Below are 288,358 nucleotides of genomic sequence, written 5' to 3' on the forward strand. Positions count from 1 at the left end.
AAGTTGCTAACGGCTAAGCTAAAGTACTGTAGCGTCAGCTACCAAAACTTTTGAACAACTATGAGATTTGTCACTAAATTTGTCACTAATGAGCAGTCACTAAAAGATGGAAAGAACAGTGAGTGCTTAGGCAAAATTACTGTAAGAATAAGTATTTAGCAGACAGTTGGCTGCTGTAATCTAACAAATGTAACTGGTATTTAGCGAGAGCAGCACAACACGGTACCAACACACAAGCACCGGAAACGGAAATGAGTCGACACTATGAGGGTTAACGTTAGGCGTGGTCAGGAGTGATGAATTTGCTCAGGAAAATTCACCATAACTTTACTTTAAAGTTTCGAACACAGCCTCAGTTAGCTAGTGACTATAGAGATGATCACAAGCATGCTAATAAATTCGCTGGTATTAGCTAGCTTTTTAGTTAGCTAAAGTTAAAGGTTACTACATGGTACTGTTAACAAAGTTTTTCACCTCTCTCCCAGCCATGGACGTGGTTCTTGCAGCTCTAGACGGGACCGCCAAACCGCCTTGTGGCCCAGAGAGCTGTGCATTCTGTTTGCGTATCTTGTGCTCTTTCGTCATTGGCGGAGCAGTCTGTCAATCCCAGCTTTCCAGAAAATACGACTTGTGATTGGACTGTACTTCAGCAGACAGCAAAGCCTTGGCCATGAGCAGAATACCCTGCCTCCAGGCTTTTTGTCTCCTTTTTTTTCAGACCCTCACTTGGGAGGTTGCGAAGCTTCCTTTTTGCTCAGTCTGAGTTTCAGAACAGAGCTGCGTGACAACGCTGCCACCAAAGTGGCTGTTGAAACTCAGCTCTGAAAAAATTGTCTGCAATAGGAGTGCTAATGTAATGTAATAAAGTTTCGCCATTTCGAACCTCAGTTTTCAGAGTTTCAGAACTTTTTTTCACCTGTTGGCACACCAGTTTTCAGATCACCATACAAGGTTCCAAACCTGGAAAACAAACTACACACTGGGAGTTCAGTGACAAATTTGAAACTCTGAAAAAACGATTGCACAACATCCTAAAAAAGAATGTTGCATTTCTGAACGACGTAATGTTTGCAGAGATTTTATATTTTTTAACACTTTGCAAGCTTGTAAATTTTAGTTTTCAATCTTTTCAAACTAGTTTCAACCTTTCAGAACTTTATTTTCAGTTTTGAATCATGGCGGGATATTAATCCCATACATCAGCTCTGTGAAGTCACCTTGTTGTTGCTGTAAAGTGTGACGTTCAGGCAGGTCTGTTGTTTCTCTAAATCTCCTGCTGAAGTCTCAGGGTGGACAGTCTGTCCCAGCAGACAGCAGCACCGCCTGCTGGACAACAGCTCCACTTACAGTCTGCTGTACGCATGAATGTGTACATTTCACCTGAAGGAATACTTCAACATTTCTGGAAATACTTTCTGTCTTCAAGAGAGAAGGAGATTTCCCTCTCTTCCGCAACGAAGGATGAGTTTTCCCTCCTCTCTGTCATTCTAAGTTCTATACTGTCTGATAACCTTTTTATTTGTTTTGATATTTCATCATTATGTAAACATTCAGACACTCTCCTCCCTGCTTCACCAGGCATTTTACAAAGGATTTATTCAGTATGAGGTAGTGACGTCCACTTTTTATTGATCTATTCGTTGTTGTTTTGTTGTTTTAAGGGTCGCGCTGTCTCATTCTGCCCTGTACAGGTATGCAGGGCTGGAACATCATTAGAAAGCTAATCCTGAATATCAAAAGACAAAACATCCAACAATTTATTAAAAATGCATGTTTATTTATATGAAATCAATATAATCAAACAAACAGAATAACAAGATGTAAAGTTCAACTGCTTCATAATAAATGTATTGATCCGGTTGCCTGAGCACCAACCCAATGGTTAAATATTTAAACACATGAAGCACAAAAATCATCCATCTGAACTCTGCCTGCTGTGAGCTGCAGGAACACTTTCTAACCCTGAACATCAGCCAGCACATTTCCTCTAAAGCGTATTTGGTTACAAGTCGTCTATGAATGCCCTTTTCAGGACAGCTGCTGAACCGCGCTCAGCTGCACTTCACTGTAGCTGGCTGGTTCAATCGACCCCTCGGATCTGTGTTGTGTGTTTCTCTCAATGCAGCCGTTTATTATCTGGACAGCAACAGAACCTGTTCTGGTCTGTCATCCAGTCGGCTCGCCTTAGGCAGTTCACACACAGCGAACAGAACAGCGAGTTCTTTTAGCACCGATGACAGCTAGTTTAGAAGATGCATTTTGTCCTTACTTAAACACTACAGCCCACTCACAACTGGTCGTATCAGCCTCTCCATACGTTCCAGTGCACGTGTTCATGTAGTTCATATATACAGGCGTAACACGATATTTGTACACAGCGCTGTGTTTAGCAACTCATGCATGTCTCATGAGCTAACAACGTTTCAGGCGCGTTAGCATTTACCTGCTATGTCTGAGAGAGGGCACTCTCAAGCCAATAAATCCCCACAGATACATGGATAATAAATAAATAATACATTTACCACATAAACTGTGTTACACTGGCGGTGGGACCTCTTCATACAACACCTGTTCATCCCCTCCAGCCTAGGGCTGTGCGATATGACGATAGGATCTATTGTTTATTTGGCTCCGTCGCAAACACACACCTTCCTGTCATATTCTGAAGTTTACTATGAACTGGGTAATACTGAACAGGAGGACTCAGGCCACGCAAGCAAAAACGAGGAGTTCACATCAGAGACAGAAGTCTGTTCTCTGGACGAGGAACACAGCTCTATTCCAGTCATGATGTGTGTCAGTAGTTTGTTGTGATGTTCTCTGCTGCTGCTCTGATGTGTAGCAACAAGTAGCGTCAGCTTCTAAACTACATTACTTTCTGTGTTGTTTTTCACTCTACATCGTGGTCATGGTATTGGATTTCTCCAGAATAGCTACCCCACCTTAATGACAGTATCTTAACTCATGATATTTCATTGCATTTACAGAAAATGTTCTATATCAAGATACTGCGTGTATAGTTATGGGGACATGAGATTTGAACAGCCCTAATCCAACCTCTTATACCCACAGTGAAGACAATCTAATTCACTGATCAGATGTATGAAATCTTCACGAATTTCAGCCCATATTATGGATATGTTCACCATGCCTGTCTGAGCCTTCCTGAACTTCTCTGAGGTGTAGTGCACGCCACCATTAGCTGTGACCATCTCATCTATTTTCTCCAGAAGCTCATTGACCTGCATCCTGTTTCCTGTGTTTGTGTTATCAAGCACACAGATTCTACCGCCACACTTTTCCACCAGATTTTTTACATATCTGTTTTCATTGCACAAATCACCAATTGATTGGCCTTTTAGTTTATCTCCATGAGTGAAAAGGACCATCACATACTTATCAACATCCCTGCCGAAGAGTTTTGGCAGAATCCCAAACAGTTTGACTTTGGCTTCAGAGATCCTGTCTATCTTCACCACGATGACGAAGGCATGTGGTCCTGGACTGGCCTCTTTTATCAACTTCATGATCTCCAGGTACAGCTTTTTGGGTCTCAGGACTTTTCCAGTGAATCCTGGAGTGTCCACCACTGTGACCTGACGACCCCCCACTGTGGCTGACCCAGCGATGGTCTCTGTACTGACTGCATTAAAGCCACAGCCTGATCTGAACCTGAGATCCCAGGATGGTGTTTCCTGATGCACTTCTTCCATCTCCAGGTAGACCGAGCAGCACGATCCTCCTGTCCGTCCTGGGATGTTCAGCTGAAGGACAGAAAGCACAGAGGGATTAGAAACCCCCTCTGGACCACTCAGGCTGCAGATTCATTAAGTCAATCCTCGGTGATATAAAGAGGTGGACATGAAAATCCAGGTAGGAACTGAAAAGGTTGTTGCAAGTCTGGTTCTTTGGCAGTCTACACAGAGATCTGTAAAATGTCAATCAACGGTAATTTTAAACATTTGGATGAAACATTTTACTGACATTTATAAATGCAGCTTTTCTTTACAGAATGTCGTGTGAACCACCTTATATATGTTGTAGCAGTGTTTGTTCACAGCTGAACGCCACGGCTCGACAGGACCCAGCAAGCCGGAGCCGTCATTTCACCGTCACCATCGCGTAAGCAAAGTCAACAGTGATTACAAAGTGTTTGCTTTCACTTCTTTCACATGTTCTAAGAGCAGCCAAGATAGAGCTCCCAGACAGACCGGCTGTGTGTGGCTCACTTTTAGTCAAAATGATCAAAAGTGATTAGTTGTAGTTTTTGCCCAGGGTTAGGGTTAGAGATAGCTGATATCCTGTTATTCTATGTCAATAATATCTACAAGATATTAGGTGTCATTTTATTGTCATGGTCTATCTGTAGCCACGATTTAGGTCTTCTTTGGACAGGCTACATGTAGTCTGCTTTAAGCCCACCCAGTGAAATCGAGGCAGTCAGTGGAATGCAGATGTAGTGTAAAAGCGCTTTGAGTGGTTGAAAAGACTAGAAAGGCGTAAGTACGGAGCATTTACATTTACAAAATAGTGTTAAAAAATTGGTTACATGTAGATTTCACCAACGCAGCTCATGAGGTGCGCGACATCATATCATCGAATGCAAGTAAACATTTAAATGATCTTTATTTCTCTGTGACGTTCACTATATTAACTTTGAATTCAAAAACAAAATGCAATTGTGATTCTCTACCACTAGATGGCAACTGTACTGAGACCGAGTGAGACACGACTCCTGGCAACCTTATAACCGTTAAAGAAGACAAACGAAATAACGAAAACTAGATGTGAAGAAACTTTCATAGGACCTAATAAGCCTGCATTTCTAGTGGATATGAAGCCGGGGGAACTTGCGGGGCAGTTGGTGTGGCCGGACCTGTGAGCTCCCCCTGCGCTGGGTTAACTGTCTCCTGTCATTATATTTACTGCATGTCAGCTAGTGTGTGTTTTATGGGCTCACTGACTTTGTTTTAATATCTAGTTTTTGATTAATAAAGATTTATTTTTAATAGAACTGCTTTCCAGTCAGACTTTCCTTCAGGGTGCTAGGGACCTGTTGTTTGTGGCTCCAAGGGGGCCCTCCACTATCTTCCATTTTCTTAGCTGTCACCTCCATTTATTGTTTTTCACCTGTTTAACCAGAGGAGATGAATTTCTTGGGCCCACTGGGTAGCAGGATTAGGGCAGTTTGCTCTAAGGGTTTTCTGTATGTAGGTTAGAAATGAAACTGTAGATGTAGCACGTGCTTCCTTTATTTGTACTATTTATTTAGACAATGAGTCAGTACTTTAAATATATATATATTTGCTTAGTGTTTGGGCCCCACGTACAAACTTTACATAGCTTAAAAAGGGTGTCCCTTTTCCCAAATATTTCTGATTGTACTTTATTTTAATGTTTTGTGAAAAAACTAAGCTGGACTGGGCTTGGCATCGTGCAGCGACAAAGACTAAAACTAAACTGAAACTAATATAAACTACACTAAAATGAAACATTTTACAAAAATAAAAACTAAACTAGCAAACCCACGTTAAAATCTAATTAAAACTAAACTGAAAACAAAAAGCCAAACCAAAATAAAAACTAATGAACCTTGCTGCTCGAGACCTGAGAGTTAGTAGACATCAGAGTCGCCAGATCTTGCGATAAACATTTCCTATATTTATTTTTTTTGAACATTATATTTATTGAATTTTAACAAAACAAGCAAGTGATACATTTGACAAGCATACAATTTGATAAGCTTAATATTTCACAACTTAATCCCCAAAGTAAAAAGTAAAAACATCACATAACAGAGTAACAAAGACAATGATAAAAAAAAACAAAAAAACAAACAAACAAAAAACAACAACTCGGCAGTCAGCTTTACTTTCTTAATTTCCTTCATAATGTCTTAGAAACTCAGTTAATGGTGACCATATTTCTTCAAAATTTCTTCCCTTTCCTCTAACAATATAAGTGAGTCGTTCCAATATAATACATGATGCCATCTCCTTCACCCACATATGATTTGAGGGTACATCCATTTTCTTCCAGTACAGACATATTAACCGCCTGGCTTGCAGGAGTCCAAAGTCAATCAGTTTTATTTGTCTGGAGCTAAAAACACAGTTCTCTGGGTATATACCCAACACACATATTCTTGCCTCAGCAGGTATATTTACTCCAACAATCCTTGACCAAGTCTGCATGACTGACTTCCAATATTGATGTAATTTTGGACAGTCCCATGCACAGTGAAAAAGAGTACCCTTTCCATCAAAACATTTACTACAGCTATCTGGGATATTAGGTGACCAACGGTTCAACTTGACCGGAGTTATGTAGGTTCTCATCAACCATTTATATTGGAGGAGTTTCATCCTGGTACTAATTGACTGTTTTTGGGCTTTTAAACATGCAGCTTCCCAGTCTGCCACATTTATCTCCTCTTGGATGTCAGCTCTCCATGCATCTAGCCTATCAGCGGCGGATTCCTCATCATGTGTTAGTAAAGCTGCATAAAATAAAGAAATATGACCTCTCCTTTCAAGATTTTGCAATATAATATTCTCTAATTTTGACAGTGTTGGTTCAGATTCAATCTGTTTATATTTTGACATAATGAAATGTTTAATTTGTAAATGTTTATAAAAATGTTTCTTTGGAATGTTATATTTTTGGCATAACTGCTCAAATGTAAGAAAGTTGCCATCCTTATAGAGGTCTGCCAGCTTCTGTACACCTTTATCCGCCCAGATTTTGAAACCTCCATCAGCTCTTCCTGCCTTAAAATCTGTGTTGCCCCAAATAGGCGAAAAAGGAGAGATGGGAGGAATACTTCCCATATACTGATGGGCCCTATACCAAATATCAATTGTGTTTTTTAAAAAGGGTTTTTTTGTAATTTTCCCCAATTTTTTGGGGCATGCTGAATATAAATACAAATTCAATTTAAGTTTTGTTTCTAATTGTTCAATTTTTATCCATGCTGGGGGTGTCTCAGTTGCAAAGTAGAATATGGCTGAGCGCGGCTGTGCAGACCAGTAATATAATTTAAAATTAGGGAGTTGTAACCCCCCTCTCTCATATGGCATGTACAGCAGTTGAAGCCTTAGTCTAGGTTTTTTATTATTCCAAATGAATCTATTAAAGACAGTGTTTAATTCATCAAAAAATTGTTTTGAGAGAGGCAAAGGGAGTGCCTAAAACAGATATAAAAATTTTGGTAATATGCTCATTTTGATCATGTTTATTCTGCCAATCATTGACACAGGCATTACTGTCCATTTATTTAAAGACTCCTTTACTTCACTAACCAAAGGATCATAATTCATTGGTACAATGGTTTTAATGTCTGGAGTAATTTTAACACCAAGATACACAAATCCCTCTTTTGCATTGATAAACGGGGTCTGTATGACTGGGTTTAGCCTCTCGTCCCTGTTCAAAAATAGAATAGAAGATTTTGAATCATTTATTTCATAACCAGAAAATCGACCAAATAGCTCCATTTGTTGCATTAAATTTGGGACACTGATGGACAGCCTTGTCAAAAAGACTATCAGATCATCAGCATATAAGGACAATATATGCTCCTGATCTCCTAACTGGATGCCAAATATATCAGTTTGCATTCTTATCGTCATTGCCAAGGGCTCCATAGCCAAAATAAATAACATTGGAGATAACAGGCATCCCTGGCGAGTGGAACGTTCCAATGTGAAAGGTTTAGAGACTATGTTGTTTGTCAAGACACTGGCTTTAGGATTTGTATACAAAAGTTTAACCCATTTGAGAAAGTTGAAGCCAAATCCATACCTCGGAAGAACGTTAAACAAGTATGACCACTCTATTCTGTCAAAGGCCTGACGGGCATCAAGTGATAATAAAGCCGTATCTTTAGCATCAAATTTCTCATGAATTATATTCAAAACTCTTCTTATATTATGAAACCCTTGACGTTTTGGTACAAAGCCATTTTGATCGTTATGAACTAGATGTGAGATAAAGGGGTCTAATCTCTTTGCTAAAACTTTACAAAGTATTTTAGTATCAACCCCCATCAAACTTATTGGTCTGAATGATGAGCATTCTGCAGGAGGTTTACCTTGTTTTAATATCAAAGTGATCATAGCCTGTCTTAGAGTGGGTGGGAGAACCTCATTTTTAAATGCTTCTTCATACATGTTAAAAAGTGGAACTATTAGTTTTTCTTTGAAAGCTTTGTAGAATTCAATCGTAAATCCGTCTAGCCCAGGAGCTTTACCACTGTTAATACATTGTATGGCCTGTGATATCTCTTCAATACTTAAATTCCTTTCCAACTCTTGTTGTGTGTCTTCTGTGAGTGTCTGGAACTGAAGTTGGTCCAAAAATAGGTCTTGTTCTTCCGAGGTACGACAACAATCAGATCTATACAAATTTTCATAAAATTGTCTAAAACTATCGTTAATTTCAGATGGGTCTACTGTTACCTCACCCGAGGCGGTCTTTATACTATTAATCGCTCTTTCGCTCTGTGTTTTCTTTATTCTCCATGCCAAGAGCTTCCCCGCTTTCTCACCTTGGTCATAATAAGATTGCTTTAACCACATTAAATTTTTTGCTGCTGCATCAGAAGACAATCTATTATATTCAGTTCTCAAACGTAATAATTCACTTTGTTTTATTGGGTCATCACTAGCATTTAAGTCTAATTCCAAAAATTTAATTTGCCTATCCAAGATTTCCATTTGCTTTTGTTGTTGTTTATTCTTCGTACTCGTATAGCTAAGGATTTCACCTCGGATATATGCTTTAAATCCTTCCCATCTCATTGCGGCACAAGTTTGATCTGTATTTAACTCAAAGTAATTATCTATTTTCTCCCCTATAAATTTAACAAAGTTTGAGTTCTGTAGCCATCTTGCTTGAAACCGCCAACGGAACTGTTTGTGGGTAAAGTTGTCCATGTAAACATTCAGTGAGATAGCTGCATGATCACTGATCACTATGCTATCATACTGACATTGTTTGATCCTTGATAAAAGTTCCCTTGAGATAAGAAAATAATCTATACGCGATCGGGATTTATGTATACCTGAGTGACAGGAAAATTCAATTTTATCAGGGTTTTGTTCCCTCCACACTTCCACCAAGTTCAAATCCAATATATTGATTTATTAAATGTCTAGTTTGAGCTTTATAGATATCTGAGCCTGTTGAACGATCTATACTTGGATTCAAGATACAATTAAAGTCTCCTCCAATTATATAGAGTCCTTGCAGAGTGGATACGGTAAGAAATAGATCTTCAAAAACTTTGGTTTATTTTCATTTGGGCCATACAAACTCACTAAATTCAAAGTAATTGAGAGGATGTTACCCTGGACAATTACGTATCTACCAGCCGGGTCTTTTTTTATTTGTAGCACTTGGAATGGTATACTCCTATGGATCAAAATAATTACGCCTCTTGCATAATTATTGTATGATGAGAGTATCACCTGGCCAGGCCATCTGGTTTTTACAAATTTTAATTCACAATCTGTAAGATGTGTTTCTTGAAGAAAAATTATTTTCGACTTGAGTTGCTTAATCCTGTTGATAACCTGTTTTAGTTTAATTCTTTTCCTGAGTCCTCTGACATTCCAACTTGTGATTTTTATATCAGACATTATGAGTATTCACTTGTTCCATACTTTGTTAGTTTTTTCAGGAGTATTAATATAGCAATACATTGTGCTGAGTTAGTATGAAATACAGATAACTTTTGAATAAAAAAAAACAAATAACTAAATAAAAAAGAAAATCCTGAAAATGACACATAACACTTAAATCCCCCCCCCCCCCCCCCCCTTACTCAGATTAGTAAATGGGGGTTTGTGCTAATCCACTAATAAGGGGAGTAGCTAAGATATAAAACCCAACTTCAAAAAGCAGCAGTGGTGTCCGTAAACCATGCATACACCAAATTAAGAGATAAACACATAAAACCCATATGAACATGTTAACATAGTCCCTCCATGAAATTATTCAACAGCAATGTCTATGAAGATTCTCAGTCATCCAGGTCATAATTATCCAACGAAGGTTAAAATGAAGGGCAACTGGACTTGGTTGAAGCTACTGGAAGACGTTTCGTCCCTCATCCAAAGGACTTCTTCAGTTCTGACTGACTGGCAGGGAAACTCAGCTATTTAACCTCAGTGGGGTCGTTATCTCGGGTCATCGATACCGCTGGTTCGTTAGTGTTCCTGGTTGCTGTGACGACAGTCGTTACAGTCGTTGGGACTACCTGTGGCCAAGACTGAACGACCATCGTTGGTATCTTCACCTGAGGCCAATAGGTTACGTTTGTTGAGTTTCCTGGGAAGTGATGAAAGGACAGCATTGTAAGTGGGGGATAAGTGGTGGCGTAGACCCCCTCCCCTGTTCAATGACGGCTTCTCAACCCTGGTGTAGATGGCTTCCTTGACACCTCTTTCAAACCATCCATCTTCTCTGTCTAAAATGTGCACCTGGTGGTCCTCAAACGAGTGTCCTCTGTCCTTCAGATGTAAGTAGACTGCAGAGTCTTGACCTGAGGAGTTGGCCCTTCTGTGTTGAGCCATGCGTTTGTGTAGTGGTTGTTTAGTCTCCCCAATATACAGGTCTGTGCATTCCTCACTGCATTGGACCGCATACACTAAGTGCCCCCTTCAGGTGGTTCTGTTCCTTCTCTCTGGCTTGGGCGCTTGTTGGTATGTTTTCCGCTCTGTGGTGCAGTGTTCTCATGACCCCTAGCTTGTGCTCCAGTGGGTGGTGGGAATCGAAGAGTAGGTATTGTGTACAGCGCAGTCCAGGAAGGCCAAACTGTTGTTGTGAACATCTTCTCGTGTGAACCTGATGTTACTGTCCACAGAGTTGATGTGTTCTGTGAAGGCTTGCACTTCCTGGCTTTTGATTTTGACCCAGGTGTCGTCCACATATCTGTACCAGTGGCTCGGTGCTATTCCTCTGAAGGAGTTGAGGGCTTTATTCTCCACTTCTTCCATGTAGATGTTGGCCACAATCGGGGATACCGGTGAGCCCATGGCACAGCCATGCTTCTGTCTGTAGAATCCACCGTTGTACTGGAAATAGGTGGTGTTTAGAGGTCGAGTAATTTGCAGATTTGGTCAGGGCTGAGTCTGGTTCTGTTGTCCAGGGTGTTGTCTTGTGTTAGCCGTTTCCTAACGGTTTCTACTGCCTCTATGGTGGGGATGCAGGTGAACAAAGAAGTCACGTCATAGGATACCATGGTTTCATTTGGATCCAGTTTTAGTCCTCGAACTTTGTTTACAAAGTCAATAGAGTTTTGGATGTGGTGAGGCGTGTTTCCCACCAATGGAGCTAAGATGGTGGAAATGTGTTTGGCAATGTTGTAGGTGACCGAGTTAATGCTGCTGATAATCGGCCTGAGTGGGGCTCCTTCTTTGTGTATCTTGGGTAGTCCATAAATGCATGGAATGGCTTCTCCAGGATACAAACGGTAATATTGTTCACGGGTGATGGTGTTGTCCTTCTGTAACTGTTGTAGACATTCTATGGCCTTTTTCTTGTATCCGCTGGTTGGGTCTCGTCTCAGTGTCTCATACGTGTTTGTGTCCATTAGTAGTGTGTTGACTTTGTTCTGGTAGTCAGCTGTGTTAAGTACTACCGTGCATCTTCCTTTGTCCGCAGGTAGGATAGTGATGTTTTGATCCTTGCTCAGGGATGTCACAGCCTTCCTTTCTTGGATGGTGAGGTTGGAAGGGGGGGCCTTCGCATTAGAAAGGGCTGCAGATACCTTTAGTCTGAGCTGTTCCGCTTCTGTTTCTGTTAATTTGTTTTTCCTAATGGCTGATTCTGTGGCTGTGATGAGGTCTACTATCGGTAGTTGCTGTGGTGTAATGGCAAAGTCAACAGCAATGTTCTTTATCTGCTCATATTGTCTCCCTTTCAAAAATAAAGTTTAACCAAAGTATGTAGTATTAATGTGTTTAGAAAAAGAGAAAGAAACAGTATACACACATATACACACACATATATATACATATGCATACATACATGCGTTATGAACGTATTATAGAAAATACCTTAAAGTGCAGTTATTAGGTCTGAACAGCTGATTTTCTAGTTCACCATCATAGTCAGCCCTGTCCGGCGTGTCTGTGGAGAAAGTCCCCAGCCTCCTTTGGGGATGAAAACGACTGCAGCTTCCCATTGTGGAGGATCCTCATCTTACATGGATTGTATTGGAACCCGCGGAAAATGCCTTTTTCAACGAACACTTTCCTGACGGTGCTGAACTCGGCTCGTAGTCGGACGGTCTCCGCTGAAAGATCCTGGGCGAAAAAAAGTTTGTTTCCTTCATGTTCGATATTACGTTGTTTTGTTCAACGGAAAACAAACTCCTGATCTTGGAAATTCAGGAATCGTATAAGGACTGCTCTGTGCTGGTTTGGTCTTGGAGGTGCCAGGGTGCGGTGAGCCCTCTCAATGACAAAGGATTTGTCGGTCTCCAGCCAACGCGGCAGTGCCTCCCGAATGTACTCCAGCAGGCCAAACAAGCGAAGGTTCTTCCTGCGACCCCGGTTCTCCAGGTCGTCAGTCTTTGCCTCCAGGTAGGATATTCGCTTCATGGCGTTGTTAAGGTCGACCGTGCTCTTTTCCAGGAGTTCCTCCGCCGACATGATCCTATTCTCAGCTTCCTCCAGTCGAGTAACATTAGTGGCTACATTTTGCTTCACCTCCGTCATGTTTTTCTCCAAAGCAGCGATGGACTTAGTCATTTCACCGATACGATTATCTATGCTATTCAGCTTGGTTCCAAATCCAGTGAACTCCGAGTGCAATGACCGAAGTTCAGCTAACACCGTGGTGAGGTCACACGTGCTATCCGTGCTAGCAGCAGTCCCCACGTTATCTTGACCTGCTACCTGGAACCGCGTTTTCGTGTGAAAATATCACAATCCTTGAGAGCAACAGATTTTGACATCTTCCGATTCAGTTTACGCTTCAAAGGCTGGGTTTTTTGGAATCTTGATGCAGGCTACACGGAGCATTCACTTTAAGCTGCCATCTTGGTTCACGGCTCTAGCGCCCCCACATTTCCTATATTTTATTCTATTTTTTAAACGAGAGTTACCCGTCGGAGAGCAAGACTTTACAACAAACGGTGAAGGAGAAAACACATTTAATTTGGTATCTGTGTTTTCGTTCAGACATGTCTGCATTATTTTTACTCATGTGTAGGAACCGTGTGTCAGTCCAGGATCTCTCGAGGAACGTGGTCGTTCACGCTGAAGTTGGTGCTGCTTTTAACCAGTTCCTTCTGCTTGTGTAGTGTACAAACTTCGCGACGATGTTCTTCATGGTGTCAGCCGGCAGAGCCAGCTGTTTATGGGTTTCCTCTAGGACTTCGACCGCCTGCTCTGGGATGCCCGAGATGACCAGATTGCTCCGTATTTGTATAGTGCCTTTATAGTCAAGTGCTTCTACACTACACACATCCACACACTGAGCCAAGTGCTCTGTAGAAGGTGATGAGAATGGGTGGTGGGAGACAGTCGCCGCAGGAAACGCAGCCAATGATTTATTTCTTTACCAGTCGCTCGAAGTGCTTCATTGTGATGGTGGTAAGGGCTTCTACTTCCTGTTTGCTGTGGGAGAAGCAGAGAGATCGTCCTGCAGAGAAAGAAGCTTTGAAGCCTGGTACTGGCTGTACTTCTGTAGATGTAGATCTGACAGGAAGCCTTTTGCTGGGTTCTAGATTCAATTTTTTTTCTCTGCCTGTTGCAGCCACTTTACCGTGGACAGAAACTCAGTACATTTACTCAAGTTCTGTACTTAAGTAGGAATAAGGATCTGAGGCAGAGGAAAAACTAAACATGAATAGCTGATAATTAGCTGCTGTAATGAAGAATCTAACACATTTAACTGGGTTGAGCTGAGAGCAGTAAAAATGTGCTACCAGTAAGCACCGGAAAGGGAAACTAGTCAATCCACTTATCTTGTTAGAATGGTAAACACAGAGCCAGGGAGTCTCAGTACCAGGGCTCTCATTTATAAAACTGTGCGTAGAATCCTCACTAAAAGTGTATTTGCACCCAAAAGCCAAAAATGGCGTACAGCAAAATATATTCAGACTTATAAAACCGTGCATACGCACATCTGTAAGCAATCAATCAACATTTATTTATATAGCATTTACAGCAACCAACAGGTGTCCAAAGTGCTTTACATCAACCAAGAATAAACAACACAGCATTCAATAAAAGACAAGAAAAAACATGAAGCCTAGAAAACAGTAAGCCAGATAAGGTTACCTAAAATCATCAGAAGAAGAGGGAAGTTGTTAAACCACTGCTGCGCATTAAAAGCCATCCATCCATCGTCAACTGCTTATCCTGCGGACAGGGTTGCTGGAGCGGACATCGGGCGAAAGGCGGGATACACCCTGGACAGGTCGCCAGTCCATCGCAGGGCCACACATAGACAAACAACCACTCACACCTAAGGACAATTTAGGGTAACCAATCAACCTAGCCTGCATGTCTTTGGATGGTGGGAGGAAGCCGGAGCACCCGGAGAGAACCCACGCAGACACAGGGAGAACATGCAAACTCCACACAGGTTTATTCAAACCGGGGTTTGAACCCACAACCTTCTTGCTGTGAGGCGACAGTGCTAACCACCGCACCACCTTGCTGCATTAAAAGCCTTTCTAAATAAATAAGTTTTGATTTAAGATGAACAACATCCATTATTGTGCGAATGTCAGGGGGGAGCTTGTTCCAGAGTTTAGGGCCAGCGAAGGCCCGATCGCCCCACTGTTTGTACCTCGACCTCCGGACTTCTAAAGCCCGTTGATCCAAAGACCGCAACAGCCGGTTTTGCCCACCCAAAGTTAAAAGCTCGGACAAATACTCCGGGTTAGGCCATTTAAGGCTTTGAAAAAACAATAAAATCTTGAAATCGATTCTAAAACGCACTGGGAGCCAGTGCAGTATAAACAGAGCGGGAGTGATGTGTGCACTACTAGATGTATTGTTAAAAAGCGAGCAGCAACATTTTGCACAAGTTGAAGACGCGAGATGGATGTTTGACTTAGACCAACATAAAGAGCGTTGCAACCTTAACTTTAGCCAGGAGACAAAGTTGGAAGAAGCTCGTTCTGACAACATTGCTAATCTGCTTGTCAAATTTCACGCTACAGTCGAATGTCACACCCAGATTTTTGACAGTTTGCTTGGCGCATGAAGTCAAAGCTCCCAGACTTAAAGCTGGATTGTTTCACATGCATTTAGTACTGAAGATAATACACTCAGTTTTACCTTCATTCAGATTAAGGAAGTTCATTAATGCCATTAAGCAGGCAGTTTAGTGCAACACTGTCATTAGGCTTCATAGGCAGATAGATTTGCAGGTCATCTGCATAACAATGAAATGACAGGTTGTGCTTGTCTATTATAGCCCCTAACGACAACGTATATAAAGAGAACAGGATGGGGCCAAGAATTGAACCCTGGGGCGCCCTGCAATAGAGAGGAACTGATGATGAGGCGAAGTCACCCACTGTGACAGAGAAACTGCTATTTGTCAAACAGGAGCTAAACCATTTAAGTGCGGAGCCTTGAATGCCTAAAAAATGCTCAAGGCGTGCGAGAAGGACTGCATGGTCCACTGGATCAAAAGCTAGTTCAAGCAAGCAAGTTCTCTTTATAAATCACAATCAACTTGAAATGTGGCCCCTGTGAGGGAGCGCCATGTCCGGCCCTCCAAACGCCCACAGCTGCCTCCAAACGCTCAGTGAAGCTCATTAATATTAATGCATCCTGACTGCAGGAAGAAAAGGAGGCAGACTCTGAATCTAACTCAGGGACTCTCACGTTCCTTTTGCTGAAGCTGTTTGGTGGGAAAAATATGCACTTAATAATAATAATAATAAATAAAAGCAATACATTTTATTTGTACTGCACTTTACATTTGAAGCAAATCTCAAAGTGCTACAGTTAAGGTCATAAAAGCAAAGTAAAAAAATCAATATAAAAGATTCAACGCTTGTGCACCAGAGGAAAGGGGGCCCCGGAGCTTCGCCTCCTTTATAACCGATCTGCAGGAAGGGGTCTCCCTCTGAGTAGTGACGTCGCTGGCTGGAGGGGGCCACACAGACGGGACGACCCAGGTACTGATCTAGAATAAATTGCTGCATGGAGTATTAATTAATCTGATTCCTGATTAAACATATTTGAGGCTCTTTTACAGAAAAAGAATCTCCGTTTGTGTTTATGATCCAGAATCTGGATCTTTTTTTGGCTGCAAAAGATCTTAAATGATGTTTTCAGGGAAAATCAATCAAACGGCTGTTTGTTTCTTCAGAAAGGCTTTAAGTCTGGAATACTGGCTCCTGCCTTTGGCCTTCTCAAACACTTACCTCCGGTCTGGTGTCTGGCTGAGGGAATTTGATGAGGTTGCTCACTACAGAGTCTGAGTCAGAAGTCCTGTTTGCGCATCAGACAACATCACAATACATTCATTTAATTGATTTACGCTATCACATAATTTATGACTCGGTTTAGGTGTGTTGCTATATAATTTATCATTTCAGTGTTTCATAAATGATGCTGTCTGAATAATGAGCTCATTTGTTTTCTCTCTGCAGCACCACTGAGAAAAAGAAGAGACAGTAAGGATCAACCTCCAGGTCTGAAACTTTAAACTTTAAATGAGTTTTAAAAATTAAAAACATTTCTGTTACACAAACATCCCAACTTATACTGTTTGTTCACTAATATCTGTGAACAGCAATAAATGCTAGTGCATTTGTGTTACTTATGATTCTGTGTGGTGTGAGGGAGTTGAGATATGGAAGGACTAGAATACACAACCAGTAAACTGATAAAACTCTAATAAGCCTAACATAAGTTCAGAACATGTTGTACATTGCTCTGGCCTTCAACAACATTTGACTTGTCATCTAGTTCATAGTTATCCAAAAAAGGTTGGGTAGCTAAACTTCCAAAAGGCTTCTTCAGTTCTGACCAAGCAGGAAGCTTCTGATCAGAGATCTGAGGCGAACGCGGCAGAACCTTAAACGTGCGTCCTCTCTAGCAGCCAGCAGGGGGCGACTCCAGCGGCTGCAGAAAGAAGTGTGACTGTATAGAAGTCTCTGAGAAAATGTTTCTACTTGTCAGCTGATTTATTCCCTCAGTAAACACTTTCCTTTCAAGTCTTCTTCAACACAGCATGATGTTCATTTAGTAAATTATGGTCCCATTTAGAGGAACAGAGACCAGGAAGCAGGGGAGGCTTTAGGGCGGGGCTACAAGCTGATTGACAAGTCTCTACCATGGCGACCTTTCAATTAGGATAGGGGCGACTTGTATCCGCTGTATCCGTGTACATTTAACCAGCGCCGCTGAAAAAGCTTATTAGGAGTTGGCTGCTCATTTTTCTGGAGACAACATTTAGTTTTAAGCCTGTTGTTCGCTAGACAAAGTTATTAGCCCTGTCAAACAGGACAGTTAATGTGAATTACAGATGCACCAAGTTAAGCAAGCTAGCTAGCTCCACACACGGCCGTTAGCTCCACCGTCTTGTCCAAATATGGTCAAATCCCGTGCTGCTGGTTGCAAAAAAAATCACCTATTGGCCAAACTCAAGACAAGTCCACAAACCAACGAGTGACGTCACAATGACGTCCACTTCTTATATACAGTCTATGGTTCTGACAGTAAGGATGTCAGAGTTTGGTGTGTAGTTGAAAGGTTGAGGACCCAAATGCAGGACACAGAGCGGAGCAGGTACAGTTCAAATGATTTATTTAACAACAAAAAGCGAGCACACTTACTAAAAGTGGCTGAGTCCAAGCAAACCAAAATAATAAACAATCCAAACAGACTATCCAAAAGGCAAAATCCACATGACGAGAACAAGCGGGGGGAAACGAACCGGCAGAGGACATCATATGAGACAGAGCACGACAAACTACAATGGACCAACAGGAATCCACAGGTGAGACAGGGAAACAGACAGCACCCTGACAAAAAGTGTAACTTGACACCAACACTGAACATACGCTCAAAAACATACAAAGAGGAGGACATGGAAAAGACAGACTGAAAACTAGGATTATACAGAACACAGAGCACACAAAGCCAAAATAATGCAAACACAGAACCAAGAGTAAATAAAAAGACCTTAACTAAGACACAGAACTAAAATGCAGGACTAAACCAAGATACGAGACAGAACTGGTACTAAGTGAAAAAAACTGAACATGCAAATAAACAATGGAATAAATGAGGATAAACACAGGAAACACAAGACAAGGAACAAAACCCCAAAACAGAAAACATGGACCAAGCTAATAACTGATTGGATAAAGTAGACAAGATAACAGAACACCACAGACAAACTCCAAGACATACAGGATCAGACCAAAATGCAAAAACAGACTGAGTAAACTGGACACAAGACAACAGACAGGACTTAAACCCAAAACAAAGACTAAATAACAGATAATGAACTGACTAATAAACAAAACTCACAGAGAACTAAACTAAACAGAGCAGACAGGTGGAATGTGACACCAAACATGAAGAAATAGTAAACACATCTAAGGACCAAGACAAAGAACTGATACAGAAGCCTGACTACACAAGAAATAAAATAGGAACACAGAATGAGACGAAAAGAAAAGAAACAAGAATCAGAACACAGATTTTGACAAAGCGAGTCCAAGCTTGTTTTCAAGGTGATGATACCGCTTGGTTCGTTAGTGCTCCTGGCTGTTGGAAATACAGCCATACCATATCCTTTGAGGGTTGCACAGAGCTCCACTTGCTACCCAATGGTACCCTGACTGCTGTTAGGTCCTGGGATAAAATGCTGAGAGCTATTGTCAAATCTGCGAGTGTAGTGAGTCCTGGGTTTCTCCTTGTGCAGTAGATCCTAGGTTTCTCCTGGTACAGTGGGTCCTGGCTTCCTCCTGGTGCAGTCGGTCCTAGGTTCCTCCTTGTGCAGTGAGTCCTGGGTTGGTGGAGTGGGTCCTTGGTTCCTCCTGGTGCAGTGGGTCCTAGGTTCCTCCTGTTGCAGTGGATCATGCATTCCTCCTGGTTAAGTGGGCTGTTGGTTCCTCCTGGTGCAGTGGGTCCTGGGTTCCTCCTGGTGCAGTGGGCCCTGGGTTCCTCCTGGTGTGCCGGGTCCTGGGTTCCTCCTCGTGCAGTAGGTCCTAGGTTTCTCCTGGTTCAGTAGGTCCTAGGTTTCTCCTGGTGCAGTGGGTCCTGGGTTCCTCCTGATGCAGTGGGTCCTGTGTTCTTCCTGGTGCAGTGGGACCAGGGTTCCTCCTGGTGCAGTGTGTCATGCGTACCTCCTGGTGCAGTGGGCCCTGTGTTCCACCTGATGCAGTGGGTCCTGGGTTCCTTCTGGTGCAGTGGATCCTTGGTTCCTCCTGGTGCAGTGGATCCTGTGTTCCTCCTGGTGGAGTGGACCCTTATTTCCGAAACGTACTATAAGTCCAGTTGGAAATGGAGATCAAGATCGCTGTTTTGGGAGTTGTGGACAAAGACCACCAGTAGGGGCGCTAATTTAGGATACGCTTATATGAGTCATATTAGGAGGTTGGTTAAAACGACCTGTTGTTGTGTACGTTGGAGAACTTCTTGTTATTTTCATCACATGGTCATCCTCAACAACCTGCGCAGGGTTGCACAGAGCTTCTGTACCTGGCGCTTCTCCTCTTTCATTCAGATTCATTCTTACTTTGGACCTGTCAACTTATTGTTATCATATTGTATATCTGATAGTGACCACGTAATTGTTTCATATTCGATCAATATGGTATTAACACTAGTTTTTGGAATTCTAGTATACAGAAACTGTTAAGTGTGATATGTATACAAAGGTTGAACATCAAAAGGGACTCACAGTACAAAATGTATTGATTGAATTACGTATTTAATTTGAGGACATGACAGTTTGACAGTTCTGGTATAAGCAGCATTGTAGTAATCTCAAATTGATTTCTATTTTTATTCACTTCATTCCACCAGTGTCACTTTTTTATACCTCTCTCCCTTTCCTTTCTTTTCTCATCACTGATTGGCTCTTGTTTTCACCTTTCATCCCTCCTCATTAACCCGTTTGAGTTCAATTCAATTTCAATTCAATTTTATTTATATAGCGCCAAATCACAGCAACAGTTATCTCACAGCGCTTTTCATAAAAGAGCAGATCTAGACCGTACTCTATGATGTTATTTACAGAAGCCCAACAATTCACATGTTCACAATTTATTTACTCCCTTCCACTCACTTTTTGACATTCACATGGGGCGGCAGTTCTGATTGAACTACACTGTATACACTGTAAAGGTTTTAGGACACCCCTCCAAATCATTGAATTCAGTTCCAATTACCTCCATGGCCACAGGTGTATAAAGTCAAGCACCCAGGCTGCAGACTGCTTCTACAAACATTTGTGAAAATGGGTCGCTCTCAGGAGCTCAGTGAATTCAAGCATGGTATCGTGATATGTTGCCACCTGTGCAATAAGTCCATTCGTGAAATTTCCTCACTACTAAATATTCCACGGTCAGAAACTCAGCCATGAAGTAGTCGGCCACATAAAATCACAGAGGGGGGTCAACGCATGCTGAGGCGCACAGTGCGCACATTAGCTCAAGAACAGGGCATAGAGAGCTTCATGGAATGGGTTTCCACGGCCGAGCAGCTACATGCAAGCCTTACATCACCAAGTGCAATGGAAAGTGTCTGATGCAGCGGTGTAAAATACGCTGGACGATAGAGCAGTGGAGACGGGTTCTCTGGAGTAACAACATTTGGCGGTTGCCGGGAGAATGGTACTTGCCTCACTGCACTGTCAAATGTAAAGTTTGGAGGAGGGGGGTTATGGTATGGGGTTGTTTTTCAGGGCTTGTACCCTTAGGTCCAGTGAAAGGAACTGTTAATGCTTCAACATAACAAAACATTTTGGCCCCATCCTGTTCCAACATGACTGCGCACCAGTGTACAAAGCAAGATCCAGAAAGACCTGGTTGAGTAAGTTTGGTGTGGAGAACTTGACTGACCTGCACAGAGTCCTGACTCCAACCTGATAGACATTTACATTTACTCATTTGGCAGACGCTTTTATCCAAAGCGACATACATTTGAGGAACAACATACAATCATTAACAGAGCATAAAATACAGCACAAGATCTACAACTGACAATACACATTAATAAAAGCAGCAATAAATGCTAGTAAGCGCTGATGGCACATATCGCATCAATAGGGTAAATACATAGGGAAAAAGTGTAATCAATACAAGGTAATTGTAGGGGAAGAAGAGCACAGGAAGTGCAAGTTAGAGGTGTTTTAAGAGGAAGTGTTCTCGGAAGAGATGAGTTTTCTTTGAGCTTCTTGAAATTAGAGAGGGACGCCCCTGCGCTGATGGCATGTGGTAGCTCATTCCACCATCGTGGTGTCACAGATGTGAACAGACGAGACTGGGATTGCTTTGTGTGAAGGGATGGCACAGCCAGGTGGCGTTCGGTGAAGGAGCGTAGTGGCCAAGAAGGAACGTAAACTTGTATTATGGAGTTTAGGTAGATGGATGCAGACCCAGTAGTCACTCTGTATGCAAGCATTAGTGACTTGAACCTGATTCTGGAGCCCACGGGGAGCCAGTGGAGGTCACTGAGTAATGGAGTGACAAATGTCCTTTTGGGCTGATTAAAAACCAGATGTGCTGCGTTCTGAACCATTTGTAGGGGTTTCACCGCACAAGCTGGAAGACCCTCTAGGAGGGCATTGCAGTAGTCAAGGCGAGAGATAACCATGGCCTGTACCAGAAGCTGGGTGGCGTATTGAGTGAGGAAGGGCCTGATCTTTCTGATGTTGTATAGAGCAAAGTGGCACGACCGAGGGACAGCAGCAACATGGTCTGAAAAGGACAGCTGGTCATCAATCATGACACCCAAGTTTCTCACCACCCTGGTTGAATGACCAAGATTTCAGTCTAAGAGAGGTTTAATTGAAGGTGGCAAGCCTTCATCCATGCAGATATGTCCTAGAGACAGTCTGTGATCCACGCCGAGACGGTGGGGTTGTCTGGCGGGAAGGATAGGTAGAGTTGTGCGAATGATCGGCCCCAGTGAGGTGGTAGATTGAGAAGAGAGGGGGCCCTAGCACTGTGGAGAGGCAGTGGGAGGAGGATAATTGTCCCTGCCACAAAACATTGTAGGAACGCCCCGAGAGATAGGATTCGAACTACAGGAGTGCTTTACGCGAGATGCCCATTGCTGAGAGTGCAGATAGCAGGATCCTGTGGTTGACTGTGTCAAAGGCAGCTGATAGGTCAAATAGGATAAGAACTGAGGATTGGGCTGCAGCTTTAGCTGACCTTAGGGCTTCTGTTACGGACAAAAGAGCCGTTTCAGTAGAGTGGCCACTCTTAAAACCTTTCTACCTACCGATCTAGGAGGTCATTCCGTGAGAGGAATTCTGAGACCTGTTTGAAGACTGCCCGTTCAATAGTTTTGGATAAAAATGGTAGAAAAATGGTAGAAGAGAGCCCTAACTTGACACAACTCCTAACTGACACTTAGAGCCTTCCCAGAAGAGTTGAAGCTGTTTTAGTTGTAGAGATGAAACGGTATGAATATCACATCATGATTATAGTGACGAAACTGATCACAGTTATCAGCATTATCACTGATATTTCAGTTTTTCTTTTTTAATAAATTTGCAAAAATTTCTACATTTCTGTTTTTTCTGTCAAGATGGGGTGCTGAGTGTACATTACTGAGAAATAAAATGAACTTTTTGGAAAATGGCTGCAATGAAACAAAGAGTGAAAAATTTAAAGGGGTCTGAATACTTTCCGTACCCACTGTAAATACAAAGCAGTGTGCAATGTTTCTCCTGTTTGGACACTTTTACAACTAATTTGACAGCTGCTGGATTTAAAAGGAAGAAGAGATGCTGGTTAGTTGACTAAACAGTGTAACGTGTTATGTGCAGTGGACGAAGAGAGTCTGAAGATACGCAATGCACACAGCAGCAGAACAATGTGTAGCATTTTTACAAGAGCAGGTAACACAGAGAGCTTCAGTTTACAAGCTGTTAGCAAGTCTGACCAAAGCTAAAAGTTCACTCACTGCGTTCAATATAAGGTCAGTTTCCCTCAGTGCTCTCATGAAAACTAAAATATTACCAGACTTCAAAGTGACTGAAAAATCTCAGCAGCGCTGTCGTCCGCCGTGTCATCATTGATCCATACAATCACCTCTCGTGGAGGCCCTGGTTACACCACTTATTTTCAATTCTACGAACAAGTCCATGTAGGATCTTATATACAGCACAGGCAAATTTAAACTTCGATAAATTTTCAAAGCTTAGCAAGTCATGTTTCTGCAAGATTCAGCAGTGATGAAAAGAAAATGGTTTTCTATCAAAGATTTTTAAGGCTCGTTTGAAGAGCGACTATTGGCTTGAGTGTTGTGACATTTGTAAGTGACCAGTCTGTGAAACAGTATTCAATATGAGAAAAGATCACTGAATGAAGAAACATCCTGACTGCATTGCTTGAGAGTGATGGTCTAATATGTCTAAAGTTGGAAAGATTGAATTTAACAGTTTTTGATATTCTTTTGACATGATTTTTAAAGGACAGTGTATGTGTTGTAAGAATGGTTAAATAAAGGGGAGTTTGTGAAAAAAACCTTTTGATGGCTTTCTAAGGATTTGGTGTGCCCACGCAGGACCTGCATGACTGCATAGCTGTGCTACAGCAGCCGTCTTCTCTGGTCCTGTCTGCGGCCCTTATGGGATGTCTTGGGCCTCCATGTACACGGAAAGGCAGGGGACCCAAATCTTTTGGCAACATAGTGCACTGATGTGGTCTTTTCTCAACTGATTATTTGTTGTCAAATGCAAACTTTGAGTTTGAAAAAATTTAAATTTGTTTAGAGGAATTTTGAAGATTCCTAGCTTACTACCATGCATTCTGACTGACGCCCCAATGATTACAGTGATTGTACCTTATTTTGAACCTCCTACATTATGAGCATTATATTTACATGTACATTCCAGCTTGGGCTGTATTGTCTCTACTTTAAATTCTTAACTTCACCAGGGGAGCTGCACATTAACCATGTTTAACACTTTGCTTTGTGTTCTGTGTCAGACTTGAGGCTGGTTCTTGTTGGGAAGACCGGAGCTGGAAAGAGCTCCAGTGGAAACACGAGACGAGATGCCTTCAGTGCAGCAGTCAGACAGTCCTCAGGTAACAAACTTAAACACAGTTAAACACACACACACACACACACACACAGGGAAACTGTATCAAACATAAATTTGGGGTGGATATGAGTTCATTGTGTCACATCGATAACAGTGGCACTGGAAGTAAATTTTGTCAGGCAGAATCATTCAATATAAATATAATTCCATTGGAGACCAGATTGAAACTTTTAACTCTGTTGTTGTCATCATGTGATTCAGGCTTCTTGCACTGACTTCATGTCTCTGTGTGATCAGTTGCTGCATCCTGAACAGTGTTTTCTCTCCTCAGTGACCGGACAGTGCTGCAAGCAGAAAGGTTTGGTCTTCGGCAGAGAGCTGACCGTCGTCGACACGCCCGGCCTCTTAGACACCTCAGAGTCTGACCACACAGTGAAGAGAGAGATCGCTAAATGCATTAACATGTCGGCCCCGGGGCCCCACGCCATCCTTCTGGCTATCAAGGTGGGGCCCTTCACCAATGAAGAACAAAATGCTGTCAGGCAGGTGGAGGAGGTCTTTGGGGAGGATGCCTGGAAGAACACCATCATTCTTTTCACCCAGAATGAGCAAACTGGACCAGACTTTGAGCGACCTTGAGCGAGATCCTGAAGAAGGCAGGAAACAGATATCATGTCTTCAACAATGATGAGACCAACGATCGTGGACAGGTCCTGGATCTACTGGAGAAGGTGGAGCAGATGGTGGCTGCCAACGGAGGAGGGTTTTACTCCAACTACACCTACCAGCAGGTGGTGGAGATGCTGGATCAGAGAGAGGCAGAGCTCAGAGAGTTCTACCAGAAGAAACTGGAGGAGGAAATAAAAGTTGTGTTGTTCTACTATCATGCTTTGGAGAGTGGAGTCCGTCAGGTTGTGGAGCAGATAGTGTCAACCGACTCCAAAGAAGACATTCTGAAGTTTCATAAGACTCTGAAACTGAAATTCACCTCTTAAACTCTTCTGGATCCTCGGTGGATGGTTGTTTCTGAGGTTTGAAGTCGGACAGACATCACATGTTGTAATAAGTGTTGCTGGTAGCTGTCGCTGTTATGCTCTGAGGTTTGATAGTCAACCAACAGAACTGGAGTTCAAAAAGTGCAGATGACAAAGATACAGATACACTGGTAAACAAAGATAGTTAAATTTAAACATAAGGCTTCTAAAAGTTAATCTCCCCCGGATCTGATCAGCAAACGTAGTAGTCTGGGCTTCAGTACAACTCTTTGCAACTGGATACTGGACCAAGTCCAAGTCAAGTGTCAAGTCTTTGTGCTAGAGTCCAAGTCAAGTCTCAAGTCTCTCGTGGTTATTACGAAAGTTGTATCAGCTGCTGCGTTCAAACCGTGTTGCTTATAAAACTGCAGAGCTATAAGGAATTCTGTAACTGTAACCTGTTTTTAACTTACAGAGCACAACCATGAAATGTGCAATGCAATCAATGACAGCTTAAACTCTTGTAAGTCAGCACATCCCCCACTCTCAAACCAGTGTAACGTTATAACTAAATAAGGTTACATCAGCAATAAACCAGGGACCTCTTTCTAGCCAACGGTAATAATTAAGTGATGGCAGCCAGCGGGACGTAAATGATTATGTTAATTGACCATCACAAGTTTGGCAAGTAAACAAACGCTCATTCGTCTTTTCATAACGAACAACAGTCGGAGTTAACCTCCCATAGACAGTGTTGGGGTTTCTATGAGTGAGAAGATCAAACACCCATGCACAGACGGACTGAGCGGGTCCAGATCTTGGAGTTTAAACACCAGTTTCATGAGAATCATCAGTATTTAAGGCAGGAGTCTGACAGAGATGTTGTAGGGAAGTGTGCAGGAGAATACATCCTCAAGCTAAGGAACACGGGATGTGGACACAGGTGGGATTAAATTATTAATTATATAATTAGTATTTTTCTTTTCGAACATGTAAGGAAATTGACAAGAGTTTCAAAAAAAATTCAAATAATTTTGAGTTGTTTATTTGATTGCATTTTCTTGTCTGTGTTTCTTTTTTACTTATATTTGAAATAAATACATAAATAACAGGTACAAAGTGTCAGTGACAGATAACAGATTTCAGTAAAAACAGAGCTAATCTCACTTTAAGCCTCCCCGACTCGAGGTGGAATTCCATCAGAGCCTTGACGGATCTAAACACTTGATCCACATCATGTTGCAAGTGCCAGTTCATCAGCAAATAAAAGGCTGTTGTTATTGTGAACACTGATTCTCAGTGTAAAATCAGTAATTTCTTGGAGCCTTTTCGAACCTGCCTTTAGTCACAGTCTCTGTAATTGTTCTGCAGTTTGTTCCCTGTATTAGACACAGACTGGACACAAATGTGTTTTACATGATCTACAAAAGTAAATCAGTTTACAAATGCACACATCACATCACCTGAAGAAGGATTAATATTGACAGATCAGTGTACAAATGTCTAACAGCGTTTGAGACATTCTTCTGTGTTTCTTACAGATTGTTAAATGTGTGTGTGCACGGATCAGGTTACATTTGAGACTCTGTCTTTGAGAGTCTCCTGCTCCACACAGATCCTTTCAAAGAGGGAAAGACGTTTTTCTAAATAGAACAGCTCGTCACCCTCCATCAGAACATGTACATTTAAACAGACTAAATGGTTTGGCCTCTCGTTATATCTCAGACCTCTTACAAGTCTACGACCACTCGAGGTCGCTAATGTCCACAGATCCACGCTCCACGGCTGGTCGGCCCTAAAACCAGGATAAAAAGCAGGGGTGACTGGGCTTTTTCAGCAGTGGCCCCTAAACTATGGAATGAGCTCCACGGGTCCAAACGGCCCCCACCCTCCAAACTTTTAAATCCCGTCTGAAAGCTCACTTTTACTCCCTGGCTTTAATCCAGCATGAGAGCTGAGTGGTCTCCTGTTGTTGCTTTTGAACTGTACCCGATCCATTGGTTTGTGTGTTTTAAAAAAATATTTGACCTGTTTTTAAAAAAATACGCTAGATAAATAAAATGGATTGGACAGAACATCAGCTGCCTGTTCTGTCCTCTGCAGAGCAGCTGAGCAGCAGTTTTTACACATACAAGGAATTTGCTTTGGTGACTTTTTGCCAGACAAAAACATATATAAATATAAAACTTTTTGGTGGCACTACTGGGAGCCCCCATGTCGATCTGGGTTCCTCAAGCCAACAATCACCAACCTTGGGGTTATAATCTACTTTGACCTTAAGCTCGACAAACAGATAAGGACAGTTGTAAAAAGAAGGTTTTTTCAGCTGGGACACCTGGCCAAAATAAAGTAAACAGTAATCCACACCTTTATTACCACTCGGTAGGATTACTGTACTGTACTGCACATTAGACGGGCATCTTCACTGTCTGTTTTTAAGTCTCTTCTTAAAACCCACCTCTTTTCTCTGGCCTTTGAAAACTGAAGTTGACATTTCTTGTTTTAGTTGTATTGATTTTATTGTATTTTTTTATTTGTATTTTATGCGTCGTGTGAGCTTTGTCTTTAGTGTCTTTTAAGTATTCATTTATTGTTTTACTGTACAGCACTCTGTACTTGAATTGTAAAGTAAATAAATTTAGATTGATTGATTGAGAACTAGGGATAATAATAAATATCAGAACTCAGGATAAATTCTGAAATTTCTTGCATTCATTCAAGTTTCATTATAAATAAAGCGGATGAAGTTGAAAAAGTTCAGGACCAAACTGATGTTTTAAAACTCCTCAAATTAACAAGATTAATAATAACATCTGTGTGAGCTGAACTCAAAGAGTGGGTCAACGTTGAAGTTTAGAGAGAAACAAGTCCTGCAGATTGTTGAAGTGAACTGCTTTAGTAGAGTGAGGTCATAATAATAATATTAATAATAATAAACAGTATGTCCATTTATTCCATAGTTTCCTCCCAGAGTTCTCAGAGTTCTGAAGAGAGTTTAACCTTCTCAGATTTAACCTTTTCAGGGTGGAAAACTCTGACTGCTAAACTGGTGTAAAACCAAAGCGTTCTCATCTCAAGGCGTCATAACTGATGCTTTCAGACAGCATGACAATGTATTTTGCACTAAAAGTACCCTTTAGCGTCCATATGAAACGCCACCATTAACTACGTCCCAGCAGTCTATAGGGTTTTAGTGGTCTACAGGTCAGACTGTGGTCTACAGGTCAGTAGTAGTCTTCCGGTCAAGTGTGGTCTACAGGTCAGACTGTGGTCTACAGGTCAGTAGTACAGGTCAGTAGTGGTCTACAGGTCAGTAGTACAGGTCAGTAGTGGTCTTCAGGTCAGGTGTGGTCTACAGGTCAGTAGTACAGGTCAGTAGTGGTCTTCAGGTCAGTAGTACAGGTCAGTAGTGGTCTTCAGGTCAGGTGTGGTCTACAGGTCAGTAGTACAGGTCAGTAGTAGTCTTCCGGTCAAGTGTGGTCTACAGGTCAGTAGTACAGGTCAGTAGTAGTCTTCCGGTCAAGTGTGGTCTACAGGTCAGTAGTAGTCTTCCGGTCAAGTGTGGTCTACAGGTCAGGTGTGGTCTACAGGTCAGTAGTGGTCTTCCGGTCAGTAGTAGTCTTCCGGTCAAGTGTGGTCTACAGGTCAGACTGTGGTCTACAGGTCAGTAGTACAGGTCAGTAGTGGTCTTCAGGTCAGGTGTGGTCTACAGGTCAGTAGTACAGGTCAGTAGTAGTCTTCCGGTCAGGTGTGGTCTACAGGTCAGTAGTACAGGTCAGTAGTAGTCTTCCGGTCAGGTGTGGTCTACAGGTCAGTAGTACAGGTCAGTAGTAGTCTTCCGGTCAGGTGTGGTCTACAGGTCAGTAGTACAGGTCAGTAGTGGTCTTCAGGTCAGGTGTGGTCTACAGGTCAGTAGTACAGGTCAGTAGTAGTCTTCAGGTCAGGTGTGGTCTACAGGTCAGTAGTACAGGTCAGTAGTAGTCTTCCGGTCAAGTGTGGTCTACAGGTCAGACTGTGGTCTACAGGTCAGTAGTACAGGTCAGTAGTAGTCTTCCGGTCAAGTGTGGTCTACAGGTCAGTAGTACAGGTCAGACTGTGGTCTACATGTCAGTAGTGGTCTACAGGTCAGTTGTACAGGTCAGTAGTGGTCTACAGGTCAGACTGTGGTCTACATGTCAGTAGTAGTCTACAGGTCAGTTGTACAGGTCAGACTGTGGTCTACAGGTCAGACTGTGGTCTACAGGTCAGTAGTACAGGTCAGTAGTACAGGTCAGTAGTAGTCTTCCGGTCAGGTGTGGTCTACAGGTCAGTAGTACAGGTCAGTAGTGGTCTTCAGGTCAGGTGTGGTCTACAGGTCAGTAGTACAGGTCAGTAGTAGTCTTCCGGTCAAGTGTGGTCTACAGGTCAGACTGTGGTCTACAGGTCAGTAGTACAGGTCAGTAGTAGTCTACAGGTCAGTAGTACAGGTCAGTAGTAGTCTTCCGGTCAAGTGTGGTCTACAGGTCAGTAGTACAGGTCAGACTGTGGTCTACATGTCAGTAGTGGTCTACAGGTCAGTTGTACAAGTCAGTAGTGGTCTACAGGTCAGACTGTGGTCTACATGTCAGTAGTGGTCTACAGGTCAGTTGTACAGGTCAGACTGTGGTCTACAGGTCAGACTGTGGTCTACTGGTCAGTAGTACAGGTCAGTAGTGGTCTACAGGTCAGTAGTACAGGTCAGTTGTGGTCTACATGTCAGTAGTGGTCTACATGTCAGTAGTGGTCGACAGGTCTGTAGTACAGGTCAGACTGTGGTCTACATGTCAGTAGTGCTCTACAGGTCAGTAGTGCTCTACAGGTCTGTAGTACAAGTCAGTAGTGGTCTACAGGTCAGTAGTGGTCTACAGGTCTGTAGTACAAGTCAGTAGTGGTCTACAGGTCTGTAGTACAGGTCAGACTGTGGTCTACATGTCAGTAGTGGTCTACAGGTCAGTAGTGGTCTACAGGTCAGTAGTGGTCTACAGGTCTGTAGTACAAGTCAGTAGTGGTCTACAGGTCAGTAGTGGTCTACATGTCAGTAGTGGTCTACAGGTCAGTAGTGGTCTACAGGTCTGTAGTACAAGTCAGTAGTGGTCTACAGGTCTGTAGTACAGGTCAGACTGTGGTCTACATGTCAGTAGGGGTCTACAGGTCAGAGTATGATCTACAGGTCAGTAGTGGTCTACAGGTCAGTAGTGGTCTACAGGTCAGTAGTGGTCTACAGGTCAGTAGTACAGGTCAGTAGTGGTCTACAGGTCAGTAGTGGTCTACAGGTCTGTAGTACAGGTCAGACTGTGGTCTACATGTCAGTAGGGGTCTACAGGTCAGAGTATGATCTACAGGTCAGTAGTGGTCTACATTAGATTATTTATTAGAAACTTGAACAATTCTGCGTATTTATTTATTCAATAATTACCATCCGATTCAAAGTGACATCATGATTACCCCCATGTGAAAAATATATTTGTGAAACTTTCTACAAGAACCCAAAGTGATTTTAAAGATACAACAAAATGCTCTTTTTAACAATCAGTAAATTAAAAACGTCATTTTCAGTAGAAGCTCAAAATCACAAAGCCATAACTTAATCATCATAATCAAACTTCAGTAAATGATCAAAATACATTAATAATCATATGATTATAGAGACAGTGAGTTATAAATGACAATCCGCGATAAAATTGCGTGTGCATTCTAAAATATTGCACGTGCAATTTTAGTACCTGTTATGGGTGATTTACTAAGAATTATTGCGTAGATGCAAACAGGAGCAAACACAATGGAGGTGGAAGTATTTAAATGAGGGTTTTGTGTGTTTTAATGGTTTCCACCATGGAGAGTCTGGAGGGAAAGCAGCCACTGTGTAAGAAGCTTGGTTTGTTTCAGTGGAAATCGTCTGTACCTGCCCATCCTGCCTGAGACTGCAATAAGTACTTGGGACCGCACACCTGAAAAACTGCTTGGGAAACCCCAGCAGAAACAGCTACAGTTTGCTGGAATGACCCAGACGAGAGGAAATGCCTGCAGATCGTGCTTCATCCAGCCAGAGGGAACGACCACCGACTGTCCGCACCGTTACCTCCTGTCCCTGTCCCTGTCCGCCCCGTTCCCCCTGCGATACCTACAATGGGTTGTGTCGCTGTTAGGACCGGCACGCTGTGAATAGCTGGTGATTGTTTCCTCTGGCTGGATGAATTTTACGCCTGATCCATGCACTGCTGCAGCTGGGGGCTCTCCACAGTGCCATGCAACTTTCTAAATTCTTCCATCTCACAGAGAAAAGAAGTCAGGTCGAAACCAAATTTGCTTTTTGGCATGAATGTTAATACAACAGTATCGTCAAAGCTAAAGGAAATTACAAAAAAAAAAATCTATTCATATAGTTCATTGAATTAATAAAATAAAATACTTTAATAGACCGGAATAATATTATCTAATATTGTTAGTTTCTCTACATTTTCTTTCACTACGGCTGTGTCTCCTTCTCCAGCAATAACAGAAGCCATCTCTGCAGCACTTGGTGGTTACAACGTATTAAATCCAGAGGCTGTTGCACTCACATGAAATTGCCTTTAGGCTTGGTAGATCACACTGCGTGTAGTAAATAGAGACCTTTAGGGTATCTGGTCCTAACAGCTTAAACCCCTCTGATGCCTGCTGGGCTCCATGAAGAAGGACCTGAACTGTAACTGAAGTGCCGGGTTGTTCAAAAAATCAGAGGTCATTTCTTTTATTATGTCAACCAACAAACAGCCAGTGCGCCCACTGTGGCCCCTGCAGCTCCTGCAGCCACTGTATCGCCTGTAGCTCCTGTAGCCACTGCACTGCAGCCACTGCATCAACTGCAACGACTGTGGCCCCTCCGGCCACTGCAGCCCCTGCAGCAACGGCGGTCCCTGCGGCCCATGCAGCCATTGCAGCCACTGCTGCACCTGCGGCCCCCGTCTCTCGTGCAGCCTGTGCAGCCCCTGCAACACATGCAGCCACTGCGACAACTGCGGCCGCTGCAACCATTGCAGCCCCCGATGCCACTGTTGCAACTGCAGCAACTGCGGCCCCTGCAAATCATCCAGCCACTGCAGCAACTGTGGAAATCTCGGCCCATGCAGCCAGTGTGGCAACTGCTGCCCCTGCAAACACTCTGGCTACTATGGCAACTACGGCCCATGCAGCCCCTGCAAACACTCTGGCTACTATGGCAACTACGGCCCATGCAGCCCCTGCAACCACTGCGGGAACTACTGGCCCTGCAACCCATGCAGCCCCTGTGGCAACGACAGCAAAAGCAGCCTTTGCTACTCGTGCAGCCCGTCTGGCCTCTGCAGCCCCTAAAATCAGGAGCTTTTCATTATGAAGCATATAAAGGTTAAATCTTTCCCAGACATTTTTGCCTTCTCTGCTGCTTGACAGACCTGTCTCTCCTGCCGTCTCTCCTGCCGTCTCTCCTGCCGTCTCTCCTGCCGTCTCTCCTGCCGTCTCTCCTGCCGTCTCTCCTGCTGTCTTCCTGCTGTCTCTCCTGCTGTCTCTCCTGCTGTCTCTCCTGCTGTCTCTCCTGCCAGGTTCCTCTGTTCCTTAAAGAAGGTCTCAGCCATCCTGAACATGTCATTGGTGTAGTGCTGTCCACCATTAGCTGTGACCATCTCATCTACTGTGTTCAGGAACTTTCTAACCTGCTCTCTGCTTCTGCTGGCTTTGTTGTTAAACACACAGTATCTACCACCACACATGGAGACCAGATTTTTTACATCTATGTTGGACTGGATCTCCTGATCAATAGACCGACCGCCTAGCTGGTCTCCATGAGTGAAAAGCACCATGGAGTACTGAAGAGCAGTTTGGGAAGTAGCTCAAACAGTTTTATTTGGGCTTTAGAGATTCTGTCTAACTTCACAAAGATGATGAAGGCATGTGGTCCTGGACTGGCCTCTACTATAGACTTCATGATCTCCTGGTACAGCTGGTCAGGGGACAGAAGTTCATCAGTGAATCCTGGAGTGTCCACCACTGTGACCTGACGACCCTCCACTGTGGCTGACCCAGAGACGGTCTCTGTACTGACTGGATCAAAGCCGCAGCCTGATGTGAACTTCTGAGATCCCAGGATGGTGTTTCCTGAAGAACTCTTCCCTCCTCCAGGTCGACCGAGCAGCACGATCCTCCTGTTTCTGGAAGCATCAGCTGGAATCAAAGGAGAACAGATTAGTTCATCTCCTCAGAGCTACTGTCTGAAATCTGAGAGCACTAAACACAGACTGCTTCAGTCTGAAATGCTTCTGAGACATGTCCAGTGGACACAAGGGGCCAGGGTTTTTGGGTCAGTTCACTCTGTAAACTCTGTTTGTCCACCTCTGATTCAGAGTCTCTTCCGTGCTCCTCCTGTAACAGGAGCTGTAGTCTGTACCAGCTTCCAGCTGTCAGGATGATTCAGAATGAGGACGCTGGATGTCAGAGCTCTGAGCTGACTTTAAAGTACTAAACATTACAATCTTTACAAAACATCATCCAGATCCAGGCTTTACTTCTAAAATAAATATATGTAGAATGAGATCACAGTACCTGGGGGATCAGGATGTCTCTGGGTCCTGAGGTGGCCTGACTTCAGAAGCAGCTTTCTGACTTGGTCTTCATCATCAATCTCATTGTTGAAGAGGTGATACGCCCCCGCAAACATTTGAACAACATCTGGAAGTGGACCTTTATAATTTTCAAATATGAAGTATTTCAGTGACATGCCCTTTACAACATCACCTCCAGTGAACAGCAGGTAAGTAGCTTTCATCCCCCGAGGCCCGAGGACTCCCATAGCTGCCTTCACAGCCTTCTGGTCCTCCTCTGTGAAGCGTCCAATTCTTATCACCACCAGGAACAAACAACGCCTGGAGGACTGCAGGAGCTGCTGGCAGAACTGTTTTATCTTCTCCTCTGTGGACTTGCTGTCTAATATTCCTGGAGTGTCAACCACTGAGATCTGTTTCCCAAACACTTCTCCTCTTTCTTCACCGATTTGTTTTGTAACAGATTTGTAGGACAGCTGCAAGTCAAATGCTCTTCGTCCCAGGATGGTGTTTCCTGAAGCACTTTTACCAACTCCTGCTTTTCCAAGCAGGATGATGGTGAGATCTGGATCTGGATACATATCTGAGGATCAGAGAACCTGCAGGAGAAAAAGGTTAGGTTCAGTTAGTTAGGGTTAATGGCGTTAGTGGAAATACTCCTTTCAGCATCATTTTACCCGAAAGGTGATTCTCACTATCATTACTGCAATATGAATCACTAGAAGAAAGTCATTGATGGTGTTGTGAATTAATTTGGAGCATTATAGCCTAAATTGTTATCATTAATTATTAGAGCAATGGTGGTCTACATTGTCATCATTTAAAGTGTTATTTTATATTGTAAAGTTATGATCACAGTGTTAAAACTCTACAGCTCTGAGTGTGTGTGCTCCTTTCTGTATCTAACTGCCCAGGCACATGTGTGTGTGTGTGTGTGCGGGCAAGTTCGTGTGCTTTGGGAGAAAAGGGAGGGAGCACAGTGAGATATCATCAAAATACCTGCAAAGTAAAATATAGAAGCAGATTTTGTGCAAATTGTATAACAAAACATACATCAATATAGTCCATCACAGTAAGAATGTCCTGTTTCTAGCACAGAGCACAAACAACACCAGTTTATTCCATAAAAGTCAGGTTATGGAAGAAATGGCTTGATCAAGCAGAGTTCATGCAGAGGACACAGAGAGGAGGAGCAGGTAGTCAGGGACTTTCCCACCAAATACTTGGGCACGTGAAAATCTTGGACTTTCCCAGATTCAGGTGCAGTAGGAAAGAGAGCCAAAAGATGATGTAAAGCCAAGAAACAGAGCTATAAAAGGAGGTCCAAAAGGAGGTGAAAGTCAGTCGTTACATGGTTTTCATGTCGACTCGGGTCTCTGTTCTGGTAACAGAATGGGACTCTATTTTACACCGATCTCTGACACACTCCGGTGGAACTGTTGTATTCTAATTGGTGTCTGTTTTTGTTGATAATAAAAATGTTGGTAAAAGTTCAAGCTTTCTTATCTGGCCCAAGTCTTGAATTTTTACACGGCATTACTGGTTAAAGGAGCATATTGGGTTTATGGTGTACTTTTTGAGTTGTTCCAACGCAACCGAAAGAAATGAACATCAGAATACCAGGGAATTTGTAATTGTGATAATTTTCCGGGAAAAGAAGTACATTATATGACAGACAGATACTGACTTAAAATCCTCAAATAAACTATTGCTCTGTAGAATGTCACACAGCTGTTTAGCAACTGCTTTCTCCAGAACCTTAGAGAGAAATGGAAGGTTAGATATAGGTCTATAGTTGGCTAAAACATCCGGATCAAGTTTGGGCTTTTTCAGAAGAGGTTTAATTACAGCTACTTTAAAGTACTGTGGTACATAGCCTGTTGATAGACATAGATTGATCATATCTAGTATAGAGGTGCTGACTAAGGGTAGAACATCTTTAAGCAGCCTAGTCGGGATGGGGTCTAAGAGGCAGGTTGATGGTTTAGATGAAGAAATTATTGAAGTTAGTTGGTAAAGATTGAGGGAAGCAAAACAGTCTAAACATATATCTGGTTCTACAGCTGTTTCTAAGGTTCCTGAGTTTAGAGATAAGTCGGTGCCAATTGAGGGCAGGTCTTGGTGAATTTTGTCTCTAATAGCTAGAATTTTATCATTAAAGAAGCTCATGAAGTCGTAACTACTGTGAGCTATGGGAATACTTGGCTCAATAGAGCTGTGACTCTCTGTCAGCCTGGCTACAGTGCTGAAAAGAAACCTGGGGTTGTTCCTATTTTCCTCTATTAATGACGAGTAGTACGCTGCTCTGGCATTACGGAGGGCCTTCCTATAAGTTTTAAGACTATCTTGCCAAATTAAACGAGAATTTTCCACTTTGGTGGAACGCCAATTCCTCTCAAGTTTCCGTGATATTTGCTTTAATTTGCGAGTTTCAGTATTATACCATGGAGCTAACCGTCTTTGTTTTATTATTTTCTTTTTTAGAGGGGCTACAGAGTCGAGTGTCATTCGCAGCGAGCCTGCAGCACTATCAACAAGATGATCGATTTGGGAGGGACTGAAATTAGCATAGGAGTCCTCCGTTACTTTGTGACTAGATAATGTATTTAGAGCTGATGGAATCGCATCCTTAAATTTAGCTACAGCACTATCAGACAGACATCTTGTATAGAAATTTTTGCCCAGTGGCGAGTAGTTCAGCAATACAAACTCAAAAGTTATCAAACAGTGGTCGGATAAAGAGGGATTCTGTGGGAACACCACTAAATGTTCAATTTCAATACCATACACCAAAACAAGGTCAAGGGTGTGGTTAAAACAGTGAGTCGGTTCATGAACACTCTGAGAGAAGCCGATGGAATCTAACAGAGAGATAAACGCAGTACTGAAGCTGTCATTCTCAACGTCCACATGAATATTAAAATCCCCTACGATAATAACTTTGTCCGTTTTAAGGACTAAAGTTGACAAAAACTCTGCAAATTCAGATAAGAATTCAGAGGACGGACCAGGTGCTCGGTACACTATAACGAAGAGAATTGGTTGCAGTGATTTCCAACTTGGGTGCGAAAGACTAAGAACAAGACTTTCAAATGAGTTATAGTTTGGTTTAGGTTTAGAGCTGATTAATAGGCTAGAGTGGAAGATAGCTGCAACTCCACCTCCTGCTTCCAGCTTCCAATGATCAGAGTTGGTTTCTCAGCGGGTGTGTCGCTGAGTGGGGAAAATCTGTAAGAAATGTGAACAGGTTGATGATGCCCCGTGGACTTTGAATGCTTACGACTATTCCTCCTTCGGACAGTCACCCAGCCGCCCCCCTTTCCTGGCTGCACAGGAGATGCCGGGGGACGGCTACCAGAGACTAACTCAGGCCGTTCTGCACCGACTACCGGGGACTGGCTAGCTACAGTAGCTAAAGACTGATCTACCAAGGTGCGGAGCCGGACTTCTAAATCACTGAGCCTCGCCTCCATGTCTATAAATAAACTACACTTATTACATGTACCATTACCGCTAAAGGAGGCAGAGGAGTAACTGAACATCTGACACACCGAGCAGGAGAAAGTAGGAGAGAGAGAGGGAGAAGGAGAAGCCATCGCTAGCTGCTAAGCTAAAGTCGCTAACGGCTAAGCTAAAGTACTGTAGCGTCAGCTACCAAAACTTTAGAACAACTATGAGATTGAACAGCAGTCACTTAAAGATGGAAAGAACTGTGAGTGCTTAGGCAAAATTACTGTAAAGAATAAGTGTTTAGCGAACAGTTGGCCGCTGTAATCTAACAAATGTAACTGTTATTTAGCGAGAGCAGCACAACACGGTACCAACACACAAGCACCGGAAACGGAAATGAGTCGACACGCTTACCGCAATACGTCAGCAACACAGCACATCTTTCAATTCAGCAGATCAAGATGAGTAGAGTGCAAAGGATGCAGGAGTAAATTATTATTATGTACAAGTCAGAGGTGGATGTGATGTACAGATACACATACATGAATTCATGTACACAGTTTGATGGAGCATAGTGTTAAGGATGCTGGAATAAATAAGTATTATGTGCAGGTGTTATTTACTTGAGGTAGGTGTACAGTATATTTGGTATACAGTATATACAATATGAACAGTGTGAACAGCACTGAAATATGGTGTATAATATGTTGAATGGTGAATACATAATAAGTGGAAACCAGTAAACAGGTGCTGATTAGAGGCAGAGTTACTGGGTTATTGCACAGGAATTGTTCCTGACACTGTGAGTCAGAAATCAGCTGTTCATCAGAGTGATGGCTTGTGGGAAGAAACTGCTTCTGTGTCTGTTGGTTTTGGCGTACAGTGATCTGTAGCGCCTACCAGAGGGGAGGAGCTGGAACAGGTTGTGCCCGGGGTGAGATGGATCTGCAGTGATGTTTCCTGCCCGTTTCCTGACTCTGGAAATGTACACTGCTCAAAAAAATAAAGGGGACACTAAAATAACACATCCTAAATCTGAATGAATGAAATAATCTCTAAATACTCCTTTCTTTACATAGTTGAATGTGCTGACAACAAAATCACACAAAAATGTATCAACCCATGGAGGTCTGGATTTGGAGTCACACTCAGAATCAAAGTGGAAAACACTACAGGCCGATCCAACTTTGATGTAATGTCCTTAAAACAAGTCAAAATGAGGCTCAGTAGTGTGTGTGGCCTCCACGTGCCTGTATGACCTCCCTACAACGCCTGGGCTCCTGATGAGGTGGCGGATGGTCTCCTGAGGGATCTCCTCCCAGACCTGGACTAAAGCATCCGCCAACTCCTGGACAGTCTGTGGTGCAACGTGGCGTTGGTGGATGGAGCGAGACATGATGTCCCAGATGTGCTCAGTTGGATTCAGGTCTGGGGAACGGGCGGGCCGGTCCATAGACAAACTCCAGCCACATGAGGTCTAGCATTGTGTTGCATTAGGAGGAACCCAGGGCCGACCACACCAGCATATGGTCTCACAAGGGGTCTGAAGATCTGTACCTAATGGCAGTCAGGCTACCTCTGGCGAGCACATGGAGGGCTGTGCGGCCCCCCAAAGAAATGCCACCGCACACCATTACTGACCCACCGCCAAACCGGTCATGCTGGAGGTCATTTTGCAGGGCTCTGGCAGTGCTCCTCCTGCTCCTCCTTGCACAAAGGCGGAGGTAGCGGTCCTGCTGCTGGGTTGTTGCCCTCCTACGGCCTCCTCCACGTCTCCTGATGTACTGGCCTGTCTCCTGGTAGCGCCTCCGTGCTCTGGACACTACGCTGACAGACACAGCAAACCTTCTTGCCACAGCTCGCATTGATGTGCCATCCTGGATGAGCTGCACTACCTGAGCCACTTGTGTGGGTTGTAGACTCCATCTCATGAATCACTACGGGCCAATCACCAATACACGAATCACTACAGGCTGCTACATGAATCACTACGGCTGCTGTACGAATCACCCATGGGCTGCTACATGAATCACTACGGCTGCTGTATGAATCACCCACGGGCTGCTACATGAATCACTACGGCTGCTGTACGAATCACTAAGGGCTGATCACTACGGGCTGCTGTAAGAATCACTATGGGCTGCTATATGAATCACTACGGGCTGAAACATGAATCACAGATTTGAGCCAGTGCAGCAAGAGGAACTGTAAAAGCACTTTCTTTTAGTCACACTGAACAACCAGCTCGGTGAGCTTGTGATCTCTGGAACGTAAACTGGTTTATGTAAAGTTTGGGCACATAAACAATGAAGTTTCCAGACTTGCGTCACATCTGGTGCTTGTTGCATCACATTAGTGCTTGTTGGCATTCACCATTTTGTTTTTGTTTTTGTGTTTGCGTGTATGAGATGTAAATAAGAATGTGGAAACTATGGAGATTGAGGCTCACCGTCTGTCAGTTCCAAAACTATTTTTATTCAGTTATGCCAAGGATAAATTTTCCATTCTATACTACCTTTAATAAAAGAAAGAAAGAAAAGGAAAAGGGGTGACATTAACAGCATCTGTAAGGTCATGGTTCAAGTACAGTGTAACTAACACTCTATGACACATATCAAGTGCAATAAATTAGTATTAAATTGACAGGTGGTGTGTTGGTTTAGATAGTGTGTGGCTGTTGTCTCCACTCACAGTCACAGGACTAAAGTAGTAACGACCCAGCAGGGTGGTACTGATGCAAAATCTGCAGGCATGAAAGCTGTTAGGTTGTAAAAGGTGTTCCATCAGGAATCAAAAATATGTTTGGTAACACAAATCAAAGTTAGAAAGAAAGAAAATGATCCAGAAACTAATGAACCAAGCACAAATACCAGTGGAGTCGAACCATAAAGCAGAAAATACATTTCCAGTAAAAAAACAGTTCCATTTGTCACAGAGCAGGAAATACAGAACAAGTTTCTAAAAGTAAATAAACACACTGATTTGTCAGATTTACCTACTCAGGTGTAACAAGATCATTTACACACTGAAAAACTAAACAAGAGAAACTCTCTTGAAGAAAACACGGACGATGAGACGATACGACTGCAGCTGGAGAGCTGATTTTCTCTCTGAGAGAGAGACAGAAAGAGAAAGAGAGTTTGGTATCTGTGAAAACGTGTGCAGATTTATAGAATCTGTTATGTTAATGGGAGGCTCCTTACTGACATCTACAGCTCCACTTCACTGAGAGTGACTCTACACCCCTGTAGTCTGTACTGGGATCCTGATGGCAGGCAGACCACTTATTCCCAATACCAATTTGGGGGGGACAGAGCTTCTCTTCTCCCTCGTCTCTCTCCGAGATTTCAGGCAGGTGAGAATCACGTAGCACCCAGAGAACCTGATATGGAGAGGGCAGAGGAGAGGACCGGCAGCTTGGGAGAAGTGCCAGTACGCAAGAAAATGTCCCAGTACGCCAAAGAGTAAAACATGGAGGTTCCGGTACCACGTACTGTTGTGTACCAGCCCACTTCAAGCACTGGAGTAGACAGGTCAAAAGCACAAAGCTGGTGAGCTACCGTCCTCCTCAAACGAGGGGATGACGTTGAGTGTCTTGCTGTCGCGCTGATAGAACATTCTGTGATAGTTGGTTGGAATCGGTTAGTTGTTGGAGATGATGGGAATGTCATGTTGGTCAACTGTCAAACTCTCTCACCATGAAGCAGATTCTTTTGAATGATAACATCAGTCGTTTGGCTCGTACTTGATGCCAGGTCTTGCTACTGCTTTGTCCATGTGTAAATGACTTTTCCTAAAACATTAGTGATTTAAAAATGGACTTTATGTTAAAATTACCAGAGGTACCCAGAAACTGTCATAGGTTGGTGCCTGACCATTAAGAGCTTTATAGGTGAGAAGAATGATTTTAAATCCTATTTTGGATTTTACAGGAAGCCATTGCAGAGAAGCTAAAACAGGAGAAATGTGATCTCTTTTACTGGTTCGTGTCGGCACACATGCCAGACAAGAAACAAAAACATGAACTAGTTTTTCCATATAATTTTGAGGCAGGATGTTCCTGATGTTTGTTACAAAAGTGAAAAACGGCGGTCCTTCAAGATTGTTTAATGTGAGAGCTAAAGGTTCAGTCTGTAATATTTCTGAGGATCTATTGACAGAAATGCAATATAATATCCATAACTATGTTTTCAGTGGTGTATAAAGACCTTACATAATAAACCGTTGTGTTTTCATTACCTTAGAATGAGACGTTTCTATCTAAATACACCGCTATGTTTCAACAGTAGCCCAAACAGACCAACTGCTCTACAGAGCGCGTTTCATCACTACGTTGAATATGTACAATATGCACTTTTGGATTGTTTGTTTTGCATTTCCTCAGTGCTCTGACTGGGTTTATGTTTCTCATCATGAAGGTCTGGTCGCTCTGGGTTACTGTAGATATGTCCACCTGAGACGAGTGTTATCTACCTTGTTGAGTAGAGGCTTTTATTTTGAAGTGGGAGAGAAACAGAAGTTGGGGTGTTGTTCCGGTTCAACACTGTACAAGAGACGAAGAAAAAAATAATAAAGATGTCCCGTCTTGGTTCAGACAACGGAGCGTCCGTGTTGTTATTTTGGTAGCCACATAAAATGTATAGGCGAACTAATAACCGCTCGGTTACACGAGTATACAGGTCTTTCTTTTCCAGATTATTCCCTTACAGACGCATCTCTAGCTTTCCTACATGGCATGATTATGTCACTGTTTGGTATGGGTGAGGCAGGTTGGAGGACCCAAACGCAGGACACAGAGCGGAGCAGGTATGGTTCAGTGGTTTTAATACAACAAAAGGCGAGCACACTTACAAACAGAGTAGCTGATGACTGAGTCCCAAAACAAAGGTAGTCCAAACAGATATCCAAAGGAAGCAGGGTAACACGACCGGGAGACACGACAAACAACAGGAGACAGCATGCAATGACCCGACCAAGACAAGACAGAAACACCAGGTATATATACACACACACACACACACACACACACAGGGACTAACGAGCAGGGCGGGAGCAACACAGGTGAAGGACATGAGATTAACGAGGCAGGCAGAGAGAGACAGTGAATAGAGAGACTGACATACAGGCAGAGTGACAACTGGGGGAACAGACGGAACACAGATTACTGAACACAAAACAGACCAGAGTGAACACTTAACATGAACTAAGGTACAGGACTGGGAACAAGGACAAAGAACTAAAACGCAGGAACAAGAGTTAAGGCAGTGACTAAGAAACAATATAACAAGTAGACTCCCAAACCAATATCAAAACAACACAGGACTATGAGCTAGAACACCAGACAAGACATAAACACTAAGGACAAGGAAACAAGAAGAACAGGAAAACAGAAGGACACCAGAAACAAATGGCAAAAACTACAACTCATGACAGATTACTTAAATAGAATTATCTCTGGAAAGGTAGTTGTGATATGACAAAATTATGTGACACAAGGGCAGCCCTGCTAGTAGTAACACCATGTCCCTAAATCATGAATGATATCTGTAATTTTACAGCATTTAACAGCACTTTATTCCTGCTTTTTCTCTGTCTCAGCTCTGCCTTTTTTCTCGATCACCTGTGCATTTTGTCTCCACACTGCTCGGCCACGCACACTCACGCACTGACTCAACAATGTGTTGATGTGTGTGTGCATGCAACCAGTTGAGTGTGATGATCATACCATCAGGTTAAAAGCAGGAAGGAGGCTGACGATCTACAGGTCTAAGGGACTGTGGCTGCCCTGTTCCACATTCAACTTTTATATTCTCCTTTGACAAAAGTCTGGATGAGAGAGTGAGACGCAGCTGTTGTGTGGATTCTCCTGCAATTAAAAAAGATCGCTAGGGTATGTCATCGCTGCCGCTGGTTAAGTTGAATATTGACAACAGGCTAAAACGGCCCTCGGTCCGACGGCCAGTCCGCGAGTTTTATCTCCACAGCGTCTTCTTGTTTACAATGTTGTCTGTAAAGAGAGGCTTCACGAATGGACCAATGACATCCACCAACCATCCACAACTAACATTATGTGCAGGTAGTAGTCTCCCTTTCTGGAGATTTTGTGCCGCCGACATCAGCTTCTCTGGTGATGGGGCCTTCTAGACATACATGTCTGTCCACTATGGTCCTTTGAGAGCCAATCCCATCTAGGTGTACCCTGCAGGGAGATCACCACAAAGTGTAGTGGCAGTGTAATTCATATCTATTGAGCCAATTCACATGGTCTGCATTTGGTATGGCATTGTATTCTCCTCTTTTTTGTCAGAAATTAGATTAGATTATCTAACATATAAACAACATGAACATATATAACAGCGTCCTGTACATTTTATACACAAATTGACACCCAAACCAAATTATAGTTTTAAATCAGCAAGTACTCTTGTTGAGTATTGTTCTGGCAGAAGGGATAAAACTCCTGCTATAGTGAGCCTGTTTCCAGACCAGGGATCTATACGTCCTGATGGTGGAGTGAAAAATGTGTTGAGAGGATGACTGATGTTGTGTGCTATAATGTGCGCTTTCCGTAAAATGGCTTTCCAGTTGAGGACAGAGGAGAGGTTGGGGGTGGGGAAACCAATTATTTTGGAGGCATTGTTTGTGGTGTGTGTAAATTTGTTCTTATTGGTCACAGTGAGTATGTTGAAATAACAGATTGAACAGTAAAGAAGGACGGGTTGAATTATGCTTTTGTAGAGCAGCAGCAGAAGGTGGGGAGCAGCCAAAGGAGATTTAAGTTTACGGATGGCAGAGAGTCTTTGTTGGCAGTGTTTGAAAGTGTCAGTGGTATGTTGATCAAATTTCAGTTTATTGTCCAGAGTGAGTCCAAGGTATCTGAAGCACTCCACCCTTTTAACAGCTTTCAACAGATTATTGATGCATGTAGGGTTGGGGGTGACATTATGGGCTGTGCTGTAGGTGTTGGGTGTATTAATTAACATTCCTTTTGTTATTGCAACATTCATCTGAAGATAATTATTTGAACACCACTGCGTGAGGTGAGAGATGGAGTCTTGATAGCTTAAAACAGAGATATATGTGGTAATGGGTGAGGGGCTGGTGCACTCATTGGCGTATAGGGTAAACAGAAATGGACACAGGACACAACCTTGTGGGGGTCTGGTGTTGCATGGGTGAGCGCAGAGGAGATGAGCCCAAACGCAAGACACTGAAGCAGTGATACAGTTCAGGGTTTTTATTCCAAATGAAAAACAGGTTAGCAGGCTTACAGGCAGTAGACGGGAAAATCCAACAGGCTGACAGAACACCCTTCCCCTCGAACACGACTGAGTGTAACACACCACAATGACCAGACACAGACTGAGGAAACAAACAAGTATACATGCACACACGGGTTAACGAGCTGGGAGGGAGAAACACAGGTGACCGGGATCAGGTTAACGAGGAAGGCAGAGACAACCGGGGGTGACAGAGAGGCAGGCCGGCAGAGAGACAGTTAACCCAGAAAACACAAGTACACAGACCAGAAGTAAACACTAAGACATGAACTGAGACACAGAACTATGACACAGGGCTGAGATGCAGAGCTAAACCTAAGAGACAAGACAGATAAACTACACAGAGAACACAAGAGCAGGAACCGAACCTCAAACAAGAAACAACTGACTAACAGAATGAAGTAGGGAACAGAGACGGAACCAACTGGGAAACAGGACAACACTAAACGCAGATATAAACTAGGTTACTGGACACTGGACAGCAAACAGGACTGAACCCCAAAGCACAACAGACTAAATAACAGATACTGAACTGATCAAATATCACGAAAACTCACACAGGGGTAACCATAAACATGGCCGACAAGCAAAATGTGACAGGAGGACGTCACAGAATCCACTCTGACTGTTTGTGGTCTGTCGCTGAGGAAGCTGTAAACCCAGTGAATGAGAACTGCGGGAACGTTGAGATGGTGGAGTTTCCTAATCATCTGGTGATGCTGAATAGTGTTGAAGGCAGAACTATAGTCAATAAAAAGAAGTCTGGCAAAATTCCCAGGTGATGCAGATGCCACTGCATCTTCCGTCCCCCTTTTGGCCTTGTAGGCAAACTGTAAAGGATCCAATTGTGGTCCGTCAATTGGAAGGTTGGAGCTGTGTCAGTTTCGGGGTTTCTTGGGCACCGGTATGATGGTGGATGTTTTCCACAGGGTGGGTATAGAAGCAGTCCTGTAGGATTCCGTGAAGATGGACTGAAGAGTGGGAGAGAGCTCCATGGCACAGTCTCTCAGCACCTGTGCCTGGATGCCGTCCGGTCCTAGAGCCTTGCCTGGTTTGCACCGTCTCAGTTGCCGCCTCACGTCTTCTACTGTGAAAGGAGCAGCCGTGAATAGAAAATGTTCAGCTCTTCAGAAAAAGATGATGGATCTGTTATTGTGGTTAGTTTGGGTCTGGGATCACGTCTGGTTAGTGTTGTTACTCTTTGAAAACACTATTTAGTGTTCATGCCTGCTCAAGTCTCTCTTTGTATTTGTGTTTTGCTTTGATGATGTAATTTTTTAATTGACGGCTGATGGTTTTTAGTGAGGCCCAGTCTTGTTGTTGAATGGCTTTCCGTTTTTCCCTGTAAACTGTAGTTAATACGATGAGTTGTCCAGGGTTTGGATATTTCTTGGTGTGGTTGTTGTGATGCAGAATTTGATGTAGTCTGTGATGACGCAGACTCTCACGTCAAGGTTGTCCAGTCCGTGCAGGCAAGTGAGCCTTGTAGTTGTGTAATTGCGTCCTCCGACCACTGGTTGACACTGTAGACCTGTGGCTTGTGACTTTTCAGCACCGGTCTGGAATGCAGATGTAGAAAAAAAATATTGTTGTCCATGAAGCCGAGCGGTGGGTGAGCCCTTGAGATGTATGCGTCTGAAATATTGCCATAACAAAGGTCAAGAGTGTTTGCTCTCCTTGTCGGAATGTCCACATATTGCTGAAATGACGGCAGCACACTGTTGACTCTGCAACTGCTAAAATCACCAACAATGAACACTGGGGCTTCTGGATATTTCTCTTGCATGTTGTTAGCATTGTTGGCCACTAGCTCGGCTGCAGCCTTGGTGTTGGCACTGGGAGGGATGTAAACACAGCTGATGACAACAGTGGGGAATTCCCATGGAAGGTAGAATGGACGGAGGGACAGGGTCAGCATTTGTAAGTGGGGGGTACAGACCTTGTTGTGGATCTTTAAGTCGTTATGAACATGAACATGCAGACCCCTCCGCCCCTCTCTCCTTGCCCAACTCCTTCGTACGATCTGTCCTGAAGACGGTGAAGTTGTCGAGATCTACCACGGAGCCTGGAACAGCCTCATCAAGCCAGGTTTCGGTCAGGGCAATGATGCATGATTCTTTGATTTTGCGTGAAGTACGTCCAGTTTGTTTCGGAGAGAACGCACATTAGACGGGATGATGGAGGGGAGAGGGGATTTGAAGGTTTCTTTTCTCAGCCTGCAGCGCACCCTACCTTTATTCCCCTTTTCCTCATTCGTATTTCGGCTGGAAGGACACTTGATGGTTTGATACACTGGGGCATGGAGGACCGGAGTTGGAGCAGGACTTCCCTGGAGTAGGCGAGTCCATTTTTTCCATGTAGCTCTGGTAGTAATCTGTAGCATTTGTAGGTGATGAGCCAAGGGATGATGAGTATAATCCAAATAGTTTTGTGTAGTTCACCCATAGCGATAGACAATTCTGAACAAGCTAGACAACCCAAGACAACTAGACACACACACAGCGAGTGGACACAGTGAGGCAAACAGTACAGACGGTGTCGTCGCAGCAGAGAATGAGCCGGAAAGTGAAATGGCTTACTTGCTATTGCCAGTTGGTGGTGCTATGAGAATGAGTGATTTTGATGATACACAACAGTTTTGCGCATCTAACTGAAACAGGGCGCCAGGGCTGCATCATTGAAGGTTCACTTCCTGCTGCCAGCAGGTGGCACTATGAGCATGAGTGAATTTTGGCCTGTAGATGTGTTCAGGGTCACCGGCGCTGCAAAACTTCACCATGTCACATGACATAAAATCCTAGAGGGAGCAAGGAGGCTGTACGCAGACTTGACTGTGTTGCTGCTGGACTTTCATTGTGCCTCCAGGTGGAAGCATCAGCAGAAATAGCAGTGGTTGCATCACGTGACATTGCAGGATATGGTGATCTCATGGTGCTACATGCAGTTTCACGCAGAAGACACCACATCTGTCTGTGCGGTGATGGTAAAGATAGCATACAACACTCCTTGACATGCCCAACAACAACTGTTCTTATTCCTGCTATTCTCCTCCCTGAAGCAGATGTAGACCTGCAGGACTGTGTAGTTTACAGCTGGATGGCCAAACAGAGATTTTCTGACATCCTCAGGAAAACCAATTGCACACCACAAACTTTGTGTCTGGTCTGTTGGACACTCTTCTGCTCCTGGCTGCAGTTGCAGTGATAAAATGTGATGCAACTTTTCAGCAGGTAACACCTCAGCAGATGCTGTTGCAGTGAAAGGCGCAGTGTCAGGCTCCAAGTTCTGTCAGGATGGGGGATGAGGATGATAGGTTGAGCACCCAAATGCAGGACACAGGAGATCAAGACAGAACAGGGAACAAGCTGGATGCAAGCAACACACACAGACTACTTCAAACTAAAACAGGAAACAGAGCATAATACAGAGACACGGACCAAACTGACAGAACACTCACAGACAGAACCATAAGCAGACAGGAACAAACTCAAGACGAACTCCCGAACCGAACGATATCAAAATGCATCCCATACCATAGAATTGTATAGCCTATCTTTTGAAATGGTTGGTGCCCCACCAATTTTTTACAGATAAAAACGCCACTGTACACAGACAAAACAGACCGACATGCAGACCCAAACCAGAACCAAGCATGTGACAAACAGTGTTGGGCAGCAACGTGTTACTGTAATAATATTACAGTCCAAGTAACACTGCGTTGCTCGTTACTACTAGAATGCACTCCAGCTAAATAACAGAAACTTCATTTCACAGCACAACCCTGCGATGAAGAAGTGAAGCCTAGTGGAGAAAATCGATACATTATAGAGAAAATACAGACAAAGAGTAACATCAAGCTGCCACAAAGGAAGACATTTGATGGCTACCTGGATAGAGAATACGCTGTAACAGTTAACTGGATTAGCAGTTGAACTTTGGCTGCCATAGCAAGTAGAAGAATCAGAGGTCGGCAGGGTTAGAGTTAGGGTATCCATCAAAAGAAAGCGATACTCTTTTCAACAACAGGATACTGTTAATATATCAGAATCATTCTACTGATCATCTAACTTATGTTACAGTGTGAAGTCTACGTTTGCTCTGCAGAGACTTTAATGGAAAGTGAAAGTATTATTTGCCGGTTTGTTAAAGAGCGACGCAGGCTGCTTTCGAACACGGCCAGCAGTGTCATGGTGTTATATTATTAGAACAATAAAGCCTTAAAATGAAAAAGGTGTTTGCTTGATTTTCTAAATGTTATTGCGCACACAGACTGGATCGTTTCGGTTAATGAAGCAAAATGCAGATTACAGACTGGTTAAGTTATTAAGGTATGAATGGAAAATGTAGAGAAATTAAGAGTAGATTACTGACCTAAAGAAAATACTGGAGTAAAGAGTAAAAGTACAGTTTTTAAAAAAGGTACGTGAAAAGGTGCCAATTACTTTTTTTTTAATGTATTTACTTAGCAAATGTGCGTTATTTGTAACAAGTTCCTACCCACCCTGCAGCAGGAGTCCTCACTGCTGTCTTCAGGCAGGCTAGTAACAGCAGCACAAAAGAAACGTAGCCTATTGAGGCGCTTTGCTGCACCCAAACTTTTTTTTCTCTCCCTTAACTTTTCAGCACCACCTTTGCCTTGTGTCACATGTTTTCTATAGGCCAATGTGATTTATGTCCGCGTTTCAACCGTTTAATCATGTCTGATGCGGTGTGTGATTGAATGACTAGTCTTTCAAACCACCTCGGCCATGAGCCAACCCCGAAATTGACGGAGTGAGGGGGGACAAAACATAGATTTTGAAATGTGGGGGGGGAGATGTCCCCCTTATGTATAATGGCTCCTATGCATATGGTCATCTTTGAGCGTTTGAGCACAAGATGACCACACATGGCAGAAATCATGTTTCACATGTTAGCAAATTATTTATCAAAAATTTGTTACTTCAATAATTACCATCCGACTTATATCATCATTTATTCAAACTGACATCATGATTAAATGAATGAGAAAAAACATTTGTTAAACTTTCTAAAATGAGGCAAATTAAATTTAAAGATACAACAAATTGCACTTTTTAAAAATCACTAAATTAAATATGGCTCATTAATTTTTATGATCAAAATACATAAAAAATCATATGATTATAAAGACAGTGACTTATAAATGATAATCTGTACTTTAGGATTACTCTTAATACTAAAGTGCAGCATATTTTACAAACACACCAGAGATCAAACTAAAAACCGAAAAGCTCAAAACAAGAACATATACTGTTTAATAATGGAAATAACAGAGAACATTTTATGTTTCAAACAATGAAAACTTTCACATGTTCAGTCTCTCCTGAACACGTTCATGGTCGAACTCAGCTGTTACAGAAGAAAAGTAAAGAAACATTTGAGAGATGTTCAAATTGAGAACACAGTGATGATGTTTTAACCACTAATAGTTTGAACCCCCCTGAGCCCTGGACTAAAGTGCCGGGTTGTTCCAAACATCAGTCTTCATTTATTTTTGTCAACCAACAAAAAGCCACTGCAGCCCCTGCGGCCACTGCAGCCCCTGCGGCCCCTGCAGCCCCTGCAGCCCGAGCAACCCATGCAGCCAAAGCAGCAACTGCTGCCACTGTGGCAACTGCTGCCACTGCGCTTCCTGCCGCTGATGCAGCCAAAGCAGCCACTCCAGCCACTGCGGCCCCTGCAGCCCAGGCAGCCACTGCTGCAACTGTGGCCCAGGCAGCCCCTGTGGCCCATGCAGCAAATGCGCCCCATGAGGTTCCTGCAGCCCAGGCAATGACTGCAGCCCCTGAGGCCCATGCGGTTCCTGCTGCCCATGTAGCCCAAGCAGCCACTGCAGCCCCTTCAGCCCAGGCAGCCACTGCAGACCATGCAGACCATGCAGTTCCTGCTGCCCATGTAGCCCAGGCAGCAACTGCATCCCCTGCAGCCCATTCAGCCCAGGCAGCCACTCTGGCCCCTTCAGCCCAGGAAGCCACTGCAGCCCATGCAGCCCATGCGGTTCCTGCTGCCCATGTAGCCCAGGCAGCAACTGCATCCCCTGCCACCCCTTCAGCCCAGGCAGCCACTGCAGCCCCTGCAGCCCCTGCGGCCCCTTTAGCCCGGACAGCCCAGGCAGCCCCTGTGGCCTCTGAGGCCCCTGCAGCCCAGACAGCCCCTGTCGCCACTGCAGCAACTGCAGCCCATGCGGTCCCTGCAGCCCATGCAGTTCCTGCCGCCACTGCAGCGACTACGGCCACTGCGGCCCATGGGGTCCCTGCAGTCCCTGCTGCCCATGCAGTCCAGGCAGCCACTGCAGCCACCGCTGCCACGGCAGCCCCTGCAGCCACTGCGGCCCTTGCAGCCACTGCAGTCCATGTGGTCCCTGCTGCCCATGAAGCCGAGGCAGCCACTGCTGCCCGTGCAGCCACTACGGCCCATGCCGCAACTATGGCCCATGCGGTCCCTGCACACACTGCAGCCCCTGCAGCCCCTGTACACACGGCAGCCCCTGCGGCCACTACAGCCATTGCAGCCCATGCGGCAACTGTGGACCATGACGTACCCGCAGCCCATGCAGCCCAAGCAGCCACTGAAGCCACTGTGGCCCATGTGGAAACTGCAGCCCATGCAGCAACTGCGGCCCATGCAGTCCCTGCTGTCCATGTAGCCCAGACTGCCACTGTGGCCCCTGCAGCCAATGCAGCCCATGCGGCAACTGCGGCCAATGCTGCCCAGGCTGCCACTGTGGCCACTGCGGCCCATGCCGTAACTGTGGCCCATGCAGCCCGGGCAGCCACTGCGGTGATCCTGTTCCTCCTGATCCTGTTTCTGGAAGCATCACCTGGAATCAAACAAGTAGAGATTAGTTCATCTCCTCAGAACTGCTGGCTGAAAATTGACAGCACTAAAACTTATACAAACGTGTCTGCTGGATCACAGACTGCTTCAGTCTTAAAAACTTTAGTGAACATTTGAGACACAACCAGTGAACTCGTTTGCTCTGTAAACTGTGTTTGCTCATCTTTGGTTCAAAATGTCTTCAGTGCTCCACCTGTAACAGGAGTGGTAGCACAGCGCTTTTCATAAAAGAGCGGGTCTAGACCGCCTTTTAAGAGGCAGAAACCTCGAGCAGAACCATGGCTCAGGGTGGGCAGAGAGAGAGAGAGACAGACAGAGAGAGGGAGGGACGGGGAGGAGCAGCCTACACAATATCCACACAGAGGTACAGACAGTAAAGGTGATGTTGCTATAGACTAAATGAAAAATGGTACAGATATTTATAGTAGTGTTAATGATTATAATAACAATAATAATAGGACTAGTAACAATAGTCGTTGCAGCAGAGGGTGTCGAGCAGGAACACGGGGGCAGCAGGTGACCCGCAACCACAGATCCAGACTCCAAAGCTCCAGAGCCAGAAACACCTGCAGGAAGTGACAGGAGAGAGGAGAGGGACGAGAAAGCACAAGACTACCAGAAAGGGGAGAAGTTGTGTTAGTAACATGCAATAATGGGATGAGGTTGCATACAGAGGGAGAGAAAGTAGAGGAGAGAGGAGCTCAGTGCATCATGGGAAATCCCCCGGCAGTCTAGGCCTATAGCAGCATAACTAAGGGATGGTTCAGGACTCGTGGCGCGGTGGTGCAGTGGTTAAGTGGTGTCTCCAAAATTGTTCTTTGGTGTGAATGTGAGTGTGAGTGGTTGTTTGTCTATGTGTGGCCCTGCGATGGACGGCGACCTGTCCAGGGTGTACCCCGCCTTTTGCCCGATGTCAGCTGGGATTGGCTCCAGCACCCCCGCGACCCTGTACGCAGAATAAGCGGTTGACGAAGGATGGATGGATGGATCGTTCAGGACTCACCTGAGCCAGCCCTAACTATAAGCTTTATCAAAGAGGAAAGTCTTAAGCCTACTCTTAAATGTGGAGATGGTGTCTGCCTCCTGAACCCAAACTGGAACCTGGTTCCACAGGAGAGGAGCTTTATAGCTGAACGCTCTGGCTCCCATTCTACTTTTGGAGACTCCAGGAACCACAGGTGCATTCTGGGAGCGCAGGATTGGTCCAAAGACAGATCCTTGTGGAACTCCATGACTAACTTTGGCATGCATGGAGGACTCATCGTTAACATGTACAAACTGAAATCGATCTGATAAATAGGACTTAAACCAGCTTAGAGCGGTTCCTTTAATGCCAATGAAATATTCCAGTCTCTGCAATAGGATCTGATGGTCAATGGTATCAAATGCAGCACTAAGATCTAATAAAACCAGTACAGAGACAAGTCCTTTGTCTGATGCAATAAGGAGGTCGTTAGTAATTTTCACCAGTGCTGTCTCTGTGCTATGATGAGCTCTAAATCCTGACTGAAAATCCTCAAATAAACTATTGCTCTGTAGAAAGTCACACAGCTGTTTAGCAACTGCTTTCTCCAGAACCTTAGAGAGAAATGGAAGGTTAGATATAGGTCTATAGTTGGCTAAAACATCCGGATCAAGTTTGGGCTTTTTCAGAAGAGGTTTAATTACAGCTACTTTAAAGTACTGTGGTACATAGCCTGTTGATAAAGATAGATTGTCTATCATATCTAGTATAGAGGTGCTGACTAAGGGTAAAACATCTTTAAGCAGCCTAGTCGGGATGGGGTCTAAGAGGCAGGTTGATGGTTTAGATGAAGAAATTATTGAAGTTAGTAGGTAAAGATTGAGGGAAGCAAAACAGTCTAAACATATATCTGGTTCTACAGCTGTTTCTAAGGTTCCTGAGTTAAGAGATAAGTCGGTGCCAGTTGAGGGCAGGTCTTGGTGAATTTTGTCTCTAATAGCTAGAATTTTATCATTAAAGAAGCTCATGAAGTTGTAACTACTGAGAGCTATGGGAATACTTGGCTCAATAGAGCTGTGACTCTCTGTCAGCCTGGCTACAGTGCTGAAAAGAAACCTGGGGTTGTTCCTATTTTCCTCTATTAATGACGAGTAGTACGCTGCTCTGGCATTACGGAGGGCCTTCCTATAAGTTTTAAGAGGGACAGCGAGAGAGAGAAAGCTAAGCTAAAGTCGCTAACAGCTAAGCTAAAGTATGGTAGCGTTAGCTACCAAAACTCTTGTAAACAACTGAGATTTAACGAGAGTAGCAAAAAGATGTAAAGAACTGTGAGTGCTTAGGCAGAACTACTGTAAGAATGATTGTTTAGCGGACAGTTCCCAGAATTCTCTGAGAGGAATTCTTAGACCTGTTTGAATACTGCCCGTTCAGCATTGGACAACCAATTGAGCCAGCAGAGACTCTTTCATTGGATGCATTGCCAAGGTCATGCGCATGCAAAGTCTACGGGCCGCTGTATGAATCACTATGGGCGGCAGTACGGGCCGCTGTATGATTCCCTACAGGCTGCTACATGAATCGCTACAGACGGAAACATGAATCACTACGGGCTGCTGTATGAATCCCTATGGGCCACTGTATGAATCCCTACGGGCCGCTGTATGAATCCGTACGGGCCACTAGTATGAATCACTATGGGCCACTGTATGAACCACTACTGGCCGCAGTATGAATCCCTACAGGCCGCTGGATGAATTGCTACAACTTCCTGCTTTCTTACAGTGCAGACACTTTGCTGTTTGCTCTTGCCTCTGCTTGCATTCTTTTGCTTAAACTCTTTTTTTCTGCTAGAAATCAGCAGCTCTTGGAAAGCAGCAGCTCTTTTAAATCACTGGGACTGTCAGATAAAGTTGGCTCTTGCCATACTTTAAAAACATTTATGATCTTAGTGCTACGTGAGTGCGGCCTATCAATAGCACTAGCCTGTACTGCAGTTACTGGAGTTATAGCTAATGCTAATTAGCAACAAGATGCCCCCCTTCTCCATGGACGACTTCTACAAACTTCTACAGAAAATTGCAGTGCTGGAAACCAAGATCCACAGGTTAGAAGTAAATGTGGAAGTGAATGGATTATGTGGGAATGACACCACTTTACCGTGGACCCAAAACAGTGGACAAGAGCATGTTAACTCACGGCTAATTAGCACCAAGAAGCAGGAGGCCTGTGTACTGGGTAATAAATCTAAAAGTGGGAGTCCTCCCTGGAATGCTCTTGGTGCAAAGCCCAAGAGTAAATCATTTCCTGGGGAAATGGGATGACGAGTAACAGGCAGAACCCAGCGCCCTGAGATTTGTGATACGACTGGCTGGCCTGCATTAACATCCAGGCAGAGCGCCTCTTCAACCCCTGTTCTTGGTAGGACACAGCCGTGGACAGCTGCGAAAGGGAGAGTTAGCATCAAACCTCCCCAACAACCGAGTGTGCAACAGCAGAACAGATTTTCTCCACTATTGCAGGACCCTGGATCTCCGTCTGATGACCTGGATAACATCCCATCCTCAGACAGAAGGGTAAGGACTGAGAGTAAATCAGAAAGTAAAAGGCTGCAGGGAAAGCTAATGACTGGGCCTCAAACTCTGATTGTGGGTGACTCTGCTGTAAACGATGTAAGAAGCATGTGCAGTAAGAAAACCAAAATACTTTTCGAAGGATAAGGTGTCTGACTTGTTGAAAGTGTTGAAAGAGGACTTTAATAATCTGTTGAACACAGTCAGCTCTTTGAATGCTGAGGTGTTTATCAGTGACCCCATACCGCCAATCCAAAGAGGAGAGAGATTCAGCAGATTGATGGCATTGAACACGTGGCTCTCAACGGCATGTACTGTCCATTCAGTGCATTTCATCGAAAACTTTTACTTTCTGTGGGACCGCAGACATCTTTTTAAGGCAGATGGACTTCGCCTTAACAATTCAGGAGTAAAACTGTTCAGCTCCAACCTGTTTTACTTTCTGCGTCACTCATCTGTTCCCTCTGCCAAGGACAAGAGACAAGAGGAATCTAAACAAGAAGAAGACATAACACAACACGCTAGAAACCTTGAAGGAGAGCCACCTCAGCCCCCGCCCGAAGAAAGCGGGGGCTGAGGAGCGGGAGACAACTGAGCCAAGAGGAAGAGCCTCCACCTCCTTCACTGAAAACCAACAGTGAGGATTCACCATCTCTACCCCCCAATCCCCATCCAGGTCACCCTTTTCTCCAGAAACCCTTTCTCCCCTCTCCCCCCTGTTGGACTTCACTGATCACATGGAAGACCTGGTTAGAGCTGGGACCAAATTTACTCCCCGCACCTTCCCTCACTCCACTCCCATTCTCTCTACCCTAAACCCCCCTCACCCCTCGTCCACCTCCACCACTGGTTCTAAGTCCTCCAGATTTGACACGTGTCACAAATACAGCACCCGACCCGTCCTCCCGCTCTGCAATGTTGAAAAAGCCCAGCAAGCTCTGTCTGATATGTGCTGGGTCCAGGCTACAAGGAAAATAGCACTCATGACTCTTCCCAGGACAAGCCGGGGCCCAGTGTGCTGGTAGTCTTCTCCATCCCTGTCTTGATAGGTAACAGAAAAAGCACGGTGAATGTGTTAAGAAACAGGAAGCACTCAACATATCCTGCAAATTTAGTATTAATTCCTCATCAGCTGCAACCTGTCGAAAAAAGTGGGCCAGATAATGTTTTTAACACACTAAAATTAGCTTTGTTAAACGTTTTATCTTTTATGATCAAGAACAGTGTCAAGCGGATTTCTTCTCAACACATCATCGCAGCATTATTGTTCGGACACCACACTGTCCTTATCGAGTCTACCCCTCCAAGCTTCAGTTTCATGAGTGAGGCTAGAGTGCATAAGAGAGGAGGTGGAGTTGCCATTTTGTTTAATGACTCCCTCCAATACAAAAAGATGTCTTATGGGAATTTTGCTTCTTTTGAATATGTGGCTCTTCAGCTGAATTCCTCTTCTCAAGCTCTTTTTCTAAATATCTACAGGCCCCCTAAATACTGTGCAAACTTTTTTGATGACTTTGGTGAACTGCTGTCTATAATCTGTATTGACTTTGACTGTGTGGTTATTGTTGCTGATTTTAACATCCATGATGACAACCCCCAGGACAGAGGGACTAAAGACCTGTGTTGTGTTCTTGATAATTATGGACTGACTCAACATGTGACGAGGCCCACACACAATAAGGGGCACACTTTGGACTTGGTCATCTCCAAGGGTCTGGACATTTCCAAGGTTGTGGTGACTGATGTTGCTCTCTCTGATCATTCCTGTGTTTTCTTTGAGAGTGCTATCTGCGTGCACACAAATGTTAAAACAGAGGTGATCACAAAACGGCATATCACTGAAAACAGTAGTGAAATATTTATTCAAGCTTTCTCCTCAACACCCGCCCTCTCACGGGTCTCAGTGAATGAGCTTGTAGATAATTTCAGTTCTAAAATTACAAATGTTATTGATGCCATTGCAGCAGCCAAGGTGAAGGTGGTCTCTGGTAAGAGAAGATCTCCATGGAGAAATCTAGCCTCTGAACAAAATTCAAACAATTAGACAAGCAATCAGTGCCTCCATGCCAGTGTAGTGAACAACGGTGTGGATTTGTGCATTTTATATTGAATAAATTTGGAGCTACTCTAAATTCCTTTCTCCTCCCCAGAGAAGAAGGGGAGGGGTCAAAGTTGCTTTCTCTAAGTGCTGTCCCGACCATAAAACTGACACCATTTTGATTCCGAAGCTGATAACGCGGGGCCTGACTGTTAAACTGACAAAGGGACACAAGCCAGCCATTGGCATCTCCCTGAACAGCCTATCAAAACTGGCCCCCCACACATGTTTCCGTGGCAACTGACTTTGACTTTCTATTCTTTGTTTTATTACCACATCAAAAAGGAAAACCCCTGTCTCACCCAAGTGTGACATGGTCCAGGACAGCCGAACTTTCAATGTAAAAGGGACTGCAGTCTCCAAAAACTCAAAGCATTTAATTAAGTTTAATTAAATCTTTAGTTACCTGATTACGTTTGCCTCTATTTGAGCAGTTAACATGTTGTTGCTATCTGTTGTTGATATTAGTGCTGAAAAGAAAGTTGCGTTTGCAGTGTTTTTATTTTCAGCAAGACACTCCATCTAATGTAATCAATGCTTGTTCATAATACTTTCCTACAAATTCCTTTAGAAAGGATGACAAAGGAATGTTTTACTATACTCTTAATCGCCAGCTTGAATTTAAGGATGAATCAACAATATTCCCAGTTCCTAAGGAGAGATGATCTTTGATTTAATCTAAGCTTTCCTCATATAACCTGAGCTCCCCCAAGTGGACGAAATAAGTATTACATGCCCTCGTTGGAAATGCCGTTAAATGTATAACTATCCTGACCAATAATGTGACAATTGTTTCCTGTTACCAAATGCCTACAACAGTACAACCGTTCGACCATTGAGGTTCGATTGTGGAAAATATTTGATTATAATACGTGTAAATAGATTTCTTTTCTTTAGACATTAAGTTTAGAAAGGCAGTCTCAGGGGAAACCTGAGACGCCCCCTGGGGAACCACGGCCCAGGCAACAAAAGAGCGACACGCGACCTCTCGTGCTCTTCTCTTCGCTGTTGGCTCTCTTCCACTCTGCTCGGCCCTCTGGACGCTTCGGCACGCGTCGGCGTGCCGCGCCAGGCAGCACCCTCAGTCAGCCAACGAAACAGGCCCTTTTTTTCGCCTGGAGCTACACACCTGAAGTGCCACGACATCGATGTGCCTTCAGTTTGTTTTATTTTCTTTGTTTCTTTTGTTTGTTAAAGTTATCAGTCCGTTAAGTTACACTGGACTAATTCAGGAACGACTAAGTTCCATTTTAAGCCTTTTTCGTCGAGCCAACTTCACCGAGGTCAGACCAAGCCACGTGGTCTCGCCAGCTACAACGAAGGAAACCTGAAAACAGCCGAATTGCCAGACGGAGGAGGCGTTTTCAATCAGACACGGAGAACCCCGGAGAATCCCTAGCAAAAAGCCAGGATCGGGCAGCTAGTGTGGGACTCGTGCAACAGGCCAAAAGCAGGCGGTCGACAAGCAGTAAGACCTAACAAACATTCTGTGATCAGATGTCCATTTTAACTCCTAAAATCATAGCATTAGTTTACTTTCATTAGTTCTTCTATGCCGTATGAGTCAAATGCTTCCCACAATCGAACCTCCAGGCTCATTGTTCAGCAAATGTTTATGTTCCCTGTATCCAATCATCTTTTTATCACCTTAGTTAGAGAATAAATTCACTGTAATATAATCAAGAGCTGTGTGTGTTGCCTATTTCTAGTTCCTGCCAAGAGAATTGACCCTTTAGATATGAGACTGACTGATTTAAGATAACTGAGCGATTATTAACTAACTGATCACTAGTAATAATTGTATAATTATTCAAAACTACCTAGAGGCCCGGAGTCTCTAGGATTATAACAACTCCGGTGGTGCCCGGAAACGAGGAATAAATTTTGATTTTATGAATCTTAAAAATTCATAATTGGGTATCAATTCTCACAAATTTATTAAAATGCATAACTAAAAATTTTTAGGTGTCCGGGCCGCTGTAGGAATCCCTACAGACTGCTGTATGAATCACTACGGCCTGCTACATGAATCACTACGGGCCGCAGTATGAATCCCTATGGACTGCTGTATGAATCCGTCCGGGCCGCTTTATGAATCACTACGGACTGCTGTATGAATCCTTACAGGTCGCTGTATGAATCAGTACAGGCTGCTAACATGAATCCCTACGGGCCGCTTTATGAATCCGTCCGGGCCGCTTTATGAATCCGTCCGGGCCGCTGTATGAATCCCTACGGACTGCTGTATGAATCTGTCTGGGCCGCTTTATGAATCCGTCTGGGCCGCTGTATGAATCCCTATTGACCGCTGTATGAATCAGTACGGGCCGCAGTATGAATCCCTACGGGCCGCAGTATGAATCCGTCCGGGCCGCTTTATGAATCCGTTTGGGCCGCTGTATGAATCCCTACGGGCCGCTGTATGAATCTGTCTGGGCCGCTTTATGAATCAGTCTGGGCCGCTGTATGAATCCCTATGGACCGCTGTATGAATCAGTACGGGCCGCTGTATGAATCAGTACGGGCCGCTGTATGAATCCCTACGGACCACTGTATGAATCAGTACGAGCCGCTGTATGAATCAGTACGGGCCGCTGTATGAATCCCTATGGACCACTGTATGAATCAGTACGGGCCGCTTTATGAATCACTACGGACTGCTGTATGAATCACTACGGGCTGAAATATGAATCACTACGGGCTGAAACATGAATCACTACGGGCTGCTGTATGAATCACTACGGGCTGCTACATGAATCACTACGGGCTGCTACATGAATCACTACGGGGTGCTACATGAATCACTACGGGGTGCTACATGAATCACTACGGCCTGCTACATGAATCACTACGGGCTGCTGTATGAATCACTACGGGCTTAAACATAAATCACTACGGCCTGCTACATGAATCACTACGGGGTGCTACATGAATCACTACGGGCTGTTGTATGAAACACTACGGGCTTAAACATAAATCACTACGGCCTGCTACATGAATCAGTACAGGCTGTTGTATGAATCACTACGGCCTGCTACATGAATCACTAAAGCCTGCTACATGAATCACTACGGGCTGCTGTATGAATCACTACGGGCTGCTACATGAATCACTACGGGCTGCTGTATGAATCACTACGGGCTGCTACATGAATCCCTACCGGCCGCTGCATGAATCCCTACCGGACGCTGTATGAATCCCTACCGGACGCTGTATGAATCCCTACCGGACGCTGTATGAATCACTACCGGACGCTGTATAAATCCCTACGGACTGCTGTATGAATCCCTATGGGCTGCTGTATGAATCACAACGGGCTGCTGTATGAATCACTACGGGCTGCTACATGAATCAATACAGGCTGCTACATGAATCACTACGGGCTGAAACATGAATCCCTACGGACTGCTGTATGAATCACTACAGGCTGCTGTATGAATCACTACAGGCTGCTACATGAATCACTACGGGCTGCTACATGAATCACTACGGGCTGCTACATGAATCACTACGGGCTGCTACATGAATCACTACGGCCTGCTACATGAATCACTACGGGCTGCTGTATGAATCACTACGGGCTTAAACATAAATCACTACGGCCTGCTACATGAATCACTACGGGGTGCTACATGAATCACTACGGGCTGTTGTATGAAACACTACGGGCTTAAACATAAATCACTACGGCCTGCTACATGAATCAGTACAGGCTGTTGTATGAATCACTACGGCCTGCTACATGAATCACTAAAGCCTGCTACATGAATCACTAGGGGCTGTTGTATGAAACACTACGGGCTTAAACATAAATCACTACGGCCTGCTACATGAATCACTACAGGCTGTTGTATGAATCACTACGGCCTGCTACATGAATCACTAAAGCCTGCTACATGAATCACTATGGGCTGCTGTATGAATCACTACGGGCTGCTACATGAATCACTACGGGCTGCTGTATGAATCACTACGGGCTTAAACATAAATCACTACGGCCTGCTACATGAATCACTACGGGGTGCTACATGAATCACTACGGGCTGTTGTATGAAACACTACGGGCTTAAACATAAATCACTACGGCCTGCTACATGAATCAGTACAGGCTGTTGTATGAATCACTACGGCCTGCTACATGAATCACTAAAGCCTGCTACATGAATCACTAGGGGCTGTTGTATGAAACACTACGGGCTTAAACATAAATCACTACGGCCTGCTACATGAATCACTACAGGCTGTTGTATGAATCACTACGGCCTGCTACATGAATCACTAAAGCCTGCTACATGAATCACTATGGGCTGCTGTATGAATCACTACGGGCTGCTACATGAATCACTACGGGCTGCTGTATGAATCACTACGGGCTGCTACATGAATCCCTACCGGCCGCTGCATGAATCCCTACCGGACGCTGTATGAATCCCTACCGGACGCTGTATGAATCACTACCGGACGCTGTATAAATCCCTACGGACTGCTGTATGAATCCCTATGGGCTGCTGTATGAATCACAACGGGCTGCTGTATGAATCACTACGGGCTGCTACATGAATCAATACAGGCTGCTACATGAATCACTATGGGCTGAAACATGAATCCCTACGGACTGCTGTATGAATCACTAAAGGCTGAAACATGAATCACTATGGGCTGAAACATGAATCCCTACGGACTGCTGTATGAATCACTACAGGCTGCTGTATGAATCACTACAGGCTGCTACATGAATCACTACGGGCTGCTACATGAATCACTACGGCCTGCTACATGAATCACTACGGCCTGCTACATGAATCACTACAGGCTGCTACATGAATCACTATGGCCTGCTACATGAATCACTACGGGCTGTTGTATGAAACACTACGGGCTTAAACATAAATCACTACGGCCTGCTACATGAATCACTACAGGCTGTTGTATGAATCACTACGGCCTGCTACATGAATCACTAAAGCCTGCTACATGAATCACTACGGGCTGTTGTATGAAACACTACGGGCTTAAACATAAATCACTATGGCCTGCTACATGAATCACTACAGGCTGTTGTATGAATCACTACGGCCTGCTAAATGAATCACTAAAGCCTGCTACATGAATCACTACGGGCTGCTGTATGAATCACTACGGGCTGCTGTATGAATCACTACGGGCTGCTACATGAATCACTACGGGCTGCTGTATGAATCACTACGGGCTGCTGTATGAATCACTACGGGCTGCTACATGAATCACTACCGGACCGGACGCTGTATGAATCCCTACCGGACGCAGTATGAATCCCTACTGGACGCTGTATAAATCCCTACGGACTGTTGTATGAATCACTACGGACTGCTGTATGAATCACTAAAGGCTGCTACATGAATCAATACAGGCTGCTACATGAATCACTACGGCCTGCTACATGAATCACTAAAGCCTGCTACATGAATCACTACGGGCTGTTGTATGAAACACTACGGGCTTAAACATGAATCACTACGGCCTGCTACATGAATCACTACGGGCTGCTGTATGAATCACTACGGGATGTTGTATGAAACACTACGGGCTTAAACATAAATCACTACGGCCTGCTACATGAATCACTACGGGGTGCTACATGAATCACTGCGGCCTGCTACATGAATCACTACGGGGTGCTACATGAATCACTACGGGCTGCTGTATGAATCACTACGGGCTGTTGTATGAATCACTACGGGCTGTTGTATGAATCACTACGGGCTGCTGTATGAATCACTACGGGCTGTTGTATGAATCACTACGGCCTGCTACATGAATCACTACGGCCTGCTACATGAATCACTAAAGCCTGCTACATGAATAACTATGGGCTGTTGTATGAATCACTACGGGCTTAAACATAAATCACTACGGCCTGCTACATGAATCACTACGGGCTTAAACATAAATCACTACGGCCTGCAAAAATGAATCACTAAAGCCTGCTACATGAATCACTACGGGCTGCTGTATGAATCACTACGGGCTGCTGTATGAATCACTACGGGCTGCTGTATGAATCACTACGGGCCGCTACATGAATCACTACGGGCCGCTACATGAATCACTACGGGCCGCTACATGAATCACAACAGGCCGCTGCATGAATCCCTACCGGACGCTGTATGAATCCCTACCGGACGCTGCATGAATCCCTACCGGACGCTGCATGAATCCCTACCGGACGCTGTATGAATCCCTACCGGACGCTGCATGAATCCCTACCGGACGCTGTATGAATCCCTACCGGACGCTGTATGAATCCCTACCGGACGCTGTATAAATCCCTATGGGCTGCTGTATGAATCACAACGGGCTGCTGTATGAATCACTACGGGCTGCTACATGAATCAATACAGGCTGCTACATGAATCACTACGGGCTGAAACATGAATCCCTACGGACTGCTGTATGAATCACTACAGGCTGCTGTATGAATCACTACAGGCTGCTACATGAATCACTACGGGCTGCTACATGAATCACTACGGGCTGCTACATGAATCACTACGGGCTGCTACATGAATCACTACGGCCTGCTACATGAATCACTACGGGCTGCTGTATGAATCACTACGGGCTTAAACATAAATCACTACGGCCTGCTACATGAATCACTACGGGGTGCTACATGAATCACTACGGGCTGTTGTATGAAACACTACGGGCTTAAACATAAATCACTACGGCCTGCTACATGAATCAGTACAGGCTGTTGTATGAATCACTACGGCCTGCTACATGAATCACTAAAGCCTGCTACATGAATCACTAGGGGCTGTTGTATGAAACACTACGGGCTTAAACATAAATCACTACGGCCTGCTACATGAATCACTACAGGCTGTTGTATGAATCACTACGGCCTGCTACATGAATCACTAAAGCCTGCTACATGAATCACTATGGGCTGCTGTATGAATCACTACGGGCTGCTACATGAATCACTACGGGCTGCTGTATGAATCACTACGGGCTTAAACATAAATCACTACGGCCTGCTACATGAATCACTACGGGGTGCTACATGAATCACTACGGGCTGTTGTATGAAACACTACGGGCTTAAACATAAATCACTACGGCCTGCTACATGAATCAGTACAGGCTGTTGTATGAATCACTACGGCCTGCTACATGAATCACTAAAGCCTGCTACATGAATCACTAGGGGCTGTTGTATGAAACACTACGGGCTTAAACATAAATCACTACGGCCTGCTACATGAATCACTACAGGCTGTTGTATGAATCACTACGGCCTGCTACATGAATCACTAAAGCCTGCTACATGAATCACTATGGGCTGCTGTATGAATCACTACGGGCTGCTACATGAATCACTACGGGCTGCTGTATGAATCACTACGGGCTGCTACATGAATCCCTACCGGCCGCTGCATGAATCCCTACCGGACGCTGTATGAATCCCTACCGGACGCTGTATGAATCACTACCGGACGCTGTATAAATCCCTACGGACTGCTGTATGAATCCCTATGGGCTGCTGTATGAATCACAACGGGCTGCTGTATGAATCACTACGGGCTGCTACATGAATCAATACAGGCTGCTACATGAATCACTATGGGCTGAAACATGAATCCCTACGGACTGCTGTATGAATCACTAAAGGCTGAAACATGAATCACTATGGGCTGAAACATGAATCCCTACGGACTGCTGTATGAATCACTACAGGCTGCTGTATGAATCACTACAGGCTGCTACATGAATCACTACGGGCTGCTACATGAATCACTACGGCCTGCTACATGAATCACTACGGCCTGCTACATGAATCACTACAGGCTGCTACATGAATCACTATGGCCTGCTACATGAATCACTACGGGCTGTTGTATGAAACACTACGGGCTTAAACATAAATCACTACGGCCTGCTACATGAATCACTACAGGCTGTTGTATGAATCACTACGGCCTGCTACATGAATCACTAAAGCCTGCTACATGAATCACTACGGGCTGTTGTATGAAACACTACGGGCTTAAACATAAATCACTATGGCCTGCTACATGAATCACTACAGGCTGTTGTATGAATCACTACGGCCTGCTAAATGAATCACTAAAGCCTGCTACATGAATCACTACGGGCTGCTGTATGAATCACTACGGGCTGCTGTATGAATCACTACGGGCTGCTACATGAATCACTACGGGCTGCTGTATGAATCACTACGGGCTGCTACATGAATCACTACGGGCTGCTGTATGAATCACTACGGGCTGCTACATGAATCACTACCGGACCGGACGCTGTATGAATCCCTACCGGACGCAGTATGAATCCCTACTGGACGCTGTATAAATCCCTACGGACTGTTGTATGAATCACTACGGACTGCTGTATGAATCACTAAAGGCTGCTACATGAATCAATACAGGCTGCTACATGAATCACTACGGCCTGCTACATGAATCACTAAAGCCTGCTACATGAATCACTACGGGCTGTTGTATGAAACACTACGGGCTTAAACATGAATCACTACGGCCTGCTACATGAATCACTACGGGCTGCTGTATGAATCACTACGGGCTGTTGTATGAAACACTACGGGCTTAAACATAAATCACTACGGCCTGCTACATGAATCACTACGGGGTGCTACATGAATCACTGCGGCCTGCTACATGAATCACTACGGGGTGCTACATGAATCACTACGGGCTGCTGTATGAATCACTACGGGCTGTTGTATGAATCACTACGGGCTGTTGTATGAATCACTACGGGCCGCTGCATGAATCCCTACCGGACGCTGTATGAATCCCTACCGGACGCTGCATGAATCCCTACCGGACGCTGCATGAATCCCTACCGGACGCTGTATGAATCCCTACCGGACGCTGCATGAATCCCTACCGGACGCTGTATGAATCCCTACCGGACGCTGTATGAATCCCTACCGGACGCTGTATAAATCCCTATGGGCTGCTGTATGAATCACAACGGGCTGCTGTATGAATCACTACGGGCTGCTACATGAATCAATACAGGCTGCTACATGAATCACTACGGGCTGAAACATGAATCCCTACGGACTGCTGTATGAATCACTACAGGCTGCTGTATGAATCACTACAGGCTGCTACATGAATCACTACGGGCTGCTACATGAATCACTACGGGCTGCTACATGAATCACTACGGGCTGCTACATGAATCACTACGGCCTGCTACATGAATCACTACGGGCTGCTGTATGAATCACTACGGGCTTAAACATAAATCACTACGGCCTGCTACATGAATCACTACGGGGTGCTACATGAATCACTACGGGCTGTTGTATGAAACACTACGGGCTTAAACATAAATCACTACGGCCTGCTACATGAATCAGTACAGGCTGTTGTATGAATCACTACGGCCTGCTACATGAATCACTAAAGCCTGCTACATGAATCACTAGGGGCTGTTGTATGAAACACTACGGGCTTAAACATAAATCACTACGGCCTGCTACATGAATCACTACAGGCTGTTGTATGAATCACTACGGCCTGCTACATGAATCACTAAAGCCTGCTACATGAATCACTATGGGCTGCTGTATGAATCACTACGGGCTGCTACATGAATCACTACGGGCTGCTGTATGAATCACTACGGGCTTAAACATAAATCACTACGGCCTGCTACATGAATCACTACGGGGTGCTACATGAATCACTACGGGCTGTTGTATGAAACACTACGGGCTTAAACATAAATCACTACGGCCTGCTACATGAATCAGTACAGGCTGTTGTATGAATCACTACGGCCTGCTACATGAATCACTAAAGCCTGCTGCATGAATCACTAGGGGCTGTTGTATGAAACACTACGGGCTTAAACATAAATCACTACGGCCTGCTACATGAATCACTACAGGCTGTTGTATGAATCACTACGGCCTGCTACATGAATCACTAAAGCCTGCTACATGAATCACTATGGGCTGCTGTATGAATCACTACGGGCTGCTACATGAATCACTACGGGCTGCTGTATGAATCACTACGGGCTGCTACATGAATCCCTACCGGCCGCTGCATGAATCCCTACCGGACGCTGTATGAATCCCTACCGGACGCTGTATGAATCACTACCGGACGCTGTATAAATCCCTACGGACTGCTGTATGAATCCCTATGGGCTGCTGTATGAATCACAACGGGCTGCTGTATGAATCACTACGGGCTGCTACATGAATCAATACAGGCTGCTACATGAATCACTATGGGCTGAAACATGAATCCCTACGGACTGCTGTATGAATCACTAAAGGCTGAAACATGAATCACTATGGGCTGAAACATGAATCCCTACGGACTGCTGTATGAATCACTACAGGCTGCTGTATGAATCACTACAGGCTGCTACATGAATCACTACGGGCTGCTACATGAATCACTACGGCCTGCTACATGAATCACTACGGCCTGCTACATGAATCACTACAGGCTGCTACATGAATCACTATGGCCTGCTACATGAATCACTACGGGCTGTTGTATGAAACACTACGGGCTTAAACATAAATCACTACGGCCTGCTACATGAATCACTACAGGCTGTTGTATGAATCACTACGGCCTGCTACATGAATCACTAAAGCCTGCTACATGAATCACTACGGGCTGTTGTATGAAACACTACGGGCTTAAACATAAATCACTATGGCCTGCTACATGAATCACTACAGGCTGTTGTATGAATCACTACGGCCTGCTAAATGAATCACTAAAGCCTGCTACATGAATCACTACGGGCTGCTGTATGAATCACTACGGGCTGCTGTATGAATCACTACGGGCTGCTACATGAATCACTACGGGCTGCTGTATGAATCACTACGGGCTGCTACATGAATCACTACGGGCTGCTGTATGAATCACTACGGGCTGCTACATGAATCACTACCGGACCGGACGCTGTATGAATCCCTACCGGACGCAGTATGAATCCCTACTGGACGCTGTATAAATCCCTACGGACTGTTGTATGAATCACTACGGACTGCTGTATGAATCACTAAAGGCTGCTACATGAATCAATACAGGCTGCTACATGAATCACTACGGCCTGCTACATGAATCACTAAAGCCTGCTACATGAATCACTACGGGCTGTTGTATGAAACACTACGGGCTTAAACATGAATCACTACGGCCTGCTACATGAATCACTACGGGCTGCTGTATGAATCACTACGGGCTGTTGTATGAAACACTACGGGCTTAAACATAAATCACTACGGCCTGCTACATGAATCACTACGGGGTGCTACATGAATCACTGCGGCCTGCTACATGAATCACTACGGGGTGCTACATGAATCACTACGGGCTGCTGTATGAATCACTACGGGCTGTTGTATGAATCACTACGGGCTGTTGTATGAATCACTACGGGCTGCTGTATGAATCACTACGGGCTGTTGTATGAATCACTACGGCCTGCTACATGAATCACTACGGCCTGCTACATGAATCACTAAAGCCTGCTACATGAATAACTATGGGCTGTTGTATGAATCACTACGGGCTTAAACATAAATCACTACGGCCTGCTACATGAATCACTACGGGCTTAAACATAAATCACTACGGCCTGCAAAAATGAATCACTAAAGCCTGCTACATGAATCACTACGGGCTGCTGTATGAATCACTACGGGCTGCTGTATGAATCACTACGGGCTGCTGTATGAATCACTACGGGCCGCTACATGAATCACTACGGGCCGCTACATGAATCACTACGGGCCGCTACATGAATCACAACAGGCCGCTGCATGAATCCCTACCGGACGCTGTATGAATCCCTACCGGACGCTGCATGAATCCCTACCGGACGCTGCATGAATCCCTACCGGACGCTGTATGAATCCCTACCGGACGCTGCATGAATCCCTACCGGACGCTGTATGAATCCCTACCGGACGCTGTATGAATCCCTACCGGACGCTGTATAAATCCCTACGGACTGCTGTATGAATCCCTATGGGCTGCTGTATGAATCACAACGGGCTGCTGTATGAATCACTACGGGCTGCTACATGAATCAATACAGGCTGCTACATGAATCACTACGGGCTGAAACATGAATCCCTACGGACTGCTGTATGAATCACTAAAGGCTGAAACATGAATCACAACAGGCCGCTGCATGAATCCCTACCGGCCGCTGCATGAATCCCTACCGGACGCTGCATGAATCCCTACCGGACGCTGCATGAATCCCTACCGGACGCTGTATGAATCCCTACCGGACGCTGCATGAATCCCTACCGGACGCTGTATGAATCCCTACCGGACGCTGTATAAATCCCTACGGACTGCTGTATGAATCCCTATGGGCTGCTGTATGAATCACAACGGGCTGCTGTATGAATCACTACGGGCTGCTACATTAATCAATACAGGCTGCTACATGAATCACTACGGGCTGAAACATGAATCACAACGGGCTGCTGTATGAATCACTACGGGCTGCTACATTAATCACTAAAGGCTGAAACATGAATCACTATGGGCTGAAACATGAATCCCTACGGACTGCTGTATGAATCACTACAGGCTGCTGTATGAATCACTACAGGCTGCTGTATGAATCACTACGGGCTGCTACATGAATCACTACGGGCTGCTACATGAATCACTACGGGCTGCTACATGAATCAATACGGCCTGCTACATGAATCACTACGGCCTGCTACATGAATCACTACGGCCTGCTACATGAATCACTACAGGCTGCTACATGAATCACTATGGCCTGCTACATGAATCACTACGGCCTGCTGTATGAATCACTACGGGCTGTTGTATGAAACACTACGGGCTTAAACATAAATCACTACGGCCTGCTACATGAATCACTACAGGCTGTTGTATGAATCACTACGGCCTGCTACATGAATCACTAAAGCCTGCTACATGAATCACTACGGGCTGTTGTATGAAACACTACGGGCTTAAACATAAATCACTATGGCCTGCTACATGAATCACTACAGGCTGTTGTATGAATCACTACGGCCTGCTAAATGAATCACTAAAGCCTGCTACATGAATCACTACGGGCTGCTGTATCAATCACTACGGGCTGCTGTATGAATCACTACGGGCTGCTACATGAATCACTACGGGAGGCTGTATGAATCACTACGGGCTGTTGTATGAATCACTACGGGCTGTTGTATGAATCACTACGGGCTGTTGTATGAATCACTACGGGCTGCTGTATGAATCACTACGGGCTGTTGTATGAATCACTACGGCCTGCTACATGAATCACTACGGCCTGCTACATGAATCACTAAAGCCTGCTACATGAATCACTATGGGCTGTTGTATGAATCACTACGGGTTTAAACATATATCACTACGGCCTGCTACATGAATCACTACGGGCTTAAACATAAATCACTACGGCCTGCAAAAATGAATCACTAAAGCCTGCTACATGAATCACTACGGGCTGCTGTATGAATCACTACGGGCTGCTGTATGAATCACTACGGGCTGCTGTATGAATCACTACGGGCTGTTGTATGAATCAGTACGGGCCGCTACATGAATCACTACGGGCCGCTGTATGAATCCCTACCGGACGCTGCATGAATCCCTACTGGACGCTGCATGAATCCCTACTGGACGCTGCATGAATCCCTACCGGACCGGACGCTGTATGAATCCCTACCGGACGCTGCATGAATCCCTACCGGATGCTGTATGAATCCCTACCGGATGCTGTATGAATCCCTACGGACTTCTGTATGAATCACTACGGGCTGCTGTATGAATCACTACGGGCTGTTGTATGAATCACTACGGGCTGCTACATGAATCACTACGGGCTGCTGTATGAATCACTACGGGCTGCTACATGAATCACTACGGGCTGCTGTATGAATCACTACGGGCTGTTGTATGAATCACTACGGGCTGCTGTATGAATCACTACGGGCTGCTGTATGAATCACTACGGGCTGTTGTATGAATCACTACGGCCTGCTACATGAATCACTACGGCCTGCTACATGAATCACTAAAGCCTGCTACATGAATAACTATGGGCTGTTGTATGAATCACTACGGGCTTAAACATAAATCACTACGGCCTGCTACATGAATCACTACGGGCTTAAACATAAATCACTACGGCCTGCAAAAATGAATCACTAAAGCCTGCTACATGAATCACTACGGGCTGCTGTATGAATCACTACGGGCTGCTGTATGAATCACTACGGGCCGCTACATGAATCACTACGGGCCGCTACATGAATCACTACGGGCCGCTACATGAATCACTACGGGCCGCTACATGAATCACAACAGGCCGCTGCATGAATCCCTACCGGACGCTGTATGAATCCCTACCGGACGCTGCATGAATCCCTACCGGACGCTGCATGAATCCCTACCGGACGCTGTATGAATCCCTACCGGACGCTGCATGAATCCCTACCGGACGCTGTATGAATCCCTACCGGACGCTGTATGAATCCCTACCGGACGCTGTATAAATCCCTACGGACTGCTGTATGAATCCCTATGGGCTGCTGTATGAATCACAACGGGCTGCTGTATGAATCACTACGGGCTGCTACATGAATCAATACAGGCTGCTACATGAATCACTACGGGCTTAAACATATATCACTACGGCCTGCTACATGAATCACTACGGGCTTAAACATAAATCACTACGGCCTGCAAAAATGAATCACTAAAGCCTGCTACATGAATCACTACGGGCTGCTGTATGAATCACTACGGGCTGCTGTATGAATCACTACGGGCTGCTGTATGAATCACTACGGGCTGTTGTATGAATCAGTACGGGCCGCTACATGAATCACTACGGGCCGCTGTATGAATCCCTACCGGACGCTGCATGAATCCCTACTGGACGCTGCATGAATCCCTACTGGACGCTGCATGAATCCCTACCGGACCGGACGCTGTATGAATCCCTACCGGACGCTGCATGAATCCCTACCGGATGCTGTATGAATCCCTACCGGATGCTGTATGAATCCCTACGGACTTCTGTATGAATCACTACGGGCTGCTTTATGAATCACTACGGGCTGCTACATGAATCAATACAGGCTGAAACATGAATCACTACGGGCTGAAACATGAATCCCTACGGACTGCTGTATGAATCACTACAGGCTGCTGTATGAATCACTACGGGCTGTTGTATGAATCACTACGGCCTGCTAAATGAATCACTAAAGCCTGCTACATGAATCACTACGGGCTGCTGTATCAATCACTACGGGCTGCTGTATGAATCACTACGGCCTGCTACATGAATCACTACGGGAGGCTGTATGAATCACTACGGGCTGTTGTATGAATCACTACGGGCTGTTGTATGAATCACTACGGGCTGCTGTATGAATCACTACGGGCTGTTGTATGAATCACTACGGCCTGCTACATGAATCACTACAGCCTGCTACATGAATCACTAAAGCCTGCTACATGAATCACTATGGGCTGTTGTATGAATCACTATGGGCTTAAACATAAATCACTACGGCCTGCTACATGAATCACTACGGGCTTAAACATAAATCACTACGGCCTGCAAAAATGAATCACTACGGGCTGCTGTATGAATCACTACGGGCTGTTGTATGAATCACTACGGCCTGCTACATGAATCACTACGGCCTGCTACATGAATCACTAAAGCCTGCTACATGAATCACTATGGGCTGTTGTATGAATCACTACGGGCTTAAACATAAATCACTACGGCCTGCTACATGAATCACTACGGGGTGCTACATGAATCACTACAGGCTGTTGTATGAAACACTACGGGCTTAAACATAAATCACTACGGCCTGCTACATGAATCAGTACAGGCTGTTGTATGAATCACTACGGCCTGCTACATGAATCACTACGGGCTGCTGTATGAATCACTACGGGCTGTTGGATGAAACACTACGGGCTTAAACATAAATCACTACGGCCTGCTACATGAATCACTACGGGGTGCTACATGAATCACTGCGGCCTGCTACATGAATCACTACGGGGTGCTACATGAATCACTACGGGCTGCTGTATGAATCACTACGGGCTGCTACATGAATCACTACGGGCTGCTGTATGAATCACTACGGGCTGTTGTATGAATCACTACGGGCTGTTGTATGAATCACTACGGGCTGCTGTATGAATCACTACGGGCTGTTGTATGAATCACTACGGCCTGCTACATGAATCACTACGGCCTGCTACATGAATCACTAAAGCCTGCTACATGAATCACTATGGGCTGTTGTATGAATCACTACGGGCTTAAACATAAATCACTACGGCCTGCTACATGAATCACTACGGGCTTAAACATAAATCACTACGGCCTGCAAAAATGAATCACTAAAGCCTGCTACATGAATCACTACGGGCTGCTGTATGAATCACTACGGGCTGCTGTATGAATCACTACGGGCTGTTGTATGAATCACTACGGGCCGCTACATGAATCACTACGGACGGCTACATGAATCACAACAGGCCGCTGCATGAATCCCTACCGGACGCTGTATGAATCCCTACCGGACGCTGCATGAATCCCTACCGGACGCTGCATGAATCCCTACCGGACACTGCATGAATCCCTACCGGACGCTGTATGAATCCCTACCGGACGCTGCATGAATCCCTACCGGACGCTGTATGAATCCCTACCGGACGCTGTATGAATCCCTACCGGACGCTGTATAAATCCCTACGGACTGCTGTATGAATCCCTATGGGCTGCTGTATGAATCACAACGGGCTGCTGTATGAATCACTACGGGCTGCTACATGAATCAATACAGGCTGCTACATGAATCACTACGGGCTGAAACATGAATCCCTACGGACTGCTGTATGAACCACTAAAGGCTGAAACATGAATCACTATGGGCTGAAACATGAATCACTACAGGCTGCTACATGAATCACTATGGCCTGCTACATGAATCACTACGGCCTGCTGTATGAATCACTACGGGCTGTTGTATGAAACACTACGGGCTTAAACATAAATCACTACGGCCTGCTACATGAATCACTACAGGCTGTTGTATGAATCACTACGGCCTGCTACATGAATCACTAAAGCCTGCTACATGAATCACTACGGGCTGTTGTATGAAACACTACGGGCTTAAACATAAATCACTATGGCCTGCTACATGAATCACTACAGGCTGTTGTATGAATCACTACGGCCTGCTACATGAATCACTACAGGCTGTTGTATGAATCACTACGGCCTGCTACATGAATCACTAAAGCCTGCTACATGAATCACTACGGGCTGTTGTATGAAACACTACGGGCTTAAACATAAATCACTATGGCCTGCTACATGAATCACTACAGGCTGTTGTATGAATCACTACGGCCTGCTAAATGAATCACTAAAGCCTGCTACATGAATCACTACGGGCTGCTGTATCAATCACTACGGGCTGCTGTATGAATCACTACGGGCTGCTACATGAATCACTACGGGCTGCTGTATGAATCACTACGGGCTGCTACATGAATCACTACGGGCTGCTGTATGAATCACTACGGGCTGTTGTATGAATCACTACGGGCTGTTGTATGAATCACTACGGGCTGCTGTATGAATCACTACGGGCTGTTGTATGAATCACTACGGCCTGCTACATGAATCACTACGGCCTGCTACATGAATCACTAAAGCCTGCTACATGAATCACTATGGGCTGCTGTATCAATCACTACGGGCTGCTGTATGAATCACTACGGGCTGCTACATGAATCACTACGGGAGGCTGTATGAATCACTACGGGCTGTTGTATGAATCACTACGGGCTGTTGTATGAATCACTACGGGCTGCTGCATAAATCACTACGGCCTGCTACATGAATCACTACGGGCTTAAACAAAAATCACTACGGCCTGCAAAAATGAATCACTAAAGCCTGCTACATGAATCACTACGGGCTGCTGTATGAATCACTACGGGCTGCTGTATGAATCACTACGGGCTGCTGTATGAATCACTACGGGCTGTTGTATGAATCACTACGGGCCGCTACATGAATCACTACAGGCCGCTGTATGAATCCCTACCGGATGCTGCATGAATCCCTACTGGACGCTGCATGAATCCCTACTGGACGCTGCATGAATCCCTACCGGACCGGACGCTGTATGAATCCCTACCGGACGCTGCATGAATCCCTACCGGATGCTGTATGAATCCCTACGGACTGCTGTATGAATCACTACGGGCTGCTTTATGAATCACTACGGGCTGCTACATGAATCAATACAGGCTGAAACATGAATCACTACGGGCTGAAACATGAATCCCTACGGACTGCTGTATGAATCACTACAGGCTGCTGTATGAATCACTACGGGCTGCTACATGAATCACTACGGGCTGCTACATGAATCAATACGGGCTGCTACATGAATCACTACGGGCTGCTACATGAATCACTACGGGGTGCTACATGAATCACTACGGGCTGCTGTATGAATCACTACGGGCTGTTGTATGAATCACTACGGCCTGCTACATGAATCACTACGGGCTGCTGTATGAATCACTACGGGCTGTTGTATGAATCACTACGGGCTGCTACATGAATCACTACGGCCTGTTACATGAATCACTAAAGCCTGCTACATGAATCACTATGGGCTGTTGTATGAATCACTACGGGCTTAAACATAAATCACTACGGCCTGCTACATGAATCACTACGGGGTGCTACATGAATCACTACGGGCTGTTGTATGAAACACTACGGGCTTAAACATAAATCACTACGGCCTGCTACATGAATCAGTACAGGCTGTTGTATGAATCACTACGGCCTGCTACATGAATCACTACGGGCTGCTGTATGAATCACTACGGGCTGTTGTATGAAACACTACGGGCTTAAACATAAATCACTACGGCCTGCTACATGAATCACTACGGGGTGCTACATGAATCACTGCGGCCTGCTACATGAATCACTACGGGGTGCTACATGAATCACTACGGGCTGCTGTATGAATCACTACGGGCTGCTACATGAATCACTACGGGCTGCTGTATGAATCACTACGGGCTGTTGTATGAATCACTACGGGCTGTTGTATGAATCACTACGGGCTGCTGTATGAATCACTACGGGCTGTTGTATGAATCACTACGGCCTGCTACATGAATCACTACGGCCTGCTACATGAATCACTAAAGCCTGCTACATGAATCACTATGGGCTGTTGTATGAATCACTACGGGCTTAAACATAAATCACTACGGCCTGCTACATGAATCACTACGGGCTTAAACATAAATCACTACGGCCTGCAAAAATGAATCACTAAAGCCTGCTACATGAATCACTACGGGCTGCTGTATGAATCACTACGGGCTGCTGTATGAATCACTACGGGCCGTTGTATGAATCACTACGGGCCGCTACATGAATCACTACGGACCGCTACATGAATCACAACAGGCCGCTGCATGAATCACTACGGACCGCTACATGAATCACAACAGGCCGCTGCATGAATCCCTACCGGACGCTGTATGAATCCCTACCGGACGCTGCATGAATCCCTACTGGATGCTGCATGAATCCCTACCGGACGCTGCATGAATCCCTACCGGACGCTGCATGAATCCCTACCGGACGCTGTATGAATCCCTACCGGACGCTGCATGAATCCCTACCGGACGCTGCATGAATCCCTACCGGACGCTGTATGAATCCCTACCGGACGCTGTATGAATCCCTACCGGACGCTGTATGAATCCCTACCGGACGCTGTATAAATCCCTACGGACTGCTGTATGAATCCCTATGGGCTGCTGTATGAATCACAACGGGCTGCTGTATGCATCACTACGGGCTGCTACATGAATCAATACAGGCTGCTACATGAATCACTATGGGCTGAAACATGAATCCCTACGGACTGCTGTATGAATCACTAAAGGCTGAAACATGAATCACTATGGGCTGAAACATGAATCACTACAGGCTGCTACATGAATCACTATGGCCTGCTACATGAATCACTACGGCCTGCTGTATGAATACCTACGGGCTGTTGTATGAAACACTACGGGCTTAAACATAAATCACTACAGGCTGTTGTATGAATCACTACGGCCTGCTACATGAATCACTAAAGCCTGCTACATGAATCACTATGGGCTGCTGTATGAATCACAACGGGCTGCTGTATGCATCACTACGGGCTGCTACATGAATCAATACAGGCTGCTACATGAATCACTATGGGCTGAAACATGAATCCCTACGGACTGCTGTATGAATCACTAAAGGCTGAAACATGAATCACTATGGGCTGAAACATGAATCACTACAGGCTGCTACATGAATCACTATGGCCTGCTACATGAATCACTACGGCCTGCTGTATGAATACCTACGGGCTGTTGTATGAAACACTACGGGCTTAAACATAAATCACTACAGGCTGTTGTATGAATCACTACGGCCTGCTACATGAATCACTAAAGCCTGCTACATGAATCACTACGGGCTGTTGTATGAAACACTACGGGCTTAAACATAAATCACTATGGCCTGCTACATGAATCACTACAGGCTGTTGTATGAATCACTACGGCCTGCTAAATGAATCACTAAAGTCTGCTACATGAATCACTACGGGCTGCTGTATCAATCACTACGGGCTGCTGTATGAATCACTACGGGCTGCTACATGAATCACTACGGGCTGCTGTATGAATCACTACGGGCTGCTACATGAATCACTACGGGCTGCTGTATGAATCACTACGGGCTGTTGTATGAATCACTACGGGCTGTTGTATGAATCACTACGGGCTGCTGTATGAATCACTACGGGCTGTTGTATGAATCACTACGGCCTGCTACATGAATCACTAAAGCCTGCTACATGAATCACTATGGGCTGTTGTATGAATCACTACGGGCTTAAACATAAATCACTACGGCCTGCTACATGAATCACTACGGGCTTAAACATAAATCACTACGGCCTGCAAAAATGAATCACTAAAGCCTGCTACATGAATCACTACGGGCTGCTGTATGAATCACTACGGGCTGCTGTATGAATCACTACGGGCTGCTGTATGAATCACTACGGGCTGTTGTATGAATCACTACGGGCCGCTACATGAATCACTACGGGCCGCTACATGAATCACAACAGGCCGCTGCATGAATCCCTACCGGACGCTGTATGAATCCCTACCGGACGCTGCATGAATCCCTACTGGACGCTGCATGAATCCCTACTGGACGCTGCATGAATCCCTACCGGACCGGACGCTGTATGAATCCCTACCGGACGCTGCATGAATCCCTACCGGATGCTGTATGAATCCCTACCGGATGCTGTATGAATCCCTACGGACTGCTACATGAATCACTACGGGCTGCTGTATGAATCACTACGGGCTGTTGTATGAATCACTACGGGCTGCTACATGAATCACTACGGGCTGCTGTATGAATCACTACGGGCTGCTACATGAATCACTACGGGCTGCTGTATGAATCACTACGGGCTGTTGTATGAATCACTACGGGCTGCTGTATGAATCACTACGGGCTGCTGTATGAATCACTACGGGCTGTTGTATGAATCACTACGGCCTGCTACATGAATCACTACGGCCTGCTACATGAATCACTAAAGCCTGCTACATGAATCACTATGGGCTGTTGTATGAATCACTACGGGCTTAAACATAAATCACTACGGCCTGCTACATGAATCACTACGGGCTTAAACATAAATCACTACGGCCTACAAAAATGAATCACTAAAGCCTGCTACATGAATCACTACGGGCTGCTGTATGAATCACTACGGGCTGCTGTATGAATCACTACGGGCTGCTGTATGAATCACTACGGGCTGCTGTATGAATCACTACGGGCCGCTACATGAATCACTACGGGCCGCTACATGAATCACTACGGGCCGCTACATGAATCACAACAGGCCGCTGCATGAATCCCTACCGGCCGCTGCATGAATCCCTACCGGACGCTGTATGAATCCCTACCGGACGCTGCATGAATCCCTACCGGACGCTGCATGAATCCCTACCGGACGCTGCATGAATCCCTACCGGACGCTGTATGAATCCCTACCGGACGCTGCATGAATCCCTACCGGACGCTGTATGAATCCCTACCGGACGCTGCATGAATCCCTACCGGACGCTGCATGAATCCCTACCGGACGCTGTATGAATCCCTACCGGACGCTGTATGAATCCCTACCGGACGCTGTATAAATCCCTACGGACTGCTGTATGAATCCCTATGGGCTGCTGTATGAATCACTACGGGCTGCTGTATGAATCACTACGGGCTGCTACATGAATCAATACAGGCTGCTACATGAATCACTACGGGCTGAAACATGAATCCCTACGGACTGCTGTATGAATCACTAAAGGCTGAAACATGAATCACTATGGGCTGGAACATGAATCCCTACGGACTGCTGTATGAATCACTACAGGCTGCTACATGAATCACTACAGGCTGCTACATGAATCACTACGGGCTGCTACATGAATCACTACGGGCTGCTACATGAATCACTACGGCCTGCTACATGAATCACTACGGCCTGCTACATGAATCACTACAGGCTGCTACATGAATCACTATGGCCTGCTACATGAATCACTACGGCCTGCTGTATGAATCACTACGGGCTGTTGTATGAAACACTACGGGCTTAAACATAAATCACTACGGCCTGCTACATGAATCACTACAGGCTGTTGTATGAATCACTACGGCCTGCTACATGAATCACTAAAGCCTGCTACATGAATCACTACGGGCTGTTGTATGAAACACTACGGGCTTAAACATAAATCACTATGGCCTGCTACATGAATCACTACAGGCTGTTGTATGAATCACTACGGCCTGCTAAATGAATCACTAAAGCCTGCTACATGAATCACTACGGGCTGCTGTATCAATCACTACGGGCTGCTGTATGAATCACTACGGGCTGCTACATGAATCACTACGGGAGGCTGTATGAATCACTACGGGCTGTTGTATGAATCACTACGGGCTGTTGTATGAATCACTACGGGCTGCTGTATGAATCACTACGGGCTGTTGTATGAATCACTACGGCCTGCTACATGAATCACTACGGCCTGCTACATGAATCACTAAAGCCTGCTACATGAATCACTATGGGCTGTTGTATGAATCACTACGGGCTTAAACATAAATCACTACGGCCTGCTACATGAATCACTACGGGCTTAAACATAAATCACTACGGCCTGCAAAAATGAATCACTAAAGCCTGCTACATGAATCACTACAGGCTGCTGTTTGAATCACTTCGGGCTGCTGTATGAATCACTACGGGCTGTTGTATGAATCACTACGGGCCGCTACATGAATCACTACGGGCCGCTACATGAATCACAACAGGCCGCTGCATGAATCCCTACCGGACGCTGTATGAATCCCTACCGGACGCTGCATGAATCCCTACGGCCTGCTACATGAATCACTAAAGCCTGCTACATGAATCACTATGGGCTGTTGTATGAATCACTACGGGCTTAAACATAAATCACTACGGCCTGCTACATGAATCACTACGGGGTGCTACATGAATCACTACGGGCTGTTGTATGAAACACTACGGGCTTAAACATAAATCACTACGGCCTGCTACATGAATCAGTACAGGCTGTTGTATGAATCACTACGGCCTGCTACATGAATCACTACGGGCTGCTGTATGAATCACTACGGGCTGTTGTATGAAACACTACGGGCTTAAACATAAATCACTACGGCCTGCTACATGAATCACTACGGGGTGCTACATGAATCACTGCGGCCTGCTACATGAATCACTACGGGGTGCTACATGAATCACTACGGGCTGCTGTATGAATCACTACGGGCTGCTGTATGAATCACTACGGGCTGCTGTATGAATCACTATTGGCTGTTGTATGAATCACTACGGGCTGCTGTATGAATCACTACGGGCTGCTGTATGAATCACTACGGGCTGTTGTATGAATCACTACGGCCTGCTACATGAATCACTACGGCCTGCTACATGAATCACTAAAGCCTGCTACATGAATCACTATGGGCTGTTGTATGAATCACTACGGGCTTAAACATAAATCACTACGGCCTGCTACATGAATCACTACGGGCTTAAACATAAATCACTACGGCCTGCAAAAATGAATCACTAAAGCCTGCTACATGAATCACTTCGAGCTGCTGTATGAATCACTACGGGCTGCTGTATGAATCACTACGGGCTGCTGTATGAATCACTACGGGCTGTTGTATGAATCACTACGGGCCGCTACATGAATCACTACGGGCCGCTACATGAATCACAACAGGCCGCTGCATGAATCCCTACCGGACGCTGTATGAATCCCTACCGGACGCTGCATGAATCCCTACTGGACGCTGCATGAATCCCTACCGGACGCTGCATGAATCCCTACCGGACGCTGCATGAATCCCTACCGGACGCTGTATGAATCCCTACCGGACGCTGTATGAATCCCTACCGGACGCTGTATGAATCCCTACCGGACGCTGTATAAATCCCTACGGACTGCTGTATGAATCCCTATGGGCTGCTGTATGAATCACAACGGGCTGCTGTACGAATCACTACGGGCTGCTACATGAATCAATACAGGCTGCTACATGAATCACTACGGGCTGAAACATGAATCCCTACGGACTGCTGTATGAATCACTAAAGGCTGAAACATGAATCACTATGGGCTGGAACATGAATCCCTACGGACTGCTGTATGAATCACTACAGGCTGCTGTATGAATCACTACAGGCTGCTACATGAATCACTACGGGAGGCTGTATGAATCACTACGGGCTGTTGTATGAATCACTACGGGCTGTTGTATGAATCACTACGGGCTGCTGTATGAATCACTACGGGCTGTTGTATGAATCACTACGGCCTGCTACATGAATCACTACGGCCTGCTACATGAATCACTAAAGCCTGCTACATGAATCACTATGGGCTGTTGTATGAATCACTACGGGCTTAAACATAAATCACTACGGCCTGCTACATGAATCACTACGGGCTTAAACATAAATCACTACGGCCTGCAAAAATGAATCACTAAAGCCTGCTACATGAATCACTACAGGCTGCTGTATGAATCACTACGGGCTGCTGTATGAATCACTACGGGCTGTTGTATGAATCACTACGGGCCGCTACATGAATCACTACGGGCCGCTACATGAATCACAACAGGCCGCTGCATGAATCCCTACCGGACGCTGTATGAATCCCTACCGGACGCTGCATGAATCCCTACGGCCTGCTACATGAATCACTAAAGCCTGCTACATGAATCACTATGGGCTGTTGTATGAATCACTACGGGCTTAAACATAAATCACTACGGCCTGCTACATGAATCACTACGGGGTGCTACATGAATCACTACGGGCTGTTGTATGAAACACTACGGGCTTAAACATAAATCACTACGGCCTGCTACATGAATCAGTACAGGCTGTTGTATGAATCACTACGGCCTGCTACATGAATCACTACGGGCTGCTGTATGAATCACTACGGGCTGTTGTATGAAACACTACGGGCTTAAACATAAATCACTACGGCCTGCTACATGAATCACTACGGGGTGCTACATGAATCACTGCGGCCTGCTACATGAATCACTACGGGGTGCTACATGAATCACTACGGGCTGCTGTATGAATCACTACGGGCTGCTGTATGAATCCCTACGGACTGCTGTATGAATCACTACAGGCTGCTGTATGAATCACTACAGGCTGCTACATGAATCACTACGGGCTGCTACATGAATCACTACGGGCTGCTACATGAATCACTACGGGAGGCTGTATGAATCACTACGGGCTGTTGTATGAATCACTACGGGCTGTTGTATGAATCACTACGGGCTGCTGTATGAATCACTACGGGCTGTTGTATGAATCACTACGGCCTGCTACATGAATCACTACGGCCTGCTACATGAATCACTAAAGCCTGCTACATGAATCACTATGGGCTGTTGTATGAATCACTACGGGCTTAAACATAAATCACTACGGCCTGCTACATGAATCACTACGGGCTTAAACATGAATCACTACGGCCTGCAAAAATGAATCACTAAAGCCTGCTACATGAATCACTACAGGCTGCTGTATGAATCACTACGGGCTGCTGTATGAATCACTACGGGCTGTTGTATGAATCACTACGGGCCGCTACATGAATCACTACGGGCCGCTACATGAATCACAACAGGCCGCTGCATGAATCCCTACCGGACGCTGTATGAATCCCTACCGGACGCTGCATGAATCCCTACGGCCTGCTACATGAATCACTAAAGCCTGCTACATGAATCACTATGGGCTGTTGTATGAATCACTACGGGCTTAAACATAAATCACTACGGCCTGCTACATGAATCACTACGGGGTGCTACATGAATCACTACGGGCTGTTGTATGAAACACTACGGGCTTAAACATAAATCACTACGGCCTGCTACATGAATCAGTACAGGCTGTTGTATGAATCACTACGGCCTGCTACATGAATCACTACGGGCTGCTGTATGAATCACTACGGGCTGTTGTATGAAACACTACGGGCTTAAACATAAATCACTACGGCCTGCTACATGAATCACTACGGGGTGCTACATGAATCACTGCGGCCTGCTACATGAATCACTACGGGGTGCTACATGAATCACTACGGGCTGCTGTATGAATCACTACGGGCTGCTGTATGAATCACTACGGGCTGCTGTATGAATCACTATTGGCTGTTGTATGAATCACTACGGGCTGCTGTATGAATCACTACGGGCTGCTGTATGAATCACTACGGGCTGTTGTATGAATCACTACGGCCTGCTACATGAATCACTACGGCCTGCTACATGAATCACTAAAGCCTGCTACATGAATCACTATGGGCTGTTGTATGAATCACTACGGGCTTAAACATAAATCACTACGGCCTGCTACATGAATCACTACGGGCTTAAACATAAATCACTACGGCCTGCAAAAATGAATCACTAAAGCCTGCTACATGAATCACTTCGAGCTGCTGTATGAATCACTACGGGCTGCTGTATGAATCACTACGGGCTGTTGTATGAATCACTACGGGCCGCTACATGAATCACTACGGGCCGCTACATGAATCACAACAGGCCGCTGCATGAATCCCTACCGGACGCTGTATGAATCCCTACCGGACGCTGCATGAATCCCTACCGGACGCTGCATGAATCCCTACCGGACGCTGCATGAATCCCTACCGGACGCTGCATGAATCCCTACCGGACGCTGTATGAATCCCTACCGGACGCTGTATGAATCCCTACCGGACGCTGTATGAATCCCTACCGGACGCTGTATAAATCCCTACGGACTGCTGTATGAATCCCTATGGGCTGCTGTATGAATCACAACGGGCTGCTGTACGAATCACTACGGGCTGCTACATGAATCAATACAGGCTGCTACATGAATCACTACGGGCTGAAACATGAATCCCTACGGACTGCTGTATGAATCACTAAAGGCTGAAACATGAATCACTATGGGCTGAAACATGAATCCCTACGGACTGCTGTATGAATCACTACAGGCTGCTGTATGAATCACTACAGGCTGCTACATGAATCACTACGGGCTGCTACATGAATCACTACGGGCTGCTACATGAATCACTACGGGCTGCTACATGAATCACTACGGCCTGCTACATGAATCACTACGGCCTGCTACATGAATCACTACGGCTGCTACATGAATCACTATGGCCTGCTACATGAATCACTACGGCCTGCTGTATGAATCCCTACCGGACGCTGTATAAATCCCTACGGACTGCTGTATGAATCCCTATGGGCTGCTGTATGAATCACAACGGGCTGCTGTACGAATCACTACGGGCTGCTACATGAATCAATACAGGCTGCTACATGAATCACTACGGGCTGAAACATGAATCCCTACGGACTGCTGTATGAATCACTAAAGGCTGAAACATGAATCACTATGGGCTGGAACATGAATCCCTACGGACTGCTGTATGAATCACTACAGGCTGCTGTATGAATCACTACAGGCTGCTACATGAATCACTACGGGAGGCTGTATGAATCACTACGGGCTGTTGTATGAATCACTACGGGCTGTTGTATGAATCACTACGGGCTGCTGTATGAATCACTACGGGCTGTTGTATGAATCACTACGGCCTGCTACATGAATCACTACGGCCTGCTACATGAATCACTAAAGCCTGCTACATGAATCACTATGGGCTGTTGTATGAATCACTACGGGCTTAAACATAAATCACTACGGCCTGCTACATGAATCACTACGGGCTTAAACATAAATCACTACGGCCTGCAAAAATGAATCACTAAAGCCTGCTACATGAATCACTACAGGCTGCTGTATGAATCACTACGGGCTGCTGTATGAATCACTACGGGCTGTTGTATGAATCACTACGGGCCGCTACATGAATCACTACGGGCCGCTACATGAATCACAACAGGCCGCTGCATGAATCCCTACCGGACGCTGTATGAATCCCTACCGGACGCTGCATGAATCCCTACGGCCTGCTACATGAATCACTAAAGCCTGCTACATGAATCACTATGGGCTGTTGTATGAATCACTACGGGCTTAAACATAAATCACTACGGCCTGCTACATGAATCACTACGGGGTGCTACATGAATCACTACGGGCTGTTGTATGAAACACTACGGGCTTAAACATAAATCACTACGGCCTGCTACATGAATCAGTACAGGCTGTTGTATGAATCACTACGGCCTGCTACATGAATCACTACGGGCTGCTGTATGAATCACTACGGGCTGTTGTATGAAACACTACGGGCTTAAACATAAATCACTACGGCCTGCTACATGAATCACTACGGGGTGCTACATGAATCACTGCGGCCTGCTACATGAATCACTACGGGGTGCTACATGAATCACTACGGGCTGCTGTATGAATCACTACGGGCTGCTGTATGAATCCCTACGGACTGCTGTATGAATCACTACAGGCTGCTGTATGAATCACTACAGGCTGCTACATGAATCACTACGGGCTGCTACATGAATCACTACGGGCTGCTACATGAATCACTACGGGAGGCTGTATGAATCACTACGGGCTGTTGTATGAATCACTACGGGCTGTTGTATGAATCACTACGGGCTGCTGTATGAATCACTACGGGCTGTTGTATGAATCACTACGGCCTGCTACATGAATCACTACGGCCTGCTACATGAATCACTAAAGCCTGCTACATGAATCACTATGGGCTGTTGTATGAATCACTACGGGCTTAAACATAAATCACTACGGCCTGCTACATGAATCACTACGGGCTTAAACATGAATCACTACGGCCTGCAAAAATGAATCACTAAAGCCTGCTACATGAATCACTACAGGCTGCTGTATGAATCACTACGGGCTGCTGTATGAATCACTACGGGCTGTTGTATGAATCACTACGGGCCGCTACATGAATCACTACGGGCCGCTACATGAATCACAACAGGCCGCTGCATGAATCCCTACCGGACGCTGTATGAATCCCTACCGGACGCTGCATGAATCCCTACGGCCTGCTACATGAATCACTAAAGCCTGCTACATGAATCACTATGGGCTGTTGTATGAATCACTACGGGCTTAAACATAAATCACTACGGCCTGCTACATGAATCACTACGGGGTGCTACATGAATCACTACGGGCTGTTGTATGAAACACTACGGGCTTAAACATAAATCACTACGGCCTGCTACATGAATCAGTACAGGCTGTTGTATGAATCACTACGGCCTGCTACATGAATCACTACGGGCTGCTGTATGAATCACTACGGGCTGTTGTATGAAACACTACGGGCTTAAACATAAATCACTACGGCCTGCTACATGAATCACTACGGGGTGCTACATGAATCACTGCGGCCTGCTACATGAATCACTACGGGGTGCTACATGAATCACTACGGGCTGCTGTATGAATCACTACGGGCTGCTGTATGAATCACTACGGGCTGCTGTATGAATCACTATTGGCTGTTGTATGAATCACTACGGGCTGCTGTATGAATCACTACGGGCTGCTGTATGAATCACTACGGGCTGTTGTATGAATCACTACGGCCTGCTACATGAATCACTACGGCCTGCTACATGAATCACTAAAGCCTGCTACATGAATCACTATGGGCTGTTGTATGAATCACTACGGGCTTAAACATAAATCACTACGGCCTGCTACATGAATCACTACGGGCTTAAACATAAATCACTACGGCCTGCAAAAATGAATCACTAAAGCCTGCTACATGAATCACTTCGAGCTGCTGTATGAATCACTACGGGCTGCTGTATGAATCACTACGGGCTGTTGTATGAATCACTACGGGCCGCTACATGAATCACTACGGGCCGCTACATGAATCACAACAGGCCGCTGCATGAATCCCTACCGGACGCTGTATGAATCCCTACCGGACGCTGCATGAATCCCTACCGGACGCTGCATGAATCCCTACCGGACGCTGCATGAATCCCTACCGGACGCTGCATGAATCCCTACCGGACGCTGTATGAATCCCTACCGGACGCTGTATGAATCCCTACCGGACGCTGTATGAATCCCTACCGGACGCTGTATAAATCCCTACGGACTGCTGTATGAATCCCTATGGGCTGCTGTATGAATCACAACGGGCTGCTGTACGAATCACTACGGGCTGCTACATGAATCAATACAGGCTGCTACATGAATCACTACGGGCTGAAACATGAATCCCTACGGACTGCTGTATGAATCACTAAAGGCTGAAACATGAATCACTATGGGCTGAAACATGAATCCCTACGGACTGCTGTATGAATCACTACAGGCTGCTGTATGAATCACTACAGGCTGCTACATGAATCACTACGGGCTGCTACATGAATCACTACGGGCTGCTACATGAATCACTACGGGCTGCTACATGAATCACTACGGCCTGCTACATGAATCACTACGGCCTGCTACATGAATCACTACGGCTGCTACATGAATCACTATGGCCTGCTACATGAATCACTACGGCCTGCTGTATGAATCACTACGGGCTGTTGTATGAAACACTACGGGCTTAAACATAAATCACTACGGCCTGCTACATGAATCACTACAGGCTGTTGTATGAATCACTACGGCCTGCTACATGAATCACTAAAGCCTGCTACATGAATCATTACGGGCTGTTGTATGAAACACTACGGGCTTAAACATAAATCACTATGGCCTGTTACATGAATCACTACAGGCTGTTGTATGAATCACTACGGCCTGCTAAATGAATCACTAAAGCCTGCTACATGAATCACTACGGGCTGCTGTATCAATCACTACGGGCTGCTGTATGAATCACTACGGGCTGCTACATGAATCACTACGGGAGGCTGTATGAATCACTACGGGCTGTTGTATGAATCACTACGGGCTGTTGTATGAATCACTACGGGCTGCTGTATGAATCACTACGGGCTGTTGTATGAATCACTACGGCCTGCTACATGAATCACTACGGCCTGCTACATGAATCACTAAAGCCTGCTACATGAATCACTATGGGCTGTTGTATGAATCACTACGGGCTTAAACATAAATCACTACGGCCTGCTACATGAATCACTACGGGCTTAAACATAAATCACTACGGCCTGCAAAAATGAATCACTAAAGCCTGCTACATGAATCACTACGGGCTGCTGTATGAATCACTACGGGCTGCTGTATGAATCACTACGGGCTGTTGTATGAATCACTACGGGCCGCTACATGAATCACTACGGGCCGCTACATGAATCACAACAGGCCGCTGCATGAATCCCTACCGGACGCTGTATGAATCCCTACCGGATGCTGTATGAATCCCTACGGACTGCTGTATGAATCACTACGGGCTGCTGTATGAATCACTACGGGCTGCTACATGAATCAATACAGGCTGAAACATGAATCACTACGGGCTGAAACATGAATCCCTACGGACTGCTGTATGAATCACTACAGGCTGCTGTATGAATCACTACGGGCTGCTACATGAATCACTACGGGCTGCTACATGAATCAATACGGGCTGCTACATGAATCACTACGGGCTGCTACATGAATCACTACGGGGTGCTACATGAATCACTACGGGCTGCTGTATGAATCACTACGGGCTGTTGTATGAATCACTACGGCCTGCTACATGAATCACTACGGGCTGCTGTATGAATCACTACGGGCTGTTGTATGAATCACTACGGCCTGCTACATGAATCACTAAAGCCTGCTACATGAATCACTATGGGCTGTTGTATGAAACACTACGGGCTTAAACATAAATCACTACGGCCTGCTACATGAATCACTACGGCCTGCTACATGAATCACTATGGGCTGTTGTATGAAACACTACGGGCTTAAACATAAATCACTACGGCCTGCTACATGAATCAGTACAGGCTGTTGTATGAATCACTACGGCCTGCTACATGAATCACTACGGGCTGCTGTATGAATCACTACGGCCTGCTACATGAATCACTAAAGCCTGCTACATGAATCATTACGGGCTGTTGTATGAAACACTACGGCCTGCTACATAAATCACTATGGCCTGCTACATGAATCACTACAGGCTGTTGTATGAATCACTACGGCCTGCTAAATGAATCACTAAAGCCTGCTAAATGAATCACTACGGGCTGCTGTATGAATCACTACGGGCTGCTGTATGAATCACTACGGGCTGCTACATGAATCACTACGGGAGGCTGTATGAATCACTACGGGCTGTTGTATGAATCACTACGGGCTGCTGTATGAATCACTACGGGCTGCTACATGAATCACTACGGGAGGCTGTATGAATCACTACGGGCTGTTGTATGAATCACTACGGGCTGTTGTATGAATCACTACGGGCTGCTGTATGAATCACTACGGGCTGTTGTATGAATCACTACGGCCTGCTACATGAATCACTACGGCCTGCTACATGAATCAGTAAAGCCTGCTACATGAATCACTATGGGCTGTTGTATGAATCACTACGGGTTTAAACATAAATCACTACGGCCTGCTACATGAATCACTATGGGCTTAAACATAAATCACTACGGCCTGCAAAAATGAATCACTAAAGCCTTCTACATGAATCACTACGGGCTGCTGTATGAATCACTACGGGCTGCTGTATGAATCACTACGGGCTGCTGTATGAATCACTACGGGCTGTTGTATGAATCACTACGGGCCGCTACATGAATCACTACGGGCCGCTACATGAATCACAACAGGCCGCTGCATGAATCCCTACCGGACGCTGCATGAATCCCTACCGGACGCTGCATGAATCCCTACTGGACGCTGCATGAATCCCTACTGGACGCTGCATGAATCCCTACCGGACCGGACGCTGTATGAATCCCTACCGGATGCTGTATGAATCCCTACCGGATGCTGTATGAATCCCTACGGACTGCTGTATGAATCACTACGGGCTGCTGTATGAATCACTACGGGCTGCTACATGAATCAATACAGGCTGAAACATGAATCACTACGGGCTGAAACATGAATCCCTACGGACTGCTGTATGAATCACTACAGGCTGCTGTATGAATCACTACGGGCTGCTACATGAATCACTACGGGCTGCTACATGAATCAATACGGGCTGCTACATGAATCACTACGGGCTGCTACATGAATCACTACGGGCTGCTACATGAATCACTACGGGCTGCTGTATGAATCACTACGGGGTGCTACATGAATCACTACGGGCTGTTGTATGAAACACTACGGGCTTAAACATAAATCACTACGGCCTGCTACATGAATCAGTACAGGCTGTTGTATGAATCACTACGGGCTGTTGTATGAAACACTACGGGCTTAAACATAAATCACTACGGCCTGCTACATGAATCACTACGGGGTGCTACATGAATCACTGCGGCCTGCTACATGAATCACTACGGGGTGCTACATGAATCACTACGGGCTGCTGTATGAATCACTACGGGCTGCTGTATGAATCACTACGGGCTGTTGTATGAATCACTACGGGCTGTTGTATGAATCACTACGGCCTGCTGTATGAATCACTACGGGCTGTTGTATGAATCACTACGGCCTGCTACATGAATCACTACGGCCTGCTACATGAATCACTAAAGCCTGCTACATGAATCACTATGGGCTGTTGTATGAATCACTACGGGCTTAAACATAAATCACTACGGCCTGCTACATGAATCACTACGGGCTTAAACATAAATCACTACGGCCTGCAAAAATGAATCACTAAAGCCTGCTACATGAATCACTACGGGCTGCTGTATGAATCACTACGGGCTGCTGTATGAATCACTACGGGCTGCTGTATGAATCACTACGGGCTGTTGTATGAATCACTACGGGCCGCTACATGAATCACTACGGGCCGCTACATGAATCACAACAGGCCGCTGCATGAATCCCTACCGGACGCTGTATGAATCCCTACCGGACGCTGCATGAATCCCTACTGGACGCTGCATGAATCCCTACCGGACGCTGCATGAATCCCTACCGGACGCTGCATGAATCCCTACCGGACGCTGTATGAATCCCTACCGGACGCTGCATGAATCCCTACCGGACGCTGTATGAATCCCTACCGGACGCTGTATGAATCCCTACCGGACGCTGTATAAATCCCTACGGACTGCTGTATGAATCCCTATGGGCTGCTGTATGAATCACAACGGGCTGCTGTATGAATCACTACGGGCTGCTACATGAATCAATACAGGCTGCTACATGAATCACTACGGGCTGAAACATGAATCCCTACGGACTGCTGTATGAATCACTAAAGGCTGAAACATGAATCACTATGGGCTGAAACATGAATCCCTACGGACTGCTGTATGAATCACTACAGGCTGCTGTATGAATCACTACAGGCTGCTACATGAATCACTACGGGCTGCTACATGAATCACTACGGGCTGCTACATGAATCACTAAAGCCTGCTACATGAATCACTATGGGCTGTTGTATGAATCACTACAGGCTGCTACATGAATCACTATGGCCTGCTACATGAATCACTACGGCCTGCTGTATGAATCACTACGGGCTGCTGTATGAAACACTACGGGCTTAAACATAAATCACTACGGCCTGCTACATGAATCACTACAGGCTGTTGTATGAATCACTACGGCCTGCTACATGAATCACTAAAGCCTGCTACATGAATCACTACGGGCTGCTGTATGAATCACTACGGGCTGTTGTATGAATCACTACGGCCTGCTACATGAATCACTACGGCCTGCTACATGAATCACTAAAGCCTGCTACATGAATCACTATGGGCTGTTGTATGAATCACTACGGGCTTAAACATAAATCACTACGGCCTGCTACATGAATCACTACGGGCTTAAACATAAATCACTACGGCCTGCAAAATGAATCACTAAAGCCTTCTACATGAATCACTACGGGCTGCTGTATGAATCACTACGGGCTGCTGTATGAATCACTACGGGCTGCTGTATGAATCACTACGGGCTGTTGTATGAATCACTACGGGCCGCTACATGAATCACTACGGGCCGCTACATGAATCACAACAGGCCGCTGCATGAATCCCTACCGGACGCTGTATGAATCCCTACCGGACGCTGCATGAATCCCTACTGGACGCTGCATGAATCCCTACTGGACGCTGCATGAATCCCTACTGGACGCTGCATGAATCCCTACTGGACCGGACGCTGTATGAATCCCTACCGGACGCTGCATGAATCCCTACCGGACGCTGTATAAATCCCTACGGACTGCTGTATGAATCACTACGGGCTGCTGTATGAATCACTACGGGCCGCTACATGAATCACTACGGGCCGCTACATGAATCACTACGGGCCGCTACATGAATCACAACAGGCCGCTACATGAATCACTACGGGCTGCTACATGAATCACTACGGGCTGCTACATGAATCACTACGGGCTGTTGTATGAATCACTACGGCTGCTGTATGAATCACTACAGGCTGCTGTATGAATCACAACGGGCTGCTACATGAATCACTACGGGCTGCTGTATGAATCACTACGGGCTGCTACATGAATCACAACGGGCTGCTACATGAATCACAACGGGCTGCTACATGAATCCCTACCGGACGCTGTATAAATCCCTACGGACTGCTGTATGAATCACTACGGCTGCTGTATGAATCACTACGGGCTGCTGTATGAATCACTGCGGGCTGCTACATGAATCACAACGGGCTGCTACATGAATCACTACGGGCTGCTACATGAATCACTACGGGCTGCTGTATGAATCACTACGGCTGCTACATGAATCACTACGGGCTGCTGTATGAATCACTACGGGCTGCTGTATGAATCACTACGGGCTGCTACATGAATCACAATGGGCTGCTACATGAATCACTACGGGCTGCTACATGAATCACTACGGGCTGCTACATGAATCACTACGGGCTGCTACATGAATCACTACGGGCTGCTACATGAATCACAACGGGCTGCTACATGAATCCCTACGGGCTGCTACATGAATCCCTACGGGCTGCTACATGAATCCCTACGGGCTGCTACATGAATCCCTACGGGCTGCTACATGAATCCCTACGGGCTGCTACATGAATCACAACGGGCTGCTACATGAATCCCTACCGGACGCTGTATAAATCCCTACGGACTGCTGTATGAATCACTACGGCTGCTGTATGAATCACTACGGACTGCTGTATGAATCGCTACGGACTGAAACATGAATCACTATGGGCTGCTATATGTACCAGCTTCCTGCTTTGAGGATTCAGAATGAGGACGCTATAGAGCGTAGAGCTGTGAGCTGACTTTAAAGTAACAAAAATTAAAATCTTTACAAAACATCACCGAAAGCCAGGCTTATAAAATGTATGTAGAATTAGATCACACAGTACCTGGGGGATCAGGACGTGTCTGGAGCAGATTCTTACATTGTTTTTTACCAACCATGCTGAGAACTGGATCTGGATCTAGGTTCACGTCTGAGGATCAGAGAACCAGCTGGAGAAAAGGATCAGGTTCAGTAAGTAACAAAGGCTGTAACTGTATTTGTGGAAATACCCTGAACTGGTTTTCTATCTGTCTAGTAAACAAAGAGCATCAGATGACAGATGATTGTTATGTGATAATAGTGGCTGTGTGATATGAATCACTACGGGCTGCAATATGAATCAATAAATAATGAATCCTAAATCACACTTGAGGCAGTGCAGCCAGAGGAACTGTAAAAGCACTTTCTGTGAAACACACTGAACACCCTCCAGCTCTGTGAGCTAGTATGACTACTTCTCTGGAACTTGAGCTGGTTTATGTTTGCGTAAACAATAAAGAACCGAGACTTGTGTAACTTGTTGGGGTATTTTGCATGCGTGATATTTACATGGAGATTGAGGCTCATGGTCTGTCAGTTCCATGGACTGAACTCTTTATTTAACAGTGCCAAGGGAAAGTTTTCCATTCTATGGCACCTTTAATAAAACTGCCCTTATCTGTTCAAAGCAAAGACAAACATAAAACAATCAGCAAGCATGTAGAGGTGTTTGTGTGTGTGAGAGTAACAACAGAGGGGGCAGTGAGAGTGGTGGTGGACATGATCACATGGGTGTCTCATCAGCCACTGATTAAAAATAGTGGATAGGCCCAAAAAGAAAATGGTTTAAACCCCTCTCTTCCTGAACTCACCACAATAACATGGAACACAGCTGGAACTAGACTGAACTTTGTGCCACAGGTATGTTGATGTTCATGTAGCGAGTGTATATGTGGAGGTTAGTATAGCTATATATAGTAACTAACACTCTATCACACACAGTGTATTAGCATTCAATTGAAAGGTGTTGTGTTAGTTTGGATAGTGTGTGGCTGTTGTCTCCACTCACAGTCACAGGACTAAAGAAGTAACGACCCAGCAGGGTGGTACTGATGCAAAATCTGCAGGCATGAAAGCTGTCATTTTGTAACCGGTGTTCAAAATTCAAAAATGTGTTTGGTAACACAAATCAAAGTAAGAAACAAAATAAAAGATCCAGAAATGAGTGAACTAAACAAAAATACCAGTGGAGCCGAATCATAAAGCAGAAAAACATTTCCATTAAAACAACAGTTCATTTGTCACAGAGCAGGAAATACAGAACAAGTTTCTAACAGTTCAAACCACACTGATCTGACAGATTTACCTGCTCAGATGGAACAAGATCGTCTACAGACTGAAAACCTAAACAAGAGAAACTCACCTGAAGACGACACGGACGATGAGACGATACGACTGCAGCTGGAGAAATAATTTCCTCTCTGAGAGACATAGAGAAAGAGAAAGAGAGTTTGGTATCTGTGAAAAGGTGTGCAGATTTATAGAATCTGTTATGTTAATGGGAGGCTCCTTACTGACATCTACTGCTCCACTTCACTGAGAGGGAAGAAGGACCTGCGGAGTCTACTGGGATCCTGATGGAAGGTGGACCACTCATTCCCAATGCCAATCCCAGGCCACCCCTGAAATCTCATTGGCCCCCCTGTGGCCACCCCAGACCTTATTGGTAGGTCATCAAGTTCATCACCACAAGAACCAAATACCAGTCAGTCAGTGATGACAGCTCAAATCTTTTGTTGATTTAGAGCCACACTGACCCAGGGTCAGTTTTCTATTTCTGACCATTATAGTAGTAGTGGGACTGATGCGGTGTGACCTGACCTTTTGTCAACGGGGGAAGCGGGCTCTTGGCTAGGTCTTAAGTAGACAGGTCAAAAGCAAGATGCTGGCGAGCTACCTTCCTCCTCCAACGAGGTAACGACATCGAGTTGTGGTCAAGAACTGAAAGCTGTTAACTGAGAGGTATGGTCATCCAACGTTTAATTTATCCCAAATTTCCATCTGATTGTGAAAACCTTCATGTAGCATGTCAACAGCAGCTAGCTTCAAGAGCGACCTAACAGCAGCTGATTGTTATCTTTATATCGACATGAAAGATGAAATGCGGTGTTTTCTGATTTAATGATGGAAGTGCGTAAATGTTCAATTCGCCTTATTCACCTACGTCACCATCTTAAACCAAAACGAGGCCGTGGGGGACCGAGGTAACGTTGGCCCTCTGTAGGCTACACCAACAATGCCGCAGCATTGCTGTGTTCCCAAATGTATTTTTTCCAAAAGAAATAAATCTTGTACAGGTCAAACCTTTCATCGTGTCCGCAGAGATCCTGTACTTTGCTGTGAATGGATTCACAAAATAAGAAGAGATCCTGGTCGCCATTTCAAGGTAAGATGGCGATGCAAACTACGCTAGCCATATTTAGGTTAACTAGCATAGAGCTAACCAGAATAGCTAGCTAGCTAAGCCAGCTAGTTATTCTGGCTAAATAGCTATGGTGTTAGCCATGAACCGGTTCTTTTTAATGTTAGAACGAGCGAGGGGCTGATTTGTGAGTAATGTTAAGCAAGTTGTTGCTCTTTAGACAAGCCTGGCTAGCTAACGTCCTCCCATGGCTAGCCGTGTCTTAAAACAGAGTGAAAACAAGAGGTGACCTTTGCCTGTTTATGATAACCATTGTTAATCTAAACTACTTTAAGCACATAGCTATAAACAATAACATTAAATATCTAACGTTACAGATCCACGTGGACACAAAGTATGTTCACAGTCTTTTTTTGAAAACTCTGGTTGGCATGCGAAAGGGTGTCGATAAAAGATCCTGGATCAGACACAGGGTGAGACACCAAACAGGGGTTTTATTGAAGAAACAACAGATAGTGCACTGAAGACTCCGATACGGTGGTAGCAGACAGCAGGCAGGCCAGAGTGATCCAAAACCTCAAAACAGGCTGGTAGGCTGAGTTTCCATTAGTAGGTATCCCCTGGGACAAAAGACCCACGTTTGGTGACGTTGAACGGACAGGAAAAAACACTAAACTATACCTAGTCAAGAGTCTGGCCTTGGCGAGTAGTTACCACTCGGTTGAACAGAAGGGAGAAATGAGCCGAGGTTTAAATCTACGGAGTTGATAGAAGGATTGACGACAGGTGTGTAGGAACTCCAGGAACACCAGCTGATAAGTGCCTGCCAGGTAGGGCCCGACCACGCCCACAAACACACACAGGAGACAAACAGCTGACCAACAGACACACATGGAAGGGAGAAACCAGGAACACACTAGGAGCTGGGGAGGATGCACAGCCAGATCCCAACAAAGGGTGCTGTTCCGGCTTTGTTTGCCTGGACTGAGCACCATGAGGCCTGCAAGGAGGTCTTTTGTCAGAGGAGCTACAAGGTACTTTTCTATGCAGTTTAATTCTAAGTCTTCTTCTTATTCTGCAGTTGGTGAAGAGGATGTGATGATTTTAGGTAAGTGACAAGTGTATCTCTTTACAGAGTTTTCCCCCTACCCTGGGTTCCATGAAAGTGCAATTGCTTTGAGTGATTGTACTTGTACTTTAAAACTTTTTAGATACCCTCAATATTTATAAATTCTTACAAATTCTGCATCACCAACTGAATGCATGTAGGTTCCCATGGCAACGTGATAGATGAAGCTTGTGTGACTGTACTTACACGACTTAATTCAGTGGTATTAACATGCGACTCAGTAAGTTGGCATTTATAACTTAAAGCCTCAGCTGAGAATCTATAGTGCTCATAGAGATTATCACCAGGAAAATTATTTGTGATAGGGCGGTGCATTTTATAGCCTAAACTAAAAATTCCTATTATAGCTGTCATTATTATTATTGTTATTATTATCATTATTATTATTATTATTATTATACCCATTAAGCTCACTTTGTAGCACACCCCTCCGTAGTTACCACTCACTCCTTTTGAAAATCTAAAATATCAAAATGATACATAAATTATACCAAGATATATTTCATGCTATCTGGGATCTAACCTTTCAAGAAGTAATAAAACTATTTGTAGTAAATAATACTGAGAGTTAAAAACGAATACATTGTTGGCATTGACAGCAGATTTCCAGAGCAGCTTATGTTGGAGGCAAATCAGATTCAGAATCAGAATGAGGTTTGTTGCCACTTTTAAGAGAAAAGCATTGTTTTGCAAGTGAATGGCCTCAGATTGGAGACTGATCACTAGTTTAAAATATACTCTCCTCAATATTTTCTTTTCCTTACACTTGCCGTGAGGAGACGGCCCCTCCACACCCAGATCATGATAAAGTTGAAATGCCCCCACCACTGGAGGAGCAACAAAGAATTAACTGCAGGTCTTCAAACCAGGCAGTCTCTCCTTCCAAGATTTCAGGGCGATGATAAGAACGTCATGTTTTTCACAGGCTGTCCTGATTACAACACACTCAAAGCAGTGTTTAAGGCCCTACAGCCCACTGCAGATGGAAGAGTGGATCCAGGCACAGCGACTAAGGCGAGCTGATGGGGAAGTTGTAAGGCAGGGGTTTAGCATTTCTAAACTGGCTGTCAATGACCAGATTTTCCTGTTTCTTTGGGATGTTAGCCAAGCTTTTCATGAACAGGATTGCAGTGAGCTTTGATGTGTCACAGTCAGCCGTAAGCAGGGTCTGTGTAACCTGGGCAAACTATCTACACATCACTGGAGCTCATGCCTCCTTGTTTCCAAAGCACTTTCCCCACTCACTAGAGCAATATTAGATTAGATCTACTCCCACTACAAAGGGAACACCACCTTTAAGGGCCTAGCTGGCATCTCTCCCTCAGGTCTGGTACATTTGTCAGTGACCTGTATTCAGGTTCGATATCTGACAAGGAGATAACAAGAGAACCAGGGATCCTGTCTCTACTTCAGGAAGGCGATGAGGTCATGGCCGATAAAGGATTTCTCATCAAGGACCCTCTCTCTGAAATAAATGTCTCCCTTGTGGTCCCACCCTTTTTAGGCCCAAGTGGACATTTCAGCCCAGAAGAGGTGAGACAGACACAAGCAACAGCCAGAGTTCGGGTTCACGTCGAGGGTACCGTTAGGGGGAACAAAGAGTATCAATATTCGATGGGGTCTTACCCATGACACTAGTGGGCTCTGTTAATCAACTGTGGACTGTGGTTTGTGCCCTCTTAAGTAACTTCCAAGGGCCTCTGTTCTAAAAGGTGCCAGTGCACCCTTGAAATTGTACCTGTCTTTATGGACCGCTTTGAAGTTACACTGAATCCACCCCATGGGGCAGAATGAATTATGTTCTCGACAGGTTATTTGCTTTGACCCCCTTCCCTCCTTCGGAGCGTGAAGCAGCTGTCTGTCACACGGTTTCCTTTCCTCATTCATGCAGCAGATGTCAAAGCACATACTGATCGCATTCATTTGCCGACATTCATAGAAACAGTGAAATAGTTTGTTACTCAAACAGGATCTGTCACACGACTGCCTTTATGATCCATCTGTCATCGATGTAAGAACAGACACAATGTTATCTCCGGACATCGTGGATTCTTCCTCAGCTCAGCATAAAATCTATAGCTGTGCTTTTAAACACTGACTCTGTGGACATTAGGGCGGCTTGGCAACAGCTGCACTGAAACATTCAGCGGGGGCTACATTACTGCAGTAATTGCTGTTAAAATCAAACTAATCAGGGTGAAGCTGTAACTGATCAATGAACAATTATCTGTCATGCTGTCGCACTGATGGAACATTTCTTTGATAGTTGGTTGGAATCGGTTAGCAGTTGGAGATGATGGGAATGTCATGTTGGCTGCCAAACTGTCAAAGTCTCTCACCCTGGAGCAGAATGATAATAATATCAGTCGTTTGGCTTGTACTTGATGCCAAGTCTTGCCTCTGTTTTGTCCTCTGGTTTCCATTTCTAGGTGCTAGGGCCCGACTAAGGATTTACATAGTCCAATCAGAATAGTCAAGTCTTGGATTTATTCACGCACTTTAAAAACATTTATTAAAAGCTTTTTTTCTCGTTGGATATTTATTTACAGCATTAAATAATGAAATGTATATTGTAACAGGCTGTATATTAAGTTATTGGTAGGAGACTGTTAGTTCTATGTGAAATCAGACGTTGAGCACCCCCACATCGCCAAAATGGCGTGATCCTCGTTTTGCTGCAAAGAGCTTCCAGTAACTTCAGCATCTGGCTCCTACTGCCAATTGTAGCAAGGTTGCCCCGAAGAGTGTCTGCAAATTCAACGCTTGGTAGGGCAGTACGAATTGGAGACAATCCCCTCTGTATAGCGCCGTTTTTCTTTGGAGATGCATCAGCCAATGGTGGTTTAACTTTGGATACTGTCACAGTGCTAACTGCTCTTGGGCTTGAGGCCGAGAGTTTTTGTTTGCAGCGTGGGGGACTGATGCTTACCCCATTTTTATATAGTGAGCAAGTGTGTAGAGCAGTCCTGTTAGGTGATTGCACTGTCCTAAGCCAGCTTTGCAGGTGCAGTTGTTTCGCCAATGAATGGTTCCTCGAAGGAGATCTCCGTCTTTCAGAATAATGAAACAAGTTTAAGAACATATTTACATTTAGATAGGTATACCATCATATTGTTCTGAACCTCTGGTCCAGACCCAGACAATCAACAATATGTAACTGGCCTAGCAAAATAGGTGGTGATATACATGAAATTACAGAGCACGGTGATGTACACTGAGCGTGCAGTTATTTACAGTAGGTACGGCTGGTGTTTTCATGTTCCAGCAGTAAAAGCACAACAGTCACATTTCAAGTTGCTAGGTTTGTTCTAGCATCATGGAGATACTGACTGTTAATTAACTTTGGAATCAATCCTATTGAATGTAATTTGAATATTACATTCTTGTTTATATGGCATGTCCTATAAAATGATTCAGCAGTGCATTGATACAAGCCTCATCTGAAAGTAAGTACACTGCGAGGTAACAGGAGGAGGTGCCTCCACAGTGGCCGGGATAAATATATTGTATCTATGGTTTGAATATTCTCACAGCCAAGAGATTAAACTCTAGGCAAGTTGTTTTTTGGTCGTTTCAGGTTTTCCATTACGAAATATTAAACCTGATGCTCTCTCTCGTCAGTTTGTTGCTATTGATTTTCACCCAGGTCCCGAGATTATCCTGCCATCCTCCTGCGTGGTTGCTTCTATCTCCTGGGAGATCGAGTCTGCAGTCAGAGAAGCACAGCAGACCCGACCAGACCCAGGTAATGGACCGCCCGGTTGCTTATTTGTTCCTGACGCTGTACGCCCTCAGGTTCTCCAGTGGGTTCACGCCTCCCGGTTTGCATGCCACCCGGGTGGGAGCCGCACCCTGTCCCTACTGAGAAGGCATTTTTGGTAGCCCTCCATGGAGACTGACACTCGTGCTTATGAGGCAGCCTGTTCAGTTTGCACCTGGTGAAAATCATCACACCGCCCTCCTGAGGGTTTGCTGCAGCCCTTGCCCATCCCAAGCCGGCCCTGGTCCCATGTTGCTCTGGACTTTGTGACTAGATTACCTCTCAAGGTAACGCCGTCATACTCATCATTGTTGACCATTTTTTCAAAAGCTGCATGGCATCCCACTGGATATTGGCACTGCCTAAAACCATGAGGATTCACCCCAGCTTCCATGTTTCCCAAATTAAGCCAGTGTCTTTCAGCCCCTTGTGCTGACTCTGAGTGGGTTCCTCCTTATCATGAGCTGAAAACATGACAATGATGAAAAATATGACAGGTGTATTCTCTTTTAACTCTTCTAGCTTGCTCACAACTCAGGAATGTCTGTTCTACAAAAACAGCTAAAGCAAATCTTCTATTGTCAACTGATGAGGCGTTTGTTTAAACAGTAAAATGAGAACATTCGTTGACGTATCGACAATTTTTATATACTGATTATGTCCATATATGCTCTGTACTTGTATAGCGCCTTTCTAGTGTTTTCGACCACTCAAAGCGCTTTTACACTACATCTGCATTCACCATAAACTCACATTTATATACTGAGCCTAAGTGCTCAAACAGAAACTAGAGAAGCCAGGGATTAAACCGCCGACCTTCCGATTAACGGGCAACCCGCTCTACCTCCGGAGCCACAGCCGCCCCGTAGAGAGGGGATTGTGGTGGCAGAAAATCTCTTCCCATGTTGCGTTTCATCTATTAAGCATATTTGTTCAATCTCCCAAAGGGAATAGATTAATTTCCACGACAGAACGGACGAGCGGGTTCCTTCCAACCTCACCGTATACGGTAACCCTAACACCCAAGCCCAGACGGACTGAGCAGGCCCACATCTTGGAATTTAAACACCAGATCATTGGTACGGTGTATTGAAGGCAGCAGCCTGACAGAGATGTTGAAGAGAAGTAATGGAGCTAAGAAAGAACGCTATCACACATGTAGGTTTAGACTCTGCTCTCAAAGCATTACATTGGTGTCAGAGCACTTCCACCAGTAATCATTTAGACACGTTACAGGTGTTTCTGGTGAACAGGTACAAAGTGTCAGTGACAGATAACAGATTTCAGTAAAAACAGAGCTAATCTCACTTTAAGCCTCCCCGACTCGAGGTGGAATTCCATCAGAGCCTTGACGGATCTAAACACTTGATCCACATCACGTTGCAAGTGCCAGTTCAGTTCATCAGCAAATAAAAGGCTGTTGTTATTGTGAACACTGATTCTCAGTGTAAAATCAGTCATTTCTTGGAGCCTTTTCGAACCTGCCTTTAGTCACAGTCTCTGTAATTGTTCTGCAGTTTGTTCCCTGTATTAGACACAGACTGGACACAAATGTGTTTTACATGATCTACAAAAGTAAATCAGTTTACAAATGCACACATCACATCACCTGAAGAAGGATTAATATTGACAGATAGTGTACAAATGTCTAACAGCGTTTGAGACATTCTTCTGTGTTTCTTACAGATTGTTAAATGTGTGTGTGCACGGATCAGGTTACATTTGAAACTCTGTCTTTGAGAGTCTCCTGCTCCACACAGATCCTTTCAAAGAGGGAAAGACGTTTTTCTAAATAGAATATAAAACATGTGTATTAAAAAAGATGTATGTTTAAAGAATAAAGAGACTATGTGCAACATTCACTGTGTATATTTACTTTCAGACCAGCAGCTGAGCAGGACTAGAGATAATAATAAATATCAGATAAATTGAAATTTCCTGCATTCACTCACCGTGCTCCGTCTTTTTGTTTCCACCATGTTTAATAAACTGTTTTCATCCTCTAGTATCCCGTCAGGGTGCTGGTTGCTTTCTAGATGACAGCGACACCTAGTGTTTAAAGCAGCATGTGAAACAGACACTTTCATCTGCCTGTCAGATATCTGAACATGGTTACTATGGATACTCCCTCTCCTCTGCTGCAGCACCACCTGGTGGAGGAAACACTCACCTGCAGTCAGCGTGCCCACTGATCAAACTATCTAAAACCAGGATAAAAACCAGGGCTGACTGGGCTTTTTCAGCGAAGGTCTGAAGTCCACAAGTTTCATTATAAACAGGGTGGATGAAGCTGAAAAGGTTCAGGAGGGGGTCAACGTTGAAGTTTAGAGGGAAACAAGTACTGCAGATCGCTGAAGTGAACTGTTTAGCAATAATAATAATAATAATACTAATAACAATAATAAATAATAATAAATAGCCTAATAACAACAACAACATCTACATTTGTTGGACAAACTCTGACAGCTACACTGGTGTTAACCTCCCACGCTGAATAAGATGTTAGTTGAGTCGGTGTAACTTAACCGGAATAAAAGCAGCATGTTCAGAGTTTTTTCATAACAGCGCATGCTCTGTATTTTCCCCAGAAGAAAATATCTGAGTTTGTTCTTGTAAATTTACCACTTTCATCCCGGTTTATTAACCCACCCTGGCTCCGTATTCTTTGGAAACATAAAACATTCAATCTAAAAATGTGAAAACATTAATGATAATTCAACACAGACAGGCTGCATCTCAGAACTGGCCCATTATTTAATTCAGGCTGCCTGTATGAACGTGATGTCGTTCAGAATAACTTCATTTCGGTCAGGATGAGATCTAAACTCTAGTTCATCCTCAGCGCTGCTCCACTGATCGTAGTTTATTTCTGTTTTTCATGATTATTACTGTATACTGTAGAAGGGAGTTACAAACTTAATGTCACTTTACAACCTGTTTTACTGGCACAAATAAACCTACCGTCTCACACTGAGTATAAATGCTCATGTTTCCAGGGTGACCTCGAGTTAACCACGAAGACTGCCTGCTTGCTGCAACTTAGAGATGCAGCGAGCAGATAATCTGTCAGCAGACAGCAGACCTCTGGTAACACTTATTCACCTTTCATCATCAGGTTCAATCAGGAAGTCACACCCGACACCGCAGAGTTCCTCCTGAAGTTACCTGGATCACACAGGTACCTCACTTTGTACTTTATGAACCTGTGGTGTGAATGTCTGTCAGAGTGAAAGTGTCTCAGTGGCCCCAGCTCCATGTGAACAGACTGAAACACCGTGTGGTCTGGGGTCAGAGGTTTCGTTTCCTGTTCTCAGTTTGTGTTCGAGTCTCCTTCATTTACATTCTCTGGTGTCGTCTTTCAGGCTCTGTCTTCTGATGTGACTCGGACAGGTAGGACCAAACTCTCTGACCCTCGGTACTTATTTATTACATACTGTATATCATAGATCTCTGTGTTCTGGGACAGGGGCACTCAGCAGTGGTAGAAGTATTCACAACTTTTACTTCAGTCAAAGTAGAAATACAACAATTATGAAATACACAAAAATTCCTGCATACAAAATCTACTTATCTACTCAAATCTACTTAAGTATTACAAGGAAAAAGTATAAAAGTAAAAGTACTTACCGTACAGCCAACGTTTCAGTGTTACATTTTTATTTAATGCTGGATAAGAATTACTGATGCTTGAACACGGAAGCACCATTTTAAAACTGTAGCCGCCTGCTTTCACTCATTTTATACTGAAGTTGTTAAATTTACTGTTTATCAGTCAAACATTCAAATTCTGTCAGCGGTGGAACGGAATACACGTTTTCTACTTTCAGAGGTTCAACAATTGTGTCAAAGTCAGATCTTCATCTGAGAGTAAAACTTTACAGTATCTCACAAAAGTGAGTCCACCCCTCACATTTTAGGAAATATCTGATTCTACCTTTTGATGCTTCAACACAGAAGAAATGACACTTTGCTCCAGTGTAAAGTAGTGAGCGTGCAGCTGGTATAACAGTGTAAAGTAGTGAGCGTACAGCTTGTGTAACAGTGTAAAGTAGTGAGCGTACAGCTTGTATAACAGTGTAAAGTAGTGAGCGTGCAGCTTGTATAACAGTGTAAAGTAGTGAGCGTACAGCTTGTGTAACAGTGTAAAGTAGTGAGCGTACAGCTTGTATAACAGTGTAAAGTAGTGAGCGTGCAGCTTGTATAACAGTGTAAAGTAGTGAGCGTACAGCTTGTATAACAGTGTAAAGTAGTGAGCATACAGCTTGTATAACAGTATAAAGTAGTGAGCGTACAGCTTGTGTAACAGTGTAAAGTAGTGAGCGTACAGCTTGTGTAACAGTGTAAAGTAGTGAGCGTACAGCTTGTATAACAGTGTAAAGTAGTGAGCGTGCAGCTTGTATAACAGTGTAAAGTAGTGAGCGTACAGCTTGTATAACAGTGTAAAGTAGTGAGCGTGCAGCTTGTATAACAGTGTAAAGTAGTGAGCGTGCAGCTTGTATAACAGTGTAAAGTAGTGAGCGTACAGCTTGTATAACAGTGTAAAGTAGTGAGCGTACAGCTTGTATAACAGTGTAAAGTAGTGAGCATACAGCTTGTATAACAGTGTAAAGTAGTGAGCGTACAGCTTGTGTAACAGTGTAAAGTAGTGAGCGTACAGCTTGTATAACAGTGTAAAGTAGTGAGCGTGCAGCTTGTATAACAGTGTAAAGTAGTGAGCGTACAGCTTGTGTAACAGTGTAAAGTAGTGAGCATACAGCTTGTATAACAGTGTAAAGTAGTGAGCGTACAGCTTGTGTAACAGTGTAAAGTAGTGAGCGTGCAGCTTGTATAACAGTGTAAAGTAGTGAGCGTACAGCTTGTATAACAGTGTAAAGTAGTGAGCGTGCAGCTTGTATAACAGTGTAAAGTAGTGAGCGTGCAGCTTGTATAACAGTGTAAAGTAGTGAGCGTACAGCTTGTATAACAGTGTAAAGTAGTGAGCATACAGCTTGTATAACAGTGTAAAGTAGTGAGCGTGCAGCTTGTATAACAGTGTAAAGTAGTGAGCGTACAGCTTGTATAACAGTGTAAAGTAGTGAGCGTGCAGCTTGTATAACAGTGTAAAGTAGTGCAGCTTGTATAACAGTGTAAATCTGCTGTCCCCTCAAAATAACACATCACACAGCCGTCAATGTCAAAACTGCTGGTAACAAAAGGGAGGACACCCCTAAGTGAAAATGTCCAAAGTGTGAATATTTTGTGGCCTCCATTATTCATATTTCCATTGTAGCAAAGTTTCTTCAGTGTTGATATATGATACGATGTAATCAGATATTTACAGAAATGTGGTGGGTGGACTCTGTGAGATACTGTAGAGTGAAGAAGAATATTTCCCTCTTAGATAAGATTCAGGTCGGCTCAGCAGTACATCACTCTGAGATATTATCATCATAGAGTACGGTCTAGACCTGCTCTTTTATGAAAAGCGCTGTGAGATAACTGTTGTTGTGATTTGGCGCTATATAAATAAAATTGAATTGAACTGAATTGAATTGAGATGTAGTAGAAGTACACAGTAGCATAAAAGGGAAATACTCAAGTACATGACAGTTGTCCTTAAGCAGTAATTGAGTACCTTGCTGCTGGGATCGAGTTCATTTGAACAGACTCCACTGTTACATCTCACAGCGTCACTTTTAGGGACACAGACTGACCCTGACCTGAACACCTGGACCAAAAATCAGCCTGGTCAAACTGGGGACGTTTGACAAGCCGTCTTCAGTCAGCTGGTCTGAGGTCTGTGGAACAGGTAGCGTATGTCACCCCCCCCCCCCACACACACACACACATTCACCTCTGAAAGTGTGCGTTTCCTCCTCAGAGTGATTGACAGCTCAGGGGGGTGGAGCCAGAAGGGTCCTGCAGCTGCAGAGTTGACTTCAGACGGCGGCCATGTTGTTTCTGGCCAGGTTACTGATCCTGATGATGATGATGAAGAGTGACGGTCAGTCGGTTTTGATCTGAGAATGGGAAACATTTAGTTTGTTGCTTTCTGTCATTCATATATAGCGTTTTTATGGTAACAGGATTTTCAGTTCAGTCCCTCACTTTAAACCTGGATTCTGAACCTGCACTTCAGTAAAAGTAGGGGAGGGCGGGGGCAAAAGTACCGTTTTTCAGAAGAACCTGATTTTAAAAGATAATGTTTCAGGCAGAGATATATTTTTGCTGTGGTCACTAACTCACAGATGTGGTCTTTCAATATCAGGTGGTATTTTGTACAAATGTACAACGACTTCCGTATAATTTCACTTTAAACAGAAGTGGCGCAAAAGTAAGTAGTTTTTTGCATTACCCTTGTATTTAATAAACATGTGACCTTGTTAATGTGTAACTGCAAACATATTTTGTCCTAAAAACCATATTAAATGAATTTTATTTTGAATATTCAGTTTCAAAAGTAACCTGACAGCCCAAACTTGAATTGTTTAGAATATTTCATAGGATATTAAATTATAAATATATAATATAAATATGCACCTAAAACAGGGGGGAAATGGTTAGGTGGAGATTGTTTATGAACCTGGCGTGATTAAAATTAAATAAGACTTTACTGATCTGCACTGGAGATATTTGCATGTTGTTTCAGAAACAGTGAAAAAATACATAAAAACATAATTTAGAAAGATAGAACAAAAATGAAAATCAACAAAAAATTATAAAGCTATATTACAGTCAGGGTGCGAATTATACAGTGACAACCGGGGTCAGGGTTTCCTGGTCAAAAAGGACACCCAGCACTGCGCAGCAGGAGCAGGCTTCAGTAAGCTAAAATCTTACAAAGCTTACAATATCCTTGCTTATTTAACTGATGTGTGCAGTTTGTAGATGATAAATCAAATTCATTACACCGGTTGATGGGTGCCTCGTACCACACGACAGCTTCTGTAGTCAGAGGTCACTATTCAACAGCCAAACTGCCAGAAAGTCAGACACACAACAGCAGACCATCATGAAAACAGACCCACACAATGCTGAACCACAAGCAAAGACAGTCTGGTTTGTGGTGTACTGATCGATATTGACTGACGTGCAGAATTAGATACGGTTGATGGCAGCCGTTTTTTTCATCACATCCTTTGACATGGTTTGATTCTTAATAATAACCTGTGAGTCGAGCACAGTTTCCTCTGGTGAACCACAGAGCTACCTGCTCGGCTCCTCTGTATATTTATTTATATTTGGTAAAACTATTCGTGTTCGTTGCTATGCTGATGATTTTATATTCTATATGTGTTATTAAAACAGGACACCTTCTCATCACAATAAAATCACCCTGATTATTGTTGATATTCTAACCATGATTGAGTCTGGTGGCTTTTATGTATGTGTTTGTGGGCATGTCTTTTGGTATTGATGTGGGTAAGATCTAGACTGTGAGTCTGTAATAAAGGTTTCTGATTGTTGGACCAACACAGACGTCTGTTTGTCCTGTAGTGGTAAAGTTCCTGTTGCACACCAGCTTCTTCTGGTTTCTTAATATTGTGATAATTTTAAATCTATTTTGACTTCACCTCAGTCGTGTGATAAACTGTGTGTGACCTCTGACCCCAGCTGCCTCTGCAGAGACCATCATGGCCCACAGCGGCGAGGCGGTCCTGCTGGACCCGAACCTGACAGGGCCGGTGAACAATAAATGGGACTTTCGATGGACTCAGCTTCCCAGCCAGTTGTTGACCCCGAAGAACAACAACAGGACCTGTGGCGGCGGACGCTGTGAGCTGCTGAGAAACGGCTCGCTGAGATTCAGCCGAGTTCAGACCGCTGACGCAGGAAACTACAGCCTGCAGGTGTTTGATGAAGGAGGGAAACGAAAGATGGACAAGGTCATCCTGCTCAGGGTGGAGTCCAGAGACACCAGAGGTAGAGTAGCCAAAAACTACTACTGTTACTCACAGCATCAAAAAGAAATACTCAGGTAGAAGTACAAGATGATAACTACCTGAGTAAGAGTACAAAAGAATTTACTGAAAAAAATTATTTGAGTAGCGCATGACTTTAGAAATACAATCTTTTATCTGATGCGGATGTGACTGGAATGATTTCAGCTACAGACGGTCTTCCTGAGATAAAGGTAAAGAACACACACCTGGATCTATATGTGATGAGACATTCAGTCATCATCTCCTGATCAGAGAACCTGCCACATGAACACCAGGACAGTTTTCCCAGCGTGTGGCCACAAAATACTACATTAATATTATAGTCTGTTAAACACGGCAATAGGTAAAGACCGTTTCAAAATATACATTATTTATTATTGTCTCCTATAATAAATGATTTACAGACAAATGAAATTAGCAGATGACGCTGTGCTGGTTCATAATTTCTTGCCTATTAATTACAGGTGTTCACATTTACCTGAGGGAGAACATCTGTGGTCACATGAAATAAAACCAGTTTGTCTTTGTGTGTGTGAATAATCTGCTCTCTCTTCATCACACTAGTTAATAAATGCAGACCGCTCCACTGTTAGCCTGAAGATTTCCATGAAGTTTTTCCATTTCCAGTTTTGAAGCTTGATATTTATTATGAAACATATAAACTCAACAGACGCCGCTCTCTGTCGGCTCTGCTGTAACGTTACTGACTGCAGCCGGCCGCACCAACACGGTCTCATCCCAGGACGTCAAATACCGACGCTGTGAGAAAGCCTGACGAAGCGTCAGCATGGACGCCCTCAACACGTTCTCACTCCCGCGTCGTCACATAAGGACGCGCGGTCGAGACCCGCTGGTGTCAGTTTGTAACGCACTGGGGATCTTGTTAGTGTCAGTTTTCAACGCTAAAGGCAGGATGTAGGATATCTAACAGAAAAGTCAGAGTAAGGAGGTGGCTGCGGAGGACGGCTGGCCAAACACCGGACTTTCACCCAGGAGACTGGTGTTCGTTTCCCGTGTGAAACAAAAGGTCAACATTGAACCTCTTTATTGAGGTTTCGTAGGTTATGCAGCTTTAGTAGGAAACATAATAAGCCCTAATGTCATTATTTCATCTTTTCCTAAACCAAACCAAGATGATGGCGGCGGCGGCGGCGGCGGCGGCAGCAGCAGTGTGGTGGTGTCTGTTTTAACCTGCTGCTTCCTCCTGATGCTGCTCTTCATCATCTTCTTCATCTTGAGGAGGAGGAAGAGTCAGATGATGAGGACTACAGGTACAACAGCCAATCAGAGACAGCCTGAGCTCTTACATAAAGACCTGGGGCCGTATTACAGAAACTTCATATCTAAAGTCTTAAGTTACGAGAGGATGAGTCTAAGACAGGATTTTTCCCAATTTGGTATTACAGAAGCAAATCTAACCAAACTAACTTTAGGAATCCTGTCTTATCTCAGGGAAGGGAATCCTAAATTCTTAATCAAACACCACGTACCCATTTTCTTGTTGGTTACCTAGCAACCAATGGTACCTCTCCTCGGGAAAATGAATTATGGCGATAATAAAGGCTGCGGGCTAACGGTACCATGTTTTTCATAGTTTTTCTTGATTTCCTCCTATCGTAGAGCCTTTCTCCAAACGAGTGTTTTGTTATCAAAGCAACACATCGTTAAGTTATAAGTTCTATCTGTATACATTGTGTTGGTTTTGTAATATAGCTCCTGGTTCCTCTAAACTCTCAGCAGATGAACATTAATAAGAAGTCAGATTATAATCTGCTCTCCTGCTTCAGGTCCACCACAGGAAAATGTTTATGTGGTGATGCACACTAGCCATAGCAACGAGGGGAAAGACGAGGAGGAGCCACAATGTAGTTATGGTAACGCACACATGCAAACACACAGTAACATATGCTAGCAGACAATATAAGATGCCAACTGGTTCTTCACTGTAATCATGTTGTTTCCATGGAAAAACCAATCACACAGCAGACGTCTGTGGATGTAGAAGACATCTACGTGTGACGACCAATCAGAGCTCATGTTGTTTTTAGCTTGCTGTGTCTTACCTGTACACCACAACTCACCTTTAGTTTCCATCCACTGTCTCTTATCTGCTCTGTATTTTAGCTACAGATGTTGGGAACTAGTTGCAAAAGTTGGGAACTAGTTACAGAGGTCAATGACTGACTGCTGAGGTCTGGGACTAGCTGCTGAGATTGGGGACTAAGAAATCACAAGATTCAAATTTACTCTATTGCTTCAGGTCCTTTGGAAGAAAATGTTGAAGTGATGATGTGTGACGCGAAAGATGACAAGCACAAGACAGAGCAGAAGTCTAGTTATGGTAACACACACACACACACACACACACACACACACACATCATACGCATACAATGCTATAAGATACTAATTTGTTCTGCTCTCAACATTTCACAGTAATCCTTTTGTTTCCATGGAAACACCAATCACACAGCAGATGTCTGTAGACATAGAAGAAATCTAAGTGTGACAACCAATCAGAGCTCATCTTGTTTTTAGCTTGCTGTGTCTTACCCGTATTCCACCACCGACCTTCAGATTCCCACACTGTTTACCTGTTGTGCATTTTAGCAAAGAGCTCTGGGGACTAGCTGAAAAGGTCTGATGAAGTAGTTGCATATGTCTGGGGACTAGTTTCAGAGATTGGGAACTAGCTGCAGATGTCGGGGACTAGCTGCAGAGATTAGGGACTGCATATTAGTTGCACATATCAGGGAACTAGTTGCAGAGGTCTGGGAACTAGTAACTAGCTGTAGAGTTCAAGGACTAGCTGCGGAGTTCAAGGACTAGCTGCAGAGGTCGGGGACTAATAACTAGATGCGGAGTTCGAGGACTAGCTGCAGAGGTCGGGGACTAATAACTAGCTGCGGAGTTCAAGGACTAGCTGCGGAGTTCGAGGACTAGCTGCAGAGGTCGGGGACTAGTAACTGGCTGCGGAGTTCGAGGACTAGCTGCAGAGGTCAGGGACTAGCCGCGGAGTTCAAGGACTAGCTGCAGAGGTCGGGGACTAGTAACTAACTGCGGAGTTCGAGGACTAGCTGCAGAGGTCGGGGCTAGTAACTAACTGCGGAGTTCGAGGACTAGCTGCAGAGGTCGGGGACTAGTAACTAGCCGCGGAGTTCGAGGACTAGCTGCAGAGGTCGGGGACTAGTAACTAGCCGCGGAGTTCGAGGACTAGCTGCAGAGGTCGGGGACTAGTAACTAGCCGCGGAGTTCGAGGACTAGCTGCAGAGGTCGGGGGCTAGTAACTAGCCGCGGAGTTCGAGGACTAGCTGCAGAGGTCGGGGACTAGTAACTAGCCGCGGAGTTCGAGGACTAGCTGCAGAGGTCGGGGACTAGTAACTGGCTGCGGAGTTCGAGGACTAGCTGCAGAGGTCGGGGACTAGTAACTAACTGCGGAGTTCGAGGACTAGTTGCAGAGGTCGGAGACTAGCTGCAGAGGTCGGGAACTAGCCGCGGAGTTTGAGGACTAGCTGCAGAGGTCGGGGGCTAGTAACTAGCTGCGGAGCTCGAGGACTAGTTGCAGAGGTCGGAGACTAGCTGCAGAGGTCGGGAACTAGCCGCGGAGTTCGAGGACTAGCTGCAGAGGTCGGGGGCTAGTAACTAGCTGCGGAGTTCGAGGACTAGTTGCAGAGGTTGGAGACTAGCTGCAGAGGTCGGGAACTAGCCGCGGAGTTCGAGGACTAGCTGCAGAGGTCGGGGACTAGTTGCAGAGGTCGGAGACTTGTTGCAGAGGTTGGAGATTAGTTGCAGAGGTCGGGGACTAGCTGCAGAGGTCGGAGACTTGTTGCAGAGGTTGGTGATTAGTTGCAGAGGTCGGGGACTAGCAGCAGAAGTCGGAGACTTGTTGCAGAGGTTGGGGACTGAAAAGTCAATAGATTAAAATCTGCAACTCTCTCTCTCGCTTTAAGATCCTTGGGAGAAAAATGTTTATGAGATGATGCACGTCACCAACAAGGGGAAAGACGAGGAGGAAGGGAAGCACCAGAGAGAGCAGGGCTCTAGTTATGGTAACACACACACAAACATACAGTAACAAATGCTAACAGATGCTATATAATGCTAACATGTTCTACTCAATAGTTCACATTAATCCTCTTGTTTCCATGGAATCAGAATCAGCTTTATTGCCAGGTATGTGTACACACAAATGAGGAATTTGACTCAGGATTGTACATTGCTGACGATTTGCTTACTCATACAATAATACAATAAAACAATAACATAAAATAACAGCTGATGTCTGTGGATGTAGAAGACATCTGCATGTGATGACCAATTAGAGCTCATCTTGTTTTTAGTTTGCTGTGTCTTACCTGTACACCACAGGTGCAGAGGTCAGAGACTTGTTGCAGCGGTGGGGGACTTAATGCAGATGTCCAGGAACTAGTTGTAGATGTCTGGGGACTAGCTGCAGAAGTTGGGGACTAGTTGCAGAGGAAAGGGACTGGTTGCAGAGGTTGGGGACTGCATATTAATTGCAGACGTCCGGGAACTAGTTGCAGATGTCTGGGAACTAGTTGCAGAGGTCGGGGACTAGCTGCAGAGGTCCGGAGACTAGTTGTAGATGTCTGGGAACTAGTTGCAGAAGTTGGGGACTAGTTGCAGAGGAAGGGGACTGTATATTAATTGCAGACATTCGGGACCTAGTTGCAGATGTCTGGGAACTAGTTGCAGAGGTCGGGCATTAGTTGCAGAGGTCGGGGACTAGCTGCAGAGGTCGGGGACTTGTTGCAGAGGTTGGTGATTAGTTGCAGAGGTCGGGGACTAGCTGCAGAGGTCGGAGACTTGTTGCAGGGGTTGGCGATTAGTTGCAGAGGTCGGGGACTAGCTGCAGAAGTCGGAGACTTGTTGCAGAGGTTGGGGACTGAAAAGTCAATAGATTAAAATCTGCAACTCTCTCTCTCGCTTTAAGATCCTTGGGAGAAAAATGTTTATGAGATGATGCACGTCACCAACAAGGGGAAAGACGAGGAGGAAGGGAAGCACCAGAGAGAGCAGGGCTCTAGTTATGGTAACACACACACAAACATACAGTAACAAATGCTAACAGATGCTATATAATGCTAACATGTTCTACTCAATAGTTAATCCTCTTGTTTCCATGGAATCAGAATCAGCTTTATTGCCAGGTATGTGTACACACAAATGAGGAATTTGACTCAGGATTGTACACTGCTGACGATTTGCTTACTCATACAGTAATACAATAAAACAAAAATAACATAAAATAACAGCTGATGTCTGTGGATGTAGAAGACATCTGCATGTGATGACCAATTAGAGCTCATCTTGTTTTTAGCTTGCTGTGTCTTACCTGTACACCACAACTCACCTTTAGGTGCAGAGGTCAGAGACTTGTTGCAGCGGTGGGGGACTTATTGCTGATGTCCGGGGACTAGTTGCAGTTGTCTGGGGACTAGTTGCAGATGTCTGGGGACTAATTGCAGAAGTTGGGGACTAGTTGCAGAGGAAGGGGACTGGTTGCAGAGGTTGGGGACTGCATATTAATTGCAGACGTCCGGGAACTAATTGCAGATGTCTGGGAACTAAAAAAATGTTTATGAGATGATGCACGTCACCAACAAGGGGAAAGACGAGGAGGAAGGGAAGCACCAGAGAGAGCAGGGCTCTAGTTATGGTAACACACACACAAACATACAGTAACATATGCTAACAGATGCTATATAATGCTAACATGTTCTACTCAATAGTTCACATTAATCCTCTTGTTTCCATGGAATCAGAATCAGCTTTATTGCCAGGTATGTGTACACACAAATGAGGAATTTGACTCAGGATTGTACACTGCTGACGATGTGCTTACTCATACAATAAAACAATAATAACATAAAATAACAGCAGATGTCTGTGCATGTAGAAGACATCTACATGTGATGACCAATTGGAGATCATCTTGTTTTTAGCTTGCTGTGTCTTACCTGTACACCACAACTCACATTTAGGTGTATAGGTCAGAGACTTGTTGCAGCGGTGGGGGACTTATTGCTGATGTCCGGGGACTAGTTGCAGTTGTCTGGGAACTAGTTGCAGATGTCTGGGGACTAATTGCAAAGGTTGAGAACATGTTACAGAGGTCAGGACTGCATATTAATTGCAGATGTCTGGTAACTAGTTGCAGAAGTCAGTAGATTAAAATCTGCTCTCTTGCTTCAGATCCTTTGAAGAAAAATGTATATGAGATGATGCATGTCACCAACAAGGGGAAAGACGAGGAGGAAGGGAAGCACCAGAGAGAGCAGGACTCTATTTATGGTAACACATACACAAAATTACAGTAACAGATGCTAAATAATGCTAACTTGTTCTACTCTAAACAGCTCACTGTAATCCTGTTCTTACCATAGAAACACCAATCACAAAGCAGATGTCTGTGGATGTGGAAGACATCTACGTGTGACGACCAATCAGAGCTCATGTTGTTTTTAGCTTGCTGTGTCTCACCTGTACACCCCAACTAACCTTTAGTTTCCATCCACTGTCTTACCGGTTGTGCATTTTTCAGTTTCTTATTTTTATTTAAAAAAATAAAGTAAACTTGTATGAACCTTCCAGATGATTCTGTTATTTTTGTTTTGGTGCAACTTCTGGACTAGCTACAGTACTCTGAGGACTAGCTGCAAAGGTCAGACACACTAGCAAATGTTTGAGAACTCACTTACAGATGTCTGGGAACTAGTTGCAGAGGTTGGGGACTAGTTGCAGAGGCCAAGACCAGTAGCAGATTTATGGGAACTAGTTGTATAGGTTAGGGACTAGTAGCAAATGTCTGGGGACTAGTTAGAGACCAGGGCCACTTGCAGATGTCTGTGAACTAGGTGAGCAGGTTGGGGACTAGTTGCAGAGGCCAGGATCAGTTGCAGATGTCTGGGAAGTATTTGGAGAGGTCGGGGACTAGTTGCAGAGGTTGGGGACTAGTTGGGGACTTACTTTTATTAAAAAAAATAAAGTAAACTTGTATGAACCTTCCAGATGATTCTGTTATTTTTGTTTTGTTGCAACTTCTGGACTAGCTACAGTACTCTGGGGACTAGCTGCAAAAGTCAGACACACTAGCAAATGTCTAAAAACTCGTTGCAGATGTCTGGGAACAAGCTGCAGAGGTTGGGGACATTTTGCAGAGGTCAGGACCAGTTGCAGATGTCTGGGAACTAGTTGCAGATGGTGGAACTAGTTGCAGAGGTCAGGACCATTTGCAGATGTCTGAACTAGTTGCAGAGGTTGGGGACTAGTTGCAGAGGCCTGGGCCTGTTGCAGATGTCTGGGAACTAGGTGCAGAGGCCAGGGACTAGTTGCAAAAGTTCGGGAACTAGTTATGTTGGGACTAGTTGCAGAGGTTGGGGACTAGTTGCAGAGGTCGGGAACTAGTTGCAGAGGTCGGGAACTAGTTGCAGATGGTGGAACTAGTTGCTGAGGTCAGGACCAGTTACAGATGTCTGTGAAGTAGTTGCAGAGGTCGGAGACTAGTTGCAGAGGTCGGGAACTGCAGGTGCTGGTAATATAATTAGAATATCATCAAAAAGTTGATTTATTTCAGTAATTCCATTCAAAAATAATAATTCATTCATTCCACACAGACTGATACATTTGAAATGTTTATTTCATTTAATTGTGATGATAAAAACCGACAACTAATGAAAATCCCAAATTCAGTATCTCCGAAAATTCGAATATTACTTAAGACCAATAAAAAAAAAAGGATTTTTAGAAATGTTGGCCAACTGAAAAGTATGAACTTGAAAAGTATGAGCATGTACAGCACTCAATACTTAGTTGGGGCTCCTTTTGCCTGAAAGACTGCAGCAACGCGGCGTGGCATGGAGTCGATCAGTCTGTGGCACTGCTCAGGTGTTATGAGAGCCCAGGTTGCTCTGATAGTGGCCTTCAGCTCTTCTGCATTGTTGGGTCTGGTGTATCGCATCTTCCTCTTCACAATAACCCCTAGATTTTCTATAGGGTTAAGGTCAGGCGAGGTTGCTAGCCAATTAAGAACAGGGATACCATGGTCCTTAAACCAGGTACTGGTAGCTTTGGCACTGTCTGCAGGTGCCAAGTCCTGTTGGAAAATGAAATCTGCATCTCCATAAAGTTGGTCAGCAGCAGGAAGCATGAAGTGCTCTAAAACTTCCTGGTAGACGGCTGCATTGACCTTGGACCTCAGAAAACACAGTGGACCAACAGCAGCAGATGACATGGCACCCCAAACCATCACTGACTGTGGAAACTTCACACTGGACTTCAAGCAACGTGGATTCTGTGCCTCTCCTCTCTTCCTCCAGACTCTGGGACCTTGATTTCCAAAGGAAATGCAAAATTTACTTTCGTCAGAGAACATAACTTTGGACCACTCAGCAGCAGTCCAGTCCTTTTTGTCTTTAGCCCAAGTGAGACGTTTCTGACACTGTGTCTTGTTCAAGAGTGGCTCGACACAAGGAATGCGACAGCTGAAACCCATGTCTTGCATACGTCTGTGTGTGGTGGTTCTTGAAGCACTGACTCCAGCTGCAGTCCACTCTTTGTGAATCTCCCCCACATTTTTGAATGGGTTTTGTTTCTCAATCCTCTCCAGGGTGCGGTTATCCCTATTGCTTGTACACTTTTTTTCTACCACATCTTTTCCTTCCCTTCACCTCTCTATTAATGTGCTTGGACACAGAGCTCTGTGAACAGCCAGCCTCTTTAGCAATGACCTTTTGTGTCTTGCTCTCCTTGTGCAAGGTGTCAATGGTCGTCTTTTGGACAGCTGTCAAGTCAGCAGTCTTCCCCATGATTGTGTAGCCTACAGAACTAGACTGAGAGACCATTTAAAGGTCTTTGCAGGTGTTTTGAGTTAATTAGCTGATTAGAGTGTGGCACCAGGTGTCTTCAATATTGAACCTTTTCACAATATTCTAATTTTCTGAGAAACTGATTTGAGGGTTTTCATTAGTTGTCAGTTATAATCATCAAAATTAAAATGAACACTTGAAATATCTCAGTCTGTGTGGAATGAATGTATACATTATATAAGTTTCACTTTTTGAATGGAATTACTGACACGAATCAACTTTTTGATGATATTCTAATTATATGACCAGCACCTGTAGTTGTAGATGGTGGGACTAGTTGCAGAGGTCTGGAACTAGTTTCAGAGGCCAGGACCAATTGCAGATGTCTGGGAGTAGTTGCTAACGTTGGTGCACAGCTCAGCGTGTTTCTTCACCAGTGTTTGAGGGGTGCCACACTAGCCGCTAGGCGGGCATTATGCAGCGTGTTAATGACGCAGAGAGGTTGCCTTTCAAAAACTTTATATTATACAATATTTAAGAGACCCGCCAAGTTATATTATTATTAAGTGGAATTGTTTCACAGTGACTTTATGTTTCACAGTGACTTTATGTTAGCCAGCGAATGATGACCACATTCTTAATCACACAAAAAGTGATTGATGGGTTGTTTCCCCAGCTTGGGAACCTACCATCAGTGACCATCATTATTTGGCTTTGTGAGTATGCAATCAAACTAAGAGTACCATGATGTGGTGGAAATAGTTTCTTTCACCGGGTGGTGAGGAATTAAATAGTTAAATAAGCTATAACGAGTAGTTGTTTTTTGATATTTATTAAAGGAAAAATTAGAACAGAGAAGTACTCCACAGATTCACTTAGGCCAGTGGTCCCACCCCCGCTTGGAGTGTCTGGCCCAGAGAAAAGAAGTACATAAAGATTTAAGACAGTGGAATATTTGGTCTTACTCAGCCTTGAAACACATGAGCAGAGACAAGCCAAAACAATTCCACAACTACTCAGTCTAACATAAAAACAGGTTTGGCATAGTGGACACAACAGTTGGCAAAACACATGGTAGTACCAGGGTAAGATAGCATGGCACTTCAGTTGGTACCAACACCCAGTTTGGAGAGTACTTCAAGAAATGGAAGTATTCTTGTTGTTTGTGCATCTGTTTAGACACATTTTCCCAGAATCAAGTTCTCAGAGTTTGAACACAGTCAGGCTACAGAGCTGTCCAGCTGGACACAGCGGAGGGTCCAGCAGAGTTTACAAGCTTTAGTTTAGTTTCAGAGTCTCATGAAACTTCAGAATGTCTTCTTTGGAGTCGGTTGACACTATCTGCTCCACAACCTGACGGACTCCACTCTCCAAAGCATGATAGTAGCGCTTCACCTCCTGCAGCTCAGACTGCAGTCGTTCCTCCACCTTGTGATGCTCCTGCTGAGCTTCACTCAGCTTCTTCTCGTACTTGGACTCCACAGCTTTTATTTTCTCCTCCAGTTTCTTCTGGTAGAACTCTCTGAGCTCTGCCTCTCTCTGATCCAGCATCTCCACCACCTGCTGGTAGGTGTAGTTGGAGTAAAACCCTCCTCCGTTGGCAGCCACCATCTGCTCCACCTTCTCCAGCAGATCCAGGACCTGTCCACGATCATTGGCTTTGAGGTTGTTGAAGACATGATATCTGTTTCCTGCCTTCCTCAGGATCTCCAGCAGCTCCGGTCCGGCCTCCTCCAGCTGTCGCTCAAAGTCTGACTCAACTCGGTCTCCGTACGTGAAGAGGATGATGGTGTTCTTCCATGCATCCTTCCCAAAGACCTCCTCCACCTTCCTGACAGAATTTCTTTCCTCTTCTGTGAAGGGTCTCACCTTGATAACTAGCAGGATGGCATGGGGCCCCGGGGCCGACATGTTGATGCATTTGGCGATCTCTCTCTTCACTGTGTGGTCAGACTCTGAGGTGTCTAAGAGGCCGGGCGTGTCGACGACGGTCAGCTCTCTGCCGAAGACCAAACCTTTCTGCTTGCAGCACTGTCCGGTCACTGAGGAGAGAAAACAGTCAGATTTAGTCAACAGCTTCATCATGACGAAGGGGGGCGGGTGATTACAGAGACACATGCTTTACAGGACAAAAGGTAAGAACAGTAAAAAGTCCATCAGACGTGAGAAAGTGCATCCTACATACTCCTTACTGTGGTTCGGCAGTTGCTGTGTTACTCAACCCTTTGGGAATGACCCTGATGGTCAGGCCTTGACCCATGGGGCCCGGTCGTGCACAGCGCAAAATAATTACTTGGAGCCACTGGTACAGGAATATGGATTGAGGACGGGTGCATTGTCTGCAGGGCAGCAGGCAAACATGAGGACCTAGGTGTGCATCACAGACTGGGTCTAAGCTCAGCTCTCTAGTAGGAACGAGTAGTTTTGAATCCTGAATGTCCCAAAAATAAGACTTAACCTGAGTTTTTATTTTTAATACCCTAAAAAAAAGTACTATACTAGATGGGACTGTTCCGGCTCTTCACTGGTTGCAGCACGGTATCTGGATTTTGTGTCTACAGAGTCATTAAAGCCACAAAGTAACACGCACATGCACTTTCCCCGTTTGTTTTTAGTGTAGACGAAGATAGAGGGGTTGCAGTCAAAGGACAGGTGATGTGTAGCTGCAGGCAGCCAACAGTTGACTTCATGAACCAAACAGAGCATTGAGTTTAAACTTTTTAAATCCAGGAAGAACACCACCACGGGGAATGAGGAGAAGAAGGTCAAACACAACAACATTGTGATTCCATACGTGTCTGGAGTATCAGAGGAGGATTTCCCTGTGTTTTTTAAACCCAAGAACACGCTAAGACAGATCCTGGTCCAAAGACCGCACACCCAAACACAAGAAAAGCAGTCTAGTGTATCTAATGCAGTGAACTCCTCAGGTTTAGACTCAGCAGTTTACCTACATCTGAAAGATAAAGGACTCTCTTTCAGTGACAACCAAGTTCATATTCTGGACAGAGAGGATGGATGGATGGTTGGAAGAGAGGAAGAAGCCATTTACACCTGGGTTGAGAAATCACTGCTTACTCAGCACTGCTCCAGTGAGGACAGTTTATTTCTGTTTACCAGTTTTATTATTGATTCTGTATTAATCATAAACTGACTTCTTCCTTTCATGACTTCTGAAGAAAAGAACGATCATCGTTCAGACCTGGCCTCAGGTGGCTCTAACAACCTTGACGACTGTTCTTACAAAATCCAGCTTCTTCATTTAGTCCGTGTAACTTTCCCGGTTATTTCCTGGAATAAAACCTGTGCGTGTGTTTTACCTGACAGCAGGCTGACCGCTTCAGTGAAGGCGTTTCTTCCCAGTAAGGTGTTTCCGCTGGAGCTCTTCCCTGATCCAGTCTTCCCAACAAGAACCAGCCTCATGTCTGACACTGGAACACAAAGAGTGGATCAAGGATCAGGGTAACTATTATCCACAAGGAGCAATTTGAATAGCAGCCAGCAGCAAACAATATGCATCAACAACAAATAAATCCGACACAAATTAAATTGACAGGGTAGGATTTACAATGATAACAGCCGGGATAAATGACCTTTTAATCAGTTCTGCATCGTAGCAGACTGTATCTGCGCCCTGAAGGCAGCAGCATGAATTCAGCCCCGGGATGGCCCGAGTACGGCAGGATGGTTTTCGTCTTCTTCAAGGACATCACCTTGTACAAGTCCCACAATTTAACTTCACACCTTCACAACACCTTGCAGGCTATTTTTCTGTTTAACAGAAACTGACCCGTGCCAGCAGATACAGGGGACCGTGACAGACAAGATTTTACGTTTCCATTGCAACAATCAGACGTGACTTCATTCAGCTGGAGAAACCGGCCATCCAACATCTGATAACTGCTAACCAATAAAGTGATCAGAGCTACAAAAATCTTAAGTTCTAATAAACCAGAAGTCTCATCATCATGACTCTGATAAGAACTCAGCGGTCGGTCTTAGGACCCATTTTATTTTCCTTGTATCTGCTTCCCCTTGGACACATTATCCAGAAACATTGTGTCTCTTTTCATGTTTACGCTGATGACACACTGATGTACCTGCCCGTCAGATCCACAGAGCCTGGGATGCTGAGTTCACTTACTGCCTGTCTCTGTGATGTCAGAAACTGGATGTCAAATTATTTCCTCCATCTGAACTCAGACAGAACAGAGATCCTGGTCTTTGGATCCCTGGTGGATCATATCAGGCCTGTTGAATCTTGGCGTCTGGTTCGACAGTTATCTAAGTTTCGAGCTTGTGCAATCATGTTTTTACCAGCTTAGAAATATATCAAAAATATCATCAATGTTAACTTTTAAGGACACTGAGACCATTTTACACGTCTTCATCTCATCACGCCTGGATCACTGCAACAGGTGTTTTACTACTGATGGACTCCAGAGTGTCCAGAACTCAGCTGCCAGGCATCACCCTGTTTCAGCTTCACCACTCCGGCTCCCAGTGTGTTTTACATTAGACATTAAAATGTTATTGATCACTTTTAAAGCTCTTCGTGTCACGATCCTGTCCGGAGTCTGTCTGTGTTTTGAGTTTCAGTTATTGTGTCCAGTTACTCTGTTTACACTGCTTGTGTCTTTATTAGTTTATATTTCTTCCTCTGGTCTGTTCTGTGTTCAGTAACCTGTGTTCTGTCTGTTCCCCCAGTTGTCTCTCTGTCTGCCTCGTTAGCCTCATGCTCCTCACCTGTGTTGCTCACGCCCTGCTCGTTAGTCCTAATAAACCACTGAACTGCACCAGTCGGCCTTTGTGTCCTGCGTTTGGGTCCACCGGCCTGCTTACCCTGCCTCTCGTCACCACAACTGTGACACTTCGTGGCCTCTCGCCCTGTTCTGTCTCTGACCTTTTAGTCTCGGGACTCACTATGTACTGAGCTGTCAGAGCACGTTGCTGGTAAGATGACAGGGGTTTTTATACTCTGACATTTGGGAAAGAGAGTCCATCTGAGTTTGAGCACAGACTGTTTAATGTTCAGTTAAGTTCTGTGTGTGCAGCATGAAGGGACTCGTTCGTATAAACTACCTTGTCCCAGCACAGACCTTGAGATCTTCAGGCAGAGGTCTTTAGTCGGTTAGAGAGTCTCGACTGAAACTAAAGGGACGGTTTGCAGTCGGGGCCCCGGATCAGCCTGTCCGAGGAAATCAGGTTGACTGAGTCATTGAACTCTTTTATAGGAAGCATTTTGATTTTATTTTTCTCCTAACTGTACTTTATTATCTGAAGTGTTTTCTTGCATCTATCACGGATCTTATGTGGGTTTTATTTATTTTTTGTCTTTGCACTTGTGGAAGTGTTTTTGAAAAGTGCTTTATAAATCCTGTAACCTGCCCTAAGCTGAACTGTCCTCAGTGGAACTCCATAAATAAAGATTACTATTACCACTTTATTCCCCAAACATTACGACTCGTAGTATTTTGACTTTTGTTTTGAAATTTTTCTGTCCTCACATCTTTTGGATCAAATGTGCTGCTAGTTCACAAGTAGGAAAAACTACGACTCCCACGGTGCATTTCACAAACATCCAGTCACATGAGCTGCTAACAGCAGCAGGAAGCTAAAGACGACGTCTTCACCATGGCGACCAATCTGTTCTTAACTGTAACAACAGCAGCTGAGGCTCATGGGTACTGTAGTACTTAGAGCTGTCCACCTGAATGCAGGAAAGCACCTGATTAGCCAGAAGCAGCGTGTGAGTCATTCAGACTGCAGGTCAGCACAGGAGCTTCCTGTGTCCCATCCAGCGGCTCCTCCCCTCACAACTCTAACATGCTTTTATTGTGAAAGGAAAAGCAGAAGTGAGCCGGTGACCACATGAAATCTCTCAGACACAACTTCCTCTGGAGAGACACCAGCAGAACCGTCCCTCACTAACACAGATGGTAACTACGTACCTGCACTTAAGCACAAATTAGAGGTATTTGTACTTTACTTGAGTATTTTCTTTTCCTGTCACTGTCTCCTTCTGCTCCATCTCAGAGGGAGATATTTTTACTTCATCACATTTATCTGACGTATGAGGCTGAGTTATAAATTAAACTCCAGTTTATAAAGTGCAGCTGACAGGATTATTATACAGTGAAATGTAGCACTTTGTTTTTCATGTAAAATCATTTCATGGTTCACAGACGTGAAGATTCGCTGCTTTTCCTTATTTTATCTGTATTAATGTTGAGTTTGTGCTGTTTGTTAGACAGAACAAACACTGTGACAGAGTCTCTGAGTCACTGGGACAACATTTCTCACTGTTTTCAATTAATGAAGAAAATAATGAGCAGATTGATCCAGAATGAAAAGACTCATCAGCTGCAGTCTGAACGAGCTGCAGCTCAACATCCTGCTGCACATTAGTGTGTGTGTGTGTGTGTATATATATATATATATATATAAATAACTAACAGTACAAAATCACAGGACTGGAAGTGCATCGTCATGATTATACTCACATACTTTTACTTTAAGAACATTTTCAATGCAGTACTTCTACTAATACAGAGTATTTTTAAAGTGAGGTATTAGTACTTAATTAATACTCCAGGCAGTAGAGTTATTAGCCTGTTTATAATGACAGTGTTTAATACAGAGGAAAATTTGCTTTGTCATGTCGGGGACCCCTGACACACAGAACTATACTAATAGTACTCTTTACTTTTGATACTTCAGTGTTTTTTAAAGCAGGTACTTTAGACGCAAGTAGAAATTTAAATTAAATACTTTTAGTGCAGTAATATTTAGCAAGTGTATCTGTAGTTTTACTCAAGTAGGCTACAGCACCGCCGCCAACATCAGGAATCACAGGAGAAGAAGTGAATGAACAGATGTTTGGTTTCAGACCTGTTGGAGGTTCGTCCATACTCTGGGTTCTCCTCCTTCCTGGTCGGAAGGGAGAAACAGACAGAGAGATAACTACTGTGTGTGTGTGTGTGTATATATATATATATATATATATATATTTTAAATATGTGTGTGTTATAATTTTCATTTCCTTTGCTGAAACCTTCTCTGTGTGGGTAACTATCCGATCATGACCCCTTTAAAACACTCCTTATCATCATCTGTCTGGTAGTTTCACTTTAGCTGTCAGGCCAATCTGTTCAGCTGTCCTCTGTCCCTGTAGCAAGCCCTTTAAACATTTATTCACTACTCGCTATTTAAAAGCTGCTCTGCTTATTTATTAGTTACTGGTATTTTTGGTTACTAGTGACCAGTGTTGGGAGTAACGCAGTTACAGTAATGTAGGCCTATAGCTTTTTGCTGTAAGGCAGTGATCACAATCACTAATGATAATAATATATCTAACATGTTATTATGTAACTTAAAATATATTAGTAATAATTCTACCCGTTACAATCTCAGTAACGCGTTACAGCGCATTTTAATAAATATATGGTGTTTTGATTTTTTAATAATTCACAAACATGGAGAAACATTTCGTCTTTATCTTCATGGATGAGTGTGAACAGAATTCTCCTTTCCTGATCAGAGAGGCTGCCCTCAGGTGCTTCATGCTGCTCTGCCTCGTGCGTAAATGCGCACAGCGTATCGCAGTGCTCACTAATGCACACAGGTTTACACTTGTGAATATTTCCACTGCGCACAGTTCACTCTGCAGGGAAAGCAGCTTATAAAATGAAACTTACCGGCTTTCTCTCTCTCCTCCATCAGCTCGGGTGAATCTGGTTTCCTCCACGTCCAGTTTAAATCAACACGAGTGCTAAAAGCACGCGATCACTAAGAAAGTGTTGCTGCCGCCATTTTGAGCCCCAGCACCTGCATTAACCCTTTGTCAGCTGATTTACGTGGGCGTGGCGTCAGATCACCTATCCCCAGCAGGAAGTGGTCTAACCCAGGTTCGGAAGACTTTCTAATGTAAGTAACGTATAAATATGTGGATCCAGTCCTGCAGACAGACAGCAGCTGATCCATGATCTCACTCAGAGACTTCTGTAGTCCACATGTTCATGCTGTCCTCTTGAGTTTGCGCACAGATCCTGGACGCAGCCAGACGGGTTTGCGGGAGACCGGATCATCTCATGTCTTCTGCCATCCATCAGTGTGCAGCCACTCACGTCTGTCATCACAAAGACAGGTGTTAAATAAGTAAGTAAAGCCCAGCTGCATGTTATTCTAGACTGCAGCTATAGAATCTCAGCTTTCCAATCTGTTAGAGAATTACTGGCTGTGTTTCCTTCGGTCTTCATTCACACCCGCTAAAATCCAGTCTAGTTCCAGGAGTTCCTCAGTTAGTCCTGCTGCTCTCTGCCTGCCTGACTTTATAATATGATGCAACAAATTAACGCTCAACCTTCTTGATCTGCAGTTCACTGACATGTTTTGGTTCCGTCATGTTGTTTCCTGTCTCGGTTTATCATCGGGTCCTCACTGCGTCCTCCTGGGATCAGTTTCACGTGTCTTTCTTTAGCTCCGTTTCCTGGTGACAGTGCAGGGCTGTACTTCTACTCAAGGACTGTACTTCAGTACAAATAAGAGATATTTGTACTTTATTATTTTCTCCATCAATCGATTGTAGAAATTCTGAAAGTAGTGAGAAATGCCAGTTACTCAGAGCCCAAAGTAACTCGTTCATCATGCTTTGTTTTGTCAGAGCAACAGTCCAAATAAAGAAACATTCAAATTATTAAAATACTAAAAATAATTAAATATTACGGGGAAAAGCAGCAAAACGTCATGTGTGAGGCTGAAAGCTGAAATGATAATTCTTTTCTATCCATCCACTAATCGTTTCAGTCAGTGGTGGACAGTAACTAAGTACATTTACTCAAGTACTGTACTGTTACTTTACAAAGTCAGATTTTTACACATGAAGAGTTTATAAAATATGAAGTTTAGTTAGAAATGAATCTCCAACAGTTTATAAAGTTCAGCTGGTACTTTAGTTTTGCTGTATCATCATGGATCGGTGTAAACAGGATTCTATACGTGGCTGCTGTCAGTTCATCCTGGCCGAGGGCCGCGATATTTACATAATCAATGAAGTTCAGTTCACAGATAGTAACAAATTACTCTCAAATGACAGTAACGTATAATGCTTTACTTCCCAACAGTGTCACATAATCTGATGGGTCACAGATTTCGGTGTCACACCGGCCCCCATCATCCACTTAAAGGGCCCCGGGACTTTATGTTGGAGGTCTCGGCCTTTAGTCTCCCTCTGTGGAGTGTTGGACATTTAGTGGTGGAATAATTTCTTCCCAAAGAATACAGAGTCAAAGATGTGATGAATCACGGAGAGAGAGATCACGGGTCTCTGCCGACCAGAGCACTTTTCTCTTCTTAAATACAAACAACACACACAACAGCCGATAGTAAGCTCAGGCACAAATAGCAAATCACATCTAGAATATTAGCATCCACTCAAAGGCTCCTCCTGAGCTGACAAAAGAATGCAGATGTACGAAGCCTCAGAAATGTCTCCATACTCATCTGTTAAAATCTCACACGTGTATTCAGTCAAAGGATCCTTTGATTAGAAATCCCTGTGACCAAGACTCGTTTCTCAGAGTCCGAACGATCTGCAACCTCAAATTTATTTCTCACAATTTTCAGAAATACAAGGAAATTTTTGTGAATGATCCTTCTCTGGCCCCAGCAGGTGCTGTGCTGTTTAAACATGGATCCGGATCCAGATCCAGATCCAGATCCAGGTCCAGATCTCACCATTGTCCTGCTTGGAAACACGGGAGTCGGGAAAAGTGCTTCAGGAAACACCATCCTGGGACACCAGGCGTTCGAGTCAAGGACTTCCTTAGCATCTGTGACCAGAGAAATCTGTGAAGCTGCTGAAATAGTATTTGAGAAACGGATCTTAGTGATCGACACTCCGGGAATATTAGGCCACGAGGAAGAGATCCAGACCCGCTGTCAGAGAGTCCTGCAGTCCTCCAGACCATGTCTTTTTGTGGTGGTCCTCAGCACCGAGCGCTTCACCGCTGAACAAGAGGAGGCTGTGAAGGCAGCCATCGCTGTCCTCGAGGATGATGGGTTGAGGAAGAGTTGTATGCTCTTCACAAACGGAGATACCCTGAAGGACAGGTCTCTGGAGGATTTAATCCAGGAAAAGGAAAGTGACGGTGGCGAGTCTGGGAAGAGATTTTCAAACCTTTTAGACCAGTTCCAGTGTCGCCATCTGTTCAATAATGAAAGTGGGGATCAGGAACAAGTCCGGGAGCTGCTGGAGGAGACGGGTCACCTTCAGACCAGGGACCCAGGACCTCGTCCACCAGGTATCATGTTCTCGTGCAGTTTAAACCTCCACAGTGAAGACAGAAAGCTGCTGCTCATACAGAGGAACTACTCAGAGTACTCAGATTCCTGCTTTGTTGTAACCAGTAAAGTAATCTGTTAGTTTGGTTCATCAGTCTCTTTGTTCTGTTTTCAAAGTTCACCGTTTTTCCCTCCTGACCATCGCTCTGCTCGGTTTCCTCCAGTCAGCGCTTCTGTGCAGAGCTGGAAGTCAGAAACTAAGCACTGACCTGGTTAATGTACTGTTGGCTACACCGGCTCTGCTTTTAGGGCTGCACCTCATGACTGAAGTGCTGCGAAGTGTTTCTGACATGGATTTATTTCCTCCCTGAGTAATAAGATCATCGCTGTCGGACGTGTTTCTGCATCAGAAACTAACTGAGCCATTTACAGCCTGTAACAACGGATCACCCAGCCCTGCCGCGGTACAATTTCTTTCTACAATCTATTAGGGGTCCAAGCCTAAGTGGGCTGGGAACCCGTGATTGCAAGGCATCGCGGTTCCCAGTACCACTGGAGCTGGGAACCAGCTGGGAAGCCTATTGTTTTCGCTAAGATTTTTATTTTTATTCTTCTGGACATTTTTGCAGAAGTCCAATACTGCGGCCTAGACGGTAAGGGCTACAGACGCGAATCACAGGGTACGTTCAGACCCATGAGATGACGGCAGGCGAAAAAAATTGCACACTTCTACCTCTAGGGGGCGCTATAAGCAAGGTCAACGTGTTTGGGCTTGGAACTCCCGCCCAAGAAGGCGGATATCAAAAACCTTATATCCACGTGTTCGGGGGATCCAGCTGAATCTCATGGTATAGGCCACGCCCATTTCCGCCTAAACTTTTCACTAAATCGCGAAAACTGAAAAACCTATTTTAATTAACTCCTCCGAAGCTGCAAGTCCGATTGACACCAAACTTGGCACCGATAATCTCTGGACCAAGCTGACAAAAGTTTGAAGAGGAAATTTTGATCTGACTAAAAATGTCACAATTATATGCTAACAAATGTTTGCGAAAAACACTACTAACAGGAAGTGAGGCCATATCTGCGGTTTGGAATGGCCATTTGATACCAAATTTGGAGCATTAATGTGAGACGCCCCCCTGAGGGCCTGTGCAACTCGGCTCTAGGTGGCGCTATTTAATCAGAAAAAATTATTCCTCTATAACCACAACTCACATTGACATGAAACCACAGCCCAATTGTTCTGCATGGTCCCCTCACTACAGGCACCAAAGTAAACCCAAATATGCCCATAGGTGGCGCTGTTATTGCACATTAAAGACATCCAAAAAAACGTCACACGGCCTCCCGAGGGCCTGTGTGACATTTGGCGTCAGTTGGCCTCTAGGTGGCACTATTAATGGGAAATCAAATAACACTCCCATAGACATACATTCATTTCATATCTCCGTAACCGCAAGCCCCTTTCATTTACAACTCTGGTGATTTATTCTCCACGGACTCCGTGGCGAGCTCAGGCCGACTCGCATTTACACTGTTACACAAGCTGTACGCTCACAACTTTACACAGGGTCATTTCTTCAGTGTTGTTACATGAAAAGACAGAATAAGATATTTACTAAAATGTGAAGGGTCGACTCACTTTGTGAGATACTGTATGTCAGAGTTTGCACGCCTCTGGAGCAAGTAGGAGTTAAGTGTCTCGCTCAGGGACACAGTAAGAATCGAACCCGGGAATCTCTCACACCAAAGGCACGTCTTATCCACTGCACCATTTTTCACAGACACGTTCCGTCTGTTACTACCAACGTTCCCGGCTCAGAGGCGGATCAAATCTTTCCTGCTCCGTAGCTTTGAGAGCTATAGTCCCGGAAAATAGGACAAAATGAAATTGGCTACAGATTACGGGCCGAAGACGAGGCTGTGCGACGGTGGGAGAGTCAGTGAGTTCAGAGGTAGATGGACAGCAGCTACGTGCTACCTCGTGTCGCCGTTCACCTCTTCATGCAGGCGCTGTGAGCATTAAAGGTGCTGATCACCTCCTGGTTCTCCTTCAACTGTGCGACAGCCTGAAGACGGCCGTCTAGTCTTTGCTTACATGTCAGAAATTCACCTGTCAAACGCCGCCCACCAAAGTGGTAATTCAGCCCAATGCAGTGTACGCCGAGCTTTACTTTTTAAAGTAACGTCACCCAGCACTGGCCGTTAATGTCAGCTTTCACAGCGGGTAGAAATTCACAAGCTGTCGGTCAGTACGTGGATAGATGGAGTTCCAGTGTGGGGGCGGGGCTGTCCTGGAGCTGGAGGGTTATGCCTGGTGTGCCTTTCTTACTCTATGAGGACCCTGCTGGACTGTTAGTTATGAAAAGGTCATTGATTTTTTTCATTTTCTTCTCTTCGTCCAGCTGCTGGTCCTGTCGCGGTCGTGCTGCTCGGTTTGCCTGGAGGAGGGAAGAGTTCAACAGGAAACACCATCCTGGGATCAGATCTGTTTAAAACAGGCTCTGGCTTTATCAGCGTCAGTACAGAGAGCGTCAGGAAATCAGCAGACGTGGCAGGTCGTCGGGTCACGGTGGTGGACACTCCGGGATTTACCAAGTCTCAGCTGTACACGGAGATCAGGAGAATCCTGGATGGCGGTGAGCGACCGCACGCCTTCGTCATTGTGGTGAAGATCGGCCGGATGTCCGAAACAGACTCTGATCTGCTTCAGAAGCTCCCAGAACTGTTCGGCAGTGAGGCTCCGAACTACGTCATGGTGGCTTTTACACATAAAGACCAACTAGGAGGCATGTCCATAGAGGACATGATCCAGTCCAGCAGCTGTGTGTCCGCTCTGCTCTCCAGGTGTGGAGGGAGATACTGTGTGTTTGACAACAAAAGAAGACGAAGCCGAAAGCAAGTTCAGGACTTCATGATTAAAATCCACGAGCTGGTCTCAGCTAACGGAGGACAGACGTTCCCCCCCGACATGTTGAAGATGGCGGAGGCGCCCAGTGATGAAGCTGAGGGAATTCAGCGAGGTCCAGGAGCTGGATCTAATGAGGCGCCGGGAGGACCTCCACAGAGACGACCCGAGTCTTTAGGAACACGGTGCTGGAACACAGTTCGTTGCTGTTTCACATGCTTTGGTTTTCCACAGGGCAACAGCGGACCAGATGATGAACGGCGGCCACTTCTATTAAGGGATCAGGGATCTATAAACTGAACCAGTTCATATTCAGGGTGGAACCAGATACATGCCTGCCAAACAGGCAGTGTTTGTATTTAGGTGGCAGCAGCTTGTGTTCCAGCCCTGATCAATCAAAGGGACTGTGGAATTCCTGTTCTCACCAGGTGCTTTCACGCCGCCTTATTTTCCGGGAGTATTGAGCGGGAAAGCTGGGGTCATATTTGATCCGCCTCTGAGTCGGGAACGTTGGTAGTAACAGAGCCGGCACCCCGCGGTCTTTTTCCACACCGCTGGTTCCAGAAAGCCGGATCACTTTGTGAAAGCACACATGGCTGCAGGATTATGCTGGAAACATTACTTCAGTATGACTGAGTTTATGTGGCCCATCGGTGGTTATTCTGTCAGTGTTTATTCTGGATCTCTGCGTGAAAGCGGAGTTTGTTCCCAGCCAGAGCTGGACCTGCAGCTGAAACTGAACGTTCCTAAATAACACGGTTAGTATTTATTATCAGTTCTTTGTAGGCAGGTCCGTGTCCAGTTTGTTGTGGAGTAATGGTTCCAGTGGACGGTACAACCGGAGCTCTGACGGGGCTCTAAACCAGCGAGTCAGTATTGCAGTACTGCTGCTTTTATTGATGCCGTTTGCTTCTTCGTCATGTTGAGAGTTACAGTATGAAAGGAAAACCCCAGAACTACGCAGGGGCGGTAGGTTTCTAGTTCTGATGACCTGCTCTGGAGTTCTGCAGACACAGATGTTGCTTCCTTCACAGTAAAAGAAGTTAATCTTAGATTCTTACATTTAATGTTCTCCTGGTTTCAAAACATTACTTTACTTTTACTTTTAACTTGAACCGCCCAGTGTGATGATCATTCTGTAGGTGAGAACACAGCTGAACCCCTAATTCTCATCACAAACCCTCCATCTCATGTTTCTTCTGAACTCCATGTCTGACTTCGTCTCCATTCAATACACTTATTAAATTCATCCGTTTTTGACACTGTTGTCCAATCAGTGCCGACTTCTCAGGGAACTTTAATGACTCTGTTAACAGGTTTAATGAATGGTGCTCTTTAGCTTTTGATACCGTTTCTCCAAAGAAGACCAGACTGGGCCCAGTTCTCGGTCCGTCCCCGCGTAGAGACGCAGTGCTGCCTGTAGATGCAGTAAAGGAAACTTTACTCTTTACTCTGGAACAGAACCTCCATCAGATCTGCTCGGTTTGTTTCAAGCAGCTGCTGAAAACTCATTTCTAGAGCTTAGAAACACGTTTGCCTCAGAGTTGGTTTATTTTGGTTGTATGCTTTAATCTTTGTCTACGGATCATCCATTTGTATGTGTGTATATGTATACTTGTATTTGTATGTGTGTACTGTAAAGCCTAGTCCCAGTCAGACACCTGTCCCTGTTTACCGGCCTGTTGTGGCTGCATTATTTGACAAATAAACTCAGGTCTCAATTAGAAGCCTGGTCCGGTTTTTGTAGAACAATGTATAAAACCTCTTGAAGCCCAGCAGGTCGCCTGCTTTCAGTTCAGTCGATCAGTTCATTTTACAACAAGTCCCAAAATGTAAGTCATTCACATTTACCAGCATGGTAAAAGGACTTAAAGGCCTGTCCAATCTTCAGTTCACCTAAAACGTCATCCAAGGCATACCCAAAGGAAACAGTACGCAGTCTTTAAACCTTCTGGAGTAAATGCATGGGTTTGGGTTTCTCACATCACACTCAAACAGTCACAAATACTGTAAGTGCAACTGGAATTGATTATCATGTTTAGGGGTGGTGATGGTGCAGTGGATAAGACACATGCCTTTGGTGTGAGAGACCCGGGTTCATTTCCCACTGTAACCCATCCACCATTGTGTCCCTGAGCAAGACACTTAACCCCTTGTTGCTCCAGAGGCGTGCGACCTCTGACTTGTAGAGCAATTGTAAGTCGCTTTAGATAAAAGCGTCAGCTAAATGAGTAAATGGAATGTAATATGAGTTTGAACACACAGTAAAACGTTTTTCATTTCCGTTTGAAAAGGTTTGCTAACACATGCATGTACACAACTAGACCTGGGACTTAATACAAACACTGTGGGGCCACAGCATGAAGCCTTAACTAGTCCAAGTTTAATTTATTTAGCATTACACAGAAAATTCATGTATAACAGAGGTACTTCTAAGTGTTTTTCACTTTGGCAGCATGCAGCTGTTGTTGTATGACTCCGTATTTGCCTGCAGCTTTACGCAGATGTTTTTTTGCTGGTAGATCATGAACTTTGTAGTTGAAGCCATCTCTCATTATTTCAGAATTTTATTGGCTACACAAAGTGCCAGTCAGTCATCGGTGCAGTTGGTTGGAAATGATAGGGGCTTCCTTTCAGCGCGGGCTCTCATTGGTTACTGTAGGCTGTACGGGACATGAGAGCTCCTTCTGGGTCCAATTAGGTGTCAATCGAAAGGTTAGAGATCAGCAGCCATTTTGAAATTAAGATATCGTAGTTGTTTACATCCAAACCGGAGTTATTACGCTTTTAATGACCTATTAGACACGTCTGCTGATAAAGATGAAGCGATGCGGCAGCAGTCCCTGGGGTTTTATTGAAGGAATAATGTGCTTTGGACTAAATGTTTTTACTGGATTTGATCGTCTGGATCTTTGACAAAGTAACAAGACCATTTTTGACCAAATATAAATCGACTGGTGGATGAAGTTTCTCTGAGGCTTCATAGGTGAGTCGCGTCAGTTTTGATTGTACTGGCTGGTCTGACAGAGGCGCTGCTTGTACCCGCTGTGGTATCTTGAAATAGTTTGCATTGGTCGATCACAACGACTTTCCAATGGTGCATCATATGAGCATCTCAACTTAAACATAGCAGTTGTGTTTACATACCGTACGCTGCCAACCAGGACCGCACGGCCGTCAAAATGTTTAGAGGTTAAACAAATAAAAGCAGTAATTAAAGTTTTATGGTATTTTATCCTAAATGTGAAGCACTTTAAACTGACGTTACTCAAAAGTACTATAAACATGATATTATAATAAGCTCATTATGCAGCAGCTGCTCACATTTAAATGAAAACATTCATCAGTTTATCCCTGAACTCTGTCCAACAATAAGTCTGAGCTCAGCCTTGAGAACCACTTCCTGTTTAGATGTTGTAAATAGAAAAAGGAGGTTAAAACAGCTGATTTGAGTAAATGAACAACAGACTTTTAATTTAATGACACAGTTGAGTTGGCAAGTGGTCTACATGATAGTAAATGAGGAGTTGGACTGACATCTCCTCAGATTCTGTGTTAATAAAATATAAACTCCTGTGTTTGTACATTTTAATAAAAGAGATAATAATAAAACCCTTTTCTACAACAGTGTGGACACCCTGAAGTGATCAACAGATTCCAACCAATCAAATATTTCATTTACATCTGTAGCAAAAGTTTGATCATTTGTAAAACACTAGCTTCCATCCTCAAACCAACCTGCACAGAATATTTTGTATAATAACTCCCAAAGCACAGATATGAGCGTGGGAGAGTACCAGCGCCAGGCGTACCGGACCTTCGTCATCATGGTTATGCAAGTTAGTTCAGGTTAAGTTAAAAGAAGTCAAGACAGGCCACAAACATCTGCTCCTCCTCCTCCTCAGAAGACAGTGATCTGCTCTTCCTCCTGCTCCTCACTGGGTGTCTGCAGAGAAACACATCAGTCAGGTTTAACCCTTTAAATCAGTTCAGCTGGTCTCAACATGTTCTGTCAGAAAGATGTCAGCAGAAACAGAGCACTCAACATTCAGTGTCGGGGACTAGCTGCAGAGAGGTCTGGGACCAGCTGCAGAGAGGTCGGGGACTAGCTGCACAGAGGTCGGGGACTAGCTGCACAGAGGTCGGGGACTAGCTGCACAGAGGTCGGGGACTAGCTGCACAGAGGTCGGGGACTAGCTGCACAGAGGTCGGGGACTAGCTGCACAGAGGTCGGGGACTAGCTGCACAGAGGTCTGGGACCAGCTGCAGAGAGGTCTGGGACTAGCTGCACAGAGGTCGGGGACTAGCTGCACAGAGGTCGGGGACTAGCTGCACAGAGGTCGGGGACTAGCTGCACAGAGGTCGGGGACTAGCTGCACAGAGGTCGGGGACTAGCTGCAGGGTTTCCTAATCTAGCCATGAGTGCGTTCACATCAACAGGCTGGTTATTGCAGCAGACGACCAATCACAATCATAACACTGATCTCTGATCAGTGAAAACAAACAGCAGCAGTCTGGGGTCGGGGTTTACAGGGTGCATAACATGTACAGAAGAGGTCTACAACAGTCTGCGTGTGTCGTGCAGCATATTTACCAGGAACAGAAGTGTGTGATGGATGATAAACTCTTTAGTGAGTCGGAGCATATCCTGGTTCATAGTCTGAAACAGAGTCGGGACCAGGACCACAGCCAGATTATGAGCAGACATCCTGTTATCCTGAGACATCACCTGGACCCTGTGAGAGACGGGGGGGGGGGCAGTAAAGAGGTTAACCTATGTTGTTCAGGTCTAACAGAGTCTGGTTTATGACTCACCGTGAGGATGTGGACTGTGTGGTAATGTTCTGACCATCTTTGCTGCTTTCAAATGACACTAACTGCTTTAACTGCTGTCTCAGACCTGGTCTCAGACCTAGTGTGCCAACAAAGATCGGGATACTGATATTAACATTATTTTGTGTTAGAGTTACATGTAAAAGTGTCCAAACAGTGCGTTCAGCGTTGCTCGGTTGTCGTCAGGAAGTTGCCGTAGCAACCGACGGTAGGCTGAAAACCTGGAGTGTTCACCTGAAATCTCTGAGAGAGAGAAAGTTCTGTTAGAGTGAGTACTACTGTAGTATTACTACTTTATGGTACGAGTCCAGACAGCCTTCTGATACTACTACTTCTGCTGTTCCATTACCACAATGTTTACACAGATACTACTGTAGTTATATCCTACTATTACATGTACCTGTGTACTAACCTGCAGCCTGCTGCCACTGCTGTGAGTCTCTGTCGGGGATCAAACTCTCCTGCTGGCGGATATACTGTTTGAGGGCGGAGCAAGTGTCCAACACACCTTGCTCATCACTCTCCAGAGGGGCGGATCTAGGTGACGTCTTCAGAGCCTCCACCAATCTGTTGACTTTGACAGCGAGGCCACAGCGCCGGTACACGCCGTCCACCTTCAGACCTGAGAGACAAAAAAATTTAACTTCTATTTTATTTACCAGTCCATATTTCTCTGTTTCTCCTGCCCACCCAGCTGATTAAACAGGTCAAACCAACAGCAAAACAGTCACAGTGTGGACAGGTGAGGCTACAGCAGCTCTACAGGACTGTTTTGAGACTGCCTCCTTGATGCCAGCTTTCAAAGTGGAGACATCAGCAGAGACTGGAGAGACCTCAACACCAAAGATATGTGGCAGGCCATCAAAAACCTCCCAGGATACAAAAGCAGGAGCGCCCCCATCATGTGTGAGGCCACATTACCAGATGAACTTAACACCTTTTATGCACACTTTGGTCTCCTCAACAAGGAGTCAGCTGTAAAGTCTACTCCACCTCCAGAGGACCGGCCACTGTCAGTATCCACAGCAGATGTGAGGAGAGTCCTGCTGAGAGTGAATATGAGTAAAGCAGCTGGGCCTGATAACATTCCTGGCCGTGTACTAAAAACCTGAGCCAATCAGCTAGTTGATGTTGTTACTGACATTTTCAACATCTCACTGTCTCAGGAGAGGGTTCCCACCTGCTTCAAGACAGCCACTATCGCAACTCTGTTGTGAAGACTGAATGAAGGTTAAATACCCGTGCCAAGTTCTTGTCAGCTTTTACAGAGGAGCAACAGAAAGCATCCTGACTGGAAACATCTCTAACATGGGATGTGCACTGCCCAGGACCGGAGGGCTCTGCAGCGGGGGATTCAAACTGCTCAGAATATCATTGGTACCCATCTCCCGAGCATCGTGATATCGGTAAGGTGCCTGCAAAACCCTAGAGGATAGCCTGTTCACTCTGCTGCCGCACCACCAGACTGCAGAGCAGCTTCTTCCCCCAGGCTGAGAAACTTTTACATTCATCCTCAGCACTGCTCCATGCACAACAGTTTTATTTCTATGACTTATTATATATCCACCATTTACTGTGTAAACTTTTTGTATATAATGTTTGCTTTATACGAGTATCAAAAAAGGGAACTACAACTTTACCTTGTTAAACAACCCTGTGTTGTAAAATGATCAATAAATGTACCTTGTAAATGTATAAATTATGTAAAAATAAATATGTATGATGTGTGAACATAAACTGACCGTAGGTTGTGATGTGGGAGATGCAGCGTTCGATGGCCGGTGGAACTGAACCCCTCGACCCCACATCCATCACAGGGTACAGAGACAGGCGAGCTGGGCGTTGACGCTGTGGAGCTGCTTTCTGATTGGTCAGGGCTTTCTGCAGGTGGTTAAACCACGACTGACAGCTGTGCTGCTCCTCAAAACGCAGCGACACGGTCCTGATGAGAAAACAACAAGATGCAAGCTGTGAGCCAATCAGAAGTCAGGAATATAAATGTATAAGTAAACATTATTGTTGCGGCTAATGTAAACAGATTCATAATCTTCTCAGGAGGGAAATGTGAGTGTGTGCACACCTGTCTGCAGTCACCATGGTGATAATGTTTTCAGATAGATCCATTTCTGAAAGAGAACACGAGACCACGTTTGATGTTCAGAGATTTCATTCAGAGTTTAATTCAAATAGATTCAAAACTTCACTTTTGTTCCCAATTTGTTTTTCACATCAGTTGAGCTTCTTACGTCAGGTCTGTGTTATAAAAAACTTCTTTCTTTCAGACAGATTCATATTCTGGTTCAGTGGACTCAGAACAAACATCAGCTCTCTATCAAAACAATGCTGTTTTCGTTCCTTACACTGTGACTGGACTCTCATATGAGAGGCAACACTGACTGACATATGTTACCTGAAAACTAATTTTCTTGTTAACAAACTAAACTTGTTGTTCTGTCCTGACTCAGGTGGAGGGCGTTTCAGTCTCACATTGATTTCAGATCCATTTTTAAAGCAGTAAACAGGCTCAGATCAGCTCACTGAACAGCTGGATACAGTCGGGTGTCGTCTGCATAGAAACAAACTCTCTCTGCAGCGGTAACATACTAAAGGGAACTAAAACTTCATCTCATTATACAACCCGGTGTTGTAAAATTCTGTCTGAACAGTAGAGGACCCAGATTGGAGCCTTGTGGAACACTATCTGATGAAGAGCATGTGGACATTACACAGGGAATTTTAGATGTTTTTCATTATTTAAACAATCAATTAATAGAACAAACAAAAAGAGGAACACATGATCTGACAGCAGAAAACACAAAAACAGAAAATCTGATTTAAAATAATTAAAACTGATCGGCTCTATGTATATTTAGGACTCTCAACAAATGGAAGCAAATATTAACAATCCATCCTCTTCCCCAGTATCTAGTTTAAAACATGGATATAAGTCTGAAAGACCCCTGCTGGGATTTAGCTTTTACTTGTTATATTTATTTTAAGAACTGACGAAACATCTTTAATCTTAGATAAATACAGATTGTCAGATTAATAATAATTCCACAGTGAAGAGTAAAGCTGAGTTTGCTCCAGGCTTCAGTTTTTACAGATTTTTACTGAAACATTTGACCATTACCGTGGTGACTGAGCATGCTCAGTTCCATCCTCAGAGTCTGCCGTGTCTGTCTGTGGACGGGGTAAACACTGATGCCGTCCTCCCACAGCAACAACCAGGAGTCAGACTGAGTAGAGGCTCCGCCCACTTCAACGACACACACTTTACTGACAGCAGAAGCCCCGCACACCTCCGCATAAGACACGCCAGGTGGGAGAATCACCTGCAAACATGGACTCAGGTTGATAACATGAACTCGTTAATAACAAGAACCCTCCAACAGACATCTGCAGGTGAAGACCAGACAACGTGTCTTTCTGTCTTCTTCTTTAACGTCTAAAGCTCAAACTTGTCTTCAGAGAGACAGACACACCCAGGTTTACCTTCAGTATGTGGACCAGGTGATCCAGCAGTGCCTCGTTGTTGTCAGCGGCACAGGCCAGCTGATCGCTCAGCGTCACCATCTCAAACTCATGAGCTGGTCTGAAAACACACCAACACACGGACAGGAAGCATTAGAAGCAGTATTACAAATGTCCTTAGTGACCAGCACACTGCTCAGCCTGAGTTACAGTTTCCCACAGATTCTGCAGTCTGTCGTGTTTGTTTCCTTTACTGCCATGTGCCAAAAATCAGTGCAAAGGAAATGATCACAAGTTGTAAATGTGGTCCAGCAGTCCTCTGCGCTCAGACACATAACACGTGACTGACAGAACGTCATCATCTGCATAAACATACATAGAACGTGTCTCCTGTGCAGAAGAGACAGAGGACTGATTTACTTGGTTTTTACGTTGCTAACTTGATATTAGATATTTGGTCTGTATATATTGATTTTCAATGAAAATGTATAGAATTTAACATCTTCACTTCAGCAGCTCTTACAGACACCAGACTTCCCAGTTTTATGCCCAATTATGTTCTGAAGAGAGGTTTGTTCATACATCATTCACAGCCTGAGTTATGGAACATTTTATTACCAAAACCATGAAATAACGTTATTTTTTCCATGCTTTTTGATAGCATTTCTGATTTATGGAGTAATTAATCATCTGTGTTCAGATTTCAGTTCTTGAAATAGATGCAAATTAGTGCATATTTCATTAGATACTGCCTCATTTGCATATTAAACATAATATTTCAGGAAACCTGTAATACAAAATAATATTGCCTTAATGTGACTAATCAACGAAGAACGTTTCACAGTGATATGTTAGTTAATTCTGTTCCCTGTTCACCTGCAGTGTCTCGCTTTGACAGAATAGCGTCAAAAGTAGCGTCAGACTTAACCTGAAAGTTAGGGTTTGTTGCAAGGCACCTTCTGACCCGCATTACATTTGAAATCATTAGATCTATTTTACATTTGACAGCGCTGCATTAGGAAAATCTGTTTCCTATAATGTGTCTATAAAGCCAGTATGTTCTATAAAATCCACACAGAAAGGATTTCAGTCTATAAACAACCATCTGGTTCTCCTGACCTCGATTCAGTTCTGTGGTGATTTGATGGCTGTTTCTGACTCAATATTCAAGTCATTGACAGGTGTTTTCCTCCACCTGTTGAAGCAGTTTGTAGAATCCTGCAGTGATGAGGAGTCTCCACCAGAGGGAGCTGTCCTTTACAACATCCTGTTCCTTTAACTGACACAGAAAACTCTGTTCTGCTTCTCAACATGTTGAATTGTGTTTGAAAGAATGTGTAGTTTCCCTTCTTTAGGCTCCTGAGCTTTGAAGTACAGACATCCTGCTCTTCAGTTTGCCTAATGTCTGTTTAAACCTTTATTAAACCAAGAAAGACTCACACGTACTTTCTAAGAGCATCCAAGCCGAGACAGGCTGCAGCAGGTCGTGAGCTGCTAAATGACGTCTCGGTTTCTTCCTCACTGTTTCGGTTTTACTGAATCAACTTCACATATTTCTGATTTAATAGATGTGATATTGTCTGCTATATACAGTACAAGCAATACATTAGCAGTAGTATCAGAAGTTTCACTATTTTATTTACCCGTCTTTAATGAAGACGGACAGAACTTCTCGCAGGTCGAGGACGTCGCACGCTGCCGAGTCGTTTTCCAATGAGAACAGAAAACGATCTTCTTCCAGTTTTCCATGAAGCTCCTCCTCTTCCTCACCTTCACACACAGAAAATGTTTCTGAGGATCAAAGTGCTGAACAGAATGACATCATCCTTTTCAGGACTCGTACGGTGGCCTTTTGGTTCAAAACAACATTTGCTTTTCTTTGTGTTTCTCCGCTCAGACATCCTGCAGCTCCAAATATGATTCATACAGACAATGACAGACTGCATAAACAAAAAGTTCTAAAAACATGCTCATTATAAATTCATCCAGGTGATTCATCCTACCTGAGGGGGCGGGGTCAGGTCTCCTATTGGCTGACTGTGGCTGGTAAGGCGGGAACTCTGAATAAAAACAGAATAAAAAGTCCTGAATCCAGAATCACATCCAGATGAGTCTGTTCAACAGTTAGGTCACCTCAGTGACCACGCCCAACAGTGATGTCACAGTGTCCACCTGTACGTCAGTGCAGCCAGGTGAGAAGAGGGGTGTGTTACCTGTGTACTCGTTGAGCCGGAGCAGCTGGGTCTGCAGAGCCTGACCGGCCTTCTCAGCCAGCATGATGGGGGAGGGGCTCTGAGGGTCTGACTGACACACCTGCACAGGTAACGAACATCACTCAGGTACAGGAAGTAGTAAACGGCTGTTTCTCACAGCAGAAACAAAGTGTGACCCTGTACCTGCAGGACCAGGACCCTGAAGCTGATCTCACTCATTGTTCCTTTACTAATTTAAACCTGTGATTTACCTGCTGTCACACGACAGCACGTCTGGTCACCAAGTAACTTCACAGGTGCTTTTTACAGACAGACGTGTTGGAGTGTGACCTGCAGGAGCCGTGAGCTCAGCTGCTGAAGATGCTAAACTTAAAACGGTGACATGAAGTGAATAAAGAAAAACACTTTAAATGTGTGCGTGCGTAATGATCATTAAAAGATCATCAAAGAGTGAAACCATCAGACCTTTGCTCCCGAGCAGATCAGCGACATCGTTTCTCCTACGTCGTCTCCTAAGACCACCTGGCGCAGCCTCTGAAACACAAACGCACATCATCACACACCTGTACAGGTGATGTAAGCACTAAACTTTCATGTTCACATATTAAGCGCACGTCCATGTACAGTTTGCGCGTACATGGACGTGCGCCCTGTCTCGGGACAAACCGTTTTTTGGATCACTCTTGAAAACACAAATAAACCAAGGCACAACAATTAGATCGAACCCTCGAATGGAACAGAGCAAACAGGCTCCAGCTCTGAAACTGTAATGATGACTGGTTTCAGATCAGTTTCTTCACACCGACAGATACATCTGTATTTTTATCATCTACCATTTCAGTTATGTGAAAATAAAATGACATCATTATCTGAGGCATGGAGGTAAATTAAAAAAGGGTTTTTAATTTAAATCTAAAATATGAAGTTATTTAAATGTATCTAAATGTTTGAAATAAACTAAAGAAAATCCATCACTGTGGGATGTTTATCTGATCCAGCCTAATAAATATTACAATATTTCCACTGCTCTGATCTGAAAACTGATATTTACTTTACATCCTGAAACACACAAACCCGAACTGAACGTCCCTACAGTTACCATGGCAACGTGTCAGAGTAACTGTAACTGAGTCAGACCTGATCCATCTGAGAGGGTGAGGAGGTCAGAGCGTGGACTCGTCTGTAGCGCCCCCTGCTGTATTTATCCTGGATGAACTTTGACCTCTGCTTGTCCGACGACTCTGGACGCAGCCGCTCCGCCGCCGGCACCGCTGGAGCCCACACCTGATTGGCCAGGCTGTTACCGTAGTTAACAAACAGCTGGAGAGGAAGAGGTTAAAGGTTATAATTGAGTGGTTCAGTCCTCCCTTCGCCTGGGCCGAGTTCAGCGCAGACAAAACGTAGCAAACAGAAACGGTGGCCCATTGCAGGAAACATGTCGTTCAATCCAAAAATGTTTCAAACATTCCCACCGAAAATGTTGCTAACCGTGTCTCAGGTGTTACCCACTTATCAGTTGTGCTAAGTTTGTAAACACAACGGTGTAAAAAAGGCAGGAAAATTCAGTGCGCTTGCGTTCACAGCAGGGTGTTCAGGGAATCACCGTTTTGTTGTTGTTTTGTTTCGCTGAACTCACACGAGTGTTTAAATCCCCCCCTCAGTCTGCCCCCCCCTCACCTGTATGAGTGGTTCAGTCTGTCCCCCCCCCCCTCACCTGTATGAGTGGTTCAGTCTGCCCCCCCCTCACCTGTATGAGTGGTTCAGTCTGTCCCCCCCCTCACCTGTATGAGTGGTTCAGTCTGCCCCCCCCCCTCACCTGTATGAGTGGTTCAGTCTGCCCCCCCCCCTCACCTGTATGAGTGGTTCAGTCTGGCCCCCCCTCACCTGTATGAGTGGTTCAGTCTGGCCCCCCCCCTCACCTGTATGAGTGGTTCAGTCTGCCCCCCCCCCCCTCACCTGTATGAGTGGTTCAGTCTGGCCCCCCCTCACCTGTATGAGTGGTTCAGTCCAGATCTTGTTGTCCATCGTCAGACTGCGGACCTTCGACAGCCTGATCCCCAGAGCTCGATGCTGACCTGAGAACAGACACTGTTAGCATTCTGCATTTAAACCAATAGATCTGCTCGCAACATTAGCATTCCACAGACTATATTATTTACGGCTCAACACAGAAGGGTCACTCCTCCAACTCCTCAGTTTACTTACACCTGAAGGAGAAAGGACTCCTTCTTGAAGGAGCAGAGATGGTTGTGGATTTTAGGAACAGCCCAGCCCCACCCTCCCCGATAACCCTGTGTGACTCCACAGTCCTCTTCCTGGGCACCAGCATCACCAGTGGGTCATCAGACCCAGACTGGAAATCCCTAGTGCTCAATGTCCGAGATTGAGACAGGACCAGGTACGAATGCGGTCGAGTCCGAGACGAGACCAAGACCATCAAAAAAGGGCCTCAAGACCGGTCGAGTACTACAATACTACCTCTAGGACCTGTACGCCTCCAGGACTCTGAGGCGAGCAGGAAAGATTGCAGCTGACTCCTCTGCGGTCCATCAGGACCAAAACCTCTCACCAACAAGAACCAGGACCTCCACTGACTCTGATTCTCACGCCTTCCCAAACCTCTCCCTCCTTTTACCTTTCATTCTGTAACTGTTACACAATACACATCCGATGCACATGTACTTAACTGCAGTGCTGCATTTTAATATTTAGGGCATGAACCCTGCGAGGTCCCTATTTTCTTCTGCAAAGTAACCTCAATTTTGGTAAGTGCATCATGTCCAGACGCACAGAAAAGCCTCTTGGAACGATGCCCCACACCCAACGGAAAGTCGGCCATTTTGGATTTAATGGTCATTTTGGGGATTTGCACACTTTGTACTTTAACGAACTCCTCCTATGGAATTAGTCCGATCAACTTCACATTTTCGCTGTGCAGTCCAAAACCATTGACGAGTAAAAGTTATACAAACTGCGAGTTTTCATCCATGAGCATGCCCGTGGCGTGGCCTCAAAAAATGACGATTCGCTGAGAAATAGGAAATTGTTATAGTTTCAGTATACATGCTCCCATTTATACCAAATTTGATATGGATAATAATAGTCCCGCCCTCAACACATCCATCTGCCATCATTCACCGGCAGAGCTCCAGAATCTGCATCGTGGCCGCCTCACACCTCCACACGTAACACATGCGAGGGCCCGCCCAACGCTGCTTGCAACTTTAATTATATATTTTATTTTTATTGTTTAGCACCAAGTTACCAAAGCAAATGCTTTGTGTGAGGAAAACCTGCTTGGCAATAAAGCTGATTCTGATGTAGTGAGACAGCATTTTAACCCCCAAACCGCTCACCAGGGTTTACGCGGATATAATATGTGTAGCCCACGATGCTGCGTGTTGCGCGAGTGCAGCGGAGCAGAGGAAGCTCAGCTCCCGTGTGAGCCGTTTACAAGAACGTTGTCAATGTCGTCAGGCAGCTTCATGTGGCGTCGCCCGCCTACACTGAGGGCGTCCACTACAACACGTCAGCTCGCATCAGTTTAACAGAAAGAGCAGCATCTGTGTTTGTGATGGTGGTGTACCGTAACATGATACCGGCAAAACCTGTTCTGTGGTCACACAACTGTGCCTAGTCGTCTGATGACTCGTACGCTAAGTTGTAATCATGAGACTCTTCATCACATCCACAAATGATATTCATAAACACAACACAACAATTAGTGATGCACAAACGCACATGACGTGAACACGGGTGAGCTCGTACCTGCACAGGCCGGACAGATGACCAGCAGCAGGTTGACCGACGCCCACTCAGGATTGGCCGAGCCGCAGTCGGCGCACACTTTGTTGTCGGGGTTTTCCCACAAACGCATCATCACCTGGCTGCAGGACAGGGCGCTGAGGATATACGAGGACAGTTTGTCCATCCACATGGACAGATCCTTTGACGAATCAACAGACAGGCTGCAGACAAGGGGGCGGGGCCAAAGAGGAAGAACAGGGAGAAGAAAGAACATTAGGACTTAATGTTGCTATAGCAACAGACAGACAGACAGACAGACAGAAAAGACAGGTGTGTACTTGAAGCTCTTGTATGGCGTGATGAGGGAAAACGAGTGTTTCCCTATAGGCTTGACTGAGGCCACGTTCAGGGGGACGGAGAAGGAGGCGATGCCCAGCTGGAAGCCCTCCTTGTTGGGGTAAATCCAGAGGTCGTGACCCCAAACGGCGGCGTAGGCGCGGCTCCGCGTGTCCTTCATTGTGATTTGTCCGTGGAGCTCTGGGGGTGCGGGGCTTGGCCGGCCTCGAGACGCCAGCAGGGACGTGACCCAGCCTTCATGAACCTCTGAGAGACAAAATCCATGAAGAAGAATCATCAGATAAAGTACAGCAGAGACCAGGAGACAGCAGTAGAGTACAGCAGGGTACAGGAGACAGCAGAGACCAGGAGACAGCAGTAGAGTACAGCAGGGTACAGGAGACAGCAGAGACCAGGAGACAGCGGTAGAGTACAGCAGGGTACAGGAGACAGCAGGGACCAGGAGACAGCGGTAGAGTACAGCAGGGTACAGGAGACAGCGGTAGAGTACAGCAGGGTACAGGAGACAGCAGGGACCAGGAGACAGTGGTAGAGTACAGCAGGGTACAGGAGACAGCAGGGACCAGGAGACAGCGGTAGAGTACAGCAGGGTACAGGAGACAGCGGTAGAGTACAGCAGGGACCAGGAGACAGCAGTAGAATTCTTACCATCATTATGAGCCATGAAGTCATAATGTTTCTTCTTGAAGTAAATGGAGAATCTGCGTTTGTCCCCTTTCTTCACGTTGGTGATGCTGGAGACATGAAACAGCAACTCACTGAACTGGTCCTGGTGAACAAAACAAGCACACCCATCACTGTATGGACTGACAGAGAGACAGAGAGAGACAGTGACAGAGACACTGACTTACTGTGCGTTTTTTCCACAGAGACATCAGCTGTCCGTCCAATGTCGCCCATAAAACATTGTGTCTGTTGAGAGAGAGAGAGGAGTTAGTTTATCTATCAACCCTCTCATCCATCCATCCAGCCACCCCCTCGTTCATCCATCCTTCCATCCATCCAGCCACCCCCTCGTTCATCCATCCACCCACTTGTTCATCCATCCATCCATCCACCCCCTCGTTCATCCATCCATCCATCCATCCAGCCACCCCCTCGTTCATCCATCCATCCAGCCAACCCCTCGTTCATCCATCCACCCACTTGTTCATCCATCCAGCCAGCCACCCCCTCGTTCATCCATCCATCCATCCATCCAGCCACCCCCTCGTTCATCCATCCATCCATCCAGCCAACCCCTCGTTCATCCATCCACCCACTTGTTCATCCATCCAGCCAGCCACCCCCTCGTTCATCCATCCATCCATCCAGCCACCCCCTCGTTCATCCATCCATCCAGCCACCCCCTCGTTCATCCATCCATCCATCCATCCAGCCAACCCCTCGTTCATCCATCCACCCACTTGTTCATCCATCCAGCCAGCCACCCCCTCGTTCATCCATCCATCCATCCATCCAGCCACCCCCTCGTTCATCCATCCATCCAGCCAACCCCTCGTTCATCCATCCACCCACTTGTTCATCCATCCATCCATCCAGCCACCCCCTCGTTCATCCATCCACCCCCTCGTTCATCCATCCATCCATCCAGCCAGCCACCCCCTCGTTCATCCATCCATCCAGCCAGCCCCTCGTTCATCCATCCACCCCCTCGTTCATCCATCCATCCAGCCAACCCCTCGTTCATCCATCCACCCACTTGTTCATCCATCCAGCCAGCCACCCCCTCGTTCATCCATCCATCCAGCCACCCCCTCGTTCATCCATCCATCCAGCCAACCCCTCGTTCATCCATCCACCCACTTGTTCATCCATCCAGCCAGCCACCCCCTCGTTCATCCATCCACCCACTTGTTCATCCATCCAGCCAGCCCCCCCCTCGTTCATCCATCCATCCAGCCAACCCCTCGTTCATCCATCCACCCCCTCGTTCATCCATCCATCCATCCAGCCACCCCCTCGTTCATCCATCCATCCATCCAGCCACCCCCTCGTTCATCCATCCAGCCAACCCCTCGTTCATCCATCCACCCCCTCGTTCATCCATCCATCCATCCACCCCCTCGTTCATCCATCCATCCATCCAGCCACCCCCTCGTTCATCCATCCAGCCAACCCCTCGTTCATCCATCCACCCACTCGTTCATCCATCCATCCATCCATCCACCCCCTCGTTCATCCATCCATCCATCCATCCAGCCACCCCCTCGTTCATCCATCCATCCATCCATCCAGCCACCCCCTCGTTCATCCATCCATCCAGCCACCCCCTCGTTCATCCATCCATCCAGCCACCCCCTCGTTCATCCATCCATCCAGCCACCCCCTCGTTCATCCATCCATCCAGCCAACCCCTCGTTCATCCATCCACCCACTTGTTCATCCATCCAGCCAGCCACCCCCTCGTTCATCCATCCATCCACCCCCTCGTTCATCCATCCATCCAGCCAACCCCTCGTTCATCCATCCACCCACTTGTTCATCCATCCAGCCAGCCACCCCCTCGTTCATCCATCCATCCATCCATCCAGCCACCCCCTCGTTCATCCATCCATCCAGCCAACCCCTCGTTCATCCATCCACCCACTTGTTCATCCATCCATCCATCCAGCCACCCCCTCGTTCATCCATCCACCCCCTCGTTCATCCATCCATCCATCCAGCCAGCCACCCCCTCGTTCATCCATCCATCCAGCCAGCCCCTCGTTCATCCATCCACCCCCTCGTTCATCCATCCATCCAGCCAGCCACCCCCTCGTTCATCCATCCACCCCCTCGTTCATCCATCCATCCAGCCAGCCACCCCCTCGTTCATCCATCCACCCCCTCGTTCATCCATCCATCCATCCAGCCAGCCCCCCCCTCGTTCATCCATCCATCCATCCAGCCAGCCAGCCACCCCTCGTTCATCCAGCCACCCCCTCGTTCATCCATCCACCCCCTCGTTCATCCATCCATCCATCCAGCCAGCCAGCCACCCCCTCGTTCATCCATCCATCCAGCCAGCCAGCCACCCCCTCGTTCATCCATCCATCCAGCCAGCCAGCCACCCCCTCGTTCATCCATCCATCCAGCCAGCCAGCCACCCCCTCGTTCATCCATCCACCCCCTCGTTCATCCATCCATCCAGCCAGCCACCCCCTCGTTCATCCATCCACCCCCTCGTTCATCCATCCATCCATCCAGCCAGCCAGCCACCCCCTCGTTCATCCATCCACCCACTTGTTCATCCATCCAGCCAGCCACCCCCTCGTTCATCCATCCATCCATCCAGCCCGGAGGAGACATCAGTTCCAGAAGTTTCCGCTGAGGACGGCTATTGATGACGAATCAACTGCAGCATATCTGAAAATTGAAATTGATTACCTGAAGCCCTTCCAGACATCCAGCCAGCTGGATCTGACCACGGCGCCCTGCCGAATCGAACCCCTGCTGACCGGCTTTTTCCTGGACACTCGGATGGTGGCCGCTCTGCAGGACAAACACACTTTAACAGACTGAAGATTCTTCCCTTTCTAGCCGGAGTCAGACTCGTGTCCTGGAGGCCGGAGACACAACTGAAACAGCAGCTCTGAATCCAAGTCAATCCAACCTGGGAGGTGAGGTCAACAGGAACTGTCTAAAACTGTCCTATCATCATTCAAACCGCCTCGTTCACTCTCATTTATGAATATTTAGTTCCACAAAATAAAAGTAATGTAACCTGATTACTGTTAGTTACTTTTGGATTACTTGGACGCCAAATAGGCAAAAGAAGAGAGTCTCTACGATGCCTTTTCTGCTAAGTGGGTTTTTAGAGAAACATCCCGTGAAATCAAATCCATGTTTAATGTTTTTATGTGATTTGCTTTGCACTGTGTCCCACTGAGGCAGTATCTGGCCCATCAATGGCAAACATGTTTGGTAGCTATTCTTGATGATATCTAAGAGTCTGTCATTTGGAAAAGCATTTTAAGATGTTGATGACTCATTCTGCACTTGTTGTATTCATTTAGTTTCCAATGCAAAGATTCTCAATGTGACGCTGCTGAAGCCATCCTGTTTCTGGGGCCGGGCTTTATTTTAGTTTACTTAAATTTAGAATTTATTATTATTTATTATCCCTCCAGTTTGATGTGAAAACTGAGTCCGTTGTTGACTGAACACATGTTGATACAACTATACATTATGGTACTGAATGATAACGTAAGTTAGTCGTTATGATGTTCCAGACCTTTCTCTAACGGGACCTCTTTGAATTCTAATTGATTCTAATTCTGATTAGGTAACGCCGTTACATGTAATCCGTTCCTCCCCGACCCTGATCAGAATGGAAATGTGTTCATATCTGAGCATCTGCAGCTCTGAGGTTAAACTCTCCATTAAACACATGAAGCTAAATATCAGATTTACGTTCTGACTTTTCCAGAAGTTAACATTTATCAGAGCTCTACAGATGACGTCCCACTGTTCTCCACAGGATGATGACCATGCACTCTGACTGAGAGCTCTAACGGGCTCATTTTACACTTTTATTTTGATAAATGTTCCACTAATTTGAAACTTAACAGCCAATTTCTTGTCTAACAATAAAAGCAACTGTAGACTGGAAATCACACCAGCTGTAGATTTGGTTCATATCTGCCTCCATGTGAAATGCATCCTGGGATACTCGTCTACCCCCCTTTAGTATGTTCTTGTTTAAATCTGGACTTTGAATATGACTGATGACATTTCATAAGAGCAGACCGGAACAGACTGAGACTGATGTTGTGTTTGAGTGTGCATGTGTACCTCGGGATCTTCTGCTTCAGGGGCCTTGTTGGTTGGTCAGCAGCACGAGGAGGGGGCGGTGCCGCCCGAGTGGGGACCAGGCGACCTGAAGAATTCGACGTGAGGCTGAAAAACACAAACATCAGCGCTGTGTTAGTGGCGGATTCACCTCTTCGGTCTGAGAGGTGCACGGTCCGGTTCACCGAGGAATCGCTTCACTCCATTTAGGCGTTTAGAAGATGGAAATGTGAAAAAGCAGTAGACCGCTGTCAGGACAGTCCGGTGTCAGAAGAACAAGTTTCAGGTACTCATAACTGCTAGGTTAGCCACTTTCACTTCCTCTCATGCCAAGCGAGCTCTGCCACAGCAACTTATTTCTGTTCCCTAATCAGGAATCAGAAACACAACCTTTCTCTGTGACACGGCAGCCACACAAAGCCGTCTGTTAGCTGCTCGGTCATCATCCAACATCAACCAGGAAACCCATACGTACATCTATCTGACAAGGGCTCGACATGTGTCTACTAATGTCCAATGAGTACTACGGGTCTAATGTGTTTTGAAGTTTTGAAAGATTATGTCTAGGGATGGTGATGGAACAGTGGATAAGACACATGCCTTTGGTGTGAGAGAATCAGGTTTGAATCCACTGTGAGACACCACCAGAACACGTTTTAAAACAAGAGGTGATGGATCTTTCTGTGTGGTGGCTCCAAGGCTCTGGAACTCTCTTTCTTTAACCTTTAGAGCCTTAGACTCTGTAGAAGCTTTTAGAAAACATCTTTTTAGACAAGCGTTTAACCAGCCATATGGTTTTGTATTTTATGTGTTGTTGCTGTTTGTTTTATTTGTTTTATTTTATTCTATTTTTTACTGTGAAGCACTTTGTGACCCCTCTAGTCTGTGAAAGGTGCTATTTTCTGCTCCAGAGGCGTGCGACCTCTGACATGTATAGCAGCTGTAAGTCACTTTGGATAAAAGTGTCAGCTATATGAATAAATGTAAGTGTTATGTCCTCCCCTCATACAACTCATAGTGGTTCCATGTGGCAATGGAGCAGTGGCCTTTGGAGTTCAATTCCCACTGTGACACATCCATTAATGTGTCCCTGAGCAAGACTAGTTGCTCCTGAGTTGTGCGACCTCCGACCTATATAGCAAATGTCTCTTTGGATAAAAGCTAAGCATGTTAATGGTCCGCGGCAAACCTTTTTAAGACGGTCTGAGACTTAATATCTAAAAAGCAACAGAACTAGTGAGTTATACAGATGCCCACCCCCCAACAGCATCTGGGTTAAAAGATGTAGTGATATCAAATGTCTGCTATTGGTCCCTAACAATGTTGAGGCAGTTGGCATCTTTGGAGGCGGGCTGCAGGATGTCCATCCAATTAGAAGTTCGAGGATAGGATACTGATATTTTCTTTGTCATTTTTTTAATTGGCTGAACAAAAGACTTTTTTGGTTGGCCATAGCTACCGCCTCGATATCAATGCAGCTTTTGATCATTGTATATTTTATCATTGATTGTTTATCCTTTAATACTACATCAGACATTTCTAATGTGAACTAAGGAGTACCTCAGGACTCTGTTCTTGGCCCTCGGGTTTTCTCACTTATGTTTTATCTCTTGGCCAAATCATAAATCATAAGTCATAACGTATTAATGTCCACTGCTACGCTGACGATACTCAGCTGTATGTGGCTGTATAGGCAGATGAAGATCCAGAGAGAAATCTGGAGGCCTGTTTATCTGCTGTGAAATCCTGGATGTCAGGTAAACTGTGATAAGATTGAGGTGCTCGTAGTTTGCTTGTTAAACACTAGTTTGATCAAGTGACAGTAACTGATGACTGCAGGTAAATTCTGTCTTTTCGGTCCCTGGCAGATGCACAGATCCTATTTCATGCCTATGTTGATTTGATTAATGAAATATCTTATGGTCTGGCCTGCCGGTTGCTAAACCTAAGAGGCTTCACATGGTTCAGAATGCTTCTGCTACGATCTTAACTAAAACCAGGAAATTTGATCATATCCATATTGTAATTTTACTGTTGATCCACTCTGTACACACGACATCTGTATAAAAGTAGCTTATTCTAGAAGTAGTACTAGTTATTGTATACAGTATACATACTTGTTGGTGTTTAAAGACGGGTTAGAAGCAGGATCTCCTTCCGTTGGTCCATTGGCACCAGAGGGGGCGGGGCTAACTCCCACACCTTCCTCCTCATTGGATGAGTCGGTGTCAGCCTCGTCTTGGCTCGCCCAGCAGGCCAACACTGTGACGTAAGGGGTCTCCTTTCTGATGGGGTGAGGACTCTGTTTAAAAACTGGAACCAGAACAAACAAAGAGGCATCAGACTGGCAGGAGGATGAAGACCAGGACGAGACAGGACAAGTCTCACACCTTCAGTACCTTCCTCTGCTGGCTCAGCAGCTTCATCTAGTGAAGGTAACGTGACTCCTTCATCCTGGTCTAAAGTCGACATCACCAGCTGTGACAAAGCTCCAACATCTGGACACGTGTTCAAAACAGAAACACAGAAAGCATCAGCCAATCAGAAGGGAGAGTGTCGGTTTGTTTAGGGCTGTTGGGCCAATGACTGTAACGTATGTTCCATGTGTATCCTCTGAATTAAACCTTAACTCTTTCATATGACCTCGAGTCAGACCTGACTAACAGAAGATAAAACAATTCAATTCAATTTTCAATTCAATTTTATTTATATAGCGCCAAATCACAACAACAGTTATCTCACAGCGCTTTTCATAAAAGAGCAGGTCTAGACCGTACTCTGTGAAAACAAAAGATGAACAAAGCTAAACTAAAATCAGATCCTTGCCTCAGTTCCGACTGACTGATGAAGTGATGCACTGACTGATTGCTGTACCTGTGTTAGCGTCTCCCATCCTTGGCGTTGAGGGGGGGCAGGGTTTATCAGCAGAGGGCAGCGTGGCTGGTGGGATGGCCGGGGTTATCACTGAGCTAACGGCTGGGTTAGCCACACTGCTAACAATGCCTGCTAAACTGGGTATGTTAGCTAATGAGCTAAAGATGCTGTCTAAGCTAGCAGCACCTGTGCCAGAAGCAGGTGTGAGTGTGGTGGTGGAGGCGGAGATTAACTCCGCAGCAGCTGGGTAAGCCACGCTGCTAGCTGCTCCTGCTAAGCTAGGTATGTGGGCAGCGATGTTATTAGCCATGCTGTCTATGGAGGGGGGTGCCAAGGGGGCAGAGGGGATGGGGGCGGAGCCACAAATAGAGGTGGCAAATCCAGCCAATGACGGGATATTGGTGGCGATGAGGTCAGTGACGCTGGCCAGAGTAGGGTAGATGCCACGGTCCGATCCACCGAGAGGAGGAGAAGGAGCATCTTGATCTGAGGAGGACAGAGTGACATCATCAGACATCAGCTGATAGGCTGACACACAGACAGAAAATCTCCAACTACAAATACAGTCACTACAGTTCTTACACAATACGAGTCAGATTACAATCATTCAGCTGTCAGACTGAGGAGAGACTTTCACAGTAAAAAAGTCACATTGACGTGGTAATAAAGTGTGAGGCCGGAGTTTTTCTATATTTCATCAACAACAGTCTGACTTCCTGCTTGTGGCTCTGAGCTGCGAGCCCACTTATTCCTCCTGAAGACGTCAATCTTTTAATTGCTGTAGTTTCTCTCAAACAGGAGGAAATGGTGCATCTGTTGGGGAATATTTGGGGCAGCAGGACGGTGAATGTGGGACTGAGTCAGAATAAACTACAGTGTTCATGGTGATGAACGAACATGAGGCTCACTGATGGGTTTAATAGCTTCTATGGCTCAGAGGAGAGGAGACATCAAACTGATGTTTACTGCTGGTTTCAGTCTGAACGCTTAAAGACAAGAATGTGTGGTCGACCTGATCCCAGTCAAGAGGAGGTTAGCTTCAGAATCTACCTCCACTGTAAAAGAATCTTATTTTAATTGGAGTGAGGGAATCTGAAAGTTCAGTCTGTGTGTCGGAGCAGCAGCTGCATGTGACCTGAGATTATATCATCAGCAGTCAGAAGACAAACAGGTTGGAGATAATCAAAGAACAACAACAACAACAACTTCAATCTGCTGGAACAAACCGGTTTGACTGTTTGAACGGAAACACGCTGCAACACGTCAGAGTGAAACTGAACTGAAACTAAACTCTGGTACAAAGGTTACATTCTTTTAGTCTGACTTCTAACGAGAGGCTGAGATCATTTAAAGTTGAATTACTGACAATAAACTGAAGAAAAATCAAACTTCAGTCAGAGTGACAATAAAATTGGTTCAGGAGACTGCTTTCAGCTCCAACTCTTCACATTCAATTCAGTTTTATTTATATAGCGCCAAATCACAACAACAGTTATCTCACAGCGCTTTTCATAAAGAGCAGGTCTAGACCGTACTCTGTGATGATATTTACAGAAGCCCAACAGTTCCCACCAAGAGCAGCACTAGGAGACAGAGGCAAGGAAAAACTTCCTTTAAGAGGCAGAAACCTCGAGCAGAACCATGGCTCAGGGTGGGCGGCCATCTGCCTCGACCGGTTGGGGGTGAAGGGGGGGAGAGAGAGAGAGAGAGAGAGAGAGAGAGAGAGAGAGAGAGACTACACAATATCCACACAGAGGTACAGACAGTAAAGGTGATGTTGCTATAGACTAAATGAAAAATGGTACAGATATTTATAGTAGTGTTAATGATAATCACATCACACTTCAGTGATAGTCACTGCTGCTCCTTTCAGTGTGAACCAGCTCTGCAGCTCCAACACATCACTTCCTGTTCGAAGACGTCTGAACCTTTTAAAAGTTTCAGTTGAGCAAACCTTTGTCTTTTGGCAATAAAAGAAAAGTCAGCAGCAGTGACAGGTGGAAAAATCCTGCTGATGTCACTGTGACACCTTCACTTGTCTCTCATCCAATCAGGACACCTGATCACCGTGGGCTGACAGTAAATTCACCAGAGTGACGTTAAGTGTGCGTGAGTGTGCGTGAGTGTGCGTACCTGTGCTCAGGTGAACTCCATTAGAGAGCACTGCATGTTCATCTTCACCAATCAGCTCTCTGAAACACAAACTTCATTCCTCATACTTCCATACTATACGATGAGCAGATTTCTCTTTTAAACTATACATTTTTGTTCATTTCTACATTGAAACAGGAGAACAAAAAACAAGATCATCAAGATTACAGAACATGTTTGTTTTCATTCTATTATCAAAAAGGATGACTATAAATCTGGTTTCTTGGGTTTAAACGGTTCTCAGTCCAAACACATTTAACATTATGTCATATATCACATATTTTTCCCCATTTAGCAACAGAGACATTTTCTTTCAGTCAAAGTTGGTGGGTAATTTTTGCCATGTTATCAATCTGTCTTACAGTTCCCATCCATTGTTCTATGGTGGGGGTCCCGTCCTGAACCAATTTATAGTTTTGCATTCCTTTGGTTTTCATAGCCCAAAATATCTTCTGTTCTTGCACTGACTTTATCCCAAAATGAGTGCATTTTAGGGCATTCCCCAAAATATGGATATGATTTAGGGCTGGACAATAAAACAACAATAATTACTGCAATATAATCGTTTTCAATAACAATATAACAAATGTTCAATAAATATTCAATCTATGTTTGATTGTGTTCGCTTGAATCATACACAAATTAGGACTTTTTTTATTAAGATGTTTATTTTGTCGAGAAAAAGGGACTGAAAAAAGCTTTTACTTAATTTTACTGATGCATTTTTGTTGACAAAGACTTTATCACAATTGTTTTGAATGGTCTACCTCAGATTTGTGTGTCTTGTGTTTGGAGTCCTGTGATAAATTCTGTTTGATCTTCATTGATTAATTCTGTCATAAATTTCTGGCATCTCTTTGCTATAATGGATGTATCGTGTAGTCCAGATTGAGAACAGAGATGGGTCTGTAGTTGCTCCAGTATTCTGTGCGTGAGCAGATTGAAGGTTTGTTCTGTAGATCCACAGGTGGACTCACCTGTCCAAAGAGGAGAGGGAGCTCACGCTGTCCCTCATGTAGCGAGCTCGAGGCTTCGGGACGGGAGGTGGAGGAGGCTGAGTCATCTGGAGGACAAGATGAAAACTTACTGGATCAATATCAGGAAGCATCATCGTCTTCTATAGCAACAAATGTCCTCAACACACCTGAGTGGACACCTGGAGACTGACAGTGTAAAAGGTGAAACCAGGTAAACAATGAGCAACAGATCACGTATCGATCCAGCATCAGCGTGTCAGTTTAATGAACCAATAACTGATGTTGGCTGCTGCGACCAATCAGCTCTTTGGATCAAACAACTCACTGACAGCAGGAGAAGATGTCTGACACGTCTGGTCTAACCCCAGATCAGGGTCAGACTGAGACCTGAGACCTGACCCTGTCTGTAGTGACAGCAGCTTGCCTTTAGGGGGCAGCACTTCCTGTTCCAGAAGTGGCTCCTGTGGAGAGGGTAAAAAACCCAGAGGCGTTCAGAGCACTCTGCGATCTAAAACACGAGGCTGAAATCTAATCTGTAATTAACAGTTTCACTTTTATTTTGTATGTTTTCAATCGTTCAACTTTTAATCTCGTGCACGGATCATCAAACATCCGGAGACACCAAACAGGTTTAAGCTGCATTCCCAGAGCTCTTCTTTAATGATTATATTCTAACTATTAGAAACAAAATTCACCAAGACCTGCCCTCTGGCACCGACTTATCTCTAAACTCAGCTTCATCCAAATCGTCAACCTCTTAGGCCCCGCCCACTCTGCTGCGTTTCGGTTTTGCTGCGTTTGCGCCTCCTGTCCAGACTAAACCTCCGAAAACAAAGACCTTAAACGGAGAAGTTTGGAAACGCTGCCCCGTTTTTTCGTTTTACTGCGGGTAGCGCTTTAGTGCGGACAGGAAACAACGGGGGACTTTAGAAACGATGACGCAGACGCTCTGCTCTCTGATTGGCTCTCATAAGTCATGCAAAGCAGAAACACGATGCTGCTGACAGTTGTTGACTTGGTAGTTTTATTAAAATATTTTGTACCGTGAAAATAACAGTTACAGCCTCCACTTGTACGTATCTGTTTCCCGTGTTACATTCAGTAACAGTCCCAGCTCGTTATTGGTCCATGCAAAATAAAATCTGCTCCGATTCTTTGTCTGCATTTCTTTATTCTTTCTCCAAATCTTCTGTAACTGCAGAACAGACAATCTGCTGCATGTTTACACCGGCAAACGCCCAGTGTACCTGAACGGCCACTAACTGTGTGTTTTCAGTCGTTTTAATGTAGACGGAGATCAACTCTGATATGCAGCTAAAACGCTGCTGTGGACGGAGATCGTATTCAAATTTGTATTTGAAGATACTAGTATGTTCAACCTAGTCCAGTTGCCGTTGACCTCAACCTTCGCTGGACACGTCTTTAAGAGATACGATCAGTCTGTTATTCACAGGCTATGTGCCAGAGTACTTTAAAGTAGCTGTGAAAAGATTCCCAGCCAGGCGGCTCGAAGCAGCAGCAGGGCAGTGAAGTAAAAGGTCCATTATTTCCCTCTGAGATGTAGTAAGTGTAGTAAGTACCATTAACAGTCTACTTGCAGTTTGTTTAAAAGCAACAAAGCACATGTAATGAAGTTGTGATCGATGAAGACATCTGTTAAAGTTTCGCAACATGAAGGTTTTTCATCAAGTAACAAATACTATAACAGTGATTATGTATTGTGGTAATCATGTATTTTGCAGTATTGTACATACTGTAATCAGTGCAGTGTCTCTGTGTGTTAGAGCACTAAGCTGCCAACAATGAGGTCGTGGGTTTGAATCCCACTGAGGTCACATTAAAATCTCACACCATCGTGACAGTAAAAGCTATTTTAACAGTAGAGACCAAACTCCTAACCACAGTTCTGCAGGAACTTTCTATGAACACGATGCATTTTCATGTGAAACAAGTCTTTCTTGTGTGAATAGTAACCATAGCAACAGAACAAAAACCAAGTTCTCTTATGTCAGATAAATGTAGTGGAGTATAAAGTACAGTATTTGCCTCTGAAATTAAATAAAAGTAGTATTAAATGGAAATCCTCGTACGCAACAATGTACTGAGATTAGTACATTTACTCAAGTACGTAACAGTACCTGAGTAAATGTACTTCTTTCCGTTCCCCAGCTGGCCAGGACACCAGCAGAGCCAGTAAATCCCTCCTCCGCTCTCTGATCCAGTACCTGTGTTTACAGCTGGGTGTGGTGCTCAGGTGTGTGACAGCAGCTGTTCTCCACCACCTGCTGTTCTCCACCACCTGCAGCAGCAGCTCTGCTTTGATGAACTCGTTACACAAACAAGATCCCTGCACATTTACTCATGTTTCACAGTTCAAACAAACATTGTCCCTTTACATGATGGTACGCAGCGGCGGATGAAGTATTCACATCCTTTACTTAAGTAAAAGAACTGCATTGAAATGATACTGAAGTAAAAGTATGCAAGTATAGTCAGGAAATGGTACTTAAAGTATTAAAAGTACTTCATGTTCTGTGACTGTTGTACTGATAATTATTGCAATATCAATATAATAAATGTTCAATATATCGTCAATAAATATTTGCTTTAATTCATTTGAGTCACAAACAAATTAGCTTTTAATTTTTCTATTAAAATATTTATTTTGTTGAAAAAGAGGCCTGAAAAAAGATGAACTAATCATATTTGTTGAAAAGAGATTTTATCAGAATATCTTTGACTGTTCTCCCTCAGATCTGATCTGTCAGGCATCAAGTGTTTGTCCCGTTCTGACCATGAAGAAAAGTTGAACCTTCTGGTTTCTTCAGTTTTCAGTCAGGAGCAAAAATCTGCCTGTAAACCTGATAATTGATGTGAAATGTTTTTAGCGTGATAACATTTCTGCCCTGCCTACCATTATATATTATATTATTCCTCCTCCTCATGAATGTAAAGCAGGATGTTGCTGCTGCAGCTGCTGATTCTTTCCATTCTGGATCAATCAGCTGATTATTTTCCACATTAATGGATTGAAACCTTCTGAAAACAGAGAGATATGTTGTGGCAGTGACTCAGAGAGACTCCTTCACCCTGTTTGTTCTGGCAGCTTAAACCTCAAACTGATTCAAATAATCAAAAGCAGCAAATCCTCACATGAAAAATGACTTTAAGGATCATCAGAATAGTTTACAGGTAAATTTCTATCAGCTGAACTTTCTAAACTGTTGGAGTTTAATTTCTAACTAAACTTCAGATTTTATAAAGTCTTCATGTGTAAAAGTCTGACTTTGTAACTGAAGCTGTCAGATAAATGTAGAGAAGTGAAAATATCTGCCTCTGAGCTGGAGAAAAGAAAAGTGTCCAGCTGTGTTTTCACCGACAGTAACGAGCTTCTGGCTTCTGGCTGCGGAGTCAAAGTCAAAGTTTGTCGTTACCTTCCGGTTCTGTCAGGAAAGTCAAATATCCAGAGGAAAGACTGAAAATAAGAGTAACGTGTGCGCGCTCACCGTGCGGAGCTCCTCCGTGCTGCGTCCAACACCTGAGACACCTGCCGAGCTGTCAAACTGCCTGTTCCGGGGTCAGAAAACACGTTCACGTCCTGCTTCAGCTCCAGCTGCACTCATAAAACCTGCGCGGTCAGGTGGTCTCTCAGCAGGTGTCTCTCAGCAGGTATGTTCCGGTGGGTTCTAGCTCTGATTAAAGGGTTAACCCTACAGGTGAACCACGTGACTGCGGACCGTGTGCTGCTCTGATGGCGGGATGAATCTGATGTTACCGGATGGGACTCCGGTTCTGTGAGTCTGCGTCAGTCACTGATCTAATATAACAGCGTCACGTGCAGCGGGGACACACCTGTCCCCCTGAACGTCCATCCGGATCACGAGTTTTACCTGGGAAGGTTTTGCAGCGCACGCAGTGAAACGTCACCGGTTTAACCTGCTGCAGGAATGTGGGCGTGTCCTTGTAGAGTGTTGACGTGTGTGCGGCTGAACTTTGACCTGTTAGAGTCTCTCGGATTCTCCGCTGCTGAAAAACTCTTTCCCAGTGACCCAGAGCCCAGAGAGACCCCTTCACACCATGAAAAATGACTTCAAGGAATTTCAGTCAATCAGCTGATGGACCAGCTGAACTTTATGAACTGTAGGAGTTTAATTTATTTCTAACTAAACTTCATATTTTATAATCTGACTGTAAAGTAGCTGAAGCTGTCAGATAAATGTAGAGAAGTAAAAATATCTGAGCTGGAGGAGAAATACTCAATTAAAGTACAAGTACTTGAGTAAATGTACTTCAAGCTGCTGTTTCCTCTCTCCTCCAGCAGGCGGCAGTGTGAGAGCGTTTAAACGGTTTGTGTCTGTTCCAGGTCACTGATCCAGCTGTTAGTTTGGTATTTAAAGTTTATTTGCAACCCAGTTATACTGATCATCATCATCATCATCATCATCCTCATCATCATCATCCTCATCATCCTCATCATCACTCTGCTGTCAGCTTCTCAGCAGCTCAGATTAAAGATGTGATGCTGCAGCTCTGACCTGGATCAGATGCTGGGTCAGATGCTGGATCAGATGCTGGATCAGATACTGGGTCAGATGCTGGATCAGATGCTGGATCAGATGCTGGATCAGATGCTGGGTCAGATGCTGGATCAGATGCTGGATCAGATGCTGGATCAGATGCTGGGTCAGATGCTGGGTCAGATGCTGGATCAGATGCTGGGTCAGATGCTGGATCAGATGCTGGATCAGATGCTGGGTCAGATGCTGGATCAGATAATGGATCAGATGCTGGATCAGACTGAGGACAGCTGAGAGGCCCCGGCTGATGATCAGGAGGCAGAAAACTGGCTTTTTGCTTCAGACACAAACAGAAAATCAGCTGTTTCTCCGTCTCATAAAGCCGTCGGGTTTCTGTAAATAATCTTACAGAGAGTTCGGTTTAAAAAGTTCTGCAGTTTCAGTCCCAATCTAACTGGAAGTACAGACAAATGAACGTGGACTCGTTTCTTGAAAGGCAGCCTCTGTCTGTCGCCTGGTTTCTTTCCCAGCTTGTTAATGAAGAGACCGACCGGTTTTGATCTCGCTGGCTTGAGAGCAGCAGGAAATTCAGCATTTATCATTCAGAGTTTCTGTCTACAGACAGTTGTTATGGTGATCAGGGCGGCCCTGACGGAAGATGCTCCTGGTGGACTAGCAGTCTCTAGGTCCTTCAGTCGACTAGTCTTCACACGTCTCTTCATGATTTCAGATCCAGGACACCATATCGTGGTGGGGACGTTTGTGTGTCCCTATGAACCTGGTGCTCCTGGTAGGGTCTCCCATGGAAAACTGATCTCAGGTCAGGGGCCACATATAAGAGCAGGAATTATTCAGCCCGGAGGAAGCTCGGGGCCCCGTCAGGAGCCGGGCCCAGAGGGAGGGCTCGTCGGGGAGCGCCTGGTGTCCTGGTTTACCACAGAGCCTCTTCTGAGGACAGGACCTGGTTTCGGGTCGGTACGGTAATGTTAACTAAGGGAGGAGGCTCAGCAGCTAGCAGCAGTACTGGAGCCTTCAAAAGGTCCCAGAGCAGCTGACAGGCAGAGTAGAGCCTGTATTCTGTTGCAGAGTCTGACCTGAAGAGAGGCTGTGAAGTCTGAACTGTACTGAACTGGAGCCAGGATACACATGTGACATACAGAATGGACTGAACCTACAACACGTTACATGTGTCATTAAAAACATGTTGGGGAAATGACTTTGTTCTGGGATTCTGGGGACCTTCGGGTAAAGAACATTTAGTAAATCTGGCTGCGTCATCACTATTTATGTCTGTATCATGTGTTTATGATCAAATTATTCAGCAAACATCTGGCCTCTGAATTTTGCTCTCATAGTGGACCAGAGTAACAAAGTTAGCCCAAAGGCTCCAGGGTCCACCCACCGTAGTCTCACACTGTCCTGTGGGACACTGAAGGACCTGGCGGGGCATCAGGTCTTCAGGGTACACTGGCACAAAGTTCTTGAAGGACTTCTGCAGGTGGGTCGGCCCAGACCTCTTGGAGAACTCCCCACAGTCCTTCTGTGGATTCAGGCGGCCTCAGCTGCTTCTCCCTCTCCATGTGGTCCCAGACAGACCGGATGCTGTTGAGATCAGGGTTCTGGGGGGCCACACAGGGCTCTGGGGGGCCACACCGTCACTTCCAGGACTCCTTGTTCTTCCATAAGCTGAAGATAGCTCTTAATGACTCCCACCGTGTGTTCGGGCTCGTTATCAGAGGCCTCCCTGATGGAAGTGCATGATGGGTAAGGATCTGCCTGAACCTCTGAGCACTGAGCAGACCGTTCATTCTGGCCACATCCCAAACCTGCAGGACCCTCCGCCGTGCTTCATGCTGCCTGCAGACTCTCATTCTTGTTCGGCCCTCTGCTGCAGCCAGATGTTTCACATGTGGACTCACCTGCTGCCCAGGTCTCCTCAGCGCTGCCTTGGACAGCACATGTGGAGACCCGTGTGTTCCTGCTGATGCAGAATGATGGTGTCTGACTGGAAGCTGTCTTCTGCAGCCTCGCCGCTCCTCCTACACAGCTGCTTCTGTTTCACCTAATGATCAGGCTGATTTTATGATCATTAGCACCTGTTTGCTTTAATTGTTTCATCAAACACCTGATGATATGTGCAGCTGGACCTAGAAGAACTGATGCTGTTTGAAGGCAAAGCTGCTCGCACCACATAGTGATTCAGAATTTTCTTCTGTTCACTCACCGTGTTTTGTTAATCGATAAATCTATGAATCTATTTTTATTTAATTACATCATTACGGTGATGATGTTTTACACACCAACAGTTTAAACCCCCCCGAGGCCTGCTGGGCTCCAGGAGGAGGATCTGAAGGAGGAACTGGTCTGACTGAGGAGACGGGTTCTTCTAAACCTCGGAGGTTTCCGATGTTTCAGAGACATTTCCTATTTTTTATGAACCAATAAACAGTCTGTGCAACCACTGAAACCATTTAGACCCTCCAACTAGTGGACCCGCTCTGTCCCCTGCTACACCTGCAAGAGGCTTAATTCTTTCCCATCCTGCTTTTTACCTGTCTCACCTGCTGTCTCACCTGCTGTCTCACCTGCTGTCTCACCTGCTGTCTCACCTGACTGACCTGTCTCACCTGACTGACCTGTCTCTCCTGCTGTCTCACCTGACTGACCTGTCTCACCTGACAGACCTGTCTCTCCTGCTGTCTCTCCTGCTGTCTCACCTGCTGTCTCACCTGACTGACCTGTCTCTCCTGCTGTCTCTCCTGCTGTCTCACCTGCTGTCTCACCTGACAGACCTGTCTCTCCTGCTGTCTCTCCTGCTGTCTCACCTGCTGTCTCACCTGACTGACCTGTCTCTCCTGACAGACCTGTCTCTCCTGCTGTCTTCCTGCTGTCTCTCCTGACAGACCTGTATCTCCTGCTGTCTCTCCTGACAGACCTGTCTCTCCTGCTGTCTCTCCTGCTGTCTCTCCTGACAGACCTGTCTCTCCTGCTGTCTCACCTGCTGTCTCTCCTGCTGTCTCACCTGCTGTCTCTCCTGCTGTCTCTCCTGACAGACCTGTCTCTCCTGCTGTCTCACCTGCTGTCTCTCCTGCTGTCTCACCTGCTGTCTCTCCTGACAGACCTGTCTCTCCTGCTGTCTCTCCTGCTGTCTCTCCTGCTGTCTCTCCTGACAGACCTGTCTCTCCTGCTGTCTCACCTGCTGTCTCTCCTGCTGTCTCACCTGCTGTCTCTCCTGACAGACCTGTCTCTCCTGCTGTCTCTCCTGCTGTCTCTCCTGCTGTCTCTCCTGACAGACCTGTCTCTCCTGCTGTCTTCCTGCTGTCTCACCTGCTGTCTCTCCTGCTGTCTCTCCTGCTGTCTCACCTGCTGTCTCTCCTGCTGTCTCTCCTGACAGACCTGTCTCTCCTGCTGTCTTCCTGCTGTCTCACCTGCTGTCTCTCCTGCTGTCTTCCTGCTGTCTCTCCTGCTGTCTCTCCTGCTGTCTCTCCTGCCAGGTTCCTCTGTTCCTTAAAGAAGGTCTCAGCCATCCTGAACATGTCATTGGTGTAGTGCTGTCCACCATTAGCTGTGACCATCTCATCTACTGTGTTCAGGAACTTTCTAACCTGCTCTCTGCTTCTGCTGGCTTTGTTGTTAAACACACAGTATCTACCACCACACATGGAGACCAGGTCTGACACACATCTGCTGGACCGGATCAAATCCTCAATGGACCGACCGCCTAGCTGGTCTCCATGAGTGAAAAGCACCATGGAGTACTGAAGAGCAGTTTGGGAAGTAACTCAAACAGTTTTATTTGGGCTTTAGAGATTCTGTCTAACTTCACAAAGATGATGAGGGCATGTGGTCCTGGACTGGCCTCTACTACAGACTTCATGACCCTCCAGGTACAGCTGTTCAGGGGACAGAAGTTTATCAGTGAGTCCTGGAGTGTCCACCACTGTGACCTGACGACCCCCCACTGTGGCTGACCCAGAGACGGTCTCTGTACTGACTGGATTAAAGCCGCAGCCTGATGTGAACTTCTGAGATCCCAGGATGGTGTTTCCTGAAGAACTCTTCCCTCCTCCAGGTCGACCGAGCAGCACGATCCTCCTGTTTCTGGAAGCATCAGCTGGAAGAAAGAAAACACAGAGACATACATTTTTTTATCAGAACTGTCCTGTGTGTTGGCAGAAAACTGATCTTATAGTTATGCTGATAATTATAAATCTACCACTTTCCCTGGCTTTATACTGTCCACTAGGACATGCCAGGGTTTTGTTTATCTGTGTGAACATCTGTGTAATTGTTACTTCTCATGCCTCTCTGTTCCAATGGGAAGTGGAGTTTTTAAGGCCACTGTGAGAGGGAGTCTGCCTTTCAATGTTTGTCCGCTGCTCGGTGCTAGATGTTAGGAAGGGCCCCGGGTCGTAGACCTGTGGTCCAGCTGACTTTAGTTTCTGTTTTTTCTCATTTAAAAAAATCAACCAAAATCTTTTTGTTGGAGATAGGATGGGATGGACGAGGGATTCGGACTCCATTGAAGGACAGAAGCCAGCTTATCACACAGAGAGGAATGAATAAATAATGAATAAGATATTAAACAGGGTGAAGAACTATTATGATCTCACATACAGACTGACTGTGTGAGTGTTCGTTGATTCAAACTCTGCCCGTTCATAGGTACCGGCAGACGGACGTGTCTTGGTTATTTGTAGTATTACTTGTGAGTTCCTATTGAGTAAGACAAGAGACTAATAACTAGGGGTTAGATGGGGCAGAATCTGAGTAAAGAAGGGACGGAGTGTGGAGGCGCTCCTAAAATCTTTCCACCAGTTGTGAAATTCATAAATGAAAAAGATGAGACATCAATGAGACAAAAGTGGGTTGAAATATGACGGTCCAGAGTTGAGACCAGGAGGCAGAGTCGCAGTTTAACACACTTCTCTGCCCTTCTTTTTCAGCAGTTACCCACCCAAAACCCTACGCAGAGTCGCAGTCTAACACACTTCTCTGCTCCTCCATTTCAGGAGTTACTTAGTGAAAATCCTATAGTGACGGTGTCTGCCCCCCGACCATCGAAATTATTTAAAAAGGTAAACAGAAGAGGAGCTGTGCATAGAAACCTCATAAAAATTACCACAAGAGCAATAGTGCAAACTAATAGGAGAATTACAGTAGTTAGGGCTGGCTCAGGTGAGGCCTGAACCATCCCTTAGTTATGCTGCTATAGGCCTAGACTGCCGGGGGATTTCCCATGATGCACTGAGCTCCTCTCTCCTCTACTTTCTCTCCCTCTGTATGCAACCTTATCCCATTATTGCATGTTACTAACACAACTTCTTCCAGGTCTACGGTCTAGACCTGCTCTATATGAAAAGTGCAATGAGATAACTTCTGTTATGAATTGGTGCTATATAAATAAAACTGAATTGAAATTGTATTATATTCAAAATGACAGCAGTATTATTATGAATGAATATGATACAGCACTCTAGTTTCCACCCACTACTCAGAATATGTGATGTAAGATGGTACCTGGGGAACCAGGTGGCTGCTGGGTTCTGAGGTGGCCGGACTTCTCCAGCAGCTCTCTGACTTGTTCCTGTCCTCCATTCTCGTTGTTGAACAGATGACATCTCCCTGAAAATGCTGTGACGAGTGGTGGACGTTCATCTCCAAAGACAAAATCCTCCAAGGACTTGTCCTGTAAAGCATCGCCGCCTGTGAAGAGCAGGGAACAGTTCCTGAGGCCCTGAAGCCCGAGGACTCTGTTAGCTGCTGCCAGAACCTTCACTTGCTCTTTGGTGAACGGTCCAACCCTGAACACCACCAGGAACAGACAAGGTCTGGAGGACTGCAGGAGGTCCTGACACCAGGTCTTAATGTCCTCCTCTGCATCAAAGATTCCTGGAGTGTCGACCACCGAGATCAGTTTCCCAAAAACATCTGCGGTTGCTTCAGAGATTTGTTTTGTCACTGGTCTGAAGGATTGTCTGGAATCAAACACTGGTCGTCCCAGGATGGTGTTTCCTGAAGCACTTTTACCAACTCCAGAGTTTCCCAGGAGGACGATGGTGAGATCTGGATCCATGACTGACAACAGACCTGCTGGAGACGACAGACAGACAGTGAGTGAGCAGGAATGAAAAGTAGATATATAAATAGATTTATTAAACCTGATGAGGAGAAGACTCAGGTGGCAGCTGACGAAACTTTAGATTAAACAGAAAAAACATATTATACTTATAGACATTTGATTGTTACCTCACAGTCCGAGCCTGTAATATAGGCCTATAATGATAATGGGTCATTCCCAGCATTATAAGAGTTGTTTTCCACTTGCCGAACAAACACAAAAACTCTGCTGCCTTGCTTTGTTGTTTACAGGCGCTGCTTCTGTCGTCTCTGTGTTGGTGTTTCAGCGAGGGCGGGGCCCAGCACCTCCACACACACGCCCCTTCATATCAAAGAGAGTCTACATGCTGGCCAGAGCTAACCAGCAGATACAGACGTGAGCCCTCGTGGCTCTGTAGGCGGAGTCAGGTATATAACGCAACGTCTGGTCAAGCTATATAAGGTACTTGTAGGTCAGCAATATAGCAAGGGGCGAGACCATGTAAAGCCTTAAATGTAATCAGTAAAATCTTAAAATCAATTCTAAATCATACTGGGAGCCAGTGTAACAAGGCCAAAACAGGAGTGATATGATCACGTTTCTTGGTTCTAGTTAAAAGCCTGGCAGCTGAATTCTGGACATACTGTAGCCGAACAATAGATTTTCGATTCAGGCAGGAAAAGAGACTGTTACAATAGTTCAAACGTGAAGAAATAAAAGCGTGTAAAATGGTCTCAGTATCTTTTTTAGAAATGTTTAATAAATGATAAAAACATGATTGCACCAGCTTTGTGTTGTGCTGCTCAAAACACAAATCACTGTCAAACCAGACACCAAGATTCCTTGCCACTGGCTTGATTTGATCTGATAAACCAAGGCAATCTGTGAACGGCACAATATGTTTTGTCAAATGCTTGGGGCCAATGATGAGGATCTCTGTTTTATCGGAGTTTAATTGAAGGAAATTATCGGACATCCAGTTTTTTTTAACTCACTAAGGCAGTCCTTCAATGAAGTTAACATTTCAGAGTCAGTGTGTTTAATGGGCAGGTACAACTGTGTATCATCTGCATAAAAGTGGAAAGACATACTATGTCTTTAAATAATGTGCCTGTAACTGTGTCAAGATCTCCAGCCATCAAAAGATCATTGGTAACTTTGAGCAATGTCGTTTCAGTGCTATGGTATTTCCTGAAGCCCGATTGAAACTTTTCAAAGATGTTATTTGTTTCTAATGTATGTAGAAGCTGCTTGGACACAATTTTTTCTAAAATTTTAGCAATAAAGGGGAAGGAGATGTCCAGTCCAGGTTTTTTTAACACACGCAGTGTGATAGAGGCCCGGATTAACTCCACCTTTTCAATAAAATACGATAAAAACACCTCACAGTCAGCGTTACTTTCAGTAGGGGCACGAGGTGGGGCCGGATTTAACAGCAGATCAACAGTCCTAAATAAAAACCTTGGGTTATGGTGATGCGAAGAGATGAGTTCTGAAAGATATTTCTATTGTACTGTGACAGCAGCTCCTTCATGCTAGCTTAGTGTACTTAAATTCCAGATTTCTTCCACCTACGTTCTGCTTTCCTATGTTCCCTTTTTAAGCTGCCGGTACTGTCATTGAGCCATGGCTGTTTTTTTCTCTAGCCTTCGACTAAACTTTAAGGGGTGCTATAGTATTTAATAAGGACAAGCAGATCGCATTGAAGTTATCCACCAGATTATTGGTATTAGAATACTCACACAAGTTAGGGTTAAGTGAGCAAAATTGTGCCACACTATGGCCATTTAGGATGCGAGAACATGTGGCATGAGATATGACTTTAGGATTAGCGGGTGACTCACAGTTAAAAACGATACATCTGTGGTCAGATACAGCCATATCCAGTAAATCCACAGTAGAAATTCTCACACCTAGAGTAAAAACAAGGTCTAACGTATGACCCGATTATGTTTCATCACATACATTTTATTTAAAATTAAAAGAATTTGTGATATTTAAAAAGTCAGAAGCACAACTATTGGTGGTGTCGTCCACGTGGATATTAAAATCACCACAAATAAGAACTTTGTCATAGTTTAAAACAAGAGTAGATAAAAATTCATAAAAAGCTGCCCGGTTGTTTTGAAGGACAATAAACAATAGCAAATATAATTGGGTTTAGGCTTCTGAGTTTAAAAGTAAGAGCTTCAAAAGATAAGAATTTCTCACAGGGTACTTTGTAACACTTAATTTTTCTTAAAAACACCAACTAGGCCTCCACAACGACCGCTGACTCTGGGCTGATTAAAACAGCCATAATTTGGGGGACACAGTTCAACAGTTTGGCTATGATCATTCATTTGAAGCCACGTTTCTGTTAAAAACCATAAAATATAAATGTTCAGATAAAATAAAGTCTTATTAGAGAGAGATCTCACATTAAAAAGTGCCATTTTAAGTACATTAGTACTGGTAACTACAGTTGGTTCCTTTGCTTGAATCTGTATGAGATTATTATTATTATTCTTTTTCCTGTGTGTCCTTTGAACATTTCGGTTGCCATACCTGTGCGTTGTGATTACTGGAATATGAGATGCCTGTGAAATAGCACTAGCAGGCGATTGCTTTATGCACCAGTAGGTGGCAGTGTTAAGCATTATGGGCTGTGTCCGTGAGGTGGCCTGTTCACTGACTGGTGATGAGTTCAGGTGTGCTGAATCCAATGAAGATGGGTCAGTTATACTAACAGAAATGGAACGGTTGCTAGTGGTGTCCAGAAGAGAGGGAGAAGAGAGAAAACCGAGAGCAGGTGATGTAATTAGTCAGTCATGTGCAGGGAACAGAACACAAATCAACCAATTTAGGTTGATTCGGTAACATTTATCCGGATCAGTGTCCTTCATCCTCAGCGTCATACGTGCATCCAGTTCATGTAGTGATTTTGACATTTCTTCTAATTTCATTGTCAGACCTGTGGTTACTCTCAGCAGCTCACCAGACTGCGCCCCGATGGTGTCAGTCCTCCTCTGCGCTTCCACAGACTGAGATGTTACGAAACAGTTCACCGTTCTGATCAGCCCTTTGATGTAAATCCGTCAGCTTTTTGTTCACCCCATTTAAGCACTCTTTAAGATCCCCAGACAGCTTTTGGGTAAATTTACTACACTAGACAAACTCACATCAGAAATGTCCTCGTGTCACCATCTGGCCAAAAGAAGGATTTACCAGTGTGCTATATCCTGTGTGAATCTTTCTTCTCCGTACACATTCCAGTGTGTAACATACAAAACTCCCATTGTGTCATGCAAGTGAAGAGAATCCATACAAGTCTTTCCATACAACATTTATTCAACATATAGAGCACATACATGCTTTCAAAGGCATTGAATGTACAATCTCTAGAGGACGACACGCGGACCCGTCTCCTCTCAGGGTTAACAGAGACTAAACCGATCCGGACCTCTGGAGTCCTCATCAGTCCTCATCAGCCCCCAGGTCTAAACTCAGAAACGCTTCAGTTACCTGGACAGGTGAGGGGGACTGAAGGTCCAAATATACAAAGACAAACTCACGTGAAGACAGCCGACCACACTTCTTCGGTTCTTTTCCTGGTTTCACAAAGTTACTGAGGACGGAAGTGAGGACGGACCTACAAAATAAAGCTCCACAGTTTGCCTGTTCTATATCATCCCGGAGCTGGTGAGGTGCTGGGGCCTCGGTCCTCTCTGGGACAGCTCTCTGCTGGATCCGGATCCTCTCCAGTTCTGCGTGCACCTCCAAGTGCTGTTTAAAACGCTATAATGCTCTGTGTGGGGGGGTCTGTGGCTCCTCCCCCAGAAGACTTTGAGCATTAAACACTTAATTTCCTTCATTCTGGAGACACTTTCTGCTCCAATTTATGGTGGAAATGTTTTATTTATATGAACGGAAACATAATTAAGGTGGCAGGTGACAAAATAAAATATAATGGAATATGATGCAGTAATCAGCAGCTTGTTGTTTTTAAGCTTAAATTAAAATAACCAGCGACATGCACAGTACAAGTGTAGTCTGTAAGTGTTATTTGTACGGTACAGATTATTTTAATAAAAATACCAAATGAAACACTCTGTCTGCAGCATCGTGTTTCTGCTTTGCAGGACTTATGAGAGCCAATCAGAGAGCCGAGCGTCTGCGTCATCGTTTCTAAAGTCTTCTGTTTTCGCACTAAAACACTCTCCGGAGTTTTGAAATACAAAGCGGGGTCGGCAGCGTTTCCAAACTTCCCGTTTTCGCCGTTTTAGTCTGGAAGGGAGGAGCAAAAGGTCTCAGTTTTAATTTGAAAGCGCAGTAGTGTGGATGGGGACTAAATGACACGTGTGGCGGTCAATCTTTTTAAATGTCCCGCCCCAGGCTGTGGTTCGTGAAAAGTGACATTAATGAGCTACATTCAGCACCCGAGCTTCTCGTTTCCCTCGTCTCTCTCAGAGACAGAGATCAGCAGGTGAGCGTCACGTTGCGCCCAGAGAACCTGATCAGAAGAGGGCAGAGGAGAGGAGGCAAGAAAATGTCCCGGTACGCCAAAGAGTAAAATGTTGAGGTGCGTTGCGGCCAACTTCAAGCTGCTGATAAATGATTCTAAGTACATGAAAGTCATCAATATTTTATTAAACTTAGTCCTTGAGATTCAGCAAAAGTCTGAGGTGCTAACTGCATCTGATCGGTGAGACAGCAAAGAGTCTGAAAAGGACCTGCAGAGGTGGAGGCTCAGCTGTTAGGAGACCTGCCTCAGTCAGGGTCACAGATAGAAGTTACAGCTGATGGCGGTGAAACTAGTTTCTGACCGAATGAACTCAACAAATTCAGCGGTAGCGTTGGTATCAGGGGTGGACCTAGAAAAATATTTATGGAGTGGTGAGAGGGGGGCAGGAATTTTTGAGGGGTGGCAGCATATGGCAGACGTACTGTATATTTACTGGATTTTAATCAGTTATCACAGTTTGATGAGAAATACTATGTACACACTACAAAAGGTCACAGGCTGCCATTTACAAACTCATACAAACTTTATCTCATGCAATCAATGTCTTGCATTTGAGGTAATATAGGTTAACCTAAGAAATTATTGTGTGTGCAGAGTTGTTACTGTCAGCGCTATATTTTTAATATTAAATAAATATTTAATGTGGTTTCCGCTGTAATGAACCAAGCTGTTCCCCCTTTCTACCAGCAGGTGGCAGGATTTAAATGAAGGCCTGTACTGTGTCTTTATTAAATGTTTTGAATCCAGATTACTGATATAGATGGATTTATTGTTGTTAATTTCTCAGCACCTCATGGACCCCTTGCAATTTGCCTATCAGGCCTCCAGGGGAGTTGAAGATGCCATTGGGACACTATTGCACTTATTGCACACTCACCTTGAGAAACCAAAGACCCATGCTAAGATTTTATTTGTGGACTTTTCCTCGGCTTTTAATACTATTCAGCCCAGTATTTTGGCAGATAGATTGGCCTCAGAATTTTCACTTGAACCTGGCTTGATCTTATGGATTGTTGATTTTCTTAGCTGAAGAATCCAGCAAGTCAGGGCAGGAACTTCTCTCTCTGATAAAATGTCTACTTGCACAGGCTCTCCTCAGGGATGCGTTTTATCTCCTTTGTTGTTTATTTTATATACTAATTCTTGTACCAGCACTTTACCAAACAGGCACCTTATTAAGTATGCAGATGATACTGCCTTGTTAAGTCTACTATATGATGATGAGGAGGAGCACGGGCCAGTTCTTGGCTATTTCTTAGAGTGGTGTGAAAAGTCAAGCCTCCTTCTAAACACCACCAAAACAAAAGAAATGTCTATTGATTTTAGAATGATCCAATCATCAAATTCAACTTTTATCAACGGGGAGGCTATACAATCAGTCACAAATTATAAATATCTTGGCACTGTGATTGACCATAAGCTTAAATGGGATCTGTGGTCTGACACAACAAAGAATGTACTTTTTAAAGAAGTTGTTATCCTTTAATGTTCACAACAAAATGCTTCAGATGTTTTCTTCTTCTTTTTTTTTTCTCTTCTTCTTTTATTGAAAGTGTGTTGGCCTTCTGCATCATCTGCTGGTTTGGTAATGCTACTGAGGCACAGAAGAAGTCTGTAAGGAACAGTAACAATGGCCAGTAAACTATTAGGGATCAAGTTACCAAGTGTGGAATGCATTTATAGAGGAAAGGGTAAGGAACAAGGCAAAAACCATTGTGGGAGATAAGAGGCACCCCCTTGCCTCTTCATTCGAACTACTGCCTTCTGGGCGACGATATTGCCTCCCTCTATTTACCAAAAATAGATCAAAGTTTTCATTTGTGCCTCAAGCAATTAAGCTTTTAAATATATTAATCAATCAATTGCCTAATCAAATAGGTAGTAAAAGTGCAGGGTATGGGGAAATATGTGTTAAGTGTATTAGTATGTGACTTTGTTTATTTAAAGGTTCTCTTTTGGTGTATATGTATGATGTATGATGTATGTTTGTAATGCCTACTTGATTGCCATGCAAACAAATTTCCTTACGGGGACAAATAAATGTACTTACTTACTTACTTACTTTCATTTTTGATATTTTTGTCTTGTTTGCAGCTTAGTTATCATCTTCATCATTCGCCCTCAGCCCAGTAAAAAGGAAACGTCATACCAACAGTAAAATATGGTGGAGGGAGTGTGATGGTCTGGGGCTGTTTTGCTGCTTCAGGACCTGGAAGACTTGCTATGGTAAATGGAACCAGTAGCATAAGGTAGTAACAATGGGCCCCAGTGCAGGCTATGATGGGCCCTTGGGCTCCACACATACGAAGCGTGCGCACACGCACTGCGTTCGTGTCTAGAAGGGAGCCTTGTTTCCTCGTTTTGCTACGGTTTAACAACTGATAAGATAAGATGCAGTAAATACCTCATTTAAAGCTCCTTAAATGCTCCAGAAAAAAACGACTTGTTTTTTTCTGATTTGGTTTTGAAATGAAATAATAACAGAACAAAACATATGTATCTGGTGGACATTCCTGCAGTCAGCACGCCAACTGCACGCTCCCTCAAAACCTGAGACATGAGGAGCATTGTGCTGTGTGGTGGAACTGCACATTTTGGAGTGGGCTTTTATTAACATTTAACAGTTTGAACACAGAGCGACGATGACTCAGTACTGTAGGACTGAAAGTGAAGCAGATTTTACAAACACAAGGTCAAAGGTCAAAACTCCTAACTACAGACTGTCGTCTGAAAAGCTCACAACAACAATATAAACTGTTTAATGGAAAAAAACTGATTTTATGGTTCAAACAGAGAAAACTTTCACATGTTTCCTGTTGACCTCAGTTGTTCACATGAAAAGTGACAGAAACTAACCTGACCCCTCAAGGTTCTGGTTCTGGCAGTGACAGGAACTGACTGAGTCCTTCCTGTTCCAGAGTTTGAACTTTACACACCAACAGTTTAAACCCCCCCGAGGCCTGCTGGGCTCCAGGAGGAGGATCTGAAGGATCTGGTCTGACTGAGGAGACGGTTTCTTCTAAACCTCGGAGATCTTCATTTCTTTTATATCATAGATAATAGTACTTTGAGGCACAACTCCAATTAGCAAATAAGGCAAGAGCTATTTTTGCTTTCTCTGCTGGCTGACTGAGCAGATGGACGTGATGTCTCTCCCGCTGTCTCTCCTGCTGTCTCACCTGCTGTCTCTCCTGCTGTCTCTCCTGCTGTCTCACCTGCTGTCTCATCTGCTGTCTCACCTGCTGTCTCTCCTGCTGTCTCTCCTGCTGTCTCACCTGCTGTCTCATCTGCTGTCTCACCTGCTGTCTCTCCTGCTGTCTCTCCTGCAGTCTCACCTGCTGTCTCTCCTGCAGTCTCTCCTGCAGTCTCACCTGCTGTCTCACCTGCTGTCTCTCCTGCAGTCTCTCCTGCTGTCTCTCCTGCAGTCTCACCTGCTGTCTCTCCTGCAGTCTCTCCTGCTGTCTCTCCTGCTGTCTCTCCTGCAGTCTCACCTGCTGTCTCTCCTGCAGTCTCTCCTGCAGTCTCTCCTGCTGTCTCTCCTGCTGTCTCTCCTGCTGTCTCTCCTGCTGTCTCTCCTGCTGTCTCACCTGCTGTCTCATCTGCTGTCTCACCTGCTGTCTCTCCTGCTGTCTCTCCTGCTGTCTCACCTGCTGTCTCATCTGCTGTCTCACCTGCTGTCTCTCCTGCAGTCTCACCTGCTGTCTCACCTGCTGTCTCTCCTGCAGTCTCTCCTGCTGTCTCTCCTGCAGTCTCACCTGCTGTCTCTCCTGCAGTCTCTCCTGCTGTCTCTCCTGCTGTCTCTCCTGCAGTCTCACCTGCTGTCTCTCCTGCTGTCTCTCCTGCAGTCTCACCTGCTGTCTCTCCTGCAGTCTCTCCTGCAGTCTCTCCTGCTGTCTCTCCTGCAGTCTCTCCTGCTGTCTCTCCTGCTGTCTCTCCTGCAGTCTCACCTGCTGTCTCTCCTGCTGTTTCTCCTGCTGTCTCTCCTGCTGTCTCTCCTGCTGTCTTCCTGCTGTCTCTCCTGCTGTCTTCCTGCTGTCTCACCTGCTGTCTCTCCTGCTGTCTCTCCTGCTGTCTTCCTGCTGTCTCACCTGCTGTCTCTCCTGCTGTCTCTCCTGCTGTCTTCCTGCTGTCTCTCCTGCTGTCTCTCCTGCTGTCTCACCTGCAGTCTCTCCTACTGTCTCTCCTGCTGTCTTCCTGCTGTCTCACCTGCTGTCTCTCCTGCTGTCTCTCCTGCTGTCTTCCTGCTGTCTCACCTGCTGTCTCTCCTGCTGTCTCACCTGCAGTCTCTCCTGCTGTCTCTCCTGCTGTCTCACCTGCTGTCTCTCCTGCTGTCTCTCCTGCTGTCTTCCTGCTGTCTCACCTGCTGTCTCTCCTGCTGTCTCACCTGCAGTCTCTCCTGCTGTCTCTCCTGCTGTCTCTCCTGCTGTCTTCCTGCTGTCTCTCCTGCTGTCTTCCTGCTGTCTCACCTGCTGTCTCACCTGCTGTCTCTCCTGCTGTCTTCCTGCTGTCTCACCTGTTGTCTCTCCTGCTGTCTCTCCTGCTGTCTTCCTGCTGTCTCTCCTGCTGTCTCTCCTGCTGTCTCTCCTGCTGTCTTCCTGCTGTCTCTCCTGCTGTCTCTCCTGCTGTCTTCCTGCTGTCTCACCTGCTGTCTCTCCTGCTGTCTCTCCTGCTGTCTCACCTGCTGTCTCTCCTGCTGTCTTCCTGCTGTCTCTCCTGCTGTCTTCCTGCTGTCTCTCCTGCTGTCTCACCTGCTGTCTCTCCTGCTGTCTCTCCTGCTGTCTCTCCTGCCGTCTCTCCTGCTGTCTCTCCTGCTGTCTCTCCTGACAGACCTGTCTCTCCTGCTGTCTTCCTGCTGTCTCATCTGCCGTCTCTCCTGCCGTCTCTCCTGCTGTCTCTCCTGCTGTCTCTCCTGCCGTCTCTCCTGCCGTCTCTCCTGACAGACCTGTCTCTCCTGCTGTCTTCCTGCTGTCTCATCTGCCGTCTCTCCTGCCGTCTCTCCTGCCGTCTCTCCTGCCGTCTCTCCTGCTGTCTCTCCTGCCGTCTCTCCTGCTGTCTCTCCTGCTGTCTCTCCTGCCGTCTCTCCTGCTGTCTCTCCTGACAGACCTGTCTCTCCTGCTGTCTTCCTGCTGTCTCATCTGCCGTCTCTCCTGCCGTCTCTCCTGCTGTCTCTCCTGCTGTCTCTCCTGCCGTCTCTCCTGCTGTCTCTCCTGCTGTCTCTCCTGCCGTCTCTCCTGCTGTCTCTCCTGACAGACCTGTCTCTCCTGCTGTCTCTCCTGCTGTCTCTCCTGACAGACCTGTCTCTCCTGCTGTCTCTCCTGCTGTCTCACCTGCTGTCTCTCCTGCTGTCTCACCTGCTGTCTCTCCTGCTGTCTGTCCTGCTGTCTCTCCTGCTGTCTCTCCTGCCAGGTTCCTCTGTTCCTTAAAGAAGGTCTCAGCCATCCTGAACATGTCATTGGTGTAGTGCTGTCCACCATTAGCTGTGACCATCTCATCTACTGTGTTCAGGAACTTTCTAACCTGCTGTCTCTCCTGCTGTCTCTCCTGCTGTCTCTCCTGCTGTCTCTCCTGCTGTCTTCCTGCTGTCTCTCCTGCTGTCTCTCCTGCTGTCTCACCTGCTGTCTCACCTGCTGTCTCTCCTGCTGTCTCACCTGCTGTCTCTCCTGCTGTCTTCCTGCTGTCTCTCCTGCTGTCTCTCCTGCTGTCTCACCTGCTGTCTCTCCTGCTGTCTCTCCTGCTGTCTTCCTGCTGTCTCACCTGCTGTCTCTCCTGCTGTCTCTCCTGCTGTCTCACCTGCTGTCTCTCCTGCTGTCTCTCCTGCTGTCTCACCTGCTGTCTCTCCTGCTGTCTCACCTGCTGTCTCTCCTGCTGTCTCTCCTGCTGTCTCTCCTGCTGTCTCACCTGCTGTCTCTCCTGCTGTCTCACCTGCTGTCTCTCCTGACAGACCTGTCTCTCCTGCTGTCTCTCCTGCTGTCTCTCCTGCTGTCTCTCCTGACAGACCTGTCTCTCCTGCTGTCTCACCTGCTGTCTCTCCTGCTGTCTCACCTGCTGTCTCTCCTGACAGACCTGTCTCTCCTGCTGTCTCTCCTGCTGTCTCTCCTGCTGTCTCTCCTGCTGTCTCTCCTGACAGACCTGTCTCTCCTGCTGTCTCACCTGCTGTCTCTCCTGCTGTCTCACCTGCTGTCTCTCCTGCTGTCTCTCCTGCTGTCTCTCCTGCTGTCTCTCCTGCTGTCTCTCCTGACAGACCTGTCTCTCCTGCTGTCTCACCTGCTGTCTCTCCTGCTGTCTCACCTGCTGTCTCTCCTGACAGACCTGTCTCTCCTGCTGTCTCTCCTGCTGTCTCTCCTGCTGTCTCTCCTGCTGTCTCTCCTGCTGTCTTCCTGCTGTCTCACCTGCTGTCTCTCCTGCTGTCTCTCCTGCTGTCTCTCCTGCTGTCTCTCCTGACAGACCTGTCTCTCCTGCTGTCTTCCTGCTGTCTCACCTGCTGTCTCTCCTGCTGTCTTCCTGCTGTCTCTCCTGCTGTCTCTCCTGCTGTCTCACCTGCTGTCTCTCCTGCTGTCTCTCCTGCTGTCTCACCTGCTGTCTCTCCTGCTGTCTTCCTGCTGTCTCTCCTGCTGTCTCTCCTGCTGTCTCTCCTGCTGTCTTCCTGCTGTCTCACCTGCTGTCTCTCCTGCTGTCTCTCCTGCTGTCTTCCTGCTGTCTCACCTGCTGTCTCTCCTGCTGTCTCTCCTGCTGTCTCACCTGCTGTCTCTCCTGCTGTCTTCCTGCTGTCTCACCTGCTGTCTCTCCTGCTGTCTCTCCTGCTGTCTCTCCTGCTGTCTTCCTGCTGTCTCACCTGCTGTCTCTCCTGCTGTCTCTCCTGCTGTCTTCCTGCTGTCTCACCTGCTGTCTCTCCTGCTGTCTCTCCTGCTGTCTCACCTGCTGTCTCTCCTGCTGTCTTCCTGCTGTCTCTCCTGCTGTCTCTCCTGCTGTCTCTCCTGCTGTCTTCCTGCTGTCTCACCTGCTGTCTCTCCTGCTGTCTCTCCTGCTGTCTTCCTGCTGTCTCACCTGCTGTCTCTCCTGCTGTCTCTCCTGCTGTCTCACCTGCTGTCTCTCCTGCTGTCTTCCTGCTGTCTCTCCTGCTGTCTCTCCTGCTGTCTCTCCTGCCAGGTTCCTCTGTTCCTTAAAGAAGGTCTCAGCCATCCTGAACATGTCATTGGTGTAGTGCTGTCCACCATTAGCTGTGACCATCTCATCTACTGTGTTCAGGAACTTTCTAACCTGCTGTCTCTCCTGCTGTCTCACCTGCTGTCTCTCCTGCTGTCTCTCCTGACAGACCTGTCTCTCCTGCTGTCTCACCTGCTGTCTCTCCTGCTGTCTCTCCTGCTGTCTCTCCTGCTGTCTCTCCTGCTGTCTCTCCTGCCGTCTCTCCTGCCGTCTCTCCTGCTGTCTCTCCTGACAGGCTTTGTTGTTAAACACACAGAATCTACCACCACACATGGAGACCAGGTCTGACACACATCTGCTGGACCGGATCAAATCCTCAAAAGACCGACCGCCTAGCTGGTCTCCATGAGTGAAAAGCACCATGGAGTACTGAAGAGCATCTCTGTCAAACAGTTTAGGAAGTAGCTCAAACAGTTTAACGTCTGCTGCTGTGATTCTGCCCAGTCTGACCACGATGATGAAGGCATGTGGTCCTGGACTGGCCTCTACTATAGACTTCATGACCTCCTGGCACAGCTGTTCAGGTTCATCAGTGAGTCCTGGAGTGTCCACCACTGTGACCTGACGACCCTCCACTGTGGCTGACCCAGAGACGGTCTCTGTACTGACTGGATTAAAGCTGCAGCCTGATGTGAACTTCTGAGATCCCAGGATGGTGTTTCCTGAAGAACTCTTCCCTCCTCCAGGTCGACCGAGCAGCACGATCCTCCTGTTTCTGGAAGCATCAGCTGGAATCAAAGAAGAACAGATTAGTTCATCTCCTCAGAGCTACTGTCTGAAATCTGAGAGCACTAAACTAATTAGAGAAATGATTTCCGGGGCAAGATGTGGACTCTGACCCGGTGCTTCACGTGGTAGCTTTGTGTTTGTGTTTTGTTCTCTTGTTCTGTGTGCCGGGCTGCCTCTGTGGCTGACATTTGGGAGTAGCAGATCAACTTTTTCTTGAAGATGGAGCTTCGCAGTGTTTGGATTACGATCTGCATCGCACTATTGTTGCTCGTGGTCTCAACCATATAGGACATGAAGCTGCTCTTGGCTACACCAGAAATCAGCTAATGACGCTTCAGTCACAAGCTGGAGAGTTTAAATCATCATATTCCCTGGGACTGTGTGGAGATTTAGAGACATAAATGGTGGAGGAAAACACAGAGAGGAGGGGTGCATGGCTCCACATTACCTCTTCCTACCATCACATTTTCAAATGTGCGAAATCTTAACAAAATTGAGGAGCTCAGAGCAAGACTGACATATGAAGCAGATTTTAAATTGTGTAATCCTATATGCCTAACGGAGACATGGCTAAAACCATAAGCCACACTCTTTGTTGAAGGATACACAATAATTAGGGCAGACAGAGATGAGCAACTGTCAAGCGACTGGTGAAGTAAATTTATGGACAAAATGTGCCACACAGATGCACATCCATGAACAGATCTGTACCCCGGATTATGAAATTCTGACCTTTTTACCTGCCACAGGAATTTGGGCAGATTACAATCATCTTGACATATGTACCTATGGCTGTCACGATAACCTCAAAATTGAGATAAAACGCTATTGGTGAAGCCTACTGCAGAGGATGGCAAGCAACGCAACAACTGCAGTGTTCATACTTTACAATCCTACAGGGCGTGTTCAATTAATAAATACAGTATGTATATACCTTTATGTTACCACATTTTATCTGTTCTATGAAGTAACTACGAACTTTCTTTTATTCTTAAATAAACTATGTTGTACCTTATATCCAGTGATATAATATAAATCTGTAATTCTGCATAAAGAATACTTACTTACATTTGGTATTTTGTGTATATTTTGATGCTGATTTTACTTAAATAAAAGGTATTTCTACACTGCGATTTTGCTACATTTACTTAAGTAAGAACTCAGACCTACTGTTGTAGTACTGAAGACCAGTCTTGAGGCCACTTTTTGATGGTCACTTGGCTGAGTCTCAGACTCGACCGCATTTGTACTCAGTCTTGTCTCTGTCTCGGACGTTGAGGACGCGGGATTTTATTTCAAGACCAGTCAAGACCATAACTTTGGGAATATCAATAAGTTGCATTTGCATTGTCTGGTTTATTTGTGAACATCCTAACTTTGGATATAAAACTTATTGCTTACGTTGATTTGAGCTCTAAGTGTTTGTAAGTGGGTGTTTTAATGGGATTGTGGGTCTTTCAGATCAATTTGAGAAGCACCTGTGATCTCATTCCACATTTTATTGTGTATCATGTAATGTGGGGAACTGGTCTCGGTCTTGACTGGGTCTCAGCCCCTAAAAGTCTTGGTCTCGGACTTGATAAACTCTGGTCTTGGTCTTGACTTGGTCTCGGTTTGAAAAGGTCTTGACAACAACACTACTCAGGCCTTCTGAGTTCTTCTTTACCAGCAGAGGAATATGTCCAAAATCCAAAACATCCAAACTTTATTAGTGAAGTGTGTGAAATCATCAAGAAACGACTCTGAGCTGCAGACTGAAGCTGCTTTATTGATCCTGATGATTTACTTCTGATCAATGAATCAACCTGTCTGCAGATACAAATCTCTTTCTCTCTCTCTCTCTACTTTATTTAATTACATTCACTGCAAAACACACACACAGAAACACACTCTGCATCCAAAAAGTCCCTTCAGTGTGTGTGTGTGTGTGTTTTAGTGTGTGTTGGACTCGGTTCACTTCCTGTCAGAGAGAGAGAGGGAGGGCGAAGGACAGAGAGGCAGATTGAAAACAGACGGTGCCCCCCCCCCACTGTGAGTCAGGCTGTTGGTTTCCACTCGTCGTCCGTCTGGAATGAGCTGAGACTGAAGAGGAGAAGAAGAAGAGGAGGAGGACGAGGCGAAAGAAGAAGAAGAAGAAGAAGAGCTGCATCAGAAGGTTTGAACAAACTAAATGTCTCTTTCTCAGTCTTTAACTTGGTCTCCGTTTCGACCAGCATCCTCTGACTCGGCTTGTTTATGAGACTTTCTGTCGCCCCATCAAATACTGCAGCACAGCTACCACAGCATGTACAAATACTCCACTGGATTCAGAAGGCTATTTCAGTGAAACTATTACCAGTGAAAAGGTACTGGAAGTAAAAGTACTGACTATTCCTGATTTCCTGATGCATGAATGTGTTTCTGATTCTACAGCTCTGTCCTTTAATGAATAAACTGATCAGCAAACAGAGATTTAAATGTAATCAGAATTTTGTTTTAGTCTTTCTGATCACGTTTTAAAAAGCTGAGACGTTAAAGCTCACTGTATGTGGATATTCACTGTACTAAAGTAAAAGGACTGCTCTGGTCTGTCCACCACTCAGAGCACGAGCTCAGAAACAGGGAAGCTTCAGGCAGAGCAGATCTACAATTCATAACAACCGTTATCTCTCTGCACTCTTTGTTTTAGTATGCACAGAGAGAATAGATCCCGACATGAGCAACACTAGGTGACAGAGGCAAGGAAAAACTGTTTATGTTTAATAAATCAAATGATAAACTTACAAAAACTCTGCAGCATGCCATCCAGGGAACAGCAAACCAAGGAACAGAACACACAGAAATCCAAAGAGAACGATACTCCAAAGATAAATCCACGAGACAGAAACATCCAATAACACGACAGAGTTTTTTAAAACAGGGCAAGACACTCGACAACATACACTGACAAAGACAGAGAAGACATGCAGACCTACAAACCAACAGGAAGAGACACTGGTGGACACAATCAGGGACGATCAGCAACAACAGAAAGCAAAGCTACACAAGACACAAGAGGCAGAACACTACAAAATAAAACAGGAAGTGAAGCATACTGAAACACACGAGGTATGCATTATTTTATCTTGTTAAATGCGTTAACAAGATAAACTAATGCATACCTGACAGAACTAAAGATAAACAAGGACGGAGAATGAGAAGACAGACAGGAACCAAACAGAACATACCAAAACCAAACAAACATCAGCAGATAGCTGCTGATTATAGACGCCGCCCGGCCTCCTGAGTCCTGCCGCCATAATGATGCTGCCTGTAAAATCGTCAGCACATTAGATCTCATATTAACTGTTTCTGTCAGTTTCTAAAGGTCAGAGGTCATTTCAGTCATCTGATCTGAACCAACCAGGAGACAGAAAACAACCTTCAGCATGGTGCGTGACAGACAGGTGAGACACCTGCTGATCAGCTGTTGGTTTAATAACTGTCAAACATGAAGGATCCTCTTTTTTTCACTCCACACATTCTTCTTCCTTGTCAAAACCTGGCGCCTACATTACCCACAATGCAACTCTTCCTCTTATGTGCTGCTAAACTTGACCAAGTGGTTTTTGTGCCTAAAGCTACCCAAATTGTTTCACAAGGTTAACTAGTCTAACAAGACCTGGCATATTTATTCTTGCTAATTCCACCGCGTCGGCCCTACACGTCAAAAAACCTTGCTAAAGGGCGTTAAAAAGCGATGCCAAGCGGTCTTGACCAGGCGTCCAAATGTGACGAGTTGGGAGTGAGAATTTGTTGCCATAGGAGAGGAAAACAAATATAAATCACTGAGTCATAGAAACACGGGACATCCTGCAGACAGGGGGGTTAACTGATTATTAGAATATTTAGAATTATCATTACAACACGTTCTCTTTCACATCGTGTACGATATTCTGCTTCAGTCGACTTGAAGAACAAACTTTACTGCGACCATCTGGAGTTACATTATAGAATCTGGCTATCCACTGACTGTCCGTGACTCTGAGTTTCCAGCGATTCTTACCTCCCTTTCGATGTGGTTTAAATTGTGTTGATTCTTGTGGAAACAGGCTTTTACTTTGTTAGAGGGTTTTGTATCTGTCTGATTTATGTTTTTCCTACGTGTTTCTATGTTTATGTCTTTTACCTCACTTTATTGCAGTGTATGTTGTGAAGCACTTTGTAATTTTTATCTATAAAAAGTGCAATACAAATAAACCTAACTTACTTACTTACCTAGTCTTGTGCAGCAGCTAAGCTAACGGATGCTGGATGTGTTTGGTCTCTGTTCGTACGTTTGGGTTTCCTGTGTTTGAACTGATGCAGCGACAGACCAACAGGAGAAATTGTTTTTATTTTTATGTTATTGAGAAAAAGCTCATTTTACTGGCTTTTCAAAATAGTTTGTAAACAAGTACACATACATGTATTTTTTACATACAGGACAGTGTAGGGAAGTTGGACAGAAACTGGCTGCTTGTTGGTGAAATGCATCCCGGGAGTCGTATTTTGTCCAAAAAGCTTCTTGTAGCTTTGACTTTTTATCAAAGAACCAGCTGTTTTGAGGATTTGACGGAAAAAGCTTCATCTGGTTGGTCCACACACACACACACACACAGGTAAACACATGCAGGTAAACAAACACTGACCACTGAGTACAGTTCTTCTCTTATATCCAGAAATTAGAGACTGTGATGTTTGTGTTTGGCTCATAGCAGCCAATCAGAGCTCAGATCCTGTGTGACCTCATCACTCTGCAGATAAACACATGTTCAATTGTGGACTTTTAAATGACCTATTGAAGGTGAAGAAACACTGATTAGACTCTCAGTGTGCTGTTGTACTTACATCCAGAAGCTAGCTTAGCATTAGCCTCAGTAACTGAACTATTAAAACATGCTCCAACTAGCACACATGTTGCTAACATTAGCAAGCTAAAAACAGACATGTAGATAACACAACTTTAGAGTGCCTCCTCTTTTAGTGGAGGCTAACACTCCCGCCCCCTCAAACTGACACATCTCAGACCAGTCCAATCCGAGTCCAGGAACTGAAGTGCAGCTTCCACAGAACCTGAGATGGCTGCAGAGCTGTGATTGGCTGAAAGCTGGGTGATGAACTGAATTTAAACTGGAAAGTTTCCCCTCTGCTGCCCACAGGAAATACTTTGCTGTTTATTTTCTTCTTCGGTGGTCGACTCACATTCCTCCCTCACGCAGGATCAATGAGACCTCTGATTGGCTGAGATCCTTGGGGATACGCTTTGATTGGACGACTGGACTCAGCAGTCTTCTTTTTCTCTGGGAGAAGAAGAAAAAAAAATTGCCCTGTAAAAACACACAGAGGAATGTGTTCAGGCCTGTTTGAATCATCAGCGCTCAAAAGATTTAACAGATGTCTGAGAGTTAAAGCTTCAGCTTTGAATCTTTCTTCTGTCCTCAGAGCTTCAGTACGTCACTAACACACATCAGCTTTCGGTAACACAACAACCCATTAACCATAACACACATCAGCTTAGATACTGACAGGTGATGTAAGACAGGCCTACAGCAGATGTTCAGAATCAGAAGGAGCTTTATTGCCAAGTGTTTGACAGTGTTTTACACATACAAGGAATTTGCTTTGGTGATAAGGTGCTACACGGAGACGAATATACAGTAAATAACAAATAACAGATGCAAGAGATATAAGAATAATAAAAGAATAGAAAAAAAATATACAACTATTTGCAGAGAAAGAACAATATGGCAGACACATGTGCATTATTCTGGGTTTGTGTTGTGCAGACATATTGCAACGGAAGAGAGTATTGTGTACGTAAATATATAAATTGACAATATATAAAAACATAGAATAACAAGGATTAACAATTAACAACATATATGTGCAATGTGCCGGGTTTGTGCATGATATGAAATAAAGGAAGGAATTAATATTTACATAGCGCTCTGTACTCTGCACTTTTATAAAAGTGCAGCTGATCTCTGTTTCCATGGTTACAGCATGATGATCTAGCTAGCTTTAGCTTTAGCCTTTCACTCTATAATCATAAACTGGCATGTAGCAGCATCACAGAGGAAGGACCAACCGTTAAAATGAAATTTCTCCTCTCTATCTTGTTGTTGGTCAGGATCTGCAGCCATAATGGCGTCCATCAAAGGACGAACAGGAAGTCTGAACATGCTGCACTTCCTGCTGGGTGGGTAACAACATTAAAACATCCATCAGACTTTACAGGTGGACTGATACCTGTCTGCCTGTCCGCAGGTGTGTTACTGGTTCCTCCTGAAGGGGTCATCAGTCTGGAACTGCAGCCTTCATCCTCTGAAGTTCTGATCAACTCAAACTCCAACTTCACTGTGGTCAGTAAACAGTCTGTTCAGTTACCTGTCTGTCTCTGCAGGTGTGTTCAGTCTAGAGTCAGGTAGCTGTCTGTCTGCAGGTGTGCTCAGTCTAGAGTCAGGTGCCTGTCTGTCTCTGCAGGTGTGTTCCGTCTAGAGTCAGGTAGCTGTCTGTCTGCAGGTGTGCTCAGTCTAGAGTCAGGTACCTGTCTGTCTCTGCAGGTGTGTTCCGTCTAGAGTCAGGTAGCTGTGTGTCTCTGCAGGTGTGTTCAGTCTAGAGTCAGGTACCTGTCTTTCTCTGCAGGTGTGTTCAGTCTAGAGTCAGGTACCTGTCTTTCTCTGCAGGTATGTTCGGGCTGGAGTCAGGTAGCTGTCTGTCTGCAGGTGTGTTCAGTCTTGAGTCAGGTACCTGTCTGTCTCTGCAGGTGTGTTCAGTCTAGAGTCAGGTAGCTGTCTGTCTCTGCAGGTTTGTTCGGGCTGGAGTCAGGTAGCTGTGTCTCTGCAGGTGTGCTCAGTCTAGAGTCAGGTGGCTGTCTTTCTCTGCAGGTGTGTTCAGTCTAGAGTCAGGTACCTGTCTGTCTCTGCAGGTGTGTTCAGTCTAGAGTCAGGTACCTGTCTGTCTCTGCAGGTGTGTTCGGGCTGGAGTCAGGTGCCTGTCTGTCTGCAGGTGTGTTCAGTCTAGAGTCAGGTAGCTGTCTTTCTCTGCAGGTGTGTTCAGTCTAGAGTCAGGTACCTGTCTGTCTCTGCAGGTGTGTTCAGTCTAGAGTCAGGTAGCTGTCTGTCTCTGCAGGTGTGTTCGGGCTGGAGTCAGGTGACATGGCAGTTACCTCTGGACTCTCAGGTGGACGGGGTCATTGTGGAGAATCAGGGGTCCAGCAGCATCCTGCAGCTCTATAATGCCACCTGGAGGAATTCTGGGAGATACACCTGTGAAGAATCATCGTCCTCTCAGAGCAGAGAGATTGACATCTTCATACCTGGTCAAGGTGACCGAGATATTCGTCATTCAGTGGTCATGTCCGTCCTACCTGTGAGACCACTGTCCTGAAGTTTCCATCCTACCTGTCGCCCCTCAGGTCCTGAGGAATGGTTCATCCCGTTGGGTCGAGGTGTGGTGATGAAGGATGCTGAAGAAGATACTATCCCCTGTGTGGTGTCCGACCCACGGCTCAACGTCTCGCTATACGAACGTCCCGGCAGGACGCCGGTTACTAGGATGACGTACGAACCAGGCCGAGGCTTCACCGGGCGTCTGAACGACACTTCGTATGTGTGCTTGGCCTCCCGCGGAGACGAGGAGAGAGAGTCTCAGGTGTACTATGTCTTCAGCATCGTAGGTGAGGAGATCAAACCAAGTTTGTCACACACACAATCATACAGAGTACAGCACATACCTGTCTGTCTTCCTCTGACTTGAATGTCTCTCTCACCTGTCTCCCTCTCACCTGTTTCTCAGTCCCTAAGGTGATGGAGGTGGACCTGGAGGTGTCCAGCAGTGTGTTGAAGCAGGGGGAGGTTCTCACTGTAAACTGCACTGTCAAAGACACTGATGTGGTCTACTTCTCCTGGGACTTCCCCCGCAGACAGGTAGCTGTATCTCTCTCCACCTGCCTGTCTGTCTGAACAGTGACGTCATCAAACTTTGCTGATTTATTTGAATTAAAATGTTCAAAGTTTTTTTTCTTGTGTTGTTTCAGGAAATCGAACCTGTGACAGACTTCCTGCCCCACCGCATCCGCTCCTTCGTCAACATCTCAGCGGCAACGGTGGAAGATTCTGGTAGGTCACTGTCTGCTGCTGCCTGACAGACAGCCCTGAGGAAACTAAATCCCAAATAGTTTTTTAAGATTATTGTTCTTAATGGTGACTCACCTGGTAAAAAAAAGTAATCAGTGACATTTATTATTTGCTATGGTAACGATGAATTAGCTGTTCTTGTTGGGGATTTAGTTGTTTTTAGGTAATTATAACGATGTGTGTGTGTTTCCTGTAGGTGTGTATGTGTGCACAGTGAAGGAGAAGGTGCAGGAACAAACTGTGGTGAAAAACATCACAGTGACAGTACTGGGTGAGTACAAACACACAGACAGGTGAACACACAGACAGGTGAACACAGACAGGTGAACACAGACAAGTGAATACACAGACAGGTGAATACAGACAAGTGAACACACAGACGGGTGAGTACACAGACAGGTGAACACACAGACAAGTGAACACACAGACAGGTGAACAGACAAGTGAACACACAGACAGGTGAACACACAGACAAGTGAACAGACAGACAGGTGAACACACAGACAGGTGAACACACAGACAGGTGAACACACAGACAAGTGAACACAGACAGGTGAACGAACACAGCTGAACACACAGACAGGAGAACATACAGACAGCTGAAAACAGACAGGTGAACACAGACAGGTGAACACAGACAGGTGAACACACAGACAAGTGAACAGACAGACAGGTGAACTGACAGCTGAACACAGACAAGTGAACAGACAGACAGGTGAACTGACAGCTGAACACAGACAGGTGAACACACAGACAGGTGAACACAAACAGGTGAACACAGACAGCTGAACACACAGACAAGGGAACAGACAGGTGAACACAGACAGGTTAACATACAGACAGCTGAACACAGACAGGTGAACACACAGACAGATGAACACAGACAGATGAACACACAGACAAGGGAACAGACAGACAGGTGAACAGACAGATGAACACACAGACAGGTGAACACACAGACAAGGGAACAGACAGGTGAACACAGACAGGTGAACACACAGCAAGTGAACAGACAGACAAGGGAATAGACAGGTGAACAGACAGATAGGTGAACAGACAGGTGAACAGACAGATGAACACACAGACAGGTGAACACACAGACAAGGGAACAGACAGACAGGTGAACAGACAGATGAACACACAGACAGGTGAACACACAGACAAGGGAACAGACAGGTGAACACAGACAGGTGAACACACAGCAAGTGAACAGACAGATAGGTGAACAGACAGGTGAACACAGACAGGTGAACACACAGCAAGTGAACAGACAGATAGGTGAACAGACAGGTGAACACAGACAGGTGAACACACAGACAAGTGAACAGACAGACAGCTGAACACAGACAGGTGAACACACAGACAGGTGAACACAGACAGGTGAACACAGACAGGTGAACACACAGACAAGGGAACAGACAGACAGGTGAACAGACAGATGAACACACAAACAAGGGAACAGACAGACAGGTGAACAGACAGGTGAACACACAGACAAGTGAACAGACAGACAGGTGAACACACAGACAGAAGAACACACAGACAGGTTAACTGTCTCTCTCTCTGCAGATCAAGGTTACGTCTACCTGTGGCCTTTAGGTGAGCCCAACGTGTCATCTCTCCTCCATCACACGGTGGACTTCAGAGTGGAGATTGACGCCCACCCTGCCCCCACTGTCCTCTGGACCAAAGACAACCAGACGGCCGCCACGGAAACCACCTTCGTCAACACCACACACCTGACAGGAAGCAGGTATGTCAGAGGTCAAGTTAGAAACGAGAATCTTTAGAGGTCGATGAGAAACAGAGTCTGACTAATGGACTGATTGATCTGCAGGTATATGAGCACGCTGACACTGGTACGAGTCCAGATGAATCAGACAGGAAGATACACAGCAACCGTTTCCAATGACGATGATGAAGAGGAGATTGTCTTCAACCTGGAGGTCACAGGTGAGACAGACAGAGAGAGACGGGGTGATTGAAAGACAGGGTGTGTTTGTGTTTACCTGTGTAAACATGTGTTGCACACCTGGCTCTGTGCAGCACCCCCCAGGATCACATCTCTGTCGGAGGTTGGCGGAAAGGCGGTGCTGTGTATCAGCGAGGGAGCTCCACCCCCATCTGTCAACTGGTACACCTGTCACAGCTCACACAGGTAAATAACACACACAGACCGATGAACAATCAGGCAACTCAGTGTTCAGCAGGAGAACTGCTGACCCGGACTGGATCTGCTGCTGTCGAGCAGACTGAGCACTTGGAAGAGCTCCGGACCCAACCGATCCCTGAAAGGCTCGGGGGAGGACTCACCCAAATCCCGGGCAGACATCGCTGAGGTAGTTAAGAAGCTCCTCAGCTACAATGCGCCTGAGATGCTGAAGGCTCCAGACACCGTAGGGCTGTCTAGGTTGAATATCTGGCACTTTGCCACATTCGCTCATTCCTACTAGCAGCATAATCCTATGTTCTTTCAAATCGCTATCAGGCTTTCTGAAACCAGCAACGTACAAAAACAACATTATAGGTAAGAAAACACAGGCAGGCCGGCTTTGGCTTTTCACACAGACATTGTTCGGGCTCTGTTACTACCAATGCTCTCGGCTCAGAGTCGGATCAAATCTGAACCCCCTTTCTGGCTCTGTACCTGCAATAATTGCAGAAAATAACGCAGTGTGAAAGCGCCTGGTACCAGTAAAGTAGCAGTAATATAGATGTTTTACCGGAGGGAGTCCAATTTATCAGTCGATCTACGCTCCAGCCCTCACTTGTCGTTATCATCTTTTGGTAGAGACCCAAAGATTGCAGATACAAGCAGCTGAGTTTTTTCCATGTTGGAAGGAACCAGTTGAGGTGGTTCTGGCATCTGATCAGGATCCTCCTGGGCACCTCAGAGGCTTTCTGGGCACATCCAACTGGGATGAAATCCCAAGGCAGACCCAGAAGACCCTCAGGATACTCCAGGAGGAGCTGGACAATGCTGCCGGAGAGGGGGACATGTGGAAGACCATGTTTAGTCTGCTTCCACTGCGATCTGGCCCGGATAAGAAGATGATGGACACACACACACACACACACACACAGTGTAATGGCATCCGTGTTTCCATAGTTACTGTGTTAGTCATGGAGTTCCACAAGGATCTGTCCTCGGACCAATCCCTTAGGCAATATTATCAGGAAATATTCCATAAGCTTTCATTGTTATGCAGATGATACTCAGTTATATCTATCGATCAAACCAGATGAAACTCATCAGTTAGCTAAACTTCAAATGTGCCTTCAGGATGTTAAAACCTGGATGACCTGTAATTTTCTAATGTTAAACTCAGATAAAACTGAAGTTATTGTTCTGGGGCCTAAGCACCTCCGTGACGCATTATCTAAAGATATAGTTTCCCTTGATGGCATCGCCCTGGCCTCCAGCACCACTGTGAGGAATCTTGGAGTTATCTTTGATCAGGACATGTCGTTTAAGTCTCACATTAAGCAAATTTCAAGGACCGCCTTTTTCCACCTACGTAATATTGCGAAAATCAGGAACATCCTGTCTAAAAATGATGCAGAAAAACTAGTCCATGCATTTGTTACTTCTAGGCTGGATTACTGCAATTCCTTATTATCAAGCTGCTCGAGAAAGTCCATTAAGACTCTTCAGCTGATCCAGAATGCTGCAGCACGTGTTCTGACAGGAACCAGGAAAAGAGATCACATTTCTCCTGTTTTAGCTTCTTTGCATTGGCTTCCAGTAAAATCCAGAATAGAATTTAAAATCATTCTTCTTACCTACAAAGCTCTTAATGGTCAGGCACCATCTTATCTTAAAGAGCTCATAGTACCTTACTACCCCACCAGAGCACTGTGCTCCCAGAATGCAGGGTTACTTGTGGTTCCTAGAGTCTCCAAAAGTAGACTAGGAGCCAGAGCGTTGATAAAGCTTATAGTTAGGGCTGGCTCAGGTGAGTCCTGAACCATCCCTTAGTTATGCTGCTATAGGCCTAGACTGCCGGGGGATTTCCCATGATGCACTGAGCTCCTCTCTCCTCTACTTTCTCTCCCTCTGTATGCAACCTCATCCCATTATTGCATGTTACTAACACAACTTCTCCCCTTTCTGGTAGTCTTGTGCTTTCTCGTCTCTCTCCTCTCTCCTCCTATCACTTCCTGCAGGTGTTTCTGGCTCTGGAGCTGTGGAGTCTGGATCTGTGGTTGCGGGTCACCTGCTGCCCCCGTGTTCCTGCTCGACACCCTCTGCTGCAACGACTATTGTTACTAGACCTATTGTTATTATTGTTATTATAATCATTAACATTACGATTGTTATCATTAACACTACTATAAATATCTGTACCGTTTTTCATTTAGTCTATAGCAACATCACCTTTAATGTCTGTGCCTCTGTGTGGATATTGTGTAGGCTGCCTCCCTCCCCTCTCTCTCCTTCCATCCCTCTCTCTGTTCCTCTCTTGCCCTCTCTCTCTCCCCCTCTCTCTCTCTCCCCTTCCACCTCCCCCCCTCTCTCTCTCTCCCTCTCCCTCCCTCCCCTCTCTCTCTCTCTCTTTCTCTCTCTCTCTCCTTCACCCCAACCGGTTGAGGCAGATGGCCGCCCACCCTGAGCCATGGTTCTGCTCGAGGTTTCTGCCTCTTAAAGGAAGTTTTTCCTTGCCTCTGTCTCCTAGTGCTGCTCTTGGTGGGAACTGTTGGGCTTCTGTAAATAGCATCATAGTGTTCGGTCTAGACCTGCTCTTTATGAAAAGCGCTCTGAGATAACTGTTGTTGTGATTTGGCGCTATATAAATAAAATTTAATTGAAGTTAGTTTCCTGCAGGTGCAGCAATTTGATGGGCGGCTGGAGAAACCTATCAGCAGCCGTGGAGGGCGGGGCTCTGCGGGAGAACGTCACTGAGGTGGAGAAGAGAGGTGTCACCCAGGTAAACGGTGATGTCATGAGAAATACTGAAGTGTGATGATATTAAGATGATGATTGACAGCTGTGTGTGTGTCTCACCTGTGCAGGTACGCAGTGTGTTGACTCTGGAGAGTCTCACCTCTCTGTCAGCTGTTCGCTGTGAAGCCAAAAACTCTGCAGGGCAACGAGCCAGAGACCTCCGAATACTGTCCAACTGTACGTACTGATACTGCAGTACTACTCTATAATGCTGACCTCTGAATACTGTCCAACTGTACGTACTGATACTGCAGTACTACTCTATAATGCTGACCTCTGAATACTGTCCAACTGTACGTACTGATACTGCAGTACTACTCTATAATGCTGACCTCAGAATACTGTCCAACTGTACGTACTGATACTGCAGTACTACTCTATAACGCTGACCTCCGAATACTGTCCAACTGTACGTACCGATACTGCAGTACTACTCTATAATGCTGACCTCTGAATACTGTCCAACTGTACGTACTGATACTGCAGTACTACTCTATAACGCTGACCTCCGAATACTGTCCAACTGTACGTACCGATACTGCAGTACTACTCTATAATGCTGACCTCTGAATACTGTCCAACTGTACGTACCGATACTGCAGTACTACTCTATAATGCTCACCTCCGAATACTGTCCAACTGTGCGTACTGATACTGCAGTACTACTCTATAATGCTGACCTCTGAATACTGTCCAACTGTACGTACTGATACTGCAGTACTACTCTATAATGCTCACCTCTGAATACTGTCCAACTGTACGTACTGATACTGCAGTACTACTCTATAATGCTGACCTCTGAATACTGTCCAACTGTACGTACTGATACTGCAGTACTACTCTATAATGCTCACCTCTGAATACTGTCCAACTGTACGTACCGATACTGCAGTACTACTCTATAATGCTGACCTCTGAATACTGTCCAACTGTACGTACTGATACTGCAGTACTACTCTATAACGCTGACCTCCGAATACTGTCCAACTGTACGTACCGATACTGCAGTACTACTCTATAATGCTGACCTCCGAATACTGTCCAACTGTATGTACTGATACTGCAGTACTACTCTATAATGCTGACCTCTGAATACTGTCCAACTGTACGTACCGATACTGCAGTACTACTCTATAATGCTGACCTCCGAATACTGTCCAACTGTACGTACCGATACTGCAGTACTACTCTATAATGCTGACCTCTGAATACTGTCCAACTGTACGTACCGATACTGCAGTACTACTCTATAATGCTGACCTCCGAATACTGTCCAACTGTGCGTACTGATACTGCAGTACTACTCTATAATGCTGACCTCTGAATACTGTCCAACTGTACGTACTGATACTGCAGTACTACTCTATAATGCTCACCTCTGAATACTGTCCAACTGTACGTACTGATACTGCAGTACTACTCTATAATGCTGACCTCTGAATACTGTCCAACTGTACGTACTGATACTGCAGTACTACTCTATAATGCTCACCTCTGAATACTGTCCAACTGTACGTACTGATACTGCAGTACTACTCTATAATGCTCACCTCTGAATACTGTCCAACTGTACGTACTGATACTGCAGTACTACTCTATAATGCTGACCTTCGAATACTGTCCAACTGTGCGTACTGATACTGCAGTACTACTGTATTGCTGCTGTTCTACTCTAAAATGCCAACCTGTGAATACTGTACAATGTTACTAATACTGCAGTACTGTTGTAATGTACATATCATTTATGTTCTGTACTTTACATTACCCTCTCTCTCTCTACCCGTCTCTCTCTCTCTACCCTTCTCCAGCTCTCCTGTCTCAGGTTGCCGTCCTGGCAGTGGTTCTGGTTCTGGTTGTCCTCGCCGTCGTGTTCCTCATTATCCTCATCCTCCTCTGGAGAAAAGTCAGTTTCAGTATAGCAGTATTATCATTAACTGCAGTTTTAGTAGTACTGTAGTAGCTCTGTAGGAGTATTAGTAGTAGTACTTTTCAGCACCACTCTGACATGAGTTAGCAGCATTTTCTGGTTGCCATGACTACGTGTATCTCTCGCCGTCTCTTCCTGTTTGTAGAAACCTCGTTATGAAGTTCGTTGGAAGGTGATCGAGTCTGTTAGTGCTGACGGACAGCAGTACACCTACGTCGACCCTGCCCACCTGCCCTACAGCTCCACCTGGGAAGTACCACGAGACAGCGTAGTACTAGGTGATACTGTGAGAACATTCGGTGCTAGGTAATACTCTGAGAATCCTTATTTAATCCTAAAGTCTTTCTCTCTGTCTCCAGGTCAGGTGTTGGGTTCAGGTGCATTCGGTCGTGTCGTAGAGGCAACCGTCTCCGGTCTGCTTCACTCTCATTCTACAACTAAAGTGGCTGTCAAGATGGTCAACCGTGCGTAGCTGCCTGCCTGTCTGTCTGTCTGTCTGTCTGTCTGTCTGTCGAACTGATTGATTATTGACTTATTTCAGTCCTGAAATCAATAACACTGAACTTGTGTGTGTGTTCAGCCAACAGCGGTGCAGCTCAGTCTCTGATGTCAGAGTTGAAGGTTATGGTTCATCTCGGTCCTCATGTGAATGTCGTCAACCTGCTGGGAGCGTGCACGAGAGGAGGTGTGCACTTTAATCCTGATTTCATCCTGATTTCATTCTGATCTCCTCCTGATTTCATTCTGACCTCCTCCTGATTTCATCCTGATTTCATTCTGATCTCCTCCTGATCTCCTCCTGATCTCCTACTGATGTCATCCTGATTTCATTCTGATCTCCTCCTGATTTCATCCTGATTTCATCCTGATTTCATCCTGATCTCCTCCTGATCTCCTCCTGATGTCATCCTGATTTCATCCTGATTTCATCCTGATTTCATCCTGATTTCATCCTGATCTCCTCCTGATCTCCTACTGATGTCATCCTGATTTCATCCTGATCTCCTCCTGATCTCCTACTGATGTCATCCTGATTTCATCCTGATTTCATCCTGATTTCATCCTGATCTCCTCCTGATCTCCTACTGATGTCATCCTGATTTCATCCTGATCTCCTCCTGATCTCCTACTGATGTCATCCTGATTTCATCCTGATGTCATCCTGATTTCATCCTGATCTCCTCCTGATCTCCTACTGATGTCATCCTGATTTCATCCTGATCTCCTCCTGATCTCCTACTGATGTCATCCTGATTTCATCCTGATTTCATCCTGATTTCATCCTGATCTCCTCCTGATCTCCTACTGATGTCATCCTGATTTCCTTACACAGTTACACAGTGCAAGAGATCGGACAGAATTCACAGTTATGCTTTTACTGTTTGTGCTGTAATATGTTGACAGAGCACATCACTGTGATACAGTAAAGAAAAAGACGACAGCAGGGCATTACGGAAACAATTACATAGTTAGAAATGTAAACACGATAAACATGTTCCTGTCTATTAGGCCAAAGACTCTCATCCTCATGACAACAGATTTCTTTATGAATTCGGGGCACATTTACAAAATAAAAGTCTAATAGACATGTATTGAAAATATGATGATGATGTGGAGGTTATACACATTATCTCACAAAATTGACTACACCTCTCACTTAGTGGAAAACTCACTTTTGTTGCCAGCGATTTAGACATTAATGGCTGTGTGAGTTACACTGATATACAAGCTGTAGAATCACTACTTTACGTTGTGTAGTGTCATTTCTTCAGTGTTGTCACATAAAAGATATAATCAAACATTTAAAAAAAATGTGAGGGCTGTACTCACTTTAGTGAGATACTGTAGGTTTTACAATTTCACTTCTGATCTGAGAAATGTACCAAAGCCACTGAGAAAAACTGTAATGCCAAACATCGCCACAGGTAATCCAGGGATAGGACTACAGACACCAAGGATTCTTTACAGATTTTATGATTGAAAATGAATCTGTAGACAATTAGTTAAAACTTTGTTGCTGTTTTGCTCACACTGCAAAATATGTACTTTCTTAGACTGTCACCATGGTGACCTGAGGGTGCAGGAACGGGAGCACGCAGTATGTCATTCAGCAATTGGAACAGCAGCGGACTTGATGATGACCGGACCTGTTAGAGGCGGGACCTCACATCTCCGAAAACACCGTAGCAATTTTTTTAATTGGCTCTGTCTTGAGAAATCAACCACATAATTGGAGTTTAAACAACTCTATTTCCGCATTAAAAAACTCTTAAAACTACTGTATGAGACACGAGAACAGCAGTATTATAAGTTACAGTTGTGAGTTTTCTCGTCCGACATTTCCGCATTCTGCATTCTGGGATATCTGGTGATCTGAAGTCCACACAAGTCACCACCGATGCAGGCTCGGTAAAACGGACGGAGCGAGAACACATCCGGGGATTTGACTGCACCTGGCTAGATACGGAACTTTGAATTGGAACGGTACTCGGGCTGCAACTGATGATGTTTCACAAGAACACATGAACACAAGTACAGACAAGAATGCAGATTGAGAAACAGCTAATGACACCAGGGGCAGAACAACTTCTAAATTAAACAGGAACTACGGTACAAAGAGTAGGAAAGAGTAGGAGATAACAAGACACATGTGAGCTTAATCAGACAATCAGGGAGCACGCAGACAGGAAGCCACACAAGAGAATGACACCAGGGGCAGAACAACTTCAAAATAAAAAAGGAAGTACAGGAAACATAAAACACAAGAAACATGGCTGAAGGCTGAACAGATGAAGAGGTGACATGAACCAATATGGGGGGGATTGAAATAAAAGGAGATAATGTGACACAGGTGAGCTTTATCAGACAATCGGGAAGCACACAGACAGGAAGCAAACCAAGACAACGACACCAGGGGCAGAACAACTTCAAAATAAAACAAGATGTACAGGTAAAACAATGAACAGGGCTGAAGGCTAAACAGGTGAAGAGGTGGAATATATTAATATGGAGGGATTGAAAGAGTAGGAGATAATGAGACACAGGTGAGCTTAATCAGACAATCAGGGAGCACAAAGACAGGAAGCAACTCAAGACAACGACACCAGGGGCAGAACAACTTCAAAATAAAACAGGAAGTATAGGAAACAGATAACACATACACCAACATCCTACAACCATGACAGTGACACCTCCAAGAAACGGCTCCTATAGAAAGCCCAACATCCAAAACACAAGTTCCACCAAAACAAACCAGTGTGGTTGGAGTGGGGGGTTGTTCAGGGAGCTGGAGAGGAGGACAGGTGAGAAAATGGGGTGACACTAACTTTCTGTCTGCTTTCTCAGGTCCTGTCTACCTGATCACTGAGTTCTGTCGTCATGGAGACCTGGTGAACTACCTGCAGAGGAACAAACACACCTTCTTACAGAGAGACAGACACAACAAGAGGTCACACACACACACAAACGCACAGACTGTATTATACCCCCCCTCCCCTTAGGTCAGTGGTGCTTTATTGGCAGGAAACAGATGTTTACGTTGCCAAAACAAGTGTGAAATAATAAAAACTTATTGATAGAATATATAGATAGATAGATAGATAGATAGAAAATATAGACTTGCAGTTAAGAACTACAAATAGAAACACTGAGGACTACAAAATAGAAACACTGTAGAATATCTCATGAATGTAACCCCCCCCCCCCCCCTGTATTGAGTGTGAGTGTCTCTCGCCCCACAGTGAGAGTGACGGAGGGTACATGGATATGAATAAGGAGGAAAACGCTCAGTACGTCGCCATGAAGGAGCTCAACTACGCCGTCATTGAACCTGCAGTGTACGAGATGCCATACAAACCACCAGGTGACACATGTATATAAGTACTGCATAATGTTGTTATGGAAGCTGGTTATGCTGGGAAAAATAATTTTAAATGATTCTGGTCTTGTAATGTAATGTAATAATATAGCTGAATAAGTAACTGACGAGCTTGAATTAAATGGAAAATACTGACAATATGATAAAATATACATTTGGGTAAGTCATATGAACAATGTAGTATATATTATCACTTACTTTCATTATTAGGAGGTGAAATAAATTATTTTTAAAAAATGATGGCGCAATGGATAAGATTATGCCTTTGGTGTGACAGGCCTGGGTTCGATCCCCCATTGTGTCCTTGAGCAAGACACTTCACCCCTTGTTGCTCCAGAGGCATGCGACCTCTGACATATATAGCAATTGTAAGTCACTTTGCATAAAAGTGTCAGCTAAATGAATAAATGTAAATTCTGAGTTTGAAAGGTTGGTAGCTAAATTTGAAACTAACTTTATTCTATGAAGTCAGAATTTACTCAAACATTTCAATTTATCATCAGGATGTTACTATTCATTATATATGACCCAAAGTCAGAATTAGTATTTAACACTGTTGAGGTCAAATAACAATTAGTCATATTTAAATAAAAAGTCATAATTTCAAATAAATTATTTGAAATATTAATTTGAATGATTATCTATGAACCTGCATGTTGTTGTCTTTCAGACCATCAGGAGGCGTCTCTCCTCCTCAGCGACTCTCCTCTCCTCACTCTCAATGACCTCCTCAGCTTCTCCTTCCAGGTCTCTCAGGCCATGGACTTCCTCTCCTCCAGAAACGTACGATGCCTCATCAATACATCAGTGACACATGCCTGTAGATACGCCACAGTTAGCTTCAGTGTCCAGATACTTGAATAAAGATGTTCATGTCCTGTTGCGTGTTCATTCACCTGTCATGCTGCGTGTTCATTCACCTGCCGTGTTCAACAGTGTGTCCACAGAGACCTGGCAGCGAGGAACGTCCTGGTCTGTGAGGGGAAGCTTGTGAAGATCTGCGACTTTGGGCTGGCCAGAGATCTGACGAAGGACCAGGACTACATCGCCAGAGGAAATGTAAGATTTCCAGATCTTTATTAACAAAATTAGTTTTCATTACTAGACTGACCTAAAAAAAATTGTGAATCCCTTCTTTAATTTCTATTTCTTTTTTCTGACAAATGTTCTAATTAAGCGTCTGTTAAATGCCCTAAATTTAAATGTATATTTATCTTTTCTAGAGCTTTCTGCCGGTGAAGTGGATGGCTCCAGAGAGTATCTTCCAGAACATTTACAGCTCTCAGAGTGATGTGTGGTCCTACGGAGTCTTACTGTGGGAGATCTTCTCTCTGGGTAAAGAAGTCTAAACCAGTAAATGTCTACACACGCCAGTCTGTCCAACACACACCAGTCTGTCCTGTATACGTCTACACACACCAGTCTGTCCGGTATACGTCTACACACACCAGTCTGTCCGACACACACCAGTCTGTCCTGTATACGTCTACACACACCAGTCTGTCCGGTATACGTCTACACACACCAGTCTGTCCGACACACACCAGTCTGTCCGACACACACCAGTCTGTCCGGTATACGTCTACACACACCAGTCTGTCCGGTATACATCTACACACACCAGTCTGTCCGGTATATGTCTACACACACCAGTCTGTCCGACACACACCAGTCTGTCCGACACACACCAGTCTGTCCGACACACACCAGTCTGTCCGGTATACGTCTACACACACCAGTCTGTCCGGTATACATCTACACACACCAGTCTGTCCGGTATACGTCTACACACACCAGTCTGTCCGACACACACCAGTCTGTCCGGTATACGTCTACACACACCAGTCTGTCCGGTAAACATCTACACACACCAGTCTGTCCGGTAAACGTCTACACACACCAGTCTGTCCGACACACACCAGTCTGTCCGGTATACGTCTACACACACCAGTCTGTCCGGTATACATCTACACACACCAGTCTGTCCGGTATACGTCTACACACACCAGTCTGTCCGACACACACCAGTCTGTCCTGTATACGTCTACACACACCAGTCTGTCCGGTAAACATCTACACACACCAGTCTGTCCGACACACACCAGTCTGTCCGGTATATGTCTACACACACCAGTCTGTCCGGTAAACGTCTACACACACCAGTCTGTCCGACACACACCAGTCTGTCCGGTATATGTCTAAACACACCAGTCTGTCCGGTAAACGTCTACACACACCAGTCTGTCCGGTATACGTCTACACACACCAGTCTGTCCGGTAAACGTCTACACACACCCGTCTGTCCCGTATATGTCTACACACACCAGTCTATCCGGTAAACGTCTACACACACCAGTCTGTCCGGTAAACGTCTACACACACCAGTCTATCCGGTATATGTCTACACACACCAGTCTGTCCGACACACACCAGTCTGTCCGACACACACCAGTCTGTCCGGTATACGTCTACACACACCAGTCTGTCCGGTAAACGTCTGAACACAACAGTCTTTCCCGTATACGTCTACACACACCCGTCTGTCCCGTATATGTCTACACACACCAGTCTATCCGGTAAACGTCTACACACACCAGTCTATCCGGTATATGTCTACACACACCAGTCTGTCCGACACACACCAGTCTGTCCGACACACACCAGTCTGTCCGACACACACCCGTCTGTCCGACACACACCAGTCTGTCCGACACACACCAGTCTGTCCGACACACACCCGTCTGTCCGACACACACCCGTCTGTCCCATGTACGCCTACACACCAGTCTTTTCTGTATACATCTACACACACCAGTCTGTCCCGTATATGTCTACACACACCAGTATTTTGTGTGTTTTGTCCCAGGTGACAGCCCTTACCCCGACCTCCCTATGACGCACGAGTTTTACTCTGCTCTGAAGAAAGGATACAGGATGAGCCAACCTGACCGCGCTCCTGACAACATGTAAGACATATATTACACACCTTTTACACATTTGACCCTTTTTAAACACCTTTAACATGTTTCACACATGGAACACACATGATTTACCGAGTTTTTAAACACGCTTTATATGCTTTGACACATTTTACAGATTTCTGCATGTGCTACACATATTTCACACTTTTACATATTTAACACACAATTTTCACAGATTGTATTTACTTTTACACATTTTACACACGTTTTACTTACTGTTAACTTGTGTTTTACAAATGTTATTTATGTTTAGCACATTTTCCAGACTTTAAACAGCTTTCACAAATTTTACATGTTTTACACACCATTAACATGTTGTACACATGTTCCATACACTTTCACACATGGAACACACATGTTTTACACATGTTATCTCCAGCTGCACACAGGTGAATGTATATGGAAGTCTCTCTGATATCTTCACTATCTTGTTTCTTTTTTAAATGTCGACATTTGTCCAGGTCTCCATTTCGAAAAAACCTCCTGGCAAAAGTTGAATCAACCAATAAGCTTGCTTGGTTTGAGTAGTCTATATTTTATAGGTGTGCACTTTGGCTCCTCTGTGAGCCTCTATGGCCTAAAATTACCCATAACACCCCTCTCTGCGTTGGTCTGCTGAGACTTCCAAATGTATCCTCAGGGAGCACATTTCCAATCTTTTAATGTCTGATATCAGACTGCGGCTCCCCTCTGAGAGTTTGTGTTCTATCTTCAGTTTTGATCTGATGAAACTGTGCTGGGAGAAGAAACCTCAGTCCAGACCTTCTTTCTCCTCATTGGTCGTCTCCATGGGCAACATGTTGAGTGAAGACTACAAAAAGGTACCTCTTCACTTCTTTATTATTAATCCAGCTTGAGTCTCTGTGAGAGAACACAACGATCTAAAACTCACAATAATAAGCTCCATTACATGAAGTCAGACCTGTTACTGATCACTGCTTCCTAACCTGTTTATATTTTAAATTTAAAGACATCTTTTTATGATGCCCATGTCTAAAATGCACATAGTGCATGTGTTATACTGTGCATATAGCAATGTATATTTACAGTTACTCTAAATGGTTATTGATTGCTTTAAGTAAAGTAATGCAGTTCCTGAGGAATAGGCAGATATAAGACATTAGAAGCTGGCTGTAAGTCATTATATGTGGTCTTTGTTTCCTTTAAGTAAGGTGGAAAAATCAGTGTTTCCTCCTGGTTTTTGCTTTGGGCTTATATTGAGTCTCTGAGTCTCTACCTGTCCTCTGAGTCTCTACCTGTACTCTTTATCTCTACCTGTCCTCTGAGTCCCTACCTGTCCTCTGAGTCTCTACCTGTACTCTTTATCTCTACCTGTCCTCTGAGTCCCTACCTTTCCTCTGAGTCCCTACCTGTCCTCTGAGTCTCTACCTGTACTCTTTATCTCTACCTGTCCTCTGAGTCCCTACCTTTCCTCTGAGTCCCTACCTGTCCTCTCTATCTCTACCTGTCCTCTGAGTCCCTACCTTTCCTCTGAGTCCCTACCTGTCCTCCCTATCACTACCTGTCCTCTGAGTCTCTACCTGTCCTCTCAGTCTCTACCTGTCCTCTTTATCTCTACCTGTACTCTGAGTCCCTACCTTTCCTCTGAGTCCCTACCTGTCCTCTCTATCTCTACCTGTCCTCTCAGTCTCTACCTGTCCTCTTTATCTCTACCTGTACTCTGAGTCTCTACCTGTCCTCTCAGTCTCTACCTGTCCTCTTTATCTCTACCTGTACTCTGAGTCCCTACCTTTCCTCTGAGTCCCTACCTGTCCTCTCTATCTCTACCTGTCCTCTCAGTCTCTACCTGTCCTCTTTATCTCTACCTGTACTCTGAGTCTCTACCTGTCCTCTGAGTCCCTACCTGTCCTCTGAGTCCCTACCTGTCCTCTGTCTCTACCTGCTCTCTTAGTCCCTACCTGTCCTCTGAGTCTCTACCTGTCCTCTGAGTCTCTACCTTCCTCTATATCTCTACCTGTCCTCTGAGTCTCTACCTGTCCTCTGAGTCTCTACCTTCCTCTATATCTCTACCTGTCCTCTGAGACTCTACCTGTCCTCTGAGTCTCTACCTTCCTCTATATCTCTACCTGTCCTCTGAGTCCCTACCTGTCCTCTGAGTCTCTACCTGTCCTCTGAGTCTCTACCTTCCTCTATATCTCTACCTGTCCTCTGAGTCTCTACCTGTCCTCTGAGTCCCTACCTGTCCTCTGAGTCCCTACCTGTCCTCTGTCACCCTGGCAGCAGAGTCTCATTAGAACCAAACCCACGTTCTAACTGGGACTGTGTCAGTTATGGTTGTCATTGTGTTTCAGCGTTACCTGCAGGTTACTGAGAACTTCCTGAAAGGTGAAAATCCGGCATTTGTTCGATGCAGACTGAGTCCGTCCACAGCTGCTGGAGATCAGGCTGACGAAGAGCCGGACAGAAACGGTGAGACTCGCTAACATTTACACAGAAGATCAATACAGGAGCTGAACTCACCAGGTCTTCTGTTCAACACCCCCACTGCTGTGTTTACAGACAGCCCCGCCCCCCAGGTGAACGTTCCCCTGCTGGAGGCGGAGTCAAAGGAGGAAGGCCCCTCCCGCGGCACTTACATCATTCCCATCCATGACATCACCATAGAAACCAGCAGCGGCGCTGCGCTGGACGCAGTCAGGTACGAACATCCAAGAGTTTCCTTGATAACATTTTAACTCAACAAATATCCATCGTTCATCATCCAAAACCACTCATCTTGAGAGGAACGCGGGGGGTTGGAGCTGATCCCAGCTGACTCAAGAGGCGGGTCACGCCTGGACAGGTATTAGAGCCACCTGGTAACCTGCTTAACTGAAGGACAAGCTGCTGCAGCTGCTGATAAACCATAATCATGAAATGAACAGCATCACACACATCTGGATCAGTAACCTGGATTTCAAGTCATTTAAAGACACTCACACTGCCACCTGCTGGTGGGGAGAAGAAACAGCTTCACTAAAATCCAACGAAGGTTAAAATGAAGGGCAACTGGACTTGGTTGAAGATACTGGAAGACGTTTCGTCCCTCATCCAAAGGACTTCTTCAGTTCTGACTGACTGGCAGGGAAACTCAGCTATTTAACCTCAGTGGGGTCGTTGGCCCGGGTCATCGATACCGCTGGTTCGTTAGTGTTCCTTGTTGCTGTGACAACAGTCATTACGGTCGTTAAGACTACCTGTGGCCAAGACTGAACGACCATCGTTGGTATCTTCACCTGAGGCCAATAGGTTACGTTTGTTGAGTTTCCTGGGAAGTGATGAAAGGACAGCATTGTAAGTGGGGGATAAGTGGTGGCGTAGACCCCCTCCCCTGTTCAATGACGGCTTCTCCACCCTGGTGTAGATGCTTCCTTGACACCTCTTTCAAACCATCCATCTTCTCTGTCTAAAATGTGCACCTGGTGGTCCTCAAACGACTGTCCACTGTCCTTCGGATGTAAGTAGACAGCAGAGTCTTGACCTGAGGAGTTGGCCCTTCTGTGTTGAGCCATGCGTTTGTGTAGTGGTTGTTTAGTCTCCCCAATATACAGGTCTGTGCATTCCTCACTGCATTGGACCGCATACACTAGATTGCTTTTCTTGTGTTTGGGTGTGCGGTCTTTGGGGTGTACCAGCATCTGTCTTAGTGTGTTCTTGGGTTTAAAAAACACAGGGATGTTGTGTTTGTTGAAAATCCTCCTGAGTTTCTCTGATACTCCAGACACGCATGGAATCACAATGTTGTTGCGTTTGACCTTCTTTTCCTCCTCCCCTGTAGTTTTGTTCTTCTTGGATCTTGTGGCTGTTTTCACAAAGATCCATTTAGGGTCTCCACAGGCTGTAAGTGCCCCCTTCAGGTGGTTCTGTTCCTTCTCTCTGGCTTGGGCGCTTGTTGGTATGTTTTCCGCTCTGTGGTGTAGTGTTCTCATGACCCCTAGCTTGTGCTCCAGTGGGTGGTGGGAATCGAAGTGGTCTGTGTGTAAACAAAACTACAGGGGAGGAAAAGAAGGTCAAACGCAACAATATTGTGATTCCATACGTGTCTGGAGCATCAGAGAAACTCAGGAGGATTTTCAACAAACACAACATCCCTGTGTTTTTTAAACCCAAGAACACACTAAGACAGATGCTGGTACACCCCAAAGACCGCACACCCAAACACAAGAAAAGCAATCTAGTGTATGCGGTCCAATGCAGTGAGGAATGCACAGACCTGTATATTGGGGAGACTAAACAACCACTACACAAACGCATGGCTCAACACAGAAGGGCCAACTCCTCAGGTCAAGACTCTGCTGTCTACTTACATCCGAAGGACAGTGGACAGTCGTTTGAGGACCACCAGGTGCACATTTTAGACAGAGAAGATGGATGGTTTGAAAGAGGTGTCAAGGAAGCATCTACACCAGGGTGGAGAAGCCGTCCGTCATTGAACAGGGGAGGGGGTCTACGCCACCACTTATCCCCCACTTACAATGCTGTCCTTTCATCACTTCCCAGGAAACTCAACAAACGTAACCTATTGGCCTCAGGTGAAGATACCAACGATGGTCGTTCAGTCTTGGCCACAGGTAGTCTTAACGACTGTAACGACTGTCGTCACAGCAACCAGGAACACTAACGAACCAGCGGTATCGATGACCCGGGCCAACGACCCCACTGAGGTTAAATAGCTGAGTTTCCCTGCCAGTCAGTCAGAACTGAAGAAGTCCTTTGGATGAGGGACGAAACGTCTTCCAGTAGCTTCAACCAAGTCCAGTTGCCCTTGATTTTAACCTTCGTTGGATAACTATGACCTGGATGACTGAGAATCTTCATAGACAGCTTCACTAAAACAACGGCTAAATCAAAATCAGTGCTGACAGGAACAGCTGTGCACACAATAGTTTGGGTTAAAATAACTTTATTACTTACAAGACTTAAACTACGTAAATTTGGTTATGCCACTTATGTAACTTACATGATATCACTGAAAGGAACCCATGTGGATTTTTTGTTTCACACTGGAAACGAACACCCGTCTCCTGGGTAAATGTCCAGTTTCGGTCCCACCTGTCATCCCAAACTCCTACGGTCATTCATAGAGGTACTTTTAGAGTTGAACTGTAGGCGCTTTTTGACCAAAAGTACCAGGAACTTTTAAGTCCCTAGATCTCTTTTCAAGGAACTAAAAGGTTCCTTCAGTCCTTTTTCCTTCAACTTTTTGTGTGGGAGTTAAATGAAGAGACACGCGATAAAGTTTGTTGCACATTTAATAACAAACTGGATAAAACCATCAAGTTCTTAAAATAACTCCAGCTCAGAGAAAGAAACACAAAAAGAAAATGGCGACAGTTTGGAAAGTTATTACAACATTTCCAGCAACAAGAGCTGTATGACAGGTAATAGTTGTGATAATGGTTTTATTTATATAGCGCTTTTCATAAAGAGCAGGTCTAGACCGTACTCTGTGATGATATTTACAGAAGCCCAACAATTCCCACCAAGAGCAGCACTAGGAGACAGAGGCAGAAACCTCGAGCAGAACCATGGCTCAGGGTGGGCGCCCGTAATGGGGCCATGTGTGTTGGTACCAGACGCTGGCAGGCGAGACAAAGCGTAGGTGTTTGACATTCTGGGAAAGAGAACGACCTGTTTTATTTGAGATTCTTGTGATCAAAGAGTGAACCTGAAGACGACTCAGTTGGTTTCTCTGAACAGTTATGATAGAGCAAGGACGTTTTCCAGACAAACAAATAATCAGAAACAAATGACTTTCTATGATGATGATGATGATGATGGCTTCTCTCCTCTGCAGCCCTTTACTGTCAGAGTCTTTGGACACACCAGGAGCACAGGAAGTGACATCATCCGAGGACAGACAGGAAGCTGAGGAGCCTCCTCAGATATCCTGCAGACCTGAGGAAGAGGGGAACTTCCTGTGAATGGTTCTCCTGCCAGGTGCAGCAGAGGGCTGGATAACACTGATAAAACATGACATCATCAACAGGTTCTGCTCAGCAAGGCAGGCACTGAGGTTTTTTTTTACCCAAATGCCTGACTACAAGGCTGTGGAAGGAAACTTGCTTTAAAGCTATGAGAAGCCGCTTAGGCCAAAATAGAATACTTTGCACGCTCATACATACAGACATACTATCATGTGTATGTATGTGTGGGGGGTGGGAGGGTGTAATCTGTAGTACAGGTGGATAACGCTCTTGCCATTGGTGGGGAAGACACGACTTGGGTTCGAGTCCCACTTAGTGCCAGTGTCATTTCTCTTCATGCAAGAGTTCTGGAGATTATGGGGACATGATAATGAGTAAATGTACATGGAAGAGGAAAGTTCTTGCCTGTTTGTTAAGTAGGTAAAATTATGTTAGCTATCTAACTATAATTCTTATCTCTGTGTGTTTGCTTATGCAAAGCGAGAGCGTTATCCACTGTACTACGGATCCCATCTTCCCACCCCTCAAACATACATACATACATACTTTCCTCGCGCATATATACATACTTACTCATGAAAGTATGAATGTATTTGCAAGCAGGTATTCAATTTTGGCCTTGGCGGCTTCTCATATAACGTGGTATTTTTAATCAAACACGGTTTAGAAATTGTGTTTGCCTCAGGAAAACTGGAAACAGAAATATTATTCCTGTTGAGATGAAACAGAGTTCAGAGTGTGCAAGTGTACAGCAGGGCCTGAATCAGATTTATAACTTTATAATATTCAACTTCATACTCTTCATTTACTCACATTATTCAGAATTGTCTGTATTATACTTGGTATTATCTACTTTGTGTTTATTCAAACGGCTTTATTCAAATAAATTTCAAAATAAAATCCAGCAGTCTGTCTGTTTTTAAATGAAACTGACTTAATATTTATTTATTTATAAAGTGTTTATAACTGTTCAGAATCAGAAAGAGCTTTATTGGCAAGCAGTATTTTCACGTACAGGGAATTTTCTATGGTGATAGACAAACATAAATAAATGTAAAAATATCTATAGAATAAACAGATGTGCACGTTAATTCAGTTCAATTCAAATTAGCTTTATTGGCATGAATGTATAACAACAATATTGCCAAAGCATCATGCAAGTCATAAAAGAATAATAGAACTATGAGTGTAAAGGAAAAAACAACATGATTCCCCTTCGAGGGAACTCGAACTGCGTCGGTTACGACACTATGGGAACGCCTCTAGGCGAAGCAGGTCTGAACGTGAATGAAATCACTCCAATCCTATTGGCTTGTTGCTAGAATGGTAAGGTGTGACGGAATAACCGGAGGAGTATAAAGCACACCTGTACACACTCATCATTAGCTTTTTTCTATTCAGCAGGCGCTCTGTATGTTGTTTGAAGAAAGCTCCAGTCCTACGAGCAGTATGTCTTACCTGAAGAAGAAGTCTACCAGCATGTCCGGCAACCAGATGTACAGAAGGTGTGTTTTTTTTTCTTGCCCTCGGTACATCACGGATGGAGATTCTCATGAGATGTGTGTCTCATGTTTGGGGATGGAGCATGTCAGGGCAGCTCTCGAGGGGGCTGCCTGCGCCCGTTGCGAAGCCCTTTCCGTGCGGGTACTGAGGTACAGCATGGCTGTCTTTTCCGAGGATGGCCGGATGTGTTTTCCCCGTGGCGTGGGCCCTGCGGCCGCTGAGGCGGCCCGGCGGCTTCACTCATGGGGTTCACAGCGTGATCTATCGGAGGATTTCGGGACGGCTGAGGCTTTTTCCCGACCTTCATCCGCTGGCTCCGACGCTTCATTTCCTCGTTCGGGAGCCCGTTCTCGGCTTCTCCCGCTCGCGGTTTGGATCCGGAGACGCTGCAGCAATCCGACTCCGAGGAGACGGACGTGCTCAGCGCAGTGGACGATGACTTCCGGGTGTCGGGGCGGCGTCATCTGGCGGCGCCCGACTATGACGTGCTGCTGGAGGTGGTGACTAGAGCCGTGGCTAAGCTCAACATCAACTGGCCAAAGGAGCAGACACCACAGGCTAATAGTAAGCTTGATGAAAGGTTTCTTAAGCACCACACGCCACCTCCACGCCGGTCTCTGCCATTCTTTCCTGATTTACATGATGAACTGAGTAATCATGGGGCAGACCCTTCTCTACACGGCTTTCCACACCCCGATCACTGAACTACAGTAATGTGATGGGGGTTAGGGACCGTGGTTATGGGAGGATGCCTCGGGTGGAGGATGTGCTTGCGAGCTATCTCTCCCCTCGACTTGCGTCCTCCCTGGAGAAGCCGGCGTTACCATCCAAACCATGTCGCACCACATCCACGCTCGTGGGGAAGGCGTACATGGCAGCGGGCCAGGCAGGTGCGAGCTTGCACACCATGGCGGTGCTTCAAGCCTACCAAGCCAACCTGCTACAGGAGATGGTTCAGAGGGGGGGTCCCTCTGAGGAAGATCTGGCGGAGCTTCGCAGAACCACGGAGCATTAGACGCAGAAAGGGCGAGGCGTTCCGCCAGTACCTCCCTCGCCGGTCTGGACCCAAGGCAGCTGAGGTTGCCAGGCGTAGGTCCCTTCCCTCTACGAGCTCCTACGGAGAGGAGAGGAAGCAGAGTGTCGCTTCTCGGGGGCCTCCCCGAGGAGCTGGGGCAGCGAGACGGCGCTCTCACCCTCAGCCGTCTGAGAGACGCGATCTGAGGACCGTCATCCAGTCCCGACGGAGCTCAGGGAAGACCGGGGTAGGGGAGTCTTTCTCCCCTCCTGCACCCCCCCCCCCCCCCCCCCCCCCCGGAGGCTGACCGAGGTCCCCTCCGCCGTGGCAACAGGTGATGTTATCCCGCCGTTTACACGTTCAGGACGCACCTGCCACCATCGAGTCCATGCCGTACTGCCTGCCCCGAGGGTCTGCAGTCAGGCGTGTCCCGACTCACTCAGCGTGGATCTTCGGCGGCTCCCCCCTGCCGTTCTGGGGCTTCAGGGGTCCACCAGAAGATCACACGAGACACCGACCACCAGCCCTGAGGGGCTGGTTCCGTTGGCAGACTTTGCAGAGGCTTGGCGGAAGGAGGACGGAGGGCTGCGTGCCCTATTTTGGATCTGCGGGTTCTAACCGGTCTCTGAGGAGACAATTCAGGTTCAAGATGCTCATCATCCCCGCCATCATGACGCACATCCAATCTGAGGATTGGTTCGTCACGATAGATCTAAAGGACGCCTATTTCCAGGTCTCCATCTGTCCTTCTCACAGGAAGTTCCTGAGGTTTGCCTTCGGGGGTGTGGCTTACCAGTATCGGGATCTTCCATTCGGCCTGGCACTTCCCCTTGCACATTCACCAAGTGTATGGATGCAGCACTGGCCCCGCTGAGGCTCCAGGGCATCCGGATTTCAACTTCATCGACGACTGGCTCATCCTAGTCTCGAGAGTTGGCGTTCGGCATCGAGATGACGTTCTGGCTCATCTGCGGCGTTTAGGGCTGAGGCTCAACGCAAAGAAGAGCGTGCTGGCGCCCACCCAACAGACTACGTTCCTAGGGGTTGTATGGGATTCGACAACGATGCGGGCACAATTGTCTCCGGCACGTGTCGACACCATATTGGCTGCCATAAAAGGGATGAAGTTAGGCCACGGCATCACTATGAAACACTTTCAACGAGTGTTGGGTCTCCTGGCGGCTGCGTCCAGCATAATACCATCTGGACTGCTGCACATGAGACCCCTGCAGTGGTGGCTAAGGAACAAGGGTTTTTCCCTGAGGGGAAATCCTCTCCGTCTGATTTGGGTTACGCACAAGTGTCTTCGTTCCCTATCAGTTTGGAAGGAAACTTGGTTCCTGTCCCAGGGGCCCGTGCTGGGAGGGTCCTGTCGCGGGCTGGTTATTTCGACAGACGCCTCCCTCACGGGCTGGGGCGCGGTCATGGACGGCCGCTTTGCAAGGGGATCCTGGCAGGTGCATCAATCCGAGTGGCATATCAACTGTCTCGAGATGTTGGCGGTGTTCCAGGCTCTAAGGAGTTTCCTGCCCGATCTCCAAGGCCACCACGTCCTGGTTCGTTCCGAAGAGAACAACACAGCGGTGGTGGCCTATCTGAATCACCAGGGCGCTCTGCGCTCGCGCCCTCTGGACAGACTGGCGCGTCAGATCCTCCTGTGGTCCCAGCAGAGGTTACTATCGCTCAGGGCGATGTATCTCGCAGAATCAGGGAGCAGACCTGCTGTCGAGGCAGGGGCTGAGGCCCGGGGAATGGAGACTTCACCCCGAAGTGGTGGAGCTCTTGTGCGAAGAGTTCGGCCCCATAGACGTGGATCTGTTTGCGTCTCAAGAGACTACGCACTGCCCGCTATGGTTTCTCTCGTTCCTCCAGCCCCGTTGGGTCTGGACGCCATGGTACATTCGTGGCCGAGGCTACGTCTGTACGCTTTTCCCCCAGTCGCTCTGCTCCCGGGGTTCTGGAGCGGGTCCGCCAGGACAATGTCGGCCTACTGCTCGTAGCCCCGTTCTGGCCAACCCGGGTGTGGTTCTCGGACATCATGTCGCTCCTGGATGGCCCGCCGTGGTCCCAGGCGCAGGGCCGGGTTCTTCACCCTTGCCCTGCCATATGACGACTGTGGGTCTGGCCCCTGAGGGGGCACAGTACCTAGAGGCGGGTCTAACAGCCGGAGCAGTCGAGACCCTCCTGAGCTCCAGGGCCCCGTCCACACGGAGGATGTACGGCCTGAAGTGGAGTGTTTTCTCCACTTGGTGTGTGTAGGGAGCGGTCGGTGGACCCTGTTACCTGCCCGGTGGCTCAGGTACTTGAGTTCCTCCAGGACCGGTTCTCTGCTGGTCTTTCCCCTTCCACCCTCAAGGTGTACGTGGCAGCTATTTTCCACACCCCTCTGAGGGAGGGGTCCTTGGGGAAACTTCCCTTGGTTGTACGTTTCCTCCGTGGTGCCCGGAGGATGAGACCTGCGACTCGGTCCAAGGTTCCCACTTGGGATCTGGCAGTGGTTCTTGGGGCGTTGGCTGAGGCCCCCTTCAAACACCTGGAGTCAGCTGAGGCTAAGCACTTGACCCTCAAGATGGCCTTTCTCCTTGCTATCACCTCTCTGAGGAGGGTGGGGGATCTCCAAGCGCTTTTGGTTTCCCCGCAAAGCCTGGAGTTTGCCCCGGGGAATATTAGGGCTATCCTGCACCCTCGTTCAGGATACATCCCTAAAGTGCCTTCTTGTGCGGCAGGGTCCACAGTGCTGCAGGCATTTCATCCTCCACCTCATGTGACGGCGGAGGACGGGAGACTTCATCTGCTCTGCCCTGTCAGAGCACTGAGTATTTACACTCTGAGGTCCTCCCGTTGGAGGAAGGCTGACCAGCTGCTAGTGTGTTTTGGGTCTCCCAGGGCCGGGCTCCCTGCATCCAAACATACTATTAGCAACTGGATTGTTCAGACTATTTCCCTGGCCTATCAGGTGCGCGGTTTGCCTTCACCTGTGGCTGTGAGGGCTCATTCTACCAGAGGCATGGCGGCCTCTCGAGCCCTCCTTTCCAGGGCCTCTTTGCAGGATGTTTGTTTAGTGGCTGGCTGGGCCACTCCGCACACATTCATTCGGTTTTACAGTCTTGACCTTCCTTCGGCACCTGGCACTCGTGCGCTCTCCTCTTAGTCGTGCCACTTTATTGCACACAGGGGCAGGCGGGGTTTTTGGCACGGTTTAGTGGGTATCTCGTTCCCATAGTGTCGTAACCGACGCAGTTCGAGTTCCCTCGAAGGGGAACGTCTCGGGTTACGTATGTAACCCTGGTTCCCCGAGAAGGGGAACGAGACACTGCGTCGGCCCGCCGCACCTCTCTCCCCGCCTGAAGCGCCTGCTTCATAGTTTAAGCTAATGATGAGTGTGTACAGGTGTGCTTTATACTCCTCCGGTTATTCCGTCACACCTTACCGTTCAAACAACAAGCCAATAGGATTGGAGTGATTTCATTCACGTTCAGACCTGCTTCGCCTAGAGGCGTTCCCATAGTGTCGTAACCGACGCAGTGTCTCGTTCCCCTTCTCGGGGAACCAGGGTTACATACGTAACCCGAGACGTTATTTACACATGCCCTTTAAGACAAGTTAGTTTACTTTGAATATAACCTTTGTTTCAACTCACAGACTAAAGTTCACAAAGTTGACACAACTACATTGTGCTAGTTGTGTCATTGTTTTTTTAGTTGATTGAACTTGTTTCAACTTCATAATTTGAGTTAAAACAAATAATTGTTTTACTTTATCAATGCAAAACTAAGCGACAAACATTTCTGCATTATTCCAACTCAGATTAAATCAATTTAACCACATTTATACTACTACTACTACAAATCCTGTATTTGAGTAAAAGTACAGATACCCTTGCTAAATATTAGTCCACAAAGTTGAAAAAAAGTTGAAGTCTTCAATTTAAATGTCTACTTGAGTGGAAGAACAAAAAAGTATCAAAAATAAAAAGTACTATTAGTACGGTTGGGTTTGTCAGAGGTCGCTGACATGACAAAGAGAATTTAAAAATACAAAAAGCAAACTTTCCTGTGTATTAAACAATTGCATTTATTAGAAGCAGGTTTCAATAATAATTCAAATTACTCAGTTATGTGTTTGTCAGCGGTAGATGAAGTAATCAGATCCTTTCATTAAGTCAAAGTATTGATAAACCCCTGTAAAGTAGTAGAGTAAAAGTTTATACATATAATCAGGAAAATGTACTTAAAGTATTAAAATTAAAAGTACTTGTGACTGTTATATATTAGATTATTAATATTAATAATTCTTTTCATTATTATTTTCTCCATTAATCGATTTTCCAAATTGTGAAAATAGTGAGAAATGCGGTCACAGTTACCCAGAACTCAAAGTGACGCCTTCACAATTCTTGTTTTGCCCAAGCAACCGTACAAAGCTGAAATAATTATTACAATTAAATTTAAATAATTAAAAGGAAAAGCAGCAACTCTTCACATGTGTGAACCATGAAATGTTTTTACATGAAAAACTGTCAAAGTTGTTGACGGTTAATTTCACCGTCAGCCTAATGATCCAGGGTCAGATAAATGCAGTGAAGTAAAAAAGTACAAGATCTCCCTCTGAGCTGGAGTAGAAGGAGAAAGGAAAATACTCAGGTAAAGTAAAAGTACCTCAAAGTTGTACTTAAAGTAAGTGTGCTTCTCTGCTAATCTGATCCCTGCATCATAATTACCAGACAGACAGTAAATGACGTCTGATATCATGAAGTCTGAGCATAAACACAAAGTACAAACAGTGGAAAGAGTCGGAGCGCCTCCTCCGCCTGTGTTTTTCTACTTCCTGTTGTAATGGGGAACAAAGAGAAGTTCAGAAAATGTGCTGAATGTTAAAGAAATGTTTCCTCACACCGAAACTCAAACTGACTCACAGAAGAAAAAGTTCTTCTTCCTCTTTGTCTCCCAAAGTTCAGAAAACTCAAACTGACGGTCAGCAGAAAAAAAAACTCACGGCAGATTCATCTAAATACTCATATTTCATCCTTCAGAGATAATACTGCACATTTTACTGCACTACATGTTTCCGACAGCTTCAGTTACTTTTACCCTCCCAGTGAAAACCTCGTATCTCCGGGTGTTGGTGAACCTGCAGGATGAAGAAAATCCTCCTCCTGAAGAAACTCTTCAAACTGTCCTCGGATCAGCTGGAAAAGAATCATTAAAAAGCTAAAAACTTTTAGAGATTCGTGGTTCTGACAAGACAGCGACGCTACAAACACATGATGACCTTACAGACCATGATGCATTGCTGCAGATTAAACTATGCGAGAGGATCAGAGTCTGAATCTGGTTTATTGCCACATTCATAAAAACTGCTCTGGTGTTTTTGTGCAGAACAATAAACACAGTAAGAGAATAAGAATAAGTAAGAGTCAAGAAGTATAAATGTAAAATAGAATAAATAAATACATAAAAAATACATCTGTTTTTAGAATGAAAGAGCTGAACTTCTGCAGTAAAGCAGGATAATTGAACACGAGGGTCTGTGGGGACCGCCTGGAGACGTTGGCTTCACCTTTCAGCCCCGGAGGTTTCTGCGTGATTGAGACTGATGTGATAATGCTTGTTTATGGGGGGGCGTGAAGGTCAGTGTCAGTCAGGGTCCAGGGGCCTGCAGAGAAGAACAAACTGTTGGTGTGGCATGAAGTTTTGATCCTGATGGACCACAGCCTCCTGTTCAGCTCAGAGTCCTGGAGGCGTACAGGTCCTGGAGGGGTTCAGGTCCTAGAGGCGTACAGGTCCTGGAGGGGTTCAGGTCCTAGAGGCGTACAGGTCCTGGAGGCGTACAGGTCCTGTAGGGGTTCAGGTCCTAGAGGCGTACAGGTCCTGGAGGGGTTCAGGTCCTAGAGGCGTACAGGTCCTGGAGGGGTTCAGGTCCTAGAGGCGTACAGGTCCTGGAGGCGTACAGGTCCTGGAGGGGTTCAGGTCCTAGAGGCGTACAGGTCCTGGAGGGGTTCAGGTCCTAGAGGCGTACAGGTCCTGGAGGGGTTCAGGTCCTGTAGGGGTTCAGGTCCTGGAGGGGTTCAGGTCCTAGAGGCGTACAGGTCCTGGAGGGGTTCAGGTCCTAGAGGCGTACAGGTCCTGGAGGCGTACAGGTCCTGTAGGGGTTCAGGTCCTAGAGGCGTACAGGTCCTGGAGGGGTTCAGGTCCTAGAGGCGTACAGGTCCTGGAGGGGTTCAGGTCCTAGAGGTGTACAGGTCCTGGAGGGGTTCAGGTCCTGTAGGGGTTCAGGTCCTGGAGGGGTTCAGGTCCTGGAGGCGTACAGGTCCTGGAGGGGTTCAGGTCCTGTAGGGGTTCAGGTCCTGTAGGGGTTCAGGTCCTAGAGGCGTACAGGTCCTGGAGGGGTTCAGGTCCTGGAGGCGTACAGGTCCAGAAGAGAAGGAAGATTGCAGCCAATCACCTTCTCTGCAGAGCGAATGATGCGCTGCAGCCTGTCCTTGTCCCTGGCGGTGGCAGCAGCGTACCAGTTGGTGATGGAGGAGGTGAGGATGGACTCAATGATGGCGGTGTAGAAGTGCACCATCATTGTCTTTGGCAGGCTGAACTTCTTCAGCTGACACAGGAAGTTCATCCTCTGCTGGGCCTTCTTGGTGAGGGAGGTGATGTTCAGCTCCCACTTGAGGTCCTGGGAGATGATGGTGCCCAGGAAGCGGAAGGAGTCCACAGTGGTGACTGGGGAGTCACACAGGATGATGGGGGAGGGTGGGGCTGGGCTCTTCCTGAAGTCCATGACCATCTCCACGGTCTTCAGAGCGTTGAGCTCCAGACTGTTCTGGCTGCACCAGGTCCCCAGATGGTCGATCTCTCACCTGTAGGCGGACTCATCCCCACCTGAGATGAGCCCAATGAGGGTGGTGTCATCTGCAAACTTCAGGAGCTTGACAGACTGGTGACTGGAGGTGCAGCTGTTGGTATACAGGGAGAAGAGAAGGGGGGAGAGAACGCAGCCTTGAGGGGAACCGGTGCTGATGGTCCTGGAGTCAGAGACATGTTTTCCCAGCTTCACGTGCTGCTTCCTGTCTGTCAGGAAGTCAGTGAACAGAGGTGGGTAGTTACGAGTTACATGAACTCAAGTATTGCCAGAGTAGTTTTATTAATGCATCCTTCCTCCGTTACTTCTGGACACATTCATCGTACTCCTTTTATTTACTTTTTATTTTATGCATTCATGATCTGTCAGCAGGGCTGGGAGGGTCACTTTAAAAATGTAATCCGGTACAATTACTAATTACTAAAAATCAGTAACGTAAATCTAAGTAATCTGATTACTTTTACTTACTTTTGGATTACTTCAATATCAAATACGCAAATAAAGACAAGAGAGTATCAAAGATGCCTCGTCTGCTCAGTGGATTTTTAGAGAAACATATTTATAAAATATCCAGTTCCCCTGAAATGAAAATCGATATTTAAATGTTTTTAAATGTTTTTGCGCTGGGCCTGTACGTCATGTGACAGGATCTGGACCATCAATGACATAAAATGTTTCTTAGTGTGTGTCATTTCCTGGAAATTTTAAAATGTTGATGAATCATCCAGCTCAGGGGGGCCTGGATTCTTTCTTATGAAGCTGCTGAAAAATAGTGTTTCTGGGACCGGGCACCACTGATTACTGAACAAAAGCACAACTTTATTGACTGATTTTACTGAAACTGGATCGTATTTGATGGAAAATGTTTTTATGGTTTTCGCTCTGATGTTTTCCGGTGTTGTGCCGAATTCTGCCTGCCTGCCGAGAAACGCATGCACCTCTTTTCTCATGAATGGCCGTTATCACCCGCGAGGTGCATGCATTTCATCTCATTAGCTGACTCAGCCCCGGGGTGACAAGAGCCGATCTAGCAAGAAAACCACCTTCCTACTCCATTCCCCGGGGTCAGACCGGCCTCCGTCGGTCTCGGAGACTGTGTGCGGTCCCGGGTCCGGCTGCCGTGTTCACTGTCTGCGTGACGGGGTGGGGCTGTAACCACATTCAGCTACTGGCTACATGCCAATCAATATGTGCAACAAGTCCCTCCCCAGCTTTGTGTTTTTACAGGAAACAGCACACTGAAGTCAAGCCAGCCACCACTTCAAAAACGACAGTCAAGCCAGCCCTTGCGCTGTTTTGCGATGCGTGTTTCTTCTAGGCATTACGGTAACATCGTGTCACAGCACATTTCAAAATAAAAGTGAGCTTCTGCTGAACATAATGCAGTTGATGTGGCAGAAACGATTGAATAAATAAATAAATGCTAGACACCACAAGTATCTAAAGAAAATATTACAGTCTCACAGAAAGCTTACTACATTCAGCCAAGATTCAAACTCATGTAAGAAGAAAACCTTCTGTTTCCACTGATTCATTTCACTTCACGGTGACAGCAGACCACCTCAGGGAGGCCCTCTGTCAATATCAGAGCAATCTGATGTAGTATTCTAAAGTTACAGCCCTCGAAAGTGTCTAATATTTTCACTATTCGCCAAGATTCAAATTGACGTAAAAAGGAAACTTCCTGTTTCCACTGACTCATTTCTACCAACTTTCACACATTTCACATTGGATCTACAAAGGACAAGGTTAAAATTTCAAAGATGATGACCTTTTTCAACAAATGAAGAAAACAACATAGTGCCAGTCTCTGTTTACTGTTACACACACACACACACACACACACACACACACACACACACACACACACCACACACTAGATTTCCATTTCTACAATAAACAAGTCACAAGAACAAAGACTATGACAGTGTCATTGGATTGGACAGATTACCAACATCATTAATTGTTCTAACTGGACAAACTGTGGAGGTGGACAGCCACAAAACAATCATCCTGATAATTCATTGATTTTAATAGAGGTCTCAAGTTTGAGGACCAGTACTTCTATAATAGGCCTACTAGTAGTCGACTGTGTCGGCCTTATATGGATTTTACCCCTTTCTGTCTGTCATCTTGGTCAGCGGGTTGTTCTGTTGTTCGTTTCTAAGCTTCTGTAGGCACAGCCCTCAGGTTCCCTGCTCTTACTACCGTGTTACATTATAGGTCCACTGTTTTATAATTAAAGGTTATTTCATCTGTACGTTCCAAAAATTGAATTACATTTTGACTGAGACACTTTCATAGGTTTAGAGAAAAGGTACAAGGTTGTTTATTAGTCATTTTACAGCACTAGGCTGCATAACAAAACAAAATTTGTAGTTCATTCATGATACACACACAACATATATTTAAGTGTAGGCCTATATGAAAATATGGTAATATATTAATTAAAATAAATCAATATCTAAGCTACAATTAGGCTATTTATATAGGCTACATAAATAGCCTACATACACGTATACATCCATCTTGACTGCGTTTGAGATTGCTCTGATATTGACAGAGGGCCTCCCTGAGGTGGTCTGCTGTCACCGTGAAGTGAAATGAATCAGTGGAAACAGAAGGTTTTCTTCTTACATGAGTTTGAATCTTGGCTGAATGTAGTAAGCTTTCTGTGAGACTGTAATATTTTCTTTAGATACTTGTGGTGTCTTAAGCATTTATTTATTTATTCAATCGTTTCTGCCACATCAACTGCATTATGTTCAGCAGAAGCTCACTTTTATTTTGAAATGTGCTGTGACACGATGTTACCGTAATGCCTAGAAGAAACACGCATCGCAAAACAACAGGGCTGGCTTGACTGTCGTTTTTGAAGTGGAGGCTGGCTTAACTTCAGTAACACAACTGGGTTTTTTTCATTCAACCTTCTGCTTAAACTAATCCCCGTTTTTAGAAAATGTACCTGTAATCTGATTACGTCTTTATTTTCTGCACTGTAACAGAATACTTTATTTTTGTATCCTGATTACGTAACGCCTAAGCGTGGTCAGCTGGTCCCAGGTCTGCCGGTGCTCTGTGTTATCCTACCACAGTCAGGCCTCCACGTGACTCTGCTCAGAGCAGAATAACAGCTGAAGCTGCAGAACAGCTTTCAGATAGCAGCTAATATTTACAGCTGAACCTTTACTGCAGCGTGCAGCGTCTCACCCCGGGGGTCAAATACCAAATGTATTCTAAGAGATAACAATAAAGATTGTATATGTATAACAGTCTTTACTTATTGCCGTGTCTCACAGACTATAATATTAATGTAGTATTTTGTGGCCACACGCTGGGAAAACTGTCCTGGTGTTCATGTGGCAGGTTCTCCGATCAGGAGATGATGACTGAACGTTTGATCACAGATAAATCCAGGTGTGTGTTCTTTACCTTTACCTGAGGAAGACCATCAGAGATCATTCCAGTCACATCCGCACCAGATAAAATACTTTTGTTCTCTTACTCAATGTAAGAGATACTCAATATATACTCAATTTCAATGACCAGTGTACTTGTATTGTAGTACTTATTTTTGGAAAGTAACCGTACTTTTACTTTACTTACAGTTCCTGGCAGCTCTACATCACATTTATTCATTTATCTGACGCTTTTATCCAAAGCGACTTACAGCTGCTCTACATGTCGGAGGTCGCACGCCTCTGCGGCAACGAGGGGTTAAGTGTCTTACTCAGGGACACAATGGTGGATGGGTCACAGTGGGAATCGAACCCGGAATCGAACCTTATCTATGCGCCGCCACCACCACCACCCACTACCCGCCTCTTTGATCCACCTGCAGGGCCGGGAGCTGAAACCCACAAACCAGATCCTGCCGTAGGTTCCTGAGGAGTCCAGGTGCTGGAGGATGGAGTGAAGGGCCATGTTTACTGAACTGTTGGCTCTGTACTGCAGGGGGTCCAGGACTGGGTCTTTGATGGATCTGATGTGGGACAGCAGAAGGCGCTCTCACAGTTCAGGGCGGAGGGGTCTTCCGTCATTCAGTCCTGTGGTCTTTTGGGGCCGGGGAAGGTGGTGGTGCGGGTGCAGGGCGGTGCGTGGTGGCTGCACAGGGGGGAGGGTGGAGTCTCACCGCTGGGCGACAGAGAGGAAGTCGGGCTCCTTCAGTTTGACTTCGACAGTCTGAACAACAACAGAGAGAGAGATGAAGGTTTATTCTCTGCTGCTGTCGATCGCCCTCGGCTGCTGCTGCTCTGCTGAAGGTCAGGAAACAAACTTTGTTTACTGTTTGTTTACTGTTTGTTTACTGTTTCTTAACCAGGTGTTACTGCCTCATTAAGGGTTAATTATCTGTGGGACTGAAGAGACAAACCATGAAACAAAACAACAGAGGGTTTCAGTGTTTTCATGAATATCTAATTATTATTATTGATTAACAAACAGCTGTCGGATCATTAACGACCTGCTGATGACAGAAAAAAGTGTGTTGAACAGAAGCTGCTTCTGTTTACAAAGATTAATTCAGTTCAGGATGTTTCATTGATAAATGTTTCCCTTTAACAACGCCTGAATATTAATATTAGTTTTTAAAGGGATCAAATATAACGTGTAGTTTTAATTTGAGTCCCTCCAGTTTGTTTGAAGTTAAACACAATAAAAACTTTTACTTCTTCTCTTCAGTTAAATCTTTTATGGGATAATTTCACATCATTTATATTAAAACTTCTGTCGGTCACTGCAGAGACGAGCTGAAACTGAATGTTCATCAGCACGTTTCTGAGAAGTCAGGAAGAGATTTAGTGACATCAAACTATAAATCAGTGATGGGACGAGTTTGCATTATCAACAGATAACTTATAGATCCGATCCGTGTCTTCCCCATCAGGACGCTCTGAACTCAGCTTCTTATAGTAGACAAAGGCAGGACGTTTGGTTGAAGTGTCCCCTCGTGGACTCAGTGTCCTCTAATGGACTCTCAGTGTCCTCTAATAGTCTCAGTGTCCTCTCATCAACTCAGTGTCCCCTCATGGACTCTCAGTGTTCTCTAATAGTCTCAGTGTCCCCTCATGGACTCAGTGTCCTCTAATGGACTCTCAGTGTCCCCTCATGGACTCATAGACTCAGTGTCCTCTCATGGACTCTCAGTGTCCCCTCATGGACTCAGTGTCCTGTCATGGACTCAGTGTTCTCTAATCGTCTCAGTGTCCTCTCATCGACTCAGTGTCCTCTAATAGTCTCAGTGTCCCCTCATGGACTCAGTGTCCTCTAATTGACTCAGTGTCCTCTCATGGACTCAGTGTCCTCTAATAGTCTCAGTGTCCTCTCATGGACTCAGTGTCCTCTCATGGACTCAGTGTCCTCTCATGGACTCAGTGTCCTCTAATTGACTCAGTGTTACCTCATGGACTCTCAGTGTCCTATAATAGTCTCAGTGTCCTCTCATCGACTCAGTGTCCTCTAATTGACTCAGTGTCCCCTCATGGACTCTCAGTGTTCTCTAATAGTCTCAGTGTCCTCTCATGGACTCAGTGTCCTCTAATAGTCTCAGTGTCCTCTCATGGACTCAGTGTCTTCTAATTGACTCAGTGTCCCCTCATGGACTCTCAGTGTTCTCTAATAGTCTCAGTGTCCTCTCATCGACTCAGTGTCCTCTAATAGTCTCAGTGTCCTCTCATGGACTCAGTGTCTTCTAATTGACTCAGTGTCCCCTCATGGACTCTCAGTGTTCTCTAATAGTCTCAGTGTCCTCTCATCGACTCAGTGTCCTCTAATAGTCTCAGTGTCACCTCATGGACTCTCAGTGTCCTCTAATAGTCTCAGTGTCCTCTCATGGACTCAGTGTCTTCTAATTGACTCAGTGTCCCCTCATGGACTCTCAGTGTTCTCTAATAGTCTCAGTGTCCTCTCATCGACTCAGTGTCCTCTAATTGACTCAGTGTCCCCTCATGGACTCTCAGTGTTCTCTAATAGTCTCAGTGTCCTCTCATCGACTCAGTGTCCTCTAATAGTCTCAGTGTCCTCTCATGGACTCAGTGTCTTCTAATTGACTCAGTGTCCCCTCATGGACTCTCAGTGTTCTCTAATAGTCTCAGTGTCCTCTCATCAACTCAGTGTCCTCTAATTGACTCAGTGTCCCCTCATGGACTCTCAGTGTTCTCTAATAGTCTCAGTGTCCTCTCATCGACTCAGTGTCCTCTAATAGTCTCAGTGTCCTCTCATCGACTCAGTGTCCTCTAATAGTCTCAGTGTCCTCTCATGGACTCAGTGTCTTCTAATTGACTCAGTGTCCCCTCATGGACTCTCAGTGTTCTCTAATAGTCTCAGTGTCCTCTCATCAACTCAGTGTCCTCTAATTGACTCAGTGTCCCCTCATGGACTCTCAGTGTTCTCTAATAGTCTCAGTGTCCTCTCATCGACTCAGTGTCCTCTAATAGTCTCAGTGTCCTCTCATGGACTCAGTGTCTTCTAATTGACTCAGTGTCCCCTCATGGACTCTCAGTGTTCTCTAATAGTCTCAGTGTCCTCTCATCAACTCAGTGTCCTCTAATTGACTCAGTGTCCCCTCATGGACTCTCAGTGTTCTCTAATAGTCTCAGTGTCCTCTCATCGACTCAGTGTCCTCTAATAGTCTCAGTGTCCTCTCATCGACTCAGTGTCTTCTAATTGACTCAGTGTCCTCTCATGGACTCAGTGTCTTCTAATTGACTCAGTGTCCCCTCATGGACTCTCAGTGTTCTCTAATAGTCTCAGTGTCCTCTCATCGACTCAGTGTCCTCTAATAGTCTCAGTGTCCTCTCATCGACTCAGTGTCCTCTAATCGTCTCAGTGTCCCCTCATGGACTCTCAGTGTTCTCTAATAGTCTCAGTGTCCTCTCATGGACTGAGTGTCCTCTAATAGTCTCAGTGTCCTCATGGACTCAGTGTTCTCTAATAGTCTCGGTGTCCTCTCATCGACTCAGTGTCTTCTAATTGACTCAGTGTCACCTCATGGACTCAGTGTCCTCTAATAGTCTCAGAGTCCTCTCATGGACTCAGTGTCCTCTCATCGACTCAGTTTCCTCTAATCGTCTCAGTGTCCCCTCATGGACTCTCAGTGTTCTCTAATAGTCTCAGTGTCCTCACATGGACTCAGTGTCCTCTAATAGTCTCAGTGTCCTCTCATCGACTCAGTGACTTCTAATAGTCTCAGTGTCCTCATGGACTCAGTGTCCTCTAATCGTCTCAGTGTCCTCTCATCGTTTCAGTGTCCCCTCATGGACTCTCAGTGTTCTCTAATCGTCTCAGTGTCCTCACATGGACTCAGTGTCCTCTAATCGTCTCAGTGTCCCCTCATGGACTCAGTGTCCTCTAATAGTCTCAGTGTCCTCTAATAGTCTCAGAGTCCTCTCATGGACTCAGTGTCCTCTAATAGTCTCAGTGTCCTCTCATCGACTCAGTGACTTCTAATAGTCTCAGTGTCCTCATGGACTCAGTGTCCTCTAATCGTCTCAGTTTCCTCTCATCGTTTCAGTGTCCCCTCATGGACTCTCAGTGTTCTCTAATCGTCTCAGTGTCCTCACATGGACTCAGTGTCCTCTAATCGTCTCAGTGTCCCCTCATGGACTCAGTGTCCTCTAATAGTCTCAGTGTCCTCTAATAGTCTCAGAGTCCTCTCATGGACTCAGTGTCCTCTCATCGACTCAGTTTCCTCTAATCGTCTCAGTGTCCCCTCATGGACTCTCAGTGTTCTCTAATAGTCTCAGTGTCCTCACATGGACTCAGTGTCCTCTAATAGTCTCAGTGTCCTCTCATCGACTCAGTGACTTCTAATAGTCTCAGTGTCCTCATGGACTCAGTGTCCTCTAATCGTCTCAGTGTCCTCTCATCGTTTCAGTGTCCCCTCATGGACTCAGTGTTCTCTAATCGTCTCAGTGTCCTCTCATCGACTCAGTGACTTCTAATAGTCTCAGTGTCCTCATGGACTCAGTGTCCTCTAATCGTCTCAGTGTCCTCTCATCGTTTCAGTGTCCCCTCATGGACTCTCAGTGTTCTCTAATCGTCTCAGTGTCCTCACATGGAATCAGTGTCCTCTAATCGTCTCAATGTCCCCTCATGGACTCAGTGTCCTCTAATAGTCTCAGTGTCCTCTAATAGTCTCAGTGTCCTCTAATCGTCTCAGTGTCCTCACATGGACTCAGTGTCCTCTAATCGTCTCAGTGTCCCCTCATGGACTCAGTGTCCTCTAATAGTCTCAGTGTCCTCTAATAGTCTCAGAGTCCTCTCATGGACTCAGTGTCCTCTCATCGACTCAGTTTCCTCTAATCGTCTCAGTGTCCCCTCATGGACTCTCAGTGTTCTCTAATAGTCTCAGTGTCCTCACATGGACTCAGTGTCCTCTAATAGTCTCAGTGTCCTCTCATCGACTCAGTGACTTCTAATAGTCTCAGTGTCCTCATGGACTCAGTGTCCTCTAATCGTCTCAGTGTCCTCTCATCGTTTCAGTGTCCCCTCATGGACTCAGTGTTCTCTAATCGTCTCAGTGTCCTCTCATCGACTCAGTGACTTCTAATAGTCTCAGTGTCCTCATGGACTCAGTGTCCTCTAATCGTCTCAGTGTCCTCTCATCGTTTCAGTGTCCCCTCATGGACTCTCAGTGTTCTCTAATCGTCTCAGTGTCCTCACATGGAATCAGTGTCCTCTAATCGTCTCAATGTCCCCTCATGGACTCAGTGTCCTCTAATAGTCTCAGTGTCCTCTAATAGTCTCAGTGTCCTCTAATAGTCTCAGTGTCCCCTCATGGACTCAGTGTTGAGTTTTTAAAAATGTATTAATAAAAGCGAACAAACAGAGAAGTACTGTGGACTCCGGCCCCGAGCAGAGGGATGCATGATCCTTAACACAGTTTGGGTTTCTATGTTTTGGCTGGTCCCAGTCAAGGCTGGGAGAAGAACAGCTAGTGAGGAAAACAATAAAACAACTTCCCATGTCTGTCCTAAACCCTGCACATGTGGACAGACCAGGATGCTGAGAGTAATAATAAGAGCAAAAGGTTAAAGATTAAAAACAGTAAGTAAGACATAATAATAATAAACATAGTACTATTAAAAGTACTTGCCTAAAAGATTATAAGAGAAAGAAAAAACATGATGGTATATACAGTTTGGTTAGTGGCCATCGGTTGTACTGTATTCAAAGTGCATTCTGGGATACACTGAGCGGACTATATAGGCTCTAATAATTATCACCATACATTCGGACGGGCCTGTAAAACGGCGAGCTCTCCTCATAGTGGGATCGCTGTCAGTCTCCCGATGCCTGCTAAAAGAAATAATCTGGCCTGGATTAGAGCGTGAGAGGTGGCAGGGCCTGAAACGGTTTAATGGGACAGCGCCGCTCTCGTTACCATGACTACGCCTTAACAGTTGTTGGGTTTGGGACGTTTTATTTTGGGTTTCAGGCTCCGGCCTCACAGAGACGACCAGGGCTCTGTTTCTCTTGTAGCTGCTCCTTATTCACCTTTTTTAAACGCCTCCGGGCAACGCTATGAACTGTGGGTAATTCTCTCAGACTTACAGAAAGTCATGGACATGGGCCGTCGTGGACTCAGTGGCCCCTCGTGGACTCAGTGGCCCCTCGTGGACTCAGTGGCCCCTCTTGGAAGCTGAACTACACATAAACATATCAACATCACGTGATCTTCTTCTTCTTCTACTACGAGACGGTTGTGGAGGGGACGTCAAGAAGTTGCCGTGGTAACCGGTTCCTCCACCACTCCCACAGAGTCCTGACCAAAGAAGAAGTGAGACGAGGAAGTGGGAGAACGAGACCCTCCTTGTGTGTGTGTGTGGTCTCTGGTGGAAATGTGTTTCCTGACTCTCTGAGGTTTCATCACACTGCCCCACCCACCCCGACACGAAACCTCCTAACTGCAGGACTTTCTCCAAAACAGAACTCACACGGAAACAGAAACCTCTTATCCAGATCAGCGGAGGTCACACGACCTTTGCTCCTTCGACACGTTTGTCATCACACGCCAATGCGAGATCGATCGTTTAACAAACGCTCGGCAGGTTTCTGTTCTGCAGTGGAGATACGAGGTTTGCGGGTAAACAGGTAGATCCAAGTCCAGGTGAGGGTCCCACTGAACACCATGATGTGACCAGCAGGTCAGCTCTGAGTACACGGAACTGGATCCGTTCACACTAATGGTTTCAGGACAGGGCGTTTGTTCTGTGTGTAAACATTTATTTGAAGGATCTGTGGATATGGTTTCATTAGAGAGCGGGCATCAAACATCAGCACCAGGAGCCACCGGGCTGCAGACTTTGTTGTTTATAGCGTCTGAATATTATAACTAATTGTGGTGAAAACCGGGATGTTTTACAGATATTTGTCACCGAACTCTAAAGAGACGTTTCCACCTAATTCACTACTTTTCTAGGAACTCAGCGGTTCCTTCAGCCCGTTGTCGTGTTCCTCTGCGGTCTACAGACCTGCGAAGGTCAGGCATATCAACCAGCTGACGGCGGGCAGGTGTATTCAGTAACGTCACTGTTGTTAGAGCCATTAAGAAAACGTGGTCAATGTTTTGGATCATTTCATGTTCACAAGTTTCTCTTGGTTATATTTTATCTTTGTCTCAGAGAGGTTAGCAGCTAATTGACCTGTGTAGCTGTGCTCCATCGGTTTGTCCCGTTAACTCAGAGCTATTCGAGTGCCGTAAAATGCAGCTCAGTGTAGTAAAAATGAGGTGAGAGCACCTGTTTGTCGCGTCGTGTAGCAGTAGGACATTTTGAAGCTACCTGTGTGTGAGTACGTTTGATAGAACTCAGGATTCAGGACTCTGTCTGGAGACGTTTATTTTGTAACTTTTTGTCAAATAAAACGTTCTTGCGTCTCGCTCCATGTCTCGCTGGATTATACAGTTTTGTCCTCTTTGGAAAGCACGAGTCAGAAACTTTATGCCCTGCGATGTTGGCAAAAGAAGCTTTAAAAAATGCCACTATCGATGAGCAAAATGTAGAAATGAACATCAGATTTGATGGAATATAATGAAAGAGACTTAGTTTTAAGTGTTTTTAATGTTTTAATGAGTGGGTCCATTTGCTGCAGAGAGGAGAACCTTGGTGGTAATTCGGCTCCAGGCAGAAACCTCCTGAAGGTCAACAACGACGGAAACACACCTGAGACCGACTTCAGCTCCTTGTAAAAGACTGATGAAAACATAAAATAACTCCTGACCCAGTATTTAGCCGAACACTGCAGGACTCGCTGGAAACGTGGCTCCGTCAGCAGTGTTGTGACTCTGCGGAGGAATAAATCTTCTTCATGTGTGTCGTCGTTGCTCAGCCTGTGCTCATCAGCCTTGTTAATGTAATGCTGCTCGGGCGGGTCAACATACCCTTCAAAGAAAAACCTGCAGCAGGGATCTTGCTACTTGTCCTGTTTAGATGTTTGGTTGCTTTGCAGTTACCAAACCAGGAAGTGATGTCAGAGGTGAGAATGCCGTCAGCGGTGCCCCTGTAGATGGTGGTGTGAACGCCTGGAGGGGAAAGTTTCAGCTGTGAGTCACAGAAACTCTGAAGTTACACAAAGTCTTCATCGTGAAGTGGTCCAAAGGTGCTCAGTGCTTCCCAGCATGCTTCAGGGGAGATTATATGTTAATGAGAGGCTTTAGTTGTACTTGTGTGTTTTAATTTTGTTATTTTTTTGGCTGTCTAATTTGAGGTTTACACACTGAAGGTGGAAGTGAATCCTGTAGAACCCAACATGAGGCAGCTTCCTCAAATACAGCCAAGCAAGTCTAAAATCATAAAATTTATGTTGTTCCGTAAAAAGAACGGGCTTCTATACAAACTACTAAAACTACAACCAGGGGGTCCACACCTGGAAAACAAGATGGCGACCTCGCAAGTAGAAGAAGACAATGATGAAGAAAAAGAAGAAGAAGAAGAAGAGGCCACACGGAGGCAACGAGCAGGACGCAGGATTCAGCTCACGTTTCTCTGTTTCACCTAAAGTCTCAGATTCACACTTGGACGTACCTGCAGGAGTCATGACATGACATTTATTTAGCTGGTGCTTTCAGCCAAAGCCACTTCCAACTCGTGGACACAAGGTTCCAAGGTCGTTTGTTTGTCTTCGTACAACACAAGGCTGTGGGACAAAATAGAGTTTGTAGTCTTGTCTGTAATCTGGTTTCATCTTCACATTAAACAGTCTGTCCAGCTTGACTGAGTTTGAGCTCCAAGCATCATCCATGTAAAACACAGACACCCCCGTCATCTCGCCGGAGGATGATACTGCAGGAGCGGGTCGCTGCAGTGATGTCTCAAATCACATCACAAGTAGCTGAGAGCCAATCAGAGTCCAGGAGACCTGAAGTGTCCGGGTGAAAGACTGAGTGGACTTTACAGAGAAGCAGGAGACGTCTTGTGTTCAGCTGTTAAACTTTAGAACTTAAACCTGCGTCCTCTCTAACAGCCAGCAGGGGGCGCCTTAAACCTGCGTCCTCTCTAGCAGCCAGCAGGGGGCTACTTAAACCTGCGTCCTCTCTAGCAGCCAGCAGGGGGCGACTTAAACCTGCGTCCTCTCTAGCAGCCAGCAGGGGGCGACTTAAACCTGCGTCCTCTCTAGCGGCCAGCAGGGGGCGACTTAAACCTGCGTCCTCTCTAGCAGCCAGCAGGGGGGCGACTTGAACCTGCGTCCTCTCTAGCAGCCAGCAGGGGGCGACTTGAACCTGCGTCCTCTCTAGCAGCCAGCAGGGGGCGACTTAAACCTGCGTCCTCTCTAGCAGCCAGCAGGGGGCGACTTAAACCTGCGTCCTCTCCAGCAGCCAGCAGGGGGCGCCTTAAACCTGCGTCCTCTCTAGCAGCCAGCAGGGGGCTACTTAAACCTGCGTCCTCTCTAGCAGCCAGCAGGGGGCGACTTAAACCTGCGTCCTCTCTAGCAGCCAGCAGGGGGCGACTTAAACCTGCGTCCTCTCTAGCGGCCAGCAGGGGGCGACTTAAACCTGCGTCCTCTCTAGCAGCCAGCAGGGGGGCGACTTGAACCTGCGTCCTCTCTAGCAGCCAGCAGGGGGCGACTTGAACCTGCGTCCTCTCTAGCAGCCAGCAGGGGGGCGACTTGAACCTGCGTCCTCTCTAGCAGCCAGCAGGGGGGCGACTTGAACCTGCGTCCTCTCTAGCAGCCAGCAGGGGGCGACTCCACTGGCTGCAGAAAGAAGTGTGATTGTATAGAAGTCTGTGAGAAAATGTTTCTACTTGTCAGCTGATTTATTCCCTCAGTAAACACTTTCCTGATGAGTTTATGGTCTCAGTCGCTAGTTTCAAGTCTTCTTCAACACAGCATGATGTTCATTTAGTAAATGAAACCAGGAAGCAGGGGAGGCTTTAGGGTGGGTCTACAAGCTATAGCATACTGCTCTGTGTATGTTTAACCAGCGCTGCTGAAAAATCTCATCAGGAGTCGGCTGTTTAGCCAAAATTAGCATCCCAGTTAAAATAACCTTAACAGCGTGATTCTCTGAACTCAGACACAGTTACAGGATCACTGCCCAAACTCTTGATTTCATCCAACAGCAGACTGCTGACACACACACACACACACACACACACACGCACTCTCGGTTGTTTCACTTCCTGATTTTTCTCACAACAGAAAAATTCTGATTGTGCAATTCGATGACGTGAATCTCCAACTGTCACACAATGCACACAAACAAATCTGTTTATTGATCGGAGCGCTGATCGATCACTTTATTAGGAACCCCTGAACAGCAGGTGTTGTGAACACTGCAGCCGCAGGATGGTTTGTTTCTTTAAACTCTTTAATGAGGTCATATTCTGCTTTTTTGGTTTTTCCTCATTCCTTTTTTGTGTTATTAATATTTTTTGTGCATGTAAGAGGTTTTTAAAGTAAAAAAAGCCTAAAGGAAGTTCCCGTCTCCCACAGAAAACACTGCTCCTGAACTGAACACAACTGAACTGTAACCCAGCCTTTACTTCAGTAACCTATGGAACTCTGCAACACGCTTCTGGAGGACCAGATGTGGCCCACGGGCCACTGTTTGCCCACAGTATGGATAGGGAGAGATTAATGTCCCTACACGTGCAGTTTGATAGCACATTAGCCTTGACAGTGAGCTGCTGTTACTCAATGTAACGTGAACACGTTCCCACTCCCGATTCGTCACATATCGACGCTTGGTTAAGGCCCTTTAGCGTCATTTTTAGATGTTTAGGGCTCTGCGGTCAAGTTAGCAACGCTTAGCAACAACAAATATGCAACATCTGGTGAGACTTTCAAAATAAAATGCTAGCGTTTCAAAACATCAACATTTTGAAACGGCACTTTATTAAAGTCGTGAAACGTTGTAGTTTAGTTACGTTTAGGCACAGAAAGTACTTGGTTAGGGTTAGGGAAAGATCATGCTTTGTGTTAATATTTAATGTTGACTTTTTGTTTCACATGGGAAACTAACCCTGGTCTCCTGGTTCAAAGTCGGGGTTCTGGCCCTTCATCCACCCCGACCACCTCCTTACTCAGTCTTTTCTGTTAAATATCATATACCTGCCTTTACCGCTAAAAACTGCCGCTTCCCCCACTGCATTGAACTATGAGGCTATAGGGATCCCCAGTGCCCAGACGCCAATGGGTCTTGACCATGCGTCCATATGTGACGAGTCGGGCAGTAAGAACGGGTTGTCATTACAAGAGAAAATGATTTCAATTAAGTATGTAAACAGCATATTACTCCCAGGTGAGTCTGAGAGGGGGGTAATATTTAGTTGTTGTGGGTACGAGATCGAGAATATCACGATCGTCAAACTAAAGTATTATATTTTTCAGAGAAGCCTTATTGAATGCGTAGCACCAGTCTGAGTCTACGAGATGTCGCTCTGGGCTACGTGTCCCACCAAATCTACGCCTGTCTCAGCTTGTAATAAAAACATGGCTGTAGCGTCTGTCAGCTATTGTCTGAGACATCTGCCAATCAAAGCAAGCACACCTCTAAACATCACTTTAACAAGACCTTTATTGTGAAAATCCAAGCAACGTGAATGCTGTTCCTGTCGAGTAGAAACTGAAGTTTTGACTTCAGCCGTCTTCACTGCAGGTAATCACCATGACAACATGCCTGCCGCCATGATGATGGGCGCTGCCCAGTCACACAACCCATCAGATGCCGACCCGCCCGGCCTGGACGTGGACACCCCTTCCCCCAGGCTATCTGGGCTGGTCCAGGATCAGCAGCAGGAGGCGCCGTGGAGGAAGGAGGTCCTGGATCTGCTGAAAGAACTGGTCCTGATCCAGAAGGAGGTTGCCAAGGGCCAGGTCCAGGTGGTCCAACTGCTCGGCACGCTGGAAACTCAGGTGGGTCCACTTTAGTTTAGGTTAGTTTATCTCATGTTTAGTTTAGTTTAATTAAGTTTAGTTTAGCTTTAGCTTCGTTTATCTGATGTTTATTTTATTTTAGTTTGTCTCCTGTTTAGTTTAGTTAACTTTATTTCAGTTTAGTTTAGCTTTAGTTAAGTTTATCTGATATTTAGTTTAGTTTATTTAGTTAAATTAAAATCTAAATTAAAATTATATTGTTTTTAGTTAAGTTTTGTTTTGTTTTAGTTTTGTTTAGTGTATCTTATGTTTAATTTAGTTTAGTTAAGTTTAGTTTCTCTGATATTTAGTTTAGTTAAGTTTAATTTAGTTTAGTTTAGTTTATCTGATGTTTAGTGTAGTTCATTTTAATTTAGTTTAGCTAGGTTTAGCTTTAGTTTAGTTTAGCTTTAGATTAGTTTATCTGATATTTAGTTTAATTTGAATTGAGTTGAGTAGAGTTTAGTTAAGTTAAACTTATCTGATGTTTAATTTAGTGTCATTTCATTTTAGTTTTGTTTATTGTATATTATGTTTAATTTAGTTTAGTTAAGTCCAGTTTATCTGATATTTAGTTAAGTTTCATTTAGTTTAGTTTAGCTTTAATTTAGTTTCGACTAGTTTATCTAATGTTTAGTTAAGTTTAATTTAGTTTAGCTTTAGTTTAATTTAGTTTAGTTTAGCCTTAGTTTAAGTTTAGTTTAGTTTAATTTAGTTTAGTTTAGCCTTAGTTTAAGTTTAGTTTAGATTAGTTTATCTGATGTTTAGTTTAGCTTGAGTTGGGTTGAATATAGTTTAGTTAAGTTAAACATTTTTTTTTGTTTTAGTTTTTAGTGTATTTGATGTTTAATTTAGTTTAGTTAAGTTCAGTTTATCTGATGTTTAGTTTAGTTTAATTTAGTTTAGATATACTTTGGTTTGGTTTATTTAAGTTTACGTTTAGTTTATCTGATGTTTAGTTTAGCTTGAATTGAGTTGAATAGAGTTTAGTTAAGCTAAACATATCTTGTGTTTAGAGTAATTTTGTTTTAGTTTTTAGTGTATTTAGTTTAGTATATTTGATATTTAATTTAGTTCAGTTTATCTGATGTTTAGTTAAGTTTAATTTAGTTTAGTTTATATGATGTTTAGGTTAGCTTTAGTTTGGTTTAGTTTGGTTTGGTCACACATTACCTCATCATTGACGGGTAACATTACATGTAGTCTGATCCAGTTTAGCTGAACTCACCTTGTTCTGACTTTGTGTCCCCAGGGTTCCCAGCAGATCCAGGATCTGCAGAATGTGGCTCGTCACCAGAGCCTGCTGGTTGAAAATCATCAGGCTTTACTCCTGCAGACGTCCCGCATCGCCACCCAGCTGCAGGAAATATCAAAGAATCCTCCTGCTCGCCAATGAGAACCTCCGTCTGTCCTTACACAAGTTCTAAACCAGCCAATAGGGTTGATTTGTTCTTACTGAGCCGGCCAATGATTTTTTATACCAGCTAACCAATAAGACTGTCAGTTATTAACCAGCTAACCACTAAGTTACCTGCTGCCAGTCAGTAAACACACTAATAATCAAACTTCAGCATTAATATTTGTTTTCCTTACTTTACTGAAACAACGAGTTTCATAAAGTTAACAGAAGTTTTTTTTCTAATTGCTTGGTCTTTGCTTATTTTAAATAAAGTTGTGTTACATCATCCATCCAGTGGTAGTGTGTGTTTCTGTATACTGACTTCTGAGGTGATACTCAGGAGAAACCACTTTCATTCAGACTGAAATATCTCAACAACTACAGGATGGCTCATGATATTCGGTTCATTCATGTTTCCCAAAAACAAGATTTCGTCTCTACAAACTCCTGAAGCAAATATTTTTACAGCTAAATGTTTCACTGTTACGAAGAGAGATTCATCTTAATATTATTCGGATCAACAATCTGTGTTAAAATGTCTAATCTGTAAACATGAAACTCCTTCCACAAATACAAAATTACAAGATTTGTGAACTATTTAGCAAACATAAAACCGATGTGCAGACAAACAAATTCACAAATAAGAAACATCTGTAAAGTATCAATACATTGTGAAAGCGTAGACCTGAGATCCACAAATACAAAATGGATTCACAAACTCCTGTTTGAAAGTTGTAAAGCTAGTATAAATAACAGAAAGGACTGGGTCAGGACTTTCACCCAAGGGGCCGGTGTTCGTTTCCTGTGTGAAACAAAAACTCACTGATTGAAACAATGATTCTTTTTAGTTACAGAATTTACATAATTTAATTCATGTCAGTAGTTATTTTAAACCAAACCATAATCTCTGACCAATTTTGTTGCCTAAACCTAACCCCAACCCAACAAGTAGTTTTGGTGCCTTAAAATGATGCTTAAAGGTATCCAGGGCGTTAAAAAGCAACGCCAAGGAGTCTTGACCAAGCATCCATAGGTGATACAACAGGATGAGAACGGGTTGGGACATAAGCCACTGAGCAGGTCAGCCATGTCGTTTCCTCTGATGTGGGGGGAGCGACAACCTGGAGATAACCAATCAGCTGTTAGCAGCTGAGCTGTTAACGCCTCCTCCAACTCAACATTTGGGAAAGTCGATGGTATCAGTAAACGACTTCCATGTTCAATAAGATATAACCTCACTCAAGTACATTTAAATCTGAGAATGCTAATTATCTCAACAAAGATGGGGACGATGTGACGATATAGAAGATACTGATCAGCTCACTGAACTGGCCCTGGTTTTTGTGTGGCTGTTTCTGGTGTCCAGGTGTAGTATGTGTAACCCCACCCATCATCACGTGGGTTCGGTTGCCACATGTGGGCGCAGCCTGTCCATTACATATATTCAGTTTACTTTTATCCAAAGCAACTTACAATTGCTATATATGTCAGACACCTCTGGAGCAGCTATGTGTCTTGCTCAGGGACACATTGGTGGATGTGTCGCAGTGAATCAAACCCGGGTCTCCCACACCAAAGGCATGTGTCAAATCCACTGTTCCATCGCCACCCTCATCCCCCTCATTAATGTTAGTTATTTGGTGGTGTTGTTGAACTGATTTACCGTTTGTTTGTTACAGGTCCTCCAAGTCCTCTGCGGATCCGTCTGAATTCTGTCTTCCAACCTAACCAATCTGAGGTGGTTCTGACCGCCGGTTCACCCTTCAAACTCAGTTGCCATGGTAACGGTTCGGTCCATTGGACCAGCACTGCCTTCCGCATGATGTACAACGACAGAATGCTGGACCCGGTGGAGGTAAGGAGATCGAACCCCAGACACACCGGGACGTACCGCTGTGGGTACACCAACAGGAGCCTGGGACACCTGGACACCTGGATCCACCTGTACATCAAAGGTAAGGTCAGGTTTATGTTCATACCCTCACCTGTGGTCATGAAGGCTGGGTCATGACTGAAAGAACTAGATCACAGCGGCCAAAATGGGTTTTCACAAGAGGGTGGCTGGCCTCTCCCTAAGAGATAGGGTGAGAATAGGTTGATTCTTTTGATAATAATAATAAATTAGATTTATATAGCACTTTTCAAAGTATTCAAAGAATCTTTATGGGGGAAAGATGAAAGTAATTGGTTAAAAAAGAAGAGGAAGGGTAAAAGGGGAAGACAGTTAACTGGGTTATGCAGTCTTGAAAAGGTGGGTTTTGAGGGCCTGTGTGAAAGATGGCATGGAGTTAGCCTGTCGGATGTGTATTAGAGGTAAATGTTGCTAACAGTAGATTTGTTGAATTCATCATCTCCCCAAAAAATGACCACTTCCAATAATGCCCCTCTCTCAGACCCTGCTGACCCCTCCAGTGTGTTCGTCACACCTCGCTCGGCACCGAATGTTAAGGAGGGCCAGGACTTCCTGTTCAGGTGTCTATTGACCGACCCGTCCATCACTAACCTCACCTTCCAATCAGAGGAGCGGGGCCTGCCGTATGGCATGAACGTCACCATTGATCGCCAGAGAGGAGCCCTAATCCGACACCTGCTGAGGTCGTTCAATGGACAATACGTTTGTTCAGGCTGGAAGGACGGAAGGCAGTTCAAATCCGAAGCTCTCAGCCTGGTGGTGATCCCCAGTAAGACCTGTCTGTCTACCTGTCTGTCTTGGGTTCTACCTGTCCCTCTGATGACCTGTCCGTCTACCTGTCTGTCTCTGGTTCTACCTGTCTCCCAGATGACCTGTCTGTCTCTGGTTCTACCTGTCCCCCCGGTGACCTGTCCGTCTACCTGTCTGTCTCTGGTTCTACCTGTCCCCCCGATGACCTGTCTGTCTACCTGTCTGTCTTGGGTTCTACCTGTCTCCCAGATGACCTGTCTGTCTCTGGTTCTACCTGTCTCCCAGATGACCTGTCTGTCTACCTGTCTGTCTCTGGTTCTACCTGTCCCCCCGGTGACCTGTCCGTCTACCTGTCTGTCTCTGGTTCTACCTGTCCCCCCGATGACCTGTCCGTCTACCTGTCTGTCTCTGGTTCTACCTGTCTCCCAGATGACCTGTCTGTCTCTGGTTCTACCTGTCTCCCAGATGACCTGTCTGTCTACCTGTCTGTCTCTGGTTCTACCTGTCCCCCGGTGATCTGTCCGTCTACCTGTCTGTCTTGGGTTCTACCTGTCTCCCAGATGACCTGTCTGTCTCTGGTTCTACCTGTCTCCCAGATGACCTGTCTGTCTACCTGTCTGTCTCTGGTTCTACCTGTCCCCCCGGTGACCTGTCCGTCTACCTGTCTGTCTCTGGTTCTACCTGTCCCCCCGATGACCTGTCTGTCTACCTGTCTGTCTTGGGTTCTACCTGTCTCCCAGATGACCTGTCTGTCTCTGGTTCTACCTGTCTCCCAGATGACCTGTCTGTCTACCTGTCTGTCTCTGGTTCTACCTGTCCCCCCGGTGACCTGTCCGTCTACCTGTCTGTCTCTGGTTCTACCTGTCCCCCCGATGACCTGTCCGTCTACCTGTCTGTCTCTGGTTCTACCTGTCTCCCAGATGACCTGTCTGTCTCTGGTTCTACCTGTCTCCCAGATGACCTGTCTGTCTCTGGTTCTACCTGTCCCCCCGGTGACCTGTCTGTCTACCTGTCTGTGTGCAGGGCTGCGTCACCCTCCCTCCCTTTCTGTCAGCCAGAAAGAACTGGTCCGAATAGAAGGAGAGAATTTTGAGCTCACCTGTCTGACCAGTAACCACAACCATTTCTACAATGTCACCTGGACACACGTAAACTCAAAGGTCAGAGGTCACCCATGTGTCATTTTCTCCAGACTGTCTGTAAATGATATTCATCGGTTGTTTGGTTTGTTCCAGACACTGAACGTCACCGTCAGCCGTCACTATAAGAACACCCGACCTTACACGAGCAGCACTCTGACGGTCTCAGGTGTCAGTCAAACACACAGCGGAACCTACACATGTACTGCTGTCAATGAAGAAGGAGTCGCCACGGCAACTGCACACCTCATAGTTGTGGGTAAGAATGTTTGGTGGAAAAATCTAGAAAGTTAGTGTCAGCATGACGAAAGACAGACTGACTCCTCTTCCTCTCCTTCCTCACTAGATGGTCCCTACCTGAGAATCTACCTGCAGCTGGTGCAGCCTGCTGACAACAAGACCATAGAGGTCAATGGGGACCTGGTTGCTAACATTAGTAGCATGCCAATGGCGTTGCAAGGAGAGCTAGAAACTAACAGCAGCAGCATTTCACTGCAAGTGAACTGGGAACTAATTGCTAACGTTAGCACCAATAGAATGGATGTGAATGGGCCTGGCAGTGCAAACATTAGCGGCAGCAGAACAGTGGAGTTGTATGAAGGTCGTGATGTGACACTGACCTTTGTGATGGAGGCGTATCCTCCAATCAGGAACCAGCACTGGACGACACCAACAAACGTTAACATTGGCAACAAGAACACGGTGTACCAGAAAAGCTACGCTGCGATTGGCTACAGGTCAGCATATTAACGGTTAACGGTTATCATGCTAACAGCTACAGGTTAGCATGATCAGATTTCTGAACACCACCTTTAGGTTTGTTCAGGTGGAGTTTTTTGTTGCAGGTCGGAGGCGAGTTTGTTGCTGCGGCGGCTTCGTCAGGACGACCGTGGACGCTACTCGCTCCACTTCTCTAACAGGTTCTTCAATGGCTCGCAGAACATCGACCTCCGAATTTACCGTAAGAGACTTTTCCTCTTTCTCTTTATCCTGTTCCTTCTTCTTTTTCACTTCCTCCTCTTCTTCTTTCCCATCTTCCTTAATGCCAAAGCTTTTCTTTATTCTCCTTCTGATGATCACATGATCTATAAATTTGACAACCTGTATCGGAGAATTATCAAGCAGAGCTTTTCTTTCATCCTGGTCCTCATTTTGTTTTCTGGTTTGAACAAATGTATAAAATAATAAAATTTAAATGAAATCTCTCAGGATCTCCAAGCGCGGCTGTCCGTCTGGAGAACAACACTCTGACCTGCAGCAGCTCTGGATATCCACTACCCACAATCCTCTGGTACACCTGCCCCAGGGTCCTGGACACGTACGTACCAACCTGACTGACAGTGATGTAGCGCCCCCTGCAGGCTGCAGAGTGCATTACAAACCTCCTGTGACAGTGAATTCTCTCATGATGTCTCTGCTTTGTGTTCTTTGACCTCCTGTTCTGCTGCGACTTGTTTAGGCTTGTTTTATTTTGGTCTAAAAAGAGTTCTCTTAACGACATCTGGTGAATTTCATAAACCAGTTTCAGTGAAAAACTGAACGCTGCTTCTCCATTTTTAGTTTTGATTCTGGGGAAAGCAGACCTGATCCCAGACCATCTGAGCGGTCTGGATGGTAAGCAAAAGATAAAACCAGCCAGTGCTTTAGTCCTGGGTCTTCGCTGAGGCTTCCTCCCAGCTGGATGTGTTCCCTAGGGAGATGCCCAGGGGGCATCCTTACCAGATGCTCGAACCACCTCATACTGGCTCCTTTCAATGCCAAGGAGCAGCGGACTCTAAGTTCCTCACGGATGACTTGACTTCTCACCCTATCTCTTAGGGAGAGGCCAGCCACCCTCTTGTGAAAACCCATTTTGGTCACTGTGATCTAGTTCTTTCAGTCATGACCCAGCCTTCATGACCACAGGCGAAGGTATGAACATAAATTGCCCTGTAGATCGAGAGCTTTTCCTTCCGGCTCAGCTCTCTTTTCCTCACAACGGTGTGATAGAGCGAACGCAGGACCGCCCCAGCAGCTTCCAATTCTCCTGCTCCATTGTTACCCCACTCGTGAACAAGACCCTGAGGTATTTGAACTGCTTCACTTGGGGTAAGGACTCATTCCCTACCCAGAGTGAGCCCTCCATCGATTTCTCGCCGAGAACCATGGCCTCAGACTTTGGAGGTGCTAATCCTCATTCCTGATTCTTCACAGTCGGCTGTAAACCAGGCCAGTGAGTGCGATGAGATACCCAGGCCAACGAACCTTAACCATAACCCCTCCCCACCTGACTACTATCCTGTCCATATATCACAAAAAGGATTGGTGCCAGCACTGGCTGGAACAAGTCCAACTTACTGCCAGGACTCCAGAAACAGCTCTCGCCCTGGACGTACAGGGATTGCATAGTCTTTAAAATGGCCCCCCTCATCTTGCATACTCCCACAGCACCTCCCACAATACCCCCTGGAGAACCCGGTCATACGCCTCCAGATCCTCAAAACACATGTAGATTGGATGGGCATACTTCCAGGCCCCTTCAGTCATCCGTTGTTCCATGACCAGGACGGAATCAGCACTGTTCCTCTTCAATCCGAGGTACAACTATTGGCCGAACCCTCCTCTCCAGCACCTTGGAGTAGACTTTAACAGGAAGGCTGAGCAGTGTGATAACCTCCTAACCCTGTAATTGGCACTCCTTCTCTGGTCCCCCTTTCTGAATGGGGGAACCAACACTGGGATCGGCCTCTCTTTAGGCAACGTTCCAGATTTCGACGCAATGTTAAAGAGGCGAATCATCCAACATTAAATATAAAAAATTATTGTTTTCATAGTTACAAATTAAATCAAGCTGCTGAAATGACTGAGAAATGAGAATAAAATACACAACTGACCTTAACCTCCCATGCAGGTGTGGAGATGACTTCACCTATCAGGTGTCTCCAACTGATGTGACCACACAGGAGGAGGAGGAGGAAGAAGTGAGAAGTCACCTCCCTCTGTCAGCTGCTGCTGATGTCACTGTGGAGTGTGTCAGCTCCAACCACGTGGGAGTGTCTCGCCAAGTCTTTCATCATCGTAAGTGGCCCCTTGTTATAAAAACTTGGGTTGTTGGAAGAACTCGTATGTGACAGTGAACCTGCTGTCTTGTTGTCGTAGCGTTTGTAGATCCTACAAGAAAACCTCAAACGTTCTTCACTCCAGCTGTGATTGGAGCTGGGAGTGCTGCCGCCGTCCTCTTCCTGCTCTTACTGGTCGTCGTCTACAAGTGGAGACAGGTACGTTTACTGCTGATGGGATAATAAATCCAGGTGTATAGCATAACCCTGAACCACAGACTGATTAATTATTGTTTAAATGTGGCCCAGATCAGACTCTGTGTGAAGTGGCCACATCCTGAAGAACTGCGTTCAGACTACAGCCAAAGTTACTCAGATCTGGTTCCGGTGTGAGCAGCCCAGGTCACGTGAACTATTTTTCAGGTCAGATCTGAGCCACTTTCAGACGTGGCCCAAATCAGATCCAGGTCTGATTGTTTGTAATATGACCTCAGTCTGGACATTCAGATAGGAGTTCATGTGACTCTAACGTCACTCTAGAGCGACTGGCGTCACAACTAGACGGAGTCGCGGTGAAGAAAAAAGCTCCACAAAAGCCAGAATTAAAAATGTGTCTCTCTTTCTCCTCGTTATCGACCTCACTGTCATCTGCTCACAGATTGTCTTTCTTCCATCTGAAATCAGAGACGTTTTAAGAGGAGACACGCCACTGAAAGAATCCTCAATGCAGCTCTTTAGGGAAAGCCCGTAACACCATAGATGGTGGTTATCTCGGCCCTCCTACAAGAAAGCTAATTGTGTGGTTCCACTGACAGCAGGGTCTACCACGTATGCGTCACTAACCTGTGGGGAAAAACGCTTTTCAAACCTTATTTTGGGGCGAAGTCATCAAACTGGTTCAGATTCTCTACATGCAGGTTTTATGGTGACCAGAGAAAGTGCAGTTCTGGCTCTCGAGAGAAAGAAACTTGATCCTGCTAGTCCCTGATAACCACTTTTAAATAATCGAGGCTTTACCAAGCATCCCGTTGTCAGATATGGACGCATGGTCAAGACCCATCGGCGTCCGTTTGTAACGCACTGGGGATCCTTGTAGCGTCATAGTTCAGCGCTGTGGGGGAAGCCCTGTAGCGTCAGTTTGTGACTGAGTAAGGAGGTGGTTGGGGTGGAATTAGGGCCAAAACCTGGACTTTGAACCAGTAGACCGGGGTCCGTGTGAAACAAAAAGTCAACATTAAATATTTTTATTGAAGTTAACACGAGTTACGTTAGTTAACTTACGTGTTAACTGACCCAAGTAGATATTTTAACCCAAACCAGGATCTTTTCCGAACCGTAACCAGGTACTTTTTGCCTAAACCAAACTGCAACGTTTCACAACTTGAATAACGTGCCGCTTCAAAGTAGCGATGTTTCGAAACGCTAGCGTTTTATTTTGAAAGTTTAACCGGATGTTGCATATTTTTGTTGCTAAGCGTTGCTAACTTGACCGTGGAGCCCAAAAAAAATTTAAATGGCGCCAAAGGTGTACCCAGGGTGTTAAAAGGCGACGCCAAAGGGCCTTGAACAAGCATCAATATGTGATGAGACCAAGATGGCTGCCGAGCGGAGGGACCTGCCTAAAAGGACTCAAAATCCACCAAGAGAGAGAGGCGTGGGGCAGAACCAGAAACAGTAATGAATGCAATGGAAAGGACATAAAGTTGTGAACACTTGTCATTAATCAGGAGAAATGTGACCCCGGGAGGGTTAGCAGGTATGAGCTAACCGGAGCTAACCTATCTGATGCCATGTTTACTTCCGTACAGCGTGACGTCGTGTTATTCTTCTGCTGATGCGGGTCACTTTCGGGCCGTGGACAGCTTACACTGCAGACTGATACGGGCCAAAGTTTCTATCTGAACTAAACAGATCATCGCTGCTTCATCATGTTTCTACTTCTTCTCCCAGAAACCCAGATACGAGATCCGCTGGAAGATCATCGAGAGCACCGACGGGAACTACTACACCTTTGTTGACCCCACCCAGCTGCCGTACAACTACAAGTGGGAATTTCCCCGGGACAAACTCCGCCTCGGTACAAGACCGCCGCCACTTTGACACCAAACGCCACCTTTTTTTATAATACCAAAACAATCGACTACTCAACAATTAATTGATTTTTCAAAATAAAAGTCTGACCCTCCATCCCCCAACAGATGGAGGAAGTGACCTCAGTGTTTCCCTTCTCTCCGTCTGTCAGGTGCTGTTTTGGGTTCGGGAGCATTTGGGAAGGTCGTCGAGGCGACAGCGTACGGTCTGGGAACTGACAACAACGCAACGCGAGTCGCCGTCAAGATGCTCAAACGTTAGTCCACAAATCTTCACCTTCATTGTCATCACGTGTACGGCGTGTTGTTGCTGTTGTTACAGACTTGTGTTTCCTGTGTGTCGATGAACAGCAAGCGCTCACTCCGAGGAACGCGAAGCTCTGATGTCAGAGCTGAAGATCCTCAGCCATCTTGGTTACCACGACAACATCGTCAACCTGCTGGGCGCCTGCACTCGAGGAGGTGACGGCGCTTTTAATCAATTACAAGCAAATATAAACCTGTCAGGGACTAACCTTTGACCCCGCTCCCTCCCACCAGGCCCCATGCTGATGATCACGGAGTACTGTAGCCATGGTGACCTGCTCAACTTCCTGCGGGCTCACGCTCAGGACTTCATGGCGTCCATTTTGAGAGTGGACGAAGTGGAAGGGGAGGCCTTCTACAAAAACATGGTCGCCCAGCACGCCAGGCTCAGGAGGTCTGATGAGTGTTCTTTGTTTTTAATGAACAATTAATAATAATAAATATAACAAACAATTAATAATAATAATAAAGGAAATTAATAATTATTTAAAAATAAAAACAAACAAACAATAATAATAATAAAAACAATTACTATTAATAAAATAATTATATAAAAATAACAGTAATATTAATGATAATATAAATTATATTAAAATGATAAAATAATAATAATTGAATATTTTTGTGCTATAACAAGAAACTGTTATTATATAATAATTAATAATAATAAAAATAATAATAAAAAGACAATAATAATTAGCTATACAATAAAAACAATAATATTAATAATATTGTTAATAATAATAAATAATACAATTTCTGGTTAATTTTTACCTGTATTTTTGGCGAGGTGACATCACCTGTGATGACCTCGCCTCCTGTGTGTGTGTTGCAGTGACAGTGGGATCTCGTGCTGTTCAGAGTATCAGGAGATGCAGCCCGTTCTGAGTCCAGGACAAGCACACCTGGGTACCAACCACAAGACACACCTGGACACACCTGCAGCTCTATTCTCAGAGTGCAGACGTGTCTAACTGTCTGTCCATCTGTCTCTCAGGTGTGCAGACTGAAAGCCTGACTGTTGGTGACCTCATGAGGTTTTCCCACCAGGTGGCTCAGGGTCTGGACTTCCTGTCTACCAGGAATGTAAGAACTGTACTTGTGAAGACTCGTGATGCAGAAACGTCCTCACAATCACATTTACATCGAAATAAGTCAGCAGCAGCTTTTCTAACAGTCACCTGTTTGTCTGTCTTCCACCTGTTTTTCTATCGTCCACCTGTCGTCCACCTGTCTGTCCACCTGTCTATTTGTCGTCCACCTGTCGTCCACCTGTCTGTCTGTCGTCCACCTGTTTTTCTATCATCCACCTGTCGTCCACCTGTCTGTCCACCTGTCTATTTGTCGTCCACCTGTCGTCCACCTGTCTTTCCATCAGTGTATCCACAGAGACGTGGCGGCGAGGAACGTCCTTCTGACTGACCGTCGCGTTGCAAAGATCTGTGACTTCGGTTTGGCCCGAGACATTCGCAACGATGACAGCTACATTGTGCAGGGAAACGTAAGAGTCACCTGTTCAGACTGTCTTTCACCTGAAGACTCAGAGACACTCAGCTGTTTGTAAAATGTTCTAGTATCTTCAGCCAAGTCCAGCTGCCCTTGACTTTAACCCTTGTGAGGTGTTCATATTTTTGTTATTCAGCCAGTGTTCGTGGGTCTGGTGGACCCGCTGCATTTTGGGGTTTTTAATTCAACACAATCAAACAATTTTATGTTAAAATACTCAACAGATGTTTACTTCATCCCAATTACAAGCAATATAAACAGCATATCCAACGAAGGTTAAAATCAAGGGCAGCCGGACTTGGTTGAAGATACTGGAAGACGTTTCGTCCCTCATCCAAAGGACTTCTTCAGTTCTGACTGACTGGCAGGGAAACTCAGCTATTTAACCTCAGTGGGGTCGTTGGCCCGGGTCATCGATACCGCTGGTTCGTTAGTGTTCCTGGTTGCTGTGACGACAGTCGTTACAGTCGTTGGGACTACCTGTGGCCAAGACTGAATGACCATCGTTGGTATCTTCACCTGAGGCCAATAGGTTACGTTTGTTGAGTTTCCTGGGAAGTGATGAAAGGACAGCATTGTAAGTGGGGGATAAGTGGTGGCGTAGACCCCCTCCCCTGTTCAATGACGGCTTCTCCACCCTGGTGTAGATGCTTCCTTGACACCTCTTTCAAACCATCCATCTTCTCTGTCTAAAATGTGCACCTGGTGGTCCTCAAACGAGTGTCCTCTGTCCTTCAGATGTAAGTAGACTGCAGAGTCTTGACCTGAGGAGTTGGCCCTGCATCTGTCTTAGTGTGTTCTTGGGTTTAAAAAACACAGGGATGTTATGTTTGTTGAAAACAGATGTTGACAGACAGATGCTGGTCCACCCCAAAGACCGCACACCCAAACACAAGAAAAGCAATCTAGTGTATGCGGTCCAATGCAGTGAGGAATGCACAGACCTGTATATTGGGGAGACTAAACAACCACTACACAAACGCATGGCTCAACACAGAAGGGCCAACTCCTCAGGTCAAGACTCTGAATTGTCAGAAATGTGATCTTCACATTCTGAAACCTCTTCTTGTACATCATCAAAATCTTCCGTCTCTTCCAAAATCAATTGCAAGGCCCTCTGAGCAGTTAATTTTTTGGCCATCTTGATCAGTTGTGATAAGAAACCACGCTGGTAAAGCTATATTTATTGTGTCCCGCCCCCAATTTAGAGAAAATAAATATTGGTTCCCACAAGACAGAGGTGCGGGAATGTGAGAGCAGACGGTGTTGGTGCTTAGATTTTGCAACAATGTTGCAACCTTGTGCGGGAACGGCAGGTGCAGAAACACAAAACTCTCACACACACACACACACATAGATATGTGGTTTATGGTGACTCTCCATATGCGTAATGGTTTTTCTAATGTACAAACTGTGTAATCTACCCCCTACACTAACCTCAGGAATGTGAGAGCAGATGTGTCGGTACTTAGATTTTGCAACAATGTTGCAACCTTGTGCGGGAACGGCAGGTGCAGAAACACAAAACTCACACTCACACACACACACACACACACACACACTGACAGGAGGAGGACAGAGTAAAGGTACACAGGACCTACAGTTTCCACACTTTTATTAGCCTCGGGTCCAGTGGACCCGGACATCCTGTGTGTAATGTAAATGTGTAGGGGGGGTGTACAGTGTGTTTTCATTGAAAATGTGTTCTGATATATATTCTTCACAGAAAATGAGCCAAAGCCAATGAGTCTGAGTTTGAAAAAATAAATAATTGTATAATTTTTCTTTTGATAAAAATTGAAAACGGGTCCAACAGACCCGAACACCATACAAGGGTTAACCTTCTTTGGATATATAATAAGTCTTTAGACTCTCAGACTGAACACAAATGTTTACCCACTTTCTCTGGGAGTATCCTCCTGTGGGTTTTACTGTGACACTTCCTGTGGGTTTTACTTTGACACTTCCTGTGCATTTTACTTTGACAAGTCCCGTGGGTTTTACTTTGACACTTCCTGTGCATTTTACTTTGACACTTCCTGTGCGTTTAACTGTGACAAGTCCTGTGGGTTTTACTTTGACACTTCCTGTGCATTTTACTTTGACACTTCCTGTGCGTTTAACTGTGACAAGTCCTGTGGGTTTTACTTTGACACTTCCTGTGCATTTTACTTTGACACTTCCTGTGCGTTTAACTGTGACAAGTCCTGTGGGTTTTACTTTGACACTTCCTGTGCGTTTTACTGTGACACTTCCTGTGCATTTTACTTTGACACTTCCTGTGCGTTTAACTGTGACAAGTCCTGTGGGTTTTACTTTGACACTTCCTGTGCGTTTAACTGTGACAAGTCCTGTGGGTTTTACTTTGACACTTCCTGTGCGTTTTACTGTGACACTTCCTGTGCATTTTACTTTGACACTTCCTGTGCGTTTAACTGTGACAAGTCCTGTGCGTTTTACTTTGACACTTCCTGTGCATTTTACTTTGACACTTCCTGTGCGTTTTACTTTGACACTTCCTGTGCGTTTAACTGTGACAAGTCCTGTGGGTTTTACTTTGACACTTCCTGTGCGTTTAACTGTGACAAGTCCTGTGGGTTTTACTTTGACACTTCCTGTGCGTTTTACTGTGACACTTCCTGTGCATTTTACTTTGACACTTCCTGTGCGTTTAACTGTGACAAGTCCTGTGCGTTTTACTTTGATACTTCCTGTGCATTTTACTTTGACACTTCCTGTGCGTTTTATTTTGACACTTCCTGTGCGTTTAACTGTTACAAGTCCTGTGCGTTTTACTTTGACACTTCCTCTGTGTTTTACTGTGACAAGTCCTGTGGGTTTTACTTTGACACTTCCTGTGCGTTTTACTGTGACACTTCCTGTGCATTTTACTTTGACACTTCCTGTGCGTTTAACTGTGACAAGTCCTGTGGGTTTTACTTTGACACTTCCTGTGCGTTTAACTGTGACAAGTCCTGTGGGTTTTACTTTGACACTTCCTGTGCGTTTTACTGTGACACTTCCTGTGCATTTTACTTTGACACTTCCTGTGCGTTTAACTGTGACAAGTCCTGTGGGTTTTACTTTGACACTTCCTGTGCATTTTACTTTGACACTTCCTGTGCGTTTAACTGTGACAAGTCCTGTGCGTTTTACTTTGACACTTCCTGTGCATTTTACTTTGACACTTCCTGTGCGTTTTACTTTGACACTTCCTGTGCGTTTTACTTTGACACTTCCTGTGTGTTTTACTGTGACAAGTCCTGTGCGTTTTACTTTGACACTTCCTGTGCGTTTTACTGTGACACTTCCTGTGCGTTTTACTTTGACACTTCCTGTGCGTTTTACTTTGACACTTCCTGTGCGTTTAACTGTGACAAGTCCTGTGCGTTTAACTTTGACACTTCCTGTGCGTTTTACTTTGACACTTCCTGTGCGTTTAACTGTGACAAGTCCTGTGGGTTTTACTGTGACACTTCCTGTGCATTTTACTTTGACACTTCCTGTGCGTTTAACTGTGACAAGTCCTGTGGGTTTTACTTTGACACTTCCGGTGCGTTTTACTTTGACACTTCCTGTGCGTTTAACTGTGACAAGTCCTGTGGGTTTTACTGTGACACTTCCTGTGCATTTTACTTTGACACTTCCTGTGCGTTTAACTGTGACAAGTCCTGTGCATTTTACTTTGACACTTCCTGTGCATTTTACTTTGACACTTCCTGTGCGTTTTACTTTGACACTTCTGCGTTTAACTGTGACAAGTCCTGTGCGTTTTACTGTGACAAGTCCTGTGGGTTTTACTTTGACACTTCCTGTGCATTTTACTTTGACACTTCCTGTGCGTTTTACTGTGACAAGTCCTGTGGGTTTTACTGTGACACTTCCTGTGCGTTTAACTGTGACAAGTCCTGTGCGTTTTACTTTGACACTTCCTGTGCGTTTAACTGTTACAAGTCCTGTGCGTTTTACTTTGACACTTCCTCTGTGTTTTACTGTGACAAGTCCTGTGGGTTTTACTTTGACACTTCCTGTGCGTTTTACTGTTACAAGTCCTGTGCGTTTTACTTTGACACTTCCTGTGCGTTTTACTTTGACACTTCCTGTGCGTTTTACTTTGACACTTCCTGTGCGTTTTACTGTGACACTTCCTGTGCATTTTACTTTGACACTTCCTGTGCATTTTACTTTGACACTTCCTGTGCGTTTTACTGTGACACTTTATGTGCATTTTACTTTGACACTTCCTGTGCATTTTATTTTGACAGGCCCGTCTCCCGGTGAAGTGGATGGCTCCAGAGAGCATCTTCCAGTGCGTTTACACCGTGCAGAGTGACGTCTGGTCCTACGGCGTCTTACTCTGGGAGATCTTCTCGCTGGGTAACCATGGCAACACTGCACGCCATCATCTCATCCAATCATATTGCAGCATTTCAGTGGCGGTTCTGTAGTTGACATGTCTCACCTCTGACTCTGTGTTTCTACCTGTTCAGGTAAGAGCCCCTACCCAAACGTTGCCGTGGATACCAACTTCTACAAGATGATCAAAGATGGCCGCCACATGGCTCAGCCAGACTTCGCTCCGGCAGAGATGTGAGCAGACAGACGGGCTTGTTCGTGTTAATGCTAATAAAGTTGTTCTGAATCTAACGGCGCACCTGTCCTCTCAGGTATCAGCTGATGACGCTCTGCTGGAGTCTGGAGCCCACAGACAGACCCACCTTCAAAATGATTGGCCATCTCATTAACAGGCTCCTCCCCTCCACCAGTGACTCATCGCCACGTCGCAGCGACCAGGTGAGGATGAATGAAACACCCGCCGGCCCTCAGCTCCAGTTGCCGTTTGTCCTGAACACATCGTCTCTTCTTCTTCTCCTCTAACAGCCGTACAGGAACATCTGTGAGTGCAGAGAAGAGGAAGAAGAAGAGCAGGAAGAGGAGGAGGTCGGAGGAGGAGACGCAGTGAAGAGAGGAGAAGAAGAAGAGCGCCGGCGGAGAGGTAATTTAACCAGGATGACATCAGCTGTTGCTAAGAGACGGTTAACCTGTATAAATCTGACTCCGCCTCCTTTTTCTCCTCTCAGAGCACCATGACGACGACGATGATGATGATGATGATGATGAGGGAGAGGAGCAGCTGATGATGAAGAACATCTACCAGTTGTCCTGAAATGTCTGTTCAAAATAAACCTTTATTGAAACGCTCAGAGCGAACAACAGGAAACAGCGACGTCACGATGACGTGTTTGACAGTTTTTCTCAGTCGCTTTGGTGCATTTCTCAGATCAGAATTGAAATTCTCAAAACTAATTGTTCAACCTCCACATCATCTCGTCACTCGTGCACATCATAAAAGCACTTTCTCGTTGTTTTGAACAAATTGCAAATGACTTGACACACTGATGCAAATGATTATGCATAATTGTCAGCTGTTTCCTGCATTATCAGTTGCTTTTGTCCTGCTGATCACAATGAATTATACCAGTTCAACAATCTTACCCCCCAAAACATCTCGGCATAAGTTCACTGCATTAGTCACTACATGCAAAATGGTCGAACACGTTATCAAAAATCAAAGTTGAAATGCTTTATTCATATTGTTTGCCTACAAGTTTATACTGTAGCTAAACGAAATGTTGTTTCTCAAGGACCATAAACAAAGTAAGAATAGACCACAACAACATCACAATAGCAACACTCCAATACTCAATACCAGTAAACAGTAACAATACACAGTGAGCAGTAATATATATGTATATATATAAACATATACATATATATATATATCTGTTGTGATGTGGAAGAGAAATGTTACAATGACGTGCTCTGTCAACAAATTACAGTACGAACAGTAAAAGCATAGCTGTGATTCCTGTCCTCTCTCCTGCAATATATAACTTTGTACTGGTGAAAGTGATATATGCCAGACAAAAAAAGTGCAGCCTTGTGCATTTTCAATCATTGTCATCAAAATCTTAGCCAAAATATACATCAGAAAATACTTAGAGTACAGTTATATTGACAAGATGGCTAAACATTTTGACTTGCTTGTTCATAAACGAGACACGAGGACTTGTCGTTCTGAGGCACTGACAAGTTCAATGACAGAAAGATTTGCTTTTGACAGACTAAGGATTTTGAACAAGTTATGGGCTTTTGCAGGTAAACCACTGTGTTGTGCCGTTTGCACTACCTGTTTTGAGAAATGCACTTACTGTTTTGCAAATGTTGAGGATGATTTGAGAAATGCACCAAAGCGACTGAGAAAAACTGTAATGAGTTTTATTTGTTGGGGTTTGTTGGCGGCAGAAAGACCACAAATCTTTATTTTTCATTAACAAACTTTTATAAAGTTTTTTTACTTAAACAAACTGTTTTTTCTGTTTTTTATCAACATGTGGAATAAAGAAACTGTGACCACAGCTTTGATTTATTATCTAAAGAGTCTGTGAAGCAGGAAGTGACGTCAGCAGGTCACTTCTCGCCGCTGGTTTATCCGCTCGCAGGACGACCGGACGGAAACACGGCTGATGTTTGTAATAATGTTAACTTGAGTGCAGACTGAGCTTCTGAGTCAGATCCCATGATGTGCAGCTGCAGTGTGAGTCAGCACTGCTCTGAGCTGAATGTGCAGGTCGGGACAGCGTCCAGTCTAAACTGGAGAGCGACTGAAGCTCTGATCTCCGTCTCTAAAGGACAGCCAAGTTCCTGAATGCAGATTGGTTTTCACATCTGGGCAGCTGAAGGGACCAGATCACAGTTAGTTTGTTGTGTTAGTTTTTCCTTCTCGTCTCTCAGTGTTGAGTGTTTATGTGTCGTTTGTCTTTTTGTTTTTTTTTGGGGGGGGGGGGGTCAGGAAGTGCTGAGAACCTTCAGGCAAAAGCAAGTCATCAACCTCTCTCTCCAGGGTGACCTGACCTCCGGGGACAGGTCACCAGAACCTAACTGTGATAATCATAGACTGTTCAGCAGACCTGAAATCAGATTTTATGTGGCCAGATGAGAATGGATGAAATTCGGGGCGCGGTGAGGGGGCGTGGCTACCGGTACATTGATTGAATGAACATAAACACACCTGAAAATAATTTTGTTTTTGTTCATGAAATCACCTGTCTGGTCTTAGGAAAAACACAACAGCTGTGGATTTGTAGGTAAATCATGATCTTTTACCTCATTTCTATTTTTATTTTATTCATCAGTGCAGCGTCAGATCTCTGAAGCTTCACTTTCTCTGTCCTCGCGACTGTAACTTGCACTAAGCACAAGAAAACAAAGAGGGGAAAAGAGCGCGAGTGTTTCTGTGTGGCTGTAACAAGGCCGTTGACTCCACGTCCAGATGAGCTGCAGAACTACTTAATGTTTAATTAGGCTTTAATCAAAACTCATGTTGGCTCTAATTTTCGGGACAAACCGGACAGCAGTCGGGACATCTGCTCGTAATTCGGGACTGTCCCGGATGTTTCGGGACGTCTGGTCACCCCGGTCCTGCTGAAACTGATGCGTGTTGAAGCTGCAGCGCCCGGCCTCTTTTATCTGGATCAAACAAACAAACTTCATGTCCGTGGTGACAGCAGAGGTTTGAACCTTTCTTTAACGGAAGAATCAGAGTTTGCAGTTTCCAGAGTAACCAGGCCGGACGCTTAGTGACTGTAGCCAATGACAGAAGCCTGTTGCTGCTGATGGAGGATGTGTTTGGTGGGAGGATGTCTAATATCCTTGTTCATATGTGGAAAACAGACTGTAGCCTGTGATTAACATGACTTACTGCTGACTTCTGTATAAAATAAAGACAAGATCTCTTATATTATTTAACTTGCTGTGAACCGACCTTTAAATGGCCAATTTTTTCATTCTGACCACCAAACCCAAAATGTGCCTCTTCACCTTTTGCCACTGTCCAGTTAAATCAGTTAGAAAGTATTAAAATAGTGTGTATTTTGTTTAAATAGGTTGTTGTGAAGACAGAAATTAAGCCTATTTATTTATTTCTTATCTTTAAACATCACCTGTCGCCCTCTTTGCAAACTGGAAGCACTGAAGTTGAGTGGGACACTTTGTTAGATAAAGTTAAAATTAAACATTAAACACACATTAACATTATATTAACATTTAACAGCATATATAATGTGTCTCTCAGCAGCCCTTTCACTCACTTCTGTTTCAGGGGGTTTCACATCACCTTCCTGTCCTTTATGTTCTTTCTTTCTCTCTGTATGGGGGCCATCTTTTGTGGAGCCTAGTGTATTTAAAGAAATGGCCAACCATAAATAAAGATACGCAGATACATTATTCTTTCATGAAACTGCTGCACTTCCTAGAATCCAAACTGTCCCACTTTCTCTACACTGACAGGGCTGTAAATCTAATTCTCAAACATTTGATCCAGTTCCATCCTTATTGTAATTAATCTCATCTACAGACAGTATAAACGCATTTTAAAGTGACTGAATTATCATCCGGTGTCTCGCGTCACCACTAAGGATTTATTTTAAACTCCTGCGGTTTCCGAAACACAAGCACGTTCATAGGTATAAATATCAGAGGACAGACAGCAGCTCCGCTTTCACGCCCTGTCGGACCTTCATTAAATGAACTCTGGGCAGCCAAACTGACAGCGCGACGGCTCCCCCTGGTGGCGGGAGGAACAACAACCAATAAACCAGGGACATGCTTCACTTTCTGAAAGCATCTGTAAAAACAATTCTGATAACCAACCTTGAGAAAGTCTGTAAGTATAGAAGAAAGAAATACATGGCCAACAAAGAAACAAGCTACTAATTATATTCAATAATATTTCATTTTGTTTGCTTTAAAGCAGATAAATAAAGACGTTTCACCAGAATCTGGAGCACAAAACGTTCCTGCACAATATTTCTTTATGACGGTGTTCTTGGTAGGTTCCAACAAATAATCCTTCATAACTCAGACTTCTGTTGATAAAGAAACATTCAAGGTGGATTAATTAATACAGACATTAAATACGACTACTCACTGTACTGCAGTAATATACGTTACCTCAGTTTTTAAACGTTCGGACGTCTTCTGAGAATTTCTCTGTTCATAAAACTGATTCTTACAAACAAACTCATCATTTAGTCTCATTAAATCAAACTGCTTTAAATGCACAAACTGACGAAAGGAACCGTCAGACACACATGAGATTTATCAGCTGTTTTATCGTGTGAAGTTTTAATTATTCAGGTTAAACTGAGGGAAACGCTGACGAGTACTCACATCTTTCACCAAAGTACTTAGATACACAGAGTACTGAAGAGTTTCAGAATAAAACAGGATTAAAGTGATGTTCTAATCAGTAAAGCTGGACTGATGGGCGGGTTAGACGGGTCAGCAGGTTCAGATCTGTACTCAGGTCCTGAAAGTGGACCCGGGCCCCCGAGGGCCTGAAGGATCCACGTGTTACTGATCAGCTGAGAACAGAGACTGACACACACACACACACACACTCTTTAAGCTTTTTATTGTCAGAAAATCACGCTGCACTTTTACAGACGGCGACCGCGGCGTCCGCCCTTCCTCCTGGTCGAGTCCGACGGGATGGGAGTGACGTCCTCTGAAGGCACCGATGAAGAAGAAACAGACACAAGAAGAAGAAACAGGAGGTCAGACACAGCGGCAGCAGCTTCACAGCTCACTAAAGACACCTTCTGTGTTTGCTCACCGATGCGTCCGATCTTCATGCCGGAGCGAGCCAGCGCTCTGAGAGCGGACTGAGCTCCAGGACCTGGAGTCTTCGTCCTGAAACAGAGACCCAGCAGGTCGTCAACAAGACAGAACACGAGGAAGCAGACGGGCGACCGGCGCCTTACTGAGCCGATTCTTCAGGTCGGCCTGCACGGTATGACGACAATATCCAATAAAGTTGTTTTATATTGAGATGACATGCGAGTTGTGATAAACATTAGCGTTCCCACAGCTGCCTGGATGTTCTTAAGTTATAGGATTAGAATATTTTAAATCCAGCTAAATAATGTTTAACAGCAAAGTCACCGTACAGTCAGTCTGCATCAGGAGCGGCTCGTCTGTCTCAGACCGCTTTCCGTTAGCTTGTCTCAGACCGCTTTCCGTTAGCTTGTCTGGAACATTCGGCTAACTGCCAAGCTAACGTTAGCTGCGCTTGTTTAGGACACAAACCTTTTCTACAGGTTTACCTTAGACTGACAAAACAGCGTCTTTAAGTTTTCTTGTCCATCGCGTTTCAAGATAAATCAGATTTGACGCTCCAGACATAACGTTACTAAATTTTGGAACCGGGTCTCGATCTTCATCCCTACAGACGGATTTTAAAATCAGAGTCCATTTAAATTTCTCTATTAAAGAACTTGTTACATTTAACTTTGACTGGATTTCTAAATTGTTTTCAGACGACGGCCTGAGAACCAATCAGAAGCGTCAGACTTCACTGAACTGTGGCTGGAAACAGGAAAACCTGCAGAGCGACACGAACATTCAACTCGCAGCCGAGCGTCTTCACAGAGTGTCCTTGGGCAAAAGACTGAACCTCGAATGGCCCCTGGCTGCTGTTCTGGTGGCGCCACGCAAATACGGAGCGTTTACATTTTATTAATGGAACCAAAGTCCTTATAGGCGGGTCCCGCCACTCGGCCGCCATCTTGGCAACGCTTCCTGGCAGCGACTTCGGACTAACGAGACCAGAGAGCTGCACTCTCACTGGTCACGGGACATAAAAACTACATGGACAGAATCAGCAGCAAAATCTGATGGAAATCTCTGGAAGAGACGACTTTGCCCCAAAATAAGGTTTAAAAAGCATTTTTCACGACGGTTATACTTCTACTGCGCGTGCGTCACGTCTACCTCGTATGCACAGTAGAAGAATAACAGACCCGTACGTCAGTGGAGCCACACGATTGGCTGAAATATGTTTCCCGCTTTGGCTGTTAAAAGCAGACGATTGGCTTTCTAGCGCGGGGGGCGGGATAACCGCCATCTTTGCCGTTACGGGCCTCCCCGTAGAGCTGTACTGAGGATGTGACTGAGCGGCGTCTCTCAGACTGCAGAGTCCGGCTGCAGGTCCAGTTTGGCGGGCCAACATCTGGCCCTCGGCCCGATCGCTTTGATAGCAGAAAGATAAAAAATAAATCATGGTGCAGAAACAGATCGCTACGGTTACTACCTCCAAAATAAAAGCGTGAGAGTTTTTTGCAGCAATGCTTTGTCAGTTTAATTGAGAGCTTTTACTACTTTTACGACAGACAGACCGACCGACCGGGGGGGGACAGACAGACCGACCGACCGGGGGGGGACAGACAGACAGACAGACCGACCGGGGGGGGGCAGACAGACAGACAGACCGACCGGGGGGGGACAGACAGACGTACCTGTTCCCTCCTGTGGCCCTCAGCTTGATGTGCAGCGCCGTGATCCCGAGCTCTTTGCAGCGCTGAGCGACGTCCTGAGCCGCCAACATGGCGGCGTAGGGAGACGACTCGTCTCTGTCCGCCTTCACCTTCATCCCGCCGGTCACGCGGCAGATCGTCTCCCTGGAAACACACAGACCAATCAGACGCCAGAGACAGTGTTTGACATCCCGATCAGCTGTTAAACCATCTGCAGCGTGGAGACTACAGTTCCCATAATGCTTTGGGAAATGTGAACTCAAAGTGTACTGCGTTATCACTCACTTCCCGGAGAGGTCGGTGACGTGGACGAAGGTGTCGTTGAAGGAGGCGAAGATGTGACAGACGCCGAACACGTTTTCTCCTTCGGCCACCTGAGGACCCAGACTGATGACCTGCTCCTCCTTCTTCTCCTTCCCTTTACGAGGAGCCATCGTCTGAGCGGGAGGAAGAGGAGGAGGGTTAGACATCACAAACGCTACAGCTCAACCAATCCGTGTCCCTTTAACCGCCAGCAGCTCAGAAACACCAGGTGTGTTGATCCGAACGCTACCTGACGACACGTCGCCGCATCTCACAGACGCATCAGCAGCATCTGGACCGACAGATAAACCCTGATCCGGCGTTGGTCGGCAGGACGGCCGGTCACGACTCTAAACTGATTCAGCTAACAGCAGCAGGACGCATTAAACTGCCACCACTTCCTGTTGCAGCAGAACACGCCGCAGCTCATATTTACACGACGTCACCGTGTTTAGCTCTTCGGTTCCTCCTCGCTGCTTTGCTAACCAATCAAATCCATCAGCCGTCCTGCAGGGAAACATTTCAACTCATCTGTGGCTGCAGATTTTCAAAATAAGTGACTTGCTGGCAGCTAATCTTAGCTTCTGTTAGCTTCCCCTGCTCCTCACAGCGGTGCGTTCACGGCCCTCCCGTCCGTCGGGAACAGAGAGGAAAACTTTGGAAACGTTTGAAGCTTTGAGGCGGAGTGCAGCGCTGTCCGGTAATGGAACTACCTTACACACCTGAGCCGGTCACATGGTGGCTGAAGCTCCGGCTAACAGACAAGCTACCAGGCTGATGTTTCTGATTTCAGCCCGAGAACAACAACCTTCACACCGTGTTTGACCGCCGACATTAGATGTTCTGATTGTAAACATAAAGTAATGACCTGCGCAGGAGATTAACCACCAGCCTCCGGGAGAAATGCTAACGCTAGCATGTTAGCTGACACGCACCGACGAACTCACTGCGTTTCAACATAACTTACTGGTTCCTGTATTAACACCTCAAACTCCACAACAGATATAATAATCTATCTAATTCATCAGTAAACGTTGGTTTTCCCGCTCCTGAGCTCTGCCAGCCGACAGAAAATGGCGACTTGTTTCTGCTGCTCGCTTCACACACAGAGACAGAAAAACATCTAAAACAGACTTAAAGTTTCATTTAGAGAAACAATTTCCCCGCGAACACAAACAAACATCTTGTCAGGTTCAGATCAGACACATTAAATCATCGGATGTTCACCTGAAAAGAAGATTAAAGTCGGATAAAGCGCTGAGCTGAACTCACCTCTGTGTGTCTCTATACGAAGCAGAAACAAGAAAGGAAGGAACTTCCGCTTCCGGCTCGAAGTTGAGGAGTTCCAGCGCGGGAAAGAGGAGCTGCTGCCGCCACGTGGCGATGGCGCGAAATTGTATTTACATTTTACAAACATTCATATATTCATACATTTATATGTATTTATATTTCATCTGTATACATTTATACTGTATTTATACACTTATACTGTATTATACATTTATACTGTATTTATATTTCATCTTTAGACATGTATACTGTATTTATACACTTATAATGTGTTTATATTTCATCTTTATACATTTATACTGTATTTATTATTTTTGGAAAAAGAAAATAATCAAATATGTTAATTTATATGTTTTTGTTTAGTCTTCTCCTATTTGTACAGCAGTTAAAAAAGCAACATTTATTCCTTAAAACTTACTAGTCACTATATAAAAGCTACTAGTTCTTATTTATTAGTTACTAGTAAGCTAAATATTCCAAAACATACTAGAAACTTGAAAGAAACTAAAATAGTTTTGGTTAGTAAAAGAAATGGTAAAATGACTTTCTTTCTAATAACTAATGGAATAGTTCAGCCTAGTAACTAATAAATAAGTACTAGTTGCTCTTAAATCGTGACCGGTAGGTTTTAAGGAATAAATGTAAAACCGGTTTGCCACAGCTTCCTTGTTTATTTCTATGTATCCAATGTTTGTTTTCTGATTTCCCTTCATTGATCATATTTTTATACAGTTTCACCTCCTTTTACATGATTATCTAAATACTTTTCACAACTCGCTCTCTCCTCATAATTCTGGTGGGGAAACATGAATATATTAATAATAGTGTAAATCTAAAACAATGAACTTAATTTGGACACTAAAACAAATCTGCACCCGTCTCAGCTGTGTGTAATCAGTGCGCCCCCTGCTGGCTACAGGGAAACATCATTTTACATTTTTAATAACCTCTGATAAAAATAGATTATTGACCACTTTCTGTTAAAGAGCTTGTGAATGAATTATTATTATTATTATTAGGGATCCCTGTTTGGTTTGGTTCTCATTCTTCTTCTTTTTCTCCGCTAAGTCTTTGGGCAGCAAAAACTGATGGGCGAAAACTCACTAAAATTGGCAGTAGGTTGCAAATTCCACCCAAACTCAGGCAAAAACAATGGTCCTCATTGACCTCATGGTGGCGCTATAACTATCAACTTTGCATTTTGGCAACAGCTTCCTTTAGAGTCAAACTTCTTTAATCATTTATGTGACTTTTTATCACTTTTCTCTAAAACCTATTTTTACGAACTCGTAATTCGCTGGATGGAGTCAAACCAAATTCGTTTTGTAGGATCTCGGGTCACTTCTCAGTTGATGTATAAAATTTGGTAATGATTGTGTAAAGTGGGCGTAGACATTTCTCATTCCTCATGCAGTGATATTCAGTATCTTGCTGTAACTTGTACAGGATGCACAACATTGTCTTTTTAGATAGCTTCTTTTCATTTTCTTCTCTGTTTTGGATCAAATGCCACCAAAATAATTCACAACACTCCCAAAACCAGCAGAATGATGTGTGATTTTGTGCAGAATCTTCTCACCAACATCTTGACTCTTGTAAGCGTTTTAAGTTTAAATGTGACGTCACCACCTCAACCTGTGAGAAGGTGAGTGGAAACAGCTTCTCACCAGCAGCTCCGTCAGTCACCTGCACTGCAGATCTGCAGGTCCAGGGTTCAAACCCCCAGGAGACCGAGTCAGATGTGCTCACAATGGGGGTGTTCAGATCATAGCAGTTGTCTATTTTATTTGGATCCCGTGAAACTTTGTTCTTATTTTTCTCCGCTTAAAAGTGTTTGTGCAGCTTAAACTTTAAACCTGTGAAACACAAAATGTCGCAGGTGAGTTGAACATTTCACCCAGCAGTCAGGTACATAATGTAATGACGCTCTCTGATCTCAAGGCGATGCTGTAAAAGAAAAAGGTTGCGTTTCAGCAATTATCTCAAAGTCACTTTAATCTCTTCAGTCGTCTGTGTCTGTTCTTCTCCTCTGAAAATGTCACATGTTGCGTTTTTCACGACTCGCTTGGATCCCGATCATTGCCGCTCGCCGCTATATTTATTATAACAAATGTGTTAAATCTGCAGGATGAATACAAACCTGGTTTCTACCTCAGAGTCCTGATGAGACTCAAAGTGACCAGATAAGGAAATAACATCAGATTTCTTCACTTTAAAACTCTAAAACCAACAAAAAACACTCTGTATTTCTATACAGATGCTGCAGGCTGCCATTCCTCCCAGTAAAGCTCCAGCGGAGGACGAAGTATTCAGATCCTTTACTTCAGAGAAAGTAGCGTACTAAAGTGTTCCTGCAGTAAAAGTACGTGAGTACGCCAATAATCAAGCTGTTTCATGTTGTACTCTTATCTCTCAGAAGGATGTTGCTGCTGCAGCTGATGATGATTGATTATTGATAAATTTTCTCCATCGATCCACTGATTGTTTTGGTTTGTAAAGATTCTGCAGTTACTCAGAGCCCAAAGAGACGCCTTCAGAGCGCTCATCGTGTCCAAAGATCAACGTTACTAACAAACATCACAGTTATTACAATCATCTGAAACCATGAAATGTTCTTACATGAAAAACTACTTCAATTACACAACTATTATAAAAATAATTTCCAATTAAATATGTGTCAGTTTGCTGAACAAACTGTTGGAGTTTAATTTATAACTAAACTTCATATTTTATAAACTCTTCATGTGTTTGTGTGTAAACTGACTTTGTAAAGTAACTGAAGCTGTCAAATAAATGTAGAGAAGTAAAAAGTATGAGATCTCCCTCTGAGACGCAGCAGAAGGAGAAAGTATTTTTCTCGTCCACCACTACCCAGTTCTACCTCCCAGTACTTGTTATGTTGAAGCATTTTTTCTAAAACCGGTTTTGTTTTTACTGACTGATATAAATAAAGTTTACCGGGTGTGAAAAAACAGACTTGATGTCGGTGAAAAGAGACCAATCAGACGGCAGCGTTTGACCACCTCTGTTTATTTACAGAAACACTTTGAACACGATGCAGAAGAAGAAGAAATACTCCAAAAAACTACAAAAGAAAAGAGATTAAAAACACACGCTCTCTCTCACACACTGTAACACACTGAGCATGCAGCATCCCAGTTAACACAGTACACAACAATATCCATCATAGTAGAAAGAAGGAGCTGATTATTGATCACTGATTATTGATTTTGAAGAGCGTCAAGATCGCGCACAGGAAACAGCGAGGAGTCAGTTTGACCTTAGGATTTTATTTTCCAGACAGGTTAAAATGTGAACCCTTGTTGATTGATGAATGGTTTATGTATTGATTATTTCTTTATCATTTGTTTCAGAAGGAAAATCCAGAAACCAAATATCAATAAACCTGCAGAGCAGAGGAGCGTCCGACTGATGCAAAACCTTTAGTTTAAAGTCCTTTAAAAACCGACAGGAACCAAACACACCACATTCAGACCGACTGTAGGAAGGTCAGTTTATAGCCCCAAAATTGTGTGTTCTATAATTAAAAACATATCAAAGCAGATTCTGATCTTTTTAGACTAAATATCTTAAACTTGGATTGTTTTTAGTAACAATTTATTTTCAAATTAATATAAAGGATTGTTTTGATTCTCCATCAAAATGAGAAACAGTGTAGAGAGGAAGTTGAAACAACATCTGGATCGGATTGTAGGTGATGACATTTACACTAAATATAACTCATAGACTGTATAAAAGACGTAACCACACAGTTATATTGATCAATAAAATAATAATGATTTAAAATACTGGTGTTTTTTAAATAGTAGTTTGGTTGGTGGTTCACATGAACTGACATTACTGCAGTGACTTCATGTAAAACTGCACATAGGAGGAAATAAATTGAAGCAGAACAATTATAACATAATGAATCAGCAAAAAACTGTTAGCTCATGAGCTAATGTTAGCATAACAAAGCTATTTCTATTCTGTGTTATGAGTTCTGGATCTTGTGAGATTAAGTTTGTCTTGTAAGATGTAAGTTTGTTTTTTTCAGCTTCATTTTGGATCTGGTTCAGATATTTTTGCCGCCTGCTGAGCGACCACACGTCCAAAGGGCTGTTTTATAAGACGTCCTTTTCTTAAATATGCAGTAAATTGTACAGAGTTTGGTTGGCAGCTTGTCAAAAACTTTCATACGTGGCCTCATGCATCTTTACGTTGTGTTTTACGTCATGAGTCACGTAAACTTTGTTAGCTTGTCAGCATCATTAGCACGCCAATGCTTTCAGCCACAGATAAGCACGTTAGTTTGTTGAAAACCTGTTGTCTAAGGTTTGCTAACAAAGCAACAGTCAGAAGCTCCTCCTCCTCCTCCTGCTGCTGTTTCCCGCCACGTCGATAAGAAAAGCTTCCCGTGGAAGTGATCGTCCTCTCAGTGCTGCAGGTGAAGCTTCAACACAGAAACTTCCAACATTCAGCAGCGAATGAAAAATGATTCGTGAAATCACCAGGAAACATTCAAACGGTCCGTCTGAGCCAATAACGACAGGATCAGACTGAATAAATAATTTTAAAGGTTGGAAGTTGCTGCTTTGGAGTCATGAAGGTAAATACGGAGCAGCCAAACCCACTGAACATCTGGTTAAAACAGGAAACACGTCAGAGCATCTGTTCGTAGGAATAACATGAAGGCTGCTGTAAGATTCTTCAGTTTCAAGCATAAACACCTAAATAGTTTTTAAAAAATGACATCTCAGATATTAGCAGGGAGCGTCTGAGCGTCCCACCGCTGCTCAAAGACTTCAACCACCAACAAGTAAAACTTTCAAGTGTCTTAAAAGGTCAAAGAGGAGGTTTAGAAAACACAGACTAGTCTACGGTAGAAAACAGCCATTCACTCTGCAGGTGCCATTTGGAGTCCTGGCTGTGGTCACGCTCTCTTTTAGGGGTCAATATTTACTGAAGAGGCTGAAACTCATTGTGAATCAGACCAATATTTAGAGCCCACCATAAATTTACACGCTTGAATCCCAATAAAGTCCGAAAACTAAACCAAAACCCAACAAGATACTTTAAGAAGGAATTTAAAATCTCCGTATCTCCTGTTTTCGCTGAGGGCTCTGAATCTTTAATGTGGGTTTGGTTTCATCAGCTTCATTTTGGATCTGGCTCAGATATTTGCCGCCTGTTGAGCAACCACAAGGCCAAAGAGCTGTTTTATAAGACATTCTTTTCTTAATTATGCAGGAAATTGTTTGGTTGGCAGCTTGTCAGAACTTTCATACGTGGGCTCACATCTTTGCGTCGGTGTTTAACGTCTGTGCAGAATAAATTATATGTTTCATAACTTATAATTATATCTAATGATTCATTCATAATGATTTTCTGCTGTGAAGATCTAAATGTCCTTGATGACATCACTTCCTGTGTCCAAGTCAAGTTTTATCTGGTTTCAATGATGACCTAATCAAAGAGGCTCCGCCCTTTTCTATCCTGGTATCAGGTCTTGATGGTCAAAGGTCTGAAGAAAACATCCAATGGTCAGCCTCCCGAGTTCTTTGATTATTTCCTGAGTCAACTCGTTCTCACGCCCAAGCCAAGCACTTGTGGGCGCTTGATTTAACGCACTGGGTGCTCCTTCAGTGTCATTTCTGGACACGCAGGGCTCCGCAATCAAGTTAGCAATAATAACTCTTCTTTGTCTGGTTAGAATTTCAAAATAAAACACGTGGTTAAGGTTGTGAAACGCTCGCAGTTTGGGAGTCCTCACCAGAAAAACAACAAAACAGGTCATTTGTGCAACACGTTGTTACGACCCATGTTCACGCATATCATGGTTATACAGTGGCTGTATAACAGTAGCAAAGGAGGAAGTCGGTGATGGGTGGGTCAAACTCTGGACGTTTGAGTTATTTTTAGTTTGAAGTTAAATAGTGTTACTGACCTTTGTAATTTACTTTCTTTAACCCGCTCCTCTACGTTTTCCTAAACCCAACCAAGTAGTTTTGATGCCTAAACCAAAACAAACTACGGCCGTTTCACAGCGTTAACCAAGTGTTTAATGTCACGTGACGTAAAGTAGTTAACCTTTCACCTGACGGGAAACACTCATATGTGTTGCTCTGTGGAGGCATGGATCAACAAACTATTTTGTCGTTTAGGTTGGAGGACTTGTTGCAGTTTGGTGAGGTTCAGGAAAAGCTGGTGGTTTGGGTTAAAATAAGTATGTTAGGTTAAGTTACGTAACTTAACTTATTTACGTGAGTGATGATGTTAAGTCACACGTTGGCTAAACGAAAATCAGCCTCCTTGGTGAAACTTAACCTGACTTTGACCTGACATGATGCTTGTAGCGTTGAAGAACGACACTAAAGGGGCGCCCAGTGTGTTAAAAACTGACACCTAGGTGTCTTGACCAAGTATCCACTTGTGACGACTTGGGAGAACGAGTTACCTGAGCCAGGACTCCAAATGGCACCGAGATTTAAAGTAAAATAAGGGCAGCGGCGCTGTTGGCGAACACATTCAGCGGTTGCAGAGGGAACTTGTGTCACGCTATAATGCATATCATACTAACAAAAATAAAAAGCTAATAATACACAATGGGTTCTCTACAGGGTGATTCACACAACGCTAGCACTGAAAGTCTGATTCAAACATTAAAAAGCTTTTAAATATACAAACGCGATATATTGAGAATAGTAATATCATCATCATAGTAAGAATCTGATGTACAAAGTTCTACATTCTCCGACGGTAAAAAGCAGCTTAAAGCCTCCGAGACAAAACACAACGGGTCAAAAGTCGCAGAATATCAAAGTGGCGTTTTGTTAGCTCGCGGCTAGCAGATACCATTGCTCCCAGCGAGGAATGCTAACAAAGCTAACAAGTCTGAAGTAAGTCACCGGAGAGCTGGAAAACATGGCAGCCGCGAACGCCAAAACACAGGAGAGACCGAAGCCGAAACACAAAACACAAAAAAGTCCTGCATGCAGAAAATCACATCATCTGTACAGAAAGTAAACACCATCACTGAAGAGGAAGAAATACAAACTCTCTGTGCAGAACTCCACTCAAAAATCTAACGTTTTTAGAACGCTACCACAAAAACCTCATATCTCCTGGAAAATAATTCACCAACAGAACAGTTGAACGCAGCGACTCTGAGCCGGCGAGTTAATATTTCACTTCACGATCCAAGACGCAGTTCTAGTTTTTAATTAAAATGTTGAAAATTATTAAGGCTCCTAAAAAAACAACAACAGAGATTTCACACCGCCAACAGACCATCACAACGGGAAGTCAGATTGTCCTGTTGTACGGAGGCTCAGAAGAGACAAAAAGCACTAAGAGCAGTTTTTATTTATTTACTCACCCTTACACGTCACCCTCGTAACGTCTGCCTTCTTAAAAGTAGTTTCTTTTAACTGAAATCTTCCGCCCTTTAGCTTTTAGCAGATGATGGCAAAAACATCATATAAACGAGGCTTTTCAATGAACATTTAAGCTATTTTCAGTTTGTTTTTAAGCTTATAGTTAAATTTAATAATACTGGAAAAGTTTACTAGTTACTGTTGGACACTGTTAGTTATTGACAATAATTTTTTAGAATGATTTTCAAAGCATTTATAAAATATATAATATAATCAGTTTTTTTCACATTTATCTGTCAAACAAACATACTTTTTTCTTCTATTATTACATCTCATTAGTCTATATATCCATTTTAACTTTTGACTTGTTATTTTGTCTCTCCTAGGCCTCCGTACAGATGAGTTTATTTTGGTTGTTGGACTTTGGTCCCGGCAACAGATGACAGGTGACTGTGTCGGTGATTCTGATTGGCTGTCATTTCTTTTTTTTTTTGCTTTGTACAGTTTTTTACTCTGAAAACAATCAATGGTCATTTTGTTCAGCGCAGCGCCATTCTGCATCCCCACGGGCATCAATAACCTGATTTACAAACAAGTCACTTAAAGGGACATGCTTTGACTTTACTTTAGCGCCCGACACCAGGTGTAAGTATCAATAAGTATTAGTATCAATAACTTTAAAGGTTTTAAACTTTAATATGAATTTTTTGTTGGATTTAGGTGCTAAAACAAAATCAGGGAACACAATTTGTCCCTTCCTTCCTTCCTTCCTTCCCTACATCCTTCTTCCTCTCCCAGGAGATCGACTGCCTCTAAAACATTTTGTAAACTAGTTTCTTCCTCTGATGAAGCGGAGTGGAGCGCAGGCAGCAGACAGACAGCTCGTTAAGGTACCTCGTTAAGGTCCTCTTCGTTAGGACACCTGGTGAGGTGGGTTGGCATGGGGGGGTGGAGGTGTGGCTGTTCATGGAAGATCGCAGGTCGGAGAGCGGTGGAAGCTTGTGGAGCTCTCCGAGCCCGATGGAAGCAGAGAGATGAGTCCAACATCCAAACCTCATCGTGGTCGTGTTTTTCCTGAACTGCTGTTATATAATGTTAATTATTGATTATTACTTTTGATTTATGACGTCGTTACAGAAGCTGAGAGCAGTTTTAGTTCCTGATCACCTTTAGGCCCAAACATCTCAACACCACAGCTTCACTGTGATCCTGAATCATATGGTTTCTGATGATTTTAGATAATTAATTAATGATAATTAAGCTGAAATGATTCAGACCCTGAGGCTGAAACAGAGTTACAGGTATTTAGTTTAGTCTAAAGATATAAAGACATTTAAATTTAAATAATTATATAAATATATAAACGATTCTTTCAGAGCTTGTTTATTATTATTTATTATTTGTGTTTTTTGGTTTTTATTGTGACTCAGATTAACTGAATGAAGTAACAATGTGTGTGTCGGGGGGTGGAGGGTGGGGGTGATCAGGTTGTGATCAGGAGATAATGGGTCTAATAATAACTAGTTAACATGGCGACTCTTGGCCTCTGTATAAAATAAGGTGGAAACCTTGTATCTCCTCGTCCGTTTGTTTAAATATAAACATTAAAGAAATATAAAATCACAGACATCTCGTTCACAGCTGAATCTGTTCGTCTTCATGTTCAAGTTTATTTGTTTAAACTCTCTCTCTAAACCTCTTAATCCATGCAGAAACCCATTTATGGAGGCAGCTGGGTGTTTTAATGAGTTATTAATTAATAGATTGTAATATATTAAAGTGTTTTCAATGGTTGTTTCCTCTTAATATTTTATAATCCATTAATCTGTCCATGAATTAAATTTGTCTGAACGGCTGAATTTTACACCTTAATTGAAAAAGTCCACATTAAAAGAACATCTATTATTTTGGGATATCTAAAACCTCCTTAACATCTTCAAGTAATTAATTAATTAATGGATCCAATAATGTTTGTTCAATATCTGAAAACTGGGTAAGAATTAAATTAAATCGCATTAATTGCAGGTGAAAATATTTAAACCACCATGCGTTATAATTACAGTTAAATTCATAAACGATGCATTAAATGATGGGAGAGTCGTGCATCTGTTAATTGATTTCAGGGGAAAATAAGAACTAATTATAAACTAATTAAATATATAACAGCTTGTTGCTTCACAGCTGTAAGGAAGGTGTCGGCACTGTCAATCATCCTGAAGGAGATAAGAGGTTTCCACACTTTATTATAATCTGTGCTGTGCAGCTGATTGGCTAATCACAAGGGGGACGTGGCCGAAGCAAAGTCCAGACGAGCTGAGAGGAGGAAGCTGATTGGTTGGTTATGCAGTTCACTGCTTTCTGGCCCCGCCCTCCTCCTCCTCCGCCATCTTGTTTTTCCCAAACTAAATCCTGAATGCCTGGTGTCAGACGCCGGGCCTGCTGTCAATCAATCAGTTGTCAAGGCGACGGTTGCCCCCATCAAAGACCCGCCCACTCCGGAAGTTAACTGGATGGAGAAAAAAGACGAGAAACGTTACGAAACAAGGGTCGTCCCACCGCAGGGGGGCGTTTAAAACTTTATTCTTATGTTCTTTTTAAAACTGAATCTAAAAACACTCACATTCAACAATTTAAAATCTTTATATGTCACTCTCAGGCAACTTTATTTAAAGTTTTAGAAGCACTCTAAGAGGAAGATGCATTTTTCTCAGTACTGTTATTAAAATTCATTTTCACAGCATGTTTAAAAGCATGTCAACCAATTCCTTTGATTTTACCTCAAGAAAGTGTTTATTTCAGAGAAATTGTTGTTTTAGGTTCCAATTTTTTTTTACATAATTTACACATGTATTTAAAAAAAAATGTTTTTAAGAGACAGAAACTTCAAGTTTATAAATGTTTTTGGTGGAAAGTGAAACCGACTGAAAACCTGGGGACACAACTAAAATGTGTATTTTAACTAAAATATTTTGAACTTCTTTGGAAGATTTCTGAAGGATGTAAATCATATTTCACGGTGTAGTTTTAGGGAGTGGGGACAGGTAATAAATTTAATTTTTCCAGTGTTCTAGGTTGTTTTAATTGACGTTTTAATTTATAGATCTTGCATTTGCTATTAGATCAACGTGCAGATCAGAACACTTTGCTTAATAATACAAAGTATTTTAAAGCTCATTTTCATGCAAAGAGAAATGGCAGTGAACAAATAAAAGAACTTCCTAAGATTAAAAAAGAAACTTACTTATTGAGCGTGGAGGCGGAGCCTGAGCGGTGGAAGTGGACAATCTGCCACTTTCCATCACGGCGGTGCCACACCCTGGTCTCCTCTGATTGGGCGGTGCGAGGCGTCCCGTTGGTGTCGATGTACTGCGTCACTCTGATGTACGCGATGCAGGCGGCCTCGTCCCCGACCAGGTGGATGTGGGGGTTCAGGATGGTGGTGTGGACCGGTTTACTGTTCTTAGACCACACTGAGGAGAGACAGAGACCGTTACCTGGACCGGTAGGGAGGACAGGACTGGAAACAGGTGGACAGTGTTTAACAAGGTTTTCCTCAATCAGGCAGGAAGTTTAGTTCAACTCACAGTTTTCAAAATAAAAGCGGTGGAAGTCGAGGCCTTCTACCAGATTCCCCAATGCCTCGGGCTCGAACGCCGTCACCGCCGGGTCGCACATTTTACTGATGGGACAGTGAGACTTTCACAATAAGAGTCTAATAGTGGAGGAGATGATAAAGAGATGTAGAGTTTGTGTGTGTGTGTGTGTGGATAGGTCTAACTCATGTTGTGGGGACATTAATCTGTTTACAGCAATGTGGGGACTCACCTTCCTTATGGGGACAAAACGCAGGTCACTAAATCTAAGAGTGGAGCCTTACTTTAGGAAACAGCTGTTAGCCAGTGTGATGTCCTCTGAAGCAATGAAAACACTGCTCTGTGTGTGTGTGTATGTGTGTGTAGTCTTGTCTAACTGACTTTGTGGGGTCCCTTAACTTAACTATACACTCACTACTGGGGTTCGACTGCTTTATGGGCACCAAACTGCTGGACCCCAGCAATATAGAGGGCTGTTTGAGGGTTCAGGTTACAGTTATGTTAGGTGTAGGGTTAAGGTAAGACATGTAGATGGTTAAAGAGGTTGTATTCTGCTCATGTTTAGGTTCATTATTTTATTTAGAGGTTGTACCAGAACAGTTTTACATGGTTTCATTTCAACACCATATATTCCAGTAATTCCAGCAGCTCCTCTTTTCTCCCGTTGTGTTGAACACTTTTAACTTGTAACTTTTAGTTAGAGAGTGAAGCATCTCACTTCTATAAGATCTTTGATGGGTAAGTCAGTGCTAGCCAATCAGAAGCAGAGTAGGGCAAGGCCGCTTCAGTTGGTAATAACTAACTAACTGAGCTCTGTCTCCACACCACAGTAACAGCTTCATGTCCCGACTGCCTGGCGGGGCTCTAACCATAGACTGTATATAGGAAATGGACGTAGTCATCGTGATGTCACCCATTGGTTTGTGGACTGCCGTTTTGAAGCCTCGAGTTTGGCTGATAGGTCACCGCCATGTCGAGTTTTTGCAACCAATAAGTGCCCAAAAGTGACGATACGGTGAGCTAACGGCCGTGTGCAGAGCTAGCTAGCTTGCTTAGCTAGGTGCCACTGTAACTCACGTTAAGTGGGCTGATAACTTTGTCTAGAGAACAACAGTCTTAAAACTAAATGTACTCGCCAGAGAAAGTGAACAGCCAACTCCTAATAAGCTTTTTCAACGGTGCTGGTTAAATTTACACAGCGCCGAGGGTACGAGTCACTATAGCCCAATTGACAGGTCGCTATGGTAACGACTTGTCAATCATAGATAACCCCGCCCTGAAACATACTCATCATTTTGTGTTGAAGAAGATTTGAAACTAGCGACTGAGACCATAAACTCATCAGGAAAATGTTTACTGGGGTAATGATTCAGCTGAGTAGAAACATTTTCCCATTATTTCTAATGGAGCTGGACTTCTTTTTGCAACCAGAAGAGTCGCCCCCTGCTGGATGTTCAATAGCTTGCAGGTTTCAGGGACTCATTCACTTCATATTGTAGACCGGAAGCTTCCCGCTTGGCCCGAACGTTGGGTAGGGAGAGTGGTGGTGAGGGGGGGTCACTGTGCGCTGCAGCTCAGTGTGTTTCTCCACACTAGCCGCTAGGCAGCATCATGCTACGTGATACAGAGTGACGCAGAGAGGTTACAGCAGTAAAGGCTGGACTACAATCCAGCTGTGTTCAGTTCAGGAGCAGAGCTTTCTGTGGGAAACGGGAACTCCCTTTGGGCTTTTTCACTTTGAAAACCTGTTGCATGCACAGAAAAGATTTATATTTACACAATAAAGGAGAGGGGAAAAGCCAAAAAGCAGAATACGACCTCTTTATCATGTCCTCACAAAGGTAGTAAGTGTGAGTGTTTGTTACATACGTGTAGCTCTCAAAGTCTCCGTTGCTGATCGCCTCGATGAGCTGCTCTGTGACTTTAATGATGTCCTGCTTCCTCACTGACACAGACAGACACACAGGTTATTGTTGTATTTGAAAGTGTCCTCCTGTGCATTCAGATCAAACGTGAAGCGAGCGCTGGGCGCAGCATCATTACATGTAAAGTCACTGCAAGGAAGTGATTTCCTGCAACCCTGAGTAGAATTTTTCAACTTCTGCGACAGTCGGGTGACGCTGTGTGGCAGTGTTCAGATTGTCTGGACATCACCGACGGCTTCAGAGTGTTTGGAGAGAGCCGGAGCGACAGAGTCTCTGCTCGCTGTCACACAGCTGCTGAGCTACAGGAGCTCTGGAGGAGAGAGCCCGGCGGTGCCGAAACTTTGGATAATAAACCCCCACAGTCTGATTCTGCTCTGCTAACAGAGCCGTTACCTGACGGGAGGAGCTCAGAGTTAACTATCAAATTAACTTTTTGGGATTAAAACATTAATTTATCTTTACTGGAGCTTCTCAGCAGCGAGCCGGCGTGTGCTTCTGACCTCCACTGTTGTTGTGAGCATCGGTTGACACCCAGAGCTCTGTGATACCACTACATCATATTTATATAAAAACCAGACAAAACTGGACATTACTTGGAGAAAAGTAAGAGAGGAAGCTCAACTACCTGGTGGGTTCAGAAAATGTGTGTCTGTTACTTTATTCCAGCTGTCGTTGTACTTTTACTCTGAACAAGTTAGCGTAGCATAGCCCTGATCGAGCCGAACTCCATTCAGAAAACAAACATTTTAACAGTTTTTGTCCTGCTGACAGACCTGACTCATATTTAACAAATCAGCATCATGTTGTCGTTATTTCAGTTTGAATATCAATCTAAATCACAGCTACATGCTGAATTTGGATTGATGGGTTGGGTTTATTAGCATCATCTCATTGTGTGTGAACATTCAGCGAGACGATGAAAGGATCAAATTCTCGTTCGGTCTGAATGCACAGTTAGTGTGTGTGTTTACCTCTGGTGTCTTCATCCTCTATGGTGGTGTTTGTGCTCTCAGAGGATTCCTACGAGATCAGTCACAACATCAGCAATGATAAAGATCAAATCCATAATATAAACAGTAATAATTAGAAGAAGCAGAAGAAGAAGGCCACCAACATGGTGGTCAGAATGACTCCCTGAAGGAAAGGAAACAAGGAGGGAAGGAAGGAAGAAGCAGAGCGTTACCTTGACTCCGTCGGTCTTCTTGTTGCTCCCGCTCTTTCCTCCTGAACGAGGGATGAGGATGAAGAGAAAAAGAAGCAGCAGAGTCAGAAAGAAAGGAACAAACGCAGAGAAGAGGAGCGACGGCATCGCCGCCGACAGGAAGCACTTCAAAATAAAGGACAGAAAAACTGAAACCAAAGAAAGTTTAAAACAAACTCAGAGAATGACAGAACAAAGAGTAGAAAGAGTGAGCAGGTGAGAGGAGGTCCGATAAAAGAGGAAAGTCTCTTCTAAAGTCACGTGTTTTTGGTCAAAAACAAGAGAAACGCTCCAATAATGCGGCGCCGCTTCCTGTCGGACCCTCTGCTGCCTGAGAGGAGCGGCGGGCAGCAGACGGGTGGAGGTCGGTCACGTGACCCTGAGGCCAAATTTAGTTTGAGCTTCAGATAGCTGGAGAGCAGAAACACATTCCTGTGAGCGGCTCCTCCTCCTCCTCCGCCCTGATGCCACACTTCAGATTTGTTTTATAAAGTGCCGCTGTGATGTTTTCATCTCTGTCACGGTGACGGAGGACGAGCGTCTTCGTCAGGGATCACAGAGGTTATTAATGATTGGCTCACAGCTGCCTGCCTCTCAGGGTGGTTTCCATGCTAACTATAGATCTGTGGTATCCTGGGTGGGTCAGAAACTCAATAGCTGCACACAAACACTTTACCTCACGGTGACCTGCACTATGTGCCACAACAGGAGCAGTTACACAAGTTGTGTACTTATTAGAGGTACTTGTACTTTACTTGAGTATTTTCTCCTTCTGCTCCAGCTCAGAGGCAGATACTTTTATCTGACAGCTTCAGTTACTTTTTCTAAAGTCAGATTTTAAGACATGAAGAGTTTAGAAAAGATGTTTGGTTATAAATTAAACTCCAACAGTTTGTACAGCTGGTACATTCATTGACAGAAAAACTAAATTGGCAACAGTTTTATAATCTTTCAAGTCATTTTCATGTAAAAACATTTCATGTGAAGATTTGCTGCTTTTCCTTTTAATTATTTGAATGTGTGTGTGTGTTTTTTTTTTAATAATTTTGAGGTTTGGACTGACAGAACTAACGTTGGGAAGTCCTCTTTTTGGTCACTTTGGGTAACTGTGACAACATTTCTCTCTGTTTTCAGACTTTTTACTATCGATCAACGGAGAAAATAATTAGCAGGTTAATCCAAAATGAAAATAATCATCAGCTGCAGTCTGAAACTCAATAAAAACTAAATCCTGCTTTGACATTAACGTAATGATTTAATAGAACAACCAGGGGAGCGACGGAGGGAATTTATCAGTAATGATCAGCTGTTCAGACTGAGCTGCAGCAGCAACATCCTGCTGCTCATTAACGAGGAGGAGGAGTCTGAGGACAGATAGGAGTACAACATGTTACTGCTTGAATACTTTAATCTGTGTATCCTCACATACTTTTACTGCAGTCACAGTTTCAGTGCTTTAACTTGTGACAGAGTATTTTTACAGTGAGGTATTAGTACTTTTACTCTAGTGAAGGATCTGAGTACTTTGTCCACCGCTGAGCACGAGTGTTAACCTGATAATTGTGTGTAAGCCGGCAGCTGATTGGTTCGTCTCTGAGCGTTAAACCCTCCGCTGCTGTAACACAAACCTGCAGGTCACAGGTCGAAATCCCACACTGCTGCCACAGCAGGTCACGTGACTCCCTGGTGACCAATAGAAAGCTGGAGACTGATGGACCTGAGCTAACACATGACCTCTGACCTCTGACCCCTCCCCCCCTTCTTACCGGAGAAGTTTCTGGTGGCCAACATGGTGGTGAGGATGGCTCCCTGAAGGAAAGGAAACAAGAAGGAAGTATTTAACCAAAGACACAAAGGTGTGAACATCAGAGACGTGTGAGAGACAGGAGGTCTCGCTCTGCAGCTCACACAATATATCAAACGTCAAATCGAGGAAAGGTAAAAAAGGTTGGATTCGGATTTAGTCTCAAAACATTTAAGAGACAGTTTATCTGAATCAGATCGTGAAAGAACATTTGAAAAATCCTAACTTTTCCTCTTTCAGAGAAATATTCGCAGGGTAAAAACCTAAAATCTAAACTCAGGCGGTTTCTCCTCCCTCGGAAGTACTTAGACCAGGTCTTAACAGGGTCCAGTAGAATCTCTAGTCCAGTTCACAGCTGGGTCGCGGTGCGTCGGGGCTGAGTAGAGCTGAACGTTTCTCTCTGACGCTTTTAATAACAAGATCGCACCGCAAACGATCTGGATTCACGCCGACGATCCTGAGGAAATAAATATGGTCCGAGGTTTGACTGGCGGGAGCGAAAAGAATAATGTTTTTATTTTCTGTCTTTGTTATAATAAGTGTCCCGCAGTAAAACTATAATCCTCAATAACAAAATAATAAATGTTCAATATATCGTCAGTGAAAATTTACTGACTAACTGAATCACAAACAAATTAGCTTTTAATTTTTCTGTTAAAATATTTATTTTGTTGAAAAAGATCAACTAATCGCATTTGTTAAATTGTTTTAATCATAAGAGTTTTGAATGTTGAATCTGTTTGGCATCAAGTGTTTGTCTCGTTCTGACCATGAAGAAAAGTTTAACCTTCTGGTGTCTTCAGTTTTCACTCAGGAGCAGAAATCTGCCTGTAAACCTGAAAGAAATAACGATTGGACATTTATCCTGATATTTATCGACATCGAATGATATGAAATGTTTTGGCCACGTCGCCCCGAGTGTCCCCACTAACGGGTGGCGATGGCCCAGTGGATAAGACACATGCCTGTGGTGTGAGACTGTGACCCGTCCAGCAGAGCGTCCCTGAGCAGGACACTTAACCCCTCGTTGCTCCAGAGGCCTCTGACATAAACAGCAACTGTAAGTCGCTTTGGATAAAAGCTAAAATGAATAAATGTAAAATCTGAGTCAGCTGTTAGCTGTTAGCTGTTAGCATGGATCACAGACAAGTCAAGGCGTCCATCATGCAGAGGGAGCAGGAGATTTACTGAACCCTCACGTTTATTTTTCCTTGTTTCAGCTTTAACATTTATCTTCCAGATCAGCCTGAACTCGTCTGCTTCGTATTACAGTTGAGGTTTTTTCTCAAACTGTTCAGCCTGCAGGGGGCGCCACACACGAGATCTATGGAGATTTGGGTTCAGCAGGTAACTTTTAAACAGAGGCGGCGCAGCTAAGTGTTTTAATCAACTCATGAACAAACTGTTTCTCCTTCTGCTCAGATATTTTCACTTTTATCTGACAGCTTCAGATTTTTACACACGAAGCGTTTAGAAAGTTTGGTTATAAATTAAACTGCAACAGTTTGTTCAGCTGGTCCATCAGCAAACAGTCATTTTTCATGTAAAAACATTTAATTTTGATTATTTGAATCAGTTTGAGGTTTAAGTTGCCAGAACAAACAGGGTGAAGGAGTCTCTCTGAGTCACTGCCACAACATTTCTCTCTGTTTTCAGAAGGTTTCAATCCATTAATGTGGAAAATAATCAGCTGATTGATCCAGAATGGAAAGAATCAGCAGCTGCAGTCTGAGACTAAAACATTCAACCTGATTCACACGAGGAACAAAGATCGAATCGCAGGAGGTTTTTCTTTCTGCTGTATTCTTATATTTACATGTTTTTACTGTAGTAACGTTTTACTTTTACTTGTGAAGTATTAGTACTTTTAGAATCCACCGCGCGACAAAAACAACCAACCAGAGGCAGGAGGAGAAACGCGGCGCTGACTGAGGAAAATATGTAACGACGTATTAAGTTAATCTAAAAACAGGTTTCCATGACAACTCTGTGTGTCAGCTGACTTCATTAACCGTCAGTGTCGGGAGGGTAAACGCGCACGTTAGCGTCACTGCTGTGAACGAGCGAAGAACCTCGACCTGCTGCAGCTGGGCCTACCTTGAGTTTCCTCCTGGCGTTGAACTTCTTCAGGCACTCCACCGTCTCCTGTCTGTGCATACAGGACGCCACTGTGGAGCGATGCTGGGAGGAAGACCACACGTCATCATCATCATCACGAGAAACTCTGATTACACACAGTAATAAAACATGTACACACACAGAGTACATTTATGTATATTTATACACATAACAGCGTCTCACAGAGATCCAGGGGTGTTTGAGCGCCTCGGCTGCTGTGATCCGTTTGGACGGGTTGATGGTCAACATCTTATTAATGAGATCTTTGGCTTCAGGAGTCACTGTGTCCCATTCAGGAGAGGGAAACTACAGGGGGGGAGGAGGAGGAAGAGTCAGGGGGGGAAGAGGAAGAGTGGGGAGGAGGAGGAGGAGTCAGGGGGGGAGGAGGAGGAAGAATGGGGAGGAGGAGGAGGAAGAGTAAGGGGGGCAGGAGGAGGAGGAAGAGTGGGGGCAGGAGGAGGAGGAGGAGGAAGAGTGGGGGGGCGAGTGGGGGGCAAGAGGAAGAGGAAGAGTCGGGGGGGAGGAGGAGGAAGAGTGGGGAGGAGGAGGAGGAAGAGTAAGGGGGAGGAGGAGGAGAAGGAAGAGTGGGGGGCAGGAGGAGGAGGAGGAGGAAGAGTGGGGGGGCGAGTGGGGGCAGGAGGAAGAGGAAGAGTCGGGGGGGAGGAGGAGGAAGAGTGGGGAGGAGGAGGAAGAGTAAGGGGGGGAGGAGGAGGAGAAGGAAGAGTGGGGGGCAGGAGGAGGAGGAGGAGGAAGAGTGGGGGGGGCGAGTGGGGGGCAGGAGGAGGAGGAAGAGTCGGGGGGGAGGAGGCGGAAGAATGGGGGGGAGGAGGAGGAAGAGCAAGGGGGGGAGGAGGAGGAGGAGGAAGAGTGGGGGGGAGAAAAGAGGAGTTAAGGAGAGAAGCAAAGAGTCATGTGACTGAGGTGAGGGGTCATGTGACCTACATCATAAGCTCCAGCTTTGATTTGCTGGTAGAGACGATGTTGATCTTCATCCCAGAACGGAGGATAACCGACCAATAGGATGTAGAGAATCACACCTGAGAGAGAGAGAGACACACCTGAGAGAGCGAGGACACAAGGAAAGGAAACGAGGGGAGGAAACAAGGAGACAGTAGAGAGGAATCTGACCACAGGCCCAGAGGTCGACGGCCTTCCCGTACGGGTCCTTCCTCAGAACCTCTGGAGACAGGTAGCCGGGGGTCCCCGCAAAGCCTGTAAACACACACACACACACACACAGAAATGTGATTAAAGCACATAACAGATTAAATAAAGTTTATTATAACAAAAAAACACCAAAGTCAAATTAAATAAAGTAAAATCAAAATATAACAACTAAAGTTAAATGAAAGACTCGGAGGATAAAAGTACAGCTACAGACTGTAGAATCACTGTAGTACTGAGTACTAATACTGCAGTACTACTACAGTATTAGTATCTGCCTCACCAAACCAGGCCTGCTGGTCTCCCTCCACCTCGATGGCGAGGCCGAAGTCGGCCAGTTTCACCGCCGCTCCTTTAGACTTCGAGGCCAGCAGCAGGTTCTCTGGCTGCAGACACAGGACAGATGCTACCATGCTAACGCTGCCCATTGCTTTACAGGAGAGATGCTAACATGCTAACGCTGCCCATTGCTTTACAGGAGAGATGCTAACATGCTAACACTGATGCTAACATTCTAAAGCTGCCCATTGCTTTACAGGAGAAATGCTAACATGCTAACACTGATGCTAACAGGCTAATGCTGCCCACTGCTTTACAGGAGAGATGCTAACACTGATGCTAACATGCTGACGCTGCCCATTGCTTTACAGGAGAGATGCTAACATGCTAACGCTGCCCATTGCTTTACAGGAGAGATGCTGACATGCTAACACTGATGCTAACATGCTAACGCTGCCCATTGCTTTACAGGAGAGATGTTAACATGCTAGCACTACCTGCCGCTTTACAGGAGAGATGCTAACATGCTGATGCTGCCTGTCACTTTACAGGAGAGGTGCTAACATGCTAACGCTGCCCATTGCTTTACAGGAGAGATTCTAACATGCTAACACTACCTGGCGCTTTACAGGAGAGATGCTAACATGCTAATGCTGCCTGTCACTTTACAGGAGAGATGCTAACATGCTAACACTACCTGGCGCTTTACAGGAGAGATGCTAACATGCTAATGCTGCCTGTCACTTTACAGGAGAGATGCTAACACCCTCCCCCCAGTCAGAGGACATGAAGCTGAAGGGACCAGGGTCTAAATTTAGTTCTAGGGTCTTTATTTTACCCCCAAAGAGTCCCTGCTCGGGGGGTAGTACTTTCCCAAAGTACTGGTACTTTGGGGGGGGCGGGGCTTGCCTTGCAGTGAACTTCTGAATGTGCGAGTAGAGGCTACTGGCTTTAACTGGAGGATGGCGGCTGTTTTTCTCTTCTTTTCCGCCGTTGTTTGCAAACCAATAAATCACAACCAGCAGTCAGAGAGCCGCACGAGTCTCGCCTACGTTTTACTCCCACAAAAAGCTGCTTTAATGGTCAAACACAGCCTGTAGTTTTTCTTTATATTCAGTAAAATCCGATGTTCGTTTATAAATGTTGCTCATGGATCGTGGTTACAAGTAATGATGCCTGTGCATCGCTGTGACGGCGTGCAGGCCTACAGTCTACGCCAGCTGGTTAATCTGCCTGAACTTTTCAGGTCTTTAGACCGCGGTGGAAACGCACAACAGAGGCCTGAAGGAACCTTTTAGTTCCTCGGAAATAGACCTGGGGAGTGAAAAGTCCCGGGTACTTTTGGTGGAACCGCGGCTGTAGAGACAAAGCTCGCATGTGCAGCTCCAAACAAAGATCTTATTAACTGAACCGTTTCACAACCTTAACAGCTAGTTTTATTTTGAAAGTGTAACCAGACGTTGCATATTTGTTCTTGCCAACTTGACTTTGTCGCCTGATGCCTCTCTGCTGCACTGGCTCACATGTTCCCTCATCACCACGAAAACTGTAGTTTGTTCTGACTCAGAGCCACATTCACCGTCCTGCTTCCCCAAACACTCACTACAGGACCACACGTGGATCCATCCGCCGCTGAAAGTAGTCCCTCCTGTTTGTCTGATAGAAACTACAGCAGGCAGCTGAACCTTTTTAAACATGCAAACATTTATCTGAGTTTTTAAAGATTTAGTCTTCAGGAGGACCCAGTGTGCTCGCAGCTGGCAGCCACAGACAGGAAGTCACATAAAGAACATTGTTGGTTTGAGTTTGCACATGAGTTATACCTTCAGGTCCCGGTGGACCACGCCCATCTGGTGACAGTGCAGCACCGCCTCCAGGATCTGCTGGATGCAGTGACTGTTGACAGAGAGGTCAGAGGTCAGGGGTCAGGGGTCATGTGTCTCTGATGTGATGAAGTGCTGAGCGGTGGATTTAATTAAGAAGAACAGAAGCTCAGCTCTGCTAGAAGAACCAGAAAAGAGGACTGTGGCGATGAGCAGATGGATTTATTGATGTTTCCTACCTGGCGTCAGCTTCACTGTAATATTCTCTGGCTACAATATCTTCAAATAGCTCTCCACCTGTGACCCTGAGAGAGGAAACATAATGAACAAACACATCAACTCTGTGAAGATCGCAGTGGAACGTGACAATAAGAAATAACAGCATGTAACATAATATTACAACATAAAATGAAATAATACAACATAACAAAGCAATATGACATCTCAATGTGATGAAGAGCAGTAGAAAATAAATAACACGCTGATAAAACCATGTGATGTACTGCGACTTTAAATTGAACCACAAAACAACATGTGACACATGTTGTTCAAAATAAATTATTCCAGCTATGACATCACCTTGACAAAGTGTAATAGAGAGCCTAAGTCCCGCCCCTTCCGGTGGACCGCCATGGGACCTAATTTCGGAAAAATATTGTACGGTAGTCAACGTCAAGAGACAACTAATATTTTGATCCCGTTTGAATTGAGCCCTGAATGACACACATGATGTTTGTCAATTTAAAAGATACATTTAGTCAAGAAAGTCACAGTTTGATGTAAAACTGTTCAGGTAACAGACAGAAAGCTAACGTGACTGAAGCTAACGTTACTGAAGCTAACGTTACTGAAGCTAATGTTACTGAAGCTAACGTTACTGAAGTTAACGTGACTGAAGCTAACATGACTGAAGCTAACGTTAGTGAAGCTAACGTTAGTGAAGCTAACGTTAGTAAAGCTAACGTTACTGAAGCTAACGTTACTGAAGCTAACGTTACTGAAGTTAACATGACTGAAGCTAACGTTACTGAAGCTAACGTTACTGAAGCTAACTTCTAACAGGATAAAAAGATAGGTTGACATTTTTTCCGAAATATGGTCCCATTGGCCTGGAAACGAAAGCGAATGACTCTCTATAAAACAGTACTTAACCAAAAGCAACAACAAACAGGATGTGACATCACAGATATGTAGCATACAGCATATCTCTGTGCATTCAAGTGGTGTCGGAATAATTGGAAATTTCAACAACAGAAAGTTTGATAAACGTTTGATGCACGAGTAGAAACGTGGCTGATGGTTAGAAACGTTGATTAATCACGTACTGCATGTACGTATTTGCTAAAGTGTAATTTGTAATGTGGTATTAGGTTATAACGGTTAGTTTGCTGTCTGTGTGGAGGGACAGAGTTTAAGTATTTCTTAGCAGGTAATGCACTGGTACAGTAACAACAACAGTCCAACACATCTTTGTTGTGACGTCCATGTTGTTTCCACCTCAGAAGAATTAGGGACATGCAGCAGGTGAACGCACCGATGAAAACAGAAGAGAACTCACAGGTCAAAGATGAGGTAATGGTGCAACTCCTCTGAAATGCTGTCATGTAGCCGAACTGGAAGGAAGAAGGAGAGAAAAGTTTGTTGAGCAGGTGTTCGACTGTAAAGGGCCGACTGCTGGCTAGCCGCTTAGCAAAGATGCTAGGAGCTAGGCTAGCAGTTTCCCCCTGCTTTCAGTCTTTGTGCTAAGCTAGGCTAAACTTGTCCTCCAGCCATCCGACACAGAGAAGAACAGAATGGTTTTACTTCATCAGAGCTGTGTGTTGTACTTTAATACTACACACAGTACTCTGTAGATCAGACGTCACCCGTTCATAAGTTACTAGCAACCATTTACAATTTAGTAGTCACTATACACATTAGTGACTAATTTTAAGTTTCTATTAACTATTTAATCAGTAAGATACTTGTAATATATAAACAGTTACTAGTAACTAATGAACAGGTGATACCTGAACTGCAGAGCTACACAGACGTAAACTGTTAAAGTAAAACTGGAAACACATCATCTTTACGTCACAGACACAAGGTAGAAACACAGAAGTGAGTCTTTGTTTTTTATTTTACTTCATAAGTTATTCAAGTTGTTTTTTCAGTTGATACTTGACTTGTCACAGTACTTCTACATGAGTACTTGTTTTCTGGCTGTTAACAAGTACTTTTGCCTTCAGTTAATTTTGCTTATTTTGCTTTTGTACTTTTTTACTGAATTATCTGTTTGTTTGCATATTAAAAACTACATTTATTACAGAAGATATGACTTGTGCACAAAGATGCTCACAAACAGACTTTTACCTGCAAATATATATATATATATATAATATACAAGAATTTACTGTAACGCTGCAGAATTATACTGAATACAAATAATATGGGACAGAAAGATTAATCGACATGTCTCTAAACTATAGATATCTATATATTTTTATATATGATTATATTCTGGGGACAAGAGGAAACGCGAGGACAGTAACAATATGGATTCAGTTCATTTAGTCCTGAAAACCACATGAAGCAGCAAAACGCAGCTAATTAATACTGATTATTGATTAATACTGATTACATTTAATGATTGATGCAGAGCGGCAGTGAGACACTAGACACAGATCAAATAAAACGATCACCATGTTGATCTGGCTCAACACTTCAGGGTTATTTTATTAAGACGTGGACGGTTTCTGCTCTGAATGCAGAAGCTCTGCTGCTCGCTGCATAGATTGTATAATGTGATATATAACAAGAGGAAGGAGAAGCTGCTGCCCACACACACACACACACACTCGTACCTGTGTGAAAGCACTCAGAAAGAAATAATCAGGTTTTTCTCTTGAAACACTCCCACACAGCCCAGCAGCGGGATTTCATCTGAGTGTGTGTGTGTAGGAGGAACGAGGGTTTTGATGCCTTCACCTAAGGACACTGTTGCCTAGAAACACACACACAGCGTTACGTAACGCTCCTCGGGATCTGCGGCGCCGGCCTACACAGAGCTCTGATTGGAGGCCCGGTTCGGCTGCAGCCCTCTGATTGGCTGGCTGGCTCCACGTGAGGTTCATGTTTGAACATCTGTCCGACTCCGTTTGTTTCCACTTCATCAAAGTTTATTTTTTTGGTAACTGGGATCTGTCTGTCTGATTCCACTCTTCACGTAGGGCTTTAATTGTGAAGGAGCCACAGGAAGTGTAATTTAACTGGATTCGTTAGCTTCTAAAGGGGCGGGGCCACATCTACTCAGAAAGAAGTATTTCTAAGAGTACTATAGTATGTCTGTGGCAGGTGTCGGTGACACGTTTGACTGGAGGAAAAGTTACTGTGAATAAAAGTTTGCTGCACTTCCGAGGATGAAGGGTATTGTTATTGTCCCCAAGGGGCCATTTGTGGTTCACTCAGCAGTCATCACCCAAACATCAAACAAGCGATGTACAAATACGTCTGTTTGTCCTGCATGATGGCGTTAAACAGAGGAAGGCTCCCATCAGCCAGGACTGAGCGGATATAAATAACAAACATTATTATTAATATCATCATATTTGAAGCTAATTAGAGGTAATTAGAAGCTGAGAGGCTGATAAATGAAGTGCTGATAATATTTCTGTAATGTTTATTATACATAGAGTATTTTTATTGTGCATTAATAGTACTTTTACTTCAGCAGTAGTAGTAGTGTGCATTCCTTGCTGCTCTGTGATCAGAGATCAGAGAGGAGGAGGAAGGAAAACCTCTCTGCTCTCAGTCGTCTCCCTGGAGATAACTGCTCCTCATCAATTAGTAACCACACTCTGGTTGCCGTTAGTAACGCCAACCGCACCATAATTAATCATCATCCTCATCCTCATCACCACCACCATCACCATCATCTAGAATGAGTAGTGGTAGTAATAACTGCAGCGGTAGTAGTAACCTCAGTACTAACAGTAGTATCTGCAGTACCTGTAGTACATGTAGTAGTACTCACCGATGTTTGGGTGCTTCAATAAACGACAGATTCGAGCTTCACGGTCTAACTTCTGATGATCTGAGAACAAACAAACACATTGATCAGAGTTATTGATCCGGTATTGATACAGACAGTCAGGGTAGAGGTTCTGATAATAACCAATCAGAGTCATGGCAGCCAGACGCCTTCAGACATGATGACAGAAAGAAGCTAACAAACAGCTAACATTAGCATATATGCTAAACTAGCATTAGCTTAAGGAGATGTTACACTAAGGTGACCAGATTTCTGAAACAAAAACTGGGGACGTTTTTGGTTTGGTGGTCAGTATGTCATTAAAAAATATGTCATCATGAAATAAAAAAGTTTTATAATCTGTCAGATATAACTCTTCTGAATTAAATGATGTCATGTTGAGGCAGAAACGACCTTTTAGTCAATAAGTAGAAGCTGCAATCACTTTCTGGTAAGTGGAATAATGCATTTTATGTGTGTTTGGCCATTTAAAGGTATTTCAACAGGTAAAAAGGACCGGATTGGTTGGTACACAGCAAGTTAAATAATGTAGAGTCATAAGGATAATTGCAAAAGAGATCTTGTCTATATTTTATTTATAACTCAGCAGTAAGTCATGTTAATTATAGGCTACAGTCTGTTTTCCAAATATGAACAAGGATATTAGACATATAGGCCTATCAAACACATCATCCATCAGCAGCAACAGGCTACAATTATTGTCTATAATCACATAAATGTCATGCTTGGTTATGATAAACACTTATTTGGCCACAATTGTGATTATTCTGTTAAAAGAAACGTTAAAAGTAGGCCTATCACAAAGACATATCTTTGCTGTTACCACGGAGATAAAGTGTTAAAGTTTATTTGGAAGTTATGTCTCTGTTTGATCCAGATAAAAGCAGCTGCAGACGTAGAGAGACTGAGCGATACAGCTTTAACATGCTGCGCACGCTTCCGCGGACGGTAATCAGTTTTCAGCACAACACCTGTACGCTCTGCTGTCCAGTCTTTCTGGCACGTAAAATCTGATTTCAGGTCTGTTAACACCTTATACAGTCTATGAATAACACACTGTTAAAAACAGGGACATTTCCAGGGACAGCTCCAGATGGGGTCAGACCCTATGTTACACTTCCTGTGTGTACTAGGCAGTATGCAGTACATACCAACTGAGTATGTAGTGGGCAGTGTGTAGTACATACTGAGTATGTAGTTGGCAGTGTGTAGTACATACTGAGTATGTAGTTGGCAGAGTGTAGTACATACTGAGTATGTAGTTGGCAGTGTGTAGTACATACTGAGTATGTAGTTGGCAGAGTGCAGTGCATACTGAGTATGCAGTAGCAGTACATTAGTATGTGATTTGCAGCCCAGGTGTGTGATGAATCTGCCTTCAGTGAGGAGATTTTCAAAGTGAATAATTCCAACAGTATCATCTGCAGGACAGATACAGCCGGGTTTGTTTTCTGACTGTTCACAAGAGAGAAGGTCTGATTTAATAAGAAGGTTGATTTCTTCGTCTGAGTCTCGGATCAATAAACTTAATGAGCAGCAGCCAGTGGTTAAAGGTTTCTTCTTTGCCCTGGCCTCTCAGGCTACATACAGGCTGAAACCCTGCAGACACGACTCAGGGCTGAAGAAAGGCACCTGCCAACTAACGCTTTAAAAAAAAAAAAAGTGTTTAATCTATACTTTGTATTTACAGTTAAATCAACGACAGACAGCCTTCACTGAGCAGCTCACATCCTCATCTTGTAAAGTTTCCCTCTAACACACGGAAACTCCAAGCCGAAGGTTAACATTTACACACTCTGGAAACGTGTTGGAAAAGCTCAGGTTTTAAAGGAGATTATGTTGTTTGGACAGAAGAAAAAAAAAATTACACCTTTTAAAACTTAATCGACTTCATGTGGACGTAGAGGAGAGCTTTAGTGACCCATGCAGCCATCAGTCAACAGTAACAACAATGAATAAAAAATGTCAATATATACAATATATTGTATATGCAGAAGAGATGAAGACATCAGACAGAAGAGATGAAGATATTAGACAGAAGAGATGAAGACATCAGACAGAAGAGATGAAGATATTAGACAGAAGAGATGAAGACAGATAGAAGAGATGAAGACATTAGACAGAAGATATAAAGACATCAGACAGAAGAGATAAAGACAGACAGAAGAGATGAAGACATCAGTCAGTAAAGATGAAGACATCAGACAGAAGAGACGAAGATATCAGTCAGAAGACATGAAGATAGATAGTAGAGATGAAGACATCAGACAGAAGAGATGAAGATATCAGTCAGAAGAGATGAAGACAGATAGTAGAGATGAAGACAGATAGTAGAGATGAAGACAGATAGTAGAGATGAAGACATCGAACAGAAGAGATAAAGACATCAGTCAGAAGAGATAAAGACAGACAGAAGAGATGTGGACATCAGACAGAAGAGATGAAGACAGACAGAAAAGATGAAGACTTTAGACAGAAGAGATAAAGACATCAGACAGAAGAGATGAAGACAGATAGAAGAGATGAAGACATTAGACAGAATAGATGAAGACATTAGACAGAAGAGATAAAGACATCAGACAGAAGAGATGAAGACAGATAGAAGAGATAAAGACAGTCAGAAGAGATAAAGACAGACAGAAGAGATGTGGACATCAGACAGAAGAGATGAAGACAGACAGAAAAGATGAAGACTTTAGACAGAAGAGATAAAGACATCAGACAGAAGAGATGAAGGCAGATAGAAGAGATGAAGACATCAGACAGAAGAGATGAAGATATCAGACAGAAGAGATGAAGATATCAGTCAGTAAAGATGAAGACAGACAGACAGACAGACAAAAGAGATGAAGAAAGTCATAAGAAATAAAGACATCAGTTTGAAGAGATGAGGACAGACAGACAGAAAAGATGAAAACAGTCAGACGAGATGAAGAAAGACAGAAGAGATAAAGACATCGTACAGAAGAGATGAAGACGTCAGAAAAGATGAAGATGGATAGACAGAAGAGATAAGAAAGACAGAAGAGATGAAGATATCAGTCAGAAGAAATGAAGACAGAAAAGATAAAGACATCAGAAGAGATTAGGACATCAGACAGAAGAGATGAAGACAGACAGACAGAAGAGATGAAGACATCAGTCAGAAGAGATGAAGACATCAGTCAGACGAGACGAAGATATCAGTCAGAAGACATGAAGATCGATAGTAGAGATGAAGACAGATAGAAGAGATGAAGACATCAGACAGAAGAGATAAAGACAGACAGAAGAGATGTAGACATCAGTCAGTAAAGATGAAGACATCAGTCAGTAAAGATGAAGACATCAGACAGAAGAGACGAAGATATCAGTCAGAAGACATGAAGATAGATAGTAGAGATAAAGACAGATAGAAGAGATAAAGACATCAGACAGAAGAGATGAAGACAGATAGAAGAGATGAAGACATCGAACAGAAGAGATAAAGACATCACTCAGAAGAGATAAAGACAGACAGAAGAGATGTGGACATCAGTCAGAAGAGATGAAGACAGATAGAAGAGATGACAACATCAGACAGAAGAGAGGAAGATATTGGTCAGAAGAGATGAAGACAGATAGAAAAGATAAAGACATCAGACAGAAAAGATGAAGACAGAAAAGATAAAAACATCAGACAGAAGAGATAAAGACATCAGAAGAGGTGAAGAGATCAGACAGACGAGATGAAGATATCGGTCAGAAGAGATGAAGACAGATAGAAGAGATGAAGACATCAATCAAAACAGATAAAAAGACATCAGAAAAGATGAAGACGTCAGAAGAGATGAAGACGGACAGAAGAGATAGAGACATCGAACAGAAGAGATGAAGACGTCAGAAAAGATGAAGACATCAGACAGAAGAGATGAAGATATCGGTCAGAAGAGATGAAGACAGATAGAAGAGATGAAGACATCAATCAAAACAGATAAAAAGACATCACAAACGATGAAGACGTCAGAAGAGATGAAGACAGACAGAAGAGATAAAGACATCAGTCAGAAGAGATGAAGACAGACAGAAGAGATGAAGACATCAGACAGAAGAGATAAAACCATCAGTCAGAAAAGATGAAGACAGACACACAGAAGAGATGAAGACAGACACACAGAAGAGATGAATATATCAGACAGAAAAGATGAAGACAGACACACAGAAGAGATGAAGAGACATCAGACAGAGCAGAGAGCTCTTCTGTAGAACAGGAAGGAGAAGTCTGTTTCAGTCTCTATTTTCTGTGGCCAGCTGCTGTTGTTCTTCATTATGTTCTGACTCTAAACCACAACCATCCAAAACTACAAAACCCCTCTGAACTCAGCTCAGTTCAGCCTCTCTGTTCATCTCCAACAGTGCTGCAGTGACTGATCCGAGACCAGCCGTTGCTCAGTTTCAGCTGATTGGACAGCTGAGACTCGGCGAGGTGACGAGTGACCGGCAGCCAAAAGAGAATCTGCCGAGGAAGGTTTCCAACCGAGCAGCAGCTCTGAAGCTCAACACATACACATTTCAGACATCAGAGCTGAAAACAGATCTGAGCAGCGAAATATCACCGTGTGAACGTCGCAGGAATGAGACGAGTCAAAGAGCTGCTGCAGAGACGTTCTGCTGCAGGTCGGGGAAACTCTTCTTCCCCAGGAAATCAAACATACATCACACATGTCTGTTTCAGACATCTCTGTGGGGACATCTCACTGACATCCCTCACCTTAACCGTCGCAGCTACATGCCAAACCCCTCACCTTAACATAGTCTCCACCCTCACAAAGCAGTCTCCACCCGCTCAGGTTCAAGTCCCCACTGAGATATAAGAACATGAAACACACACTGTGCCACAAAGTAAACACAGACGGAGGCAGGCTGCTGGTTTAAAGAACATTTGATGGCTTCAGCTCCAGATTTCCAATACAAACTGGTCAGATGGCGTTTGACTCATAGAAAGTCGGTCACCATCAGTGATACTGGACACTACCAGCAGAGCTGGATGAAGTATTTTATCATATACTTTAGTACCAATAACAACTTCTAAAATCCCTCCATTACAAGTGAAAGTACTGCATCACTTAGTAAGTAAGTAAAGTCCAAAAAGTACTAATATTATTAAGAATGTAAGAATAGTTAAAACAGAATAATGACCACTGCAGCCTGTAGGGGGCGCTTTACTCTGACAGTCTGGTTGAAATATGAGCAGACTTCCTGTTACAGACCAGGATGATGTCATGAAATCAGCCGTTTCAGTTCCTCATGTTCATACTGATAAAAGCTAAGCTAAGATCTATCATTTCCATTGTGAGACCAAAACAACATCGTTAAACTTGAATTAAAACTCAAACATGAGCAGAGCCGGAGGCTGCAGCGCTGCGGAGGGAATATTATGGGATAAGATGTGATTTGTGGCTCGTTAGAGCTGAAGATGTGGAGGAGGTGATTTGGACTTTATGAGGGTGTGAAGAAGAAGACGTAGTCCTGGTTCTGCTGTTGGTGTTTATTATTGAGCCAGCACACCCTCAGGCTATAATTATCACTAT

General features: G+C 44.9%; 10 protein-coding genes and 2 pseudogenes across 21 annotated transcripts in view; 5 read left to right on the top strand and 7 right to left on the bottom strand.

Annotated features, from left to right (window-relative positions):
* Positions 1-13,598: 13,598 nt before the first annotated feature.
* LOC119895456 lies at positions 13,599-25,211 on the top strand (annotated as a pseudogene).
* A 7,291-nt stretch (positions 25,212-32,502) lies between these two features.
* On the bottom strand, positions 32,503-34,369 carry LOC119895827 (GTPase IMAP family member 8-like). The gene is made up of 2 exons (XM_038709184.1): positions 33,765-34,369; positions 32,503-33,386 (listed from the first exon to the last, which is right to left on the bottom strand). The coding sequence occupies exons 1-2, from the start codon at positions 34,342-34,344 to the stop codon at positions 32,995-32,997; spliced, it is 972 nt and encodes a 323-aa protein (XP_038565112.1). The 5' UTR covers positions 34,345-34,369; the 3' UTR covers positions 32,503-32,994.
* Positions 34,370-50,607: 16,238 nt separating this feature from the next.
* LOC119895457 (keratin-associated protein 5-1-like) lies at positions 50,608-94,355 on the bottom strand. Its single transcript, XM_038708606.1, has 2 exons — positions 94,248-94,355; positions 50,608-51,334 (listed from the first exon to the last, which is right to left on the bottom strand). The coding sequence occupies exon 2, from the start codon at positions 51,271-51,273 to the stop codon at positions 50,608-50,610; it is 666 nt and encodes a 221-aa protein (XP_038564534.1). The 5' UTR covers positions 51,274-51,334; positions 94,248-94,355.
* Positions 94,356-104,792: 10,437 nt separating this feature from the next.
* LOC119895830 lies at positions 104,793-116,006 on the top strand. Of its 5 annotated transcripts, none has more exons than XM_038709192.1 (10): positions 104,793-104,863; positions 107,141-107,261; positions 107,334-107,456; positions 109,067-109,375; positions 110,529-110,666; positions 111,183-111,269; positions 111,656-111,736; positions 113,345-113,443; positions 114,349-115,709; positions 115,802-116,006. In XM_038709192.1, exons 3-9 carry the CDS (start codon positions 107,405-107,407, stop codon positions 114,471-114,473), a joined length of 891 nt encoding a protein of 296 aa, XP_038565120.1. In that variant the 5' UTR covers positions 104,793-104,863; positions 107,141-107,261; positions 107,334-107,404; the 3' UTR covers positions 114,474-115,709; positions 115,802-116,006. The 5 variants fall into 5 exon arrangements, with proteins under 5 accessions (XP_038565120.1, XP_038565118.1, XP_038565121.1 ...); XM_038709190.1 differs by having other exon boundaries at positions 107,141-107,248; XM_038709193.1 differs by lacking the exon at positions 104,793-104,863 and having other exon boundaries at positions 106,579-107,248; positions 114,349-115,530; positions 115,611-115,709.
* A 3,032-nt stretch (positions 116,007-119,038) lies between these two features.
* LOC119895828 (GTPase IMAP family member 7-like) lies at positions 119,039-126,056 on the bottom strand. Of its 4 annotated transcripts, none has more exons than XM_038709186.1 (4): positions 125,920-126,045; positions 125,114-125,158; positions 121,543-121,644; positions 119,039-120,264 (listed from the first exon to the last, which is right to left on the bottom strand). In XM_038709186.1, exons 1-4 carry the CDS (start codon positions 125,939-125,941, stop codon positions 119,501-119,503), a joined length of 933 nt encoding a protein of 310 aa, XP_038565114.1. In that variant the 5' UTR covers positions 125,942-126,045; the 3' UTR covers positions 119,039-119,500. The 4 variants fall into 4 exon arrangements, with proteins under 4 accessions (XP_038565114.1, XP_038565113.1, XP_038565115.1 ...); XM_038709185.1 differs by having other exon boundaries at positions 121,543-121,653; XM_038709187.1 differs by lacking the exon at positions 125,114-125,158 and having other exon boundaries at positions 121,543-121,653; positions 125,920-126,056.
* A 184-nt stretch (positions 126,057-126,240) lies between these two features.
* Positions 126,241-133,591, top strand: LOC119895826 (GTPase IMAP family member 8-like). Of its 2 annotated transcripts, none has more exons than XM_038709182.1 (3): positions 126,241-126,379; positions 127,890-128,523; positions 130,912-133,590. In XM_038709182.1, exons 2-3 carry the CDS (start codon positions 127,911-127,913, stop codon positions 131,712-131,714), a joined length of 1,416 nt encoding a protein of 471 aa, XP_038565110.1. In that variant the 5' UTR covers positions 126,241-126,379; positions 127,890-127,910; the 3' UTR covers positions 131,715-133,590. The 2 variants fall into 2 exon arrangements, with proteins under 2 accessions (XP_038565110.1, XP_038565111.1); XM_038709183.1 differs by having other exon boundaries at positions 126,246-126,379; positions 127,893-128,523; positions 130,912-133,591.
* Positions 133,592-134,861: 1,270 nt separating this feature from the next.
* LOC119895824 (arf-GAP with Rho-GAP domain, ANK repeat and PH domain-containing protein 1) lies at positions 134,862-160,583 on the bottom strand. 3 transcript variants are annotated; one of them, XM_038709178.1, is made up of 26 exons: positions 160,320-160,583; positions 156,814-156,899; positions 155,819-155,877; positions 153,686-154,171; positions 153,202-153,309; positions 152,929-153,124; positions 150,815-150,919; positions 149,408-149,512; positions 146,890-146,950; positions 146,687-146,807; positions 146,020-146,284; positions 145,703-145,902; positions 143,924-144,009; positions 143,072-143,254; positions 142,400-142,468; positions 141,935-142,034; positions 141,725-141,781; positions 141,365-141,491; positions 139,743-139,842; positions 139,381-139,582; positions 138,328-138,373; positions 137,990-138,189; positions 136,660-136,869; positions 136,385-136,490; positions 136,009-136,150; positions 134,862-135,360 (listed from the first exon to the last, which is right to left on the bottom strand). In XM_038709178.1, exons 2-26 carry the CDS (start codon positions 156,897-156,899, stop codon positions 135,316-135,318), a joined length of 3,465 nt encoding a protein of 1,154 aa, XP_038565106.1. In that variant the 5' UTR covers positions 160,320-160,583; the 3' UTR covers positions 134,862-135,315. The 3 variants fall into 3 exon arrangements, with proteins under 3 accessions (XP_038565106.1, XP_038565107.1, XP_038565103.1); XM_038709179.1 differs by lacking the exon at positions 160,320-160,583 and adding an exon at positions 158,952-160,184; XM_038709175.1 differs by lacking the exon at positions 160,320-160,583 and having other exon boundaries at positions 153,211-153,309; positions 156,814-156,917.
* A 4,127-nt stretch (positions 160,584-164,710) lies between these two features.
* On the bottom strand, positions 164,711-183,033 carry LOC119895459 (annotated as a pseudogene).
* Positions 181,883-208,565, top strand: LOC119895825 (platelet-derived growth factor receptor beta-like). Of its 2 annotated transcripts, XM_038709180.1 has the most exons (28): positions 181,973-182,021; positions 183,204-183,291; positions 185,997-186,065; positions 186,134-186,228; positions 186,998-187,193; positions 187,284-187,544; positions 187,664-187,794; positions 187,905-187,986; positions 188,201-188,275; positions 189,574-189,757; positions 189,842-189,957; positions 190,051-190,162; positions 192,830-192,932; positions 193,018-193,126; positions 194,758-194,852; positions 195,022-195,154; positions 195,236-195,340; positions 195,457-195,561; positions 198,222-198,324; positions 198,617-198,738; positions 199,424-199,536; positions 199,690-199,812; positions 199,977-200,088; positions 201,620-201,719; positions 202,450-202,555; positions 204,047-204,164; positions 204,255-204,393; positions 207,532-208,565. In XM_038709180.1, exons 3-28 carry the CDS (start codon positions 186,011-186,013, stop codon positions 207,656-207,658), a joined length of 3,120 nt encoding a protein of 1,039 aa, XP_038565108.1. In that variant the 5' UTR covers positions 181,973-182,021; positions 183,204-183,291; positions 185,997-186,010; the 3' UTR covers positions 207,659-208,565. The 2 variants fall into 2 exon arrangements, with proteins under 2 accessions (XP_038565109.1, XP_038565108.1); XM_038709181.1 differs by lacking the exon at positions 183,204-183,291 and having other exon boundaries at positions 181,883-182,021.
* Positions 208,566-221,162: 12,597 nt separating this feature from the next.
* Positions 221,163-250,947, top strand: csf1rb (colony stimulating factor 1 receptor, b). The gene is made up of 22 exons (XM_038707906.1): positions 221,163-221,296; positions 235,467-235,742; positions 236,181-236,468; positions 237,473-237,609; positions 237,685-237,847; positions 237,935-238,325; positions 238,434-238,549; positions 238,798-238,906; positions 240,479-240,645; positions 240,727-240,845; positions 242,577-242,703; positions 242,869-242,973; positions 243,068-243,178; positions 243,257-243,416; positions 243,858-243,931; positions 244,020-244,108; positions 244,401-244,523; positions 248,794-248,905; positions 249,019-249,118; positions 249,196-249,322; positions 249,410-249,524; positions 249,610-250,947. Exons 1-22 carry the CDS (start codon positions 221,239-221,241, stop codon positions 249,693-249,695), a joined length of 3,153 nt encoding a protein of 1,050 aa, XP_038563834.1. The 5' UTR covers positions 221,163-221,238; the 3' UTR covers positions 249,696-250,947.
* Positions 250,948-253,986: 3,039 nt separating this feature from the next.
* On the bottom strand, positions 253,987-257,593 carry rps14 (ribosomal protein S14). The gene is made up of 5 exons (XM_038707908.1): positions 257,479-257,593; positions 256,189-256,340; positions 255,886-256,047; positions 254,205-254,281; positions 253,987-254,096 (listed from the first exon to the last, which is right to left on the bottom strand). The coding sequence occupies exons 2-5, from the start codon at positions 256,335-256,337 to the stop codon at positions 254,029-254,031; spliced, it is 456 nt and encodes a 151-aa protein (XP_038563836.1). The 5' UTR covers positions 256,338-256,340; positions 257,479-257,593; the 3' UTR covers positions 253,987-254,028.
* A 2,912-nt stretch (positions 257,594-260,505) lies between these two features.
* The window catches only part of camk2a (calcium/calmodulin-dependent protein kinase II alpha), a 34,529-nt gene continuing 6,676 nt past the window's right edge, over positions 260,506-288,358 (bottom strand). Inside the window, exons 3-18 of the mRNA XM_038708425.1 lie at positions 282,792-282,851; positions 280,338-280,392; positions 279,019-279,084; positions 278,780-278,852; positions 276,961-277,063; positions 276,642-276,725; positions 276,456-276,550; positions 275,697-275,819; positions 275,493-275,576; positions 273,358-273,400; positions 271,574-271,614; positions 271,362-271,410; positions 270,335-270,410; positions 268,457-268,551; positions 268,114-268,342; positions 260,506-267,378 (exon numbers count right to left, since the gene is read on the bottom strand). Of these exons, the coding sequence (XP_038564353.1) occupies positions 267,375-267,378; positions 268,114-268,342; positions 268,457-268,551; positions 270,335-270,410; positions 271,362-271,410; positions 271,574-271,614; positions 273,358-273,400; positions 275,493-275,576; positions 275,697-275,819; positions 276,456-276,550; positions 276,642-276,725; positions 276,961-277,063; positions 278,780-278,852; positions 279,019-279,084; positions 280,338-280,392; positions 282,792-282,851 (1,280 nt within the window). The 3' untranslated portion in view covers positions 260,506-267,374. The remainder of the gene's footprint in view (positions 267,379-268,113; positions 268,343-268,456; positions 268,552-270,334; positions 270,411-271,361; positions 271,411-271,573; positions 271,615-273,357; positions 273,401-275,492; positions 275,577-275,696; positions 275,820-276,455; positions 276,551-276,641; positions 276,726-276,960; positions 277,064-278,779; positions 278,853-279,018; positions 279,085-280,337; positions 280,393-282,791; positions 282,852-288,358) is intronic.

Source organism: Micropterus salmoides, unplaced genomic scaffold (assembly GCF_014851395.1).
Source record: "Micropterus salmoides isolate LMB-PRFRI ecotype aquatic unplaced genomic scaffold, ASM1485139v1 Ms_hic_scaffold_9, whole genome shotgun sequence".
NCBI classification, from domain to species: Eukaryota; Metazoa; Chordata; class Actinopteri; order Centrarchiformes; family Centrarchidae; genus Micropterus; species Micropterus salmoides.

What these genes read in the sequence shown, in the direction of transcription:
- LOC119895824 (XM_038709178.1), bottom strand. Translation starts at nt 156,899, where the DNA reads ATGACTCAGCCTCCTCCACCTCCCGTCCCGAAGCCTCGAGCTCGCTAC. An exon ending in TCCGTCTTCATTAAAGACGG is followed by an intron (nt 139,843 to 141,364) that starts GTAAATAAAATA and finishes GTGTGTTTTCAG; the next exon opens with ACCAGCTCATGAGTTTGAGA. An exon ending in CTGTTTGGACACTTTTACAT is followed by an intron (nt 136,151 to 136,384) that starts GTAACTCTAACA and finishes CGTCTCTCACAG; the next exon opens with GGTCCAGGTGATGTCTCAGG.
- LOC119895825 (XM_038709181.1), top strand. Translation starts at nt 186,011, where the DNA reads ATGGCGTCCATCAAAGGACGAACAGGAAGTCTGAACATGCTGCACTTC. An exon ending in GGGACTTCCCCCGCAGACAG is followed by an intron (nt 187,795 to 187,904) that starts GTAGCTGTATCT and finishes GTGTTGTTTCAG; the next exon opens with GAAATCGAACCTGTGACAGA. An exon ending in ACGAGACAGCGTAGTACTAG is followed by an intron (nt 195,155 to 195,235) that starts GTGATACTGTGA and finishes CTCTGTCTCCAG; the next exon opens with GTCAGGTGTTGGGTTCAGGT.
- LOC119895826 (XM_038709182.1), top strand. Translation starts at nt 127,911, where the DNA reads ATGGATCCGGATCCAGATCCAGATCCAGATCCAGGTCCAGATCTCACC. An exon ending in CCCAGGACCTCGTCCACCAG is followed by an intron (nt 128,524 to 130,911) that starts GTATCATGTTCT and finishes CTCTTCGTCCAG; the next exon opens with CTGCTGGTCCTGTCGCGGTC.
- rps14 (XM_038707908.1), bottom strand. Translation starts at nt 256,337, where the DNA reads ATGGCTCCTCGTAAAGGGAAGGAGAAGAAGGAGGAGCAGGTCATCAGT. An exon ending in GTCACCGACCTCTCCGGGAA is followed by an intron (nt 256,048 to 256,188) that starts GTGAGTGATAAC and finishes GTGTGTTTCCAG; the next exon opens with GGAGACGATCTGCCGCGTGA. An exon ending in AGGGCCACAGGAGGGAACAG is followed by an intron (nt 254,282 to 255,885) that starts GTACGTCTGTCT and finishes TCTCTGTTTCAG; the next exon opens with GACGAAGACTCCAGGTCCTG.
- LOC119895828 (XM_038709185.1), bottom strand. Translation starts at nt 125,941, where the DNA reads ATGGAGGAGAGAGAGAAAGCCG. An exon ending in GGAGGAGAGAGAGAAAGCCG is followed by an intron (nt 125,159 to 125,919) that starts GTAAGTTTCATT and finishes TTTCTCCCTTCC; the next exon opens with GACCAGGAAGGAGGAGAACC. An exon ending in TATGGACGAACCTCCAACAG is followed by an intron (nt 121,654 to 125,113) that starts GTCTGAAACCAA and finishes TTTGTGTTCCAG; the next exon opens with TGTCAGACATGAGGCTGGTT.
- LOC119895830 (XM_038709192.1), top strand. Translation starts at nt 107,405, where the DNA reads ATGTTGTTTCTGGCCAGGTTACTGATCCTGATGATGATGATGAAGAGT. An exon ending in GATGATGATGAAGAGTGACG is followed by an intron (nt 107,457 to 109,066) that starts GTCAGTCGGTTT and finishes CTCTGACCCCAG; the next exon opens with CTGCCTCTGCAGAGACCATC. An exon ending in GGAGCCACAATGTAGTTATG is followed by an intron (nt 111,270 to 111,655) that starts GTAACGCACACA and finishes CTATTGCTTCAG; the next exon opens with GTCCTTTGGAAGAAAATGTT.
- csf1rb (XM_038707906.1), top strand. Translation starts at nt 221,239, where the DNA reads ATGAAGGTTTATTCTCTGCTGCTGTCGATCGCCCTCGGCTGCTGCTGC. An exon ending in CAGCCTGGTGGTGATCCCCA is followed by an intron (nt 236,469 to 237,472) that starts GTAAGACCTGTC and finishes GTCTGTGTGCAG; the next exon opens with GGCTGCGTCACCCTCCCTCC. An exon ending in GCTACATTGTGCAGGGAAAC is followed by an intron (nt 244,524 to 248,793) that starts GTAAGAGTCACC and finishes TTATTTTGACAG; the next exon opens with GCCCGTCTCCCGGTGAAGTG.
- LOC119895827 (XM_038709184.1), bottom strand. Translation starts at nt 34,344, where the DNA reads ATGTATCCAGATCCAGATCTCACCATCATCCTGCTTGGAAAAGCAGGA. An exon ending in GAGACATCCTGATCCCCCAG is followed by an intron (nt 33,387 to 33,764) that starts GTACTGTGATCT and finishes CTTTGATTCCAG; the next exon opens with CTGATGCTTCCAGAAACAGG.
- LOC119895457 (XM_038708606.1), bottom strand. Translation starts at nt 51,273, where the DNA reads ATGGGCCACAGTTACGGCATGGGCCGCAGTGGCCACAGTGGCAGCCTG.